At 45.1% G+C, this 267,804-nt stretch overlaps 13 protein-coding genes and 8 long non-coding RNA genes across 53 annotated transcripts in view; 11 read left to right on the forward strand and 10 right to left on the reverse strand.

The window, feature by feature from the left end:
* Positions 1 to 1,084, forward strand: part of LOC143493591 (pterin-4-alpha-carbinolamine dehydratase-like) — a 10,937-nt gene extending 9,853 nt beyond the window's left edge. Inside the window, exons 2-4 of the mRNA XM_076992109.1 lie at positions 497 to 628; positions 709 to 789; positions 949 to 1,084. Of these exons, the coding sequence (XP_076848224.1) occupies positions 497 to 628; positions 709 to 789; positions 949 to 1,041 (306 nt within the window). The 3' untranslated portion in view covers positions 1,042 to 1,084. The remainder of the gene's footprint in view (positions 1 to 496; positions 629 to 708; positions 790 to 948) is intronic.
* Positions 1,085 to 1,960: 876 nt separating this feature from the next.
* LOC143493590 (protein kinase C delta type-like) lies at positions 1,961 to 7,350 on the reverse strand. 2 transcript variants are annotated; one of them, XM_076992108.1, is made up of 11 exons: positions 7,210 to 7,350; positions 5,644 to 5,739; positions 5,281 to 5,448; positions 4,094 to 4,224; positions 3,678 to 3,851; positions 3,352 to 3,443; positions 3,171 to 3,233; positions 2,924 to 3,062; positions 2,627 to 2,815; positions 2,311 to 2,439; positions 1,961 to 2,155 (listed from the first exon to the last, which is right to left on the reverse strand). In XM_076992108.1, the coding sequence occupies exons 5-11, from the start codon at positions 3,777 to 3,779 to the stop codon at positions 1,997 to 1,999; spliced, it is 873 nt and encodes a 290-aa protein (XP_076848223.1). In that variant the 5' UTR covers positions 3,780 to 3,851; positions 4,094 to 4,224; positions 5,281 to 5,448; positions 5,644 to 5,739; positions 7,210 to 7,350; the 3' UTR covers positions 1,961 to 1,996. The 2 variants fall into 2 exon arrangements, with proteins under 2 accessions (XP_076848223.1, XP_076848222.1); XM_076992107.1 differs by lacking the exon at positions 7,210 to 7,350 and having other exon boundaries at positions 5,644 to 5,865.
* Positions 7,351 to 7,547: 197 nt separating this feature from the next.
* Positions 7,548 to 9,755, forward strand: LOC143493592 (uncharacterized). Its single transcript, XR_013125531.1, has 4 exons — positions 7,548 to 7,601; positions 8,871 to 8,975; positions 9,133 to 9,401; positions 9,505 to 9,755. It is a non-coding gene; the product is annotated as an uncharacterized LOC143493592 (long non-coding RNA).
* A 371-nt stretch (positions 9,756 to 10,126) lies between these two features.
* LOC143493581 (uncharacterized) lies at positions 10,127 to 13,114 on the reverse strand. 3 transcript variants are annotated; one of them, XR_013125526.1, is made up of 6 exons: positions 13,039 to 13,114; positions 12,151 to 12,303; positions 11,970 to 12,060; positions 11,640 to 11,784; positions 11,227 to 11,347; positions 10,127 to 10,900 (listed from the first exon to the last, which is right to left on the reverse strand). It is a non-coding gene; the product is annotated as an uncharacterized LOC143493581 (long non-coding RNA). The 3 variants fall into 3 exon arrangements; XR_013125527.1 differs by lacking the exon at positions 11,970 to 12,060 and having other exon boundaries at positions 12,214 to 12,303; XR_013125525.1 differs by lacking the exon at positions 11,970 to 12,060.
* A 51-nt stretch (positions 13,115 to 13,165) lies between these two features.
* On the forward strand, positions 13,166 to 17,682 carry LOC143493562 (uncharacterized). Of its 4 annotated transcripts, none has more exons than XR_013125518.1 (6): positions 13,166 to 13,311; positions 13,702 to 13,830; positions 13,930 to 14,051; positions 16,021 to 16,155; positions 16,821 to 16,857; positions 16,947 to 17,682. It is a non-coding gene; the product is annotated as an uncharacterized LOC143493562 (long non-coding RNA). The 4 variants fall into 4 exon arrangements; XR_013125517.1 differs by having other exon boundaries at positions 13,952 to 14,051; positions 16,947 to 17,677; XR_013125519.1 differs by having other exon boundaries at positions 13,166 to 13,830; positions 13,952 to 14,051; positions 16,062 to 16,155; positions 16,947 to 17,677.
* Positions 17,683 to 25,833: 8,151 nt separating this feature from the next.
* On the forward strand, positions 25,834 to 34,010 carry LOC143493568 (myotubularin-related protein 9). Of its 2 annotated transcripts, XM_076992077.1 has the most exons (11): positions 25,834 to 26,353; positions 26,800 to 26,853; positions 27,557 to 27,674; positions 27,977 to 28,102; positions 28,688 to 28,861; positions 28,979 to 29,196; positions 29,900 to 30,061; positions 31,509 to 31,650; positions 32,083 to 32,303; positions 32,558 to 32,709; positions 33,167 to 34,010. In XM_076992077.1, the coding sequence occupies exons 1-11, from the start codon at positions 26,169 to 26,171 to the stop codon at positions 33,346 to 33,348; spliced, it is 1,734 nt and encodes a 577-aa protein (XP_076848192.1). In that variant the 5' UTR covers positions 25,834 to 26,168; the 3' UTR covers positions 33,349 to 34,010. The 2 variants fall into 2 exon arrangements, with proteins under 2 accessions (XP_076848192.1, XP_076848193.1); XM_076992078.1 differs by lacking the exon at positions 26,800 to 26,853 and having other exon boundaries at positions 25,835 to 26,353.
* Positions 30,361 to 35,597, reverse strand: LOC143493569 (uncharacterized). Its single transcript, XR_013125521.1, has 3 exons — positions 35,271 to 35,597; positions 31,554 to 33,459; positions 30,361 to 30,846 (listed from the first exon to the last, which is right to left on the reverse strand). It is a non-coding gene; the product is annotated as an uncharacterized LOC143493569 (long non-coding RNA).
* Positions 35,598 to 40,840: 5,243 nt separating this feature from the next.
* Positions 40,841 to 52,475, forward strand: srrm1 (serine/arginine repetitive matrix 1). 5 transcript variants are annotated; one of them, XM_076992041.1, is made up of 17 exons: positions 40,841 to 40,984; positions 41,542 to 41,631; positions 41,815 to 41,937; positions 43,797 to 43,967; positions 44,069 to 44,163; positions 44,317 to 44,502; positions 44,958 to 45,149; positions 45,715 to 45,831; positions 46,027 to 46,202; positions 47,145 to 47,225; positions 48,595 to 48,681; positions 48,827 to 48,971; positions 49,391 to 49,480; positions 49,679 to 50,155; positions 50,293 to 50,515; positions 50,761 to 50,952; positions 51,614 to 52,475. In XM_076992041.1, exons 1-17 carry the CDS (start codon positions 40,964 to 40,966, stop codon positions 51,719 to 51,721), a joined length of 2,574 nt encoding a protein of 857 aa, XP_076848156.1. In that variant the 5' UTR covers positions 40,841 to 40,963; the 3' UTR covers positions 51,722 to 52,475. The 5 variants fall into 5 exon arrangements, with proteins under 5 accessions (XP_076848156.1, XP_076848157.1, XP_076848158.1 ...); XM_076992042.1 differs by having other exon boundaries at positions 51,621 to 52,475; XM_076992043.1 differs by lacking the exons at positions 40,841 to 40,984; positions 41,542 to 41,631 and adding an exon at positions 42,228 to 43,378.
* A 2,106-nt stretch (positions 52,476 to 54,581) lies between these two features.
* Positions 54,582 to 79,613, forward strand: clic4 (chloride intracellular channel 4). Of its 2 annotated transcripts, none has more exons than XM_076992116.1 (6): positions 54,582 to 54,973; positions 72,468 to 72,577; positions 75,074 to 75,199; positions 75,361 to 75,467; positions 76,535 to 76,716; positions 77,174 to 79,613. In XM_076992116.1, exons 1-6 carry the CDS (start codon positions 54,908 to 54,910, stop codon positions 77,336 to 77,338), a joined length of 756 nt encoding a protein of 251 aa, XP_076848231.1. In that variant the 5' UTR covers positions 54,582 to 54,907; the 3' UTR covers positions 77,339 to 79,613. The 2 variants fall into 2 exon arrangements, with proteins under 2 accessions (XP_076848231.1, XP_076848232.1); XM_076992117.1 differs by lacking the exon at positions 54,582 to 54,973 and adding an exon at positions 63,742 to 63,976.
* Positions 79,614 to 80,082: 469 nt separating this feature from the next.
* On the forward strand, positions 80,083 to 137,460 carry crybg1a (crystallin beta-gamma domain containing 1a). Of its 2 annotated transcripts, XM_076992112.1 has the most exons (22): positions 80,083 to 80,551; positions 100,663 to 100,792; positions 106,124 to 107,499; positions 109,415 to 117,044; positions 117,589 to 117,627; positions 117,948 to 118,066; positions 118,778 to 118,952; positions 119,981 to 120,120; positions 121,028 to 121,154; positions 121,332 to 121,367; positions 122,416 to 122,615; positions 122,795 to 122,921; positions 123,130 to 123,275; positions 129,236 to 129,362; positions 129,516 to 129,545; positions 129,699 to 129,811; positions 130,187 to 130,319; positions 130,627 to 130,766; positions 131,671 to 131,794; positions 133,467 to 133,625; positions 135,112 to 135,271; positions 136,643 to 137,460. In XM_076992112.1, the coding sequence occupies exons 1-22, from the start codon at positions 80,220 to 80,222 to the stop codon at positions 136,729 to 136,731; spliced, it is 11,652 nt and encodes a 3,883-aa protein (XP_076848227.1). In that variant the 5' UTR covers positions 80,083 to 80,219; the 3' UTR covers positions 136,732 to 137,460. The 2 variants fall into 2 exon arrangements, with proteins under 2 accessions (XP_076848227.1, XP_076848228.1); XM_076992113.1 differs by lacking the exons at positions 80,083 to 80,551; positions 100,663 to 100,792 and adding an exon at positions 104,759 to 105,056.
* Positions 137,454 to 146,754, reverse strand: rtn4ip1 (reticulon 4 interacting protein 1). The gene is made up of 9 exons (XM_076992115.1): positions 146,199 to 146,754; positions 145,793 to 145,944; positions 143,529 to 143,597; positions 142,850 to 142,974; positions 142,289 to 142,337; positions 141,911 to 142,047; positions 141,423 to 141,606; positions 138,941 to 139,033; positions 137,454 to 138,167 (listed from the first exon to the last, which is right to left on the reverse strand). Exons 1-9 carry the CDS (start codon positions 146,473 to 146,475, stop codon positions 138,045 to 138,047), a joined length of 1,209 nt encoding a protein of 402 aa, XP_076848230.1. The 5' UTR covers positions 146,476 to 146,754; the 3' UTR covers positions 137,454 to 138,044.
* A 50-nt stretch (positions 146,755 to 146,804) lies between these two features.
* On the forward strand, positions 146,805 to 155,373 carry qrsl1 (glutaminyl-tRNA amidotransferase subunit QRSL1). The gene is made up of 11 exons (XM_076992114.1): positions 146,805 to 146,954; positions 147,218 to 147,377; positions 147,640 to 147,738; positions 147,840 to 147,936; positions 148,831 to 148,995; positions 149,262 to 149,437; positions 149,763 to 149,881; positions 150,122 to 150,314; positions 150,791 to 150,908; positions 152,417 to 152,622; positions 153,782 to 155,373. The coding sequence occupies exons 1-11, from the start codon at positions 146,931 to 146,933 to the stop codon at positions 153,997 to 153,999; spliced, it is 1,575 nt and encodes a 524-aa protein (XP_076848229.1). The 5' UTR covers positions 146,805 to 146,930; the 3' UTR covers positions 154,000 to 155,373.
* Positions 155,374 to 163,621: 8,248 nt separating this feature from the next.
* On the reverse strand, positions 163,622 to 165,671 carry LOC143493557 (uncharacterized). Its single transcript, XR_013125497.1, has 2 exons — positions 165,498 to 165,671; positions 163,622 to 164,407 (listed from the first exon to the last, which is right to left on the reverse strand). It is a non-coding gene; the product is annotated as an uncharacterized LOC143493557 (long non-coding RNA).
* Positions 165,672 to 166,922: 1,251 nt separating this feature from the next.
* Positions 166,923 to 180,859, forward strand: iars2 (isoleucyl-tRNA synthetase 2, mitochondrial). 2 transcript variants are annotated; one of them, XM_076992100.1, is made up of 24 exons: positions 166,923 to 167,318; positions 168,059 to 168,181; positions 169,088 to 169,241; positions 169,926 to 170,074; positions 170,435 to 170,484; positions 172,091 to 172,200; positions 172,450 to 172,540; positions 172,826 to 172,941; positions 173,211 to 173,380; positions 173,535 to 173,625; positions 173,850 to 174,001; positions 174,747 to 174,907; positions 175,284 to 175,386; positions 175,611 to 175,704; positions 175,822 to 175,896; positions 177,003 to 177,111; positions 177,239 to 177,341; positions 177,599 to 177,724; positions 177,997 to 178,128; positions 178,462 to 178,568; positions 178,961 to 179,106; positions 179,211 to 179,401; positions 179,772 to 179,916; positions 180,277 to 180,859. In XM_076992100.1, the coding sequence occupies exons 1-24, from the start codon at positions 167,061 to 167,063 to the stop codon at positions 180,420 to 180,422; spliced, it is 3,102 nt and encodes a 1,033-aa protein (XP_076848215.1). In that variant the 5' UTR covers positions 166,923 to 167,060; the 3' UTR covers positions 180,423 to 180,859. The 2 variants fall into 2 exon arrangements, with proteins under 2 accessions (XP_076848215.1, XP_076848216.1); XM_076992101.1 differs by lacking the exon at positions 175,822 to 175,896.
* A 125-nt stretch (positions 180,860 to 180,984) lies between these two features.
* Positions 180,985 to 206,762, reverse strand: rab3gap2 (RAB3 GTPase activating protein subunit 2 (non-catalytic)). Its single transcript, XM_076992099.1, is given in 36 exon segments — positions 180,985 to 182,268; positions 182,427 to 182,591; positions 183,955 to 184,155; positions 185,851 to 185,940; positions 186,059 to 186,274; positions 187,435 to 187,509; positions 187,670 to 187,705; positions 187,821 to 187,891; positions 188,026 to 188,092; positions 188,324 to 188,430; positions 188,528 to 188,692; positions 188,791 to 188,965; positions 189,264 to 189,424; positions 189,796 to 189,901; positions 190,085 to 190,182; positions 194,084 to 194,288; positions 194,815 to 194,936; positions 195,132 to 195,222; positions 195,334 to 195,398; positions 195,543 to 195,625; positions 195,733 to 195,848; positions 195,850 to 195,877; positions 197,485 to 197,680; positions 199,543 to 199,682; positions 199,791 to 199,880; positions 200,688 to 200,767; positions 201,372 to 201,520; positions 201,914 to 202,012; positions 202,883 to 202,982; positions 203,574 to 203,675; positions 203,789 to 203,864; positions 203,978 to 204,025; positions 204,190 to 204,271; positions 204,359 to 204,476; positions 204,941 to 205,014; positions 206,376 to 206,762. Coding segments are annotated over 36 exon segments (4,062 nt in total). The 5' UTR covers positions 206,488 to 206,762; the 3' UTR covers positions 180,985 to 182,115.
* A 33-nt stretch (positions 206,763 to 206,795) lies between these two features.
* On the forward strand, positions 206,796 to 208,219 carry LOC143493586 (uncharacterized). Its single transcript, XM_076992102.1, has 3 exons — positions 206,796 to 207,109; positions 207,348 to 207,482; positions 207,775 to 208,219. The coding sequence occupies exons 2-3, from the start codon at positions 207,363 to 207,365 to the stop codon at positions 208,120 to 208,122; spliced, it is 468 nt and encodes a 155-aa protein (XP_076848217.1). The 5' UTR covers positions 206,796 to 207,109; positions 207,348 to 207,362; the 3' UTR covers positions 208,123 to 208,219.
* A 625-nt stretch (positions 208,220 to 208,844) lies between these two features.
* ppp1cb (protein phosphatase 1, catalytic subunit, beta isozyme) lies at positions 208,845 to 219,837 on the reverse strand. Its single transcript, XM_076992053.1, has 9 exons — positions 219,706 to 219,837; positions 215,706 to 215,837; positions 213,094 to 213,324; positions 212,896 to 213,000; positions 212,683 to 212,754; positions 212,394 to 212,545; positions 211,081 to 211,215; positions 210,640 to 210,740; positions 208,845 to 209,348 (listed from the first exon to the last, which is right to left on the reverse strand). The coding sequence occupies exons 1-9, from the start codon at positions 219,755 to 219,757 to the stop codon at positions 209,342 to 209,344; spliced, it is 987 nt and encodes a 328-aa protein (XP_076848168.1). The 5' UTR covers positions 219,758 to 219,837; the 3' UTR covers positions 208,845 to 209,341.
* Positions 219,838 to 220,443: 606 nt separating this feature from the next.
* Positions 220,444 to 232,698, reverse strand: LOC143493560 (uncharacterized). Of its 18 annotated transcripts, XR_013125506.1 has the most exons (10): positions 232,527 to 232,698; positions 232,203 to 232,264; positions 231,706 to 232,047; positions 224,327 to 228,029; positions 224,183 to 224,233; positions 223,277 to 223,320; positions 222,914 to 222,948; positions 222,516 to 222,693; positions 221,783 to 221,936; positions 220,444 to 220,912 (listed from the first exon to the last, which is right to left on the reverse strand). It is a non-coding gene; the product is annotated as an uncharacterized LOC143493560 (long non-coding RNA). The 18 variants fall into 18 exon arrangements; XR_013125500.1 differs by having other exon boundaries at positions 231,706 to 232,264; XR_013125503.1 differs by having other exon boundaries at positions 232,203 to 232,698.
* A 708-nt stretch (positions 232,699 to 233,406) lies between these two features.
* LOC143493549 (uncharacterized) lies at positions 233,407 to 236,167 on the reverse strand. The gene is made up of 4 exons (XR_013125496.1): positions 236,067 to 236,167; positions 234,988 to 235,011; positions 234,105 to 234,170; positions 233,407 to 233,709 (listed from the first exon to the last, which is right to left on the reverse strand). It is a non-coding gene; the product is annotated as an uncharacterized LOC143493549 (long non-coding RNA).
* A 3,548-nt stretch (positions 236,168 to 239,715) lies between these two features.
* On the reverse strand, positions 239,716 to 242,844 carry LOC143493575 (uncharacterized). Of its 2 annotated transcripts, XR_013125524.1 has the most exons (7): positions 242,780 to 242,844; positions 242,353 to 242,559; positions 242,100 to 242,162; positions 241,872 to 241,956; positions 241,625 to 241,743; positions 240,934 to 240,997; positions 239,716 to 240,604 (listed from the first exon to the last, which is right to left on the reverse strand). It is a non-coding gene; the product is annotated as an uncharacterized LOC143493575 (long non-coding RNA). The 2 variants fall into 2 exon arrangements; XR_013125523.1 differs by having other exon boundaries at positions 241,625 to 241,956.
* A 4,987-nt stretch (positions 242,845 to 247,831) lies between these two features.
* The window catches only part of kcnh1a (potassium voltage-gated channel, subfamily H (eag-related), member 1a), a 65,912-nt gene continuing 45,939 nt past the window's right edge, over positions 247,832 to 267,804 (forward strand). Inside the window, 6 exon segments of the mRNA XM_076992089.1 lie at positions 247,832 to 247,984; positions 253,564 to 253,687; positions 255,282 to 255,388; positions 255,994 to 256,122; positions 256,215 to 256,333; positions 256,746 to 257,138. Of these exon segments, the coding sequence (XP_076848204.1) occupies positions 247,912 to 247,984; positions 253,564 to 253,687; positions 255,282 to 255,388; positions 255,994 to 256,122; positions 256,215 to 256,333; positions 256,746 to 257,138 (945 nt within the window). The 5' untranslated portion in view covers positions 247,832 to 247,911.

Below are 267,804 nucleotides of genomic sequence, written 5' to 3' on the forward strand. Positions count from 1 at the left end.
TTGAGACCCCTGCGAGTGGGGAAGGGTTGCCCAAGTGATTGGGGGTGTATATCGGGGTGAGGTGGTTTTGCCAGGTTGCTGTGATTGTCCTGGGCTAAATTGGTACACCTCATTGCCTGTGTTACACATGTTTGTACTTCCGTGGGTGTGGGTTGTCTGTGAGCGTGTTCGTTAGTTACACCTGTGCCTTGTCTCGAGGTCACGTGGGTCTGTGTAAATCACCTATTTAATGTGCGTTCGCGCAGTGTCGTGTGCTCGTCTTTGTCTAAAGTTCATGCCTGTGCAAGCCTCCGCATTTGCGTGCTTGCACCATCCGTGCTGGGCTTTGCGTTGCGTGAGTGAAAATAAATGTTCTGTGTGCACCGTAAGACGCTGGTCGTGTCTCCTCCTTCCTCCAGCACCACAGCGTCACACATACTCTCTTTCAGAATGCCCGGCGAGGTTAAATAGTTAACTCAAGCTCAACAGTAACGGTGTATCTGCTGTAATCCAACAGGCTGGTAAGATTCAGGCACTGAGTCTGGAGGAGAGAGAGCAGCTCTTGTCTGTGATCCACAATGCCGAGTGGGTGGAGGTGGTGGGCAGAGATGCTATCTATAAGGAGTTCGTCTTTAAAGACTTTAACCAGGTGAGGATCACTGCATACATTGTTCTTGTGAAACGTCTCCCATGAACATCTATAGGAAATTATGTCATATTGTATCTTAGGCCTTCGGGTTCATGTCAAGAGTGGCACTACAGGCCGAGAAGATGGACCATCATCCTGAGTGGTTCAATGTTTACAATAAGGTACATGAGTCCTTGGAAACAAAATGTTACATGTCTGTGCTCATTTTTGGCATGTGCTCAGAGGTTATCTGATATGTAATGGAGAGAGTAGTTGAATAGCGTATCAACACTTGAGTAGTTGAACAGTATATCTTCTGTTATGGTCTTTCTTTCCACCAGGTTCAGATCACTCTAAGCACACATGATTGTGGAGGCCTTTCCCAGCATGATATCACACTTGCTACTTTCATTGACCAGGTCTCCATTTTCTGAAACAAACTCGTCTTCTTCCCTCTCGTGATAAATCGACCTGCCAATAAATTGCCTTGACTGGAACTGGACCAAACTTGTGAAATTGTCGTCACAGACAAACAGACTTTTCTTGAGATGCAGGGTCCATATTCGTAATAAATTGGAAAATGAATAATGTCTATAACCATAATTTCTGTCATGGACAGTGTCAGGAAAACATTCTGCTTTAAATGCACCAATATTCACACAGTGCACATATATACCACACATAAAGCCAAGAGAGCCTATACCAAATATATATCTTTCCACTGTACACCATACACATATACAGTATAAGACAAAAATATTTTACTTATGTTAACCTGTTAATATACATTTTAATATGCATTGTATTTATTTCCTTTCTAAGCTTTAGGCACACAAATGCCTAAACACAAAATGTTTACACCATATGCACATATGCTTAAATTAAATATACCCCTGCAAACTCACAATACAAAGCAAGAGAGTATATAACATGCATGTTCTGACTTCAACTGTACATAATCTATATCTTTTTATCTGTACTCTCATTAACCTCTTTTACAAACTGGGTTATTAACCCTTACTCTGCCGTTCCACATACTCTAAAGGTGTTATCAGTGGTGTTTATGGACACAATCAATGAGAGATGATCTAATGTTTTTGAATTACAATAATGAATGGTTACTGGAACAAAACATCTACATGGATTTAGCAAGGGTGTATCAAATATTGCCTAAAATTGAATACATAACCTGGAGGAGAAGTTATGGCCAGTTGACACCTCTGTGAATCACCCCTGATCTTGGGTGTAGTCTAAAATCCATGCCCAAAATACAGGTTTTATTTTGAGAAGGGAGAGTCAGTGACACATAAAAACACTGGCTATAAAGTTTATTCACACATTTGTACTGTATCTTCTTCTGCAGTGTTAAGAAGTGAAGCAGGTTGTCCATCACTTCTGCAGGAGATGCTCCATGCGCTGGTCGATGAAGGAAAAGCCAGCAAAGGCACTCTGGTCCATGGAGTCAACCAAACCTTTGTCACACTGGGACAGGAGGGGCTTCTGATCTAACATCTCCTGGTCAAAATTGCTACAGTCATTCGGTGATGTCTGTGGTTGGAGGAGAATGGAAGCACATCACATGATGAACAGTATCTGTATTTTTGCAATTTGCTCTATAAACATACAATATGAAAAGTAAAAAAAAAAAACAGAAATGAGAGTGGACTGTAAGAAATGGAAAGATATGGAAAGAAAGCTCATACCACTTTTGGCTTGTAAGGAGGTTCGATTTCTCTCCTCTCCAGAGCAGACCAGTTAACAGTCTTGAAGAATGACTGAAGTCGGATGTTACCCTCAACACCCAGTCTATGAGAAGGGTCTTGCTCAAACAGCTTTGTTCATGGAAGAAAACCAAAAGCAAGATTATTCATAATAGAAATATCTCAGTGTGTCTCCTTTCTAAGTGCAAAATAGCAGAACTCTGTTGATGTCTTAGTTGTGAAGTATTATTATTATTATTATTATTATTATTATTACTATTATTAATGTGTCATCAGGTGTGGTTTTGTGCATGCTTACTCTCTTTAGCATGTTTTTGGCAGGCACAGTGATGGAGCGAGGGAAGTGAGGTGGGCCACTACGGATGGACTCTAAAAGCTCGGCTTCATGATCACCATCGAATGGAGGCTGACCAATCAGCATTCCATACAGGATCACACCAAATGACCACCAGTCCACTGAAAATGAATACCGCTTACCCAGTAGGATCTACACACACACACGCACACACATTCACATTCAGGGCATACTGACTTACACTGACATTGCTACAGGTGAGAATATTCAATGTCAAATTCATTTGATGCCATCTCATACCTCAGGGGCAATGAAGCATAGTGTCCCACAGAAGGATGTGGCAAGAGTGTCTCCAAAAACATCCTCTTTGCACATGCCAAAATCCACTATCTTTATGTGACCTTCTCCGTCTAGCATCACATTATTGAACTTGAGATCCCTAATGCAGGAGAGAAATACAAAAATGTGGCATAAATGTGGTTTAGTAGACAAGAACAGTAAAGGTGAAAGTACAGAATGTCCATGTAGATTTGTTTGTGTGTGTTACCTGTAGATGATGCCCTTTCCATGGAGGAACTGCAGTCCACACACAATTTCGGCTGCATAGAATCTGGAAGGAAGAAACAAACCAGGAGCCATCAGACCGGACTATAATTACACACACCTATGTTTATATTTATATAAGGCATACAAAAAACATCATTGTGTGTGTGTGTGTGTTGCCTCACGTGGCTCTGTCGAGGTCAAAGCATCCTTCCTCCATCAAATGGAAGTACAGGTCACCTCCGTTCAAATACTCCATAACGAAAAACAAGTGCTCCTAACATGCAGACAATGCCATAAACACTTTGGTATGAGTACAAGCGGAATTACTGACTCAACAATCATCTAAATACCACAGTGATTCCATGAAGTATAAGTTACAGTAAACAGTTGTGACAATGCCTGGTGTGGTTAATTACTGCTTATACAAGAGTCCAGCTGGACATCCCATTATTGTTGACTGAGAGGTGGAGGAACTGTATAATATAACCTTTCATTTGTTCTTTACTACCTTGGTCTGAAAGGTGGAGTAAAGGTGCGTTAGGAAGGGACAGTCCCGGGCCAGAGCTAGCACCCGCTTCTCCACCATGGTGGACTCTACATCCTTATCCATCAGCACCACGACTTTCTTCAAGGCTTTCACGGCAAACCAAGCCTCACTGCCCTTAAGCTCAGCCAGAAAAACCTGAGCAGGGACCAAGGGAGATAAATATGAATGAAAGGAAAACACACACAAACACACACACACACACACACAACCATGAAATATGAAGGTTTGATGGAATAGTGTTTGTTTGGTCTATTCTTGTGGAGATTTAACAATAGAAGGGCAAAAGGACAGACATGTAAAAATGATAAGTGAATAGTCAGGAGAAGTGAAGAGAGACACAGAGTCAGTGTGTGTGTGCGTGAAGGGGAAGACTGTACCTTGCCAAAGCCTCCCCTGCCCAGTACACTGTGGAAGGTGAAGTGCTCCGCAGTGATGTGTGTCTGGTGGCTGATCCGGGACGGGGGGCGAGGACTCAAACCCTCACACAGAGGACCGCATGGAGACGCATCTACAGAGATGTACAGTACATTTTTACACATCCAGACTAACCTGGCTGACTTGGGTGAGTGCCTCAGCCAGTAGGTTCTAGCTGATGCCACACAGATTAGCCACTTTAGTTTGGCACTTGTGATGAACATTCATGCCACAGTCTGAGGACATTTTGACGATCAGAAACACAAAGACATACACATATTCTAACCCAACCCATGCACGTAATCTCTCACTCACTTCAATCCCCAAGAAGAAACATTTGAAGTGAAGCTTAAAACAAAATATATGAATAGTTGTAAGTTCAAGTGCATATAGTTTTTTTTTGTAATAAATATTTTCCATCATTCTGTGAATTACAAAGCCAGCCCTGCTCTTCCCTACAGGGATGCATGTGACACCATATGCCAAGCCCCTTCACTGCCCATTTTTAAAACTGTCACGTTGAGGACCCCGGCCCCTCCCTTTTGGGCGTGTGTTTACGTTGTCCACGTGCATCGTCTGCGTCTGTGGATCTTCGTGGTTGTGGTTGTGTGGCGCGTCTCGTAATCACGTGGGGCTAATGTGGTTTGTCTATTTAATGTGCGCTCGCTGTGCACCTGTGCTCGTCGTTGTCTACAGTCTACACGTTGTGAGTGTTTACACTGAGTGTTTTACGTGCGCTGTCTGCGCTGTCTGTTCTCTGTTAGAATAAACGTGTTGTCTATTGCCAAGCCAGGATTCATGTCTCGTCCTTTGCAACGCACCCGACGTCACAAAAACAAGTCTTAAAACCCACTTTAATTCATTGGCTTTTAACACAGCATGAGATTTTGTATATTTTTAGTTTTTACTGTTTTAGTTTAATTCTTTGATTTGTTCTATTGATTCCTTTTACCACTGTAGTTATTATTGTTTTATCCATTTTTTGTTATTATTTGTTTTATGTCTAATGTTCTATTCTTATGTACAGCACTTTGTTTCGGCTGCCGTTCTTAAAGTGCTCTATAAATAAAGCTGAGTTGAGTTATAGAAAGATAACTATTGAACATGTTGATATCAGCAAATTACAATATGTTATCAACTTGAGATTCACCTAGAGATGGGTTGTAGGAGTCCTTAGTCTCGTCCAGGAGAACCTGGAGCAGCTCCTCCCAGGCATCGTCCAGAGCACTTGTATTCAAAAAGACCTCAATCTCATCAAGGTCAATGGGGAGGTGCTCCTCACAGGGCTCATCTAGAACACTGTTAATCACAGGTGTTTCTGGAAAAACAAAAGATTTTTTCAACATACATTAATTAGGTAATATACAATAATAACAGGTGAATGTTTTTCAGCTGAACTGTGTTAATATAAGCATGTCTTGCATTGATATTAAAAGCTATTGAACAGCTTGATGTCATCAAATTAGCAAATGTGTTATCAGAAAGGAATTTTTTATGAATATGTCTTGCTTACCTAGAGGCCGGCTACGAGAGTCCTCAATCTCATCAAGGACATCGTTGATGTGCTCCTCACAGGCCTCATCCAGAGCACTTTTATTCAAAGGTGCTACTGCAAAAAAGATTTTTGCATGGTAAATGTTGCATGGTAATAACAGATGAGTGTTTTTCATTTGATCTGTGTATTTTCTGTTACTCGATATTGAACATGTTGATGTCAGAAAAATACAAAACATGTTATCAGTTTGAGAATCTCTATGCTCTTTTTTATCTAGTGGTGGTTTGCAGGAGATCTCAGGCTCGTCCAGGTCAAAACAAATATTTTTTTTTCAACAAACACTGATACTACATGAAAATGTCAGATGAGCTGTGTTATTATTTTTTTTATAATTTAATTTGTCTGGTATTGGCATCAATGAAGCTCTGACAAATTCGATGTGATCGGATATTCGGAGGTCTTATCATGAATTAAAATGTTGAATAACATTGGAATTACGCTTGGCTGTTAAACTGAAAATTTAACACCACTAAAGCCAAAATAACGACCGTACTATAAGCCGGTACTTTAGTCTCCACGATTTGAACGATCTTGTTTTAATCCCGCACCCGCCCGCCACGTACATATTTCTGTCGCCCCCGCCCGCCACATACATATTTCTGTCGCCCCCCGCCCGCCACATACATATTTCTGTCGCCCCCCGCCCGCCACATACATATTTCTGTCGCACCCGCCCGCCACGTACATATTTCTGTCGCCCCCGCCCGCCACATACATATTTCTGTCGCCCCCCGCCCGCCACATACATATTTCTGTCGCCCCCCGCCCGCCACATACATATTTCTGTCGCCCCCGCCCGCCACATACATATTTCTGTCGCCCCCGCCCGCCACATACATATTTCTGTCGCCCCCCGCCCGCCACATACATATTTCTGTCGCCCCCGCCCGCCACATACATATTTCTGTCGCCCCCGCCCGCCACATACATATTTCTGTCGCCCCCCGCCCGCCACATACATATTTCTGTCGCCCCCGCCCGCCACATACATATTTCTGTCGCCCCCCGCCCGCCACATACATATTTCTGTCGCCCCCGCCCGCCACATACATATTTCTGTCGCCCCCGCCCGCCACATACATATTTCTGTCGCCCCCGCCCGCCACATACATATTTCTGTCGCCCCCCGCCCGCCACATACATATTTCTGTCGCCCCCCGCCCGCCACATACATATTTCTGTCGCACCCGCCCGCCACATACATATTTCTGTCGCCCCCGCCCGCAATCCTAATATGAATTGAATTAATTACATTTAGTACTTGAAATTTTCTTATGTATTTATTAAAACAGCAATTATATTGCTGGATCGCGCTGTCCCATTTCTTACCACTTAACACATGCCGTCAGGTGTACACCAACACTTTCTGACATCTATCACAACAAGCAAATGGTAGACGATTTCCATCATATCCATTATAGCCCGGTGTGGCTTATACAACATTTTCCATTAAAAAAACTTGGTAGGTGCGGCTTAATAAATATTAATTAAAATAAGTTGTCGCCATTGTACTCATTTACTCACTCAGCCCATGGGTGTTGTCGGTCTCCTGTTTTGTTTTTGTTTTGTTTTTTCTTTTTTTCTGTTTAACTCTGTCTCTTCTGGATTCCTCCTCTGTGTCTGAAACATCAGAATCTTCTTGGGTGCCTCCACAGCACCAACACCAGAGACACTTCCTTTTAATATCTTTCCACTTCATCATCTTTATACAGACTGATATGAAATTATACTGTACATGCAATTATATACCCTCATCTGTTGTGCCGTCGTTATGACGACAGAGCAGGTATTATGACGTCATGTGGAATTGTGTCAATATTTTATTTATTTATTTATTTTTATTGAAGTAAAAAAAAAAAACAATTACAACAAAAATGGCATCAAGATAATGTACTTTTGAACGTAGACCATAACAGGTTATTACAATATATTAAAATTAACGGCGTTCGTTAATTTGATACTCTTATCGGGCGATATAAAAATGATCGCCGTTAATCTATTCTTAAAGTTGGGTTGGGAACTGGGTCAAAATGGGTAAGCAAACTATGATGACTTTCAACTTGATAGTTTAGTTCGGCTGTATTCCTAACCAAATTGCACAGTAGGGGCGAGGACGAGTTTTCAAACCTGTGAATTACAAATCGTTCGTGTGTTTACATGGATGCCGCCACGAAGTCGCCAGGTTTGCTTCATGGAAAATTCATTTTTAGGAACGTAAAGTGTTACCGGAGCGGAGCTCGGAGCGGTCGTTTTCTGCATGGTCCTAGTGCTAGATTCGTCGCTATTTAAATATTTCTTTTTAACCGTTAAAACTGCAGAGGACCAAAACCGGCGTTTGAAAAAGTACCCCCCAAATTACGTCCGTGAGGTTAAATGTACTAAATGTTAGCTTACATTTCAAATATCATGTTTAGCTGAATAAACATGCTATCAACCCCTTTTAATGTACAGTATGTAGGCTTACAAATTCATGTTTAACCCTCTAAGTTACTAGCCACTAGATACCCTGTCACCTGCACTGCTGAATACAATGCTGTGGCCCAACCTGTGTAAATGTGTTTAGAGAATGACACAACATAGATTAATTAAAATGTATATATTTAAATTTAATTTAAAAAACAATCTTTTGAAGATACATTGTTGGTGTATGTAAATACTGGCAGCAGATTTGTTTTGAGAAATTGATGTTTGTGAAATCTGTTTGTGAAAATTTGTGTTCATCTGAAGTTACATTAGGTATTCTAGATTTTGAAGTTTAGATACTTTATTGATCACAAAGCTGTGTTCTTCACATTTAGCCATGCACTTTGCAAATGCAAGTTAAAACTCCACTATGCAAAAAATAGACCAGATATTAACAAGATGCTGAAACACTGCCACCTTCTCTGGGCCTGAGATAATTTAAGATACTTTGCCACTATCACAGTACATCTTAAATGATCTCAGAACCAGAGAATATCTGATATCAGGCCTTATTCTAGTTACCAACGGTGCTGATGGAAGTCTATTTTCCTGCAGAGTTCAACTCCAGCCTTCACATAACCTGTGATCTTGCTAACAAGGTCTACTCAAAATTGACCCAAAGTTGTTTGGGCGGCTCAGATGTTGTCAGGAAATGTGATCTGCAAGAACGTAAATATACAAGAACAGAACTGTAGTAACTTTTTGTATGTTTGTGTCACTAGGGTCAGAGCAGACCAGGGATGTGAAAATGTGGATATAGCTAGATGGATGTTCATGGTCCGTGGCTGTGGCAGCTTCATGTCAGGCAAAAGTGTTCATAATCAAAGGTATCACCACCTTATACATAAATGTAAAAGGCACCCAAGTATAAACTGTTTATATATACACATTTGTTTGTACCAGTTGTATTGCTCAGAGCTGTGATCATGCATGTTGACCTCACTGGGAATAAAAGCTTGCTATATGTATGTGTGTGTTAAACAGAACGTCTGTGGAGAGACCTGTGGGTGGCTGTCACTAGCACCTACTACAATGTGCTCCACAGTCTGGAGGAAGGATTGCTGGATCCTGCTGACAGCAGTCACCTGTTTGCTGCAAAGAACGTCTTCTTGCCCCGGCTCCGAGAAGACCTACAAAGTTTTTCTGCGACATGGGACAACCACCCACTTCGCACTGAACAAAATCTAAACCCCAACCAACTGTGGGAAACGGGCTGCATCCAGAATCCTGTCCCCTCACCAGACTGTTCTGAGGTATCTTCAGTATAATCATTATGGTTTTAATTTTTGTGTTGGCAACTGACTGCTGTGTTAAAACTGTCACTATAAAAAAAACCTGAATGCTTCTTCTTTATAGGGCCTCTTTGATCTTGAGACTGAATGCCAACAGGGGGCGCTGGTGGCAGGGATCATGTTGCCATCGGTCACTTGTCCTCTCAACAGGCCTAGAAGACCTTGCTGGAGTGATTAACCCCTGTGGGCCATCACAAAACCATGGCCAAGACATTTACATCTCAGTCTTGAATAATGTTTTGCATGGAAACACAGTGTAAATGTGAATGTGACAAACTGTTTAACTAAACGTTTTAGTAGTATAACAGTATTTAAGTGAATAGTTAATAAAAAGAATAAGCAAAGAGACAGTTGTCTGCAAAAATACTTCAGTATTTTAATGTATTAGTCTTACAAAATTGAGCATAAAATGACTGACAGCTGGTACTGCTCATATTTGAACAATTTCATTTGTTATTCTTTGTTTTTTTTTTACAATTTAATCTGAACAATTTATTTTATATACAGAGGCAAAATATATTTTTTAGTTTTGCCTAATATTCTAACCCTGTTTACACCCATTTCAGTTCAAGAACTAATTGATGAGCTAGGGAAACTAAATATGCAGTGGTCATCCAGGACCAGGGTTTTGTAATGCTGGGTGTGGGTGGAAGGAGGAGACACGGATCCTTGCTTTTGCAGCCAATGTCACTGCTTTATTCAACATAAGCGCAAGACAGCGCACACAGAAACACCTACACATACACGTAACGTGGAGAATCAGACAACGACAAGCACAAGACACTGCGCGAACGCACATTAAATAGACAGACAACATGAGCCCCGAGTGATTACGAGACGATCCACAGGTGGGACGGATGAACACACACAAACAAACCACACCCACGAGAATCCACTGACGCAGACGGCAAGACGCAGACGACGTAAACACACGCCCACAGGGAAGGGTCCGGAGCTGTTCCGTGACAAGTTTAGCTTACAATGATACCAAATGGTTATTGTACTCTACTGAACTGTGGCAATACAACAGAGGTTTTAAACACTGGTTTACGTCAACAATGTCACACAGTTGTTTTACCCTCTTATTATTGTTTTAACGACATGAATACAATAGAACAGAGTAGGGCTTGTATCCCTGATAGTAACTGTGTTGCTAAAAGCTAGAATGGGAAGTTAGATCCTGTAGAATCCTGCCCCATATCTTATTGAAATCAACATATTTTTCTGAAACTCATCAAAATTGTTATGATGAGCTGTAGGGAAGGTAATGGTGTTTGTACATGCACTCACAACTGGATAGCACACAGTATGGTGTGGCATGCGGTCTAGGCAAGAATGGTCAAAACGGATTGCTATTCTAAATCTTTGTCGCTCTGACAGAAGCAGGTGCCTGTGGGATTGTCCTGTAAGCCGCAGCACGTCAGGGACAGTCAGCTTCTTTTGGCCTTCAGGATCAGCATCTTATAAAACATTATACAAGTGAAATCAATTGATCAAACCAGTTACCACCATATGCATTCCTGCAAATCTAACAGCCCCCAATCCCTACCTTAAATACCTCTATTAATAAATGCAGAAATGTGGAAATGCATAACTAAATGTAAAAATACAGAAATAAATGTAGAAATAAGTTTAGCACAAATAACAGTTGTATGAAAATGCACACAACATTAAAGACATTTATTTAAACATATAGGAGGATATACTAAGTATAGTCACATTCTATGCATAGCCTCTGCAATCACTAAGCTAAATGTCTTTAGCATGAATGAGAGGAGGTGCATACCCTCAAGGTCAATCAGGAAATCTTGAAAGTAGTTAAGGATCTCCCTTTCTTTCAAATGCTTTACAGTACCACCATCACTCACTTTTGGTGCAAGACTTGAAAGAATGTAGTGATGATCCATCTATACAAAGAGCAGGAAACAGGAAAGCAGGAAAGCAAAATGGAGTCAAAAACAATGTTATCTGCAGATGACTAAACAATCAGAAACCACCCTGGTGTTGGTGTTTATCTCTCTACATATATCAGAAAAGCAGAAACCAGTGCTCAAATGTCTACAGTTCAATTATCAAAGTACTGGGGGGCTCTTGGTTGTGTTTCATTCATGTTTTGGTGAGTGATCACTGCCTAACAATCCTGCCCAATTTTCACTGCCACAGTAACAAAGAATGCTTGTGAAACATGTTACAGTCTACCTTCTCCACATTGCCAATCACAAAAAGACCACGGTAATGCTCCTGGTTTTTCTCAAAGATGTTCACAAAGTTATAGACATCTAGACCTTCTCGTATCTGCCTCAGCACCGCAAGTCTTTTCATGGTTGCATGCAGCAGAATCACCCTGAGCATGGACATGAAAATGACAAGGAGAATATTAAAAGTAAAAATGTATACTACAGAATATACAGAAATTCCTGTAAGTGTTACAGTGTTCAGTGGTTCTAAAATCAGTCAAATTATTTTGATTTAGGAAATGGACGCCCTAAGACCTACTTGTGAAACACAGCCTTGCATTATAACACATACCTAATAATGCTCGATTTGCTCTCAACATTTATTTGACCAGTGTAGCTACAACTGATGATTTCTTCAATGCAAGACGTAATGCTTCCTCAACCTGCAGTTCAGTTAATTTTTCCACAAACTATTAAAACTCCAACAAAATTTGTGCTACTGAAATAAAATAAAGGAATAAACAGGAACAAACCCTTCATCAGTGGGGACAACTCCAAGTTATGTACATTGTCTTTGGTTACAGTCATCAGCTCACCAGTCTCCAAGAAGTAATAGCACCATTCCTGCAGGACACAAGGAGCTGGAGCTCCCTGAGCAAGGCTTACTGCAAAGACTTCTCCTGCAACTTTATTAATATAAAAAACAAACAACATCTAAAACCTTACGGAAAAACATCTATAGCAAAAATTCTCTTTTCAGAACACGGATCAGTTACAGAACACAGGATCCAGGGTTGCCAACTTTTGACGTTCGCTTGGAGTGAGATTTTAACCTGGAGCCGGTGGCGAGTGTACGAGTGTATTTTGTTGAGCGGGGGGGGGGGTGATGATCTAAGCAGTGCTCAGTTTCTGTGAATGAAACATGAAAAACATGGATGTCAGTGTTCAAATCAGGATGAACAATGCCTTTGACTTTGGCGAACGAAAGTTGTTGAGCGGGGGGGGGTGACGAACGTAAAATGGACACAGATTCAGTGTTATATCGCTGGTGGATGGCGCCAGAGCTAGCGAACTAGTAACGTATTGAATCATATATGTGGTTCTGAGGTAAATAAACTGGATATTTTTTTTCGGCGTGAGATATCGGAAGTGTGGCGTGAGAGCGTGTGAAAACGGTCAAATGCGTGTGTCTCACGCTCAATGCGTGAGAGTTGGCAACCCTGTATCTAGGTTAACTAGCTAGATAGGTTAACTAACTAGGTTAGCTAACTAATTCCGAAGCTGACTAGTGACAAGCTGCATTTTATTAAGCACACAGTGGGTTTGATCTGTGTTTTGAGTCTGAGACGTGTGTTTTTAACCAGCTATCAGATAGCTCCACAAACAATGTCATCACCGTTTACATAGTTAACTACCGTTACCTTTCTCCTTGAAAAAACGCCGTATGTCCACTTTCACCGTCAGCTACCTGCAACCAGAGCCGTATAGGGGGTGGGGGTGGGCCACGGGGGTGGGCTCTCCTCCGCGCCCGAAAAACCAGCAAGCTGATTGGCTGTTTCTCCTGAAAGGCGGAACTTTATCCTTGAAGCGGCACTATGATTGGCGTTAAGAGATTTCCTATTCTCACAGCAGCATTGGCCTCCTCATTAATAGTACAGCTGAGCGAAAAAATTCGGGACTACTCGATAACACAGGTCTGCCACATAAAAATTGTTTAAAATTTAATAAGTGATTTTTATAGTATTTTCAACGCTGATTTCGGCAAAATTAGTGAAAAAATTCCATCACGTACAGTTATTTCACAAACTGCTTGTCTAGTTTTAGCTTTTTCGATATTTTTTATAAATAGTTCAGTACTCTAGTAAGTTTGAATTTTGGTTTTTAAGATCTCCACAAACTGTTATTTAGCCTGATAGCGGACTACTGGTGGATGTTGAAGAGAGATGATCCTGAACGAGTCCACAGCCGGAAAAGCAATAAAAGAAGCTTCGACAGAAGTGTGTGGCGAACGTAACACTCGTGACGGAGTGTTTTTTCAATAGCCCTGAAATATATGCTACGGTTTTGTTTTGGTCCGTATCCAGTTAATCAGGAATGAGATTGGGTCCGGATCCGGACCACGGTCCGCCAGTTGAGTACCCCTGCCTTAAAGGTTACCTTCCTTGGCGAGCCTGGGATCGACACAGGAGCCTTGCGTGTTGAATTCCTGACTGGTGAGATTTTCTGTTTAATCTAGAACAATACAGCTAAATTGTTTGGAAGTGACAGTGGTAAAATATAAAATAGCATACATTTTTTGTGTGTTCTTAAAGGACATGCGAAATTTTGTTTTAGAGATGATTTCCGGTATAGAAGACAGGCTGATTGAAGGGCAGCAAGGAAAAGAAAAAATACCCAAGTATTCAGTAAATGATCTCTACAGTGGTATTTTCAGGTATGTGATGCAATATGATTTTTGTTTATTTTAACACTGATGGTGTAAGTCGCTTCACATCACTGTTGCCACTTGGCATTCCTTTTTATGGCATCTAAGTAATTCTTGGATCCTGTGTTCTGTAACTGATCCGTGTTCTGAAAAGAGAATTTTTGCTATAGATGTTTTTCCGTAAGGCTTTAGATGTTGTTTGTTTTTTATATTCATAAAGTTGCAGGAGAAGTCTTTTGGTTTCAGGCAAAGCACTAAAATTATGTGCGGACCAATTAGCAGGTGTATTTCTGGACATTTTTAACATCTCCCTACAGCAGGCTGTAGTCCTCGTCTGCCTTAAATCATCTGTCATTGTACCAGTGCCTAAAAAGTCTGCAATAACTTGTCTCAATGACTACCCACCAGTTGCTCTGACCCCTGTGATTGCAAAATGCTTTGAGAGACTCATCCTGAAACATATTGGGGACAGTATTCCACTCAGTTTGGACAAACACCAGTTTGCCTACAGGGGGAATCGTTCCACAGAGGATGCCGTCTCCATCGCACTCCACACAGGCCTGTCTCACCTGGAGCAACCTGACACATATGTCAGGATGTTATTCATCGACTATAGCTCTGCGTTCAACACAATAATCCCTCATAAGCTGGTGGCCAAACTCTGCAATCTAGGACTGTCCCCCTCACTGTGCTCATGGATCAAAGACTTTCTCACTAACAGACCACAAGTGGTGAGAATAGGGGACCACGCATCGTCCCAAATCATTTTAAACACTGGTACACCGCAGGGCTGTGTGCTCAGTCCAGTCCTCTTCACACTTTTCACCCATGACTGCACCCCCATCCACGCCTCCAACACATTTGTGAAGTACGCTGACGACACCGTAGTGATAGGCTGCATCTCCAACAACGATGAAGCTCACTACAGAGAGGAGATTCAGCACCTGGCACGGTGGTGCTCAGACAACAACCTAGCTCTGAACACCACCAAAACTAAAGAAATCATCATGGACTACCGCACAGTTAAAAGAACATGCACACGCCCCTCTACTCCTAGACGGAGATGAAGTGGAATGTGTGCACAGCATTAAATACCTCGGACTCCACATCACAGCTGATCTCACCTGGTCTCTAAATACCTCACACCTCATAAAGAAGGCCCATCAGAGACTCTTCTTTCTGAGGAAACTAAAGCAGTCTGGACTCACCCCACAACTGCTTGTGAACTTTTACACCAGCACAATCGAGAGCGTCCTCTGTCTCTGCATGACTGTATGGTACTCCAGCTGTACAGCACAAGAGAGGAAGGACCTGACCCGGGTACAGCGCCAGAACAGCACAGAGGATCATAGGGAGTACACTCACAGATCTGGACTCTGTGTATGCTGGCCGCCTTCATAAAAAAGCCAGCAACATGATCAAGGACCCCACCCACCCAGGACACCATCTCTTTATTCCTCTACCTTCAGGACGAAGATACAGGACAATAATAACCCGGACAAACAGGCTGAGGAACAGTTTCTTTCCCAGAGCTGTAACATCCATCACTCCCACTGCAAACCCAAACCTTTAGGACCTATTGCACTACACTATTAATATAAGCACTATTGCACTATTTCTCATTTGCAACTTTGCACCCAAAACTTGTATCACTGCTATTAATATTTTTTGTTTAGTTATAATACTTTTAACACTATACATAATGTAAATACACTATGTTATACCATGCCACATAATCAAAACAGTCATACCATCATGCCATAATTGCCTCACCTACACCATGTTGCTGATACAAACCAGTATCAGTATCTGTCCCGACAGACTAGTTGAAATGTTTTTATGTATATATGTTGTCTCGCACTGTTTCTATTTTAATCTTGTTATGTGACCAAGAGGTACCCCTCAGAATCTCGTTGTATCATGTTCAATGACAATAAATTCTACTCTACTCTACTCTACTCTACTCTACTCTTTGCAGTAAGCCTTGCTCAGGGAGCTCCATCTCCTTGTGTCCTGCAGGAATGGTGCTATTACTTCTTGGAGACTGGTGAGCTGATGACTGTAACCAAAGACAATGTACATAACTTGGAGTTGTCCCCACTGATAAAAAAGGGTTTGTTCCTGTTTATTCCTTTATTTTATTTCAGTAGCACAAATTTTGTTGGCGTTTTAATAGTTTGTGGAAAAATTAACTGAACTGCAGGTTGAGGAAGCAGAAGACCTTACGTCTTGCATTGAAGAAATCATTAGTTATGGCTACACTGGTCAAATAAATGTTGAGAGCAAATCGAGCATTATTAGATATGTGTTATAATGCAAGGCTGTGTTTCACAAGTATCCTTAGGGCAGGGCTATTCAACTGGCGCCCTGCGGGCCAGAACCGGCCCTTTAATGAATTTGTACCGGCCCGCGGCCCATATCTCATCATAAATAATAATAAATATTTGATAAACCGCCGTAAAAATTTTACGACACTGTGTCGTAATTTACGTTCGGATTTACGTTCACCACACTCCTCCCCCCCATGACAGTATTGGTATAGGTCTGAAAATTGTCTGGCCCACAGGTCAGAGCTCTCTGCCAAATCTGGCCCACAGAAAAATATAGTTGAATAGCCCTGCACTAGGGCGTCCATTTCCTAAATCAAAATAATTTGACTGATTTTAGAACCACTGATGTAAGGCACACAGCTGTAACACTTACAGGAATTTCTGTCTATTCTGTAGTATACATTTTTACTTTTAATATTCTTCTTGTCATTTTCATATCCATGCTCAGGGCGATTCTGTTGCATGCAACCATGAAAAGACTTCCGGTAAGGATTGGGGGCTGTTAGATTTGCAGGAATGCATATGGTGATAACTGGTTTGATCAATTGATTTCACTTGTATTATGTTTTATAAGATGCTGATCCTGAAGGCCAAAAGAAGCTGACTGTCCCTGACGTGCTGCAGCTGCGGCTTACAGGACAATCCCACAGGCACCTGCTTCTGTCAGAGCGACAAAGATTTAGAATAGCAATCCGTTTTGACCATTCTTGCCTAGACCGCATGCCACACCATACTGTGTGCTATCCAGTTGTGAGTGCATGTACAAACACCATTACCTTCCCTACAGCTCATCATAACAATTTTGATGAGTTTCAGAAAAATATGTTGATTTCAATAAGATATGGGGCAGGATTCTACAGGATCTAACTTCCCATTCTAGCTTTTAGCAACACAGTTACTATCAGGGATACAAGCCCTACTCTGTTCTATTGTATTCATGTCGTTAAAACAATAATAAGAGGGTAAAACAACTGTGTGACATTGTTGACGTAAACCAGTGTTTAAAACCTCTGTTGTATTGCCACAGTTCAGTAGAGTACAATAACCATTTGGTATCATTGTAAGCTAAACCCTGGTCCTGGATGACCACTGCATATTTAGTTTCCATAGCTCATCAATTAGTTCTTGAACTGAAATGGGTGTAAACAGGGTTAGAATATTAGGCAAAACTAAAAAATATATTTTGCCTCTGTATATAAAATAAATTGTTCAGATTAAATTGTAAAAAAAAAACAAAGAATAACAAATGAAATTGTTCAAATATGAGCAGTACCAGCTGTCAGTCATTTTATGCTCAATTTTGTAAGACTAATACATTAAAATATTGAAGTATTTTTGCAGACAACTGTCTCTTTGCTTATTCTTTTTATTAACTATTCACTTAAATACTGTTGTACTACTAAAACTTTTAGTTAAACAGTTTGTCACATTCACATTTACACTGTGTTTCCATGCAAAACATAATTCAAGACTGAGATGTAAATGTCTTGGCCATGGTTTTGTGATGGCCCACAGGGGTTAATCACTCCAGCAAGGTCTTCTAGGCCAGTTGAGAGGACAAGTGACCGATGGCAACATGATCCCTGCCGCCAGCGCCCCCTGTTGGCATTCAGTCTCAAGATCAAAGAGGCCCTATAAAGAAGAAGCATTCAGGTTTATTATAGTGACAGTTTTAACACAGCAGTCAGTTGCCAACACAAAAATTAAAACCATAATGATTATACTGAAGATACCTCAGAACAGTCTGGTGAGGGGACAGGATTCTGGATGCAGCCCGTTTCCCACAGTTGGTTGGGGGTTTAGATTTTGCTCAGTGCGAAGTGGGTGGTTGTCCCATGTCGCAGAAAAACTTTGTAGGTCTTCTCGGAGCCGGGGCAAGAAGACATTCTTTGCAGCAAACAGGTGACTGCTGTCAGCAGGATCCAGCAATCCTTCTTCCTCCAGACTGTGGAGCACATTGTAGTAGGTGCTAGTGACAGCCACCCACAGGTCTCTCCACAGACGCTCTGTTCTGTTTAACACACATACATATAGCAAGCTTTTATGCCCAGTGAGGTCAACATGCATGATCACAGCTCTGAGCAATACAACTGGTACAAACAAATGTGTATATATAAACAGTTTATACTTGGGTGCCTTTTACATTTATGTATAAGGTGGTGATACATTTGATTATGAACACTTTTGCCTGACATGAAGCTGCCACAGCCACGAACCATGAACATCCATCTAGCTATATCCACATTTTCACATCCCTGGTCTGCTCTGGCCCTAGTCACACAAACATACAAAAAGTTACTACAGTTCTGTTCTTGGATATTTACATTCTTGCAGATCACATTTCCTGACAACATCTGAGCCGGCCAAACAACTTTGGGTCAATTTTGAGTAGACCTTGTTAGCAAGATCACAGGTTATGTGAAAGCTGGAGTTGAACTCTGCAGGAAAATAGACTTCCATCAGCACCGTTGGTAACTAGAATAAGGCCTGATATCAGATATTCTCTGGCTCTGAGATCATTTAAGATGTACTGTGATAGTGGAAAAGTATCTTAAATTATCTCAGGCCCAGAGAAGGTGGCAGTGTTTCAGCATCTTGTTAATATCTGGTCTATTTTTTGCATAGTGGAGTTTTAACTTGCATTTGCAAAGTGCATGGCTAAATGTGAAGAACACAGCTTTGTGATCAATAAAGTATCTAAACTTCAAAATCTAGAATACCTAATGTAACTTCAGATGAACACAAATTTTCACAAACATCAGATTTCACAAATATCAATTTCTTAAAACAAATCTGCTGCCAGTATTCACATACACCAACAATGTATCTTCAAAAGATTGTTTTTTAAATTAAATTTAAATATATACATTTTAATTAATCTATGTTGTGTCATTCTCTAAACACATTTACACAGGTTGGGCCACAGCATTGTATTCAGCAGTGCAGGTGACAGGGTATCTAGTGGCTAGTAACTTAGAGGGTTAACTGAATAGTCAAAAAACTTGTTTCTATGAGAAGATTTTCAGTTTTGAGGATGCAAATATCATTCAAATAAGCTACTTTTGCATTTTAATATTTTTATACAATCATCCATTTCATAAAATAAACATTTCAAACATAGTTTTGCTTTCTTCTACTTTGAGTGTGGGTAGCCCCTTTCATGATTTTTTCCCCTACTATAGTATCCTATAGTTGGTCCACTTTAAGTGGTCAAATGTAATATGCAATAAAGCTATCACAAACCTATTTGGAACACCATGATTCTCCACTGACTGGGGCAGTAGATGCCTTGTTTTTTGTGGCTGCTCCTAGGTACATGATCTATATGAACAGAACACAGCATAGTTAAATTAAATATTAAAAATGAGGTTATATCAATGTGCTTGTTAGTACACAGTCAAGTCAGAATATTATGACAACACCTTGTATCTATACCCTTTGTGGATCAGTTCCACAGATCATATAGGAGCCCTTTGTAGCTCTGCCATATCACACTGTAGTATATTTGTTCTGGGGTGGGACGCGATTAAAAAAATGATCAAATTAATTAGAAGCTTTGTAATTAATTATTCGAAATTAATCGCATTTTAATCACATTTCAGTATTTAAAATGAGAAATATTAATTTGAAAGTTTGAATGATGAATGAATCAATGAACATAAGCATAAACTTCAACATCTTGTTTATTTTTCCACCAGTCTACTACACAGACCAATAGATGAGTGCAGAAAACAGAGTAAACAGTTTTCAGAACACTGGAAATTCTGACCAAATATTTTTAATTTTGGGAGTTTTGCTCCAGGATATTGGAAGAATAAGAATAACTGAAGTAAATCAGAAGACGTTTTTTAATACCATTTAAGATGGTAGCCTTTTTCTTTAATTTCCCAGGCCTCTGCCACAGCCATAAAGTCCTCTGCACAGGCATCTCCATAGTGCCTAGAAGCAGGGGCGGACTGGCATACATTGCTACCGGGGATTTCCCCGGTGGGCCGATGGGTTAGTGGGCCGGTGGGCCGCTGGCCGCCGGTGGTTTAACTCATCTCCTACAGGAGAAGCCACTGCCGCGCACTGCGGTCCCGGCCTGTAGTCACGCTGCTGTTTAACGGTGTTATTACCTCCCCCGCTCCAGTCAGACTAACCTGCTCAGCGCGGCCGCGGACTGAGCCTGTAAACACATGAACGAGTTGGACCGGGCCGCGGACTGGGCGGGCTGACGATATGCAGCGGAGATCAGAAAAAAAACAACTTGTCCCAGAAAATCCGGGCCGGACTACGAAAACATACAGCAGTTTAAATTGTAGATAACATGTTATTTTAAATGTACTGCTGTCGCCTCTGCAACGTCTAAGGCACCATGTACAAATTACCTTAACACGGTTAACACGGACGCAAGTGGCGGTCTTAAAGGTTCCAGAGCACTGCGCACTGTGTTTTTTTTTTAACCTATTGAAATTCTTAGATTAAAACTAACCACCACAAATAGGTAAGAGGAAGAAATGCCCACGTTAGAGTTGTAGGTTGTTCTTTAGGATGCACTTTGCGTAAAACAACTTGTTTGGTGGTCTTATGGTGGACTATTTAAAAGCCACTATGTGGCTTTGTAATCATATTATTGCTGGAAATAATATTGTCCATATGACAATAAACGCCGTCATATACACTACGTGCCATGCATAGACTCATATACAGTATACACACACACACACACACACACATATATATATATATATATATATATATATATATATATATATATATATATATATATATATATATATATATATATATATATATATATACACAGTATATATACACACACACATACAGATATTATATATATACATGTATTATATATGTATATGTGTATATATATATATATATATATATATATATATATATATATATATATATATATATATATATATATATATATATAGTGGGCCAGTCTGTCAGGAACTCCCAGGCTACTTTTTCTCCCCAGTCCGCCCCTGATCTGTAATCATGGAATATGACCAGATAATGAACATATTTATCCAACATCTCTTTTATAATGAACATATTTATCCCTTTTCTCTTTCGTAATTGATCACTTTTAGGCAAGGGTTATTTAGCAGTTCATCATGGCAGAGATTCTGAGTGCTGTGTGAAGAATGTAAGAGACGTTTTGCAGCTTTACTATAACTGCTTTTACAAAGACATCCCACGTCTGGGAATGTACGCTTACACCCAGTCTCATCCACTGGCATTTACCCAAAAAAACAATAACTTTAATTCCATATTTTTTATATTAGTAAGGGGGGGAGACAAAAGACATTGAATGAGAACAGTCCAGGTTAAAATCCAGACAGCAATTCGTCAAAGAGGCGGTGGTAGAAGGAACGGTGCTGGAGACGAGGTGAGCAATAAACAGTCCAGATCAAAATGTGCATGTGCTGCACCTGTGTCCTGCATCACGCCCTTGTTTGTCTGTGTATGTTTGCTTAACTGTGTTATTTATCAGTGTTGTTTTGCAAAGCAGGTTACTGAGGAAAGGTACTGAGAAACAAGGTCGTTTATTTGAAATCAAAAGTAAAGACGCTCACAGGGACAAAGACCGACAAAGACAACATACACAAGAGTTAACACACACACACTAGGGCGTGATAGATGACACAGGTGTAGCATGTGTCAGACAGATAGAGATTGAAGATCTGAAGGTGTGAGGGGGGACAGCAACGTGGAGAAGATGTGAGAGGTGTGGAGGAGAAAGAATGTGGATGACCTTGAATGTGAGCAAATGGATTTTGTAATTGATGAGGAACTTGACCGGGTGCCATTGGAGCTGTTGCAGGACAGGAGTGATGATACAGGACAGGAGTGATGTGATACAGGACAGGAGTGATGTGGTGCAGGACAGGAGTGATGATACAGGACAGGAGTGATGTGGTGCAGGACAGGAGTGATGTGGTGCAGGACAGGAGTGATGTGGTGCAGGACAGGAGTGATGTGATAGGACAGGAGTGATGTGGTGCAGGACAGGAGTGATGTGGTGCAGGACAGGAGTGATGTGATACAGGACAGGAGTGATGATACAGGACAGGAGTGATGTGGTGTGTTGAGGGGGTTCTGGTGATGATACAGGACAGGAGTGATGTGGTGCAGGACAGGAGTGATGATACAGGACAGGAGTGATGTGGTGCAGGACAGGAGTGATGATACAGGACAGGAGTGATGATACAGGACAGGAGTGATGTGGTGCAGGACAGGAGTGATGTGGTGCAGGACAGGAGTGATGTGGTGTGTTGAGGGGGTTCTGGTGATGATACAGGCAGCAGAGTTCTGGACCAATTGAGGCTTATGGGGAGACTTGTGAATACGATCAAAAAGGAGGAGTTGCATTAATCAAGGCGGGAGGTAACGAGAGTGTGAAGGAGGACAGCAGTGGAATGGGGAGTAAGGGAGGCATGAAGATGGTTGACATTACGCAGGTGGACCGGGTGAAGTTATTGATATTTGATTTAAATGAAAGTAGATTTTGTACCAATGAGAAGAACCTCAGTTTAATCACAAGTACATTTGAAGAAAACCAGGATTTTTCTGCCAACCAGTGAGTGAGGGAAGAGGTGGAAGGTTGGAGGAGGGTGTACAGTAGAGCTGGGTGTCATCTGCATACCAGTGAAAGTGCACTCAGGTCAAGAAGCATGAGGATGGAGAGTAAACCATCAGTTGCCATAAGGAGGTCATTGGTGGTTTTTGGTGAGAGCAGTTTCAGTGCTGTGGAGGGGGCAGAAACCAGACTGGACCCGTTCATAGAGGTTGTTACGGGATAAATAAGTGTGAAGTTGAGTTGCTGTAGAGGTTGTATTAAGTTCCGATGTCTTTAGCTGTGTATGTGGCACCTATGTCATTTAAAAACAAAGGCAGCTCTTTTCAGGCGGTGCACACCATGCCTGCTTTGGCATTACACTGGGGGATCAGGAACTGTCAGCTCTCCACACAAATTCTGTCCCCCCTGGTCTCTCATTTAGGGCTTAGCTACAAGGCTAATAAATACACACTATTCATTGATCATTAAAATCAAGTTTGAAGGGTGTTCTACTTCACAATGGTAATGAATACGCATCTGTGCCAGTGGTTTTACTTTTCTTGGAAACAACAAGCACAGGGATTACAGGCTTTATGTTGAGACAGTGAACCCGAGAACAGGGATTATGGACTTTATGTTGGGACAATGCTGAAGAACTCCCACACACTGGGGAGTAAAACCTCTCACACCTAAATGTCGCTCGGATTTCTCCAGACTGCAAGTAGATTCCGTTTGAGACTTTTGCACGTCATGGTGCCAATCCTGATATTATATATGTTGGTTTTATCAGAATGCAAAAAGAGAAAAAGACAAATTTGAGACAGCATCTTATCCACCTTACAACAAAACAATCGGGATGAAAGGGTGAAGGTCACGACTAGCAGAACGCATGTGATTATATTCCAACATTGTTTATTTATCTGCCATTTATGGCTGTAAGACCAGCATTATCTCATATCAAAGCAATAATAAACTTTTCACCATTCTAAAAAAATGTGGCCAAATATATTTGTTTCATGTACAAACTAGACCTAGACAAATCTAATATGCCTTTTTCTCCAGCAGGCTGAACTACTGCACATTGGCCGATATATAATGCCGATATCATTATGTTTTTTTGCATCTTATAAAACGCAACCATATAATAACAACAAATGAGACATAGATTGAACTTAAATGAAAATGTAACACTAACGTTGTCTCACATTGTTTTTCTAATTCGTTTATTTCTTCAGCCATCAGGTTGCTGAACATCGATGGTGAATTATCATAAGGAGTTCTGTGACACCTGCACTTTATGGAGTTTGTGAAATGTTGCACTTACTGGGTCTCAGATATAATGACTATAGAATGTTTTATGTGTGGTTTGTTTGTCTGGTACAGGAAGACCGCTAAACAGAATTGACCCCTTGGGTATAAATAAAGTTGTCTGAGTCTGTGTCTGCAGTGCACCGTATCTGCACCATGTAGTGCACTATGTAGGACGCATTGTAATTGAGATGAAGCTATTTCAGTGCTAACAGCACCCCCTTGCGGTGAAGTCGGTTACAAGTCAGGTCTCATGTAAAAATTAAACTATTGCATTTTATTTTGTTAATTTTAAATAACAAAGTATATAATATCTACATTCAGAAAGATGTTGTGATCCCTACACCACTGTCTTCATTGTAATTAGTAATGAGGGCTGGATTAAATCTAGTCCTACGGGACTAATTTGCAGAGCCAATTAGTAAGCAACAACTGTGCTGAGTCCTGAGTGAGCAAATACGTATTTAAAATAACCTGTAGATAGATACCTGTAGAGGCATCCTGCAATCAGAAGCAAAGAAATGACTGTATTCTCTGTAGTTGCAGAAAAACGTTTTTTAAGAATATTGCGATAACTGGTAGGATTGCGTTAAAAGTTCTAATGATCTCATGCTTGTTTGCTTGTTCTTCATCTTCTGTGAATTATGCTTCATTCCTCTCCCTCTTTCTAGTCTTTAATTTCATTACCACGCAGTTTGTGACCGGAAACATGAATGTATGATAGCTGTCTGTGGGGGATAGCCGTCTCATCCCTTTCTTATCCTTCTTTAATACACTATAATAATCAGAAAACAGCTTTGCTTCTGGTGATCATGGCATTTGTTTTATGTGGACTTGACATTTGTTTTTCTTTTTTGAATAAATATTTAAAAGGTAATCCAGAAGTAATGGAAATAAATCAGATTACGTTACTTTAATATAGCATTCATTTTGAATAGGTTACAGAGACACTTTTTAACAGAATAACACTAAAATTCAGTTTCGGATAAAGTGGGACGTGGTCCTGCAGGAAAGAACCTGGCAAAGAAACGTATGGTGAATCACGTATGGCGACGTATGGTGAATCAAAGTCACGTCTCCAAAAGCTGAGACGCTTGTTCAAATACATTGCGTCACGTGTACGCTTGGCCCAGTTCCAGAACACATTAAGAATGACGCGATAAAACTTGAAATTCCAGGATGCGACATCCTCCTTTCACGAGGGAGGATGATTTTATGTTAAAGAACTGTTCTCTATACAATTGTATATAAGCAGTATATATAGTATACACTATATATATATTTCACCCAGTTTAAATTTAAACAGGGGCACAAAGCAACATAAAGAAAGTGCATTATAATAAACAGTGCACGTGCATCCCAACGCATCAGCGGTAACAACAAAATCCTTGTCCCAGTTCCACAGAAAATGAAAGGTCTCAAGGAAATTCATGATTCAGGAATTTCCCGTTTTTCCATCAGTACCATGATGAACAATCTATGAAGCAGCAAAACACTTGGACGGTTTACTAACAGGCTGTTGCTCGACACTTTTTTTTCTATTTCCTTCTTCTACCACTATGTAAAAATCATCATATGTGTGTTTGTCGAAGAAAACGAAAGTAACACACTTGCAGTCTCCCTATCACCTCACCAAAGGAGTCAGCCACACCTTGACTGCCCCGCACCAGTTGACCTCTCCGGAGGACGAGTCTAAATGTCCGAGCAGCCACACATAGTCTGTGTTGCACCAATGTGAGGCTCGCTTCGATCCATCAAGGACACACTGAAAAGCCCTGCAGCCTACGTGGAGGAGATGAGGGGCGGAACGCTTAAGACCACTTTAATGGCAGGCGGCGAGTAGCGGAAGGCACGAGCGCCCTTCACGCGCCCGAGTCACGTTCTTTAAACTCGGCGCCGCTCGCGCCGCGTTCAAGAGAAATGGAGTTCTCCGACCATATCAAGACGGCCAACGTTGAAGACGTTGTCCTGAAGCTACCTCTCCACCCGACGGTCAAAGGGACGCTGTGCGTTACTGCCCACCATCTCTTGTTCTCCGAGCGAAAGGAGGAGGGTTCTTCACAACTTCTGCTGCTTCTCAGGAACATAGACGCCATCGAAAAGAGGTGAGTGGGGGGCACCTGTTAACGAAAGTTGGAAACAAATACTGTTTTATGTTTGTCTTCATTTATTAATTAAAAAATTCAGCAATAGGTTCTGTTTGCGCGCCTCTCGTGTCTGCGTCTTTAATTTGCTGTAACTGGCTTTTCACTTTTCAAGTTTCTCGTGAAGCTTAAAGACCTAAAATATTCTAACACGTTGCATTAAACAGTGAATACAAATATTAATAAAATAGCAGCGAGGTAGTATTTGTCTTGGCTTGCTTTTTCAAAGAATGATTAACTACAACCAGGTAACACTCTGTATGTGAACTGACTGCTGTGGGCCTGCTTTAACTGTGAGGGTGGCACAGTGCCACCGGACCAGTGAACTCCATCCCAAATAAGTGTTGTGTATCAGATCTTTAACCCTGTGCACTAATGCCACTTTCACCCCTCTCTGTCCATGTTAGTGTTGAGAATCTACTAGGATACCCCCAGTGCCCCAGCGCGGCCCCCTACCAAAGGTTTGACCCAAAACTAAACCGCATCTGTGTCCCTGAGAGTTCGTGCCTCGTACTAAACCACGTCTGTGTCCCTGAGAGTTCGTGCTGCAGCGTTTCACACAGGCCTTGACCTTTCGTGCTGGCCTGGGTCAGTATTAAAGAGGAGCGTCTGGCCCGTGCAGTGCTGCACTGCTTGCTTGTGTTGTTGGACCGATGTGTGTTTCTGTCCACAGCTGTCGTGTGTTTACAGACTGAGACACATGCGGAGCGTTCTGTTTCCATGGCTCCCAGAACCTGCTATGAAGGCATGTGTCTCCCCATGTCTGGATACGGTGGTTACAGATACCTGTCTCCTGCTCTGTGCTTAGAATTGCCAAACAAGGTCTTCCTGCTTCTCCATATATGTGTGCAGGCTGAGTCAAGGCTGTGCTGAACTGGCCACAACACGCTGCGTTTTCGTTGTGAGGAAACAAAAGTTGTGATGGTGCAGATATGATGTCCGTGTGTGTGTGTGTGTGTGTGTGTGTGTGTGTGTGTGTGTGTGTGTGTGTGTGTGTGTGTGTGTATGTGTGTGCGTGTGTGCGCGCGCTTCACTGGCCTTTTCTGCTTCCTCATAAGTTTCTCAACTTCATCTGAAATAATGTGTGTGTGTGTGTGTGTGTGTGTGTGTGTGTGTGTGTGTGTGTGTGTGTGTGTGTGTATGTGTGTGTACTTAATATGCTAGAATGTCAGAGCCATCTGGGTCATCTGGTACAATCGTTATCAAGTGCAAAGATCTGCGCATTCTCCAGCTCGATATTCCCGGCATGGAACAGTGCCTCAACATCGCCAGCTCCATAGAGGTCAGACTGGAATCAGGCAGAATTCACTTTGCTGTTCACGTCACAGCTAATAGCTCCTGAAGTTTGTAATGAGCATGTAACTTTGCCCTGTTTGACAAAGTGTCCTTCATTAATTTCCTATAATATTGTAATTTTAAAGTCTACTTTTAGTTAAATCAATGCAGATCGACCACAACTGCCACAGTGTACTAAAGTGATCTGTTAAGCCTGGGTTGTGTGTGTGTGTGTGTGTGTGTGTGTGTGTGTGTGTGTGTGTGTGTGTGTGTGTGTGTGTGTGTGTGTGTGTGTGTATTATTCTTTAGGCTCTTTCCTCCTTGGAGACTGTGACAGAAATGTACCCGTTTTTCCACCGCCCTCGAGAACTCAGTCTGAATGACCCCTGGGGCTTGTCCTCTCCACAGCAGGACTACACACAAACACAGAGACTGGTGAGTTCATCTACAGTACACACACACACAAAAACACACACACACGTATGCACAGACATATTCACGGAGTTAGAGGCAGTTACAAACATACACACATGCAGATACTGGCCAGTCTAAGACATGATTTCCAACTCCTAAAGGAAGACAAACAGGAAGCAGTTTGCTTGGCACAGGAAGTGAATGAATTCTGGTGTGGGCCATGTGTGAGACCAAGTGTGACATTATCACAGGAAGAGAGGCATTGTGTGAGCATCAGCACACACTGCTAAGCCTGGCCACCTCTTTGTGCTGAATGTTTTTGGGATTTTTCTTGCCGACAGAGAAACGTCTTTAGGGAATCATCCTCTGTTAGGGCTGCAGAAAGGATTGGCTCTTTATGTGTCTATCTCTCTCATTCCTCTTTATTCACTCTCTTTTTGTCCTTTGTCCATGTTTCTCTCTACTCAATGTTTTCTCACTCCATTTTATTGTTTCTTTCTCATCTTTGACGCTAATAAGTAGTTTTATCCTGAACCTGCACGCCGATCGTGTTCTGTTCTTGTGCCGTGAGCCCGGGCCGCCGCCCTGTGTGTTTCTGTTGTGCAGTGGGACAGATGGAGGCTGAGTGAGGTGAACAGGGACTTCTCCGCGTGCCCGTCGTACCCGCGTGCCGTGATCGTTCCCCGCGCCGTCGACGACGACACTCTATTGAAGGTGGCACGCTTCCGACAGGGAGGGAGGTTCCCTGTGCTCTGCTACTCTCACCATAGCAACGGCAAGGTGAGGACGAGGGGCGGGGCCACCGTCTGTGTGTCCCCATGGGCCGAAACAAACAGACCAGAGGACTAATTAAACTGACACTGCAAAGTAAGGGAACTGACTAAAACCACCTCCAAGGTGATTCTGCGAAGCAGCCAGCCAATGACGGGAGCCAACAGGAAGAGGTGTAGGGAAGATGAGCTCCTCCTCCTGGCAGCAATTGACGAATCGGAGAGGGGCTACATCATAGACACGCGCTCCGCCCAGCAAGCGCAACAGGCCAGAATGGGAGGGGGAGGGTTTGAGTCCAAATCCTACTACAGTCCCTGGAGGAGACTGCACAGACACATGGAGAGGTACATGGCAGCTTTACTAGCCACACAAGTGTGTGTGTGTGTGTGTGTCTGCATGTATCTCCTTGTTTATGTGTGTGTGTGTGCGCACACAACAGTATAACTGATGTTAATTCAGATGTTACCTAGAAATGTTCGTGTTGCTAATCCTGAAGGAAAGCAAATATTGACCCAGTAAGACTGGCGTCCATTCTTTCTTAGCTACACTGGTATTATGCACATTTCCTTGATTTAGCGGTTATATAATTATATAATAACATACATGTTGCATGTACATAATTCATTAACATTGTAGCCATTAATATGCTAGGGGCAAATAGTGATCAGTATTGATAAGTTTCACAATATGTGTGTGTGTGTGTGTGTGTGTGTGTGTGTGTGTGTGTGTGTGTGTGCGTGCGTGCGTGCGTGCGTGCGCGTGTGTGTGTGTGCACGCGTGTGTCCGTGTGTGTGTGTGCGTGCGTGTGTGCGTGCGTGTGTGTGTGTGTGTGTGTGTGTGTGTGCATGCGCGCACGTGCGTGCGCGTGTGTGTGTGTGTGCGTGTGTGCGTGTGTGTGTGTGTGTGCGTGTGTGTGTGTGTGCGTGTGTGCGTGTGTGTGTGTGTGTGCGTGCGTGTGTGCGTGTGTGTGTGTGTGTGTGCGTGTGTGTGTGTGCGTGCGTGCGTGTGTGTGTGTGTGTGCACGCCTGTGTCCGTGTGTGTCTTCAGAGGTAAAGTTTTGCAGGAGAGTTTAATTAAGCTGGTGGAAGCGTGTGGCGACTCCTCCCACAATATGGACCGCTGGCTGAGTAAGCTGGAGAACTCCAAGTGGCTGTCGCACGTTCACAGCGCCCTGTCCACCGCCGGCCTGGTGGCAGAGTGTGTGGAGAGGTGAGCGCTATCTGGGATCCGTTGCTCTGGTCTGGAAGGTGCTGCTCTCAGCTGCTTACATGTGTTTACTGACTGTTTGCTTGAATCCTATTTCTTAAGCGATGTGTCGTTATTGCGGTAGAGTAGAGAAACTCACGTCTTTTTCGTGGGATATTATTCATGTCTGGGCTCTTTTATTTGCATCTGGTCCTTGCTTTTGTCAGTACTCTACTTTAAGGCTGGCCAAACCTTTTAGTGCAGTGGGACATACATGAACAAGATAAGACAAGAAGAAAACCATACGTCAAATGGATCTCTCAATCAATCAATCAAATAAAGTTTATTTGTATAGCGCTTTTAACAACTCAAGTTGTCGCAAAGCAGCTTTACAGGGTTTACAAGGTTAACAATACTATGGGTCCAGAACCCTAATGAGCAAGCCAAAGGCGACAGTGGCGAGGAAAAACTCCCTATGATGGTGAGGAATAGGAAGAAACCTCGGGAGAACCAAGACTCAAAAGGGAACCCATCCTCCATTGGGCGGCCCGTTAACACACAAATACACAAGTCACACATAATTCACACAATCAGACTAGGTAAAAGGTAGAATTGAAAGTTCTGGGTTTTGATATTGTCACTGTAAATGTCCGTTGATGAATGCCAGGCTTTTATTCCGTGTCGGAGCAGTGATGCTGGTATTGTAGGCTCCGACTGCAGTGTTACTCCCCAGATGAACCCCGGTATCAGCACATCCACCGGCAGCCAGACCATCCCCCAGGTGCCTGCAGGTGCCTGTATCCAATCGTCTTGGGTAGAGCCATGCAAGAAGATAGATAATACAGACTGAGTGGACATGAATTTAAACCACCGTTGATTTAAATGTACGTAGCTCACGTGCCAGTGATCAGCATGTGGCTCCGGCAGACTAATCTATAGCAGCATAACTAAAGGGAGAGGTTCAGAGGTGACCACAGGCATGAGGGCTCACTGAGACATTGCTTTCCAGTCAAGTCATAGTCACAAATAGAGTGATGCCAAGACACAGCTGGATGACAGCATCAACATCTCAGATCACCAGAAATCTCAACGTCTGGGGGCCCCCAAGCCCCTACACCTTACAAGGGGAATTTTAGCTGAAGGCTTGACTAAACAGGTGAGTCTTAAGTCTAGATTTAAAGATTGGAACTGTGTCAGAGTCTCGGATTGGAGCTGGAAGGCTATTCCATAATTGAGGGGCTTTAAAAGAGAAAGCTCTGCCTCCGGCTGTAGTTTTACTAATTTTTGGAACTACGAGAAATCCAGCATTTTGGGAGCGCAAAGGGCGAGATGGGTTGTAGTAATCAATGAGTTCACTCAGATATTGTGGGGCAAGATCGTCTCCAAGAGACGATCTAACATCTTGCTCTGTGACTCATGGCACTGGTCTTAAATGTTTTTTTTTCCTTGTTTGTTTGTTGTTTGTGCGTAGGGATGGTCACTCGGTGCTAGTTCATGGTTTTGAGGGGACAGATACCACATTGCTCGTGACCTCATTGGCTCAGCTCATTCTTGACCCCGCCTCCAGAACATTCAGAGGCTTCCTCCAGCTGTTGGAGAGAGAGTGGGTACAGGTGAGGACTTGTGTCTCTGCTTAATAGATTCTTAACACCTATGAATTATACAGTAATAATCAATGTCTTTTATTATCCATCCATCATTGTGTGATACGTGTAGTAACTGGGCGTGTACACCCTTCTCCTGTGTGTGTGTGTGGGTGGGTGTGTGAATGCGTGTGGGTGTGTGTGTGTGTGTGTGCGTGTGTGTGCATGTGTGTGTGTGTGTGTGCGCGTGTGTGTGTGTGTGTGCGCCTGTGTGTGTGTGTGTGTGCGTGCGTGCGCGCGTGTGCGTGCGTGTGTGTGTGTGTGTGCGCCTGTGTGTGTGTGTGTGTGTGTGTGTGTGTGCGCGTGTGTGTGTGCGCCTGTGTGTGTGTGTGTGTGTGTGTGTGTGTGTGTGTGTGTGTGTGTGCGTGCGTGCGCGTGTGCGTGTGTGTGTCCATGTGGCAGGCGGGCCACCCCTTCCTCCAGCGCTGTGCCCGCTCCGCCCTCTCCCACGCCCGCCTGAGGCAGGAGTGTCCGTCCTTCCTGCTGCTGCTGGACGCCGTGTGGCAGCTGGGACGTCAGTTCCCGCTGGCGCTGGAGTTCAGCGAGACGCTGCTGCTCCGTCTGGCGCGGGAAGCCTACGCCTCCGACTACGGCACCTTCCTCTGCAGCAGCGAGCAGGAACGGTCAGCCACTAGAGGGCGCTGCTCTCGGGAGTCTCACGGGATACTCTCCGTTATCTCACATTTAACAGTTTGACTGCTTATCTGCATCTATGCTTATTTTTTGATTGATTGTTTCATAATATTCTCATTATAAAACTATGATTTTCCATCAGCTAAATACAATTGGTAATTTCTGATAAACTAGCATGTGGAAACTTGTTACTGGGAGTCTAAATTTCCTCTCTGTCCCTCTCCCACTCTCTGCTTGTCTGAAGATGTTCCTTGCAGGTGAAGGAAAAGACTCACTGTTTGTTCCAGTTCCTGTTACGGTGGGGAGAGAAAGAGAAGTACCTTAATCCACTTTACGAAGCCACAGATCTGGCTATCTGGCCTTCAGTGCATCCCCAGTCCCTCCAGCTGTGGACCGGTGAGTCCTTTAAACTTCACGTATTCACTCTCTTTATCTGTTGTTACTGTTATAATTGGTATGACATGTGAACTGGGAATAAAGACTGAAGTAAGTGTATGACCACATATAAGTGTATGAACACATATAAGTTTATGAACACATATAAGTGTATGTGGTAATTGTTACATTTGAATGCCAGCGTGATAGATTCAGATATTGTATTTTGCTATATGAAATGTTGATATTACATTTTGCGTTTTCTTAGACATTCTTCTTATAATTATAGATGTTATTTCTTAGATTTTAAGTTTGCCGTTGTGCCTAACTGAAGTTACACAACATTTGTGATGAAACTATTTTGTGGTGAGGACACCACATGTTTGTTCCTTTACACATCGGCTAACTATGAAGTCTGTAAGCTCCTTCAGGTTGTCTGAAGCAGGCATTTCCTGTTTCTCCATGGCTTTGTGTACAGGCCTGTTCCTCAGGTGGACTGAGCATGCCCAGATCATGGACGAGGCTCGAGAAGAGGTCTGGACTCTAGTGAAAGAACACAAGGAGACAAGTAGACCTGACGGATGTACACACACAGCTCCTTCTCCGCCTGACTCCGTCACCAGCGTGGGGAACCTCATGGATGAGTTAACTGTATTCTGAGGTCAATATAGGTCAATACAGGAGGGCTTTCGGTTCTTCCCTCTTCAAAATTAATGTCAGCACTCTGGCAGCGATAGTTGGTGTGCTGAGGTCCCAGGAATAGGAACTGACCTGCTGAAATGAAAGTGGTTTTAAGTTTGTGGAACTGTACAGTGTTAGATAATAATACAAGGACAGTAGAGTATCCTTTTGACCAGGATGTATTTTTCTGATCAAAAAGGACATCAGAAGAGATACGTTTTACAGAATGACTTTAGGCCCTATTGTGGGTTTGTGAAAAGTAACTACTGTAAACAGAATTAACTATATATTTTTTCTTGAAAACTCATTTAAATTTTCATTGATTCATTTCAATATAAATTAAAATGTTGTTTTCACAGGATCATTCACAAAACCAGTCAAAAGGGAGACTTTTTTATTTCAGCTAAATCTAGCTGGTTGTTATAGCCTATTTATGTCCACTTAAGCAAAACCTGGGACCCCTGATGTTTTAATCCAAACATTAACAGAACAGCTTTCATTAATGAACAGCTTTCATAATTTTGCTACTGGTTTGTTAAACACTGTGTTTTAAAGTAGCTCGTAATAATGCATTCGCTATGTAGAATGTATTTTGTTTCCTTTTGGAATGTTATTTCAAATATAATTTTATTTATGGTGCAGCTTCCTTGCTTTATTTGATTGAATGGTATCATTTTGATCTGACTGTTAATATACATTAAGAGGTTTGTTAACAGGTTACCTAACATGTTTACTAGCAGTTTCGATGCCAACTTTTGTGGCAGTGCCCCAAGAGACACTAAAAAATCAAGAAATACAACAGCAAGTTTGCACTCTTGTTGCGCATTGATTGTTGTACAGTGTTGAAAAGAAAGATCTCTCACTGAACCGCCTAATACCTAAAACTACACTTCCCACCAATATTTTTATATGGCATGTTTACCGCTTGGCCAAGGACCAATAGGAAGGCAGGCTCAATTAAAACAGTTAAACAACGGTTATGTTGTGTTAATTCTAATGCTCTTAATCTTAATAAACTTTCATAGAAATGTTCAGACGATTAAGAAACTTGCGTGATATTATAACTGTTATTACATCAGTTTAGCAGTGATACTAAAAAAACTTTTAAAACGAACCGGCGATATTCACATTTCCAAGCAAATTTCAGCATTTCCTAACACTTAGCTACATTCATATTTTTCAATTCCAAACTATTTTAACTTAGTTTTTTCAGTTAATCAAGTGTCTTCATTAGAATACTCTGCCATCGTGTAGTTTGTAAGTTAAAAGTTGCTATTTTAATGAACTGACAGAAGCGCTTGTAGTTTCTTGATCTCACAACGCCAAAGTCGACGATTCGGAACATGACTTGGTAACCGGACTGACGAGTCCTTATCACAGACGAGTGATGCATCATTTCGGGTTGGCTGTCAAACTGCGTCAACATTTAAAATTTAGTGTTTTAGAGTAATTGACGGTTTAATCTCAAAGGCTTTGCATTGGTGATCTCAAGCGGAAGTATGGGAAAGAAAACGTGATTCTCGTTTGACATCGAGACCCCTAGTGGACGTTTTCAGCCCGGGTATGGCAGTCCTCTGAGATGTATGCAGCCTTTATAAAGTGTCTAAACACAGTATTATCAGAGAGCTCAGCGTATTTTATATTTTAACTTGGTAATTGGTACTTATGACAGTTGCATAACACTGCATTTTTGTTAAACACTATTGTTTTACTGTTATTCCAAATAAATGCTTATTTCCCTCTCCCTCCTTTTCTCCCTCTCTCTTCCTCTCTCCTCTTTCTTTCTCACTCTGCATCTCGACCCCTTGCCATGCTCACCTCCTGTGTTCTACACCACCCGACCCGCGAGGGTGGTGAAGACCCCTTCACGCATGCTAACATGCCGGACTACAATAACTTACGTGAGCTGGTGTATAACCGCATACCCACATCTGCCTGATGCACTTCAGTGCAGAAAAGAGAATTTTCCTCTGTGTTCTCCTTGTCTTTTCTCATCTCTTTCCTGTCCTCTCATCTCCCCTCTCCTCTTGTATCTCCTCCCCTCTGCTCCTCTCTCCTCTCCTGGGGAGTTGTACCTGGAATCACATCTGACTGACCTAGAAATTAAAACACTACTAACACGGACAACAGGACATCTTGGTAGGCGTCATCTTCAGCCTGCTTTGCAGCCTGTTCTGAAGTTTCAATAAAGCTGTTTCCCAGAGGGCTAGTGTGGCATGCTCGTGGTCTACCCGCAAGAATTTGGTATACTGATGGCAGGATGTGGCTTTGATGCAGAAGAAGTGATGAAGTGGAAATCAACGTGCACACTCCTTCCCCTTTCACTCTCAGCAGCCTGTTTCATAGACCAATATGAAGATAACAAAGATAAAGCAAAGTTTCATGCTTTGCTCAAGCAGGGTGAATCCTTCAGCGTACGACATGCCTAAACGTAGTTGCTTGTGCACGTGAGGGACGGACTGTTGTTTTGGTGGGTCCCCTACGCTGGGCACAGGATGATAAGCAGTTTGCTAAAAGGAGAACCAATGAAGGAACAACCAAATAGCAACCGTTGTGGTTTGAAATGGTGAAAAAACCTTTACAAGATATTTTACCATTGCAATCCTAGGTCTGCTTTTGTGGAAAACTGTTCAACTTACCATGTTACTGTAACATTCAGAGGTACAAAATATTACCCATAGCATATGTTGCTGACATCTAGAAGTGCACTGTACAACATTTTTTGCTTCTCAACATCGTTTCATGAGATTACATGCAAACAAGAAACTATGCGGAGATATATAATTTCCTGCAGGATAACTCATTGTATATGGTCGACTGGTAAACATGGTGGGCCATGTTTATCCTTACTGCAAACATGACACAAATAAGATTGTTATGCATACTTCATTTGGACACAAAATACAACTTAGGCACAATGGCTCAAATAAGCATTGATGTCTACTGGAAAGTGCTGATATTTCAAAGTGGAATATTTTGAAGGGTCAATTAAGTTTGTAATATAAATGTGTGCAGTCTAAATACTTTATAACTGCACTTCTGGTGTTCTGAGTGAGTACATGATTACTCTTCTATATACAAAAGATTATGTTTATTCTATATGGCTATTTATGGATATGGCAAGAGGAATTAGTCTTACATTAACTGCTATTGATAGCTAGATAACTAATAACAAATTAGTTAATTTTAGTGAATTCCTCTCAAAACTTGAGTTCAATAGTAAAACAAAATGATTGTATTTATCTTTAATGTAAGTGTAATGTGAGTCATGGGTGTCTAGTTGCATATAGTGTTCAATCAAGTTCCCTGTCTGATGTGTCACGTTTCTCTGGATAAACACCAAATGGTGCCCAACACTTCATCAATCTTTCACTTAAAGATTCCACACTTTCAAAGTGTTTCCATGTCCTTGTATTCTAGCGTCTCTATTGCTCTGCCTACTCTTTCTACGTGGTTATTAGGACATCACAGGTAGGCTGTTGATTTTCCATTCAACAATGGGTTTACAGGTAAGCATGGTTCAACATAACTGGCTCTCTTTATTTCTACGCAGATTGAGTGCATAGCAGCAGTTAATATCGATTGGTTTGGCTCATTTCTTGAAACATTCTCAAAGATGACATTCTCAAAACAGCATGGAAAGTCTGGAAACCCCTTGGCAATTGTTCACAACAGAATAGCATTTCTCATTGGTTTAGTAAAATTGCAAATGTCTTAGTACATTTCTCAAATATCTCAATGCATCTTTGCAAATGATTTAGTATACAAGCAGGGTTGCCAACTCTCACGCAATGAGCATGAGACACACACATTTGACTGTCTTCACACGCCATGCATCCAATTTCTCACGCTGAAAAAAATCTAGTTTATTTATCTCTGATCTACATCTATGATTCAATGAGTTACTAGTTCGCTCTGGCGCCAACCACTGGTGATTGATCGCTCTAGGCGCAGCATAGAGGAAACATATAAACATATAATAATTAATGTGTCCATTTGACCCCCCCCCCCCAATCAAATCTAACTCCAAGTGATTTTGAAAAGTTGGCAACCCTGTACTCATATACATATAATAATTAATGTGTCCATTTGACCCCCCCCCCCCCAATCAAATCTAACTCCAAGTGATTTTGAAAAGTTGGCAACCCTGTACAAGTAGCCTACAGTTAGCACAGTTAGCCTACATTTAGCACAATTTCCTAGTAATTTGATCATGGTGACTTAAACTGATTAGCTGATTTTCAGTCAAATGGCTGTTCTCTCCAAAATATGTCATGCATATTTCATTGTATAAGCCATTGCATGCACAACAATCTGTTCAATTGTCAAGATTACTCAAGAGCATTATAGCACGAATACCACATATCAACCTTTTGATACATTAATTATTATATGTTTATATGTTTCCTCTATGCTGCGCCTAGAGCGATCGATCACCAGTGGTTGGCGCCAGAGCGAACTAGTAACTCATTGAATCATAGATGTAGATCAGAGATAAATAAACTAGATTTTTTTCAGCGTGAGAAATTGGATTATGGCGTGTGAAGACAGTCAAATTTGTGTGTCTCATGCTCATTGCATTGGCAACCCTGCTTGTATACTAAATCATTTGCAAATGGTAAATTCATGACTATAATTGAAAATCTGCTGAAACTAGAACCTTTCTAATGAAGGAGGAGGTTCACACATCTCAGATAAATAATCAGATAGATACTGGACAGGTGCTGTCCATGCTTGTGAATGCTATCAGTCATGTAGGCCTGTACATAAAGAGCTTGACTAGGACCAATACAATTACTGAACATGGAGACAACCAGCTCAACACAAGCAAGAAGACAACTTCCTGCTCGAGGAAGAGGTGGAAGAAGAAGATGAGGAAGAGGAGGAGTGAGGGTACGTGGTGGTGGGACAGGGGGAAGAAGATGAGGAAGAGGAGGAGTGAGGGTACGTGGTGGTGGGACAGGGGGAAGAAGAAGATGAGGAAGAGGAGGAGTGAGGGTACGTGGTGGTGGGACAGGGGGAAGAAGAAGATGAGGAAGAGGAGGAGTGAGGGTACGTGGTGGTGGGACAGGGGGAAGAAGAAGATGAGGAAGAGGAGGAGTGAGGGTACGTGGTGGTGGGACAGGGGGAAGAAGATGAGGAAGAGGAGGAGTGAGGGTACGTGGTGGTGGGACAGGGGGAAGAAGATGATGAGGAAGAGGGGGAGTGAGGGTACGTGGTGGTGGGACAGGGGGAAGAAGAAGATGAGGAAGAGGAGGAGTGAGGGTACGTGGTGGTGGGACAGGGGGAAGAAGATGAGGAAGAGGAGGAGTGAGGGTACGTGGTGGTGGGACAGGGGGAAGAAGAAGATGAGGAAGAGGGGGAGTGAGGGTACGTGGTGGTGGGACAGGGGGAAGAAGAAGATGAGGAAGAGGAGGAGTGAGGGTACGTGGTGGTGGGACAGGGGGAAGAAGATGAGGAAGAGGAGGAGTGAGGGTACGTGGTGGTGGGACAGGAGGAAGATGAAGATGAGGAAGAGGAGGAGTGAGGGTACGTGGTGGTGGGACAGGGGGAAGAAGAAGATGAGGAAGAGGAGGAGTGAGGGTACGTGGTGGTGGGACAGGGGGAAGAAGATGAGGAAGAGGAGGAGTGAGGGTACGTGGTGGTGGGACAGGGGGAAGAAGAAGATGAGGAAGAGGGGGAGTGAGGGTACGTGGTGGTGGGACAGGGGGAAGAAGAAGATGAGGAAGAGGAGGAGTGAGGGTACGTGGTGGTGGGACAGGGGGAAGAAGAAGATGAGGAAGAGGAGGAGTGAGGGTACGTGGTGGTGGGACAGGGGGAAGAAGAAGATGAGGAAGAGGGGGAGTGAGGGTACGTGGTGGTGGGACAGGGGGAAGAAGAAGATGAGGAAGAGGAGGAGTGAGGATACATGGTGGTGGGATGGGGGAGACCGATCACAATGTGTTGTCCCAGATGAAATTTGGGCGACGCTCATTGACCACGTTATAAACCATCGCCTCACAATGGCAGAGGCAGGTCGACGAGTTCAACCCAAAGTGCCTCCGTCTACCGTCTCCTCCATCATTACTGTATTTGCCAGCGGGCCACAGTGGATGTCCCAGGCCAGCGGGCATAGTCAGGGGCAATCTGACTATGTGTGCTGCCATTTCTGAGAATGGTGTGGCCACCCACATCCCCAATCTTGGTCCATACAATACAGAGAAGCTCCTCTTTTTCTTGGATCGCCTTTACATCGATTTGATCCCTAAAAATGAGAAAGGTCTCTTAGGGCCTCTCCTACCACACCACGTCATTGTATGGGACAATGTGAATTTCCACACTGGGCTCCAAGAATGCTCATGGAGTTCCTACCCCCTTACTCTGCTTTCCTCAATCCCATTGAAGAGTTTTTTTCCAGGTGGAGAGTGTATGACCATCATACTCAAGACCAGAGATCCCTGCTCCACGCAATGGATGTTGCATGTGAAGCATTACAGGGAATCAGTGTAATACACTGGTTGCGACATTTCTACCCTCGTTGCATTGCAAAGGAGATTATACATTGTGAGGTGGATGAAAATCTATGGCAAGACAGAGAGCAGTGTGTACAATTTTTTATTTGATTGTATTACAGAATGGGCATTATGTTTACATTTCCTTTTTACACTACAGTATTGTTAGCAAGTTAATTTTTGTGTGAATAAAAATGGGTTTAACTTCTTTGGTGTTTCATGTGTGATTAACCTTTGTAAAACCCCTTTTTTCAGTTTTATACACCATTGTATTCTGTTAGTATTTTGCCATAGTGACAACACATCTAACCATTTTGTCTTGAAGTGCTCACACAATGCCAAATGGACAATACATTTTTGGTAGCACTGACTATTCATATGAGAAGGGAATTGAGTTTTGACACATGGATGAATTGTTTTGGAAAGGATATGGGCTTCTGACGGCAAACCATGGTGTTGTGCTGAATCATCCAGGTTATTTTGATAAAAGTACCAAATACTTGAGGATGTCCAGTCTGTTTTGAGAAATGGGCCAAAGCAATTGCATGACAATCTTTACTATTTTGATGGCACTGACTCTTTAAATGAAAAAGGGGTTTAGCGTTGAAGCATAAGTGAACAGTTTTGGGACAGATATACGCTTTTGTAAGTCAGCTCTTTTGTTGTGCTGATCTGTAAGACAGTTGTGCCAAATGATGTTAGAGTTTCGAGAATGTAATTTCGGTTTCAAAAAATGAGCCAAATCAATCGAGAAAAACTGTAACTCGAAGTGTGAAATTAGGTAAAACTGGAAACTACATTTATTTTAGGTTCAACAGAAATCCCAAAGATGCATCTCTATTACAGCTATCTCATTTTATCTCCTAGTCAACATATATTAGCCGATTTATCTTGTTGTTTGAGATCACTTCAAAAATTAATACATTTATGTACATTTGGATGGTTTTATACTGTCAACAGAGAGCATCAGGTCAACCGTGGACGGCGTCACGCACACGGCCACGCTCTCCGGAAGTGAAGAAGCGGACGGGGCCGCGGTGCACTGTGGGATGTGCTAGCGCGTCTTCACGCAGGATCAGTCGTTCTCGTCACCCTCAACCGAAATGGACGCGGGGTTTTTCCGCGTAAGTAACGCGTTCATTTTTGGCTCTCTCTACGGTTTCAAAATGAACACCAGCACCTTCTGTTTTCCGTCGTATTTCTAATTTACCCGCGTCCCTCGACTACTGCGGCCTTTCTTCGCCGAGCTGGTCGAGGCGAGACGGCGGCTAGCGGGGTTAGCTGGCGGGCTAACGCGAGGGCAAAATGGCGGACGCGCCGAGGAGCCGCCGCGGCCTCAGCGGGCCGTTGGGCCGCAGCGCCGAAACATCCGAGCGCGTTAGTAACACCGCGGGCACGAATGAGCCAGACGGTGGTTGTGTGTCGGTTGAACCCTCTTTTCGCGGCCTTGACTCGCTAATCAAGCGTTTGTAGACGACTGGCGTAACTTTGGGCGCCGAACCAGCGTTAGCGATGCTAGCTAGACCTGGGTGACCAATGTGGCCCTTTGATGTTCAGCGTAGGCGGCACACTGAGGTCTAAAGCGCCTTTTTTGGAGCACATTTTAGTAAAGTTTTGTTATTCTGTTGTTTACAGTGAGTGTGCTCTCAATAAAGATGATTAATTAAGTGCTTTATTGCAGGGCACCAGCGCAGAGCAAGATAATCGTTTCAGTAACAAACACAAGAAGTTGCTGAAGCAGCTGAAGTTTGCAGAATGTCTGGAGAAAAAGGTACGGACTTGTCTCTCTGTGGTGTGAAACAGTGTAATTACTTTTACTTTTTAGGTCGGTTTTATACCTTAATTTTGCATTTATAATTATTTTGTGGGAGTTTAAGAATTGGTTGTAATCTCAGCTGGGTTGTTTTTTTTAAATATACATCTGATCCCTCTTTTTTTTAAATGTTTCTCACAGGTGGATATGACCAAGGTAAACCTGGAGGTCATCAAACCTTGGATCACCCAGCGAGTGACGGAGATCCTTGGCTTTGAAGACGACGTCGTCATAGAGTTCGTTTTCAACCAGCTGGAGGAGAAGGTAGCCCTCATTGATTTCTGGCCCCTTTCTTTGGTAATGTCAAGACAGCGTGCAGTAGTTGTTCTGTTGAACTCTGGGTGTTGAAGGGATTGGAAGAGAGTTAATGCATCAGACGTTAGTCTTATTTAGAACAAATTCTGTAGCAACAAAGAGTGAGACACAGTTTGTGTCCTCTGTCTGGTAGAAATGGGTAAAGAATCGTATCGGCTTTCTGAAGATACTGTCATGTGTAACAACATGTCTTCTGAACAACAGTTTTTCTAATGATGATGTGATTTATGATTTAAAAGGCCTGAACCAATATGGATGTTATACCTTGCAACAGAAGTATAGCACCAACACCTAATTAGATCTCACCTGAGCCCAAAGTCTCACTGAACCCAACTCTCCCTTGATGATGAACTTTGTTTTTTGAGGTGAGTTATGAACAGGGATTGACATTCAGTGATAGAATCGTGTCAACTTAATCAGTTGTTTGCTCTTGAGTTTAAATTTATATAACTTCTAAACACAAATTGCCAAGTAGAACTTTTCCCGCAAATTATACAGAAACCTACAATCAATTCCTTTAGAGATCTGTTTAATAGATTGCTCATTACCACAAGAGAATCCTTATATAGAACGTCCCAGTTTGTATGGTGTAATTGTACATTTGTAAATATGGGGGTTGATTAGTCAGTGGAAGATCAAATATTGCAGTATGACAAAACACTGTACAGACACAAACATACTGGCTTTTTGCACCCCTATTGTTATGGATAGTATTAGTTATATGCGTGCTGTGAGTTAGGGCACTTTGACTGAGTAGGAGGAATCCTTTCTTTGACAATTAACTCTGTAAAGGTGGTTCTGAATCTTCGTCGGGGGGCCCTGTGGCGAGGATTCCAGAAAGGTACCATCTTGCCTCAGTCGGGTGTGTTCAGGCAGAACAAACAAGAGTTCATATGTTCCCTTCCAGAACAAAACTGAACATAGCCTGACTCCAACCTTTCCTTGCATTTTATAGCTGTTGTAATGTTAGTCAGCGATATGTGTTTTGTTTTTTTGTTTTCTTTTGGACTTCAGACTTTATAGGTCAGTTAACCTCCTTATTTCTGTCTGCTCTTGACTTAGTTTAATTGCAAAAATGAAAAAAAAAGACATTTTTTGAAATGCCTTGTGTACTCATTATTGCTTGTTCGTCTCTTGCAATTTAGATAAATGATATAACATTAAACTCAAGGTGGTTGAGTCACAAGCAGTAGGGCGGCGGAAGCGAGCCGTGGGAGCGTCCGTGCGTGTGCCGCAGTGGCGGGCGCTCCAGCCCCCCTCCCCCGAGCCCGCAGACCCCCGCAGGAAGCTCTGAAGACATCGGGACTGTACTTGCTTTGTGGGGTCTTGACGCACTCTGTACTGTGGGTTTATTGATGCCGTGTCTCAACAGTAGGGGAGTTAAGGAGAGGCAAGCTTTTGAAATATCCTAGAGGTGGGAGAGGGGCCCTTGAAATGCAAAAAAAAAAAAACTTCTGAATTGATTGTTTTTTCATTTTGTCTACAAAGAGGATGGTTTTTAGGACCACACAAGTAATGCATGCATTTGAGGAAACCTGATTAGTCTCTTAGTTTTCTTTTTGTTTCTAAATGAGCTTGAAATCAAGACACTCGGACCATCAGTCAAAAATCAGTCTGAGCATAGAGAAAGGCAAAAGTGCCTGTTCCTTTATATCCAGTGTTTGTCTTTTCCTTAAGTATTTGCTCCCTGATTGAGTTTAGGAAGGATAAATGTTAGGGTTGGCCATGAGAGCCCATCCTTCAGTTGTTTTCCCCCAATTCTGTCATTGCATTAAATTTTCTCTCTGTCCTTGGTGTGTGTGTTGCAGAATCCAGATAGTAAGATGATGCAGATCAACTTGACAGGCTTCCTGAACGGGAAGAACGCTCGTGAGTTCATGAAGGACCTCTGGCCTCTCTTGCTAAGCGCCCAGGAGAACATCGCCGGCATCCCCTCGGCCTTCCTGGAGCAGAAGAAGGAGGAGATCAAGCAGAGACAGGTGAGTCTTTCTGTGACACCTTAAAGTATCGGTTGCTCAGTTTTCGTTTGTTTTTGCGGAGATGAGCGCGTTTGTTTGACACGCGGTTCATGATGTGCTAGATCGAACAAGAGAAGCTGGCCTCTCTGAAGAAGATTGATGAAGATAAGAAGGAAAAGGAGACCAAGGAGAGAGCTCAGTCAAAGAGTCCCAAACGGTGCGTTTCAACCTCGAACGTGCCGTCACGAACGCAATTTTTTTTTTCTGTGCAACAAAGTCGTGAGCAATTGCATAAGTTCTGCTGCTTGTTATAGGACTTTGGTCTTTATGAGGTTTTTTTCCTCGTTCTAATGCCCCCTTTTGATTTCAGGCGGAAATCTCGTTCTCCGGTAAAACGGGAACGAAAGCGCAGTCACTCGCGCTCTCCCCGCCGCAAACCCAGCCCTCTGGACTCGCATGTCCCCAGCCCGCCCAATCAAAATGACCCACAGCCAGAGCCTGACCAATCGGAGAGCTCCAAACCAGAGCCGCTCATCCAGGAGGCCTCTTCTACCAGGTAACCAATATGAAATATTTTTGAGATCATTCCATCTTCTAAATTAACATCTAAAGTAGTGTCTTTCTTTTGTCTTCAGAGTTTCTTGAAGAAATACCTGTTATGCATTTGCTTACTAGTGTAATGTCAAGATTCTTGTTCAGATCTGGAAAACTGAGAAACATATGAAATATAAATACACTTTCTAGACCCGAACAAGGTCATGGCACGGCTTCTGATCTTTACAAAAAAAAAGAAGAAAAGCACAAAAATTGATGGATACAAAGTTTCAAACTGGGAAAAGTCTTGAAGATATCTTGAATTTCTTAGTCAGAAAGCTGTAGAAACCTTGAACATCTGTGATAAGTTCTCTACCCCCATATCTTTACTCCGGTTTAGTGTCTGTCCCATGTTGTGTCCCGTGGTTGATGGGGACTCCTGTATGGCCCATTGTCATGTCCTCTCTGTCTGTCCAGTGACCTCGTGCCCGAGGCGAAACCAGACTCCGTGGCGGAAATCGCCAAGGCCGCGTCCCCAGAGAAACCGCCGAAGACAGAGGACAAGGCGAAGCCGCGGGAGCGTGAGAAGGAGGGTCGTCGGGATCGTCCGCGCCATCGTTCCCGGTCCCGCTCGCCCCGGTCCCGCAGACGCCCAAGGTCCCGCTCCAGGTGTGGCCAGAGCACCTTCACACGTGATCTAGGACTTGGATAACAAGCTTACACTTAAGTTGGCCATTTTGCCAATTGTGATTTTAACACATCGGAATTTGTTCTCCGCGTTTAACCCGTCCGGTCAACGAAAACACACTTGCACACTAGTGAACAGTAGGGGGCTGTGAATACACACATGCCCTAGTACAGGAAGTAGTTGGGGTTAAGTGCCTTGCACTGAGCCGTAGGAAATCATGTTATTGTGTACATTTGCACTTTGTAGCTATACAATAGATTGTCATACAGTTTACATTAATTAGTTACCAAAAATAAACCACTTTTCCTGGCACTTCTATTGTGTGCTGAAGTCTGCTGTTGACTGCCTTGGGGTCCAGGGTCCTCTGTATGTTGGTAAACTTTCCACAAGTGACCTGGAAATAGTGCAATAGGCAATAGACTACAGCCCTTGAGTAGGTGTGTGTAATATGTCTACTCAACTTATGGATGTAGAACCTGTGGTTACTTGTGCAGCACAATGGTGAACACTTGTGAACAGAAGTGACTGATTTGGTCCCCCTCACAGGTCGTACTCCCCCCGCCGCAAATCAAGTCCACGGAGGCGCATGTCCCCTCGCCGTAGGAGTCCTCCCAGACGCCCCCCTCCCCCCAGACACAGACGCAGTCGCTCACCTGCACGCAGGTATGCTTTCTGTCTGATGTAGTGTGACCAATGGCAGCTGATTGCCCTACGGTACTGGGCTCAGATCCACTGACTGGTACCATGTTGTTTTTCTCTACCAATACACACCCTATGGTTTGCTTTTCTGCATTCCAGCTCTAAGATGTTTACCCAAGCCACTCTTTCCGACCCTGCTTTCCATCTTCTCTCCATCAGGCGGCGCTCTCGTTCTCGGTCATCTTCAGGCAGCTCCTCTTCACGCTCGCCCCACAAAAGGCCAGCGAAGCGGGCGTCGGGCACGCCACCCAGGAAACAGCCCCGTCACCCCGAGCCCTCCTCCAGCCCCCCACGCAGACACCGCAGCCCGGCCGGCCCCGACACCAGCCCCACAGGTGAGCCATGGAAACGTCCTTACTGCAGTACAGACATAAGGACCAAAACACGTGGTCGACCTAGATTTTCTCTAGTTGGTTTTTAATTATTAATTGAATAATTAATTAATTGCATGTTGTGTTGCCCTACTGAGAGGAGGGCAGATTAAAAAATCATTTTCTAAAATGTGCTCAGCTTAAATCCCGTGATCCCACACCTACACTAGATCAAATGGATCCACTCACACCTACACTAGATCAAATGGATCCACTCACACCTACACTAGATCAAATGGATCCACCCACACCTACACTAGATCAAATGGATCCACCCACACCTACACTAGATCAAATGGATCCACCCGCACTAGATCCAAACGATCCACCCGCACTAGATCCAAACGATCCACCCGCACTAGATCCAAACGATCCACCCGCACTAGATCCAAACGATCCACCCGCACTAGATCCAAACGATCCACCCGCACTAGATCCAAACGATCCACCCGCACTAGATCCAAACGATCCACCCGCACTAGATCCAAACGATCCACCCGCACTAGATCCAAACGATCCACCCGCACTAGATCCAAACGATCCACTTCCACCCGCACTAGATCCAAACGATCCACTTACTATCATTTTACATTCAACTTGTGTGGATACAGTATCGTTGGCATGAGGACTGGAGGACTGGGTTCCAGTATCCTGGACACTGGGATTAGTGCAGTTGCTTTGCACAGGTGGATTGTATGATGCACATAAGCAGCTGTGGTGTTTATCTTGGTGTTTGCCTAGTACAGTAAAAATTGATCACGTGTGCAAGCTGGCAGATTAGGAAGTTGGTCGTGTCGTGTGTGGTAGTTGTTCTTGGGGAATAATTACGACCGTGTTGGTTGAGTTGCAAAGAGGTGGCGTTTGAGTGACGTGAACGGGCTTCGGCGGTTATGGTATGAATTTCAGGTTCGAAGCGCCGGGTTACCGGAAGAAACGAGTCGCCATCTCCCGCTCCGAAAACCAGACGGTCGGACGTATCAGAGTCAGGTGAGTGGGCGTCTGTAGCCTTGTTTTAATGCATAGGCAGCCTGGTGCATCTAGTATCATGGTACTTGTCTCGATTTCATCGTAAGTGTCTTGCCCGATAGTTCAAGGAAGGGCAGTTAGGAAGAAGACTTGTAAAGCCCATCAGTTGACTTCAAATTTAAGGTAGTGCTCGTTAAATTGAACGAGGCTTTTCAATAAGTCCAGGTCCACCTTAAATTAAGCCTCATTCCTTATTGATTGTTCCGGCTTTCCTATAAACTGCCCTGGCAACACGTCTTCACTTATTGCCCTGAAAATAGATGGAGCTTCTTATGTGAGGCACTTACACCCACCTCCTCAGTGTGCCGAAATTAATAATCAAACCCATCAGTACGTAGCCGGTGGACCAGATTGTAAATTATTCTGTGAAATATTTAGTGAGGGCTTGTACTATTTTTTACTATAGGGCTGGATTAGACTTCTAGCCCACAGACTCCGTCTGGTCTACAGAAGACTGCAGCCCTTACGGGGCTTGATTACATTTGTTCTGAGCATTATTGCCACCTACAGAGGAGGGTAGTGAGTGAACAGCTGTAGACACTGGCTTCTAGTGCACTAGGTTCAAGAACCCTTAAGGCCCATTCACACCCTACGGTAATTACGGATACGGACCCTTTCGTCCGGTTCCGGAGGTCGTTTCATCCGTCAGTGGGTCTGTTGCCAGAGCGCTTACGAATCCGTAGTAACGGAGCAATATAAACCGGAAATCAGGGGGCAGTAGAGAGTCAGAAGCATCGGACGTACACCAATTCGGGAAAATCAATGAAGAAGAGTACTGGACTTTAAAAAATGACGCTCAAGTTAGAAGAGAAACTTTGCGAGTTGGTTAGAGGCTACATTCTGCTACGGTGCCAGGTCATCGCGATAAACAGCGATGCAAAAACAGCTGGGAGGAGATTGCTGGTGCGCCGGTGCCGGAAATTTGACTATACTGCCCTCTAGAGGATGTATAAAAAAATCATAACGTTGGAAACGGAAAGAGGTATAGTGGCCCCCTACGGAGGCTACGTTTGGTACGGACGGACGAAATTCGTCCGTGTCCGGAGGTATAAAGCAGGCTTTACCCTACAATGCGCTCTGGCCTCTATTTTAAATGTGTTTAACATTTGAAGGTGCTTTTGAATGGGGGGGTGTGGGTGTCATTTCAAGCCAGTTTACGTTGTTTCTGAATGTTTTTTAAATTGTCACCTTTGTCAGGTGATCACGTTTGTTGGCAGCAGACTGTGTGTGTGTGTTTTATCTATACGTGTTTGTAAAAACACACACACACATGTAGTGAGTTCGTCTTTTCTTGGTCCATAAACATGCCCCTGGGGCTGTTGTGTTCCAGAGGAGGATAAGATGGGCAAGGGTGCAGCGTCCGACTCGGTCCAGCAGCGGAGACAGTACCGCAGGCAGAACCAGCAGTCGTCTTCAGGTGCTCACCCTGCACGGCGCTTCACACACTCATCTGTGACCCACCCTCCCATGCCATTTTCTATCAGCTAGCACTAGTACCCCTGTATGTTCCCTATGGAGGTAGTAACGCAAGTTGTCTGCCTCTTTTTGCTGTGCGGCTGCAGAGACTGGATCGTCCTCGTCATCCTCGGAAGATGAAGGCCCAAGGAGGCAAGGCAGAGGGCCCTCTGCCAGGAACGGTGAGATCAGGAGGAGGCGGAGTCCCTCACCTGCGTCGCCAAGGAGACGGCACAGGGACCCATCGCCAAGGTAGAGCCCCACCCCGTCCAGGGCAACAGTGCCATGTTTCATTGCTGGCGTGGTCATGTGACCCTGCTTCCCCCCCCCCTTCACACGGATATCTTACCCCATGCAGAGCTGAGTTCCAACTCACCTGCTTCTGATATTCAAATGCTACTTGAAGTGCTCGATCATCTAGATGGAGCAATTAGAATTTTGTTAAGAAACCATCATCTGAAACTATTCATATCAGTGTTTTTTCTTTCATACATGAAAGTAATTTGTAGGACAAGACCTGTTCCTGGATCAGCCTTTCTAGTAGCACGATCGGCTCGCACTCAGTCAAGTCTGAGTGAGGGCAGAAATGTTTTGTTGAAATAAATGCAGAAATATTGTGCTTTTGGTCTGAGATTCCTTGCTCCTTAACTTCACGTGTGTCGTCCGTGCAGGAAGAGACGATCTCAATCACCCCGTCGTCATCGCTCAACTTCTCCGTCCAGACGTCGCAGGACTTCTCCATCTCCTCATCCTCGGCGCAGGTACACTGCTCCTTTTTGATGCTTGAACTTTCATAAACCTTGTCTTCGATTCGACTGGCTTAATAATGTGGGAAAATGGAGACCTGTTCTGAATGGTGGATATAAAACAACAAATACTTGACTAATTTCCCTATTAGTGCTTAATTGATCTGAGAACTCATTTAACTTTGCTGCTTCGCTCTTCCTCTGTTCCTACAGGTCTCCCACCCCCCCTCCTCCTCCTCCTCCTCCTCGTCGGCGTTCGCCATCCCCGAGACGCTATTCTCCCCCAATCCAGCGGCGCTTTAGCCCCTCCCCCGTCCCCGCCCAGAAGCGCCGCCCCTCGCCCTCCCCGCCCCCGAAGCGCCGCCCCTCACCTTCCCCCGTCTCCAAGCGCCGGCTCTCCCGCTCCCCCAAGCGCGGACGTGCCGGCAGCCCCCCGAAGAGACGCAGCCCGCCCTCTTCGGCCTCTCCTCTGCCGCGCCATCGCCGGAGCCCCCTTCTGCCCCCCGCCGCCCGCCAGACCCGGGAGCCCCGCTCCTCCCCCACCGCGGGGCACGGAGCCCGGGGCTCGGGCAGCCCCCCCGCCAGACGCCCGCCCTCGGAGTCTCCCCCACAAAGGCGACAGCAGTCCCCCTCTCACGGCAGACCCATACGCAGGGTGTCCCGCACGCCAGAGCCCCACAAGATGCAAAGGTGCCTGTTTGAAAAGGGATTCGACATTTTTACCCACATTGTCTACAAAATGTAGCTTTTGTGTTCATAAAACCAATGTTGATTTAATGTAATTGTTCTTAGTTGTGTAATGTAGTTGTTCGTCCTTCTGACTGCAGGAGCTCAGAGAGCCCCCGGCCGGTGAGGAGACCCGCCTCCCCCTCACGCTCCGCCTCACCGCCTGCTTTCCCAGCATCCTCGGCGGCGACCTCTGGGGCCCAGAAACGGCCTGCCCCTGCCTCGCCGTCACCCTCACCCTCTCCTACCCGCTCAGCCAGCGGATCACCACCCCCCCCGGCCAAGAAGGCCAGCAGCGCCTCTCCAAGCCCCTCCCCCAACAAGGTATGCCCCTCCCCCAACATGGTCTGCTCTACCTGATGTGGTCGGGAAATGTCAAGGAGCAAAAGCAAACAAGTTTCTTTTTTTTTATTATTTCATGTAGCTTGCTTTATAATTGGATTTTTTACATAATTATAATTGGATACATAGATATTTCCCCCCCCAACAGAGCTTGTTTCAATTTTGTCTTATATGGAAAATTAAGGAAATTATGCTTTAAAAAGAACTTTCTTTTCCCCCTTGTTCAGAACTCTGACATGGACGGCGGGAAGAAAAAGAAGAAGAAGAAGGAAAAGAAACACAAGAAAGAGAAAAAACACAAGAAACACAAGAAGCACAAGAAGGAGAAGTCTGGGGCAGCGCTCCCCGGGGACGAGCAGGAAGCCGCCCGCGTGGAAACGGACCGCGTGGAGGCAGACCTCGACTCGGATCAGAAGAAGGTGACGTATGCGTTTCTTATTCGCTCAAAGCTGTTTCTCCAGCAGAAGTGATTCAGTAAAGGCTCCAAGAATGCCTTCAGTCCCGTTAGTGTCTCCGAGCTCACAACACGTTGGTGCATTCTTGGGCAGTGACTACAGCTGCTGGTGGGTGGAGTACTGTTCACTGATGACCCTACTGCTGTAGGGTTTGTGTTGAGACCAGGGAAAGACATGCCAGTCACTATTAGAAACTTTATAACGTTAGTTATAATAATATTGTCCAGTTAGAAACTATGGTTCTAATCACCAAACATTGCTGGTTAACTTTTCTCTAACCAATAACTGACTGGATTTTGTCAAACCATCAGCCAATCAGTGACACAGACGTATCTAAACTCCGGGAACGTACTCGTAGCAGCACAACACCTGCTTCCTGTCACAACCAAATCAACATCACTACTGTGATGAGTAGATCACCACCAGAAACTGGTGGGCAGAAACTGACCAGTAGTGAAGCAGTTATCAACCACCAAGTAATTGTATAAAAAAGTCCCTATAAAAACCCTGCAAAATGGGTATTGGGGGTGTCTAAATAGTTACTCCTGAGTGTGTGTATATATCTGACAACTATATATAAAATATCAACTGAAGCAGTCTGTGATTAATGCTACCTTTCTTGAAGGAATCAGAGAGTGAAGTAGAGGACACTCTTGATGACCTGGAGAAACACCTACGTGAGAAGGCACTACGCTCCATGCGTAAAGCTCAGATCTCCCCGCCCCAGTCCTGAAAACCACTTCACCCTCTCTCCGCATTTTTAAAACTGTTTAATGTTGGTTCGGCTTTAGAATGTACAAATTGTTTAAAATTCTCCTAGAATTGTGTTTGATTTTATTTTATTTTTCCTTTTTCAGAGTTTGTGATATGGGTTTTTAGTTGGGTTTTTTTTTTCCTATTACAGCATGATCTTTGCTTTTCTTTTCACTGCTGCAACAAAATGCATATAAAAAGACATGCATATTCAAAAAAAAAAAAGTAAATCTCCAGAGCCCTCTTTCCAATGCTTTGTCGCAACCCTTATTTTCAGTTTTTCTAAATTAAGGGAGGCTGTTATTGATTCACCTTGGTAGTTTGAGGAACCCCCTGTAGCATCGATCATAACTTCACCAGTGATGGGGTTGTTCCTTCTTTTGGGGGGGGGGGGGTAATGTTGCATTGGTGGAATGGCAGGTGTCCATTGCATGAGCTGCATCTGACGTGTTTGCGCTCCCGTGTGCATGACCCCGTACACCGACACACACACACAGCTGGAGATGCAGACACTGCAGCTGCCCCGAGCCGGGGCTTTGGTCAGCTACGACTTCGTGCAGCTTCCTGTGGCACTGGATAAACTGAACAAATGACACCTGTATGCATCCTTTCTTTGTTTCATTCTCTCTGCCCCATATATATTTTTTTTGTAATTGTAAAGCTGTTTCAAGTTGTTGAACCTTACTGAAATTTCAGGCTTTGAAAGTCACAATAAAAGAAAGGATAAACTTTCATCGTGTGTTCTTCATTGAGTTTTCTGAAAGTTACTATGACTCCTTTTTGTGGTAGCACTTGTTTCCTGACACATGAGACACAATACCTAGAGCCCCAAAATGCTGTAATCTCAGTGCATCTAGGGGTTCTGTTTGCAAAGGATTTGTGTTTGTGGTAATGCTTTTGAGTCTGTGTCTTCTGTGGCACTACCTTGGGCAACTTTGTTTTATCTACTTGGTGAGTACAGTGAACACTACACTCTCTGAGCCATAACAGCTGTAATCCCAGAATGAGGTATACTCCATCTGAGGTTATGGTCAGCATTCAGTGGTATGATTGCACTCATTATTATTCAACATTTTAGTGTAAGAATACCGTGACAGTACTACCCTGAACATTTTAGAACCAGAAAAGGGGCTGAATTCTTTCATTAAGGGTTAAAAAAAACTATCTTGACAAGCATTGTTAAGTGATTTTACTGAAATAACTGCTTTTATGAATTTGAGGTGCAGGTATTGAATGAAAAGGTCTTTGGGAGGATATTCTGGTTTATTCTAACTTCTTACAGCATCATGCAGGTCTGAAATGAAAGTCAATGAGTAAAATTCTCTACGAGAATATGAAACGGAATGGCTATGTTCACATTATAAGTCACTTTGCTAAGTTTCAGGGTTTTTTTTTTTAATCACACCAAATTTCATTCATAATTACAAGTGACCCATGTCCATAAAGTAAACGCGCCTGTCCGACACGCACGGACGTAATTTTGGGGGGGGGGGGACGGGGGGGACATGCCCCCCACACTTTTTCAAAAGCCGGTTTTGGTCCCCCCCAGTTTTTACGGTTAAAACCAAATATTTTAATAGCGACGAATCCATGTCCCCCCCATTTTTGAAATCAAAATTACGTCCATGCCGACACACATGCGCACCGGACTGCGTTACCACCTGCAGCAAAAAATGTCCAATTTGTGAGATGTTTATTAAAACGGGCAAAATGGACGCTGTTGGCTTTGAAGGGCGGCGAGCAGTCCGTCATCTGTTCATGATCAGGTAGAGAAGGCGGAACACAATAGCCAGACGGCCAGCTTTTGTTTTTTTTTTTTTGCAAGTAATGTGGCCACAAATGTTGCGCTCCTCCTTTTCTGGGCGACGACAACAAAGCCACATGAAAGCCAATCTGTCCTCATTCAAGTTGCATGGGTCACGAATCGGATATGAGTCTGATCTAGGACCGCATACCAAGATAAATCCGAATCGGAGTTGAACGGTGTGAACCCAGTCAAAGTGCAGCAAATGTGGTTTAATCTAAGAAGATGATAGCCTATTTGTGTGTCTAAACAACGATCAAAAAAACGCATTTTCACAAATCACATTAAGATGAAAATATGATTTGATCACCAAGTTGGTAATGTGAGTGAACTATTATTGTTCTGGTTGTAAATGGCTTAATCTGGCCATGAGACAAGTGTCTAGCAGTTTGCGACGGTTTAATTTGTTCTAGTTGATTTTGACGGTCAATAGAACTCATAAACCAGATCCGCCACTACCTTCCGTGTTTCCTCTAATTATAAAACTCAGCGACCAAGAAATTACGCACATGTTTGTTGAAATAAGAAGACAAATGATTATCTGAACTCAAACTCAAAACTATGCGAAGATTAGTTATGGATCATTTTAAATGTTATGATTATTATACTGTTACAGTTGATCATGGATCATCGAGGTCCTACATTTCTTTCTAGGTACAATAACAATAAAAAAATTAATCTACGACAAGATAAACATTAGTTGTACGATATAAAAAATAGAAATAACTCAGAATTTCTTTAAGGATATGAGTGATGCGGATTCATCCTCCATCCTCTCCCAGTCTATCTAGCCAACTAATCCAGCTTCTCCCAATCCAGCCTCTCCCAGTCTCTCCTAATCTAGCCTCCTAATCCAGCTTCTCCCAATCCAGCCTCTCCCAGTCTCTCCTAATCCAGTCTCTCTCAGTCTCTCCCAATCCAGCCTCTTCCAGTCTCTCCCATCCTCTCCTAATCCATCCTCTTCTAATCCAGCCCACTTTTTTGTTTCTCCATCGGATGACATCACAGCTTTAAATATTCCTGTTGCTTTTTCCTCCTACCTCGCCGCGCCATCCCAAGTAGACTAGGATAGAAGGGGTTGTGCCTCTGCCCAGCTTTTCCAATGTACTAACCCCGTCCTTGCAAAAAAAAAATATATATATAGTTCAGATAAATCAAGGCTGGTTAGGAAGCTGTTGTTCCCCCAACACACTCCGGTGAGAACATCGCGGTGTGCCTGCAGCTCTGGGAAACCCGTCGGAGAAGCGACTCCTCCGTGGAAAAGGGGCTGTCGTAACGCGGGCTGGTGGAAAAGTTTCCGTCTGGCGAGGACTCCCGAGACCCGTTTTCTTGGACATATCTGCTTAAAACAGAAAGTTGGGGATGTCGTTCTCGGTACCCCAGAACGGTCGGGGAGACAACGAACCGGTTATTGAGCTTTTCGTGAAGGTGAGTAACAATTGTTTTTGAAAGGGGTTTTAGCGCGCAGTTAGCCCGAGAAGAAATATGCGTTAACTGCGTTGTATTTTCACTAATATGAAGAAAAGCGTTTTATTAGTGTCGTTTTATTGGTGATAAACGTTATATTAAGAGACTTGGGCAGTTTTGAGGCAGGCTGGAGCGACTCGTTTGGACACAGGACTGTAACACCGTCGGCGTCTTTGTAGCGCTGCGCCCCGTCGGTGGCCCCAGTTTCACCGTTATACGAGAATAAGTGTTTCAGCTGCGGTCCGTGAACACGACCGTCTGAACCGTTTTATTGTGTCGCTACACACGACGGGAAAAGTGAATGATGAAATTGGAAGTAACGTCCCACGGTGGGCCATGTGGTTAGTAGACGTCGGGCGGCTGGAATAAGAAGGGCGGGGTGCTGGCTCCGTCCTGACAGGACTTCAGTGTGAATGTCCTCGGACACTTAGTGTCCCTTCATCAGGACACGATATTATGTGTCTCTTAAAGAGGGCTTATATTAAAGAAGGGGGAAAAGAGACGTAACGGTGTTAATAAAGGGGTGGGTGAGGTAACGCCGGCTATTTAGTTAATATAACCGGAGTGATACAGCAGGATATCCGCCTGCTCAAGGGTGTAGACTGGGGAGGAAAGTTCTGGCCCACTTCTGAGAATGAAGAGGTCCAATGTACTGCGAGCGAAACTGGACGGTGGGACGTGGGTCTGTCTCGGGTCTCCTGTTTCGTCCTTTAACACGCAGGCCCAACGGTTCGCGTAAGCGCTACTCCGTACTGTAAAAGAAATAAACATTTTAACGCACGAAATGGGTCAGCAGACGATCACAAGTCGCAGTAATTATCTGTGTCTTCGGGCGGATTTACAGAGCCTGTTACACATTACGCACAGAAATAGGGATGTGCCTTATTGTTTAGGGATCTATTGAGAAATTGGCTCTGTTGGGACATTATTGTATTTCAGTATGAGTCACTTAGTATGACTAATTCACCCATATTAAATATGGATAATTAATATTTAACTGTTCATACCTGGTTATAATGGAAACTTTGAGAAGACTCTTAGATCCTTGAACTGGCACTCACAGAGTGTTCCAGCTTTTGTCTTGCTTTTCAGGGACATGGCACTTTGAAGAGCGGGGGAAAATGTCTAAAGGGAGAAAAGTGGGGGGGGTGTTGGGTCAGGGGGCACATGGAGGGGGAGGTAAAGGAGGCTGAATGAATGGGGGGAAACGCGTGAGACGTGCACATGTCAGGAGGAGCGGGTAATGTAATCATGCGGTGATGTAATCTCAACCACTGTTCCTCTCTGATGTCTTCACACTGGCACAGAGAGCTGGGTGCGTGAGCGTGGTGTTTGGGAGGGCGTTTTAATTGAGGTTCAGCCGTGCAGAGTTGACCGCTTTGAAAGTTAGAGTGGTGGCTAGCCCCCCCCCCCCCCCCCCCCCCCCCCCCCCCCCCCCCCCCCCCCCCCCCCCCCCCCCCCCCCCCCCCCCCACCCCCCTCACCCGGAGCAAGGGTGTTCAGATGCCACGTTGCTTGCTAGAGGTTTCCCTGCTTGGTCACAGCCTGGAGAAGACCAGCCCGTTGACCAGTCAGCTGACTTGGTGATGCCCTAGAACCGCCGATCCTGATCTGTACAGCAGCACTGGGAGGGGAGGCTAGTCTCTCCACCCAGGTAGAGTTCTCCCCGGTTTCCTGGGATGACCCTTTACTGGGCGTGGGGCGGGGCATGGGCGTGGCCTGCGGTCTCCTCATGCTGTCTCTCCTGCTTGCTGTTTTGCAGACAGGTTGGTCCGAAAGGCCGTTCCTGCGAGCTTGGTTACATTGGTCTGAAAACCACGTACACAGGAGGTCGTGGGTCACCATGTTTCTTTGACGATATGCTTTGCTTGCTTTTTTTTTTTTTTTTTTTGAGGAAGCTGCGTAAGCTCAACGAGCCAAATATATAACATGGGAATGACTTCCCTACAGTGTAGTCACTGCGTTGTGGTTAATTGTCCAGGATCAGGAAGCAGCCGTCATACTGAAGGATTTCAGCTTATCTTCTCTTTGTGCCTTTGTCTCCGCTCTGTTTGTGTACAGAGAATACCGGTTCTGTGTTTACACATCTGCTCTGGTGGAACCATCTGCTCTGGTGGAACTGTAACGGTGATCACAGTTCTCTCTCTCTGTATATCTGTCTTTTGCACGCGTGCGTTCGGCTTTGTCTGTCTCTGGCCGCTGGCCTTGAGTGCTTTTGTTCCCGCTGCAGTTCGGCCGCAGACCCCGCCGCTACTCAGACTGCAGGGGCAGGCTGGCCCGTTGCTGTGGAAACCACGCAAACCTTGCCCCTGGAAACAGACGATAATGCGGGCAGATAGGCGGGGCTAGCGGAGACCACCTGACTCCCTGCAGCGCTGCTCGGTTTGAGCAGGTTCAGGATCGGCTGCCGGGTGCTACGCTTTTCTTCTCGAGCATGCTTTGTGATCGCAGATTTCTCCGGTCCGTGGCCGTCGACCCAGACTGTGCCACGTGACCCGAGTCTCGCTGTTCAGAAGTCACGTGTAGCCTGGGACGAGAAGTGAGACTGTGTCAGTGGTGGGTGAAACTGAGCTCTGGAATGAGTTCTGGAATGAGTTCTGGAATACAGCCCGGTGTGGCGTCTAGCTCCTGCTCTCCTCTGATGTGTGTGTGTGTGTGTGTGTGTGTGTGTGTGTGTGTGTGTGTGTGTGTGTGTGTGTGTGTGTGTGTGTGTGTGTGTGTGTGTGTGTGTGTGTGTGTGTGTGTGTGTGTGTGTGTGTGTGTGTGTGTGCGCACGCGCACCCCCCAGGGCAAAGAGCGGCTCAAGTGTTGCTGACTTGCACGGTCAGGAGGACGCTTCTGACTGCCTGGCCAAGTCACCATGACAACTGCATTGTTTACTTCTCTGAGAGACAGGCGATTGAAGAGGCGTCTTTATTGATCTAGGGTGACGGGGCGGGGCCGTAACGCATGCTCCTGTGTGATTGGCCCTTTGAATTAATTATTGTTGGAGTCACAGGGCTGGCTTGTGCTCAGTAGGTCTGTGTCTGGCTAACCTAAGATTAACGCTTTGACAGTAACAGAAATCATACTGCTGGCAACCTTTCATGCCAGATTAGCTTTGGCAGTCTTCAAACGGACCAGTCTTTTACCCTGCTGAGTTTTAAGTAATTTGTGTAAAAGCGTTAAATCTTACACATGAATTATAAATGGAGATCTCTAAAATGTTCTATTTAAAGTAACGAAATTGCATCTGATGGACAAGCACAGTGTAGCTGAAAGGTCAGGGTGATTTTTGTTAAACCTCGATGACTGCGTCCAACAGCGAAGTTGACCAAAATGTCAACGTCCGAGCATGTCATGGAGCCCCAGGTCAGATTTAGGGAGGTATCTGGAGTCTTTTCTCTTGAAGCAGGCTCCCACCGTCTTACCTCTGTGGTTACCTGGTCCACCTAAACGCCTGCTTCTAAACATGGGCTTGGTTAATCACGTGTTTGTTAATCACGTCTGCATAATTAAGACGTGACCCGAAACCTCCATTGAGTCTCTCTCTCTCTCTCTCAAGGCGGCCTGGCTCTTCTTTGTTAGCACGCCAGCCTATAGGAAGCACACGTGGCCGTGTCCTCACGTGTGCCGCTGAGGTTGGGATGCTAGTCCTTCAGGGTGTGTCAATAAAAAAAACGTTCTTTTATTTATAGAATTATCGCACCAAAATGTTTTGGTCTATGTGTGATCATTTAAATAAGAAACTAGCTTTAAATATGTAGTCAAATATTTACTTAAATGTTTACTTATGGAGAGCTAATTTGAATATGTCAATAAAGGTGACGCCACAGTGCCTCAGAGGCTTGGCTCCATAACTAATCTGCCGTAGTCTGGATACCTGCAGCTGTGCGTTCATTACTACTGAACTGAAATAGACCAATATTCCCCAACCAATGAAGCCCTGTATGATTACAGTATCATCATAACGCCTCTTTCACATGTGCGTTTTGATCTCTTTCCTCTGGTGCATTAAATAACCTCATATTTAATCTCAGACTATAATTTAGCATTAGTAAATGTAATATTGAATAGGGTCACCTCGGTTGAACAGTGATATGTAGACTTTTAACTGTTATCACACAGTGCTTGCTGTTTTAAGCCCTCGGTAGCTACTGGTTATGTCCTGTGTAACTAGGGGTGAACAACAGGCTAATGTATTATTATTATTATTATTATTATATATTGTGATAATCTTTCACGATGTACATTATCGATCACAGTTCTTGGTTTTTTCTCAGTTGTGTCTGAGCTGAACGGTTGAGACGTAATATTTGACGGTACGGCTTTGGCCAGTGTCGAAATGTGGCGGATACTGCTGAGACACTCAGGAAAAGTGTGTTCATGGTACCAGTTATTCGGTGGTGTGTCATGACCCGCCCTGGCTGTGTGGCTGTAAGAGAGTGAAGTGTGTTCTGGAGAAAGAAGTCTCCCTCGCCACTCTGACCCTAACCCTGTTCCAAGAGAGGAGGACTGATGCAGACTGTGGGCGTTATTGTCTTACAGTGGAGGTAAGACAGAGGGGTTGTGTGTGTGTCTGTGTGTGTGTGTCTGTGTCTGTGTGTGTGTGTGTGTGTGTGTGTCTGTGTGTGTGTCTGTGTGTGTGTGTGTGTGTGTGTGTCTGTGTGTGTGTCTGTGTGTGTGTGTGTGTGTGTGTGTGTGTGTGTGGTCTGTGTGTGTGTGTCTGTGTGTGTGTGTCTGTGTGTGTCTGTGTGTGTGTGTGTGTGTGTGTGTGTGTATGGGTGACCGAGAGTGACTAGGCCCTCTGAATCTTTAAGATGTGCTCACTGTCCCAGAGCAGTCTGTCTTTAAATATTTGAAATATAAACACACACACATTCTTTCTCTCTCTCTCCCCCCATCCCCACTTTCCGTGTTCTGTACTTCCAAGTTGAGCCGTGGTGGCTGTGCCTCTGGGGAGATGGTCTCCAGATGTCTCTCCCTGGTCTCCACTCGTCTCACACCTAAGCCTTCTGTCCTTAGTTTGAGCTCTTTGATTTTGAGTCTGAGAGTCACGTTGTGAAAGCCGTGTGCAGGTGTGGATGGTACAGACGTGTGCTAAAGTTACGCTGTCCGCACTTACAGTTTGCAGGCTTTGGTTGCAACTGTTGCTATGAATAGAGTTGATGAGGGTTTTTCATCAGCTTTGTGGTTTGAGCTTTTGTGCTCTGGGCTTGTTCCATCACTGCCTCTATGCAAATGTCTGTTCTCATCAAACTGGTCCTCTGGGTCTTTTGTTTAGTAACAATATTTAGTGCCCACATGATGCTCTTTGATATTGATGTTGTGTTAGCAATTTAACTGTCCCAAACACAAACCAACACTCTTTATTCTGCTCAAATGAGTCCTGGTGTTTGGGGTGGGGTGGGTGGGAATGGTTTCTGAATGTTATTTTTTCCTCCAGATACGTTCCTGATCTTGTGTTGCTCTGGGTGGGGAAAGAGGCCTACGTCATGTTCTTATCGCCATGGCCTGTCAGCGGGTGTGTGGCAGGGTCTTGAGGGGAAGGAGTTAGAGTCCCTGTTCAGCTTGGTTGTTCTCTCTCTCAGTCTCTCTCTCTCAGTCTCTCTCTCAGTCTCTCTCTCTGTCGCTCTCTCTCTGTCGCTCTCTCTCAGTCGCTCTCTCTCAGTCGCTCTCTCTCAGTCGCTCTCTCTCAGTCGCTCTCTCTCAGTCGCTCTCTCTCAGTCGCTCTCTCTCAGTCGCTCTCTCTCAGTCGCTCTCTCTCAGTCGCTCTCTCTCAGTCGCTCTCTCTCAGTCGCTCTCTCTCAGTCGCTCTCTCTCAGTCGCTCTCTCTGTCGCTCTCTCTCTCTCCCTCTCTCTCTCCCTCTCTCTCTCTCTCTCTCTCTCTCCCTCTCTCTCTCTCCCTCTCTCTCTCTCCTCTCTCTCTCTCTCTCTCTCTCTCTCTCTCTCTCTCTCTCTCTCCCTCTCTCTCTCTCTGGAATCTCATCTGTAATGAGGCATTTCTTGTGAAGCCAGTGACAGGAAATGAACTTTAAAGAGTGAGTGGGGTGGATTCAGTCGAATGTGGAGCTGAGAGATGAATGAAAAGCATCAGAGAGAGAGAGAAAGAATGTAAGGGGGAGATGGAGAGAGGGTGGGGGTGTAAGAAATGGGTGGAGGGGACAACTGGCATACAGGGGAGAATGAAATGCTGAGCGAGATGGGGAGGGAAGGAGAGAAGGAGCAGTGGGAGAGAGGGGTGGGGGAGGGAGGGAGGGAGGGAGGGAGGGAGGTGGGAGTTGAGGAAGAGGGAGTGAAGTTCAGCAGTATCAGTAGAGGGTTCATTAGGCCGACTGGGCTCTGCTCTGAGTCACTCTGTGTTGACCTTTACCACTCCACCGACCTTCTGACTGACTGGGCAGCTTTGTTCCTTTGTGCTGCTCACGTCCGTCATTTTGGAAGGACAGCAGAGCGGCGCGGGCCACGTGTCCGCCCAGAGCGGCGCGGGCCACGTGTCCGCCCAGAGCGGCGCGGGGCCACGTGTCCGCCCAGCTATAAACGGTCTTTGAAACAAACAGCCCGTCTTTGCAGGACCTTTTCTGAATATTCTGCACATTGTAAGATGTTGACCCGAGACCGGGGACTCTGCCCTGTGTGGAAGGACAATATCTGTGGGACGCTTCACCTCACCCGCGCGCTCTCATGACCAGTGGCTTCAGCCCGTTGGCTGTGTTTGTGTAACACAGTCTTGTGATCTGCAGGTGAGCAGCCTGCTGTGTCCGTGATCTGTCCCTCCCCGTCTCGGTGAAACATTGCAGAGCCGCAAGACCTTCAGACTCTGCGGTACCTTCACAGCACAGCCAGGTTTCTGTGGCTCAGGGTCGTATGTCAGTGTGGATTTAAGGAGAAAGACACTCCATTTCTTCAGACTGGTATACACACTCACACACTCTCTTACCTTCACACATTGGATAGGCATAGCCCATATAACCTACTGAGGCCCATAGTACCTTAGATCTTGGATATTTGGGACTAAACTCGCACGTCTGAGGCTGTGTGCGTGCGTGCGTGCGTGCGTGCGTGCGTGCGTGCGTGCGTGCGTCCTTAAACCCCCAGTAGAAGTGACGACTGTTGTGTTTTTTATTTAGTCTCCGAGACGTAACTGCTGTATAATCAGAGCTCCAGCTCTGTTCACGACGCTCCTGCTGGGGTTCTGGCAGGGACTGGATCACAGAGACCCGGTGTAATTACGGTGCTGTCGCCTTGGCCTCCCGTTTATTTGCCTGATGTGTACACAATAGCAACGTAGTCAGAAGGGGGCGCATCCTGCAGGGGGTGGAGTTTTGGGCGGGGCCCAGCTCACACGCCACGCCTCCCTGTGCATTCTTGATGAATGGGCGGAGACTTGATAAAAGGTTGAGCTGCGTGTCCCATATAATGTATCAGGACGTCGTCTCCTTGTAGGACATCTTTGACTCTCTTTCTGTGTCTGGCTTTGTATGTGAGGGAATTCACACATTGGGGGGGGGGGGGGTCTTGTTGGTTTTCAACAACAATCTTAATGTTTGTTCAGCTGGTCTCATAGCAGAATGTTCTAGGTCAGGCGGGGTCACTTGTGCGTGCGTGTGTTGGACACAAGGGAGGAATGTTGCGTGTGCCGATGAGCCATCTTGTCTGGGACGTGCTATTATCACCATGTCTGACCACGTGAGGGCACCTTCATGGACTTGTTCCCACCATATTCTGTCAGCCTTGTTTGGAGAGTGTGCAGACTGGGTTTGGGTGTAGCCTCCCCGTTTGGGTGGAGCTCCAGGAGTCACTCTGTCCCACCTCCACACCACCCCTCACCGTGTCCACCTCTGGGCAGATCCCTGCTAGTCACGGCCTATTTTTGCCAGAGCATTCACAGACGCTGCGTTCTCATAGACTCAACGTCTCAAACGCTAAACGGCCGCTACGCTGATATGGGTCCGTCCCTCCCGCTCAGAGGAAGCCCCATGGTGCCCTAAAGCTGGAGCGTGTATCTGAAAGGCCACCCATGAAGGCTGCTGGGGCAGAAGGCTGGGGCAGGTAAAGGGATGCTGGCAACACCAGGCTCATGGGGTTGAGGCTGCTACATGGTACTAATAAACAGTACGTTGCTGTAGATAAGAGGGTCTGCTAAGTTCTGTGAATGTTTATCTGTTCTGGGGGGGACAGCCGACCTCAGTCAGCATGCAGGTGTGACTTCTACACCTCTTTGTTATGTATTGACAGTCGTAGCCTATTACTCACACACACACACACACACACACACACACACACACACACACACACACACACACACACACACACACACACCTCATTAAAGACACATCACTGGACCGTGACCGTACTTGCGTCACACACACAAACACACGAACTTTGGAAACTAAGGCTAACACTGTTTCTGACTCACTGCGACACATATCTGTTGTTGGGGGCGTCCCTCAAGATCAGGGGACACTCCTTTCTTGTCTTTCCTTTCCTCCCTCTCTCTCTCTCTCTCCCTCTGTCTTTCCCTCGCTCCCCTCTTGTCCTTATTGGGTAACGGTGAAATTGTTGTGGTGTAAAGATCAGCCTATTCCCGATCGAGAGCCGTTCTGAAACATTTGGCAGTTGATGCGCTAAATTTAGCCTGCACTTCAGACCAGCCCTTCCCCAACAACCCAAACACACGCCCACACACAGCTGCAGCCACTGTGCCACACACTGGCAGGAACACTGCTCTTCAACGCTCAGTGGTGATACATTCAAGCGCACAAATTAAAGGCTGAGTTCGTTCCTGTACTAGCTGGTAGCGTCATTAGCGCGTTAGACTGCTGGAGACGTGGGCGCTTGCCCAGCTGAGCACTCGTCCTGGGGGGGGGGGTCGTGCGGGCGCCCAGGCGGTCGGGGTTTTCAGCTGAATGTGAACACGAGTGACTCGGCAGATGGTAGTTTGTCTCGTACAGCTGGGTCTCTTCATTCAGGTCCGCTGTATGAGGTACGTGTGAAACGATGTAGATTCCATGAGCACACACGCCCTCTTGGTCTTTTTTTAGCAAAATGCACACACACTAGAGCAGCTGTGTCTGACTCAGTATCTCCAGCAGACAGCTAAGAGAACAAGTGAGTGTGAGTGTGAGTGTGTGTGCGCATGCGCATTCCAACAAAAGAGTTTAGGACTTTAATTTGCCTAAGTTAGTGCATGTGCGAATTGCTTGTTTGTAAAACTCACTGAAAGACAATGTGCTCTATACTGAAACACACACACACACACACACACACACACACACCTGCCTGTATCACTTGGCTTAGTTGATTGAAGTGAATTTAAATTTGATTCTCCACTGACTCATTGTCACACATTCTGTCATCCATATTCATGAATTTCTGCCCTTTCATTGCCTGTTTAAAATTTCTAGATCCTACCATTTAGTGTAAATGTGTTGGTGTTCTAGTGTCGTGTTCTAGACTCTGCTCACCCCTGTGGTCAGGACCTAGGAGACACTGTCCTCACCCATGTGGAGGTGTCAGGGTCAAGGAGACACTGTCCTCACCCATGTGGTCAGGACCTAGGAGACACTGTCCTCACCCGTGTGGAGGTGTCTGGGTCCAGGAGACACTGTCCTCACCCGTGTGGAGGTGTCTGGGTCCAGGAGACACTGTCCTCACCCGTCTGGAGGTGTCTGGGTCCAGGAGACACTGTCCTCACCCGTCTGGAGGTGTCTGGGTCCAGGAGACACTGTCCTCACCCGTCTGGAGGTGTCTGGGTCCAGGAGACACTGTCCTCACCCGCGTGGAGGTGTCTGGGTCCAGGAGACACTGTCCTCACCCGCGTGGAGGTGTCTGGGTCCAGGAGACACTGTCCTCACCCGCGTGGAGGTGTCTGGGTCCAGGAGACACTGTCCTCACCCGCGTGGAGGTGTCTGGGTCCAGGAGACACTGTCCTCACCCGCGTGGAGGTGTCTGGGTCCAGGAGACACTGTCCTCACCCGCGTGGAGGTGTCGGGGTCCAGGAGACACTGTCCTCACCCGCGTGGAGGTGTCGGGGTCCAGGAGACACTGTCCTCACCCGCGTGGAGGTGTCGGGGTCCAGGAGACACTGTCCTCACCCGTGTGGAGGTGTCGGGGTCCAGGAGACACTGTCCTCACCCGTGTGGAGGTGTCGGGGTCCAGGAGACACTGTCCTCACCCGTGTGGAGGTGTCGGGGTCCAGGAGACACTGTCCTCACCTGTGTGGAGGTGTCAGGGTCCAGGAGACACTGTCCTCACCCATGGGGAGGTGTCGGGGTCCAGGAGGTGTCTGGGTCCAGGAGACACTGTCCTCACCCGTCTGGAGGTGTCTGGGTCCAGGAGACACTGTCCTCACCCGCGTGGAGGTGTCTGGGTCCAGGAGACACTGTCCTCACCCGCGTGGAGGTGTCTGGGTCCAGGAGACACTGTCCTCACCCGCGTGGAGGTGTCTGGGTCCAGGAGACACTGTCCTCACCTGTGTGGAGGTGTCTGGGTCCAGGAGACACTGTCCTCACCTGTGTGGAGGTGTCTGGGTCCAGGAGACACTGTCCTCACCTGTGTGGAGGTGTCAGGGTCCAGGAGACACTGTCCTCACCTGTGTGGAGGTGTCAGGGTCCAGGAGACACTGTCCTCACCCAGGTGGAGGTGTTGGGGTCCAGGAGACATTGTCCTCACCCATGGGGAGGTGTCGGGGTCCAGGAGGTGTCTGGGTCCAGGAGACACTGTCCTCACCCGTGTGGAGGTGTCTGGGTCCAGGAGACACTGTCCTCACCCGTGTGGAGGTGTCTGGGTCCAGGAGACACTGTCCTCACCCGTGTGGAGGTGTCTGGGTGCAGGAGACACTGTCCTCACCCAGGTGGAGGTGTTGGGGTCCAGGAGACACTGTCCTCACCCAGGTGGAGGTGTCGGGGTCCAGGAGACACTGTCCTCACCCATGTGGAGGTGTCGGGGTCCAGGAGACACTGTCCTCACCCATGTGGAGGTGTCGGGGTCCAGGAGACACTGTCCTCACCCAGGTGGAGGTGTCGGGGTCCAGGAGACACTGTCCTCACCCAGGTGGAGGTGTCGGGGTCCAGACACTGTCCTCACCTATGTGGAGGTGTCGGGGTCCAGACACCGTCCTCACCCAGGTGGAGGTGTCGGGGTCCAGGAGACACTGTCCTCACCCGTGTGGAGGTGTCTGGGTCCAGGAGACACTGTCCTCACCCAGGTGGAGGTGTCGGGGTCCAGGAGACACTGTCCTCACCCAGGTGGAGGTGTCGGGGTCCAGACACTGTCCTCACCCATGTGGAGGTGTCGGGGTCCAGACACTGTCCTCACCCAGGTGGAGGTGTCGGGGTCCAGACACTGTCCTCACCCAGGTGGAGGTGTCGGGGTCCAGACACTGTCCTCACCCAGGTGGAGGTGTCGGGGTCCAGGAGACACTGTCCTCACCCAGGTGGAGGTGTCTGGGTCCAGGAGACACTGTCCTCACCCGTGTGGAGGTGTCGGGGTCCAGGAGACACTGTCCTCACCCGTGTGGAGGTGTCTGGGTCCAGGAGACACTGTCCTCACCCGTGTGGAGGTGTCTGGGTCCAGGAGACACTGTCCTCACCCAGGTGGAGGTGTCTGGGTCCAGGAGACACTGTCATCACCCAGGTGGAGGTGTCGGGGTCCAGACACTGTCCTCACCCATGTGGAGGTGTCGGGGTCCAGACACTGTCCTCACCCATGTGGAGGTGTCGGGGTCCAGACACTGTCCTCACCCGTGTGGAGGTGTCGGGGTCCAGACGACACTGTCCTCACCCGTGTGGAGGTGTCGGGGTCCAGGAGACACTGTCCTCACCCGTGTGGAGGTGTCTGGGTCCAGGAGACACTGTCCTCACCCGTGTGGAGGTGTCTGGGTCCAGGAGACACTGTCCTCACCCGTGTGGAGGTGTCTGGGTCCAGGAGACACTGTCCTCACCCAGGTGGAGGTGTCTGGGTCCAGGAGACACTGTCCTCACCCAGGTGGAGGTGTCGGGGTCCAGACACTGTCCTCACCCATGTGGAGGTGTCGGGGTCCAGGAGACACTGTCCTCACCCAGGTGGAGGTGTCGGGGTCCAGGAGACACTGTCCTCACCCGTGTGGAGGTGTCGGGGTCCAGGAGACACTGTCCTCACCCGTGTGGAGGTGTCGGGGTCCAGGAGACACTGTCCTCACCCAGGTGGAGGTGTCGGGGTCCAGGAGACACTGTCCTCACCCAGGTGGAGGTGTCGGGGTCCAGGAGACACTGTCCTCACCCATGTGGAGGTGTCGGGGTCCAGGAGACACTGTCCTCACCCATGTGGAGGTGTCGGGGTCCAGGAGACACTGTCCTCACCCATGTGGAGGTGTCGGGGTCCAGGAGACACTGTCCTCACCCAGGTGGAGGTGTCGGGGTCCAGGAGACACTGTCCTCACCCAGGTGGAGGTGTCGGGGTCCAGACACTGTCCTCACCCAGGTGGAGGTGTCGGGGTCCAGACACTGTCCTCACCCAGGTGGAGGTGTCGGGGTCCAGACACTGTCCTCACCCAGGTGGAGGTGTCGGGGTCCAGACACTGTCCTCACCCAGGTGGAGGTGTCGGGGTCCAGACACTGTCCTCACCCAGGTGGAGGTGTCGGGGTCCAGGAGACACTGTCCTCACCCAGGTGGAGGTGTCGGGGTCCAGGAGACACTGTCCTCACCCAGGTGGAGGTGTCGGGGTCCAGGAGACACTGTCCTCACCCAGGTGGAGGTGTCGGGTCCAGGAGACACTCTGCTCCAGTCCTCCTCCTCCTGCCAGCTGTGCTGGTTATTTTGGGACTGTGAGAGAACCCCATGTTGCTCAGGTTTTTGCCATATAAGGTGCACACAGCCCTAAAAATAATCTCTACCCCCACCCCTCCTCTCTCGTTTTTTATATTTTGGCATCCAAAGCAAAAGACAAAATAATAAATCTTACAGCAAATAAAAGCAAGAAATAAAATTAAACAAGCTAGGTAACTAAATAAACCATTTGTGAGATCTGTTCCTCTCAGTTGGAACTCTTGTTTTCGGAATGAATAGCATGTTTTCAGAAGTACTGAACAAAAGTTCTGTGTGTGTGTGTGTGTGTGTGTGTGTGTGTGTGTGTGTGTGTGTGTGTGTGTGTGTGTGTGTGTGTGTGTGTGTGTGTGTGTGTGTGTGTGTGTAAAGTATACTCTTCCAGATGGCCGTGTTTGTGTGTGTGAGGGAGCCTTTTCCAGGAAGTGTGACTATGGCATTTGTCTCTTTCTCTGAGAGACTTTTGGGAGAACAGATTGAGACTTTTGGGAGAACAGATTGAGACTATTGGGAGAACAGATTGAGACTATTGGGAGAACAGATTGAGACTATTGGGAGAACAGATTGAGACTATTGGGAGAACAGATTGAGACTATTGGGAGAACAGATTGAGACGGGAGGGCAGAACCACCGGCTCCAGTCATCAGGCTGAGCTGGCTAGCCGCCTCCCTCTCACCGTTACGACCCGTGTTCGGTGACCTCTCACCTTTACAGCCCAGCCCTGGTGCCATAAAGGGCCACACTCGTGACTGCGCTGTGCCTAACGTAATTGTTTTGTAATGGCGCCTTATTGCAGGGCACAGTGTGCAGAGCTGCAGGGTGTCTACGTGCGTCACGCGGCTCTTCAGAGCAGCTCTCGGCCGCCGTCCAGACCACACAGATGTACTGCTGTTACCTAAAGCTGGACGTTGAGCTGCAGTCTAGTACAGAAGTCTGGTTGACCTGTGAACCCCACTCTGATCTGTGGGTGAACACTCACCACACATACTTAGTGGCTCTGCTGTGTGGGGACGTCTGTGTGCTTCAGTTACTCATGTCTCCTTTTGACGTTGTTTTTTTTCCCTTTTACTACTGTTAAGTGACTCAGCAAAAGTTTTAGACCCAGAACACATAGACCATGCTAGCCGTGTGTGAGCGTGCGTGAGTGTGTGTGTGTGAGCGTGCGTGCACTTTTGAGTGCAGCCAGCTGTCTCACAGGAAGCGCTTGGTCTCAGTCAGTTTGACCAGCCCTAAGTAAAAGCATCCAGTGACTCATTCTCACCCCCTCGCTACAGAGACACAAGAAAGGGGGGGTGGAGGTACGTACACACAAACACACACACACACACACACACACACACACACGCACGCACACACACAGACAGAAAGTGAGAGTCAGAGACAGAGAAAAGCAAAACTCATTAAAACCATCAAGTGCGAACTGACACGGTTAATGAGATGGAGGCTGTCTGCATGGCAGTCATGTATGGGGTGGAGGTAGTGGGTAGGATGGTGTTGGAGGGGTGGAGGGTGAGGGTAGTTGGGGCAGTTGGGGGTGGAGGGGGGTGTGGAAGAATGCCCCGGTGTCTCTCCACTCTCCCCTGCACTCCTAGGCCCTTTGACACCGCACGGTCCGTTTGTTCAGTCCCATACTTTTTGCCGTTGTAAAGACCATTGGATGCACGTCGCTGTGGAAACAGTTGCCTTGGAAGCAGTTGTCCTGGTTTGGTTGGGTTGGGCGAGCCGGTGCCCGTTGGCCTTGCAGCCAGAGGGCGATGCCAGAGAGAAGGGACGGGGGAGTGTGTAAGGCCTCTGACGTAACGCAAACATATGAGCTTCTGAAACATGACCGAGTGCCGTCAGCGGCAGCCTACGTCAGCCTGGACCAGTCCCTGTTGGCACGTGCTGGAGTTCATGTGTACAGCACATGTGCTTCATGTCGTCGGCTCTTTAGGAAGAGTTTAGTGAGTTTAAAATGGGTATGTTGGGTTAAAATGGGTATGTTAGGTTAAAATGGGTATAATGAGCTGGTTCCATGTCTGGTGCTGGGCTGTGTTGTGGAATAGCTCCTACGTGCCCCGCTCCTACGTGCCCCGCTCCTACGTACCCCGCTCCTACGTACCCCGCTCCTACGTACCCCGCTCCTACGAACCCCGCTCCGAACAGCCCCGCTCCGACGAACCCCGCTCCGAACAGAACCCCTCACTTCCCCCCTGTTCTCAGTCACAGTTATCAGCGATGATGGTGAAATTCCTGCTGCAGCGTCTGTCAGCTTTTTGGTCTGAGCTGAGTGAGAGATGATGAATTATTACAGCACGTTGCTGATAACGTGGGTGAAATTTTTCCGTTAGCTTTAGTTAGCCTTTCAGTTAGCCTGGAGTCACCGGTCGTGATCTTTTCTAACGGCAGTCACGTTCTCTTTACAATCACCTCCTCCAAGTAACATTCACGCACTCTGCGTGGACCACAGTTCTGTTTGGCCTTAGCAAAATCGCAGGAAATTTCGCAAGGTGATTTATATACAAATGAACCTTGAAATGTTGCAATAACCCCAGTCCTTATCGCCTGTGTGTGTGATCAGGACAGACAGTATTCTTTCTCTACACAGTACTCGCATGTTTCTCTCTTTCACTCTCACCACACACACACACACACCCCAGTCCCTGTAGTTCAAACATGTCAATGTTGAGTGTGCTTGTAGTCGCTGCTGGGGTGGAAAGTGTGTGTTTGTGTGAACTATAGACTGCGACAGCGTGCGAGAGAGAGAGAGAACATTCTAGAACATTCTTAATGTCTCCCATTTAGATGAGTGGGGCACTGAGCCAACATGGCCACCTTCCTTACTGAACATGCTGGATGTGACAGACTGCAGGACAATGTGTCTGTACATCTTACAGCACTAAGCAGACGTGCACACACTAGTGAGCACAGAAGTGTGGCAGAGAGGACAGGAAGTGTTGTCAGTCATTTCTATTTTATCGTTCCATGTCAAGGTTAAGTGTGTGTGTGTGTGTGTGTGTGTGTGTGTGTGTGTGTGTAAGCCATGGGAGAAGTAAAAGGGATTTGCTGATATCTCTGTGTTATTGTCTCTCAGCACAGCATAACAGAAAATGGATATGGCTGCTAAGTTGATATTTATGAAACGAGTACTTGATTAGGTGGGGTTGGGTAATTATCACCAAAAATGAGCACAGGAAGCTTCTCTTGACCATATAGTGGTTATCAGTACTTCATAAACTGATTCAGAGTTTAGACCATGTGCAGAGAACCTGTAAACAACAACCAGGATGCTACATTGTTCAATGAAGTGCGTAGTAACTGGTACATGATTGGATGACATTTTGTAGCTGAACTTTATCATGAACAATATTGGTTATGGTAATAATTGTTTTGACATTAACATTACGCAATCACTCAAGATTTCCTTACATCACTTCCTGTTGTTTCTGCCGCCAAGCAGAGGTGCTGGAGTTGAACCTCAGCAAGGCCTCCGACCCCTCCACCCAACCCCCACCCTCCTTCCTCCACCCTCCCCCCACCCCTCCACCCTTCCCCCACCCCTCCTTCCTCCACCCTCCCCTCCTTCCTCCACCCTTCACCCACCCCTCCTTCCTCCACCCTTCACCCACCCCTCCTTCCTCCACCCTTCACCCTCCCCTCCTTCCTCCACCCTCCCCCCACCCCTCCACCCTTCCCCCACCCCTCCTTCCTCCACCCACCCCTCCACAGAGGCTGTGTGGGTGTGGTGTAGGGTGGGTGTGGGGTGGGTGTGGTGTGGGGTGGGTGTTGTGGATGTGGTGTTGGGTGGGTGTTGGGGGTGTTGTGTGGGTGTGGTGTGGGTGTGGTGTAGGGTGGGTGTTGGGGGTGTAGGGTGGGTGTGGTGTGGGGTGGGTGTGGTGTAGGGTGGGTGTTGGGGGTGTAGGGTGGGTGTGGTGTAGGGTGGGTGTTGGGGGTGTAGGGTGGGTGTGGTGTAGGGTGGGTGTTGGGGGTGTGGGGTGGGTGTGGTGTAGGGTGGGTGTTGGGGGTGTGGGGTGGGTGTGGTGTAGGGTGGGTGTTGGGGGTGTGGGGTGGGTGTTGGGGGTGTAGGGTGGGTGTTGGGGGTGTGGGGTGGGTGTTGGGGGTGTGGGTGTGGTGTAGGGTGGGTGTTGGGGGTGTGGTGTAGGGTGGGTGTGGTGTGGGTGTTGTGGGTGTGGTGTAGGGTGGGTGTTGGGGGTGTAGGGTGGGGTGTGGGGTGGGTGTGGTGTAGGGTGGGTGTTGGGGGTGTGGGTGTGGGGTGGGTGTTGGGGGTGTGGTGTAGGGTGGGTGTTGGGGGTGTAGGGTGGGTGTGGTGTGGGGTGGGTGTGGTGTAGGGTGGGTGTTGGGGGTGTAGGGTGGGTGTGGTGTAGGGTGGGTGTTGGGGGTGTGGGGTGGGTGTGGTGTGGGTGTGGTGTAGGGTGGGTGTTGGGGGTGTGGGGTGGGTGTGGTGTAGGGTGGGTGTTGGGGGTGTAGGGTGGGTGTGGTGTAGGGTGGGTGTTGGGGGTGTAGGGTGGGTGTCGTGTGGGGTGGGTGTTGGGTGCTTCCTCTCCACCAGCACCTCCTTCCTTCATCTGTTACTCTGGGAACAGCAAAATTGATGCAGGCCTGCTGGTATATTAATGAGGTTTTTGAAGACGTGTGTGTGTGTGTGTGTGTGTGTGTGTGTGTGTGTGTTGCAGGCGGGCAGTGATGGCGAGAGCATCGGGAACTGTCCCTTCTCTCAGCGTCTCTTCATGATCCTCTGGCTGAAGGGTGTGGTCTTCAACGTCACCACGGTGGACCTGAAGAGGTCTGCCTGATGCGCGCGCACACACACACACACACACACACACACACACACACACACGCGCACACACACACACACACACACACACACACACAAACTGCCCCTCAGATGTCTGTCTGTCATATCTTCAGCTCCAAACACAGGGGCTCCTTCCCCTCATTAGATCATTTACTTCAGTTCTGTGCAGAATGTTTCATTTCTTTCCATCTTCACAACTTTGTTGTGGAGCCCGCATGAGAGTTTCTTATTGTGTACGCTTCTACTATTGCACACACAACACACACCTCTCCTGAATACTGCCATGGGTTAAGCAAGCTTCCTGCGCCTTTGCCAGAGATTTGAGGTTATTTCCTGTTTGCCCTGAAGCAGGCTGGTAAGATCAGAGTTTTCCGGGCTCACTTCACACAGATCGCTAAACTCCCACCAGGATCAGATCCGTCCAACCGTGGGACTCCACTGGAGTTATAGCTGTTTACTGTAACACCTTCATATGATATACACTGTGTTCCAAATTATTATGCAAGTAATATTTTCTCAGATTTTCCAAAATTACCTATATGAATTGCAGTCATTGTAATTTTGTCAACTATTAGAGTACAATTGAAAGGTTTTTGAACAAACCTGACAATGATATCAGTATGTATTTATATAAAAACACTCAAAATACTTGTTCCAAATTACAGTATTATGCACAGCAGAGTTTTCAACCTTTTCATTTTTATAAAGAACAAAAAAATGGTCATCTGTGAAATTTTAAGCATTAGCAGGTTATTACAAACTGAAATCAAACAGTTTTCATGTCAAAACTTTATTCTAGGTGATGTTACATTTGCACATAGGACCGCTTGTTCGAAAGGAGTTTCTGAAGGAGTCTATTGAATGTCAGGTTTTGGATGGTATCTGGTAGTTCTTCTTGAACCATGGCAGGAAGTGCAGTTTGAGAAACTCCACATCAGGGGTCACCAACGTGGTGCCCGCGGGCACCATGTCGCCCGCGAGGACGTTATGAGTCGCCCGCGGGCTTGTTTTAAAAACAGCTCACTATATTGCCATGCACCAAAGCGCTGCATCGTTTATGTTTTTGCTGCTATTAGCGATTGTCCGCGGTTGCTAGCGGTCTTCCCGCTTAGCAATTGACATGCGCACATGAACCCAATAACCCCCCCCCCCCCCCCCCCCCCCACCACCCCCCCGCTCAACAACTTTCGTTCGCCGCCGCCCCCCCCCCCAACAACTTTCTTTCTGGTAGCTCTCCGCAATAATTGGTATCCAAGAAGTAGCTCCCAACTTCAAAAAGGTTGGTGACCCCTGCTCCACATACATTATGGAGGTCATCTTTACACCTTCAGGGATCCTAAAGGGGCCGACAATCTCTCTCCCCATCCAGCCCAAAACACCACCTCCTCCTTGATGGCGCTGTAGCCTTGTTTGTATGGGGTGTCCATCAACCATCATCTATCCTCCACTCCACCCATCCTCCATCCATCCACCCATCCTCCACTCCACCCATCCTCCATCCATCCTCCACTCCACCCATCCTCCACTCCACCCATCCTCCATCCATCCTCCACTCCACCCATCCTCCACTCCACCCATCTGGACCATCGAGCGTTGCACGACACTCATCGGTGAACAAAACAGTTCTGAAGTCAGTCTTCAGGTATTGTTTGGTCCGCTGGAGCCGTTTCTGCTCGTGTGTAGTGGATAGAGGAGGTCAATAGGATGGCTTACGCACAGCTGCAAACCTCTGAAGGACCTGCATCTTCTTGTTCGGGGGACGTTGGAGGCATCAGCAGCTTCTGAAACATGTCTGCTGCTATGACAAGGCATTATTGCAGCTGCTCTTTTAACCTGACGTAGTTGCCTGTTGGATAGAGTCCTCAGTTTTCCCTTATAAAGACGCACATGTGTGCGCTCTGAATCAGCTACATACTTCTTGATTATGTGATGATCACGATGAAGTGTCTTTGCAATGTTGATTAGTCATGCCTTGACCTAAACACTTCACAATTTGTTGCTTCTCAGCAGCCCACACATCCATTTTCTTTCCCATTGTGGCTGAAAACGTAGGCTGCTTAATAATGTGAGACAGTCTTCTTAAGTAGTCTTGCCTTTAATTGGACACACCTGCCAAACTAATTAGCACAGGTGTCTGCAATTGCTTTCAGTGATATAAAGAGTCCTGACACACATCACCGGTAATGGGTTTAACTGACAAACAAAAAAATTCTTACCTCATCACTCCTAAACACCTTTTGCATAATAATTTGGAACACAGTTTAAACATGCAAAAAAGGCTTGACATAAGATATGTACATGGCATAATACATTTGGTGGGTGATTTTGACTAATTTGTCATGGGGTTTGTGATACAGCAAGACAGACTGTGCCACTTGGTGGTGGTCAGTGGTGTTTTACTAGCTGTATTACTGTGTTATTAACTGTGTTGGTTGACGTGGGAGTGTGCTGGTGTGCTGATGGTCATGCGTATGTTGTTAGGAAGCCAGCAGATCTTCAGAACCTGGCCCCTGGAACACACCCACCGTTCATCACCTTTAACGGGGAGGTGAAAACTGATGTCAACAAGATCGAGGAGTTCCTCGAGGACGTTCTCAGCCCACCCAAGTGAGTGTGGGTGTGTGTGTGTGTGTGCGTGCGCACCTCATTTGCTGATTATGGTATTCCACAATAGCAGTTCTGGCAAAGGCCAGTATTGTGATAATGATGAACAATGTTTCGAACAGCCCAGGTGTTCAGGTGTGTTACTAATGCTCCGCCCTCTTCAGGTATGCTAAACTCGGAGCCCGGCATCCAGAGTCCAACACAGCTGGGATGGACATATTTGCCAAGTTTTCAGCTTACATCAAGAACTCCAAACCTGACGGCAATGAGGGTGAGTGTGTGTGCGTGCGTGCGTGCGTGAGTGTGAGGCACCTGGCTAGCATTTCAGCAGCTGCGTGTGTAAAACAGGCCCATATACATATGTGTCACATGTACACACCAGCCTCTTTTAGCCTTTGGGGCCATAAACAACGAACTGAATATCAAAAAACCAATGAATAAATGAATTTAATTAATAAATTGAATGAATTACTGAATTAACATATTTTTTACAAAGTAAAATGCAATGCTCAGCTTCTTTGAAGCACACACACTCACACCACACACACGTAGCCACCCTCTGGCTTTGTGTCCTCAGCTGTTGTGCTGAGGACATCCGTGTTTACTCTGATGCAGTTGATACGGTCGGCTATTCCTGCCTCGTCATTTGCTTCATTTATATACCACGTAGCCACAGCTCACCACGCAGCCACAGCTCACCACGCAGCCACAGCTCACCACGCAGCCACAGCTCAACTCACAGCTCACCACGCAGCCATAGCTCACCACGCAGCCACAGCTCAACTCACAGCTTACCACGCAGCCACAGCTCACCACGCAGCCACAGCTCACCTCACAGCTCACCTCATGAGCTGCGTCACACAAACACCACACGGGACCGCCACAAGGCCGGCGTCCCCTATCCAGGGAGTCCAGCCAGGTCCACGCTCAGGACATTCCGGGACAGTCCGTCATGCTGGACTGGGTCCAGCCCTCACGCTGACTTTAGGACTTTAGGCCCCGTGTCTTCGGGTATTGACCCTCTTCACTTTAGCACGAGTGCAGCGTTAACGAACCACAGACGAGCGTGGAGAGCACGTGTGCTGGGCAAACCTCCCTACTTCTGACCCACAGTGCAAGGCCACGTGTTAAATGTTCCCTGCTGTGTCCAATAGGTTGTCGCTTTATGTTCCTTAGTGGAGGTAATGTGTGAGGAGCTGACCTTGTAGAATAGCGCCCTCATGTGGCAACTTTGAGAAAATGTGCATTATGCACATTATTACCATGTGTGTGTGGCTCCTGTTATGCCCTGCCGTGTCTGAATGTTTGTGTGTGTGTGTGTGTGTGTGTGCGCTGCAGCTCTTGAGCGTGGTCTACTGAAGACCCTGCAGAAGCTGGATGAGTACCTGTGTTCACCACTGCCTGACGAGATTGATCACAACAGCATGGACGACATCAAGGCGTCCCGCCGCAAGTTTCTGGACGGTGACAACATGACCCTGGCCGACTGTAATCTGCTGCCCAAACTTCACATCGTCAAGGTGACCGATGAGCTCATCGTATATTTGGAGAAGTGTGACAAATCTCTCTGAGGGGGTCGTCTGTAACGGCGCGTCTCTCTGAGGGGGTCGTCTGTAACGACGCGTCTCTCTGAGGGGGCCGTCTGTAACGGCGCGTCTCTCTGAGGGGGCCGTCTGTAACGGCGCGTCTCTCTGAGGGGGCCGTCTGTAACGGCGCGTCTCTCTGAGGGGGTCGTCTGTAACGGCGCGTCTCTCTGAGGGGGCCGTCTGTAACGGCGCGTCTCTCTGAGGGGGCCGTCTGTAACGGCGCGTCTCTCTGAGGGGGCCGTCTGTAACGGCGCGTCTCTCTGAGGGGGCCGTCTGTAACGGCGCGTCTCTCTGAGGGGCCCGTCTGTAACGGCGCGTCTCTCTGAGGGGGCCGTCTGTAACACTGTCTTTAGTTTGGTTTATTTTATTTAACGGCGTCTCTCCCTGGTAGGTGGTGGCTAAGAAGTACCGGGGCTTCGAGATCCCCAAAGACATGACCGGCATCTGGAAGTACCTGAGTGAGGCATACACGCACGAGGAGTTCACCAACACCTGCCCCAGCGACAAGGAGATAGAGATTGCTTACGCTGACGTAGCCAAGAGGCTCGTCAAATAAGGCATCGTGACACACCCCTCACCCCCAAATCCCAACACTGGGATTTTTTTTTTTTTTTTGGTCATGTGACAGAGAGAAAATAATGAACTCTTTTTTTTCCCACCTTCTCTCTTTCTGTAGAGTAAAAACCCCACTGCATGATTGTCCCCTAGACCCTTATCTACATTTCTTTAAGACATCACATTTATTGTCAATGTAACCCAAAAGTGGTGGTTGGCATATTGAAACTTTTCTATATCATGCATTTTATTTTACTATTATATATATATATTAAAAAAAAAACTTTCTGAAAAGTTTGCAGCAATGCAAGAAATGCCTCACGCAGGAGATGTGTGAGTTTGGGGTGGTGTTGGTTGGTTGCTCTGACATGCTTACAGATGAGCACATCCACCTCTTTCTCCCCCCCCCCCCCCATCCACCCCGTGTAGCAGTGGGGGGGGGGGGGGGGGGGGGCTGAACCAGCTGGGTTTCCTAATAATGATTTATGATGATGGGAACTGATTTTCTAAGCCTGTGAAGTGGGCATTTCTGAAGCTGTTCTGTTTTTTTGTTTTGTTCGTTTTCTGATCGAGCATATATAAACAGTGTTTGAAGCGCCGGTGTTTATTTCTCGAGAGCGCTAGATTTGGCACTGATTGCTTTGTATTTCCAGACTCCGACATTACATGAAGTTAAACGTTTGAATTGGAATTCAGAACTTTTGCTTTTGAGCGTGTAATAGCGCTTTCAGTTATGAAATATTACTGAATCTTTGTTAGACTCCACCCACTTGGCACATTATCCAAGAAACTGATGAAGGTTTGGTATTAGCCAATCGGGAAAGGACAAACTTGAGGAAAGAGATGCACAATTTAACGGACAGAGTCTGCAGTCGCTTTTTAACCACACAGAAACCTTAGTTACACCACATAAAGATCCAACCATGACAGGAGTCAGTCTTACATGGATCACATGGGCATGTTCACATCAGACCTGTATACTCTGTATACTAGTATACTAATATTAGACTCTGAAGTGTCTAATATTTGTTCATGGTTTTACTGTAATACACAAATATGGTTGGGCCAACGGTCAATCATAGAAATTCAAATGAAGGAGCATCTAATTAACTATTTTTGGAATAAGTTGATGTTCATGTCATGTGCTGGTGTTCTGTCCTGAGTCTTTCTCCTAACGGCCAACACGGGCCAATCAACAAACGGAGTACGAATGTTGTGTGAACAAGGAAGTGAACTGAATGCAATCAGTTTTTGATTTAGCTTGTAAATGATGGTATTACTTCCTAGTGAATGTATACCTATAAAAATACATGTTTAGTTTGAATGCAATACAAAAATCTATGGGTTTTGTTTCCAGTTTTGTGTAATTTTTAAAGGCTGTTTTAAAACAAATTTATTAGCAGAATTGTAAATAATTTTTCCCCAGAAACTGACATGCATTTTATATATCCATGGATTTGAATGTAGTGGGACGAGGCCTTTCTTAGGTGTGTTTTAATACGACATGACGTCCTCAGGCCTTAATCGTTTTCTCAAGAGCTCACACAGTGTGTCGTTTGCCACGGTTTGGCATTTGTCAAAAGGGAATGAAAGTCAAAAGGTGTTTTTCAAAAACTTAAGTTTCATACATAAGTGGCCTAGCTTGAAGCGCCTGTAAAAGAAATGAAGGCTTGTCTTGTATCTGTCTGCCTCTTTTACACTCGTACGTTGTTAAAATACTCAGACAGGCCAGGAAGCTGAGCACAGTCCACTCGGTGAGGGCCCCTCAGGGGTTTGTTCTAGACCCCCCCAGAGGACTGCTGTGATGACCCCTACTGTCCAACACGTGACTCACCAAGGGCTTTGACCGCACCCGATGGGTGTCCTGTAGTGGGACTGAGTACAGGCTCGTTTTGGATGCCGCATTCACCCAGTTTGCTTTCACTTCACTTCTTTACACTTGCAACATGAAGGCGGGCGCCATAATGAGTCTCACAGCCCGACGTTGGACAAACGAGTCTCGCCGCTTGTTTAATTGTCTAGTTCCGGAAATTGAATCACGTGCCTTTTGAGAATCAGCGGTGGTACCGTGACCGTGTGGGGAGGGAATCCTCCTTCCGTTTCACAGAGGACTGACTGACAGACGCTGAATGTTCAAGTTTTGTGCCTTTGTTTTGGTTTTATTTTACACCCTTCCGCAGCCTGTGTTTGAATAACGCAGCTCTTACACTGATAACGGATACGCTACGTTTGTCATTGCAATCTCGCTCTCATCAATAAACTGCTGGCAGCTATGACTTATGTACTTTATTTTACTATCATCTTTTACATAAACTTGTCTAGCCGGTAAATGTTGGCATAAAATGACCGCTACCCAAACCCAAATGATGGCCTATGCTGTATACCATACATGTATTGTTGAGGGGTACAAAAATAGCTTCACAAATTATTACAAAAGTTAAAGAACTGCGCTTCCTTTTTGTCCACAAGGTGGAGATGTTCCGTAATTCACGGTCATTTACGGCTCGCTGTGGTTTAAAGACTTCTAAATGACTAGTGATTAAGCCTTTGATAACCAATTAATGATTTTACTCATTTTTGTTCCACCATAATTAGTAAAAGGCCTAAAAACGATGCTATGATTTGGGGTATTGTTCACACCATCTTATTACTTATGATTAAAACGTATTTAGAGACACCTGGCGGGAGATGTTTACCTGAAGTTCACACACAGCGCGTTTCAACACCAGCCCATTACTCGCACCTTCTCTGGAGAGCTTGGAGGAGCAGGGCTTCAAAACGCGCTGAAGCTCAAGTGTGCCACGGCTGTGTTTACTCGCTCTTCTGCAGTACCAACGACTCGCATATCTTTATCAAATATCGTCCACCAGCTACTGGGAGTCATGAGTTTTTCTAGGGCTTCTAAACTTAAGAAACTTTTCCAAAAAACTAAGTCACAGGAAAAGGATAACGGAGAGGCAGAGAAGTGCGAGAGTTACCGGCCCACTTCACCGCGTTCCGAGCGCGAAAGTTCGGGCGCGAAAACTTTAACATCGAGTCCGGAGCCGCGCAGCCCGAGAGATGAGACCACCTACCCGGACTCCGGGACCACGAGTCCGGGCCACAAAAAGAAAAGGAGGTTCGGTTCTTGGCGCTCTAAAAAGAAATCGCCCAAGGAGTCCCGAGAGCATGACTTCTTCCACAACACCGATTATGATTCCATATCTGGCGACGTGTAAGTAAAAATATTTTACCAGTAAAATGTTTTGTAATTTGTACTATGTCGTGAGAGGATCGAAGCAGTATTAATAACAGGTTAATAATTCTACTGGTCCACAGGAGAAAAGCTTCTAACAGGACTTAGCAGCAGGGATGAGAAGTTTATTTATTTATAGGAGGGATTATTTGTTTGCAAAAATATGAGCGATAAAACATTTTCACTGCGTTTATCTTGAAGTTTGCAGACGCTCATGAAGACACTATTGGGCCTGCGGTCACAGAAAATCCATTTGATTGCCTAAAATAGCATGCAGTCAGATAGGAATGTCTTGCTTTAAGTGATCATAGTAATGAATCAAGAAAGTCCCTGAATCTGCTAAACTCTCTGGTTTGACCCAGTTTCTGAGCTGTTGTCCAGCGCACTTTTCTGCCTGAGCTGGGTTTGATTTCTCAGATGACCTGCGGTACTTCAGACCAAGGACATCAAAACGTGTCCAGTGCACAGTAACCGTTCAACAGTCCAACTGTTCAGAAAGGAGTACGTTAAGCTCTATCTGCGACACCATTGCATCCGATGAAATATGTTGAGAATTTTCCAAGCCGTGATGTTAGTGGGGGTGAGAGCCTGCGGCGAGTGCGCGCTCACCTGCTCGTGCCTGTGTTTGGTGTAAACGTGCAGCCTGTTTGGACCTGCAGCGTGATTCCTTAACGCCGAGTCCCTGTGTCGGATCAGTGGCCCAAAGATTCGGTCTGCATTTGCACCTCTCGCCACCTGTCATGGAGGTGGGAGCAGTGTGGGTCTCCTGGGGAACCTTTTGTTAGACCTGTGTGCTCGTGTATTTAAAAAAAACATTATAGCCTAACGTCTGAATGTCGAATTCTCTCTCGGTTTATGCACCACATTTTTTGCTACGTTAAAATAGCTGACGATAATACAACAATACAGCTGTTAACTGTTTTAGGTTTTTAATAAAAAACATAAAGGGGGAGAGTGTGAAAGTTTCATTCTGGCTTGACAAAGTTTGCTGAAAGTACATGAAGTCTACAAGGAAAAAGCAGCTGAATTTGGTCTCTTGCTGCATAAAACATGTGTATAACAGGTCCCACAAGCAAGTTATCTTGGCATGAAATCCATAATGTCTCGACATGCGAGATGAGCAGAACTCTCTCTGCCCAACCACACGGCACAGATTCCAGGTCAGCAGTACGGCTGTTTCAGGGATGTCTTCCTTTGGACTGCATTGCCTAGAAGGCCACTTAAGACCTGGACAGAAGCCATATCAAAGATAAGATCTTTATAATTGTGAATAAGTATGAATAATTATTACTGTTTGAGTATTGAACATAATGTGCCATTACACAAGAAGCATCATAAATAATATGCAAATCTGTAAAGCAACAAACAAACACCTGTTTTGGAATTCTGTTTCTTCTACTAACCTCAGTTACCTGAGACTTTGCTTTCAAAATGGATTTTCAGGATTATCAGTTCCAGTTTCCCCTGCAAGGCATCGAGTGAGTTCTGAAAGTAAGCAGCTTCTGGAATTCAGAACCATGCTGACAGTTTGATAATCTCATGAACCGAGGGTTTACCATCTGCACTGTTTCAAGCCTCTCTGCTGATCCATCCCACAAAGGCCTTGATAATTAGCGCTTGAGCGGGATCAGGTGGATTACAGCCCTGTGCCAGGCAACGGTGCCTCGGGATTGGAGTAAAAAAAAAAACGTGTTATACGTAAACCTCCCCAAAGGTTTGACGCAGTAAATCGTTGGCAAAAAAGTGTGGCACGTGCAATTTTAGACAATTAGATCTGAAGCACCAGCGGAATGTGGCTAAACGAGCAGAATGTGGAACAGAATGGGGTAAACGAGTGGAACGTGGAACAGAATGGGGTAAACGAGTGGAACGTGGAACTAATGTGGGCTAAATGACTGGGATGGGAAGCTGAATAGGGCTAAACAACCTTGACCTTGGCTAAAAAACTTGACCTTCTCATAAAGCTTCCAACAGATAATATTCTACGTATGCGGGTGTCTGTGGCTGCTGAACCAGCTACAGCACCACCTGTCCCACCCGTGTGTGGTGCACGTGTTTGTGAAATCTGCAGTTCTTGTTTAGAAAGGTGCACAAAAGAAGGTGCTCTGAACATAGATGCTGAGTTTACGTATCATGTTTCTTTAATTGTTAGGTTCACGTGACTTGACCATGACTTCTTAGGTACTGTCACATGGGTGATATGATACTGCCAGCATGGTAATGTATATGTCTGAAGGCCTGTCTACTGGGACACGGCCTCAGACACTGGGAGACCTAATGAGTGGAAATGTGAAGATTGTGCTGCAAAGCATTTTACTCTGATGTTTGTAATAGATTTAGCTTCAGACGGCAGGCAAATGTTTGCTCAGGGGACAACGGAAACATGTTGGACTGAAAAAGAATGACCCAATGATCCTCTGGAAGGCTGTGCTACGTCTGAATGAACCTTTATGATGAAGTCCACATGTAATGCCACTGCAGTTTAATGGATAATTCTGTCCACACTTCATATGACTGATCTAGCGCCCTGAAAGTTATTCAAAGTTAATAGTGTGTTATTAAAATCTATCGTTGATGTAGAACACTTTACAATGCATTACAAATGACACTTTGTTAGTTAATTAGTTATATAATTAGCAATCAAATTACTTAATTTGTCATTAGTTTACATGAGTGGTTTTCACCTAATCAGCTGGTGGACAGAAGCCGAAGGCAGTACAGGACAGATCCAGTTTGGATTACCCAATAATACTACAGTAACACTAGAATCTATAACATGGACATCACATTTACAGCATTTAAGCAAACATTTATATCCAGGGGCATTTGGATAGTTGTCGTCCCACTTGCTTTCGTTACAGCTTGCCCCGTCCCTTTGCCAAGAGTTATTTTCTTACTAGTATGGCAGCTAGCAGTGTCTGAAATGTAGGCCAAATAAATCTACATGAACGCGTTATGCCTGATAAACCTGTATGAACACACACAACCGTCCCGTTACCATGGCAATGTTAATCCTATGGTGAACATAGGCTGCCACCCATGTAATGTCCAGACGGCAGTGAGGATGTGATTTAAAACTGACCCGTGATGTAATGGGTACAGGGTGCTTGAGAAACTGTGCCTGAGAACAGTTTACTACAGTCTGTACCTGTCCAATAAACAGAAGACTGGTGGACCATGTCAAGTGTCCAGTAAGAATGGTGTATAGATGTTTTTACATAAATATCACAATTTACCAAATAGACCAACACAGTTTGTAGCTCACTTGTGGACATAACAATTGTCTATATTAATTGCATCATTAAAACCCCATTGACTATGACGTGTGCAGAAGACGTGCACCTGCTGTTGATCTGAGATCTGAGCCAGCACTTTGGTTTGCTCAGTGACTATCCCAGAACACCTGTGGCGTAAACATGATGGGCGCGGGTGTAAACATCCCGGCTGTGTGATGCATTGGTGTGAGCTGAAATCGCAAGATCTCCTTCTGTCCGCACTGTGTGTGTGTGTGTGTGTGTGTGTGTGTGTGTGTGTGTGTGTGTGTGTGTGTGTGTGTGTGTACGTTGGGGGGGTAATACTCAGAAGTCCAACCCTACTGCCACATGGCTTGGCTCCCAGAGTAGTTTGCCTAATCATGACTCTATGGTTAAACTCTAGCTGTGTCCAAGAAATGTGCCCACAGAGAGGAGTAGGAGTGAACCAGTGTGTGTTGCAATGTGGAAAAGCAAGCAATTGTATTAGAACCGGTAGGTGTTTGATCTTTGGTCAAAACACCTCTGAAACAACAATCTCTGTGAGAGAGAGAGAGAGAGAGAGAGAGAGAGAGAGAGAGAGAGAGCAACAAGCAAGTGTGTAATTTAGAGAAACACTGTATGTTTTTACAGTTACTTTGGTGATGCACAGAAATCTTGCAACACCTCTCTTCCTGAAATGCCTCACTGACAAACTTGTTTTCTCTTTGCTGTTCACAGCAGACTTGAGATGCACATCTGAACGACAGGAATATTCTAGATGTGTATGACTATCGCAGAACCGTTGGAGTTGCTTGGGGTTAGGGTGGGGCTGGGGGTGGAGGTGGGGGTGGTGGGGGCTGGAGTGAGATGCAGGATCTTGCCAGAAGCTCTGGGATCTTGCCAGGTAAGTCAAGAGGGGAGCTTGCTAAACTGCTCATTGAAGCACATGGTCTTTCCATAAGACCATTGATATTTCAAAGTAGACTGCGGTACAGTTGCAGGGCCTGAGGAACTTCAATGGGAAAAGTTCTAATCATATCTCTAGTGAAGTGAAGGAGGTCAGAGGTCATGTCAATATCAAAGAAAATTCAGTCCCTGCATCCAATGCTGTTATTTCATTACCAACCTCCAGCAAAGCTTTGTTTTGAAATACTAGCTTCAGCATCATCAAGGTTGGGATAATTCGGTATCGATTCTGAAAGTAAGCTGCCTGTGGAATTCAGAACCATGCTGAGAATTTGATGATGACGTGTCATGAGGTTACTATCCGCACTCCTGCACTGGTACGAACCTCTCTGCTCCAGCACACCTGAGCCATCCCACAAAGGCCTTGGTAATTAGTGGTTGAGCTGGATCAGGTGGATTACAGCATACTGTGGAGTAGAATGGAACTTAAAACCCTTTATATACACAAACCTCCCCAACGGGTTGATGTAGTAAGTCTGTGGGCAAAAAGTGTGTCCCCTGATCTAGGGAACTAGACCAATGTAAACACAACAACACCCACCCCACCCCCCCACCCCAAACCCACTCAGCTGTCTGTCTAGCAGTCCACTTGTTTACAAAAAGTTGCTCGGCGTGCTGCAAGGATTCAGACTGTTCACACCTGGGAAGATATTCAGAAAGAGGTTTTGAGATCACCATCCTGGTATGATGTGTACTGACAGGTTACAAGAAAATTATATATCAAACATTGCCATCACTATCCAAACCGCAAACACAGGCTTTGAAGCTCACCCTCTTCTACTGATTGATTTATTTTTTGTTTCTTCTGTGACTCAGAAGCAGCACTGTGTAGTACTACACAGAAAGATAAAACAAGAACACAGTCCTAACATACACAAATAAGAAACAAAGTGATTACATGCTTGTGTTCAGATAAAACCATGTCCAAAAGCCCAAATCTCAAAAGTTGTCAAATGCCTATCTTGGTTATTCTCTACCACCAGTAGGCACATGGTAGACCTGGGATTCAAACCTGACTGACACCTTCAGTATGTTCCTCCACGGTGCTAATCAGTGCTTTCACTATGTAGGCAGTCTAGAGCTGATGAGACCTTATGAAACTGAAAAAAGTAAAGAATTGTATATCAGCATATACAGTGAATCGCATGTCAGCTGGAACAGTGCCCTAATAAACAGAGATATGCCGTTTGTGAGACTGCCAACTTTGCAGAAGGATATGCAAAAGGAGGTATTTCCTCAAACAGCAACAGATACGCCCAGCGCCAGACTGACACAGACATGCTCAAACGAGACGAAGTTTGACGTTTTCTTCCTTTAAGAAATGTTTCAGTCCTTTCCTATTAACACGTGCTTGTTAAATAAACGCTAGAATGCCCCATATTTCTACACATGAATTGGCACTGGTGACTTTGTGATATTCAGAGTCGGTCACATGTGACACAGTGTAGTTAGTCCGTCACATCTGACACGAGGAAACCACTCAGGGGAGTTCTGCCTTTGATGGCTTTGTTTTATACTGGGCTGGCCAAGGTAACAAGGGGTGGGGGGGATCTGTACAGATGCCAAGTTTGTGTTGCTTCTCTCTGCATATTTCTGCTGAGCACTCTCAGGTTTGCCTGAGGACGGAGGTTGCGGGCAACACTGACTAGAGGCAACATGTTGCACTTCTGAAAGGTTCATTACAGACCTAGATTCACTTTTTACATTTGTATAATATAATGTAAGTAAATTCAAAATTAAGGGTCAGATATGTTAATTGTATGCTGTCACACAGCTTTGGCTGTGTTAGGGTTCTGGGTGCTTTTGAAAGTGCTATCACTGCATTTTTTATTCTTTGTTTTTTTTAATTTATTGACACTCTGATCTACGATCAGCATGAACTGGCCAGCGAGCGGACAGAACGTTGTGTCTGTTAAGCCTGGCATTGAGTAGCCATCTCTGCTGTGGTGGGAGCTCTCTGAAGCAGGCTTTTGTCTCTCGGCTCTGTTCTTTGCATGTTCCCATACGCAGCGAGCTGGTCATGCCACTGGAATGCACTTACTGTGAGTTTGACAAATGACAGAGCCGTGTGGAGGCTTATCAGAGGCTTATTCACACTCTGTTAGTCAGGTGGGGGGTGGTGGTGGTGGTGGGTGTGTTATAGCTCTTTTAGTTAGAGAACCAATCAGAAAAACACAGAGGACTGTGTTTCTGGTGCCAGATCTGGCCTGGCTTTAAACAAAATGACTGTAATGGGTTGAAAATCAGAAAATCAGGGACTGGAAATACGTCTTCACCTCACAGTACAGAAATCCACCCGGTTGTTGCTTTTCTCGAGTCTTGTCCACCGGGCCAATGTTGTAAAACACAGTTATGTGATTGCAGCAAACCACAGCAGCTGCAGACTGAACTGCTATTTGATATACATGTGTATATATATATATATATATATATATATATATATATATATATTTTACATTCTATATTTCAATTCCATGCCGATCAACGCTCATTCTACGGACACTTGTATACTGAATGACAAAGTTTGTCTAAGTGAGTAATACAAAAACTGTATGGGAATAACATTCATATAAAGACTACTGCTACTGACTTGTCTGTCTATTGACTACTGCTACTGACAATGTCTTGATTCTTCAGTACCATGCACTGTATAGGTGAAGGCCAAGTGTTGACCATATACGACTCGTATATCATACACTCCAGGGGCATATTCAGATTTCTTAAACCAGGGGTCACCAGCTAAAGTGGAGCTAAAGTTGTTGAGCGGGGGTGGGGGGGGGGGGGGGGGGGTTATTGGGTTCATGTGCGCATGTCAATTGCTAAGCGGGAAGACCGCTAGCAACCGCGGACAATCGCTAATAGCAGCAAAAACATAAACGATGCAGCGCTTTGGTGCATGGCAATATAGTGAGCTGTTTTTAAAACAAGCCCGCGGGCGACTCATAACGTCCTCGCGGGCGACATGGTGCCCGCGGGCACCACGTTGGTGACCCCTGTCTTAAACCAATATCTTATTGTATCATGATATCGATATGATAATGTATCATGATAACGATATGCCTCAGTGTATTGTCCAGCTCGCTAACTGTTCTGCTGTGAACGGTGCATGTTGTAATCAGTGTTTCCTGTCTGTAGTGCTCAGACTGAAGTGGCCGGGTGCTGCCGTGTCATATTGGCTAATACATCCAAGTACAGTTTCCTTGATACAGATGAGGACTGAGACAACAGCTCCTTCTACTCCCATGTTCATTTAAATGGCAGTGTCAATTACAGTAATGTCGAAATGCAAAGTCAGTCTTTTTATTACAAGTATTTATAGGCATCCGTGTAATGCAGAGCATTATAGAATAGAAATGTGAACAGAAACAGGCACAGAAATAGAGACCACCATAGAGACCACCGTATGAAAACCAGGCCTGAAGATAACAACAACGAGGCTATGTTCAAAATACAAACGGGGTGACGTAAAAAGAGGCTAGGTTTAGACACACCAGGCTATAAGAACATCAAATGAAGGCTATCAACAAAGGTTACAATTGTTTTGTGGTTGATCACAAAAATAATAATAATAATCAGAAACCACACGGCAGAAACACAGGGATTACATACACAGGCTAGCCAGCAACCAAAGGAGACACAGGTGAAACCTGTCGACGAGGGGTGTGGAACTAAACAATAGGACGTGAGAACTGAAACCAAAACAAAAAAGCACATGGTTGACACTTTAGGGAGTGGCCATATGTGATAATACATGATAACATAACAAATTCTGAGGAAATAGTGATGGTGTCGGAGGGCTCGGCCTTCTTATGGTGGGTGCACCTGAGGAATTGCACTGCTTTACCACCAAGAACTAGCATAACTTGTCTTAGTCACTACATTCATCTCTATTTCCTTTGATTATCAGAGCATATCTAGGTTGCTTGTGTGTAGTGTGATGATTCATACTGCACAGCAAACATTCAAAGCAAACAGATCCGCTGTGTGCGTGCATGTGTGTGTTTATTATCAGAGTATTACAGATTCAGGGGTTGTCTTCTTTTCCATTCAAAATGAAAGCTTCGCTCCTTCGGCCACGCCTTCGTTACGAGGTCTGGAAGGTCCCAGGGGTAAGTGTGGGTTCAGGAGGCAAGAGGAAGACTGTTGGTGTTTTTCCTGGCTCACACCATCAGCTTTGATGGGACTGTTTGCTCTGATGACTTAAGTTCAAACCACCCAATGTAGCACCAGACACATGTCAACCAGACACAGTTCCAATAACATTTAACTTTAATTATGGAATTATTTAAATCGTGATATATTTCATAAAACTGTAAATCACTCACTTGGAGTAACAAAATATTAGCAAAATCATTTAGTCATAAAACTTGTTATTTAACTTTCTACTTTCCATTAAGTAATTGAAAATGAAACTAATTCTGAATCAAATCTTTTGAAGTCATATAACTTTCTTACTTTTTATTTCTTCTTTAATGGACAGAAAGAAATGTATACAACTGTCAAAGTTTAAGTAATCTATTATTACTTCAAGTGGATGCTTGATAGTTTTTTAAGAACTTTAATATGATCATGATTTATATGAAAACTAGGTAGAGTAGACCCACATGAGTATTTTAATATGATAAATGTATTAAAACGTGTAACATGACCAAAACATCTTAATTCATAAAGACCTGACTTGTGAGATATGTTCTGTAACAATTCCTCTGAAAACACTGGAGCTCTGAAGAACATGTACAGACCTTGGGAGAAATAGCATGTAAGAACACCGAAAAACACTTGAGGTGTCAGGAAGGTCTCCGAAACTCGAGACCAGTTGGGTAACAATGTTAGTGTGAATAGCTAAACTCTCCCCCAAAGAGCAGTCAGCTGGGTTCTTCACTGTGAGTACCATACGGATCGGCCTTCTGGCAGACAAAGGGCAGATGTGGATGAAAGGCGTCCTTTGCCATTTTTTAAAAGAACAATACGGTACTTTTTTAAAAATAATAAAACGAGCTGAGGTTATTGTTTTCACCATAGCATCACTGGAATGCTTAGTTCTTCCAGAACAAAGCGAGAATCATAACAACAGTGATATGAAGTGGACTTGAAAAGCAAGACACTTAAAGTGACAGTGTAATATTAAGAACCGCAACGTTTTGCCGGTCGGCTTCTGTAGAGTGAGGCTGAGTGAGGATTTGGACAGGACAATATTTTGTATTGTACGCTTTGTAATTGTTCCTCTGCTCCTGTTTGGTGTAGATCTGGTCCTGTCTGGTCCTGTGTGGTCTGGACATGGTCCTGTCTGGTCCAGGTCTGGTCCTGCCTTGTCCTGCCACCTGTACCCTATACAACACACGCCTGTGCCCTGTACCACACACGCCTGTGCCCTGTACCACACACACCTGTGCCCTGTACCACACACACCTGCGCCCTGTACCACACACACCTGCGCCCTGTACAACACACACCTGTACCCTGTACAACACGCACCTATGCCTATAGCAATATGCACCTGTGTCCTGTACAAATAGCACCTGTACAACACGCACCTGTGCCTTGTACAATATGCACCTGTGACCTGTACAATACACACGTGTACCCTGTTCCTGAACCGCCCTCTACCCATTTCATTACGGGTCACCTTTTGATCACAGAACAACTGCTGTCTGGACATTATTTGGGTAGCAGCCCATATTCACCACAGCATTAACATTATTATTAACAACATGAGCCATGACATGGCTGTAGGTGTTGAGCTCACACAGGTTTATTGGGCATAATGTTTGTAATTACACGTAATGTCCTACGTGTCAGACATTACTAGCTACCACGGCTAGGACAAATCGTCATAGCAACAGTGGCAACTGTCAATACAGTGCTGACACTCAGGATAGTAGCATGGCGCTAAATGTTGTGCTGGTTTATCGCTGTATCCGATTCTGCAGTGTTGCTTCTACACTGAAACAAAAGATGTTGAATGTAATATTGTATTTATTGCCAAGATTTCGATTCTACTAATGCAAGTTGAGATTGTTTAAACAGGACATTTTGTTATGCTGTGATTACCTTATACTACCTTATACTATACTACAAAGAGTCCATATAAAATTATATTGTTGATACAGGTCAGGTGCTGTAGTAGAGGTTTATTTATGCAGGTCTATGCCGTGCTTAGCAAGTAGCATTTGTCAAGATTAGTTGAGGCAGTTTAATGCAGCATGTGTGTTTATTAAAATGTCAGTTTTCCCAGTTTCCAAAACCGATGTGAGCCTCGGTGTCATGAGTCATGAGTGAACCCTTAATCCACAACTTCAATCTTCAGTTCACATTTTCAGCGCAGTCCCAGAGGTGAACGCAGCAGGGAACTCTGGGAAGTTAAACCGGTTCTGAATCTGCCAGTGTGGTTGTAGGCATGAAACACAGAGTTTTAAGGGACCCTGGTCTGTAATGTTGGGTGATTTCGAGTCTTGTGATAAGCTGGAAGCGTTCTGTGTTTTGTTGTTACAGTAAAATAAAGAGTCATGAGGTTTAATGCATATGTTCACCTGCTCACACTGTCTTAATACCATTAGCCAATGTTACCATGCTTTCTAGTATGTGTGCGTGTGTGTGTGTTTAGGCTTCTCTGTGATACACACAAAGAATTAATACCTCCTTTTTGACAAACTTGCTACCTGTCCAAAAAACACCCAACCCGATGTGGACCATTGCTCACAAAGAACAGCCTCAGCTCATGTGTGGCACTCCGGCACCCCAGAGCTTTGTCACGCATGTCAGTGTGACTGTGTGAGCTGACAGTTCCTGTTATGTCTGTAAGACTGGTGCTGCATGCCTCTTCTCCTGTCGGGTCTCAAAACATCCTGCCAACCCCAGCAGCCTAACCAGGAAAAGGTTTTAGTATCTGACCTTTTGTAGCTGGTTAACGCGTGAATTTGGCGTGTCTAAACAGGTGTGTCGGGGCTTCTCGGCGATGACTTTGTGACGGTTGGCGAATGGTAAAGTGTGTATCATGTGGACGGCAGTTAACGAAAGGAAATACTCGAAATATAAATCGGTCCCAAAGCAAACAAATTCACTACGTGCTTAACTTGGAAAGTCATTTTGAAACTGTCAAGGCTTCAGGGTGAACATACAACATACTTCAGTGTGCTGTTGAAAATAATTAGCTTCATTTGCATGAACATTTGAAAAGTCCAGTGAAGTTCTGGAGAAACAAGTACCGTGCGGTTGGGCTATTTTAACCTGCATGAGGCAGGTCTGGTTTGGGCACACGACTAAGCTCTGTTCAACTGGAAGAATGTATTAATTAGAATGCATTAATCACCGTCTCATATTTTTCAAGTGATGAACACATGGATCAGATCTAAGAAATCACGCTCCAGGAATAATGCAATAATAAAAGAAAGCCCCAAATTGTATTACAGTCTTAATGATGCTGTTAAGATGTGTCAACACACAGCACTAGCAACCACATTTTTTATAATGTTCTTTTTCTTTTTAATGTTGTTCTTTTAAAATTGTTTTGTAACTATGATCACATTTCGGAGATTATCTTACAGAACATGCCATTTAAACTCCAATTGCAGTGTTGGTAGCATTACCAACCTTCAACACAGCCCGGCTCTGTTGATCCTGATATAGTGCTGAATTTCCGCACAGTCTCCTCCACTTTAAACACACTCCTTAGGAAATCCCTCTTTAAGGCCGCACTCCTTTCTGCATGCCAGACTGAAGTGGACTGGGTTCTTATTTGGACTGAAATACCCTGTGTTGCTCTATTCTTCTTGGGTCTCAGATATGGGAATTTTCATATCCAATCTGCAGTACCTGTCCACAAATTAGTCACACGCACTAAAACCTGTCCCCAAATCAGCCTCGCACACACACTAAACCTGTCCCCAAATTAGGCACAGACACACACCTGTGCCCTGTACAACACCCACCTGTGCCCTGTACAACACACCCCTGTGCCCTGTACAACACACACCTGTGCCCTGTACAATACACACCTGTACCCTGTTCCTGAACCGCCCTCTACCCATTTAATTACGGGTCACCTTTTGATCACAGAACAACTGCTGTCCTTTTGATCACAGAACAACTGCTGTCTGGACATTATTTGGGTAGCAGCCCATATTCACCAAAGCATTAACATTATTATTAACATTAACATGAGCCATGACATGCCAAAATCAGCCTCACACACACACTAAACCTGTCCCCAAATCTGTTATAAACCTGTCCCCAAATCAGGCACACACACACACACACACACACACACACACACATACACACACACTCAAACTGTCCCCAAATCAGCCTCACACACTACAACATGTCCCCAAATCAGTTATAAACTTGTCCCCAAATCAGGCACACACACACACACACACACACACACACACACTAAACCTGTCCCCAAATCAGTCCCACTGTCACGTAGGGCTACGCCCGCCTCTGCTAGCTGTCACTCCGGTTCCCTGTTCCTGGTGTCTGTATTCCCTGCTTGTCTGTTTCCATGGTGTGTCTCCCCCCCCCGTCTGCCACGCCCATGTCGTCAGTGTTTTCCACTTGTGTCTTGTTAGTTCTGTGTATTTATAGTCCCAGTGTTTCCCTTGTCCCTTATTTTGTGAATTATTGTGAAGTTAGCTATTCTTTGTCGTTCTGATATTTTGTTATTTGTGATTCTCCATTTGTTCCTACCTGTTCTGTTTCCCTGCCTGGTTTTGTGAGTACTCCTTGTGTAAGTATGTTGCTACGTGTTTCATGTTCTGACTCCCTAGAAGATCTGACCCGTGCTAGCCTTTTCGACTCCGAGTTTGGACTTCCCTTTAATAAATCTCACTCCCCTCAGCGTTTGTGTCCGTCTCGTACGCGGCGTTACACCCACACACTGTGATTGTTGGTTTGTTTGTTTGCATACTTTGGCTAAAGGAGAAGATGTTAGGAGAAGATAAAGGAGAAGATGTTAGTAGCTGCAATCATATCCAGACAAGTAGAACCTAAAACAGCTCCATCTGACGAAGTGTGTGCAGGTCAGGACACACTCCCCCACATCACGCGAGGCCTGTGAAATAAAGACTCTTTTATCACACTTTTAGAGTCACCCAGGGATTCTGTTTATTTACATGAACTAAATGATCTGTGGCTGAGCATTTAACTGGTCCATTTCAGTTGAAGCACCTTAAAGATACAATATATGATTTATTTATTAACATTTTTGTTTGACAATTAGATTTTGGAAAGGCTTGTACTGCATAACAGCAGTAGGTAGCATCAAAGCTGATGGGCTGTGGAAACATAGAGTTGTATTTAAGTTAACGGTTTGCGTAAGTTTGACCCTGCAGCGAGGCAGCAGTGTGTATCAAAGCAGTGTGAAAACACTCCAGGCTGTAGGTCCGTCCTCTCCTCTGCCTTCTCCAGTGAGGACAGAGGCAGCATCTGGAGTAGTAACAGGGCTCTTATTGTTTCTCAAGGGTTTGCTGATCAGGATTACTGTGGACCAATCAGTGCGGCAGGTGTAGCTCTGTTCCAGACTAGGACATTTGAGTTCTTTGGTTTCTGATAAAAGGGTTATAAGAGATGGCTGTTAGAAGAGATGGCCGTTTGGACAGGGGGCCTTCATCAGCTCTGCAAGCAAAGGGTAACAGTTTCAGGAAAACAGTGGAAGTTTAAAACAACGTATTGCAATTTATATTTAAAAGTATATTATTGGTTTGGGGTTTGCATTGTTCTGAGCCAAACCCATTTGTTGTATAAAACATTAATACCTACATCTGCTATTTTACAATGTTTTGTTCTCAAAAGATTTATTTCTGAGCCAAACCAATCATTCGAGCATATTAATTGGACCCAGCTGTGAAATTACGAACTTTCATATATGAAATCTGTTCCTGACCTCCAAATCTAACACGTCTCACACTTGTTCTCCTCGTTACATCCGTTTCACACGTCACCACCTTTGTGGCTTCACCGTGTTGTTCTGGGTGCAGCTGCTCCGACCTGCCGGAGGTCCGACTGCCGCGTGAGTGTGTGACAGCCGCGTTGCGCAACTGTCGCACGCCTCAGGGTGTCCCTCAGGCCAGCGCAGACAGAGAACACGGCGCGAGTGTGTGTGTGTGTGTGTGTGTGTGTGTGTGTGTGCGCGCGCTCTTAAACCGTGTTGAAAACCCACAGCGCTATCAGCAAGATGGGTTACCGTGCCAAAAAAAATAAAATAAAAACTGCACGTGTTCCAGTGGCATCACAGGCAACCGCACTGCTCTAAAAACAAAGGCAGTGATCATATATTGTTTATAGCATGTGTTGGCAAGAGTGTGAATTTGTTTATGCAGGTATCTATTTCCATCAATTTTTGTATGTTTATGTTAGCTAAGTAATGACGTCTGAATTTATATGTAATAATTTGACTAATGGTGCTAGCATACAGGTAAGCTATAACTGCACAAAGTATTACGGTAAACTTTGTTAGATGTCTGGATGCTTCTGGGTTGTGCAAGTGGTTTGGTAATGTTTTGTGAGTGTCAGACCCTGTTCACTAATTGACCTAAAGTGTTGGTCAAAAGTGTGATGGCTTCTGCTGTTGTCAGGTCTGCAGTGGTAGTGAACGTCATTGGGGTCAGTAGCTGAAACACAGAAGCGTTTGTATGTCCTGCCGCTGGTCTGAGGAGCCACTGGCCCTCACTGGGGATTTGTGTTGGGTGCCAGCTTTAGTTACTGCTAACTTTATGGGGTGAGTCATGGTTGGAAAAGTCTTAGTCATAGCCTGGTTTCATTCCAGCTCTTGTTACACAAATCTGCTTGCCACGCATCTTACCCATGTGTGTGTGTGTGTGTGTGTGTGTGTGTGTGTGTGTGTGTGTGTGTGGTGGGTGTGTGTGCCTGTTTGTACATGTATCTGATAAACTGGCATCAGGTTATCTATGTTTATCACCGAGACAGTAGTTACAGAAACAAAAGCATACTTATCTCTAGGCCGTGTGTGTGTGTGTGTGTGTGTGTGTACATGAGTATGTGTGCTCTATCATAAAAACATCTTATCCTCTTTACTAATCCAGATCTGTGAATAGCTCTCAGATATACATTTAGCTGTATAGAGTAGACAAAAGAAGACTATGAGATTATCACAGTGAGGCTATGAGAGGTTATTACAGTGTGGCTATGAGAGGGTATTACAGTGAGGCTATGAGAGGTTATTACAGTGAGGCTATGAGAGGGTATTACAGTGAGGCTATGAGAGGGTATTACAGTGTAGCGGGTATTACAGTGAGGCTATGAGAGGTTATTACAGTGTAGCTATGAGAGGTTATTACAGTGAGGTTATGAGAGGTTATTACAGTGTAGCTATGAGAGGTTATTACAGTGTAGCTATGAGAGGTTATTACAGTGAGGTTATGAGAAGGTATTACAGTGTGGCTATGAGAGGTTATTACAGTGTGGCTATGAGAGGGTATTACAGTGAGGCTATGAGAGGGTATTACAGTGAGGCTACGAGAGGTTATTACAGTGAGGTTATGAGAGGGTATTACAGTGAGGCTATGAGAGGATATTACAGTGTAGCTATGAGAGGTTATTACAGTGAGGTTATGAGAGGGTATTACAGTGAGGCTATGAGAGGTTATTACAGTGTAGCTATGAGAGGGTATTACAGTGAGGTTATGAGAGGTTATCACAGTGAGGCTATGAAAGGTTATTACTGTGTGTCTATGAGAGGTTATTACAGTGAGGTTATGAGAGGTTATCACAGTGAGGCTATGAAAGGTTATTACTGTGTGTCTATGAGAGGTTATTACAGTGAGGTTATGAGAGGTTATCACAGTGAGGCTATGAAAGGTTATTACTGTGTGTCTATGAGAGGTTATTACAGTGAGGTTATGAGAGGTTATCACAGTGAGGCTATGAAAGGTTATTACTGTGTGTCTATGAGAGGTTATTACAGCGAGACAGGAGAATGTGCTGTGACTGAGCCACGTTTGAGCCACATTTGAGCTACATATGAGCTGTGTTTGAATGTGGTAGGGGACATTAGAAAAGATCATGCTCCTATTTTCTGACTAAGAAACAGCCGTCAAAATTCGACAGTAGTTTAAGTTGCTTGCCTGTCATTATCTACCCCATTCTCTCAGTTCAAAGGCTGTATTTACTTACCAGAGCGGTCTGTTTCCTAATTTAACACTGGGGATTAGGGAGAGCTGAACACGAGCTTCGTTTAGCTTTTCAACACAGCAACAGAATCATCGGAAAACTTTTCCCAAGCTGCTGGTTGGAGTTTTGTCCACACACATTTTGAGGCATCTGCATGACGAAAAGGTTTAAATTGCAACTGCCTATAGACCAACACACTGTATGGCACCTGTTCAGAACAGGCTGACAAATTACTGCCTGAATAGGTTCCTGAATTTTCCAAAATGAAAAAAAAAGGTTGGTGCGTTCAAAGTGAACTCTCACCACCCCTCCCCTCCAAAAAAAACTGCAATGTTGTTTGATGAGTGTACAGAAACTCTGGACTTATTGACAAAAGTCTGTATTCTGCAGTGTGTTTTCTGCAGTAACATTTCTGTGCTGTAGAACATGATAGTATCTGAGAACAGAAGTGCACCTCTGAAGAGATTCAAAGCCTTAAAGGACCAAACACACAAACATAATTTAAGAAATTACGTGCTGAGGTGCTGACTTGTCTTGACGTTTGAGCTTCACTGTTGCAGCTTGCATTAAACCTGTGTAGCGGCTGGTTCGTACTCTCCAAAAACTCTCCAGAGTAACAAATGGAACAGCAAGGTTTCTTGGCTGCAGAGGTGATCAAATGAGGGTGTGTGTAGCTGTGATGCACAGCTGGGTTTGCTTAAAGACTCGTGTTCTCAGCAAGCCCTCACTGTTGTTATTTATTCTTAATGAGTCTTAATGTCTCATTTTGGTATCATGTGACAGGTCTCAGATGGGAGTTTAATGTACAACTGCACTACCCCACAACTAAACTAATATTCATTTTAAAAAACCTTTCATATAAAAGACCTTTTAGAACCTTACAGATGGATCATTTTAAACTGAGTAGTAGTATGTTTTAACAAATGGATTCTGCAAATCTAAATTTGGGATTAAACAGTTTTAAAGAAATGATTAATTCGGTATTCAATCGGGATGAGAGACCGTTCCAGTCCAAAGGCTTGCTTAAACATGTGTACAAGTCAGAAGAGCTTAACATAGAATACCCATTCTTCACACCCTCAAGGAACCATGCGCTTGCAGTGCAGATCAACGAGCTTTCAGTGCCCTCTGCTGGTCATTGGTTGCATTTGACAATCGTCAATTCCAGAGACGTTAATGGAATTACAATGCAGTAAACAATGCAGTGCTGGATTTCCCAAAAATATTCGTAACGCTAAGTACTTCGTAATCTCGTACTTTAAAATTTCCAGAAACCCTTCGTAACTAACGTAGTATTAAAACTCGTTCGTAATGCAGGTAGGCTATTGTAACCCATTCTTCACCAAGTACTTAACATGAAGCCCATATGCAGTTCTACCTCAAATGGGATAGAGGGCGCTAATTATCATTTAAAACAGTGGTTCTCAAACTGTGGTACGCGTACCACTGGTGGTACGCAAAGCACCCCGCGGTGGTACGCCAGATGAACTCGGAAAATAAAAGATGCTTTGAGGTTTTTTTTTTTTTTACACAACACATTTTTTTTTATTAAAACAGAATTATGACAAGTCCTGAAATTCAGAAACTAAAAGGGATTACTCGTATTATGTGCGGAGAAAATGTCGCTAAACAGTTCGACCTGGTGCATCTTTCAAACGACACGGTCACTCGCAGAATTGATGAAATGGTGGACAACGTCAGACAAACATTGACCGAGAGAATTAAAATGAGTAAATGCTTCTCACTGCAGTTAGATGAATCCCTAGATGTCGCAGATTTAGACAACTTGCTCGTTTACGTGCGATATGCGTATGAGGGCATGTCGCACGAAGAATTTTTGTGCTGTACCAACCACTACCAACACGAACTACAGGAGAACTACATTATAACATATGTGTGTAATGAGCAGGGTTGCCAAATGCGTGAGACACACGCATTTGACCGTCTTCACACGCCACACATCCGATTTCTCACGTCGACAAAAAAAAATCTAGTTTATTTACCTCTGATCCACATCTATGATTCAATGAGTTACTAGTTCGCTCTGGCGCCAACCATCGTGATATAGCCTAATACTTAATTCGTGTCTATTTTACATCCTCCCGGTAACAATTTACATTCGCCCCCCGCCCCCCCGTCAACAACTTAAACTTGCCAAACAGCTTTTTCTTTTTTTTTTTTGGGGGGGGGGGGGGGGGGGGGGTAGTAGGTGGTACGTGGAGGTTTTTCGTTTGACAGTTGGTGGTACTTTGTCTAAAAAGTTTGAGAACCACTGATTTAAAATAACTGCATTATCACATATGTGATAATCATCAAAATTAATATTTTCTAAAACGTTATTGCGTCGCTTATGCTATATCCAATGTCAAGAAAATGTGTATTTAGTATGTTCCTGGTATTAAATTAACTTTATGTGTCATTTATTGGCTTTATGTGTCATGGTTTAGTGGTGTCACAACAACCCACAATTAAGTCTTTTAGATCAAATATGAACCTATATATTGTTTCATTTTCCTTAAAATCATTTCAATTACGTTAAACAATAGCAATATAACTTGGCAAACAATATACAATATATATTTTTTGTACACATTTAATTTTAAATTACATTTTTAATGGAATAAAATGCATTATCCAGGGTAGTATTAGTAGTTGTAGTAAATAGTACAATAGTAGTTGTAGTGGTAGTAGTAAATTAGTATATTACTAATAATGTAAGTAATTGGTGTTCTTCACTAATTCATTAAATGGATACAGTTAGCATACTAAATGTGATATGACTTATCCAATCAAATGTCCTGATTCCTCATTTACACGTTTACAGACCAGACTGGAGTAGGCCACTGATCCTCAAACATATTCCTGACTTCCTGAGACTCAACTACATCAGCAATAAAGCTCTCTGTGCACTGAACCTACAGGGCTCATAGAACCACCAAAACAAGACACCCCAGTACACGAAAAAGCGACATTTTAAACAAATAATCAATTAAAAAAAAAAATGTGTTGATTGGGTTATGGTTGATGTGTGACTCAGATTTCCTTAGACATTTTGTGAAATATTTGTGTTTTTATCTGATGGAGTGTGGTTTTAATTATGATAAAAAAAATCTGTGGCAGTTTTCCTTAGAACATTTTTGAAACACTTGTGTTTTCATGTGGTTTTCAATATAGTAAAATGGGAGTCTCAGATTTCCTTAGAATATTTTTTAAAACACCTGTGACACACCATTAAGGAAGAAATGTCAAAACTCATCATATCAATCAAAGGCTAAAATAAAAGTGTAAGGGTCATGTCAGTTATGGCTAAAATGAATCAGCGTATGTATTCAGTTCACAGAGGCAGTCATTTCAAAAATGTCTTTGTATTAACAGAGATATATTTCCCAGTAAGCATTTGTCATTGGCGACTGGTGGTCATAATCCAGATACCTTTAAAACAGGTTTGAACTAAGTCAGTACTAGTCTGAGGAGCAGGGGCAGGAACGTTAGCCATATGGATCATAATGCTTCTGTGGGGATCAAAACCTGCAAATCCAAGTCATAGTGTTCACACCTGGTATGATCTGGTTTAAGTGGAGCAGATCTATCTGAGCTGATCTCTTGTGACTGGATCACCTGAGAAGTATATTTACACCAAGTGTAAACACCCCCCCCCCCCCCCCCCCCACACACACACACACTAATCAGAACCGTCTAAAGAAAGCTCCGTGGCTACTCTCAGTCCAGACGTAAAATACTGACACCCTGTTCCTCTCACAGGAGTTTCGACCAGATAAGCATCCGTACGGAGGACATGACGTGGTCCACTCTGCCCTCCGAAACTCCGTCTGTGATCAGCCTGGATCTGAGCAGCTCCACCCCGGCCTCCCCCACCCGGAGACACAAGAAGGTACGTATGCGCACATCTGCGCTGTGGACCAATCACTGCCCTGGGATTCCTCACAGCCTATCAGCTGCTGCGAGTCCAAAGGCACAAGTGTGCAGACCAGTGCGGGGAGCATGGTGGCTCAGGGCTGTGGTGCCTTCACTGGGTTGAACGTATTAAAATGTTTTAGATTACATGTCCGCACAGAAACCGCCACGCATCCACATTTCACCAGGCACCATCGCCAACCTTCTAGTGTCATGTAGCGAGTAATCTTTCATTGGGTGATAGTCCCTAACCTTTGTGATGATATGGGTGTAGTGTGTAATCTTTCATTGAGTGATAGTCCCTAACCTTTGTGATTATGTGGGGGGTTTGACCTTTGGCTAGCAACCAAGTAAGCTAAAATTTGTTCCGTATTCCAGCACTTTACATGGTGATCCTTGTGTCAGTCAGATGAATTAATGCCGCCTGGCCCACAGCACCTTGTTGGTTGATGGTTTGGGGAGTGACGTGATCTGGGATCAGCCTCCTCTGTGTTTTTGCTCCAGGCTCAACTCATTCACCCCAGGAGTCCAGTTTTCATCTTACTGCAGACACTAATGTCCTCTGTTGATATGAGTGTGTATAATAATTTGCTGTAAGGCACCATGGCTGAAAACAGGACTTGGGACTCTGTTGGTTTGTGTGTGTTATTATCCGTGTGTTATTTTTTCGTGTGTTATAGTTTTGGATAGATCGTGCATCTTTGCACAGTCTGAATATTTGAAGGAATGCCACCATGAGTTGTTATCATTGCATTAAAATAATTATTTTACAAGAATGAATAAATGCAAAAGTACAATTCTCCTAAAAGTTTGCTGTATTGGAGACATTGAAGTGAAAAACATGTGACCTTTCCAGTCATGTGACTCTTCCAGTCATGTGATCTATCCTATGAAACTAAACCCTGAACAAAGGCTACGTAATACCATTTTTGCCAGTCTGTTTCGCAAGGAAGTGGCTTTGGTAACACTGTGGCAACAGTAACTGTGGCAACACTAACCGTGGCAACGCTGCAGAAAAAAGAGTGGACTGGTTTACTTTTGCCCGAGGCTGGGGCTGCGGCCGCTTCTGTGGCCAGATGAATGACTCAGGCTCACATTACCCAGCCAGCCGAGCCTGCTTCAGGCTGCCAGACAAACCCATTATGGCTCTGTGTATTCTGGCTTTTTAAAAATACAGCATACTGGCATTTTTTCCAGGTTAAGTTTAGCCTAAATTATGCTGTCTCTGAAACGTTTATGTTACTCTTCACAAGACTGGCACTACTATAATCTATGGTGTGAACTGATCAAATAGTCCGTTCGGTGTTTCCTGTTGGTAGTCCTTAATTTTGTTGAGATTGACATTATAAGTATGTAAGTTTTAGGGGCGACAGCCTTCTGTCTCCCTCAAAGGGATGATCTGTGAACATTCTGGACACGCCATGTCTTTGTAACCCACACATCCTCATAGTCCACGCCCTCATAGACCACGCCCTCATAGTCCACGCCCTCATAGTCCACACCCTCATAGTCCACGCCCTCATAGTCCACGCCCTCATAGTCCACGCCCTCATAGGCCACGCCCTCATAGACCACACCCTCATAGGCCACACCCTCATAGGCCACGCCCTCATAGGCCATGCTATTGTATGCCAGGGCCTCACAGGCCACACAGCAGATAATTAGCAAGACAGAGTTGGACAACCTCAGAGACTCTTCAGGCATCAGTGTGGCTGCCTGAGTGACACTGGGGGTTGTTCAGCACACTACACAGTGAGAGTCAACAACAGACACACAGTGTAATGAACCGTCAGCAGGTAACAGTCAGGCTTCTCTGTGGAGCCGCTTGAGTTCTGTTCTACGGGCCAGTTACACAATTTCAAGACAGAAACCAACCCATTCTTCAAGAAGAACAGACCCACTGTTATGTTAAATCGTCGGAACAAAAGGTTGTGGGTTGAAACCTCCCTCAAAAGACAATTCCATCCAGATGCAGAGAAAAGAAGAAGAAATGACTCACGAGTTCCTGCTCCAATTTCTACATGTGTACTCATCGTACCAGTTGATGTGGGTTTACACTGGCAACCATATAATTACTGTGCTAATGGACTGTTGGGCTAGCTGATAATGGCAAGAGATTTCAATTCTGTTTAGCGTATGTGGAGTTAGTTCACTGTGGTCACAAGGTTTTTTCTCAAGCATGTACCATGTTGGGGTGTCTGATACTGTGTGACTTTCTCAATCCAAGTTCATTTTACTCGTGTTACTGAGGCAATATTTTCAGTGTTTATAAATACACTATTATAGTTTGTGTCGCTGTACACTGAAGTTCAAATTTATTTCAAAATATGACGCATTTATCGGTTGTTTCATTTATTTTTTCGCCGAGTCAGTGTAAGTCTAAGTTCCTTTAAGCTGCCAGTAGAGGGCAGCAGAGACTGGATTCTTTAGTGACTAACCGCCTCCTCGCCTGTTTGACACCACCGGCTTTGGTTGTAGTTAATATGCTTTTCGGTTAGATTTAGTAATAACAGATCAGATGTGTTGAATATGCTGTGGTCATAAAAGACACAGATTACATGATCATATTATTTGCTCTTATTATTAAGTATTACCAACCAGTTCCAGGAGCAGATCTCCAATCACAGTAGGCAATTATTCATGATGAGAGCCACCAAACTGGGTAAGATTTACAGATGTCTAGGAACACTGAAGGTTCTGGTTTCCTGGACTAGTAGCCACAGGTCATTGGGCTGAAAAACAAGATCTTGGAGCGTCTGAAACACCAAACCAAAAACCTGATAAGCGTTATGGGAACACTGTGGCAGCCTGTTGGATGTTAAAGACCAGCCTGGCAGAAACCTGCACAGATCATGAGATGTAGTGTAGTGCCAAACAGTGGTTTCAAACACAGGCCTGAACCAGTCAGTTAAATGTTACCGAGAACAGCACTTACACACTCATGCTTACAGTAACCACACTCCACTATCAAGTGGCACGACGGATAATATGAAACCAGCTTAATGTAAAGGACAAGAGAAATAAAATGCTGACAACCCATAAAAGAAAAAAGAAAAAAAGTCCACATCATTAATGTGGCACACCGACTAGTGCAATTAAAAGTGAGTAATTACTAATGCATTAAGGAATACTCCCATATTTAAGCCTATGAAAACTCCCATATTTATGTCTGACAAACTAAAACATACACTACTCTGTGTACACTGGTAGTAGTGACTGACTGAAAGGCACAGGGAACAGGAAGGGGTCACAACTCTCTGCCCCCCAACTGGTCTGCCTCGTGTTTGTCCAGCAGGTCATGTTCCTGTATCAAGTGCTCAGGTGTTCTTTTGAGTTCATCAGCTATCCAATTACGAGCGCTTATAGCAAAAACAAACAAACAAACAAGCACGCAAACAACATGGAGTGCCACTATTTACTATTTCATTATGGTATCCTGTCTATGAAAAAGCTTAAAAGGTGGGTGTCTGTAGGTGTACTGTTGGGTACCTGTCAACCCTTTCTAGTTCATGAGGCATGGGTAACAGGATATCCCGCACTAAGGGGTCCTATTGCACTCTTTGGTGTCCTGACCATTGAAGACTAGTAATGGATCTGCATGGTGTGTGCTGGCAGTGTAGTAATAATATGAAAAGTTGCATTAATGTGAAAATGAGAGTTTTATAACTGTCAGTTTACGAAAATAACTAGCTTTACAGTTTTGCGTATATACCATGTGTAATAAACTGAGGTCTATGTTGCATAAATATTTGAAACACACGTGTACTATTCATTTATTTATTCCACATCACGTTTAAAAAACACTTAAGCCCCGATGTGTCTGGGCCCGTTGAGAGCGGCCTGACACCCGTTTGACAGACAGCAGGGTGTGGTCGTCTCCATAGGCTAAATTACCTGCGCGGTGAATCATTCATTCGCGAAGCGTTTTGACTTGGTCCGTCAGTTGGGCAACAGCGAAGGAGCTTTTTGTGTGACACTTACCTGCCAGTGACCGACCAAGCCCGCATTCACTTTCGACTTCATCAAAAGTTTGTCAGTCAGTCGGACTCCTTACACACTGGATAACCTGGTGCCTACACTTTAGTCGCTATGTAAACCGATTCGTGTGTGTTTTTTTTTGTGGTTTGTGTCTGTTGCGGAAAATTAAGGACGGTTAATTTTTTTTTGTTCGTTTGTTTCGATGTGAATTTGGGAATAAGGCACATTCGGCTACAGGTAGCGTTCCAGCTCGGCATAAAATGGTGAGTTTAATTTCGTTAGAAACATATCCAGCATTCCTATCTAACCCGACGTGTTAATTAAGGGTGTAGGTTGTCCTCGAGTTTGACTACATCGTGTGTTCTTTCAACAAGAAATGAAAAAGTGGGTGAGGGGGGGCGGGGAAAGGCGGGCCGAGGGCACCGGAGTGCGCGGGCACCGGAGTGCGCGGGCACGACCGCTCTAATCTCCCGTGATCGTGATACGCGCGCCGGACAGATAGTCAATTATTCAAGTGACCGGCGGCGAGCAGGTAGGCACGCGCGCTCAGAGTGGGTCCTTATAATTCACAGCGTTGTGTGGGATTAACATTTAACGATTAACATTTACTCGGCGTTCCGCAGTGTCTGCGCGTGCCAGCGTGGCACTGCGAACTTTATATCTGAGTCTGTAACGCTGTTGTGATGGAAGTATTTAAAATGTGATAGTCTAAGGTCTCTGTGTTTGTTCATTTATTTATGTATAACCATTCATTGCTTTCCGAGCAGTTTTATGTGAACCATAGAACTGGTTACTAACAGTGTTCGATTATAGGCAAACTTTTAAAAAGTGTTTATTGTATGTACAGTTTCGTTTATAGTTTTATGATCCATATATATTCATTTACTAAGACGTTCTCGCGACTGCCGCATGCGCGCGACGTACGTCAGCCGTTAACGGGTGAATATTTGGCCGGTTGCCTCCATATATTTGTGTGAGGAAAACTTTTCACTGGCGAGTCGTCTTGAGAGTTTCTTTAAATTAACTGTGGAAAGAGTTCTTCACGGTAGGGAAACTCGAAACAGAAGGACATTTTCCCTTGACAGTAAAGTTTGTACTGTACTCGGTTTTTTTGTTTTGTTTTGTTTGTTTCTGCTTATCCTTAATTCTGTCTTTGGCTGAAAGTTTTAAGATGCCTTGGCCTTTTCTAAAATGTCATCTTGTAATTGTTTGCATTGAACAAATAGTTGTGACTCAACGGTTTGGAAGCATTTCAAGTATGGCACCAATTTGAAAGGAAGATTTCCTTATCCCTAATTTGTTTCTCTTTTTCTTCTCTTTTGCACCACAGAATTCAGATAGTGTGCTGAACCGCGTTGCAACGTTCTTCTTAAGAAAACGAAAGAGCACCGATTCCGAAGAAACAGACGAAAGTGCATCCCAAGCAACCAACACCTGCAAGCATGTGGCACCTGTGAACCAGGCGGTGTTGCCTGGTGATCTGGACAGGGAAGAGGTGTTTGTTTCAGACGTCGGGCTGCACGGGTCTCCTAGCGTTGGCTCTCTCTCTGAGGACGGAGGACACCTGCCGTTTGCCGACAGCGACAGCAGCGGACGAGGGAGCGTGAAGGAGGTGGAGGTGCGGCGGGTGAGCCGACCGGAAAACGACGAGGACCTGCTGAGAAGAGAGGAGAACAGAGAGAACCTGGTGAAAAGCGTAGAAAACAGAGAGAACTTGGTGAAAACAGTAGAGAAAAGAGAGAACCTGGTGAAGAGAGAGGAGAATAGAGAGAACCTGGTGAAGAGAGAGGAGAACAGAAAGGACCAGGTGAATCTCCGAGAGTGTCGAGACAACCAAGACGTACAGCATCTGGTGACAGAGGCCAGCAAGAGGCTCCAGGTCTTCCTGGAAGAGACCAGTGTGACGGAGGGCGAGGGCAATGGACTGATCACACAGACCACGCTGACATGCGCCGAGCTTCCCGTGAAGAGCAAGTCTGAACCCAATTCCCCACCCGCCCCAGGAGGGACGGAAATTAAAAGGAGTGTTTTCAAGGCTGTCTTCGTGGGCAGAGGGAATTACACCAGCCTGACTGGGGCGACAGAGTCGCAGTCCCGAAACCAGTCGAGCTTGGAGAGTTCCTCAGAACAGGGCGACGGCGACATCATGGGGAGGCGGAAACGCTCGCGCAAGTCGAGCAGCGGCTCTCAGGACCTTCTCAGTCCCAACAAGGTCTTACCCCCAGAGCCCGAGGATGTGTTCTCCCCAACCTCGCCCTCACCTGTCCAGCTACACAAAGCTGTGTGGGTGGAGACACACCTGGAGGAGGAGAGTGAGAGCCCTGTCGACACTCCTCCTGCTCAGGAGGCACCTGCCCCCGAAAGCCTCCCGAAACCGGACTACAGAAGTGGTGCTGCCCCTGGATCTCGGACAGCAGCAGCCTCAGACCTGAAACGATCCGTTCCGAGCGCGGGGGCCTTGGAAGACGAGACGGCGGCCGCTTCCTCTCCAGAGCCTCTTGGTAGTGAGGACGCCGAACAGAAGGACGCAGTTTCAGATGAGGTTAAACCTGAGAAGCGCAAGAGTGTGAAGCTGTCCAAAAGCGAGAAGTTCTTTGTCAAGAGGGTGTTGGTTGACTCACCGAAGTTCTCCGGAGAACCAGAGACCGCACCAGGAGCAAACTTGGATGTAGCATTGCGGGGAAAGCAGAAATCTGAAGTGAGAATGTGAGTTCTTCTCTGTTCTCTTCCGTGTGTTTGTGTGTTTGTGGTAACACTCTTTTGTTCACTGCTCCGGTCGAATCCATAGTGTGCAATATGATCACTAGTTCCCCATGATTTCTCTATGGGGAGACAACAATGAACTCCGAGTCTTTTCAAAGCTTATGCGGCCGCATGGAATGAGTGGACTAAAAGACCATCTAGAGTCAATAGACTAACAAAGTGCTGTCATTAGTCTGTACTGTTTGAATTTCCATTCATCCGCTAGTAACATTTGGGAATTACATAATTATACCGATACATAATAAGTTAGAAAGTAAGAAAAGTTGTACAACACTTTGTACCTCATGGAACAATCGCTCATATAAACAACTTTAAGTGTACCAAACCTGTCCTACAAGTCCTATTATAGCCCTTCCACAAAGAAATCAATCATATGAACTAATGGACTTGAAGAAATGTAAAGTTTATTATATTAAGCGAAATCTAACCGTATAAGGCCAATTTATGTTCCGGTTGTGCTGTTTGGCAGTAGTGTTTGACTAGACTCTGTTCTGTCCGTTGCTCAACAATAGCCATTTATCTGATCTTCACTGGTCTGACACGCTGGGATGGTCCATGTGACCACACTACCCACTCATCCACACTATTACAGTCTGTGACAGACCATAAGCAACACTGTGAACAGCACCAGCAATTTGAATGAGACTTCAAGAACAAGAAAGCAGGGAGCTTGGATTTATAAGGCATTTATTTTTTTGGTCATCAAATATGCTAATTCCTATTTGCCACGAATGTGCATGCTTTTAGGACCACAGAATGGTAAACGTGAGTGTTTACTGAATAGGATGTGGAACAAGATAAGAATAAGAAGCTAAATAAATAGATAAGAAAAAGGAAATAATTCTGACACGAGGTTCATTGTGCTCAGAAACACCCGCATCCGCCATCATACAGATTCCAGTTCCTTCTGCCTCTGGTGAAAGTTTTCACCGCGCTATCTAATGTGATCATCTTAAGTATTTCTAACTATATAAAACTGTAGTTCTCAGAGTTGTAAATGGTAAATGAAGGTAACAATGAATCACTGAAAAGTTCAGAAATATGAGACACCTTATCAGGTGTTACAGGGTTGATTCTAGACTGCTTTGTCTTGCAAAATATTACTAATAAAAGAGAAGGCCTCTCTGTAAACGGAGAGCACATGCGTTTGCACATGCTCAGTTCAGTTGATTTACGTGTTGCCCTTGGTAACACTGTAATATATACATATTTGGAGTTTGGGATTATTGTAAAAAAAATGATATATATATTTGGAGGTTGCTTTCTGAAGTCATGCTATCAGGCCTTACTCACAAAACAGGAAAATGTGTCATGGTCTCATTTAGGCCCCTGGCTTATATTTAATGACTGTTTATTACACTTTGTATGATTTATAGTTCAATACTGAATGTCAGTTCTGCATTGCTAAATAATGTAGTGATTTAGGTTGTTCAAGAAATGTCACTGGTTACCACGGTTACACTTTTGCATGCCGAGCAAATGCTGCATTCTTGCTTCAGGCAGTAGTAATGGATTTCAGATGAACTTTTTATTAAGGAAAAGGAAGTATTCTTCTTGCTTAAGCTTCATATTCAGAGCATTGAGGAAGGAAGGAAACATTTATGAGTTCAGATTAAATATATATTCCTATAATTTATAGTGTTATAGAATACATTTATCAAACAATGTATTGGCCTCTATGAATAGTTTTAGAGAATTTTGAGATTCCATGGGGAAATGCAGTAAATATCTGTCCTAAAGAGTTTACACATCCTTCATAGTTGCATCATCCACAGCAGTGATTGATGCATTTTCACCAAGTCTGAAGCGTCTCTTAGCACGACTGAGTCCTTATGTTTTTGTTTTTGTATTCCCACAGTCGGCCTAACCTCAAGAATGTCAGTGTGGAAAACAGGCAGCACAACCAGCAGTCGTCTGGCCTTCCAGGAGCAAGCGGCGACGTGCCTGTGAGAGAGAAATTCAGCACAGCGGGGAGACCTGACCACGATGTAGCGGAGACCTCTGAGCTCTATAGTACCGCCACAGGCACCGAGGAGGTGGCGGAGATGTCTGGATACAAGGGTCAGCTCAGGACAGTGACGGTCACAGCGTCCAGGCGTGTGGAGAAGGCAGGTAGTGGTCCAAGCGGAGCGGCTGCTGGGAAGAGCTCAGCACCACCTGTGGCACCCAAGAGCAAAGCTGCCACGAGTCGGGCGATGAGCTACACCGAGGCCACGAGGGAGGAGAACACAAGGAAGGCAGCAGATAACAAGGTCACTAAATCGCCTACAGCTAGAGAGCAGCCTGCTCTGTTCACGAAAGCCTCTGACAAGTCAAAGATTCCCAAGAAGCTTGCTCCGGAGGTCCTGCCAAAGCCGACGAAGATGCGAGAGACGAGCACATCACCCAACACTTCAGCCTCCTCTCCGCTCCCGACACACGAGACGAGCCCAAGTGAAGGAGGCACATACAGCTCACGTAGTACCGTTTTAAAACCTCAGCCATCCCCACCTGCTGGAAAAAGTGAAACCAAATCACCATTTAGGAATGAGCCAAGTGCGGCAACTCGAGTAGTGGCACAAAAGACTTCACCCACCAAAGAGCAGGAGCCAATCAGAGGCAAGCAGTCCATGTCACTGAGCGACGAGGAGCCAATGAGAGGAAAGCATTCAACGTCGCTGAGCGACGAGGAGCCAATGAGAAGAAAGCAATCAACGGCCCAGAACGCGGAGGACAAAACTGTCCGGTCCTCATCACCTGCTGCCGATGAAACTGAAGATCTGAACGTCCCTAAAGATGTAAAGTCAAAAACACAGTCACACCCTCCTCCTGAAAAATCTCCAGGAACAAAGAGTAAAGTCTCAGAACAGACGTTGCCTTTGACCAAAAAGACAGTTGACTTTATGCTCAAACTGACAGACTCGGCTAGTAAAAGCTCTAAAACTTTTGGTAAAAGTGAATCAGTCAACATGCCTCCCACCCCTACAGATGCAGAGCAACCGGAGAAAAGCAGCGGGAAGCAGAAAGTGACATCCGAAACCCAAGTCACCAGATCAAGGAGTCCAAGAAAGCAGAAGTCCGATGTATCACCAACAGGAAGTACGCTTCCTCGTTCTACCCTGCCCACTATTTTCAAAAAGCCCTCAGAGGAAGATGTTGACTACGGAGAACGTGACTCACCCAGGCAACCCTCACAAACTGATGCCAGACCGGAGAACGATGATTCATCTTCACGTAGCGGCCCTCTGAGCACTGGCAAATCAGCCGAATGTGACCAGCCTGCTGGTGATACTGTAATACCGAAGTACTCACCAGAACATAAAGTGAAAAGATTTGGAAAGGAACTGGGTGATTTTCCTAAAACATGCAGCAGTATTCCCTCGCCACGTCTGAGAAGTCCCATTAAACCTAAACCCAGGAGAGAGATAGAAAAGGTGAAAGGGGAATTCGCTGCCGATTCAGAGTCTCTCCTTGGAGCGTCGGGACTGAACGCGGACATGGCAGGAGAGACGCGCGGTGCGTGTGTGGAGACGACGGAGCCCACTGCACGTGTGAAAGATGCGCTTCCAGAATCCGAAGAGAATAAAGACAAGGCCAGAGAGACACAGAGCGTGAGTGTTCGATCCGTAAAGCGCACTGTACAGGTGAAAACTTTAACACGCGTGAAAGAACAAAAAGTGGATAAGCCCGTGGAACATGGTACTGATGTTAAGGTTTCAGCTCAAGAATCTGAACAGGAAACGGAAAATTTTAGTTGTGAGACCGTGGAGCAGACTGCAGAACTGACAACTACACTGAAATCGTACAAGCCTGAGGAGGTGCAGAGTGTGAGTAATAGGATTATAGACCGTACTGCAGACATAAACAGTCCTCGTGAAACATCTAAACTGAGTCAAGTCAGTCAGAGAGGAGGTAAGAGGACCTTTGAATGGTCAGCAGATGTGACTCCACTGCGTGTATGTGAACAGAAAGTGGATACAACTCAAAAAAAGCAGAGTTTGTCCATGAAGATCTCTGAACCTACTTCTGACGTCAAGAGTTCACCATTTGAGTCATTTGAACATGAGGAGGAGAAGACTGTGGATAATAAAACTGTAGATGATACTGTTGATGTAACGGCTTCACCTGAGATGTCCAAAAAAGTAGATAAACGTATGGAAAAGCAGAGTGTTTCTGTGAAGAAACTCACTACTGACATAAAGACTCCACTCCAGGTGTCCGAACAGAAGGTGGATGAAGTTCAGGAAAAGCAGAGTGTGTCTACAAAGACCAAAGAACATAAAGCTGAAATAAAGACTTCTCCACAGACATGTAGACCTAAAATAATTGAACATGAAGAGAAGCAGATTGTGGATAAAAAGACCACAGATGATACTGTTGATGGAAAGGCTTCACCTGAGATATCCAAACAGAAAGTGGACCAGGAAAATAAAACACAAAGCATGGATAAGAAAATAAGAGACCGTGCAGGAGATATCAAGACTTCTCTTAAAACACCTGAACAGGAAATGAGTGAAGTCAGAGTGAGTGGAGATTCTAAGATCTTAGAAGACACAGATTTGAAGACTTCACCCCAGGTGTCTGAACAGAAGGTGGATGAAGTTCAGAAAAAGCAGAGTGTGTCTACAAAGACCAAAGAACATAAAGCTGAAATAAAGACTCCACCACAGACATGTAGACCTGGAATAACTGAACATGAAGAGAAGCAGACTGTGGATAAAAAGACCACAGATGATATTGTTGATGTAAAGGCCTCACCTAAGATGACCAAAAAGAAGGTAGAAAAACGTATGGAAAAGCAGAGTGTATCTGTGAAGAAACTCACTACTGACTTGAAGACTCCATCACAGACTTGTACATCTGAAATAATTGAACATGAAGAGGAGACCGTGGATAATAAGAGGATAGATGTAGCTGTTGATGTAAATACTTCACCTGACATGTCCAAACAGGAGGTGGATAAAGTTGTGGAAAAGCAGAATGTGTCTGTGAAGAAGACTGAACAAATGGCTGACATGATGACTTCACCACAGACATGTAAACCTGAAATAACTGAACATGAAGAGGAGACCGTGGATAAAAAGACCACAGATTATACTGTTGATGTAAAGGCTTCACCTGGGATGTCCAAAAGGGTAGAAAAACGTATGGAAAAGCAGAGTGTTTCTGTGAAGAAACTCACTACTGACATAAAGACTCCACTCCAGGTGTCCGAACAGAAGGTGGATGAAGTTCAGGAAAAGCAGAGTGTGTCTACAAAGACCAAGGAACATAAAGCTGAAATAAAGACTCCATCACAGACATGTAAACCTGAAATAATTGAACATGAAGAGAAACAGACTGTGGATAAAAAGACCACAGATGATACTGTTGATGTAAAGGCCTCACCTGAGATGACCAAAAAGAAGGTAGAAAAACTTATGGAAAAGCAGAGTGTTTCTGTGAAGAAACTCACTACTGACATAAAGACTCCACCAGAGACTTGTACATCTGAAATAAATGAACACAAAGAGAAGGAGACAGAGGATAAAAAGACCACCGATGATACTGATGATTTAAAAGCTTCACCTGAGATATCCAAACAAGAAGTGGACAAGGAAAATAAAACACAAAGCATGGATAAGAAAATAAGAGACCATGAAGGGGACATCAAGACTCCTCTTAAAACACCTGAACAGGACGTGTGTGAAGTCAGTGTGAGTGGAGGTTCTAAGATCTTAGAAGACACAGTAGATTTGAAGACTTCACCCCAAGTGTCTGAACAGAAAGTGGATGAAGTTCAGAAAAAGCAGAGTGTGTCTACAAAGACCAAAGAACATAAAGCTGAAATAAAGACTCCACCACAGACATGTAAACCTGAAATAATTGAACATGAAGAGAAACAGACTGTGGATAAAAAGACCACAGATGATACTGTTGATGTAAAGGCCTCACCTGAGATGACCAAAAAGGTAGATAAACTTATGGAAAAACAGAGTGTTTCTGTGAAGAAACTCACTACTGACATGAAGACTCCACCACAGACATGTAAACCTGAAATAAGTGAACATGAAGAGAAGGAGACTGTGGATAAAAAGACCACCGATGATACTGATGATTTAAAAGCTTCACCTGAGATATCCAAGCAGGAAGTGGACAAGGAAAATAAAACACAAAGCATGGATAAGAAAATAAGAGACCATGAAGGGGACATCAAGACTCCTCTTAAAACACCTGACCAGGAAACGAGTGAAGTCAGAATGAGTGGAGATTCTAAGATCTTGGAAAACACAGTCGATCTGAAGACTTCACCCCAGGTGTCTGAACAGAAGGTGGATGAAGTTCAGAAAAAGCAGAGTGTGTCTACAAAGACCAAAGAACATAAAACCGACATAAAGACTCCACCACAGACATGTAGACCTGAAATAAGTGAACACAAAGAGAAGGAGACTGTGGACAAAAAGACCACAGATGATACTGATGATGTAAAGGCTTCACCTGAGATGTCCAAAAAGGTAGATAAACTTATGGAAAAACAGAGTGTTTCTGTGAAGAAACTCACTACTGACATGAAGACTCCACCACAGACATGTAAACCTGAAATAAGTGAACATGAAGAGAAGGAGACTGTGGATAAAAAGACCACCGATGATATTGATGATGTAAAGACTTCACCTAAGATGCCCAAACAGGAAGTGGAGAATGAAAATAAAACACAAAGCACGAATAAGAAAATAAGAGACCGTGAAGGAGACATCAAGACACCTGAACAGGAAATGAGTGAAGTCAGTGTGAGTGGAGATTCTAAGATCTTAGAAGACACAGATTTGAAGACACCAGCCCAGGTGTCTGAACAGAAGGTAGATGAAGTTCAGAAAAAGCAGAGTGTGTCTACAAAGACCAAAGAACATAAAGCTGAAATAAAGACTCCACCACAGACATGTAAACCTGAAGTAATTAAACATGAAGAGAAGCAGACTGTGGATAAAAAGACCACAGATGATACTGTTGATGTAAAGGCTTCACCTAAGATGACCAAAAAGAAGGTAGATAAACTTATGGAAAAGCAGAGTCTTTCTGTGAAGAAACTCACTACTGACATGAAGACTCCACCACAGACATGTAAACCTGAAATAATTGAACATGCAGAGAAGGAGACTGTGGATAAAAAGACCACAGATGATACTGATGATGTAAAGACTTCACCTAAGATATCCAAACAGAAAGTGGATAAAGATAAGGAAATGATGAGTGCTGGTTTAAAGACCACCGATCATACAGAGGAAGTGAAGATGTCTGATCCAAAAATGGACACTAAACGTCCAGCAACCCTAAAATCTCAACCACCTGAACAGGAAGCCGTCCAAGGTGAAGAAAAGCAGGGTGCACGTGTTAAGAGCATAGAGCCCACTGCAGGCTCGAGCAGTTCACATCAAACATGCAAAGAGAAAGACAGCAAGCTAGGACAGAAACAGACAGGGACTGTTTTGACCATGGCTTCCACACCGGCCCAAAGCATCGCCAGTAATTCAATACAAGCTCTCTCTGAAGAAGTGATCAGCGTAGAAGTGTCTGAACACTGTGAATGTGAACCAGCAGCAGAAGCAAATGACTCTCAAATGATAAAATCAGATATAGACGCCTCAACTGATAGTACTACCCAATGCATACCTAATAAGCCCAAACCAAAAGTAGATGTTTACAATGAAGGGACACTTTCAGAAAGAGCTGTGAAAGATAAGGGCGAAGGCACTCTGGCAAAAATAGATAAAGGTTTATTAAAACCAGCAGACAGTGACCTCAGGAAAACCAAAGATCTTGAAACCAAAAGCATTGAGCAGTCTGACAGACCACAGGAAGAACCTTTCTCAGTCGTACAGGTGAGTGTTTCAAAGACACCTCAAGAATCAGGGAATAAACAAAAGGCAAATGTGGTTAATGGTATTGCAGTGACTACAGAAACCGCATCAGAGCCCACAGCTACAGTGGTTCTGGCAGAGGAAGTTATTCATGTGAAGACAAAAGTTGATCCTTCTGCTCACCTTAGCAAAGATGAACTAAAAAAGATAGAAAAGCCATCAGATACAAATGTACCAGGCACAGTTAGTGACGCATTGAAATCACATGTCCCAGAATGGATGAAGAAGGATGAATCCAGTATGAAGGAGGCAGCTAGCAAGACGGTGGAGTTTGTAGCTAAAGAAGAAAGAGTTCAGAATGGAAACCTAGTTTCTGATCAAAAACCTGTGTTGCACAAGGTAACTGACCAACCCAAAGATACAGACCAGGTCACTGTCCATGTTGAGAAGCAGAGCGAAGTTCTGCAACAAAGCACCACCGATAGCATGAAGATTAACCAGAAGCATAAATTCAGCCTCACAAAATCTCAGGATAGAAACACTGGGTTAGTGTTTGACTCTGAAGAACTGCCACCACCGACTAGTAAATCTCAGTATATTACATCAAAGGATCTGCCACTGTCATCCAGAAACCTCTCGAAGACTAAGGAAGCTCCATCTAGTTGGCTCGATGTGGACCAGGGATTCGAGAAGAAACATAGTAAGCTGGAGAGAAAGATGGACTGTTCGGCAAGCGATGAAGGTCTCCTGGATACTTCTGATGATTCGGAAGACTTCATACGCAACATTAAGGAACTCTGCTCCCCCTTCCTGCTCCCCCCAAAGAAGCATGGTCAAAACAAGATGCTGACACCAGTTTTCGCCTTGCCGGCGATTAAAGAAGATCGCTTCGAGAAGACCCTTGATCCTGACCACTTCAAGTTTGGGATACGGACGGTCAAGGGCCCAAAGGATCCATCTCCAGCGATGTTGATCAAGAAGAAAAATGAGGAGGCCAGGAGTAAACCACTTCCGAAACGCATTGGGGCTGAAGACAGCATCCTCTTCAAAGCACTTTCTTCTCAGAGAAAGGAAAAAGAAGATGCAGAGGACAAGCCAAATGGGGAAGAAGGTGACACAGCAGAAGGTTCTGTGAAGTTTTCTTCACGGTTAGAGAGAATGTCCATCCTGTCAAACCTCATGAACACCCCTAAGACCACAAAGAGAGCCCAGTCTGAGCCTGAGACGGTTACGACCGAACCCGCATCAACCGCTACACCTTCCCAGCAAGTTTCAAAATCAGAGAAGAGTGCAGTGCTGCCTTGTGAACCCGTCGTGATGCCAGGGGTGGCGGAAGGGAACCTCCTGGATCAAGGACTACTTAAGGACGGACCTGGTGATCCAGTAAAGACCCCTTCCATTTCTTCTCCCATTGCCAACTTTTCTGAAATCAAACTTCCTGATATCCTGGAAAGGTACATCAAGAAAGACAAGGATGTCAGTACAGCTAGCTCTCAGAGCCAAGAAACACCTTCCCTAGTACCTGTAGTGGAAGTGGATATGACCTCTGGAGTTTCTGAAGTGAAAACTGGACTAAAGAACATTACGAAGATACCGGGGCTCCCAGGACTGACCTCTGAGACAAAGTCACCGCCACTCCAGGCCAAAGTACCTTCACCTACACAGACACAGGTGAGCTCAAAAGATTTTTATAAAATGCTGTCAGCATGCCCTGTATATTTTTTAAAATAGGAGTTATGTTATAGTAATGTCACGTTTGTGTTGTGTGAGGTTAAAAAGAAAAGGTGTATTTGTATTTTATTTGAGATCTTCGGTTGTTTTTGCGTTCTCCATTGTCTGAGGGTCTTGGTGTTCTTAAATTCCTAAACCATGTACCCCTCAGTATGAGGAATGTAGATCCTCTGGGCTTTAGTTTATGGGACGGGCTGTAGATCCGTTCATATGTATATAAGTACAGAAGCACTATAGTTGCTTTCCAGCTGCAGTGATCGTATGTGGGTTTTGAAATAAATCTCACAGAACACTCTTTGACATGTGGAAACAAAGTTTAACACAAGCAGTGTCTATATGGGTGTCATGCTTTAAAAGTGGCAATTAGATGTCAGTGGGTGATGTTGATATTTGTATCATTTGCATTTGTATTATTCCTGCAACTAAATATTCTTCTTGGTTTGCACTGATTTTTACACAATACATCAAACTTTTTCCTGTGCAGATAACTACACCAAGAGGTTTTCACAAGCGCCCTGGAAAGGTACTAATGAATTTACGTTTTGTTAGTGGTACATGTTATATTGCATGCATATATATATATATATATATATATATATATATATATATATATATATATATATATATGCAATATAACATGTATATATTAATGTATTAATATATATATATTAAGAGAGTTATGTGTATGAAAGTATGACAATTTTTGTTAACTTTCTTTTTTTGGGGGTGGGGGGTATGTAAAAATGATACAAAAAACTAAAAATAAGCCAAAGCAGTATATCAGAGTGAAGTGGTACCTTACATGACAGAATAACAAATGTGGGAACTCTCATCTCTTTATAGATTGTGATCTTCCAGCAAGCGGAGTGTAGAGGACAAGCGTATGAGGTGTTCAGGGATGTAGAGGACGCTACCTCCTTAGAGCTTTCTCCTATCATCTCCCTCAGGGTTGTCAGAGGATGGTGAGAGTTTGGGGTTCTCATAGAGACTTCAGAACAACAGAACAAGCTTTTCTTATGCAACATACCATCTTGTAAAAAACTACAGCTCGCATGGAAAATAGGTTATGTGGATGAGAGCAAAGGGCACAAGCATAAAAACGCATTGGTCAGGTTTATGGGGCTGTTGTAGCTGATATCTTGCACATAAGCCTCTGTCCTTGTGTCCTTGAGTGAATCCAGACTAGAATTTCCATTCACTTTTTCATTCAGTTATTACCTTTGCTTTCTGTTTTGGTCACAGAACATGTGTGTTTGTACAGACTCTGATAAAAGGGCCCAGAAGCTCACGAAGGGCTTTATCACCAGCTGATGACTTTTGACCGGCTGTTGTAAAGCAGGGAAAAGACTGAAACATAGCTGGTTCCTCTCTGGGAAGAACAATCTATTCAGATCTATATTTAATATGGAAAGGCAAATGCGTATGTAGATTGTATACGTAGATTAATGTGATAGGAACAACCCTCTTCTCACACTGTACATTTACAAACGGGTCAGACCAGGGTGACTTAGTTTCATTCATGTTTCAGAAGACAAACAGTGTTAGGCATCTTGCTCAAGGTTATTGGTACAGCATGGTTCACTTACTCAGACAAGGGACTGAATCCACGGGAGATGCTATGTTGTTATACTAATATACTATACTAATGTTTGATCATCGTCTTTCCTTCCTAGCTGGGTGCTCTATGAGAAGCCAGGATTCCAGGGGCGGTCCATTGCTCTGGAGGAGGGGCCAACAGAAGTGGCCAATGAGTGGGCAGAGATAGACCCTGGACAGGAAGTGGGACCAAATGGAATGCCACTGCCAACCAAGCCCATGGTTATCGGCTCTATTCGACTGTCTGTGAGGGTAAGAGTGCCTCGGTCAAGGAGAAGGCTTAGCTCACTAAAGCAGGAGTTTCAACTCTGGTCTCAAGCCCCACCCCTTTCACAGTTAGGTCAGGTATTCTGTAGGGTAGTCGGAACACAGGATTAGAGTTGAACATCCCTTTGAACAACAGCATTCATTGTTACGTGCACGTGGCTTTCAACACTTTAGCCCCTCCTGTACATAATCACAAATGTCTAGTGGTGTGTAGAGGTTAAGGGGAAAAGTTGCCTAGCCTGAAAAAGGTAATGTGTGGGGGTGGGAACGCACACAAACCAGGCCGAGTGAGGTGGAGCTGAAAACATATGATAGGAGACTTTAGTTTCATTCTTATCCTATGTTTTTAGTTTTGGTGAAAAAGAGCACTGAGGTAGAATTGTGTTAAATTTACGGCTTTTGGCAGACACTCTTAGGTGTTTTTGGGGTGTGATTGTTGCCAAGGGTGCACTTTGGCAGACACTCTTGGGCTGTGTTTGGGGTGTGATGGTTGCCGAGGGGGCACTTGCTTCTGTTGCTAGTGTGCACGTTTACCCCCATTGACACTGGCTTCACAATCCACCTCAGATGGAATGTTCTTGAGAAAGACGAGTTTCATGACCATGTGAACGCTAGGCAGGCAGCCGATTGGTTGAACAGAGCTGCCTTACAACACATTTCACACATGTATGCAAGTTCAGCAGTCGCAGCCAGATTCTTCTGGCACCTCTAAGGTGTGTTTGGAGCAAAGTGTTACTGATGATAAAGTGCGCTGGAAAATAAATAACAGTGAATTCCCTAAAGTCATTGTGCTTTGACTTTGTAACACGCATGATAACAAAGAGTGTTTTAACTAAAGATCAAAATGAAAAGTACCTGCTGTGTGTGTGTGTGTGTGTGTGTGTGTGTGTGTGTGTGTGTGTGTGTGTATGTGTGTGTGCTTGTTAATAAAAGTAAAGGAAAAGCATTATCTTGCACTATTAACTGCTTGCATATTAATGAGATGTGTCCCATCCCGTCCCCGTCCCCCCCAGGACTACAGCTTGCCTAAGATAGACCTCTTTGCAGAACCTCAAGGAATGGGATGTCTGTCTTCGTTCTGTGACGACACCATCGAGGTGTGTGCATATGGAATTCCTCAGAGCACCGGCTCCATCAAAGTCCACTCTGGAGTGTAAGTGATCCCTCTCTCTTCTCCTGAACTTCTCCAACCAGCACAACGAAGCCTTTCATGCAGCCGTCCCTCAGCAGAGCAGGAGGGTGTGGGCGCGGGTGTGTGAGAACACACAGTGCAGTGTGTGTGTGTGTGTGCCAATCAGGGTTTAGTGCCAATCAGGGTAGTGTATCAATCAGGGTTTAGTACTCTGACTGTAACCCAGTATACACCTGTGCTAGAGAGCGAGTGAGTGAGTGAGTGAGTGAGTGAGTGAGTGAGTGAGTGAGTGAGTGAGTGAGTGAGTGAGTGAGTGAGTGAGTGAGTGAGTGAGTGAGTGAGTGAGTGAGTGAGTGTGTGTGTGTGTGTGTGTGTGTGTGTGTGTGTGTGTGTGTGTGTGTGTGTGCTGATTTCTCTCCGTCACTGGAATGTAGACCTGCTAGTGCGTGTCTGGAGCAGAAAGCTTGATGTCTGGAGACATGTTTGTCCTCAGTCTTGTCATGAACATTGGCAATGGCTCCTCCTGCTGCAAATGAACCTTTTAGCAGCAGACCACAGCACACCTGGCTTCCTCTACGCAGTTTAATACACAAGCTTCATTATCCAATCAGAGTGAGACTTAGGTTTCTGAATTTATTTACTTCATTTAAAGACGTTTATATAAAACTATTATCATCTATAAAATTCTACATTATATTTTATATATGAGGTCTTCTCTACAGAGATGAATCATAATGTTGGACCTAAAGGTTTGACTTGAGAATGGGAGGTGTGGTATTGAAATTTGCAATGTTTGGTAAGATGTAAGTAAGTTTCGAAATCACAGCATGGTAACCCAGTTTGCATGTGTGTGCATGTGTATGTGTGTGCATGTGTGTGTGTGTGTGTGTGTATGCGCGTGCGTGCGTGTGTGTGTGTGTGTGTGTAGTTGGCTAGTTTTCAGTGACCCAGGCTTCCAGGGTATGCTGGCTGTGTTGGAGGTAGGGGAGTACCCCTGTCCCGAGTCCTGGGGGTTTCCTGCACCATTCGTTGGATCTCTGCGGCCGCTCAAAATGGTAAACGACTTCCTCCTCCAAGCTTCTGCGTCCTGGCGCTTACGGCAGGATGGACTGTTGTGTCTGTTGCTGTGCACGTTTACTCATTAACACTTACATGGACTGTAGCAGTTCGTTTGAACCGAACACACTTTTCACTCCACAAAATTCAATTGCTTTCCGTTCACTGTTTTTCAGGGTGGTATAAAAGTGGAGAATCCCTATGAAGCCAAGGTAACTTCACTCCCCTCGGTGCCCTGGTGTTGAACGTGCCCCGAGCTGCCTGGTTTGGCGGTGTGCACCCTTGCTCACAGCGTTCCTGGTGGGAGCGTGCCCTGTCGTAATGGTGCTGTTCTAGGCAGTATTCATTTGTTCGGCGGTGCCTTCAGTGTCTGGTGCTGTTTTACGAGTTCTCAAAGGCATCCGTCGTATAGTTTCAGGTCGAAATGTGCCTGTTATCGCATGTCTGAACTGGGCAGCGATTGGGCATGCTCAAACAACTTTTTTTTCCTTTTTGGAGTGGTTTGGTGTGATTGGCTTGTGTTGGCGGTCTTTGTTCATCCTTCATGCCAGATCTATGGTTCATCTTACCCTCTCATAATTAGAACCAGAAAGTTATTGGATTGTAGAGGTCAAAAGATAACCAAACGTTTTTGTATGCGTATAATGTTTTGTTTACATCATTTGAAAACACCAGCTGTCTTTTATATTGTGGGAAGTTTTTTGTGAAGATTGGATAAATAGAAACGGTTCAAAATTACTCTGAATAAATGGTCTGAACGTCTGTACTACGACGTTCCTTCAGCAGTAGCCCAGTTTCATAATCTGTGGCACATTCAGAACTGCCTCTGACCAGTAGAGTGTATGCCAGGTGTGTACGTGGAGAGAAAAGCCCCCCCTCCCCAGCAGATCTTTGACTGGTGGACCAAACCAAACACCTGAGGCAGTGACCTCCAGGGGTCGGGTCATAGGTGCGCGAGCAGACATTTCTCCAGACTCCTGTTGAGCTGGACTAACAGGCCGAGGGTCAGGACCCTGGACTAATGGTAAATGATGCAGGGAGTGGCGTGAGGAGAGGAATTCCCAGCATTCAGTGCATTCTGGGCACGCTCAGACCAAACTAAACCGCCGCCCTGTCTTAACACTGTAAATGGAAAGGTTAATAGGCAGTGTATGTTTCACAGGGGGGGGTCATGTGTAGTCATGTCCAATGTGGGTTATTCCTGTGTAGAGCTTTGAGGATTTTAAATGAGCTCTCCCCCCCCCCCCCTCCCCCCAACAGGTGGTGTTGTACGAGTACGCTCTGTTTCAGGGCATGTGCGTAAAGGCCGATGGTGATATTTGTGAGATTACAGAGCTGGAGGGAGAAGAAGAGCTCAAGAAGATTGAGGATGAGAAGAGTACCGAGAGCACTGACCTCAGATCAGCTGGCCCCATGAAGAAACTGACCTCTGTGGGGTCCCTGAAGATCCTGAGTGGCCTGTGAGTGAAGTGTTCAACACCACCACGCGGTTTGCCCTGATGAGGGCTGTTTTAATACGATTTTCACTCATGAGGAATGTGTTACTGTGAGTTACTCTTAAGTGAGGGATGTGTGGATGTGATTTACCTTTACGACACTTTGTGAGGATATGATAGATGTGTGTGTGTTTCCCACACAGATGGGTGGGCTACTCTGAACCACACTTCGAGGGTCGCCAGTATGTGCTGGAGGAAGGCGAGTATGTTGACAGCTCTGATTGGTCAGAATCTGGGGATGCGCTGCGTTCCATTCGCCCTATACACACCGTGAGTGATCCAGACCTTTGAGATTTGCATAATTAAACATAATTAAAGGGTGGCTAATTGATACAGAGATGATATAATTGATATAATTGGATATAATTGAGATTTGACATGAATGTGTATTCTGTTTATTGAGATGGGAAATATATGATGATCACAAATCAGGTGTATTCAAAATACGTTTAGCTGTATGTCATCTCTGGTCTGGCAGGACTTTGTGTCTCCAAGCCTGAAGGTCTTCAGTGAGCGTGAGTTTGCCGAGAGGAGCCTGAGTGTGGATCTGCTGGGTCCGGTTCTGGCCATGCAGGACACCAGCTACGGGACGAAGATCCAGTCAGCAGAGGTTCTGTCTGGAGTGTGAGTGTGTCTCACTGCAGCCTGTATTTCTGTGTGTATCCGCCTGTCTGTCTACCTGTGTAGAGAAAGCAACGATCAGTCCATATTAGAGCTGAAACGATTCTTCGAGTAACTCGAGTAATTCGATTACAAAAATTACTCGAGGCAAATTCTTTGCCTCGAGGCTTCGTTTAATTTATGTCACCATCTATTTTAAATGTTTCTACTGTCGTATCAATCCCGCTTTGTACTACTGCGCAGCTCCGGTATCAGTGTTTTACACAGACTGTTATAACTGACGCACAGGTTTAAGGCGGCGTGATTTGTTTTGATGGAAATGGCGGAAAATGAAGATAGCGGTGTCCGTAAAAAGGCAAAAATGTCAAAAGTGTGGGACCATTTTTCGCTGCGCAAGGAGGACAACGTAGTGCAGTGTATTTACTGTAAAACAGACCTGGCCTACCATAACAGTACTTCCTCAATACTTCAGCACCTAAACCGAAATCATCCGCACGTGAACTGCGCTTCTCCAAGCGGTTTAGGAGCCTCTCCAAGTTATGTTTATGATTATAACTGATATAAAGACTAGTGCTTGTTATAATGTACAGTAGTTATAATTATATATAGCACGTGTTATGAGTCGATAGTGACTAGACATAATAAGTAGCAAGACAGCAAATGATCTCACTCATGTAATTTATCATCTCATCTCTCCCTCCACACACACACACACGGACATAATTTGGGGGGGGGACATGTCTTTTTCAAAAGCCGGTTTTGGTCCCCCCCAGTTTTTACAGTTAAAACCAAATATTTAAATAGCGACGAAGCCATGTCCCCCCCACTTTTTAACGGTTAAAAAACAAATATTTAAATAGCGACGAATCTAGCGCTAGGACCATGCAGAAAACGACCTCTCCGATGTCCCCCCCCCCAAAAAATTTTCGTTAAAAACACAAAAGTGGTGATTTTGTCCGATTACTCGATTAATCGATGGAAAAATTGACAGAATACTCGATTTAAAAAATATTCGATAGTTGCAGCCCTAGTCCATATATCTTCTATCGCTCTTTCATCCCCCTTTCCCCATCTGTTCATCATTTTCCCCTTTCTCCCATATTTCACGTTTTCTGACTCGTTCTGGCTCTGTTTGTGCTGTGTGTGTCTCTGCTGTGTGTGTTTGTGCTGTGTGTGTATGTGCTGTGTCTGTCTCTGCTGTGTGTGTGTGTATGTGCTGTGTCTGTCTCTGCTGTGTGTGTTTGTGCTGTGTGTGTTTCTGCTGTATGTGTTTGCATAACTCTGCAGTCTCCGTGCCCCGTCACCATGAAAACACGCTCATCGCCAACATCCTTTTCCGCCTTGGTTACCACTGACTGAGAGGATGGAACATGAATGCGAGAATTAGTCTATTGGGGAATATTCAAGAATTTCCTGTGTTTAAATTCTATTTATAGTCGTCTCAGGAATAGTATATTTTTATTATTCCCTCTTCTTGTCACTAGAAAACATGAACTTGTTGTTCAGGTGTGTAAGTGCAGGTGTTGTTCAGGTGTGTAAGTGCTGGTGTTGTTCAGGTGTGTAAGTGCTGGTGTTGTTCAGGTGTGTAAGTGCTGGTGTTGTTCAGGTGTGTAAGTGCTGGTGTTGTTCAGGTGTGTAAGTGCTGGTGTTGTTCAGGTGTGTAAGTGCTGGTGTTGTTCAGGTGTGTAAGTGCTGGTGTTGTTCAGGTGTGTAAGTGCAGGTGTTGTTCAGGTGTGTAAGTGCAGGTGTTGTTCAGGTGTGTAAGTGCAGGTGTTGTTCAGGTGTGTAAGTGCTGGTGTTGTTCAGGTGTGTAAGTGCTGGTGTTGTTCAGGTGTGTAAGTGCTGGTGTTGTTCAGGTGTGTAAGTGCTGGTGTTGTTCAGGTGTGTAAGTGCAGGTGTTGTTCAGGTGTGTAAGTGCAGGTGTTGTTCAGGTGTGTAAGTGCTGGTGTTGTTCAGGTGTGTAAGTGCAGGTGTTGTTCAGGTGTGTAAGTGCTGGTGTTGTTCAGGTGTGTAAGTGCTGGTGTTCAGGTGTGTAAGTGCTGGTGTTCAGGTGTGTAAGTGCTGGTGTTCAGGTGTGTAAGTGCTGGTGTTGTTCAGGTGTGTAAGTGCTGGTGTTGTTCAGGTGTGTAAGTGCTGGTGTTGTTCAGGTGTGTAAGTGCTGGTGTTGTTCAGGTGTGTAAGTGCTGGTGTTGTTCAGGTGTGTAAGTGCTGGTGTTGTTCAGGTGTGTAAGTGCTGGTGTTGTTCAGGTGTGTAAGTGCAGGTGTTGTTCAGGTGTGTAAGTGCTGGTGTTGTTCAGGTGTGTAAGTGCTGGTGTTGTTCAGGTGTGTAAGTGCTGGTGTTGTTCAGGTGTGTAAGTGCTGGTGTTGTTCAGGTGTGTAAGTGCTGGTGTTGTTCAGGTGTGTAAGTGCTGAGGTTGTTCAGGTGTGTAAGTGCTGGTGTTGTTCAGGTGTGTAAGTGCTGGTGTTGTTCAGGTGTGTAAGTGCTGGTGTTGTTCAGGTGTGTAAGTGCTGGTGTTGTTCAGGTGTGTAAGTGCTGGTGTTGTTCAGGTGTGTAAGTGCTGGTGTTGTTCAGGTGTGTAAGTGCTGAGGTTGTTCAGGTGTGTAAGTGCTGAGGTTGTTCAGGTGTGTAAGTGCTGAGGTTGTTCAGGTGTGTAAGTGCTGGTGTTGTTCAGGTGTGTAAGTGCTGGTGTTGTTCAGGTGTGTAAGTGCTGGTGTTGTTCAGGTGTGTAAGGTAAGTGCTGGTGTTGTTCAGGTGTGTAAGTGCTGGTGTTGTTCAGGTGTGTAAGTGCTGGTGTTGTTCAGGTGTATAAGTGCTGGTGTTGTTCAGGTGTGTAAGTGCTGGTGTTGTTCAGGTGTGTAAGTGCTGGTGTTGTTCAGGTGTGTTAAGTGCTGGTGTTGTTCAGGTGTGTTAAGTGCTGGTGTTGTTCAGGTGTGTTAAGTGCTGGTGTTGTTCAGGTGTGTTAAGTGCTGGTGTTGTTCAGGTGTGTTAAGTGCTGGTGTTGTTCAGGTGTGTAAGTGCTGGTGTTGTTCAGGTGTGTAAGTGCTGAGGTTGTTCAGGTGTGTAAGTGCTGGTGTTGTTCAGGTGTGTAAGTGCTGGTGTTGTTCAGGTGTGTAAGTGCTGGTGTTGTTCAGGTGTGTAAGTGCTGGTGTTGTTCAGGTGTGTAAGTGCTGAGGTTGCTCAGGTGTGTAAGTGCTGAGGTTGTTCAGGTGTGTAAGTGCTGAGGTTGTTCAGGTGTGTAAGTGCTGGTGTTGTTCAGGTGTGTAAGTGCTGGTGTTGTTCAGGTGTGTAAGGTAAGTGCTGGTGTTGTTCAGGTGTGTAAGTGCTGGTGTTGTTCAGGTGTGTAAGTGCTGGTGTTGTTCAGGTGTATAAGTGCTGGTGTTGTTCAGGTGTGTAAGTGCTGGTGTTGTTCAGGTGTGTAAGTGCTGGTGTTGTTCAGGTGTGTTAAGTGCTGGTGTTGTTCAGGTGTGTTAAGTGCTGGTGTTGTTCAGGTGTGTTAAGTGCTGGTGTTGTTCAGGTGTGTTAAGTGCTGGTGTTGTTCAGGTGTGTTAAGTGCTGGTGTTGTTCAGGTGTGTTAAGTGCTGGTGTTGTTCAGGTGTGTTAAGTGCTGGTGTTGTTCAGGTGTGTTAAGTGCTGATGTTGTTCAGGTGTGTTAAGTGCTGGTGTTGTTCAGGTGTGTAAGTGTTGATGTTGTTCAGGTGTGTTAAGTGCTGATGTTTTGATGTGCCTGCAGTGTTCATCCCCTCCAGTTCTGTTCTGTACAGCCAGTGCTGAGCACAACAGGACAAGCCTCGTAAAAGTTCAGGAAATTGCTTTAGGAAGAACTGGACTTGTTTTCCAAGCAGTTGTGCAGAACACAAGCAGTTCATCTGGTTACATGCGTGTCTCTCTCTCCTCTATGTACTGTATTGCTTGTCTCTCTCTTTCTATGTACTGTACTGCTTGTCGCTCTTCTCTATGTACTGTACTGCTTGTCTCTCTATGTACTGTACTTCTTGTCTCTCTCTATGTACTGTATTGCTTGTCTCTCTCTCTATGTACTGTACTGCTTGTCTCTCTATGTACTGTACTGCTTGTCTCTCTCTATGTACTGTATTGCTTGTCTCTCTCTCTATGTACTGTACTGCTTGTCTCTCTTCTCTATGTACTGTATTGCTTGTCTCTCTTCTCTACATACTGTGTTGCGTGTCTCTCTTCTCTATGTACTGGTCCGCTAGTCTCTCTCTTCTCTAGGTACTGTACTGCTTGTCTCTCTCTTCTCTATATACTGTGTTGCATGTCTCTCTCTCTCTCTATGTACTGTATTGCTTGTCTCTATCTTCTCTATATACTGTGTTGCTAGATAGTCTGTGATTCTCTAAAGATGCCTGGCATTGGTCTGTTTTTAATGTTGCCATGGTAACAGGGCAGAAGTAGCAGGACTGTGGTCTCTGGCCTGCTGCAGTGGGGGTGGGTGTGGCTATTGCTCAGGCTTTGTGATAGGTCACATATCCGGCAGCAGACTCTGTCCATTTCCTCAATCAAGTTATTGCTTAAAGAGACAGAGACATCTCTGACCCACCTCAACACAAACACACACACACACTCCCTCTCCCTCTCTCTCTCTCTCTCTCTCTAATACACACGCGCATATACACAACCTCTCTCTCTAATACACAAGCACATAAACACACACTCTCTCTCTCTCTCTCTCTCTCTTTCTCTCTAATACACAAGCACATACACACACCCTCTCTCTCTAATACACAAGCACATACACACACTCTCCCTCTCTCTCTCTCTCTGTCTCTCTCTCTCTCTAATACACAAGCACATACACACAACCTCTCTCTCTCTCTCTAATACACAAGCGCACACACACAGACATGTGTGTTTACTCAGCATCACCCTCCTTTGCGAGGTATGCATGTGTGCAAACAAGAACAGACACATGGCCTACAATATTTGATGTTTGAATCACACACCCACCCATCCTCCTACAGCCACAGATATATGCACATGCAGAAAATGCAAGTTGGACAGCTTACTTACACACACACACACACACACACCACATCACATCACATGATGTGAATCACACACGCACACCTAAATGTGCTGTTAACACAAACAGGCTCTCACTTGTAGCTCAATGAAAGCGGGATGTGCAGGACTGATTCGGTTGTGTAACGTGTCTTTACTGTGTCCTGTAATACTGGGGCTACACAGTACGGCACGAGTCATGACCCACCTAGTTTACACACAGTTAACGCTCACGCTAACCTAAATCATTACTCACCTCACACAGTCCTGGCTTTATAGGTATTAAAACTGTTTATTCAAAAGAGGAATCAGTATATATTAGTCACAGTACACATTAGTAACAGACAACAATTTCCCCATCCATCAGAGCTAAGCTCACAGAGCAAATCAGTTTTGTTCTAAGGGAAAAGCTGAAAGCTGATTGGCTGAGGGGAATGAGAGGGAAAGTTTGGTGATTGTAATGCTAGGCCAGTAATGGCAGGTACATGTTTGCGAAAGAGTAGTGAGGGTTTGCCAGAAGCTATCTCTGCTGAGGCGGTTGTGGGAGTTCAGCGATTCACTGACTAAACAGAGATTTAACTGGTGTATCTGAGTGGAGAGCTTCCATACTTAATTACTTTATAACCTGCCGAAAGTGCTTTATGACTTAATAAGGGGTGTACTGTGATTTGCCTTGTAATGAGTCAACAGGCACATTAAAAATGTCTCGAGAGGATGTTATGAAAAGGATTTTTAGTAATTAGATTAATCATCAAATGTTTTTTTTTTCTCATCCACTGGGAACTTTCACACTCACTTTCTAGCCAAGTGAAAGAGTAGATATGCGTGTCTGACCAGGAGCACACAGACGAGATTCTGGCACTGTAGTCTGAGGTGAACAGCGTGTGATGGGACTGTTTTAAACCTGTGTGATGACAGCATTTCTGTCTTCGATCGTGAACAGATGGCTAGCCTTTGAGAACGCCGCGTTCTCCGGGGAGGTGTACGTCCTGGAGAAAGGCCTCTACGGAAGCCCGGAGGACTGGGGCGCTCGTAACTACAAGATCTCCTCTCTGCAGCCCGTCTACCTGGTACCTGGTCTTTAAGATCATCTGGATGTTTTGTTTTGTATAAAACAACAGAGCTTAGGGTTGTAAGATGAGTGCAAACGTGTACCAGTGACGTGTTTTGAAAGGTGTCCATCTTTGAAATGAAGGATTTTAACTCTTAATGTTAATCCTCAGGATCAGACGGCAGGACTGCCCAGGTTCAAGGTGAGTTTGAGTTGATGCGTGTTTTATTTACATTTTACACATTTCATAGATGCTCTTATCCAGAGTGATTTGCATTTTCAAACAGAGGATAGAGAGGCAGGTGAGTATGGTGTTAGGAGTGTTGGGATTGATTTAGTCTCTTTGTGGCTCCAGGTGGAGTTGTTCTCCCAGCCTGACTTCCAAGGAGAGTGTAAAGTTCTAGAGGAGAGCACGGCGTTCCTGCCCGACGGCTTCCACCCTCTGTCCTGTAAAGTCATCGCTGGAAAGTGAGTAGAGAGACACAAACACTGGAGCTCTTGTCCAGTTCTGAGTCTGATTCGCTCTCGTGGCTGTTGAGCTGTTTTAAAGGCAGAAAAGTAAAAAAAAAAAAAAAAAACTACAGATGCGGTTGTTTTAGTGTCTCATAAATGTGCACATACAGATCACTGCAATTTTATTTGTTGTCGTATCCCATGACAATGTCGGCCTACAGAATAAAAAAAACAAAAACCTTCAGAGTGAATCTGCCGTACTTTATTAACACCACGATGTCTCTTTGATGCTCTGAAAGAATGAGTAATGTTTTGGTTAGTAACCACGGGAACAGATGCAGCGTTAAACTGATGGGGCTCACCGGACCGCGTGTGTGTGGCACTTTTCAGTTGGCTGGCGTTCGACGGGCCCCAGTTCTCTGAGAACATGTACGTGTTGGAGGAAGGAGAGTACTGCCACCCCGAGGCCATGGGCTGCCCCAGGCCAGAGTGCACCATCCGCTCTCTGCACACTGTTGGACACGTAAGTACCAATGAGAGGAGGGGGGCATGTCAGAGAGGCGGTAAGTGGGCGGGGCAGAAGAGGAAAGGGTGGGACCGAGGGGGAGGGAGTGGGAGGAGCAGGGGAGAAGGAGAGGGAGACACAGAGAAGGGGGGGAGGGATGGAACAAGAGTGAAAAGAAAGATAAACATCTGAGTCACAGGCCTGCATAAAGGCTTTACTGTTCTACCAAATATGGTCTGTAAGAGGATACGTGGGTTCTGTAATCGTGCCTTCAAACCACTCTTCTGATCTGGTCTTCAGCATCTGTTTTTCTCCTTTTGTCTAGGAGTTTTCTCTGCCCTCCATCACTCTGTTCTGTAAGCTGAGCTTCAGGGGCCGTAAAGTGGTTCTGACAGGCGGAGCCACCAGCCTATCACCGACCGGGATGGATGGGCAAGTCCGTTCCTTATTGGTGAACGGAGGAATGTGAGTGTATCCCAGTGCACAAACACTGGAAAATTCCATGCGGGAACTTCTTTGTGTGCATTTAATGGCTGTCACTTTGAGTTATTGCTAAAAACTAATTAGCAGAAACCAGTAAGTTGCAAATCCAGTTTTTATTTTTCTTTTTTCCTGCAGCAGTGTTGCACAGTGCAGAACTTCACAGGCTTTCACTCAGCGAGAGTCACAAGTGGCAGCTGCAAATGTCAGCCCACTAGTAGCAGTGTTTCTGTAGAGACAGCAGGAGAATGTGTGTGTGCACGTGTGTGTGTGCTGGGGGGGGTAGGGTGGGGTCATCAGCCGTAAGGAGCCTACACCGTGCTCATTGGCCGGGTTCTTGACTGCACCACGTGTCTGTCCAGACTGCAGTTCCCTCTGGGTCTGTTGGTCTGGCGGAGTGAAGATCTCAGTAGTCCATTACTGCCTCACAGCGCATGGCTGCAGTGTGTTTGTGTGAGCTGGACTTCCTAACATAATCAGAGCTTTGTGTGTATAAGCTGATAATTCTAAGAAAACAGGGAGAGTCAGGGTGTTTTCTCTCTTAATTTTTTCACTTCATTTCAGCGACTGTGTTTCACAGTCACATTGCCATGTTTCCCTGGGCTAACAGACCCGGGTCAGACCACAAAGGGCTTTATAATTAGCTGAGTAAAAAAAAACCATGTAGACATCATGAGTAGAGCCTGAAGCCTGCTACACAGCCTCCACAATACTGGGTACATTAACTCTGTGTGTGTGTGTGTGTGTGTGTGTGTGTGTGTGTGTGTGTGTCCTCCACAATACTGGGTACATTAACTCTGTGTGTGTGTGTGTGTGTGTGTGTGTGTGTGTGTGTGTGTGTGTGTGTGTGTGTGTGTGTGTGTGTGTGTGTGTGTGTTTCACTTTGCAGATGGGTGCTGTATGAAGGGAAGAACTTCCACGGCCGCCAGATCTTACTCCAGCCCAGTGAAATTGGTGACTGGCAGAAATTCACAGGCTGGAAACATCTTGGATCTGTCCGTCCATTAACTCAGGTAGGAAGTGTTATTTGTGTGTTTGTTTCCAAATATAAAGTGTAACTCATTCATCACTGAGGTCTGCTTCACCCTCACTCACCCTCACTGAGGTCTGCTTCACCCTCACTCACCCTCACTGAGGTCTGCTTCACCCTCACTCACCCTCACTGAGGTCTGCTTCACCCTCACTCACCCTCACTGAGGTCTGCTTCACCCTCACTCATGGTCGCATTTTGCTTCTCGTCGTCTGCTTGGATTTGCACTCGTGGGTGGTGTAACTGTACAGTATGTGTTGTTTCCAGCTCAGAGGTTAAATGGAAGGCCAGTAATGTACCCCCACCATCACTGTAGACAGCGTAGGGTCAATGTTTGTTGTGTTTCTCCTAACTAACGGCATCGGGGGGCTGTTCTGTGTGTTTGCCGATTGCAGTGGGTCATGTTCATGTTAAACGAACAGGACTGTCTTGTGAGTGAGGACTGTGTCTCTTTGCGGGGGTTGTCTCATAGGTGGGGACTGTGTCTCTTGAGTGGGGACTGTGTCTCGTGAGCAGGGACTGTGTCTCGTGAGCAGGGACTGTGTCTCGTGAGCGGTGGTTATGTCTCATGAGTGGGGCCTTTATATTATCAGTGGGGGTTGTGTTGTGTGTCATGAGTGGCACTGTGTCTCGTGAGCGAGGACTGTGTCTCGTGAGCGTGGACTGTGTCTTGTGAGCGGGGGCTGTGTCTCGTGAGCATCAACTTTGTCTCATGAGCGTAGACTGTCTCATGAGCAATATCAAGGTGTCCACAGAATGGGAAAATCAAGGCATTTAGTCATCATGTTAATACCAACACAGAACCCAGAAGCCTCTTGTTTACTGTGGAGGTTTTTAGAATATATATGCCTAAAGGCCTGCTTTATAGCTCCCTCATGACAGTGCGGTTCAGCGTTCAGTGGGTCAAAGCTCCACAAGGGGGAGTTTGGAGCGCTCCGGGAGCTTTAGTATGTGTCACTTGGAGGAAAGAACCTGACAGGAACCTGTAGCAGCAGGATCTGGTGACCCTGCGGGTGTGGAGAACGCACTCACGCGTGTGCAGTCACTGACTGTGTGTCTAGGGTAGTAATATTGCCAAAACACACCCTGCGTGAGTGCCCACAGAAACGCTCCTGCCAACAGCGCCATCTTCAGGGCGACAGCAGTACATGCCTCTATGAAGCGCTTTCCCCCAGCAGTTCTGTACTTCAGAAAACTCTCCCGTGGCTTCTGATGAAAATTCACTGTAGAGGAAATTTGCACAGGATTAAAATAACCTGGGTTTGTTGTTATTTCATAGCAGTTAAAAGGTTTCAGAATCTGTACTAATGTGGGAGAATGAGCGGTTCATAACATTTGATTGATGTTGCAGATTGAACCCAAATCACAAAGAAACGTGTGTTATAATTACAGCATCTTGCCTCATGTAAAGCTAATCCTGTCTGATGTGTGTGTATTGGAACCTTTGGTTGCCTTTGGGTTGTACTGCAGGTAGTTTATGTGCCCTGTAATTAGCACAATTTAACAACAGAATTTAATGAAATCCACTTACAGATTTAACAGGTAATGTCCTGTGTCCTTTAATGTAGTTAAAGGTTAACTATACCTGTGTGTGTGTGTGTGTGTGTGTGTGTGTGTGTGTGTGTGTGTGTGTGTGTGTGTGTGTGTGTGAACAGAAACCTGTGTATTTGCGCTTGCGCAGCTCGGAGACGGGGTGTGTGATATCTCTGTCTGGGCCGATGGACGACATCAAGCTGCTGAGGGTGCAGGTGCAGGAGGAGATCGGTGGAGACGATCAGGTCTGGCTCTACCACAACGGACTCCTGCAGAGCAAGGTACACGCCGACAGACGCCCGCACGTTCCAAACAGTGTGTGGAACGTTAGAATGGTTTTGTGTGAGGCGGGTTGAATATTGTTTATAACATGCGTGCACAGACAGGTAACAGGCAATCAATCCCTGCTCCCTGTGTCTCCTTGAATTTGATTGGCTGGTAATAAATACCTGACGCCAGCCAGTCAGGTGACGGGAGCAATGTGGAAACTAATGCTAGTCTGATTTCCTGGAAGAGTGAGACACTCCAGAATAGCTCTGGGCAATATATCAAATATCATTAAAAACGAATATAAAAATTAATATCATAGACAATATCACAGTATCATTTCAAATCCATATTGCCAAGTCCTTCATTAGAATGTAGCAATCAGTGCACCTGTGACCAGTGACCTGTGCTGATTCTTTACACACACAAACCAAATGACTAAAGTGATGGAAAGGCACTCCACACAATCCACTCCACTCCACTCCACACACGACGCTCTTACACAATCAGTGTCCCGTCAGTCACAGTAACGCTCTTACACAGTCAGTGTCCCGTCGGTCACAGTAACGCTCTTACACAATCAGTGTCCCGTCGGTCACAGTAACGCTCTTACACAATCAGTGTCCCGTCGGTCACAGTAACGCTCTTACACAGTCAGTGTTCCATCGGTCACAGTAACGCTCTTACACAGTCAGTGTCCCGTCGGTCACAGTAACGCTCTTACACAGTCAGTGTCCCGTCGGTCACAGTAACGCTCTTACACAATCAGTGTCCCGTCGGTCACAGTAACGCTCTTACACAGTCAGTGTCCCGTCAGTCACAGTAAAACACTTACACAGTCAGTGTCCCATCGGTCACAGTAACGCTCTTACACAGTCGGTGTCCCGTCGGTCACAGTAACGCTCTTACACAGTCGGTGTCCCGTCGGTCACAGTAACGCTCTTACACAGTCGGTGTCCCGTCGGTCACAGTAACGCTCTTACACAGTCGGTGTCCCGTCGGTCACAGTAACGCTCTTACAGTCAGTGTCCCGTCGGTCACAGTAACGCTCTTACACAGTCAGTGTCCCGTCGGTCACAGTAACGCTCTTACACAGTCAGTGTCCCGTCGGTCACAGTAACGCTCTTACAGTCAGTGTCCCGTCGGTCACAGTAACGCTCTTACACAGTCAGTGTCCCGTCGGTCACAGTAACGCTCTTACACAGTCAGTGTCCCGTCGGTCACAGTAACGCTCTTACACAGTCAGTGACCCGTCAGTCACAGTAACGCTCTTACACAGTCAGTGTCCCTGCAATCACAGTGTATGTTTCAGAAGTGAGTCATGAGACAGGTCTTCTGTGTTTCAGCAAATGTTTTGACAAAGGTAAATTTGGGTTAAGGGGCGAGGCTGTGTGAAACACACCATGCACTGCCGCAAGCTTTGAAAACTGTGTGTGTGTGTGTGTGTGTGTGTGTGTGTGTGCATGGCTAACTGCTTTCTTTGCTCTCTTCTGTGATTAGCTGCTGGAAGACTGCTGTCTGGCCCCGGGTAACATGCTGTTAGCAGGCAGCCGCCTGAGTCTGTCTCCTGAGCCCATCAACGAAGCTCAGCTGTGGAACATCACAGCCGATGGCCTCATTCGCTCCAACCTCAAGCCTGACCTAGTGCTTGAGGTCAAAGGTGTGTGTGTGTGTGTGTGTGTGTGTGTGTGAAAGAGAATGTCTGGCCTCATCTACTCCTGGATGTAGTCTGACAATCAGAGGCCTGTTCAGCCACTAGAAACCAAACCCTTGAAATTGACCACAGAATCATCAGCATTTATCGCGTGTAAAGATCACGATGTCTGAGACGGAGATGAACATACACACAGACCTGTGGGGAGGAGCAGAGAGTGGCTGTGTTCAGACACGCATGTAGGCATGTCCTCAGCAGCGAGAAGAAGGGTGGATCTCATATCTCTTCATTGTTCACCCTTGTTTCTTTTCCCCATCTCCATTCTTCTCCTCTTAGCTCCTCCCTCTGAGGAAATGAGATGCACGAACACAGGACTCCGTGTTCAGACATGTTCATGAATTACGTTGACCTTGTTCACCCCGTTGTCATTTACATGCGACGTTACTCGAGGACATGATGCACATAGCCGGCCCGGCAATCTTACGGCTCTGCTGATATCCAGCTGAGCTGTTTTCATCCCACACCCACCCTAAGGTGTGGAGAATCACAAAACACTCAGCACAGTGATAGTTTATCTAGTCACAAGTGACAGGAAGGACATCTGTGCATGTGCAAACGTGAACAACCTATCGAACGTCAAAACCAACAGTATGACATTACAGAACCATATAAAGTATTTTTCAGTCAAATGCGTGTTGTAGACGTCACACTGTGGCCTTGGCGTTGAAACTGAGTCAGATGCTGCTGCAGGGAATGATATTTCCCGTAAGGAAGACAAAGCCATGATCAAAATTCTTCTGCGTAGGACACACTCGTGTCTCCTCGCTCTGGAGGACTCCTCTCTTCTTGATTTCTCCAAGAGCAACTGGAGAACCGAGATGTCCTTAAAAATGTCGCCGTGCTGTCGGTTTGCGGGTCACGGGCTGCAGGCCGCAGGACAGAGAAATCTAGAAGGCAGCGATTAGAGATACGAGATCCATCCCGCGTGTATATATGTCTAAGGTTAATTATTTTCAGTCGAGATCAATGGTGAGGGATTACATTACAGGGTTCTAATTCTCACATCCTCCTCTCCAGCCTCTTACTGTCCTGGGTGTGTTATTAAAACCAGCACAAAGTAGCACTGTGGCATTTCAGGCATACCAAAAACAGCTTAGTCGCTGTAGTTCTTCTGAACTTGGCAAAGAGACTCGTACAGAATAGTAATCAAGCATGCCATCTTGTGGCCACACTTGGTATTGGCTTTGAATGTTCACATCATGCTCCAATAATGTGGATTTTTGTTGACCACGATGAGTAATGGTATACCTTTTTCATGTTTTGAGTCTGACCAGAATACATTGTTAACGTAGCCTGATGTGTGGTGATATTTTTCAGGTGGTCAGCAGTATGATAAAAACCAAGTGATCGTGAACACTTACGATGAGAGGAAGCCCAGCCAGAGATGGACAGTGGAAATACTCTAATGGACGTGAGACTGACCTCAGACCCAGTGGTCATGCTGGGAAGATCCCTTAATGCCGTTCCATGCAGGAGCCCACAAAACCCTGACCCTTACGCTACTCAAGGTCTCGGTGGAGACCACCACAAAGGACTTAAGACAACAGGATTCACTCAACAGGAGTGCGAAAGGGATTGTGGACATAAGTATTAAAGCATGTCCAATTCCAGAAGCTGCATGGCGATCCTTAAAGATGGATTTCCAACATGGGATGCAAAGACTTTGCTAGGTGTAACGTGAATGTGCCCTGATTCGGGTTGGCGTGTTCCCTGAACAATGTATTTTTTATGAAAAGTCCTGCAGTAATCGTCACATGTGTAATACCACAAAATGACCACTGGAGGCAGTCTAACACCACCCAATGTGTGTGTGTGTGTGTGTGTGTGTGTGAAGACTGGCGCTTTACAAAACGCACGTGTAAAAATGAACTAGTCAGCTACCGTTGACTACAAGCAGTAATTTACACACCCAAATGTGTCAGTGTTAAAAATATGGTATGTATCAAAACGTTGTTGCTGGTAAGACTGGTTTCTGTATTCTGTTTCCTTCATAAAAGTGCCTTACATTATATAGCTGTTCCTACACTCCATTGTTACTTTAGTACATGCAAATGATGTCTGCTGTATATTTCTGAAGCTGTAAAGAAACCTTTTACACACTTTTACTATGAATAAAATGTTTTATTTTCCCCTCATTTTCCATAATTGATGTTATACCAAAGAAGATGCAAAATGCAAAAGACAGAAGTTTTATCACTCTTTAAATATTTAGTTCTTCTCCAAATGAAGACTTTCTAAACCATAAAACACACAACCCCAGAAGTAGCCAAAGAAAATAGGACAACATTTCAGTTAATATTGGGATTTTTTTTCTACACAGTGGCCAATTGTTCAGGAAAGCACTATTTTTGCCCCAGTTGCAAACTCATTGATGGTTTCTTCAGCGATTCCAGTCACACCAGGAATGCTTCTGTTAGTGCACCTTGAAACTGGCCCAGATCGAAATCAATCCATCAACAATCATGGCAGCTGGAAGAGTGAAGACCATCGACTTGATTTATTTGTTCGTTTTTCTTCTCTTTGTCAGAACTGTTTGTACAAACAGCATTTCCTACAATCCAAGGTTTTGTCTTTTACTACTTAGTGTTGTCTCGGGATAAATATCACCGTCAATTTAGCCACCGGCTAGCCATAACTGCTCCGTCCTATTGTTTCCAAGGTGACGGATAACTTGATTCCATCAGTGAGTTAACCAAATTATTCTTCCCTGTTTCCATGGTCACTCTTCCTGCTCCCTGGTAACGGTAACTACGGTTTTTCCACGGGCATGTCCACCCTCGACTTTCTGAAAGGCTTGAGGCACCTGCGTGAAGGGAAACTGCTCCTGTATGACTGCCCGGATCTGAGAGAGAGAGAGAGAGAGACCACAGGAAGCGAGAGTTAAAGAGATTCTAAGAGAAGGGAGACAAATGGGTATAGAGGACAGAGGGGAATGTACAAAATCACCTCATAACTCCTGCAAGCCCACATAAGCCTATTTAGTCAATCACTTTATTCTCAAAAAGGACGTCACTGTGAACTGTTTAAGAATAATTTCCTATTCCATCCTGATAGGACATGTAAAAACACATTAGAGAGGCAGGAAGACTGAGAGGTGCAGAGGGGATACACCCTGTGGCATTACGCTCCCTCCACACCAAAACCCCTCAGGAACCGCAGACGTATCATGGAGTCAGAGTGTTATCAGAACGTGCCATCGCCACCGTTGCCCTTTCTGACGATGTCATGGCGTTACTGGGCCTGGAACAACCTGACGCAGGCGAAATTCCACCAGTGTCCCGGAGAACAGAGCAGACGCAACCAGCCATAACAATAGCGTGATTAGACAAGCTAGTGGCGGGATTATAACCACATTCTGTCAGAGTCATTTCCGTACATGCACGACAGACTCGAAATGCCTGCTCTCCCTCCTGACCAAATCAAGCTCCCAACACCCTCCCCCCTGTGAGGGGTGTGGTCTTAGCTTGGGGAGGGGCAGAACCTCTTTCTCACCTTCTCACACCTTCAGTCATGTTCTATGTGAACGTCCACGTTCCTGTAACACCTGAAGAAAGCCACCATACCGGGAAATGGGTCTGGTTCTCATCGTACAGGGTGATGCACAGGGGGAGTTACCTTTCCCGCGTCCACTATTTCACAGATCTCATCTAGCGCCGGTCCACTCGGAGCGAAGAACCCCCATCGATAGTGGACACCTTTAGTCAGGTGCTGAGGGAGAAAAAACCCACAAGAGTTCAGCCATTTATAACATTCCTGCCTAGCTCTTTGTTAAAAGCCCCATAATGAAAGTGTGTGTAAGTGTGTGTGTGTGTGTGTGTGTGTGAGAGAGAGAGAGAGAAAAGGGGCAGGGGGGAGGGGGTATCGGTGTGTGTAAGGTGAATCCACTTCAGTTAGCCCATCTTCCACTTAATCCTTTTCTATTCATGCATTCATTCAATGCCCACAGTGACTGAAACCCTCCAGTCATGGGACGACCCCCCCTCCCCCAAACTACTGAAGTGAAACAAGCACCATCCATGTGAATGAGACAGGGAGGTGGGGGGGGGCGCACACGGTGAGGGGGGCTTCACTTACCACATTTACATTTACGGCATTTAGCAGACGCTCTTATCCAGAGCAACTTACAAAGTGCTTTGAATCTGATCACAGAGTACATCCTAGGAAATAGTACGGATAGGCCAGAATTCAAGACACCATTGAGTCAGACTACTACTAAATTACAGGAGTCAGTCATTACCTAGTGTTTTGCAAGTTAGACGTTTGCCAAGAAGCACAAATAACCATAGACACAATTTAAGTACAACGGCAAGTGGTATCAGCTGAGTTAGTGCTCTGGTAAGAACTCAACAAACAGGTGGGTCTTCAGTCTACGCTATTTGTCTGACTTGCTTATCATGTTAACATCCCTGCTTGGTTATGTATTACGTAGGTAGTGTTCAGTTCTCAACATTCATCTCCGTGTTAACGGAATACAGGTGCATGAACGCAGAGCTGTATCGTCCTTAGGGCAACAGCACGCCACCGTTCACTCAAACAATCCTGCTGTGAAGCGTTCACACGTGGTGCTGCACCAGGCGTAGGACAACCAAAAAACACATGGAGATGCTTCTTCACTAAAACCACAAGACACATACGCCATTTTTCTACACAGTGTGAGGTTGTTTCTGAAAATGTTTCTGAGGATTCATTTTCCTGTTAAGCATCTGTATACTTTTTTTTTTGGAGTAAATTTTGCTTGCATATATATATATATATATATATATATATATATATATATATATATATATATATATATACACACACACACACAATTCAGCAGACCTTTGGTGCGCTGTGAAGGAATCCAATTTTTTTTAACCATGCCTCTCGAAATCATATCACTGATTTAATCTCATATTTTTCTAGTTTTCAGTGTCAGATTACTCTGGAAAGCCGTTTCTACAGTAGGGCTGTCTAATCCTTGAGGTTTGTGGCTCATCAAGAAGTTAAATAAAAACAAGGATGTATTGAAGATGGTGAGTGCTTCCATACACAACAGCCTCCACTAATAAATCTACACTAGTCCATTTAATAAAAGGTTTGAGAATTAGACATTATTACAAGTGCTGTCATTACGCCGTTCTAGTATTACAGTTTCATGACAAACTAAAGCGTTGTGTGCATCATCTCTGCACATGCAGTCCAAGCTTTTTAGGTTTTGATATTTGGCGGGAGAACTTCATGTCTGCTGTGAGGGCAACAGTATCTTCACATGAAAATGAGCATACAAGGTTGCTAGGTAGGAGCAGATTATGTCTTCAGGGCAGTCTGGGGCACTACAGGGCAGTCCGTGGCACCTCAGGGCAGTCCGGGGCACTACAGGGCAGTCCAGGGGTTACTTTAGTCAGACCTTTCTCATCTTCCCCAGACCACCACAGAACATTCTTATCAAATCATCAGAGCTGGACTAAACCCGACACTGTTCACCCTGACTGGGGTTGTTGTTGTTGTTGTTTTTTACTGGAAATTGCATCGAATAGATGATACAGTTACAGTGGAACCTTGACCATCACAGGGTTTAACTTTCTCCCATTTCAGGATTTGTGAAGAAAATCGTATTGGAGCCTCCTGTTGAAAACTATAGATTACTCACAGAGAGTAGAAAATGTAAAACAAACAAACAAACAGCCCCAAAATGGTATGTGTATGTGAGCATTAGTAAATTATTTGATAATTTATTACCACAAATATGAACATGAATATCTTCTAAAGTAAAATGTTTCAGTATATTAAACATCTGCTGACTGTGTGCAAGCTCTGTGTGGCACTATGGGGTGGCCTACAGATATTTGCAGGGGCCCTGAGCCCCACCCCCACAAAAGCACTTTTTTGCATTTCTTTTTTTTTCTTTTAAGAAAATTGTGTAAAGTTTGTGGTGAAAATGTGGGTGGTACCGCATATGAAATTTTGAGGATGGGGTTAATGCCAACGGCTCAAACTAAAGAAGTGGTTTACATATTCTCTCTCTCTTTCTCATCACAGAATAACATGCTGCCTAAAATTCCTAAAATTTGAGCCTTCAACCTTTCGCTAAGAGAGTCTGGAGACCAATATGTACCTTCAGAGCCTTAGTTGCTATGGTGACTCCAGTCTGCATCATCCCATCAGCAACGCCCAGTTGGTCTGTATTACGCAGGAAGGGGGTTACCAAGGTAACGTACTTAGCACCACACCAAGGTTTGAGCAAGCCGAGGGCCCAACTCTCTGTTTCACCACCAATATTATCCAGAACCAGATCAAATCTGAGAGAGAGAGAGAGAGAGAGAGAGAGAGAGAGAGAGAGAGAGAGAGAGAGAGATTATGAAACGGGTGGATGTGGGAGGACCCAGCTGCTTTCCTGCCACATCTAGACATGTGTGTAGACACCTCCGTTATGTACTGAAGAACAAATCGAATGCCTGTACTGACTAGAATATCCAGAAACATACCACCCGTGCCACAGGTAGCTCTGCCCGTTCATGAGGGATCTCTGGCAGAATTCCAGAGCAGTAGGCTTGGTGGAAATATAAGCCTGTGTGTCATGGTTTACATCAGAGCTCGACTGACTTTTCCAGGTTCTTCAGTTTGTTCTCCACAGGTCCTGCAGAGTAGTCCACAACATCGTCAGCTCCTAGACTCCTCACCAGGCCCTCGGCATCCTGGGAACACGTGACTGTCACATGGGCCCCCCATGCCTTCAGCAACTACAGAGGGACGAGAAAACTCAGTGCACCGCTCGGCCAAAACAAATAAACACTTCGAAACAAAGTAACACTTTAAAAGAACGTGGCTTTCATCATCTGCCACTCCAGAGTGTCACTGTTCACAGCTGAACGGTGTATGATGTAGTGATAACATTCTGTATAATCCATGGAGAAATGTTAAGAGAAAGAAAACACAAGACACTAAAACCAAGTGTTGTATCTCAGTGTTGCTGCCCTTTACCTGTATGGCAAATGTTCCAACCCCTCCTGAACCCCCAAGGATGAGAATCCTGTGTCGGAAAATAATAATAATAATAACCCACAAGATTTTATTTAAATATTAAAATATACACCTCACATACACTTCACACTTAAATGTCTTCAGATTGTAACCAAATTCAGAGACCTATAAACGGAAGAGAAACGAGACCGTCTGCACGATCGTTCGACTCGTTCTGGTGGAGCTGTAAGCAGGCCTGGCCTCGCCAGCGCAGAACAAAAGCTGGACTAATTCTCCAGGCCTGCAGGGGGCGCTGTCTGTGTGTGGGCCCTACTGCCGAGCCTCACTGTGGGTCCACTTCCACCAGGGGGGTGCCTGGCTCCGTTAGGCACTGCTCTTTAAAAGCTTGACTGGGGTGCCACAAACTAACTGAACTCAGCGGCGGGAACTAAAATGTCCGACTTGTGGTAAAATGTGTGTTTTGGGAATTGGGTGGGTGACCCGAGGACATGTGAGCAGGTGTGTCTGAAATGGAGGAAACGGAAAGGCCGTGGGAAAGTGAGTGTGTGTTGGGGAACTTGCCGTTTCGTGGCACAGTTGTCTTTGTTGAGGCCTCCCGAGTTGACGAGAACAGACCAGGCCGTGGCACCAACGTAAGGCAGACAGGCAGCCTCCACATGGCTCAGTGCTTTGGGCTTGTGCGATACCTGAGCCACACGTGTGCGCGCGCACACACACACACACACACGCGCGCGCGCACACACACACACGTGCGCACACACACACACACACACACACGTGCGCACAAAATTCAAATCCAAAAGGTCATTGTTTGATTGCCCTTGATAAAAATCCAAAAATAAATTCAAATGTGCACTGACTCATCAAGGCTGCTTCCTGGTAGCCTGTAAATAAACCAGCACACTGTGGAGTTTTTTGTCTCCATGTGGACATTTGTTCCAATTTGACAGAGTGCAGCAAAGAAGGCAGTTCATCAGCTGTAAAACCACATAGTACAAAAGGCAACGGAACGAAAAACAAACGACAGAACCTCAAGTCTCGCACTTGTGTGATTTAATGAAACCCTTACTAGAAGATACAAGGGTGTGGTCATGAAAGATCAGAACAGGCGTCTTGGAGCAGAGGGCGGCCGTGCCGTCAGACGGGTGGTGTACGCCACTCTGAGACTCTGCATTCTTACACAGAAGCACGTTGGGCTTTTGGCTCGTGTGTGTGTGCGTTTGCTGTGATGTGTGGTTACCTCGTTAGCACTGAGCACCACAAACTCCGCCAGACTGCCCTGCTTCCAGGGGGGAACCGCCGCCCACACCTGACGGAGCAGACACACACACCTCCGTCAGCTTCACTACGGCACACAGAACACACCTCAACCCTTCGGGATGGTGTCTCACCAAAATTACCACCCGCGTAGGTCAACTACCATGGAGACTTCATTCGGTAATTAGCTAGTTAAGTGAACATTGGCAATAGTCCTGAAGGCAAGTTCTCATTTTGCTTTTCAAAGATTAAAATTAGACAGATACAATATCACTGACAGAAACAATATGATTTTACTGATATTGGTTAGAAATAAAAGCACTCAATTGTTGCTGATGTACTTTAGAACACCATTAGAAACATCTCAGATGTTCTCTTGGTTCTTCTCATGCCTGGATACGAGACATCAAACACCATGACGTCCATCTCTGCTGCAGGACAAAGCGCCAGCCTTTCTGTCCCGTTGTCCTTGTGTTAAATCAGGTTGTCCTCCAATGTGGTGCTACGAATATGTCTCCCACCAAGCACAGAGGTGGAGCTGCCTTAATGCAACGTCCCACAATGCCCTGCTCCACATTCCCCAGGTTCTGGGATTAAGCTCATGGAAGCCACATGAAACTGGGGCGGGCTCTGCACCCTGGACTCCAGAACAGAAGGATCACTTCATGTGTTAATCAATCATCTGATCAAAAAAAAATAAATAAATAAAGTTTTCTGAAAGACTCGTAATCATCTTTTTGAAAACCTCACATCGAACTTCAGTCTCAAAATTGTCTTGCAAACTATGCACCAAGTGTGCCTGGGACACGTGCCCTTGGGGACGCCGGGGACGTGTGGGACGGCTCGGCGGGACGGAACGGGACCGGGCTCTCTCCATGCGTCTGATGTCCTATTGCATTTACAAATAAACCTCTTCAGCACTTTTCCTCAACTTGGTCATCGCACTTCCGTGAAACAGGCCACATCAGCATATATATCATATATATATCATCATATATATCATATATATATCATCATATATAATCAGGTGAGGTAGGGCACATCAGCATATATATCATATATATATCATATATCATCATCAGGTGAGGTAGGGCACATCAGCATATTCACCATCTGATCATGAAATGACTGAATCTGGCAGCGATTTAAACCCTTGGCTCTGATGGACTTAACTGCTTTCATTACAGCGTGTGTGACATGACCCAGCTCTATACCACAAAGGTCCTCTAGGTGTGGAACGCGGAGGCAGGCTATCAGCTCCGAGACACAATCCTCCTCCTTCTGCACCTCCTCTCACACTCCCCCCTCCTGCGCACTCGTCTCACCGCTCAACCCCCACCGCTCCGTCTCTCCTTGTTCCCACCAGTTTGCTCCATGGCAACTTCATGTCATTCACACATCCCCCGACCCCCGACCCCCCCACTTCTTGACAAACATCCTCTCCACTGGTCGTGTCGGGCATTTACACCCTGAAGTTGGAGACTTAAAGATGCTAAAAAGCTCTTTCCTTTTTCAATGAGCTGCTCATATAGATTGGTGGTTCACTTCATGTTTTCTGGCATCTGCATATTCATATATCTGATACAAGGCTGACATTTGCATATTTATGCCCTTTCTCTGGATACACTACATTGCAAACTTTAAGCATACAGCTGCTTCTGAAAAACACCCTCATTAAAATGTCTTTCTCCTCACCGGGAGTAAAATGGTATTCTAGCAGTCACCTGTCTTGAAAAGCCCTGCGTTACCCTTTTTCCTTCTGGTTGTTTTTCTTTAGCTAGCTCAGTGTTTTTTTAAGCTAGTTAGATGTTCATTCCATGTGGATGGACTGGTGAAATGCGGCTGGGGTGATATGACAGGTGTGGTAGGTGGGTAGATCTGTGGTGTAACTGCCTTCCTGCTGTTGGGGGAGGAAGACTGTGTTGTACTACAGTGCATATTAATTGAAAATGGAAATAATTTTGCTGGCTACACAGGATTGAGCTGCAGGCCTGTTATGGCCTTTGGTTTGATCTATAACGAAGACTTCTCAAGATATTGTTCTTAACGTTATTCGTGTATTATTCTATTCTGAGCTCTCTAGGTGTTTTTGAGTTAATACCTCTGCTGACCCTGTTTACCTGCGCTGGCCTCTGGGTTAGAAGACCGAGCTGCTGAAACTGAGAGATGAGTGAGCTGGGGGCTTCTGCACCACCATTCTCCATCACCTCATGCAGGGCAACAGAGAGGAGGCGGGCGGTGTATTACCTCGTCCCCAGGCTTGAAATAGGCCACGTCCAGGCCGCACTCCATGACCTCACCGGACACGTCTCGGCCCAGGATCAGGGGGAACTCGCTGCCTCTCTGCTTGAGGCTCAGAGGGTCACGCCTCATGTTGAGACTAGCCGCTCCGTAACCCCCTGTCATCGGGAACAGAGACACCTTCCCTCAATATCGTTTTGAGCGCAGGAACATTGTGCAGGATGCACATTCAGTGTGTTAAGCTTCGCAATGCTGTCTGCAAAGATTACACACATTACACCCAGTGTATCTTTTAGTGACACTGGTCTTTACAGCTGCTGTGCTCTCTATGTCTGTGTGCACCAACATGTTAAGGAATATCTAGCAGTAAACAGCAGAAAAACACGCATAATTGACCCGACCCCCCACTTACCCCTCATGTTTATGTCGATGGGATTAAGCGCAGCCGCGTGGACTTTGACGATGACCTCGTTCGGGTAGTCTATGATGGGGAGAGCTGCGTTCTTGGTGGATCTCAACACGCTGTTGTCCCCGTACTGATCAATAACCCAGGCGCTCATCACGGTGGCGCACCTGGCCGTGCTGCTCCACGTCCTGCAGCTCCCGCGTGCCGCCCGCGCGGCTGCAGCCCCGTCACGCGCTCCGTGCGCGAGCCACCGGCCGCACATCAGCTGCCTGAACACGTTCATGACGGCTGCTGGCGAGGTCACAGGAGGTCACTCGAGGTCACGGGACAGATGTAAACATAAACACACCGTTTCCTTAGCAGCCGATGCTAACAGATTCGCTCACTAACATTAAGGCGAAACGCGCTAGTTAGGGCCTATTCGTTCAGAGCGTTCGTGTCAATGATGAATCCGCGCTTAATATTTGACCGTGTCTGCTTTCAAACGGTCCCCACGCACGTTAATGCGTTTAAAACGGACTTAAGACACAAAAGTAGCCGCGGTTTCAGGCGCCCTGCACGGTCCGCGTGGCCGCCCTTCGCCGGTCACCTTTCACCTTGCGCTGTCGACCAATCACAGCGCAGGACACTGAACACGTCACGCAGGCCAAGCAGGAAGTAAGATGTCAGCCCCCAGTCGTGGAGCGGTGGTGTGATCTGAGCGCGTTTAATTCACGACCCGCACACGCGTCTGCAGCGATGCTGGGCTTGTCCGTTAAAGAGGTACCGTGCCAAGCAAACGTATCTCTAACCGCGGGTTCCTTATAGCTCCGTTAAGAATATGCAGTCGATTGGTGAAGGTTAGACGCTACAATGTTTACCTTCTAACATGATGTTTATTTATTATCATCCCAAATGACTCCACAGAGATCCTTTAATATCCGAAATATAAGAGATCTAAATAAAGCAGTTTTGCACATTCATCTTAGTTTGATGCCTGGTTTTGTTACATGAAGGACGGACACTGACCTGTCTGTGATCCCCAGGTATCTGCAGCTCTAAGGGAGGGGAGGTTGTCTGCCACAGAGCTGTGCACAACATGCCTGAACCACCTGAAGAAGACGCGCTATCTCAACGCCTACACTACAGTCACAGAGGACCTGGCCATTAAACAGGCCCGGGAGGCAGATATAAGATTCAACAAAGGTTCTGTATATAAAAGAATAAAATAATAACAATAATAAATTCAAACAGCTTGGTCAGAGGTTCATCTAACAGAATCAAAAAGAAATTTACGTGCAAACGTGCGCATATGCCTATTGGTTAATTATTATTCTTATTATTAAGCAGTAGTTTATTTAGTAACACTTAAGGTTTGATTGCTTAAATAGCGAGGTGAGTTGACAGATGTGTGCTGTCATTGCCAGGTTGATTTGACACAGTGTGCCACCCTCTTTACCTCCATCAGGTAAACCTCTTGGTCCACTGGATGGGATTCCGTTCTCTGTTAAAGACAACTACTGCACAAAGAATATAGAGACAACCTGTGCATCTCACATGCTGAGGGGTAAGAGGGGGGACGGAAAGGGGACAAACTCAGAAACGGATGGACATGTCAGGGAGTCCCTGTCTCCTGCGTCTCATCTCGGTTGTCTTTGTTGTTCATAGGGTATTGTCCCCCGTTCCATGCTACAGTCGTACAGAAGTTATTGGACCAGGGTGCTGTGCTAATGGGGAAGACCAATTTAGATGAGTTTGCTATGGGGTAATTCCTGCACCAGCCTGACTGCGTGTCCACCCCATATCGTACATTACATAGTCATACCATATCATACCTATCTGTCCATTTACTAGTATGACATAGATGACAGTAAATCCTCAGTGTGGTGGTTGGTGTATGTCAGTTCTCATGTGTTCTTCTGTAACTACTGTGGTATAGTGGGCGTGGACACGTTAGTATATGTTATGAACACTACTGTAGTATAGTGGGCGTGGACATGTGAGTATATGTCATGAACACTACTGTAGTATAGTGGGCGTGGACATGTGAGTATATGTTATGAACACTACTGTAGTATAGTGGGAGTGGACACGTTAGTATATGTTATGAACACTACTGTAGTATAGTGGGCGTGGACATGTGAGTATATGTTATGAACACTACTGTAGTATAGTGGGCGTGGACATGTGAGTTTATGATATGAACACTACTGTAGTATAGTGGGCGTGGACATGTGAGTATATGTTATGAACACTACTGTAGTATAGTGGGAGTGGACACGTTAGTATATGTTATGAACACTACTGTAGTATAGTGGGCGTGGACATGTGAGTATATGTTATGAACACTACTGTAGTATAGTGGGCGTGGACATGTGAGTTTATGATATGAACACTACTGTAGTATAGTGGGCGTGGACATGTGAGTATATGTCATGAACACTACTGTAGTATAGTGGGCGTGGACATGTGAGTATATGTTATGAACACTACTATAGTATAGTGGGCGTGGACATGTGAGTATATGATATGAACACTACTGTAGTATAGTGGGCGTGGACATGTGAGTATATGTTATGAACACTACTGTAGTATAGTGGGCGTGGACATGTGAGTATATGTTATAAACATGTATGTTGTGTTTCCTCCTGTGTCTCAGTGCAGGCAGCACAGACAGTGTTTTTGGCCCAGTGCGGAATCCTTGGAGCTACGCTGCTCCCTACCGCATGCAAAACGAGGGGCAGGATCCGGACTCTGATTGGGTGATCGCGGGTGGCAGCTCTGGAGGAAGTGCAGCTGCCGTTGCGTCTTTGAGCAGCTTCCTGTTCGTAACAGCTGCACACTGGTGTACTGAAGCACACTGACCTGTGGGGGGGATAACGAACTAGGAAAACATTAGACCTGCTGCTATAGATATTAACCTGTATGTGCTTCCATCCATAATTGTCAACTACAGTCGTATTGAAATAAGTCATAAATGCACACAGTGTTAGGAAACAGCAAGCGTGGGTGTTAGTGTGTTTACGTGGGTGTGCATTTGCACGTGTGTGGGTGCGCGTGCTCTCTCACACGTGTTTGTGCACGTGTCAGGTCACTGGGTTCTGATACAGGAGGCTCCACGCGTAACCCTGGTTCTCTGTGCGGCGTGGTGGCCCTGAAACCCTCCTACGGCCTGCTGTCTCGCCACGGCCTCATACCTCTGGTCAACTCCATGGACGTGCCGGGCATCCTGACCAGAAGCGCCCAGGACGCGGCCACAGTGCTGGGTACAAGGGCGCGCACAAACATGGTCTCCAACATGCCTGCTATCATGATAAACGCATGACTTGTTTAGATAACTGAAGTACTCCCTCTCTCTGGTTAATGATTCCATGTGGGGTTTGATTTGCTGAGCTATTTGCAAGGATAGTGAAAGTACTTGTGAGTGAAGGAAGACACTTCATTGGTTCCATTTTATCATTAAATGTATAAACCAAAGTTTGAAGAAAGCAGCAATAATTTAGGCCCCTCTAAGTTAAAACGTAAAACCTCTTCAGAACACATTTTGCATATCTGATGCAACATGCATACATGATTAGATTGTGTCTGCAGGCATTCTTCAGGGTCAGGATGGACAAGACTCTACTATGGTAGAAGCCCCTCATTCTCCCAGTACTCTGCTAGAGGAAGAGGATTTTGACATCAGGGATATTTGTGTGGGAATACCAAAGGTACTGCACATGTCTGTAACACGTACATAAAACACGCATTCATTCTGACTCCGTTCGTTGGTTTGTCGTGAGGCATTTGTAGTTATTATTTACGTGGTCCGAGCTTTTCTGTGCGGCCGCTTGCAAATGCAGCACAGAATGAACAAACTCACGTCATCACCGTCGTGCTGTGACACACGCAGCGATGACGTGCTCCTCTAACGTTTTGTGAATGTCTTGGTTTGCCCCCTGGTGCTGCAGGAGTATCATGGCCCGGGACTGTCCGCCGACACCCTGGCACACTGGGATCGCGTGGCGGCCGTGTTCGAGCGAGCGGGGGCACGTGTGACGGAGGTGTCGCTCCCGCATACGCAGCACTCCATCGTGTGCTACCACGTGCTCTGCTGCGCCGAGGTGGCGTCCAACATGGCGCGTTTCGACGGCCTCCAATACGGTACGGCGGAAGGGAGTCGCGCTCGTGGTCGGACGCTTGGTAACCATCTACCACGCTCACACTGGTCTGGCACGCATTTGTAAACGCTGAGCACGACATACATGTCACGTCATATTGTCATCACTGGTACAGTGTGTGAAAGCTTGAACTGTGTAGCACTGGAAATCGGGTTGACGTCTGCTGTTTGTTGCCGTCATGAACCAGTCCAGTTCTGGGGACTTCCAGACGCTCGGCCAAATCTGTTTCGACTCCCAGTTTATTTACCTGAGCTGGGCAGAATAATGTGGATCGTGAACCAAGATTTTCTCGAATAATAAGTACAGAGTCAGATGTATTGTGAGATTATGGCTTTATAAGTTCAAAACTGTAATTATTGACTAAGCAGAGAAAAGTTCAAATGTAACATAATTATAACCAAGACAAATATTAGTGGATGTTTTTCCTCTTCTAATCCTGTTCTGGGTGTGGTCTGACAGGTCACCGCAGTGAGGTGGACAGCTCCACGGACGCCCTGTACGCTACCACGCGACACGAGGGCTTCAATGATGTCGTACGCAGGAGGATCCTCTCAGGAAACTACTTCCTGTTGAAACAGTGAGACGCTTCCTCCCTGTCCTGGGCAATGAGCAAACTGCTTGTTTATAGTTTCAGATTCAGTAAAGCTGCAGTGGGACCTTTCATTGATCACAGTAGCAGAAGGTTTTACCTGTCACCTTCCCTTATAGACCATTGGTGAAACACAATGGGGGAAAACAAACCCACCTAGCTAGCATTAAAATGGCCACATGAGAGTGGACAGTGAACACAGGGACCTGGAGGAGCTAGAATATCCTTTTACTTCCAATAAGGACAAAGCTAACTGTCTTGTTTATGGAGATAATGTGGCCATAATGAAGGAATACAACATTACACCGAGACTAATATGGAGATTTGGAGAGAAGCCTGAAGGTGGCGGAGGTGAAGGAAGCGGAGTACGTTTACGAAGGCAAAATCACAAAAGGATAACACAGTAAAAGCCCGTTTCATTACGGCGGGAGAGATGGCAGAGTCAGGCTGAACTTTAACTGAGGGTGCTTCAAACAAGCAGCTGCGTGTTTAATATTTGAGATGTAGTGTACATAGAACACACGCAAGGGTTTGCAAATGTCACCCTTGGCACCAAATATGATCAGCTCTCAAGAGCAGCTCATTAAAAAAGGAAATCACTTCATAGCATCTTCATCTGAGAGCACAGCACAATTGTTGGTTTCCATTCATGGGTTGGACTCTAATGTATGAGTCATGCGAGTTTCAGGATGTTAATATATGGCACGACCGACCGGCGGGACTAAAGAGAGACGGAGCGGTGGGGGTTGAGCGGTGAGACGAGTGCGCTGGAGGGGGGAGTGTGAGAGGAGGTGCAGAAGGAGGAGGATTGTGTCTCGGAGCTGATAGCCTGCCTCCGCGTTCCACACCTAGAGGACCTTTGTGGTATAGAGCTGGGTCATGTCACACACGCTGTAATGAAAGCAGTTAAGTCCATCAGAGCCAAGGGTTTAAATCGCTGCCAGATTGTGATGAGAATATGCTGATGTGGTCTACCTCACCCATGATGGTCAGGAAAAGTGCTGAAGACATTAGATTTTTCTGAGTTACATAAGGAAATGCCATTGAAGACGAGGGTAAAAAAGTCCTAGAGCTAATGGATGAAAGATGGATGATCACCGATCATGACCAAACTGCGCTTGTGAGAGAAATGGATGCATCAGCAGATCTGGGCGCGTGTCCCATCCTGCCAAGTCGTCTCGAGCGTTGTCTTATCCAGACTTAAGAGTTATCAATCGCTAAAGCTGCCTGTCGTTATATGGATATTCAGTTACTTTTGAATATTTTAAGCATTCATAGTGCATTTCAAGGTCTACTTCATTTGCATATATTGTGGTACTGTAGTTTAGTCATACTTTGAATGAACACAGAATTCTGAATATAACCAAATCCTATTTAAAAATGAAATAAAAACTTAAGTGTTTTCACATTTGAGCCTTTGTGGTTGAGTATTGGAGACGAGTCAGCCCTAAATGGAAAATGTTTAGTCATGCTAAACGTTCTCTCTCCATGAACAGGAACTACGAGCGCTACTTTGTGAAGGCGCAGCAGATCAGACGTCTGATCTCGGAGGACTTCAACCGCGTGTTCCGCTCGGGGGTGGACGTGCTCCTCACGCCCACCACCCTGGGAGACGCGGCCCGCTACGCCGACTTCATCCAGGAGGACAACAGGTCGCGCAGCGCGCAGGAGGACGTCTTCACGCAGCCCGTCAACATGGCAGGTACACGCTGCAACACCGACACGGAGCCCAGGAGGGGGGTGCTGATGTCTAGACCTCCTCCCCAGTAGGCTGGTCTGTTCTTTCACTCGCTGTAGTGCGCAAAAAGAGGAATAAAAACTTCTAATGAAATAGACGTTCAAATGAAATAGCGTACTACTGTAATAACTATACGTATGTATTTATGGAATACATCTCTCTGCTTCATAAGCCTCAATTTAGCTTCATATGAAACATTTTAGGTGTTGTTGTACACAGCACAGCGTTTGTCGTCACCATGACGATGCCCAGGGTCGTACACTGCAAATGACTTTCTGTGCACTTGCAGTTTCAGTGCGGTTCACAGCAGACGTGGGCATCATTTCTGCATTGTTTTGAAACAACTTGACCACTAGTTTGAATAAAGCACACAGGAGAGGTGTTTGTGTGTTGTGTGTGTGTGAGAGAGAGAGAGAGAGAGAGACACTGCACACACCAACACAGACAGCCATTCAGTAACCAATACATGATAACCTCTCTAATGAGGTGACCTCTGATGCTCTCCCTGACCCTGACATTATCCCTTCAGTCAACCCCGCCCATTTAATCAGCACATTTTGGCCAAACTATTGTCCCAACATCCTAAACACAGGCCCCAACATAACATCATTGTTCTTATGCTGGTGCAGGACAGTAACAGTCCAATCCAGTGTTTACATGCTGAAGGGGAGTAATTACTGGGTTTCAAACAACCTGATGGTGGACCTGATTGTAGTTGGTGTTTGTGCCTGCTGTAAAGCATTTATGTTCAGACACTGCACTGCCAAACCACAGCATCACAGTTCTGTCTCACACGTCCCTAGCAGACAAGCACAGAGCAACTAAGAGGTTTAGTCCCATTTCTTTTTTATGCATTCATGCAATAACTCGTGGGAAAATGTGTTTTAACCCTAATATTGTCAATATAACTGATCTATTTTCAATGAAAAATGTGTTCAATACGACTCAGCGCACGGCTTCTAGCAACATTACTGCTTCCTCTTATTGGTTATGCTGACATGTTTGAGGTTAAGGGCTGCATCTCTCCAGCGAGCCTCCTGAGACGTGGCCGTCACACGCGAGTGTTTGTGCATCAAGAATCACGGCTGTAAGACGTGTTCCTGGTCTCCCTCTCCACCGCCAGGTCTCCCTGCTGTTACCGTGCCGACAGCCCTCTCAAGCCGAGGCCTTCCCATCGGCCTGCAGCTCATTGGTCAGAGCCTCCAGGACAGGAAGTTGCTGACGGTAGCCCATTGGATGGAGCAGCAGCTTAACTTCCCCATCATTTGTTTCCACGACGACACAACGGAGAGGAAAGCGGACAGACGTGGTGAGGAGAGAGAACGAAAATCAGGATCGTGAACGATGTTGGTGTTCCGCAACGTACTTATGGCGATACGAAAACAATATCTACTGAACTGGGTCCCTCAGGGTTTGTAAACAATGTAATCTGTGGAAGTATGTTCAGTAAACAGTTCTCTTTGAAATTACAAGTGTGTGTCCGAGTGCTGAAGTGCACCTGCGTTGGAACCCCGTGCACGTCTTCAGTTGGGGCAAAAGAGCCGGCTGGGGCAGTATTACTGAACACTGTGCTCGGGGAGAATGTCCTCATCTCAGTCTATATAGAGAGAAGCGAGCTTTATTCATGTTATATAAGTTATACCCTCAGCATGAGCTCGTATCTTGTGAGTGGACTATCTCACAACCTCAAGCGATCACACGTTTTTCTGCCACCATGTAAAAAAAAACGTACTCACTAGCCATTCAATTATAGAGCAGATCCACCAGTGCGGAGTCCTGAAGTCGTTTTCTATATCAGCTGGGAATCACTTACCAAGCTGTAACTGTAACAAAGTTAGATTTTTCATTAATTGAACTATTCATTGATTTTTAAGAAGACACTAGACTTCTGGCATAGTCTGGAGGATGTAGGTTTGGTTTCTGTGAAATCATGCGTCAAATCTGCCCGTGCAAATGTGTGTAGGAGGAAGTATGTTTAGGTTTGAAATTGTGGCAGTAAACATAAAAATAACTAGTGTGTAAATGGAGCAAGACCTTTATTAGAAGGTCTTCATGGTCACAGACAGCCCTGGTCACGCTTGGGGTGTGTGGCATTAATTTGGCTGTTTGCGTTGGCTTTTCATGCGATTCCAGGTAACATGAGATTGCTCATTCGATAAGAGTCATTTTAACTTTGTGTGCTTGTAGCTAACTCATCTCATCATGCATAACACAGAACACATTTGGGTGCATTGTGCCACATTCTTAAACTTTATCCATATTTATTGATTAACGTTTGTATATATTGGGTGCCCAACTGTACATACACGTGTATACAGTGTCCAGACAGCAGCTGTTCTCTTGTTATTGACCAAAACCATTAATCTCACCACACAGATGAGTTGTGAAGTCATTAGGTCTTTTGCAAGACCTTAATATTAAGTGTGGAATTTGCTGTGTAACCTATATATGATCTATTCTCAGGCTGTGATGGGAAAATAACATAATACTGACCCATATTCTATAAACTAGGACTTGGCCAGATCCAGAGCTGGGTTGTGTCTGTAGGATCATGCTTAGACTCGGGTTTTGCCACGATTACCCCAAAGGCACTATGTGGATACAAGCATTTGTTGTGACAGCAACATAACCTTTGTGAGTGTCTGTTTTGTAAACCTCATATGACCCAAGGTTTTATCCCACTAGAAATAATACCATAAGAAGAAAACAAAACAACAACATAAGTTCATCAGAAGACATTAATTGGCTTTGTTTCTTGTATTATTATTGTATAATTGTATTAACAGCATTGTGTAAACACTCTTATCCAGAGTGACGTGTGTATCAGTGAGTGTGTGTGTACACATTTGCTGGGAATCAAACCCGTGACCTTGGCGTCGTACGGTACCTGCACGTCCAGGAGAGCTTCATCCACACTCAGTGTTGACCTTCATCATTAACGACACTATCTTCATGTGGTCATTTTCTGTTTATTGCCGACCGCAGGATACGGTGAAGCTGTTAAGATCACAGCTGCTCTGGTGCAGAAAGGAGAATGCAGGTGAAGGCTATCTTAAGATCTTCAAGATGCAAATGGAAATATGATGTGCATTTGTGCTTTTGAAAACACTTCCGTCATAAGGAGAGTCCAGGAGCCACTGCCAGTCCGAGCTTTTCTGGACATGCACACGAAAAGAGACGCAAAACCCAGAGACAGACGTCACCGTCTGGACTCTTTCACAAGCCTGTGTAAACACCTTTGATATATTCCTTTGCTTGGGCAGCCACACACACACACACACCTGTGCAGCTTCTCCCCTGACCCAGGTGCAGTTCTCACACATATGTATTGGCTGCCATTTCTCAGGAGGCAAATGACACCAGCAGTGAGGAGCAGCAAAGAAGTGCTAATGAAACGACAGCTGACAGCTACATGAGAAGGACAAATGGCTTTCAGCCACACACACACACGCACGCACACACACACGTGCGCACGCACACACACACACAGTTCTCCATTTCTATGCACAGCTCCATGTGCCTCTCTGGGCTTGATCCCATGGGTCTTGATTCTGCTCGGGGGGGGGGGGGGGGGGTGTGTTTGACTATCTCTAAATTAAAGTGCTCTTAAAGCTAATCTCATACAGTTAGGTGTGTTAAAGCTAATCTCATACAGTTAGGTGTGTTAAAGCTAATCTCATACAGTTAGGTGTGTTAAAGCTAAGTGTGTAAACCCAATACTAAGACTCTGAACCCTACGTGTCGATGTAGAAGTGAATTTGCAAGTGTTTTTATGTTCAGGTGTGACCACAGTGATAGTCAAAGCAGCAGGGCGAGCACTCGGGCACACACGCGCACACGCTGTCACACACGCACACACGCTGTCCCACATGTCTAATGACTTCTTTTTCTGACTCAGGTTTCAAAACATTTGAGATACAAAAACAATCTCACATTTTAATACCAAATGTTCCTCTTTGTAAAAGGAAGGATAGCTTCACCAAGATATTCAGTACAATGAGTGTGTGTGTGTGTGTGTGTGCACGTGCGTGTGTGTGTGTTCGGGGGGGGGGGGATTTTTCATTGCAATAAGAATCCCAACAATGCAGTGAACTCATACCAATAAGGATATTGGGCAAGGTTCCCTCACTCTGAGATTATAAATATCGCTCCTGTAGCCTAATCTTCATCTAGCTAAAGATGAGAATATCATATGCATTAAATGTCTTGATTTAAAATCTTACATTTGAACATTTACATTAAGTTTATAGGAGCAATTACTGACAGTATCAACAATGTCTCACATCCGAACGTGTGTTATAAATGTGCACATTTGCATCTCACTTTGGAAGACTATTTTCCATAAATGAAAATTTGAATGAAATCAGATTGTGGTTCATGTATACATGATGGCTTCAAGTTCAGGAAGTGAGTCACACTGAAGCTGGACTTGTTCACTCAAAGGTCACCGTGCCACACACTCCCACACTGGAGATCACCGTGCCACACACTCGTCCAATACGCCACTTTGCATGTTCGTAGTTACTGTTATGGCTAGAGTTCAACAAAACCTTTTAAAGGGTAATTTGGGTTGCCAAGATTTTAATAGTATAACAGGGTTAAGAAAAGGTTATAAATAATATCGCTATCAGTCTCTTGTTTTTCTCTCGATCAGGTGTGAAAAAAAAAGAAAAAAAAAAAACGATCCCGGTTGTACTGTTGCCCTTTGACCTACCTGATGGTGGCGCAGGGCGGCTTAAACAACACAAGCCCATGTCCTGGTTCCATGGCTACTGCAACCACATTCAAACAAAATGGGGATCAACAAATTTGCTGACGTGAACAGCAGTTTCGTGTTCACGCCTGATCTCTAAGTCATCTTGTTTTTGTACAGCAATTTTCCATGTGCTAAGTGTACCATGAAATCAGACGACAGGTCCATCTCGACTCTGATGCGCTGGGGGCGTGTCCTCGAGAGCCCAGACATGGCGGACGGCCTACAATGCTCATCTGTCTGTGCTGCAGTATTGGTTCCTGGTTAGCTTGTGAATAAGCTGATGAAACATAGTCCTGTTACCAAATTAGAAGTAAATAAATAAATTTCTTGTCCTTACCCGATGGGACTCTTGGAAGCATTTTGTAAGACTACAAGCATCGCTGCATCAGACTGTGTGAATGTCATTCAAAAAATGGACACATTTATTCTATATCAGCATAGTATTGATTCATAACCTATACAGTCATATTCAGTGTCCATGTCATTAATATCATAACCCGTTTAAGTCTGCTCTAATTGCACTGTGGGCCAGTATCACAGATTAGACTAGTGTCAGACTAGTCTTTTAGACTCAACTAACACTTTTGGTCTAGGGTTAGGAATATTCTGGTTCTGGGAAGCTGGCCCTTTAAGAATAATTTCCCTTGTCAATATTTTTAGTGGTTTGGTTGTCTGTCTATATTCATCTCTGATCTTTGCAGATTTTAGAGTGACTCACTTTGTTCTCTATATTGCGTTTCGGAAGAGGGTAGGATGTTTTCACTGTTAATAGTTTTTTCACCTGAAAAACTGAAGCCTTATTTAACTGATTCCTACATGGGTCTTTAATTGTAATGAATTTGATTTTTTGCACAGTAATGAGGTGACATTGATTCTGCATTGATGATATAACGTGGTTTGAGATTGTACAATCTGTCCTTCATATTCTGCTCTGTCTCCAGTGATCCTTGCAAAAACCTTTCAAAAAATGAAAAAAAAAAAACAATTATTTGGAATACTCAAGTGGACGTCCTTCTCAGGTCACCATGGTGACTCATCAACCCCGATTCAGCAAGTCCCAGAAGGAACGACGATGTAATGGATAAGAGCAAACTGGTTCTGTTGTTCCCAATGTAAGTCAGATACAAACAAACAAAATCCACGATGCACTATTGACCTGCGTACAGTTCTGCTGTACTGTTATACAGTTATACTGTTGTGCTGTTGTACTGTTATACTGTTATATTATTATACTGTTGTGCTGTTGTACTGTTATACTGTTATATTATTATACTGTTGTGCTGTTGTACTGTTATACTGTTATATTATTATACTGTTGTGCTGTTGTACTGTTATATTGTTATATTATTATACTGTTGTGCTGTTGTACTGTTATATTGTTGTACTGTTGTGCTGTTGTACTGTTATACTGTTATATTATTATACTGTTGTGCTGTTGTACTGTTATATTGTTATATTATTATACTGTTGTTCTGTTGTACTGTTATACTGTTATATTATTATACTGTTGTGCTGTTGTACTGTTATACTGTTATATTATTATACTGTTGTGCTGTTGTACTGTTATACTGTTATATTGTTGTACTGTTGTACTGTAATGCTGTTATACTGTTATACAGTTATACTGTTATACTGTTGAACTGTTACACTGTTGTACTGTTACTGTTTTGCAACATCTACCAGAGGAAATGACATATTGTTTCAGTGTATACTAAGTGCATGGGGGAATGACAACAGACCTAAGATGAGTCATGAAGTTTGAAATAATCCTGCATTGGCAAGATGGTTTAGAAATGCATCTACAATTACTTCACACATCACTTACGTCATGATTATATACAGAGATGTGAACAGATGTAGATTTAATGTAGTTTAACATCTTAATGCTAAGTAACTACTGTGAGTTCTATGCTTAGTCGGTTAGGACAGGCACAGAGTCAGCAGTCAGGAAAGGGAGTCTGGACACGTAAGATCCTCAGACCTGAGAAAATCTTCATTAGTCCTCATCATATTGTCTGTTATTCTAACTCCCCATTCTCCAGTTTCCTCGCTGTTTCTGAACAATTACCTATGAGACTCTGTACGTCTGTTGACTCCATCCATTCTATAATCTAATACCAAACACCAGCCACCATCACTACCTGCAGACAGGATAGATAGATGCCTACAACCCTATAACAGGCACTCTGAAGCCAACAGGAGCACTCACAGTAGGTTCAGTTCCAGGTACCAGAAGACATACCATGGCATGCCCATGCAGAGAACCTATCCTACAAAGAATAATTTGTTTGGGCCAGTGTTTCTCAACCCAGTCCTCGTTCAACATTTTTGCTCTAACCTAAAGCTGTGGGTCCTGAGGAAGTAAATGAAGTCAAGTACCCCATAATGTCACTCTTGACTACTGTAACTAGGCAATGAGAGTGGAACTAGCAGACCACGACGGCACACATCTGATAATCCTGTTCCTCACCCCCTATAAGGAACTACTCCAGTCCATTTGTTTTGTATGTTAAATACTTCATGAAGTTGTTCTGTTTGATGTCCCCTTTCCCTGTGTTTGAGTTAAACAAGGATATGTGATCTTAACACCGACATATCTTGACATATTGTATTTTTTATTTAACTCAAATCAGCCTCTGACCCCACAGATGTGTCTACATGTTTGCTGCTGAGTGCATGGTATGATGGCCCTTGTATTGTTTGTATATTTGTATACTATATATTTGTAAATTATATACTGTAATTTATTTACGGATCAATAAAGTGTTATCTTATTTTTTCAATTTACACTTTGGCAGATACTCATATCCAGAACTTACAATTTTTCAATCATGCTACATATTTGGGCAGGTGAAGTGTTTTGCCCAAGGATCATTGGTATAGCACTTTCCTGGGTGGGAGTTGAACCCCAGTCTCCTACAGGAGAGGCAGTGTTGGTACCACTGGTGTTTTATAAGGTCTCTTAAACAACACCAGTACTGGGGTCTAATCTGTTCTTAATTGACACAGATCCTCTATCGGTTCTGTAACCCGATCCTGCAAATATTCCAAAGAGTTATAAAAGGCCCAGGACTGTGAGTCCCTCACCCGTGTAATCAAAATCTCTAAGGTATGCAAAGGAAACAGTGCGTCAGTGCTAGACCTGACCAGAGAGAGACGGAGGAAGAGAAAGCAGGAGAGAACAGACGGGATTATTGTTTTCTAACCCAGTCCTGTAAAAGGCAAGATGCCTGATACAGCACGTGAGTTTGACAGGACACCAGACAGCGAGAGACAGGATGGTAAAGGCACTGACTGTTGAACTGAGTAAGTAAAGACCAGATGCCCCGCCTCCTCCTTCTATGATGCAGCATTGAATATTACATTTTTTCAACATTTATGTGAATAATGAATGAAAAGCATGAAAGCCTAAAACCCACTATTGTTATGAGTAGATAGTAAAGAAAAAAGAAAGTCTCAGGAAGGAATTGTGGGCAATTAATTACACGGCATCCTTTAACTTGAGCCAAATTTTATTTTACTTCAAATTAGAACACACACACACACACACACACACCCCATAGCCATCTCCAAAATGCTTGGCTTTGGTCCCTTGTTTTAGTTGCATAGTTCAAAACTCAGCAGTCTGGAGCAAGCGGACCCAGGGGAGTCAGCGTATTCCCACATCCTCCTAAGTTACATTGCCACTTTTTTGTCAATTGGGATTTTCACCCCAATCAGCATTTGTCCACTGCATTTACCCATCTGTGCAGTTAGAACACACACTAGTGATTACTAGGGGGCTGTGGTGCACACATGCCCAGAGCGGTGGGCAGCCCTAGCCCGGTGCTCGGGGAGCAGTTGGGGTTAGGTGCCTTGCTCAAGGGCACCTCAGTCATGGCCTCAGGCCTGGGAATCGAACCCACAACCTTCTGGTCACAAGACCAGTTCCCTAATCACCAGACCATGCCTTCACTTCACTACAGCAGACTCTCTATGAGCCAGAACCCAAGGATTTACAGAAGCACTGTGGAGGGAGTCGTTGAGCTCTGGGTGTCTGACTCCATATATATATACAAACACACACACACACACACACATACATATATACAGACACGCAAACACTCATAAATACAGGAAATATACAAGTCAACATGCATTTGGATTTTGCCTTAAAGTATGAAATATGGAGGAATGTGAAGAGTTCACATTGTGGAGGGGGAATAAGAGACAGAACAGAGAGAACAGAGAGAGAAAAAGGAGACAAAAGTGAGACATAAACTGAAAGGAGACTCGAAGATGGATAGAACAGACAGATGAAAGTTGGCCCTGCTGAAACTCTGTATCACAGAGAACAATGCTAGCTTTTGTCATGTAATCAGGTTCCCATAGGAAAGATAGGAGAGGAGGAGAAGTCAATTTGTGCATGTGTGTGTGTTTGTGTGTGTGCGTATGTGTGTGTGTGTGTGTGTGTGTGTGTGTGTGTGTGTGTGTGTGTGTGTGTGTGTGTGTGTGTGTGTGTATCCACGTTGCCTATATGTTGTAGTACTACTGATGTGCATATCTTGGTGGTATTTTGTGTATTCCAACTGAGTGTGTGTCTGTCACATGGGTTTGTATATGCTGTTGTGAATGACATAGGCACCATGCATCACTGTGTGTTGCTGTGTGCAGAGGTGCATGGTTGCTTTGCACTTTGCTGTTATGTCTCAGCAAAATCTGGTGGTTTTTAGGTTTCGCTACATGGTCCTTTCCGAACCTTCAAACGTTAGGAGTCGAATTTATACAGAACCATAGAATAGTAAAGTAAAGTAAAAGTAAAGTAAAATACATTTATATAGCACTTTTCACAGGCACAAGCCACAAAGTGCTTTACAACGGAAAATAAAATAAAATAAATCAAAGACACAAAAACACACTATAAAACAGAAATAAAATACAGTGTACAAGGTCAACGGCTGCAACCTCCACCACTAACTAAACGCCTGCGTAAAAAGGAAAGTCTTTAGCTGTTTTTTAAAAGTATCTACAGTGTTAGCTGATCTTAAATGTGGAGGAAGTGTGTTCCACAGTTTTGGAGCAACCACCTTAAATGCTCGGTCTCCACGAGTCTTTAGACATGAGCGTGGCACAGACAGTAAACTCAGGTTGTTTACAAGGTTTGAATACAAGGCTCTTCATCTGCAAAATGCATTTGAATAACAAGACAGCAAAAAGCAGACAGGTCCTGACTCTCAGCATAACTGCATTCTTTCTAGTTGTTAAAATAACCTGTTATGTAGTTTAAGGACAAATAAGCTAATTACATTGACTTGGATATTCATTGACAGCTGTGTAGCTGTCAGGATCACTACAGATCAGACACTGGGCTTATCTCTAGTTTACTCTACTTAAGTTTACTCTACTTAAGTTTACTCTACTGTAGTTTACTCTACTTAAGTTTACTCTACTCTAGTTTACTCTACTTAAGCCCACACTATCCCGTTTAAGAGCTCCGAGTTGGCATACCATGCTAACCAACTCAGTGAGGTTAAAGGTCATGACCTTGCATGCAGCATGTCTTCCTTGCTTGAACTTCCCCTGTAATTGTGCTTTGCTTTCACGTCTTAGCCCTCGGATGGCTGAGCCTCACCTAGACCGTTCCTTTCTGAGTTCTTCAATTAACCTCGTGTGAACTCAAGGTAAACTAGCCAAGACAGGCTTCGGCGAGGACGCGCTGAGATGGGACCCAGAGGAACGCACAGACCTCCATCCATTGTTTAGGCAAAAGCAACTTTCAGCAGAATAGCACCATCCAAACCCCACTGTGAGGCATTATGAAACATCTCTGGCAGTAACCTATGTGTGTGTTCGGCCATGTGTGTGGTTTAATTTTACCCCCTATAGACTCTAGCTCTGGCGTTAACGTGAGTAACCAAATCAGTTTTCAGATAACACCAATCTACTGTTTTAATTTACATAATCGCAGGGTTGGACCTCCACCAGAAAATCCTTTTTGCTGTGGTCTGCTGGAACAACGATGTGCAATATGATCGGAGCCAGCAAGCTTCTAGTCAGGGAAAACAGTGCTCTGCAATGAAGACCCGCAGACCTGCTGAGCAGACCATCTCGCAATAGAGGCGTGCAGGCGAGTCCAGAACCCCTAAACTGCGTTGGCTGTGTTCTCAAATAAACAGTACTTTGTTCTGAAAGGGGTGAATATTAAAATATGACAACAGTCGAAACAGATGAAGTAATCGTTATTTTATTGTACCGTGACAGTTATAGCAACACTAACGACCCATACAAAAGCAAAAAAGAGAGAATGTTTCATTATAGTGGCCTAGTCAAATGTAAGTGGGAGATTAGATGTAAAAACGAACTGGTTAGACTGATTTGTATATTAGACTGTCGTGGCAGATGCACGCATCACATGCCGTGAAGGTTGACTTCGTTCGCCTCAATCAACACTCGTTGATTTCCTGGGCTTTTCACAATATGACAGTTGACCGAAAGGTTAATCTTGGATAAATACATTAACAGTGGCACACTTGTGGGGCAAGACGTTTCACGGAGCCCATTTCTGTACATCCTCTGTATGATACTTTGCTATGATAACAGGTCTTCCTGTCCAGGCGTGAGAGAGCCGGGCTGAGATGACAACTGAAAAGAAGGAAAGAAAAGAAAAGAGAAAAGGAAACAGTTCATCCTCTTAAATCGGGAAGGTCACGACGATTCTTCTCCCTACAAATCTGCCGCTTCACGAGAAGGTACAAAAGTGCGCTGGGAGACCCTGCCTGGTCCATCGGTACCACTCAGTCTCTTGGTCAGAGTAATCCGGCGTGTGCGGGGAGGAGGAGGAGGAGGAGGGGGAGGGGGAGGAAGAGGAAGCGGTTGAGCTCAGCATGTTCAACAGCGGGCGTGCAGGAGCGCCCCGAGGAGGAGGAGGGGGAGGAAGAGGCTGAGCTCGCTGGGGAGCGCGCTGGCTCCCGCCCCGGATGACCCAGTGCTGTTGGTACTCGAGTTTGAAGAGGCCTGTTTAAAACAGATGGCAAATATATCAACGTGGAGACAAAATAAGTGAACGAATGAGCTGAAGATGTAAATTTAAATATACATGTAAAATGTGACTAAATGAGTGCGCCTGAATGTAAGACCCTGTCATAAAGAGAAGTTGACAGATGAAGACCGTAGGAAACAATGGAAAGGAAGTAGGGTAACAGTAAAAAAACACTAAATGTGTTGCGGGAGCAGATGTAAACTACACCAGTAACTACACCTTTAACTACACCAGTAACTACACCCCAGGGCCGGCGCCACGGGGGGGCGAATGGGGGCGTCGCCCCCTCAGGCGAGGTGTCCCGCCCCCTCAATGTAAAAAATAAGACCCATTTATTTTACAACAATCGCTACATGGTGCCCCCTCGGCCGCTCGACAATCGTTACACGCAAACCCCCCCCCTCCCCCCGCTCAACAACCTACGTTCGCCACGCCCCCCCCCCCCCCGCTCAACAACTTACGTTCGCCCCCCCGAAATTTTCTGACGCCCCCTCACTGTATATGTTCTGGCGCCGGCCCTGCTACACCCTTAACTACACCCTTAACTACACCCTGAAACATTCCCTGCTCCCTGCGCTCGCGGGCAGAAGGTTTTTTGAACTACACGTTCACACTGCTTAATAATCACCTACGCGGACGTTACATTTGCCAACATCACAGACGACAGGTCCGTTAGTTATTCAATAACTAAAGTAGTTTATACAGTCAAATACCACGTTTCCTATGTTATTCATTAGCCTATGTTAGCTGTTATAATGGAGAAATACACCAGGCAAGTCTACACACGCCAGAGTTTGAGCGATGCCCATCAACTTCAGCACACTCATAATTATTCTCTACCGCAGAGGATAGAAGAGAATAAACGTTGCATAAACATTTTTTGATGTAGCCCACCAGCCTAAAAATAGCAAAAGTATATTTTACCTTTAGCTACTACTAGCGCGCATATATATATATATATATATATATATATATATATATATATATATATATATATATATATATATATATATATATATATATATATATATATATATATATATAAAATTATGCTGAATAACATACCTGGGTCGAAAAACACAAGAGTATGACCATCCAAATGCAGGTGGTAATTATTTTAATCATCTTGTCTGTTTCTCGAGGATCTTCCCCCCTTTCTTACACTCTGCACGACGCTTAACCAAAATCATTTCGGGTTAGAACCACGAGAGTTTTATTCGCCCAGTGATTGACGCGGACGTGTAGACGCCCCGCCCCTATATTAATAGCCCCCTTTGTTAATATTCTTCTTTCATAATTCCTACATTATCCCAATGCCTACCACGCAGATTCAATACACAAGGCTAGTTAAAAATTAAATAATCAAACAAACAACATTTAATTGTTTTGGCTGCGTAAGCCTAAACGAAGTCGTAAACATTTTATTATGTTCATGACGCACGACAGATATAGCTGCAAAACTTTATTCACATACATCTTCCTACTTTTAATGGAACCGTATATTATATATAGGCTTATATATATGTAAAATGCATATATATATATGCATTTTACATATATAAGCCTATATATAATATAATATATAATATATATATATATATATATATATATATATATATATATATAAGCCTATATAATATACTATTATATAATATACTATATAATATACTGTGTTTTTTTTTTATATTACATTTACAGATGCAATCCCACTGAATTAATATCAATGTGGTTGTTAATTTTATGAACTATTATGCATCCGCGGTGTTTAACGGTAGTAGGTCCAGATTGTCTTTATATCGGTGTGTCCACCAGGCGCGTGTCCGTGACGGCCGCTCGTCCCCGCGGCTCCTCGCTGTCGCTTCTTTAGAGATAACTAACCAGACGAGGGTGGCGTGTCTACTTCAATTAAAACGACCGCGAAAACCAAACGGAAGGGGAGAAAATATGACCGAGTTGTGTAGTATGCACGCTCTCTTCTATACCAAGATAAAGAAATCAAGTTTGAAAGGTTGTGTCTATTTCTACTGGAATCTGGAGTGACTAGAGCTTCACTAGTTTGTTTGCTGTTGATGTTCAAGATACTTGAACATACGTTCATATACCTGCTCATTTGAACACAACGGATAAAACATTAAACGGATAATCAACTGTATTGATATGAGTAATATAAAATAACAGTAAACAATGAATAAAGATTCGAGTAAATCAATAATAAGTTCCCTCCCAAATAAAGCCCATACAAACGCACTTATCAGAACTAATCAGTCGGATCTCTAGCGGTTTACACGCGGATTTTGGGCGGAATCTCTACTGTGAACATGAACCCAAACGGGCGCAAGTTTATTTAGTTCATACGGTAAAACCAAACACGCACAACTACAGCGCAACAGCGCAACAGCGCCCTCTGGTGTTCCCTTTAAAACACGAAACACGTTTCGGTATTTATTTTCTCCTTTCGCGGCACCCGTACATGTCCGTCGCTAGAATCATTCCGGAAGAAACAGTAGAGTTGTAAGAACCGGAGGAGGTCGTAGGCAGTAGTTGGGCTACTTGTGCGGGTGGTCCAGTCCAATATATTTATATAATTTACAAACCGAAGCCTTGGGAAGACAGTACCCGGGTCTCCACATGCTGCTGTGCCGTATTTGTTCAGTAAGGCGGAGTGTGGCGGGACGCGCGCTGGGCTGGCGGAGGGACGCGCTGCTCCATCCCGCATCCTTCACATGCACCCGCGGCCCAACTGTCAGTTCCTCCGGGGACGCAGCACAGCCGTCCGGCGTCCAAGGACCCGCCGAGTACCGCCACACGGTTCTGCTCCCCCGCACTGAATTTCCCATGAAACTTAATAATCAGAAACTACTGGATCGAGAGTTGCAGATCCAAAGGGTAGGTGAACATTTCATGCGCACACGCCAGCTGGGTTAGTAAAGTTTGTCCAAGTCATGTCTTAGCCAGCCAGAGGCATTTAGGGAAGGGTGTTATTGTTTAAAAAATGTTATTATTTTTATATTACATTCATCATGTTGCAATTTTATTTCCCTTTTGTGTGTGTGTCTGTGTATATATATGTTTTTCTAACTATGTATTTCCTATAATAAAGTATTTCATACTAACCAACTTTACATCAGCTAAGAGTTCTTTTAACAGTAGTTTTCTAAGATTGTATTCAGCTAAGGCAAAATGATAACTTGATTAAAGTGCTCTTTGATCTGGGACATTGTTTCTAAGACCGATCTTATTGGCCCACCGGATGGTTCACATTTATCTCCTCTACAAGCACACTTAAGTTAAGCCATGAACACTGAATGTCTGGTACAGGTGTACTGGGAATTGGACTAGATAATGTGGATCACCTGGTGATGGTGTCTGGGGGTAGCGTTAAGCAAAATGTGGATCTAGGAAGTATTTCATGAAAAAAGCATCTCCGGTGGATAACGCAAGGCCAAAGTCTAGACTGAGATGTCTCATTTGTATTTTGTTTAGTAATGTGTCATAGAATGTCCTAAACCAGGATGTTGGACCACAAACTCATGATTTAAACCCATTCTAAGCAGGTATATTTTTAATAAGAAAATGTGAGCTTTGTATGCTAAGTTTATCTTGTTCTGTATTGTATTATTTTCAAGGATTGTAGTTTCGACCAGTTGTACAGCTGGCAGAGAGAGAGAAATACGAAGAAGGAGTTCTGTCTTCATGATGGGCCGCCCTATGCTAATGGAGACGCTCACGTGGGCCACGCACTTAACAAGGCAAGTGGAGCTGATGTTGATCTTCAGGGCATTTACAAGCTTTTCATAACAACTAAGATGCATATTGTATAATCAGGAAAGCATTAACAATCACGTCCGAATAGTTAGAATAAAATGTTGAAACTGCATACAATCAGCAGCAGCTAAGACGAAAGGAAATGAACAATGTTGGTGTTTGACATGTTGTCTATGCGTGTTCTCTGAAGCATGTTGTCTATGCGTGTTCTCTGAAGCATGTTGTCTATGCGTGTTCTCTGAAGCATGTTGTCTGTGCGTGTTCTCTGAAGCATGTTGTCTGTGCGTGTTCTCTGAAGCATGTTGTCTATGCGTGGTCACTGAAGCATGTTGTCTGTGCGTGGTCACTGAAGCATGTTGTCTGTGCGTGTTCTCTGAAGCATGTTGTCTGTGCGTGGTCACTGAAGCATGTTGTCTGTGCGTGTTCTCTGAAGCATGTTGTCTGTGCGTGGTCACTGAAGCATGTTGTCTGTGCGTGGTCACTGAAGCATGTTGTCTGTGCGTGGTCTCTGAAGCATGTTGTCTGTGCGTGGTCTCTGAAGCATGTTGTCTGTGCGTGGTCACTGAAGCATGTTGTCTGTGCGTGGTCACTGAAGCATGTTGTCTGTGCGTGTTCTCTGAAGCATGTTGTCTGTGCGTGTTCTCTGAAGCATGGTGTCTGTGCGTGTTCTCTGAAGCATGGTGTCTGTGCGTGTTCTCTGAAGCATGGTGTCTGTGCGTGTTCTCTGAAGCATGGTGTCTGTGCGTGTTCTCTGAAGCATGGTGTCTGTGCATAATCTTAACTCGTTGTGGGTGCCATTTTAGCAGCGTCCGGTTGCGTCTCTAAAATGGCAGCCGTGGATTGTGAGCCATGGTGATGAGTGTTGACCGTAACTGTGCTGTTCCGCTCAGATCCTGAAAGACATTCGCAACCGTTTCGAGGTGTTGCGTGGGAGGAGGGTGCATTACGTGCCTGGCTGGGACTGCCATGGCCTGCCTATCGAACTCAAGGCGCTGGGGGAGCTGCATGTAGGAGATCTGACCCCTCTGCAGGTCAGACGGAAAGGTAAGGAGTTAGGGTCTGGGAGGTCACTCATGGCCAGGTGATATTCGGGAGACATGGTCCCATTCCAAATCGCCTCAGTGGTGTTCCTGGTCGAGAAGGACAAGGTACCCACAGCTGCACTTCCACAGAGCGGCACACGGTTTTGGCTATTTCAGCAATCGGGACTCGATAATTACAACTGGCACCTGTTCTTTAGATCAAAGACAGTAACTTTCAGGATTGTAACAATGCATTCTATTCATTATTTGATACTGGATACTGTTTGTAGAAGCAATGCAGATATGCAATTTATCTGTATAATGTGTTTATCTGTATGATTTTTTTTAGACATAAAGAATCTTTAGTCCCCTATAATTCAAATAAATTAGTAAGTATACAATTGTAATCAAAAGTACTATAAACACAATGTAGCTTCACCATACATTAAGTAACGAAAAGAAAGCATTCCTTTTTTATTTATTTATTTATTTTGAAGCATAATCAATGCCTATTGTGCAAATATTAAACAATAATTCCTCTGCAATGAAAATAAAATACAAAAAACATTGGTTTATAACGAGATGTATCAAAAGCTTCGCAATACGACAAGCGCGCCGTCCAAACAGTGCAACTGCTTTATATCGTCCATCGCCAATAAACGTGGTTTATTTTTGTTTTGAACAGTTGTGTTTTGTGCCTTTGCAGCGCGTGAGTTTGCGGAAGGAGCCATAGCGCGTCAGCGGGCAGCGTTCCAGCGTTGGGGCGTCATGGCGGACTGGGGAGGCTGTTACTACACATTCAGCGGACAGTATGAAGCTACGCAGCTCAGCCTCTTTGAGGAAATGCACAGCAAGGTGCCGCATCACACCCACTGAAGACCCTTAATAATTACCGTACTTTATTTAATATTATATTCTATGTAAAATATTTATTTAGGGTTTTATGGCTGATTCACAGAATAATTATTTTAATTCATGGTTATTTTTATAAATGACTTTTATTTTAGTATTTTAGTAAGGCCCATTAAAATTAATCTAGCTTCACATTATGATGTTAGTTGATCATATCACAATATTGGCCTTTGCAAAACTGATATCATTATATCCACTGGAATCCTGATAGATTACTACATTGCACTGTGTGTTGAATCACTGCATTATTTCTTCCCTGGTCTGATCTGCATTGCACTTACAGTGATCTGTGTTGCTTTGCAGGGTTTGATTTATCAGGACTACAAGCCTGTTTTCTGGTCCCCTTCATCCAGGTGGGAACATGGTGGACTGGGGAAGCGGTGTGCGTGTGTGTGTGTGTGTGTGTATATCATTTCAGTAACATATATTAAAGTTCAGGGCCGGAGTGGGCCACTTTTTCAGCCCGGGAGTTTCATTCCCAAATCCAGCCCAAAATTATTTTTCCATCCCAATCGGCCCAAACTAGAGATTGACATGAGCCGGCCCATCGTGAATCCTCCCGAATCTCCCGATTAGCCACTCCGGCTGTGTGTGGGTATGCAGGTGTGTGTGATTGAGGTGCAGGTGCGGTGTGAGTGCTGTAAGGAGTGACAGGTGCAGTGTGAGTGCTGTAAGGAGTGACAGGTGCGGTGTGAGTGCTGTAAGGAGTGATAGAGGTGCAGTGTGAGTGCTGTAAGGAGTGATAAAGGTGCAGTGTGAGTGCTGTAAGGAGTGATAAAGGTGCAGTGTGAGTGCTGTAAGGAGTGATAAAGGTGCAGTGTGAGTGCTGTAAGGAGTGATAGAGGTGCAGTGTGAGTGCTGTAAGGAGTGATAGAGGTGCAGTGTGAGTGCTGTAAGGAGTGATAGAGGTGCAGTGTGAGTGCTGTAAGGAGTGATAGAGGTGCAGTGTGAGTGCTGTAAGGAGTGATAGAGGTGCAGTGTGAGTGCTGTAAGGAGTGACAGGTGCAGTGTGAGTGCTGTAAGGAGTGACAGGTGCGGTGTGGGTGCTGTAAGGAGTGATAGAGGTGCAGTGTGAGTGCTGTAAGGAGTGATAGAGGTGCAGTGTGAGTGCTGTAAGGAGTGACAGGTGCAGTGTGAGTGCTGTAAGGAGTGACAGGTGCGGTGTGAGTGCTGTAAGGAGTGACAGGTGCGGTGTGAGTGCTGTAAGGAGTGATTGGTGTGAGTGCTGTAAGGAGTGATCGAGGTGCGGTGTGAGTGCTGTAAGGAGTGATTGGTGTGAGTGCTGTAAGGAGTGATCGAGGTGCAGTGTGAGTGTTGTAAGGAGTGACAGGTGCGGTGTGAGTGCTGTAAGGAGTGACAGGTGCGGTGTGAGTGCTGTAAGGAGTGACAGGTGCGGTGTGAGTGCTGTAAGGAGTGACAGGTGCGGTGTGAGTGCTGTAAGGAGTGATTGGTGTGAGTGCTGTAAGGAGTGATCGAGGTGCGGTGTGAGTGCTGTAAGGAGTGATTGGTGTGAGTGCTGTAAGGAGTGATCGAGGTGCAGTGTGAGTGTTGTAAGGAGTGACAGGTGCAGTGTGAGTGCTGTAAGGAGTGATTGGTGTGAGTGCTGTAAGGAGTGATCGAGGTGCGGTGTGAGTGCTGTAAGGAGTGATTGGTGCGAGTGCTGTAAGGAGTGACAGGTGCGGTGTGAGTGCTGTAAGGAGTGATAGAGGTGCAGTGTGAGTGCTGTAAGGAGTGATAGAGGTGCAGTGTGAGTGTTGTAAGGAGTGACAGGTGCAGTGTGAGTGTTGTAAGGAGTGACAGGTGCAGTGTGAGTGCTGTAAGGAGTGATTGGTGTGAGTGCTGTAAGGAGTGATTGGTGTGAGTGCTGTAAGGAGTGATAGAGGTGCAGTGTGAGTGTTGTAAGGAGTGATTGGTGTGAGTGCTGTAAGGAGTGATCGAGGTGCTTGTCTGTGTGTGCAGGACGGCGTTGGCTGAAGCTGAGCTGGAGTATCACCCTGAACACCAGAGCAGATCCGTGTACGCCACCTTCCCCCTGACGGCACTGCCACCCAAACTAGCACCAAGCTTAGGTACCACCCCCCCCCCCCCCCCCCCCCCACCGTCTCTCTCTCTCTCTCTCTCTCTCTCTCTCTCTCTCTCTCTCTCTCTCTCTCTCTCTCTCTCTCTCTCTCTCTCTCTCTCTGTCTCTCTCTCCCCCTCTCCCTCCCCTGCTCCATCACTCTTTCTCCTGTCCTCTACACAGACCCACTCATGCACACACCCAGGCTCTAGCACATTTGACAGTACAAACACTAACTCCATATGTGTTGTTTGCTCAGAGGCACTGGGGAAACCGTCCGTGCTGGTGTGGACAACACAGCCCTGGACAATACCAGCCAACCAGGCGGTGTGTTTTATGCCCAAAGCACAGTGAGTTTTAGGCAGTGTGTTTTACACCCAAGACACAATTAAACACGCACACACTGTGGTGGAAATCTGGGAATAACCAGGAATTTTAGATTTTATTGTAAAGCTCTTTGCAATGAGGAATCAAGTCTCACATATAACAGTTATATAACGATTAAATGGAAAGTTCCCAAGTTTCCATCATCCAAAACCCACAGCACAAACACACACCCTCACACTTATATACTATAAATACATATTAGGCAAGTATTGTGTAAAAGAACACAGATACATGTGTCTTGCCAACAGGTACTCTTTGGTGAAGAGAGTTGATAACGAGCAGCTCCTCCTAGTGGCCACTGAGCGAATTGCCAGTCTGACCTCAGCCCTAGGGACTGACCTGCAGAATCTGGCCACATTCATAGGTACATTTTTGAATGTGATGCTGATGGCAGGTTCATTTCGCTTTGTTTCTTTCGTTATGTACAGTAATATAATGTCTAACAAATATAGTTATTTGTATTGATAACAAATTGCTAAGTGAAAACGGCTGTCATTTGTGTCTCTACCTGTTCTTGATGCTACTTCCTGTCATTATACCACTTCCAAATGAAGTTATCATCTCTGTCTCTCTCGCTCTCTCTCCATCTCTCTATCTCTCTATCTCTCTCTCTCTCTCTCCTTTTTTGTCTAGGGTCTGATCTGGAGGGTGGAGTCTGCCAGCATCCCACAATCTCCGGGAAAGAGGTGCCGCTGTTGCCAGCGAATCATGTGACCATGGTCAAAGGAACAGGATTGGTTCACACTGCTCCAGCCCATGGCATGGAGGACTACAGCGTGGCCACTCAGTTCAGCCTGCCAGTGGTACATCAGTCAAGTCTTGAAGGACCAATCACGATGATTCTCATAAGTCTGGGCAGTTTGATTTAACTGCATTCCTGCCTTCCTCTCAAGATCTTTGTCCTCTGTCCTCTGCTGTCCCCTGTCCCCCATCCTCCCTGTCTCTCTCGTTCTGCAGGAGTGTATGGTGGATGAGGACGGCAGGTTTATGGAGCTTGCTGGAGAAGATCTCCAGGGCCAGGCTGTGCTGAACCAGGGCACTGCCACAGGTGAGGGGGGGCGGGTGTACAGGTGATTACAGGTAACGCACCTGTTCAGGTATCACACCTGTCCTGTCCTGTGTCATTAGAGTCCAGACTCTAATTTTTGACTCTTGTAACTACATGCTTTATGATTAATAAATACTAAATACTTATGCTACAGTTTAATTTGATGTTTAATTTGAAACTTGGCCTGACCGAGGTGTGTGTGTGTGTGTGTGTGTGCGCATCAGTGATCTCTATGCTGCGTGCCGCTGGTGCGTTGGTGAAGGAGGAAGAGTGTGTGCACAGTTACCCGTACGACTGGCGCAGTAAGACACCTGTGGTGATCAGGCCCAGTAAACAGTGGTTCATCAACACAGCCAGCCTCAAAGATAAAGCCAAGGTGAGCCACCCATCCTGCACATGCTCACAAAGGGCCACTGAGGTGACTCCTCCCACTGTCAAAGTAAAAGTCCTGCTATGATTTTGCAACATCTGTGCAGCAGTAATAACAAAAGCATAAGGAACAGTTTTAAGTTTTAAACAGTATGTAGAAATTGAGGTGGTTTGATTTATAGGCTGATGTATTATTGAAGCTTCAATGGTATAATAGACAAAAGGTGTATGTAGAATTACTGTTACTCTAAAATATTGATTATACAAGTAGGAGAAAAACTAAATAAAAAGGAAAAAAAGAGTAAAAGTATGTAATAAAAAGACTCAAGTAGAGTTACATCTTCAGATGTCCTAATAATCAAAATAGAAATTCAGATCTCAACTTGATTGAGGCAATACATAGAAACACTCGGATGTCCAAAATATAATTAGATTTTCAAATGGATTGTACTAATAATACTGTTGCCACAATCAAATGATGTACGATATCTTTACTTAAGATTAACTGAACTCCAGATGAATAAAATGTAAATAGGAATGACATCTCCAGTCTGAACATGACAATGTTTCAACACAAAGTAGCCCTACATCACAACTAATGAGCTTGTTGGTCATTTATTACATATGCGCAATGAGCTTACGTGATTGGGCAGAAGAGAATGTAAGGGAGGAAGTGTAGCGTTTGTCTCATACTAATATCTACCTACACAATATGTAATCTAGTGTGTGTGTGTGTGTGTGTGTGTGTGTAGGAAGCTCTCCAGAAGGTGAAGGTAATGCCCGAGTCAGCGAGGTCCAGTCTGGTGGCCATGCTGGACAGACGGACGTACTGGTGTATCTCCAGACAGAGGAGCTGGGGTGTCCCAATACCAGTGTTCTACCACAGAGAGACAGGAGAACCTCTCCTCAACAAGTATTACTACACACACTCACACACACCACACATTCATGGCAAAACCCATCAAAAGTCCCACAGTTTCTGTGACTTCAACCATGTATTCACGTAACGGTCCAAATCATCACAACTCCCATGATTATTTTTTAGATAAAGGCAAAAATAAATGGTAAATTTTAAAGCATTTGTAAGTTATAAGCTGAAGTTCACGTATATAACATAGAGTCTTGGGTAGTACACTGTGTTTAAATGTTTTCCTTCTTTGCCTGTAGAACACAGGCTCAGACAGGTGATCCTTTAGGCAAATGAGAAACACAGATTAGTAGATTATTAACTAAAGCATGTACACATTTGGCTCCTATAGATGTGATATTGTTGGTCATGTGATTGACAGGCATACAGTGGCTCATATTGCCAAGGTGTTCACAGAGAAAGGAAGTGACAGTTGGTGGGAGGAGCCTATAGAAGCATTACTTCCTCCTGACGTCCTTAAGAAGGTAAACTGACCGGTGCGTGTGAACATGTCCGCCACAGGCCATGACCAAGACCGTAGTAACCAGATCGGACGGATGATTCACTGTTGTTGTGCTGAAGAGACATTACCAAGTGACCGTTTTCTGTTTATGGGGGAAATTAAAAAATCTACGACAAAAAAAATTATAATTGAATTGTGTGCGTGTGTGTGTGTGTGTGTGTGTGTGCGCGCGCGCATGTACTTCAGAGTAATGCAGGATCAGTGATGGATTATGAGCGTGGACAGGACGTGTTGGATATCTGGTTTGACAGTGGATCTTCCTGGGCAGCTGTACTACACGGTGGGTTTGTGTGTCTTTGTAAGTAACAGAGCGGTAGATTTATTCATGTATGTAGATTTATTCATGTATGTAGATTTATTCATGTATGTAGATTTATTCATGTATATATCTCCTCAGTGGGTGAGGAAGAGGGTAGAGCCCCAATCAAGGCCAAGCGTGGCTGGTTCAACCTGTCCACTGCAGCAGCACAAGGTTGATAGCAACCATGACAATGATGAAAACCTCTCTGTGTTGACCCGCCCATTAACCCACTAATCACAGACACCAGAACTGTGTGTCTCTGCCTGGTTTTCTCTCTCTCTTCTCACCCCCTGCGTAGAGGAAGCACGTTGTAGATGTGTGTAAAGCTGCAGTAAGCAGTTGTTGGTAGATACTGGCATGAAATGGCAGTGAGCCATTACTGGTCAAACACGAGTGTCCTGCCTGTTTCTCACCAACCACATTTAGCGTGTTGCTTTTTTTCTGTTCATCCAGCAAAACTACCTGAGAGTTTTCAGGACTTCCTGTTCGTCCTGTAACAGGAAGTAAGATTTGGTTGTTGTGTGGTTTTGTAATGACTAGTGTCTTTAGATAAACGTGTTTTTCTCAGGCTGATTTACATCTGCAGATCAACCCTCTGATGGGTGCTCTGATCAAAATAGCTCTTTGATCTCTGCTCATTTTGACTTAGGCGCCTTGCCACACATTAATCAATGCCCACATACACATTAGTAGTGTCTCAGCGTCTCAGATAAACAGAACTTGGAGTTAGAACTTGAGTTGGCACCAACTGCCATATGTTCAGTCTCAACATCCCCGTCACTTCTCTCTCTCTCTCTCTCTCTCTCTCTCTCTCTCTCTCTCTCTCTCTCTCCCCGTATGTCTTGGCTTAAACGTGTCTCTTGTCTATTAGCATGTCCTGCTTGTCTGAGTGTGAGAGACATATGGAGACTTCTTCTCTGTCCTTCTTTCTCTTAAATTCAAATGGCCTGTTCAGCATGAATTGTAATCAACAATCGTTGCCAAAGAATTAATTGAATTCAAACCTCTTTCTCCATCTCTCCTCCCTTTCCCTCTTCTTACATTCAAATTCAAAAGGTTTTATTGGCATGAATTGTAATAACATTATAATAGTGTTCATAACATTAACAGTGGTGTGTGTGTGTGTGTGTGTGTGTGTGTGTGTGTGTGTGTGTGTGTGTGTGTGTGTGTGTGTGTGTGTGTGTGTGTGTGTGTGTGTGTGTGTGTGTGTGTGTGTGTGTGTGTGTGTGTGTGTGTGTGTGTGTGTGTGTGTGTGTGTGTGTGTGTGTTCCTCTCAGATTCAGACTCCCGTGCTGATGTGTATTTAGAAGGGAAGGACCAGCTGGGTGGTTGGTTCCAGTCCTCCTTGCTAACCAGTGTGGCTGTGCGCAACAGAGCACCTTACAAGTGAGTGTGTGTGTGGCATGACAAATGTAGTTTGAGACTGCTCAGGTTTTGGTTTTATATCGTGAAGTGATTCATACGCACCTGTGTCCTAACTTGCCGTGTGTGTGTGTGTGTGTGTGTGTGTCAGGTCTCTGGTGGTCCACGGCTTTGTGGTCAGTGAGAAAGGCGAGAAGATGTCCAAGTCTCTAGGCAACGTGGTTGACCCTGATGTTGTCATCCACGGGGGGTCGGTAGGGTCATAAACATCTTATGAATGTCACTCAGCTCTCTGACACTGAGAGGAGACGCCCCATCTCCTCATCATCCTCACCACCCACCCAGAAACCCCTCTGTCCATCAACTCCGCCATCCGTCTGGACCAGACCATCACTAACCACTTATCCACCCAATCCAAATGTTCCCCACCTTTCTATAAATGTGATGGCTCTTCTGTCTGATCACCCTGTAGCCCATTGGCCAATCACGTCTGTCTCCTCCTCTGTCTCAGGACCCAGCCGTCTCCCCTGCTTATGGCGCAGATGTCTTGAGGTGGTGGGTGGCAGAATCCAACGTGTTCTCTGAGGTCCAGATTGGCCCCAAGTCACTGAGTGCAGCCAGAGACAACATTCACAAGGTCAGCCACGCCCACCTGCAGCCAGGGGCGGGTTTATAGTGGAGATGGACTTGTAGACGCATGCCTGTCTAGCCAGGGCTTTAGCTTGATGGTATTATTAACAGGTACTGTTGGATTAAGTGGTTGAGAGAGACTTATCAATTATTATCAAATCAAATAATTTAAACTACACGTTATTTCTGCTTTCTCGTTGTCCAGGGACATACTGCGGATGAATAGATGGAGAATGTATTTTAAAATGTATCTCATAATGTGTATCTCTCTGTGATTAGCTGAGGAACACACTGAAGTTTCTCCTGGGGAACCTGCAGGGTTTTGACCCGCGCACACAGGCCGTGGACCCCAAACAAATGTACTACATAGACCAGTACCTGCTGCATTTGCTACGGGACTACAGCATCAAGGTGAACCTGACGTGGGTGTGGCCATGTGTGGGTGTGGCCATGTGTGCTTAGATGATCTAGTAGATATTTTGGATGATCTGCCTACTTTTGTGTAGGCTATGGTCTGGTGGTTAGCGAACTGGTCTTGTGACCGGAGGGTTGTGGGTTCGATTCCCAGGCCCAAGGCCATGACTGTAGTGTCTTAACCCAAACTGCTCCCCTGGCACTGGCCTAGGGTATCACCGCCCCCTTGTGGTCACTAGTATGCATTTTGTAAGTCACTCTGGATAATGTGTTTTGGTACAAAGGGGTTTTAACTGTGTGTGTGTGTGTGTGTGTGTGTGTGTGTGTTAGGTAAGCGATGCCTACAGTGAGTTTGACTGTGGCCGGGTGATCCGTCTGCTCCAGGCCTTCATCTCCAGAGATCTGTCCAGCTTCTATTTCAGCATCATCAAAGACAGGTGGGCTGCGTCTCCGCTGCCATCTAGTGGCAGTGTTCTATATGCAGTTTAATTTGTACTTTAGAACTTCAGTGTGTCTCATTCAGACACTTGTCAGTAGAAATCGCGGGTGTCATCCATCAGTTTGGTTTGTTTCATATGTTCTATCAGTGGTCTTTAGATGGCCCTGTCGGTGTCTAGGAAGGCCTTGCTAATGGCTTTCTGTATGCTGAAGGACATACATGTTCGTGTGATTGGCAGGCATACAGTGGCTTATATTACCATGGTGTTCACACCAGCCCACCAAGCCAAGTTAACCAAATCAGCTCCCAGCTGATGTGTGTTGACCACCCAGCTAACTGCCCCCAGCTGAGGTATTAACCCCCAGTTCTGGTCACCTCTCTCTCTCTCAGGCTGTACTGTGAAGCTGAGGACTCGTTGGCTAGGAGATCATGCCAGACGGTTCTGGAGGAGATTCTAGACGGAGTGACACGGTCCATTGCCCCAATCCTGCCTCACCTGGCCGAGGAAGTGTACCAGCATGCACCAGGGCATGATGGTGTGTGCACACACACACACACACACACACACACCTGCCCGTGCGAGACAGATGACTAATCTCACCTGCTCAACATCAACATTATTTTCTCTCTTTCTCTGTAGAAGGAGACACTCTTTTCCGGAGTGGCTGGATCAAAAGCAGTTCTGTATGGCGGAAGCCGGGATTGGAGGAGGCTGTGGAGGGGGCGTGTGCTATCAGAGACTCCTTTCTGTCCTCTATCCCAGGATGCAATGCTGTGGAGTATGACCTCACGATCGCCATTGAGCCCGGCCTCTTCTTCGAACTTATGGAGGTAACACTTTATCAGCTTGTTGAGTACGCGGTGTCAACCAATGTGTTTTGTAAAGCATTATGGGAATTTTATCAATATGCAAAATAAAATCCATTGAGGCATTAAAAACAAGGGATCCTGTTTATGAAGCTTTTCAGAAGCCCCGCCCTCAGTGTGCTCTCTTCAGAAGCCCCGCCCTCAGTGTGCTCTCTTCAGAAGCCCCGCCCTCAGTGTGCTCTCTTCAGAAGCCCCACCCTCAGTGTGCTCTTTTCTGAAGCCCCGCCCTCAGTGTGCTCTTTTCTGAAGCCCCGCCCCCACAGCATTTTCTTTTCAGTCCTGATTCTCTCCACCCTTGTGCTCATCTCCACCTCTCCCTGCTTCCACCCATCAGTCGCTGCAGGAGGAGCCCACCTCCACCTGCTCCCAGCTGACGGAGCTGATGATGGCCTCCCGCACGACCCTGACGAACAGTCTCCCCCGGGACCTGCCTGCCGACGCCGTCACCAACAGAGGCACCTTCCTCATCAACCTGGAGGGTCAGATCTGCTAGTGCTACGCAGACATGCTCCTGGTTTTAGTGCATACACGGCACACCAGTGGGCTACAGACACAGATGTCAGTGCTGCACACGAAGGCATTTCCATTAGGTCATGTAGCAATTCATAATACTGAGTTTCCAGTGGTTAGGGAACTGACCGGAGGGTCGTGGGTTCATTTAAGTCAAGGATTCTGAAATTTTTGGCTCTGTAGTGCCTAATTCTAAGTATTCAGAAGATGTTTGGTTTCTCATCAATGGGCCTCGTTGGTTTAATCTGGTTGTCTACGAGAACAGCCTCTGAGCACAGTCATATTGTACGATCTCAGTAGCCAACGCCATTCCCTTGTTTGTCCTGTAGGTGGCGTTATCCGTGAGGAGAGCACCTACGACATAGCAGCAGTGCCCATCTCGCTATCTCGCTGCCCTCGTTGTCGACGTTACACGTCCGAGATGCCCGACTGCCTGTGCCCACGATGCCAGACGGTCACTGGGAAAGCCCAGTAAACGCCCGACGGCCCCATAGTGACCGCAAACCTACAGCTCCGCCTACTTTGGTCATGGCAGCCAATCAAGTCATTGGAATCTTCCCTTACATGTTTTTGGGCTGTAATGTTTTACGTTTAGGAGATCCTGAAGTTGAGTTGTGATACTGAGTCCAGCATAGAGATGACTGCCCATCAGTGATGTCTGATTAGTAAGTGATCATCAGAGCTGGAATTGACACAATGTGTGTGTTTGTGAAAGTGAGTCTACGTCACCTTAAGGGGACACAAGCGTGTGTATATATGTATATAAGGAAGAACGGTGAAGATTATTTTACTCTGGATCCTGGTTCAACAGAGCTGTGCGGTGTTCACCTGCAGAAAGACTTTGTACTGTACACTGTACTCCTGCTTTTCCGTGTATACAATCCCAATTTAATAAAAGCCCCAGCCACGGTACACATTTAAACGTTCATGATCAGCTAACGTTTAAAGATGAATCCTTATCATGATCCTTGTTTAGATATTACTCTAATGAAAAGTTTGAAACTGAAGAAATTTTTCTGAAGAAAAATTCAGCTACATTTGCAAATCTCTAAGCCTTTATTTGTTAAGTGGGAGGTATTGTTATATATATATATATATATATATGTACATATATGAGCTCATAATGTTAACAGCACACTCAAAGCAAAGGCCCGATTAGCTATTTACTCAGGTGTGTGTGTGAGACACGGTCCTGTCCTCAGTCAGAGCTTTGAGAGTGCAATACAAAACACAAAGGCAGAAACAATTCATTACATTTTTTATGATACAGACACTGTTCCTCTGACAGAGAGCAAGCTGAAAGAGAGGAGAGGAGAGGAGAGGGGAGGAGAAGGGAGAAGAGGGGAGAGGAGAGGAGAGGGGAGGAGAGGAGAAGGGAGGAGAGGGGAGAAGAGGGGAGGAGAGGGGAGAGGAGAGGAGAAGGGAGAAGAGGGGAGGAGAGGAGAAGGGAGGAGAGGGGACCCTGCTAACACTGCTATTCCCCAGTGTCAAATGGCACCTGAGAACTAATTCCCTCTCAGCACCCCAGACTCCCGTCACGAGAACCGAGCCCAAACCCTCACAGGAACACGTACGATTGAGAAGTCTGACCTGACCCAGTCTGTGTGACCATTCCGTATTCATAACACTGTATGAGACACAGTACTGCACAGTGGTAGCAGCATGGAGCAGTTTCATAAGGCCTCACTTTTATTTCCTTTTTGATGTCCCTTAATTTGCTGTCATTGATTAGCAGAGAAAAACCATCCCTCTCCCTCTCTCTCTCTCTCTCCCCCTCTCTCTCTCTCTCTCTCCTCCTTTTGAACCAGACAAAGGCTATTGGATTTAGATTATAAATGTTGACAGCGTCTATGTGTATGAGCACTTGTGAGACTGCACTAAAACATTTCTATCCTACACTCCCCCTCCGTGGGTGTCTCCCTAGTTTCTGGGTCACCGTCAGACACACATAATGGTTCATGTTAATGATTAATGCTGCTGATTGCCTTAAAAGAACGTAAGGAGAAGGTAAACACAGAGGGGGGTGCGGGACACACGAACATACACCAGTCCTGTAGGACATGTGCTTAGGAAGTGGCCACTCTTGCACTATGCGTCTTTTCACTCGGCGTCCCCCAACTGTCCCTGGTTGCTACACGTATCCAGGGCCATGCCCCGCCCCCTCCAGATCACTCCTCCTCCTGCAGCGAGTCCACTGTCTCCAGCAGGTGGAGGGCCAGGCAGTACTGGGCGTGTTTCTCAGGGAGCATCTCGATGACGTGGCTCACGAGCTTGCTGGTCTTCTGGAGCGACACATGGGGACACCGCAGATCACTGGGGTCCTGGGTGCGTGAACACACACACACACACACACACACACACACACAGATAAGTGAGCAGGATTTTTCTTGGCTTAATGTGCATGCATTCATAGTTCTATTACTGTGTGTGTGTGTGTGTGTGTGTGTGTGTATGTGTGTGTGTGTGGGCGCGCGCTGACCATGGCTTTGAGCCAGGTGCAGAGTGTCGGGGGTAGTCTTGCGAGGAGCTCCATGGTGGCTTTGGTCTGGGTCTGGGAGTGTAGCAGAGAGAAAGCCAGTCTCTGTCCAATCAGCACCAGCAGCTGAGAGCCCAGAACATCCTTATCCTCCACCTCCAACATCACCTGAGGAACACAGACGGAGGAGAGAGGAGGGAGAAGAGAAATGAAATTTCTTGTTTTGCATTGTAAAATACATATACAAATGTTTTAATACATAATAAAACATTTGATGCGCCCTTGAAGTAGTTCAGGTATAAACCACGGCTTGTGTGTGTGTGTGTGCGCATATGTGTGTACACTCAACGGCCACTTTATTAGGGACACGTGTCAAACTACTCATTAATGCAAATGACAACTCAGCCAATCACATGGCAGTAACTCCATGCATTTAGGCATGTAGACATGGCCAAGACGATTTGCTGCAGTTCAAACTGAGCATCAGACTGGGGAAGGTAGGTGATTTAAGTGACTTTGAACAACAACTCATGGTTGCTGGTGCCAGACGGGCTGGTCTGAGTATTTCATAAACTGCTGCTCTACTGGGATCTTCACACACAACCATCTCTAGTGTTTACAGAGAAATGTCCGAAAAAGAGAAAATATTCAGTGAATATTTGAATACTCAGACTGGTTTCTTGAACACTACAATGAGTTCACTGTACTCAAATGGCCTCCACGGTCACCAGATCTCAGTCCAATAGAACACCTTTGGGATGTGGTGTGAACGGGAGATTCACATCATGGATGTGCAGCTGACAAATCTGCAGCAACTCCGTGATGTTATCAGGGCAACACGGTGGCTTGGTGGTTAGCACGTTTGCCTCTCAGCACTGGGGTCTTGGGTTCAAGTCCCTATCTGAGTGGAGTTTCCATGTTCTCCCCGTGTCTGCGTGGGTTTCCTCCGGGATCTCCGGTTTCCTCCCACAGTCCAAAAACATGGAGCTTAGGTAAATTGGCAGTCCCTGACAAATTCTCCCTGTGTGTGTGTCTGTGTCTCTATGTTCAATAAAAAAGTTGTGTGTGTGTGTGTTTGCATGCCCAGTGGTGGATGGTGCTCTGCCACTAGGGTCTGTCCTCTCTCCCCTTCCTGCACCCCATTCAGTCCCCCAGGGGGCTGTGGCTTCCGGTAGAGAGCAATTGGCTGCTGCTTCTCGCCGGTGTGTGTGTGATTGGTTGTCTGTGACTTGTACCTGTGTTAAATTGTAAAGCGCCTTGGGAATTTGGAAAGGCGCTATATAAATTGAACATTCATTCATTCAATATGGACCAGACTCTCTGAGGAATGTTTCCAGTACCTTGTTGAATCTGCCACGAAGGATTAAGGCAGTTCTGAAGGCAAAAGGGGGTCCAACTCGGTACTGTGTGTGTGTGTGTGTGTGTGTGTGTGTGTGTGTGTGTGTGTGTGTGTGTGTGTGTGTGTGTGTGTGTGTGTGTGTGTGTGTGTGTGTGTGTGTGTGTGTGTGTGTGTGTGTTCGTTCGTGTTCACCTCTTCTGCACGCAGGTCCAAGCCCTGGTTGTAGAGCTCACAGACGAGGTGTCTGCGCAGTACATCAGCGTTGACCTGCAGCAGGGAGGCCAACTCCATACACACCACAGGCCACGCCCCCCCTTTGCACTCATCCGCAGAGCCACTCCCCTCCACTTCATCCAGGGCCTTCACCCATCCGGTCAATACGGACATCAAAAACTGGAGGGAGAGAGAGAGAGCGCTTTACAGAAGAGTGCCCAGAAGTAAGCAGCTGTGGTTTCAGTGAGGATGCTAGGTGGAGGTGTGTTAGGTGGAGGGGGTGCGTGTGTTAAGTGGAGGTGTGTTAGGTGGAGGTGGTGCGTGTGTTAGGTGGAGGTGTGTTAGGTGGAGGGGGTGCGTGTGTTAGGTGGAGGGGGTGCGTGTGTTAGGTGGAGGTGTTGTGTGGAGGTGGTGCGTGTGTTAGGTGGAGGTGGTGCGTGTGTTAGGTGGAGGTGTGTTAAGTGGAGGGGGGTGCGTGTGTTAAGTGGAGGGGGTGCGTGTTAAGCCTGGTTTGTACTTTCGCGAGTGACCGTAGCGCGTGACTCCGCCCACCTCGTGCGAACCGTGGAAGCATTTATACTTTCCACATGCAGTGTTCTCCGAAACGATATGTGGTAGTATAAAGAAACACCCCTCAAAAACAGGGGAATGAACATTTGTGACTAATTTGAATGTTGCATTGTGTTTCAGGTTTGAAAAGTGCTGGAATTTAGGCTAAAGTACTTGAAAATGCTTGAAATTGTAACTACTTAGTTTCACAACAAATATCTGTCTGACTGAACAGTTCTCTTGTATTACGTTAACAAATACGAGCCTCTTGTAATTCCAGGATGAAACATGAGAGAACGTGAAGACGTGAAGATTGGGCGTTTTGAAAATAAACAACCATTAAATAATGTGAAAAAAAAAACCCGAATTATTTCGAATAATTTCGAGTATATGTATAAATATTTAACTTATTTAAGTTTATCATGCTGGGAAATATTGAAATGGGCCTTGAAAGTGACGTACAAGTGTTTTAATTCCACCTTATCCACCTTATAAAGGTGACTTTGTTGATTGCGCTGAGGCGCGGCGCGCGCAAAGTTACAAAATTCGAGAGGTGCACGACCTCACGAATCGACAGCGCGTGAGACCCTCGCGCACGGGCGGTGCCACTGCGATTACATCATTTTCACTGTGCGGACCCTCGCAACGCGTCAAGTATAAACCAGGCTTTAGGTGGAGGTGATGCGTGTGTTAGGTGGAGGGGGTGCGTGTCTTAGGTGGAGGTGATACGTGTCTTAGGTGGAGGGGTGTGTGTCTTAGGTGGAGGGGTGTGTGTCTTAGGTGGAGGGGTACGTATGTTAGGTGGAGTGGGTACGTATGTTAGGTGGAGTGGGTACGTATGTTAGGTGGAGTGGGTACGTATGTTAGGTGGAGGTGTGTTAGGTGGAGGTGATGCGTGTGTTAGGTGGAGGTGTTAGGTGGAGGTGTTAGGTGGAGGTGTTAGGTGGAGGTGTGTTAGGTGGAGGTGTGTTAGGTGGAGGTGTGTTAGGTGGAGGTCTGTTAGGTGGAGGTGGTGCGTGTGTTAGGTGGAGTGGGTACGTATGTTAGGTGGAGGTGTGTTAGGTGGAGGTGTGTTAGGTGGAGTGGGTACGTATGTTAGGTGGAGTGGGTACGTATGTTAGGTGGAGTGGGTACGTGTGTTAGGTGGACGTGTGTTAGGTGGACGTGTGTTAGGTGGACGTGTGTTAGGTGGAGGTGTGTTAGGTGGAGGTGTGTTAGGTGGAGGTATGTTAGGTGGAGGGGTGTTAGGTGGAGGGGTGTTAGGTGGAGGGGTGTTAGGTGGAGGGGTGTTAGGTGGAGGGGTGTTAGGTGGAGGTGATGTGCTACCTCCTGTCTCAGGGCAACCAGGCTGGGGTCCATGTCTCCACTGGGCAGAAGCTGGATAGACGTCAGATCCCTGAAGAAAGCGTTCTTCCCCTGCAGGAGACGACCATGAGAATAACACTGCAGCGGTCAGGCTGATAAATATAGACTCCTGCCACTATACTGGTGTAGAGGTGTGTGTGTGTGTGTGTGTGTGTGTGTGTGTGTGTACCTTGCTGTCGAACAGGCCCAGGGGTTTGGTGCGCAGCGTGAAGGCCATGGCCGCGTGCAGGAGGGAGGCCAGTAGCCAGTGGTGCTGCACCAGGGGGTAGTGCACCGCCCGGTACTGCAGGGCTAGCTCCACCAGGGAGGACGGCCCCTCCACCCCTCCCCACACCTCCTCCACACACAACTGTGGAACACACACCTCCTCCACACCCGAGTCCGCCTGGAGGGCACACGCGCACACACACACAAACACGCATGCACAAAATCACCACCAGTTCTTATAAAGAAAATAAAAAAACACTTCTTGGTATGTCAGCTTTTAGAGGCCATGCAAGAATATGTAAGTTTGTACAGCTAAACTGTACACAAGATTCTTCCAAACTTCAAAAGTGAGCACGTGAGACGGGGTTTGTAGTGAGTGTTAAACGCAGCGGAGCACGTGAGTCGGGGTTTGGAGTGAGTGTTAAACGCAGCGGAGCACGTGAGACGGGGTTTGGAGTGAGTGGTAAACGCAGCACGTGAGACGAGGTTTGGAGTGAGTGGTAAACGCAGCGGAGCACGTGAGACGGGGTTTGGAGTGAGTGGTAAACGCAGCGGAGCACGTGAGACGGGGTTTGGAGTGAGTGGTAAACGCAGCGGAGCACGTGAGACGGGGTTTGGAGTGAGTGGTAAACGCAGCACGTGAGACGGGGTTTGGAGTGAGTGGTAAACGCAGCGGAGCACGTGAGACGGGGTTTGGAGTGAGTGGTAAACGCAGCGGAGCACGTGAGGCGGGGTTTGGAGTGAGCGGTAAACGCAGCGGAGCACGTGAGACGAGGTTTGGAATGAGCGGTAAACGCAGCGGAGCACGTGAGACGGGGTTTGGAGTGAGCGGTAAACGCAGCGGAGCACGTGAGACGAGGTTTGGAATGAGCGGTAAACGCAGCGGAGCACGTGAGACGGGGTTTGGAGGGAGTGGTAAACGCAGCACGTGAGACGGGGTTTGGACTGAGCGGTAAACGCAGCGGAGCACGTGAGACGGGGTTTGTAGTGAGCGGTAAACGCAGCGGAGCAAGTGAGACGGGGTTTGGAGTGAGTAGTAAACGCAGCGGAGCACGTGAGACGGGGTTTGGAGTGAGTAGTAAACGCAGCGGAGCACGTGAGACGGGGTTTGGAGTGAGTGTTAAACGCAGCGGAGCACGTGAGTCGGGGTTTGGAGTGAGTGGTAAACGCAGCACGTGAGACGAGGTTTGGAATGAGTGGTAAACGCAGCAAAGCACGTGAGACGAGGTTTGGTGTGAGCGGTAAACGCAGCGGGGCACGTGCGTCCTACTACTGTTCAGCTCTTACTTTGGAAAACAAAGCAAAAAAGGGAAGAGAAGAAGAAGAAGAAGAGGAGACCTCCATCAGCGCCTGCAGCAGCTGTACACAGGAGCCCAGGAAACTCGTCATGGCTACATCACTCATGCCCACGTCCTGCACACACACACACACACACACACACACACACACACACACACACACACACACACACACACACACACACACACAAAGTCAAACAGAGCTGGTATAATGACTAATACTAATAATTAGATGTGTTTTCTGGCTTTACTCCAAGTTCAGAGTGAACACTCACCCTCCTGCATAGTCTGTCTTTGGGAGCTTTCCCTACCTGCACAAAGACACACACACACACACACACACACACACACACACACGTCAACATCAAAGTGCTTCCTAATACACACGACCACGAGACCTTTACAGAGATGCAGTCACACTCGCACCTTTTCCATCAGGAAGGCAGCGGCAGAAAAGCGTTTCACTATAAAGGTGTTCCACATCATGGTGGAGATACCTGAGAGGGAGAGAGACCGGCGCGTCAGGGGGACAGCACCACAGAAACAACACGACTGGAAAATACCAGAATACTTCATTCCAGTGAAAGGAATTGGCCTCACACACCATTAGTATGGGCTTTAGGCAACCTACCTAACTGAATATGTGGGCTGGAGATCATCCTCAGATACTGCACCGACCACTCCAAATATCGGCCCGCCTACAGCAGACAGAGAGACTCAACACACCAGTACACACACAACACACCAGTACTGAACAACCAAAGCTTCTATAACTTCAGTTCTCTAGCACAGTAAACGTTTGAGGAAGTGGACAAGCAGGGAGCAGTAAAGTCCGATCGAGCGGTCTGAGGAGAGTCCGGCAGGGCATGTGGGCTACATGCGGGACACTGTGGCGGTGCTGTGGTGACACTGAGCTGGGTGGTGCTTGCCTCTGGGTCTCTGTTCCACTGTACCACATACTCCCAGCAGCAGTGGGCCCACAGCATGTCTGCTGACAGAGAGCTGGGGAAACGCTCACACACACACATCAGCGCCTCTGTAACACACACACACACGGGTTACTCACACACACACAAGCGGACATACAGCTCTGCAAAAGAAGCTCGAGTATTCGGGTGCATTTCCTTAGTTACCCTGTAGCCTTTGTAAAGCAATCTTCTCCTCCTCCTGCTGCAGCAGCCGTTCCACAGGCTGTCCCGAGCTCTGCTCATCTCCCCTCTGCTCAGCAATAATCTGCAGGGTTTCAGGGGCGACATCTTGCCTAAAGACAAGCTTGGCAACGCTGTCTGCTACACCTCCTGGTAGGGGAGAGGGGGCAGAAAGCAGGAGGTAGGGGGTTTAGACGTGTGCGTGTTACTGGGTCCTGCCGTGTGAAGCAGTGCAGAAGCGGCCGCACCTCGGCCACCTTCCAGGAGTGTTTTGACCGAGCAGCGCTGAACTGCGCCCCCTGGTGATCCACGAGGGGACGGCAGACTCAACAGGGTCTGTAGCGCCAACACGTCCTCCAACTGCCTCTCACACACCACCCACTGCTCCAGGTCCAGGGACACACACTCCCAGTCTGCTTGGAACTACAGGGAGAGTTGTGCACACACACACACACGCGCACACACACACACATGCACACACACACAAAAAACTGAAAATTGACATAGCTGCTTACTCTCTAATCAACACACGTTAAATACAAACACACACACACACACACACACACACACACACACACACACAAAAAACTGAAAATTGACATAGCTGCTTACTCTCTAATCAACACACGTTAAATACAAACACACACACACACACACACACACACACACACACACACACACACACACACACACACACACACACACACACACTAATACATACCTTGCTCTCAGCTAAGCTTGTGATGGAGCTTTTGGCGACACGGTGGGCAACGAGGGCGGCCAGAAGGGCGGCACCAGAACTCTCCGACTGAACACACGCAACACGCACCTGCTGCCACCAGGGGGAGACACACTGCACATCCCATGACTCTTCCACAGCTCCTAACACACACACACACACACACACACACACACACACGCGCACACACACACGCGCACACACACACGCGCACACACACACGCGCACACACACACGCGCACACACACACACACGCGCACACACACACACACACGCGCACACACACACGCGCGCGCACACACACACGCGCGCGCACACGCGCACACACACACACACACACACACACACACACACACACACACACACACACACACACACACACACACACACACACACACAGGAGATGGGGGAGTCATGTTGTACAGGATTGAACAAAGGGAAGATGTAATGTGTGATGATAAAAAAAATCTGAACTGGTAAAATTGACCTATGATATTAAAATAAGCACACACACCTTTCATAGAAGTGAGTGTGTTGAGGAGTGTGTGTAAGTTCCTGGTGGCGGCTGCTGTCTTGAGAATCTCCTTCTCTCTGTTCAACCACACAGTCAGCAGCAGAGACTGAAAAACAGTGAAATCAGTCAGACCCCTCGTCAACAACCACACAACCACCAACACTATTCTGCTAATTCCCCTCTCACCTCCCTCACTCCCCACTCTCTCCTCCCTCACCCCCCTCTCTCCTCCCTCACTCCCTCCCTCTCCTCATCTCTCTCATCCCTCACTCTCACTCCTTCTCCTCACCAGTAGTTGTTGTGGGCTGATTCCACTCTGATGCAACGTCTCACACACTCGTTCCAATGGACTCTGGCCAGAGAGGCAGCCCCAGAAGAGAAAACTACCTACAACACACACACACACACACATCACTATGCTTGCACCATCACCCAATTAGTTACTACTACTGCCTTATTTATCAGTCATAAGCGTAGATATAAATACATAAAACAAACGGAAAATAGTCCGTCCTAAGTTTTTAACTAATATTCAAACTTCACATCCAATTATTACCTATATGACCGATCTGAAAATTGGATTAATTAATATTCGATCACTCAACTCTAAAGCAGTTTTTATGAATGAACTTATAACTGACCAGAAAATTGATATTTTATGTCTAACTGAAACGTGGATTCAATCTGGTGACTATTTATCTCTAAACGAAGCCACTCCTGTGGGATATAGTTATATACATAAACCTAGATTGTCAGGCAGAGGAGGAGGAATATGTATAATATATCGTGATTGTTTAGAAATTCATCAGAAATACTTGGATATCTTTAATTCATTTGAGATGCTGTCTATTAATGTAACTAGTCCATCTGAAAATAAAAGTTCATTTTCCCTAACAAATGTATATAGACCACCAGGGCCTTACTCAGATTTCTTAAAAGATTTCACAGATTTTACAGCAAATTTAGCAGTTAGTAGTGACAAAATAATAATGGTAGGAGACTTTAACATACATTTTGATAATGCGGAGGATCCACTGACAAGGGCTTTTACTTCTATATTGAACTCTGTTGGCATTACACAAAACGTTGTAGGACCCACACACTATCAAAATCATACCCTAGATTTAATCTTAACGTTGGGTATTGACGTAGATAATATAAATATACTCCCGCAAACCGTAGCTATCTCTGATCACTATTTAGTCAAATTTGAGATTCATCTTAACATAAATACCCGCCCGTCTCCTCGGCAGTGTATGAAGCGCTCGATAAATTCATTAACATCAACACAGTTTATTGAAGCCCTCCCTGATTTAACTGCTCTAGCCCACTCGCCATCCTATCCAGGAGAGTTAGACAGTCTAACCAACTGCATAGAGAATACCTGCAGATCAGCTCTAGATATAGTAGCTCCACTCAAATATAAAAAGACTAGATCTAAAAAACTCGCTCCGTGGTACACTGACCAAACTAGAAACTTAAAACAAATAGCACGTAAATTAGAGCGTAAATGGCGATCTACTAAGTTGGAAGTATTCTACTGTGCCTGGAAGGATAGCATCATTGACTACAAACGGGCACTCGCTAAAGCACGCTCAGCATACCTAGCCTCACTGATAGAGAAAAATAAAAACAATCCTAGATTTCTTTTTAATGCTATTTCCAAACTTACAAAAAATCAAGCAGGCGCAGAACCTCAGATTCCAGTAAACCTCACTAGTAATGTATTTATAGATTTTTTTGATAATAAAATAGAGAATATTAGACAAAATATAAAACCTTTTATTAGTAATACAACTGGTATGTCATCTGGTTTGGTTGACATCGATTTAAATCGCATACTGGGAGAAAAACTTGATGCTTTTCATCCACTCCCACAATCAGAATTAGAGAAAATAATTTCTTCCTTAAATTGTGCTACCTGCACACTAGACTCGGTTCCATCAAAGTTATTAAAAGAGGTATTACCAGCGGTAACTGAACCACTTCTAACTATAGTTAACTCATCCATTACAATAGGTCACATGCCCAAATCATGTAAATTAGCAGTTATTAAACCTCTGATTAAGAAACCAAATCTTGATCCTACTGTACTATCTAATTATAGACCCATTTCAAACACATCATTTATATCTAAGATCATAGAAAAAGCTGTTGCCCAGCAATTATGCCTATATCTGCATAGGCATCACATATTTGAAAAGTTCCAATCTGGTTTTAGGCCCCATCACAGTACTGAAACAGCATTAGTTAAAGTAACAAATGACCTCCTCCTTGCTTCAGATCAAGGTTATGTATCGCTGTTAGTGCTTCTTGATCTTAGTGCAGCTTTCGACACAATTGATCATAGGATCTTGCTAGAAAGGTTAGAACGCTGGGTTGGAGTCTCTGGCACAGCCCTTTCATGGTTTCATTCTTACTTAACAAATCGCTATCAGTTTGTAGAGCTCAATAATATTCCATCCAAACGTACAAAAGTTAAATATGGGATCCCGCAAGGCTCCATTCTAGGACCACTATTATTTACATTATATATGCTACCATTGGGCACAGTTATAAACAAACATGGTGTCAATTTTCACTGCTATGCAGATGACACTCAACTTTACATATCAGCCAAACCTGATGACAAACTCAGTTTAAGAAAAATTGAGGCCTGTGTAAAAGATATTAAATGCTGGATGTCTCTAAACTTCCTCCAACTTAATGAGGACAAAACAGAAGTTCTTCTTCTGGGCCCTAAGGCCTCAAAACAGAAAATTCCAGATCTAATGCTTAATCTCGCAGGCTACCCCATTACACCTGGCACAGTAGCCAAAAACCTAGGCGTCATACTCGACTCTGACCTATCATTTGATAAATACATAGATAATACTACTAGGATAGCTTTTCTACATCTCCGTAACATTGCTAAATTAAGAAATGCATTATCACAGGATGATGCGGAAAAATTGGTGCACGCCTTTGTTAGCTCTAGATTAGACTACTGCAATGCACTACTGTCAGGATGTTCAAATAGGAATCTAAATAAACTTCAAATAGTTCAAAATGCCGCAGCCAGGGTTCTGACCAAAACTAGAAAATTTCAGCATATCAGTCCAGTCCTATCAGCCCTGCATTGGCTCCCAGTTAAATTCCGTATTGACTTTAAAATTCTTTTATTAACTTATAAAGCATTGCACGGGCTTGCTCCTGAGTACCTTCAGGAACTTATTTCCTATTACGAACCCCCACGCCCACTAAGATCACAGGGTGCTGGTCTTTTATTAGTTCCAAAAATTAATAAGGTAACAGCAGGGGGAAGAGCCTTTTCTTGTAAGGCCCCCCAGCTTTGGAATAATCTTCCTAAATGCGTCCGGGACTCCGACACAGTCACAATCTTTAAGTCTAGGTTGAAAACCCACTTATTTAGTTTAGCGTTTGATAATTAATATCCCCCTTAGATAAAAGTACAGATCCAGGGGTTCATAGACAAAGGGTTTTATGGTAGACTGGGGCGCTGGTGCTGTCGTCCTGTCACTGCTCGTGGTCACTCAAGTTTGTTGACAGTGCAGTGGACGGATGCCATTGTCTCAGAATACCCCCAAGCCTATGTTACCTTCTGGTTCTGCCTTTTTAGCTAGGCTGTAATAATTTAACTAAATGCCGGAGTTGCTGCCACACTCCGGAAATGTTTATAATTTTACCTGTCCTGTATATGTCCTCATACAGAGCTAATTTTCCCTGTTTCATTTCTCCACATGGCTGCCCGCCTGTTTGAGGAATAATGAGATGAGGAGACCAGCGATCCATCCTGAGCCAGCCACCTCCTGCCTAACCGGATGCATACATCATGATGGACATTATTACATATTTTTCATTTTCTTTCTCTTCTTTCTGTCTAAATTGTTGTTGTTGTTGTCATGGTGACCGGTGTCGGCCAGAGGAGGATGGGTTCCCCCCCTGAGTCTTGGTTCCTCTCAAGGTTTCTTCCTCATGCAAAAAACTAGGGAGTTTTTCCTTGCCACTGTCGCCCTTGGCTTGCTCACTGGGGGCTAGGACTCGGCACTTGTAAAGCTGCTTTGTGACAACAACTGTTGTAAAAAGCGCTATATAAATAAAATTTGATTGATTGATTGATTGATAAAACATTATGAGTCTGCACTTCAATTCAAATCAATTTCTCTTAAGTATTTGGTCAAATATATGTCCAATTACTTAAGACTCCTCTGCATGTAAATAAATTAACAGAAAGTCTGTGTAAACAACCCCCGACACACGAGTGAAATGCGTTCTGCTGTTGTCGGACCTAGCTGTGTCCAGTCTGTCTCGGGACCTCTGACAACACGCAGCTCTCCTTCCTCACACACCAGCTGGGACAGAAAGGCCCTGACTGGCAGCGGCCCACCCCAATCCTGGGCGAATGAGACGGAGGGGCGGGAGTTCAGCTCTGCGTATCGCCGCAGGATTGGTCCAACTCGAGTCAGGTCGTCTTCAATGCCAGGAACTGAGAGCTGTGGGTGCAGAGAGAGAAGCGTGAGAAGATCTGAACGGCTGAGAAAGTGTGTGTGTGTGTGTATGTGTTACTTGCAGAACAGGCTCTATCTTGTATGTTTTGTGTGCACGGGGCATATTAATTATTCAAAGTGACTTTCACCTGCCATATTTTACAAGACAATCATCTGGTGAAGGAGATATCTGTATTTATGTGGTGTTTGCTACAGTATCTGTTTGCAATATTTGTGAATACAATTTTTCACCACAAAAAACTGAACTGTGGGGAAACAAGTGTGAGAAGTGTGAGAAGTGTGCTCTCTCATCAAGCACTTAAGATATCTTTAAGGTTAGGGTTCAGGTTATCAATGGACATTCAAGTTTCAGTAGAAGCAATCTCTCTCATGTAACAGTTGTGTGTGTGTGTGTGTGTGTGTGTGTGTGTGTGTGTGTGTGTGTGTGTGTGTGTGTGTGTATCTTACAGTATCAGGGTCTGTAGGGGAGGTGTCAGGAGAGAGAGAGAGTGTGTGTGTGTGTGTATCTTACAGTATCAGGGTCTGTAGGGGAGGTGTCAGGAGAGTGCAGTAGCTGAACATCAGTGTAGAGCTGTAGTAGTTTGAGCTGAGATGAACACAACTGCAGTAATGACTCATCTACTGCCTCTGGGTCTGATACACACACACACACACACACACACACACACACACACACACACACACACACACACACACACACACACACACACACACAAGCATGCACAAGAGCACCAGGGACAGTTTGAAGACGTTTTTTTCAAATTCATAAACAAATAATAAAGACTCGTTGTACATTGTTATAACACAAATAACCTCCAACTTCCTCACCTTGTTCTTTTAGACTAGCCAGTAACGTTCGTGTAATGTTGGTCAGGCATGAAACTGGAGCATTATTACTGGTCAAAAGAGACTCCAGGGCCTGTCAATAAAACACAAGGAACGCCTTAATATACAGGAAAAGATGCAGACATAAGTGTATGCATTAACCCATTTGTGTGTGTGTGTGTGTGTGTGTGCGTGTGTGTCTGACCTGTTTTTTAATGGCGGGGTGTTTGATCTCCAGCAGAACACTCTGAGCCTCACTTTCTAGCTGAGCTATTAATCATAGGTCAAAGGTCAAGATAAAGCAACTAAAACACCCGTACAAAATGCTGTTAGTAGTCTTGAAACTCTCAAATCTCCTTCCGCTACACTAAAAAAGAAGGTGGGGCCAGGGGGCGTGGCCCCATAGTGCCTCACCTGGGTCGAGCTGACGGATCCGCAGGGCAGAGGTCAGGCGCTTGAGCAGGTGCATGTCTTTAGCTCTCTCACTCTTCTTATCACTGTAAAACACAGCAAGAGAGACGAGGGGTAGGGTCAGTCGAACAGTGTGTGTGTGTGTGTGTGTGTGTGTGTGTGTGTGTGTGTGTGTGTGTGCAGGCGTGCGTACCTGAGGGCCAGGTGAAAGGGTACAGTTATGGAACGTATCACTCCAGTTGTCGGGTCAAACAAACACACCTGCTGTGTGTGTAAGTGCCATCCCTGACTGGTTACACTGTTCACCCCCCATTAACCTGTAACCTGGATACAGTAACCTGAGAGACAAACACAGAAGGAGTGTGAGGAGCGTGTGTATCATAGCAGGAGAAGTCTGCATGCAGGCGTGTGTCTGCGGGCGTGTGTGTGTGTGTGTAATTATTTTAAATTAAAAACACACTGGCTATACCGTATTATGTCTAAAATATCTAGTTAGGACAAAACTAGAGTGCTCAATGAACTAAGTTATAATCACTGTAACTCCCGAATATCATCTGTCTTTACGAGGGGACTCAGAATTTGGCACAACACATGTTGGTTTGCAAAAATTTCTCCGTCGTGCCTGCTGGTTGCATGTGCTAAATGAAAATGAGCACTTTTTTCTTTAATTTACACTTTCAGAAAGATTCACTTTCTGCTCCGCCCCCTGACGGGTGAAGAAAAATCTACAGAAAAGCGGCACCTCTTTATAAGCCGCATCGTTCAAGTCGTGGGGAAAAAAGTAGCGGCTTATAGTCCAGAAAATACGGTAATATATCTGGGAGCATGTCCGTGTGTGTGTGTCTGTGTATGAGTTTGTGTGTACGTGTGTGTGTGTGGGTGTACATGTGTACCTGCAGTGCTTGTCCACGGTAAACGCCCCCACCCTGGGGCCATGCTGAGTGTGAGTGTGTACATGTGTGTCACAGTGTTAATTTTGTTGACGAATAATTTTTGTCATAGTTTTCGTCAACGAACCTTTTTTCATGACGAAAACGAGACGATAACTAAATAAAAACTATACGAAGGGATAAAAACGATGACTAAATTAATGGACATTTTCGTCAACGAATAAAAACGAGACGAAAATATTGGCCAGCGACGACATCCAATCAGACCTGATTTAGTTTAGTGAAAGGTAGGGTTAAGTTAAGTAAGTTAACTTTAGCATACACGGAAAGGCGGGACAAACTGGGTAACCGTCCAATCAGAACTAACGTCTTCACATCGCTCAGAACCCGGGAAGACCAAACCAGCCTGTGAACTGTGGTCACTCATGAAATTCAACTCGAAGTTAACTCGACAATGTCAGCAGGGAGAAAGATGAGCGGCGATATATGGAGACATTTCTCCTTTGACTTTGAGAAAAAAAGAAGGTGTGTAAACCATGTGGGACAATGATGTCGGGAAAAATACGACAAATGAAACGACATCTGCGGGCTATGGCATTGCTGTTTTTACGACGCCCAGTTTTATATAGAATGTAATATACATTGTTCATAATCTCCATATGTTTTCAGGTAGAGCAGACCTACTGGTCATCAATGGTTTATTATTGTTATGCTCAATAACTACAAGTTCAGGTCAATAACGTTGTATATGTATATATTGCACATATAAAAAATACAATTCTGTAACTGGTTAATAAATGTTTCATTTTGTGTAAGTGTATATAATGACTATTACACCATTTATATTTTACTCAACTAAATTATTTTGATAATTAGACGACTAAATTCTAATGATAATTAGTTGACTAAAACTAGACTAGAACTAAAAACAACTCCAATGACTAAATTATGACTAAAACTAAATGACATTTTAGTCAAAAGACTAAGACTAAGACTAAAACTAAATAAAAAATTGCTGTCAAAATTAACACTGGTGTGTGTGTGTGTGTGTGTACCTGCAGTGTTTGCCCACGGTAAATGCCCCCACCCTGGGGCCATGCTGAGTGCCCCAGACCTCCAGGATGCCCCTGCGAGGGGCGTAAATGACCAGGAAGTGGGCGTGGCGTCGTGGCGTGGAGGGGGAGGCGGCCATCTCCCTATCAGCATTAGCCTCAAACACTTGCACCCAGCCCAGCTGGGCGTCACGGTAACCTGCACACACGCGTGATTAAATAGAACCAAACATGAGAACAAACACGTCCACATTCACGGTTCAGCTACAACAATACAACACAATGTGAAAAAACACTGCACATATCACTCTGAGACATCTCACCCCTGACCCAACACTCTCTACCTCTACCTCACCCCTGACCCAACACTCTCTACCTCTACCTCACCCCTGACCCAACACTCTCTACCTCTACCTCACCCCTGACCCAACACTCTCTCCCTCACCCCTGACCCAACACTCTCCCTCTACCTCACCCCTGACCCAACACTCTCTCCCTCTACCTCAACCCTGACCCAACACTCTCTCCCTCTACCTCAACCCTGACCCAACACACTCTACCTCACCTCTGACCCAACACTCTCTCCCTCTACCTCACCCCTGACCCAACACTCTCTACCTCTACCTCAACCCTGACCCAACACTCTCTCCCTCTACCTCACCCCTGACCCAACACTCTCTCCCTCTACCTCAACCCTGACCCAACACTACCTCACCTCTGACCCAACACTCTCTCCCTCTACCTCACCCCTGACCCAACACTCTCTACCTCACCCCTGACCCAACACTCTCTCCCTCTACCTCAACCCTGACCCAACACACTCTACCTCACCCCTGACCCAACACTATCTCCCTCTACCTCACCCCTGACCCAACATACTCTCCCTCACCCCTGACCCAACATACTCTCCCTCACCCCTGACCCAACACTCTCTCCCTCACCCCTGACCCAACACTCTCTCCCTCACCCCTGACCCAACACTCTCTCCCTCATCCCTGACCCAACACTCTCTCCCTCACCCCTGACCCAACACTCTCTCCCTCACCCCTGACCCAACACTCTCTCCCTCACCCCTGACCCAACACACTCTCCATCACCCCTGACCCAACACACTCTCCATCACCCCTGACCCAACACTCTTCATCTCCTCTCTTTCTCACTATCCTTTTATCAGTCAACTCTTTCTGCCTGTTTCAAATTCAGTTCAATTCAGTACGCTTTCCTGAATACATACATAAAAGAAAAAAAAATCTCTCCCCCTCCAGTGTCTCACCCTTCCACACGTCTCTCTCCCCTCTCTCTAAGTGTCTCACCCTTCCACACGTCTCTCTCCCCTCTCTCCAAGTGTCTCACCCATCCACACGTCTCTCTCCCCTCTCTCTAAGTGTCTCACCCTTCCACACGTCTCTCTCCCCTCTCTCTAAGTGTCTCACCCTTCCACACGTCTCTCTCCCCTCTCTCTAAGTGTCTCACCCTTCCACACGTCTCTCTCCCCTCTCTCTAAGTGTCTCACCCTTCCGCACGTCTCTCTCCCCTCTCTCTAAGTGTCTCACCCTTCCGCACGTCTCTCCCCTCTCTCTAAGTGTCTCACCCTTCCACACGTCTCTCTCCCCTCTCTCTAAGTGTCTCACCCTTCCACACGTCTCTCACCACCCTCTCTAAGTGTCTTACCCTTCCACACGTCTCTCTCCCCTCTCTCCAAGTGTCTCACCCTTCCACACGTCTCTCTCCCCTCTCTCCAAGTGTCTCACCCATCCACACGTCTCTCTCCCCTCTCTCTAAGTGTCTCACCCTTCCACACGTCTCACCACCCTCTCTAAGTGTCTCACCCTTCCACACGTCTCTCTCCCCCCTCTCTAAGTGTCTCACCCTTCCACACGTCTCTCTCCTCTCTCTCTAAGTGTCTCACTCTTCCACAGGTCTCACCACCCTCTCTAAGTGTCTCACCCTTCCACACGTCTCACCACCCTCTCTAAGTGTCTCACCCTTCCACACGTCTCACCACCCTCTCTAAGTGTCTCACCCTTCCACACGTCTCACCACCCTCTCTAAGTGTCTCACCCTTCCACATGCGGATGGCAATCCCACGTGCCACGTCCAGCAGCGTCACTCTGCCGAAGTCGTCCGTCACACCCGCCATGGTGTAGCACGGTGACAGACAGATGGACTCGCCATGGCGACGGGAATCCGGGAGACCAAACCTGTGGAGAAGAGACAGTGCGTGACCCTTCACTCTTCAGAAGGAAGCAGTGACCGGGGTGTGGGGGGGGGGGGTGGTGGTGGTGGTATATGACCTTATATGGGCTTACCTAACAGGAAGGGGTGTGGCCGGCTCCACCTTAGGCTTCTGTTTCTGAGCTGGTTCCTCCTCATTCTTGTTTTTCCAGCCCAACCATCCACTGTGAGAAAGAGAGAGATTGCTTTAGGATTCTGTTTTATACTGCTCAAAAACTCATTTAATCAGTAATAATGCTCTACCAGTCATAATGAAATGAAAATGAAGACAGGATGATGAAAGGCAGCAATACAGAACTTAGGGTTTAGAACAGTACTAAGGACTTAAGGACATGCTGGTATTGTGCAGTGTTCTGTAATGTTGTGAAGGAGTAATTAAAGGTGTGTTCAAAATGATACATTTTTGCTTTTTACAGTTTTGCTTTGCTTAGGGTTTATACTCCCAAATGTTCTATCAAAACAAAATAGTAACATTTATGTGCTAGGTGTGGTACAAGAGGTGGTCAAAAGGATTAAGGAGTCAAAACAGGGCTAACAATTCCTCCAACGCCTGTGGTGAAGTGTAATGAAAAGTTCAGTTTTCAGTGAAGTCTGTTCTGTACAAGTGTGTTCAGCATCACGTGAGATCACGTGAGATCATGTGCTGTGTTCGGTTCGTTTAGGTGGTTCGCAGGGTTTTCATATTTCTAATGAACCACCAGCCAGAATACATTTAGAAACAGACTTGGCACACTTATTTGGTGTGTCCCAGAGATCAAAAAGAAGGTGTTTACAATTTCTCCAACAAGCTACACTAACAGAGTGATTGCAACAGGGATCGGTGTAATGGAACCAAAGATACCTGAACACACCTTAAGTGGCGCACTTTTGAGTTCACTTTGAGCTCAAATCAATGTGGAGAGACATCAGAGGGTTGCGTGCTGGACTAACACATACGCTCGGATTAAAACAACACACACACACACACTCACCTGGCAGCATTGAACAGGGCTGAAGTGAGTTTGCTGGCTACAGCCAGAGCCACGTGGGATAGAAGAGGCTGTGAACTGCCCTGAGAGACAGAGACCACACATGTGAACACTATAAACCAGAACTGCCCTGAGAGACAGACACCACACATATGAACACTATAAACCAGCCAGATTCAATCTCACGCATGTGAACACACAGGTGAATATAAAACAGCTGTATTCAATCTCACCCATGTGAACACTATAAAACAGCCAGATTTGATCTCATCCATACGAACATTATAAACCAGCCAGATTATAAAACAGCCGGATTTGATCTCACCCATATGAACACAATAAACCAGCCGGATTTAACACCATTTGAAACATCAATTGTGGCTGCATTTCATGAAAAGTGGACCAATGGAAACGGTCCAGAATGATCTGGAACCTGATGTCTCAGATCTACTGTCAGATGTTCAGATCAGAGCATCTTGAGTTCTCTTAGAAAAAGGTTTTTATGACATATAAAAATACAAGTTAATGATATATAACTTGTATTTAGTCGGCAATATGACAGGTATATATAAACACAATATAAGGTATATAAAATCCAATATAGCAACACACACACACACACACACACACACACACACACACACACACACACACACACACACACACACACACACACAGACAGCGTACCTCAACAGCGTAATAGAAACCAGTGAATGGCCCTCCACCCACTGTGATATACTGGCTCATAGCTGGGGGGCTGCCTTTGACAGATGCATGGAAACCCCCCAGGACAGATGCGTTCTTCATCTGATCAAACACGCTGAGCGTCATGACACCTGAGGGAGGGAGGGAGGGAGGGAAGGAGGAAGGGAGGGAGATGGAGAGAAAAGAGCAGCGAGTACAATTTTCTTTATGTCATTCTTAAATATTCATACCCCATCAAATTTCAATTAATCATGGTTTTTCTACTCACTTTTCTAGAAATAAGAGATACTGGAATATTCATTCAAGAACAGATCACTCAAACTACTACTACTATTTAAATGACTGCATGTACTACATATGTTGGTAATTGAGAGCTATGGAAAACAAACCCAGAAGAAGCACATTTCTACACCTCCCTCCTCCCTCACTGTTGTCCAGGCACTGTGTGGTTTTGCTATAGGCTAGAGACATGATGAAGACATGTCCACATCCCCGCCTTTGTTTCCCACTCCCTCCTCACTCACCCACACTACTGTGGTCCACAACCGCGTCCATATCCTGCAGACCCCACTTCTTATAGGCTAGTGGGGGGGGCGGCACGACATCACTTCCTGCTGCTGCAGCTACAGTGAGGGAAAGGAGACAGAGGTAGGACAGACAGCAGACCTCACATGAAAACCAGAGAGGCATGTTTGCGCACACACACACACACACACACACACACACACACACACACACACACACACACACACACACACACACACAAAGGTATGCACACAGGCAAACACTCTTTTTATAACCCATATTCTTTACAGTTCTGTGTTTTTAAAAAAACAGGAACTCCTGGTTAGCTGGAGAGCTGGAGCACAGAGACTGTTCCTGATGGAAGTGTCCCTGGTTTCTGTACTGACTGTCCCAACATTCAGCTCACACGAGTTCACACAGGCCTTGCTAAAAGAATATAGTAGAACATAGTTCTTACAGTTTCAGCTACGGTAAACATTGTTAAAAACTAAACTATAGCTATTTCTGCCAGAGACAAGAAAATGTGAGGAGTGTGTGTGTGTGTGTGTCAGGGCCGGCGCCAGAACATATACAGTGAGGGGGCGTCAGAAAATTTCGGGGGGGCGAACGTAAGTTGTTGAGCTGGGGGGGGGGTGGCGGCGAACGTAAGTTGTTGAGCGGGGACGATTGTCGAGCGGCCGAGGGGGCACCATGTGGCGATTGTTGTAAAATAAATGGGTCTTATTTTTTACATTGAGGGGGCGGGACACCTCGCCTGAGACATTCAAGGCGAGACACATTCGCCCCCCCGTGGCGCCGGCCCTGGTGTGTGTGTGTGTACTTTTGTGTTAATTTACACCAAATACCCTGGTCCTTAAGGAACATATCTATTGTAGTGTCCACTAAATCACACATCATTCTTACTCAGACCTTTAATTCTCTCTCTCATGTACACACACACACACACACACACACACACACACACTTACCTCGAGCGACCTGATTTCTGCAAGCACGTAGAGACTGAAAGAGACTGAAGCCATCGATGGTGACCAGGGCTGAAGGGTACAGAATGCTCAACTCTTCATGCTGTCAAGGTGAAAGAAACGTCCCTTAGTCAATCAGCTCTGAAAACAGAACAACTACAGATCCTTTTCTTTCCTGTAATTGTAAATATTACAACATAATTCCCAGGAGAAAGTTGACCATCACCAGCTATGTTGTTTTGTGATCTCCAAAAGGACTATGCGTTACAGGCTGGTTAAAGAAACTACGTTCACCATCCAGACTGTGCAACCATTAAGGACTTTTGAAATAACAGGACTGTGCTACAAGTACAGGACTGTAGAATAACTGTAGAACTATAATAATTGCAGTAACGGTGACATTGCTATTGTTATTGATCTGTGCAATAATTAATGCGCGTAAATTGTGGGATGCATAAATGACTGAACTATGCAACGATTGTGTCCAAATATCTGGAGAGGGTTTTTTTTTCACGTTTGAACTTCAACTGTTGACATTATGTAATGTATGCACGTAAACGGGTTTTTCTGCATTTCCTCTGGGACAATAAGAAACACCATATATCGTATCACACTGATAAATATGTAAATCAGCCAAATGCTGAAAATGCAAATGTAACAATGTGCATGTGAAAACTCATGAATATGTATGAACCTGCTCCGTGACACCAGGATGGCGTGGGATCTCGTATGTGCGACACTTCAGTCTGAGGACTGGGTCTTCATTCAGCAGTTGAGCCAATAGGAGGACGCCGTTCTGAAAGACGCACGCGCACACAAATGGGACGCAATGTGAGGAGACAAATGAGGACAGAACTGGAAGCAGGAGTTCAGGGGTCACAGGTCGAAGGTCAGGTAAAGCACCAGTACCTCTGTGTAGAAGCGAACATGTCCTGAGCTGAAGCCAACCACAATACAGGTCCAGTCTGGACGACCTGTTGAACTCCTAAACATTCAAACACAAATTTGGCATTTTATTTTAAGATTTTTTATCCGTTAGTCTTTACTATAAATTGGGATTGTGTGTGTGTGTGTGTGTAGACGTTGTAGGGATCTCACCTTTTCTGGCTGGCCAATGGGATACAGATGACACTGTTCACACACTCTCTGTTGGGAGATGAAACAAGACGACTTCAGATGACTCCGGTTCTCATGCCAGGTTTTTCTTACCCTCTCCTCTTATTCCCTCCCCTGTCCCCTCCCTATCTCCTCCCCTTCCCTCTCTGCCCTCCCCTTATTGGCCCATTCTTATTTAGCCCCTCCCCTCTCACCCTTCCTCGGTACTCAGTGTCCCGCTCCAGGACACTGCCAGGGTCATCTCCTCCCGTCCAGAGTCACTGGTCTGCCATTTAGCTGCCGATCAACACAGTCATCGGTCAGTCGTCAGTATAAAAACATATATTTGCACGGCCATATGCACACGTGCATGTTCTTGTATACCAGACAAGAAGGCAGCTTTATGCTCTCGGGCGATGACCAAGAGGTCTGAGCAGGGAGACAAGGACAGCACACAGTCCTGCAGCCATGGGCCACACTGTAGCGGTCCCTCCTCTTCACCCTAGAGAGTGCAAGGAACACACACACACACACACACACACACACACACACACACAAATAAGTTAAGCACAAAGCACTCAAAAGCGACAGGACAGTGAGAGACGTTTGTTTTAAATGCGATTTGTTTATTTAATCGGATGACCTTTAGCTGCTCCAGGTCACCAGGTCTTCAGACAAACGTAAATTAAGAGAATGACCACGCTAATGTGGACGCTGAAAACAAGGCCTACACTGATGTTGCTGGCACTACTGCCCTATCGATGCCAGACAGCAACACACACACACTGGAGTTCTATAAATAAACAGTCAACAGAATCGACAGAAAAAAGTTGCTGTTTCAGTCATCTGGCATAAATTGTGACAGCACTTGTGCATACAGGACCTTATGACAAGAAAGGCCCATTCATGTAAATGAGGGTAAAAAAAAAAACGTTCATTTTCATTACAACAGGAGGGGAAACAGACCGTGGTCGCATCCTCTCTGGTCTCCGAGTTCTCCCAGGAGCCCCAGTCTGAATCATCCCAGGTTAACTCATTCTCTACCAACCAACAGGGGAGAAGGGGTTGTTACGTAAACAGCGCTTGAGAAAACATGAACAAAAACATTAAAAGTTAAGAAAATAGGGTGACAGAAACAGTAGCGGCAGAGCATAAAGACACTGGAGACGCATTTCGGAAAGGACAGCAGGCTGCACGGAGGACGTCATGACTCAGGAGCTTTACACCCCGTCACGTTCCTCCGTTTTTCGGAGAAACGCAGAGCAACGACGCTCACCACAGGTTCAGACCCCCCCCCCCCCCCCCCCCCCCGCCAACAGTGCGTGTTAATACAGGGACAACCTTTACACCAGTCCTGTCCATGTCCACACACGTCCTTGGTAGCAGGTTCTTTCAAACCGTCTCCCCCCTCCATCAGAGAGTAAAGTAGTCCAGTGTCCTCATGCGCGATGACTCATTCAGTAAAGGGCAAACGCACCCTTTCCTCACAGGCACTGCAGGGCACCGCGGCACCCGTCTTCACCCATCCTCTCCTCCACACAGATAACTCAAATCTTGCTCTCCCCCACTCAGATAGCTCAAATCTTTCTCTTCCCCACTCAGATAGCTCAAATCTTCCTTTTCCACTCAGATAGCTCAAATCTTCCTCTCCCCCACTCGGATAACTCAAATCTTCCTCTCCCCCAATCAGATAGCTCAAATCTTCCTCTTCCCCACTCAGATAGCTCAAATCTTCCTCTCCCCCACTCAGATAACTCAAATCTTCCTCTCCCCCACTCAGATAACTCAAATCTTCCTCTCCCCCAATCAGATAGCTCAAATCTTCCTCTTCCCCACTCAGATAGCTCAAATCTTCCTCTCCCCCAATCAGATAGCTCAAATCTTCCTCTTCCCCACTCAGATAGCTCAAATCTTCCTCTCCCCCACTCAGATAGCTCAAATCTTCCTCTCCCCCAATCAGATAGCTCAAATCTTCCTCTCCCCCAATCAGATAGCTCAAATCTTCCTCTCCCCCACTCAGATAGCTCAAATCTTCCTCTCCCCCACTCAGATAGCTCATATCTTCCTCTCCCCCACTCAGATAGCTCAAATCTTCCTCTCCCCCACTCAGATAACTCAAATCTTCCTCTCCCCCACTCAGATAGCTCAAATCTTCCTCTGACGTTACTGTCTGGAGCTGCACAAACACACTGTTGCCTTCTCTTCGTTTTACCTTCCACTGCATAGATAAAAAAGCGGACAGATACAGCAAAAAGAAAAGTGTAGCTGTCGCTGCTCAACCCAGCTGGCCATCTTATCCAGGGTTTAAAGGAACGACACTCGTCCAAACGCCTGCAGTCGTGTTCATGCCCGCCGTAGCTGTCTAGCTCAGCCGCCTTCCTGAGAGCCAAGGCACCATTACCTGCTGGGTCTTTGCCGTCACCAGAGACAGCAGTTTTCTGACTGGGAAACAGAAAGTCCCGGACGTGTTTGAGCTCTTGGACGCGACAGAACTCCAGCAGACAGCAGGACATCCTGGTGAGGGCTCGAGCTCGCGGGGCTCGCGCTGCTGTCCGGCTCGCTCGCGCAGCTAGCCTGTGTGCTATGCGGACAAACCGCAGCCCTAGTCGGGCATTAACGCTCAAGACCAGGCGAAGTGCGTCGCCCCCCGGTTACAAAGTCTCATCGACGAAAGGGCCGCGCGGCCTTATCGACTGTATTTGTGAAAATTTCGTTAGATAAAATAATATTTGTAGCTAAGGGGGGGGAGATCTGACAGATGTGGTCCGATCTTTACTTCAGCTGTTTTGGGTGACACATCCTCAGCCCGTAAAGACGACGCGATAGGTGGCGAGTTTTGCGGCGGTTGCCGTTTCATTTGTCACAGCGCCCCCTCGCGTCTCGGAGGACTATGCGCGTTATTATTTTTTTCTTACATCATAATCAATGTGCGACTTATGACTTTATTATTTATTAACGGCAGCGTGTGCAGCCGAACACATTCACGGTTATACGGGGTTTAAAACGACTTCAAACGTTTGTTTGGAAAGATCCCATCGAAAGGACGAAAACTAACATTTTGGGAACTGTTTAAAAATAAATAAGAGGCCTGTTTTCACTGGTGTCTCGGAAGAAAACATTAAAGAAACTCCACCGGTAAAATCTCTCTCTCTGGGTATAGTTAGGATGTTTACTGTAACATTATCACTACTAACTTTATCCTGGTAAAATATAACCATGGCAGCTAGATAGGGAATAGTAGTAAAATGGGGTAAAATAGTAAAATGCACAAGGTAAGTAGGGGTTTAGCAGGTCATTTTACCTCCACATTATGTCAAACATATGAAAACCTTTTTTGTTGTTGCTAAAATGACCTGCTGTATATTCCACTAAGGAATTCCAACATACGATGGAAACGTATTCAGTATTGAGACCAGTTTTAAAGAAGCGCGACCCCCAGGACATTTTAGACAGCCAGGATGATGGACGGTCACAAACTCCTCAGCGCCACCTAGCTGCAGATCAACGGGTAAGACAAAGACATGTTTCATAATATGAGACCAACACGATTGAAAAGCTTTGAGTTTTCTTAGATAGCATACGAGAAACACTCAGAAGACAGGTGGGAGGTGTTGACGATGGTTATAATAATTTTCAATACACTATTTGATTTTTTTGTTTGTTTTTTAAACTATGCAACAATCTCATTTAATAGCCATCTCAGTTATATAGTGTGGGTTGGATACGTTTTGCTAGAATAACTAGCGTCAAGTCCATCTAAACTTTGTCTTAAATTCCTGACTTGTGTGTGCGTTTCCCAGATGGGTGCTGTGGAGATGTTCTGGACTGCCGTTGCCAGGCTGGTGACCTGGCTAAGCCAAAGTGCTTTGGGCTCCTGTCTGAACCTCAGAGTGACTTCACTGTGGCAGAGTGATGCAGCGACCTGGCTACAGGGTCTGCCCTGCTATGCCACCCTGCTCCTCCAGGGGGCGCTCTGGCTGCTGCTTGGCTGGTTTTTCTCTGACCTGTACCTGGGCCTGCCCTGCTTTCTCCTCGCGCTGATCTACTGGCTCTTCAACGGACCCGTGAGGAGGGCCGTGAGCCAAGCTTGGGGTTGCTGGAGAGAGCTCTTCAGTGCCGGGTCTCCAGGGGTCAGTGAGGGGGAGTAGGGGGCAGCTTGGGAGTGCTGAGATGCAGGAGAAACAGGTCCTCACAGGAGCTGAAGGTCCCTGAATAAAGCAACCAACCTTAAGGACAAACGTCTGCTGTTAGCACATGGTATACTACACCCGCCACAATCTGAAAATAAATACATAAAAATGTAATGACACACATTGTGCGCCAGGGGGAGACAACACCACGTTTTATCGACTGCCAGCAATTGTTTTTGCTCTGCTGAAAAACCAGCGTGGGACGGAAAGCTGCGACACAAACACTCTAGCACCACGGTGTCGAGTAGAATTCACCTTCTTCTCACAACCCTAAATTTAACCTCATGAAAGCAACACCTAAAAGGTGGAGCTTTCACTGACCTCCGTGTTATAATGAATTCAGACAAGCAGGTGAAAGCAACAGTTTCTTCACACTCGTGCACACGTGCTTGTGAGAAGATAGATCTAAACTCTGATTAAAAAAGAACTGCTGACCTTTAAACTGCTAAAAGCATAGGATCTCCTGCACCTAGTATAACAGTAAACTGCATACATGTTCCAACCAGTGACGGTGGTTCCAACAGACATGTTTCACGCAACCATATCTACACATTACATCTATCAGTCTGGTCTTTATTTAGATATGTACTAGTGTGTTGGGTCCGAGCCAGAACCTTGTCAGCTCTGAAGAGGTAATCCACAAGGCTTGATCAGCAAAACAAACACCAATACACACAGGATGCATTTTCTCCCATTTATTGAGTTCAAAGAATCGGAAACGCACTTAGCCTATACAAATGTCAGATCTATTTCATGTAGTATTTTCAGTTTCCCCAATGTCAGAAAAAAGGGGAAAAAAATTAAAACCCAATAAATGAACACACAAATTAAAAACAATAATGAAAATGTACACTGATGAGCCAACAACACACGCAGATGAAGAAAAAAATTTTTTTTCAAAAAGTATGACTGGCAGCTCCGTCAGCCAATCAGGTTCCTCCTGTGAACCGGGTACCTTCAGTTCCTGTGCTGATCAGTGTGCCTGGGCACACGGGGCGCTGCAGAATTAACATCATTTCCTTCCGGTGAGGACAGACGGCGTCCACCAGGCACCAGGTCAGCCCCAGACCTCTGCTTCTCGTGTCTCCGTGCGAGGAAGCGTGTGCAGGCTGGTGGGGGCCGTCGTCACACTGAGCTGTCCACACTCTTCATGTGCAGTGCCCCCCCCCAACCCCCCTCATAGTCTTAACACAGAAATACAACAATTCGATCATTTCACAAAAGCAATACATTCAAAAACACAGGTGCTGAAGAGGGTCTGGTTAATAATGCACCGTCCGAAATAAAACCTCATTTGTCCCTTTAACAGTCAATTAAACAAGGCATAACCACCCAGTTAGTGTATTAATGCAATCTTCGGGGAAGGGGAGAGAAGCCCCCCCCCCCCCCCATACGCTAAGCACAAACACAAATGTGAAAACGTGCGTGTGCACCACTGTGACAGACTACATGCAGCCTCGTGTCCAACTCGCCCTTTAACCCTCTCAGATGTGTCTCACAAGTCCCAAAGGCTCGTGTACTCAGACCTGACGTCACTCTGATCCCGACACACCGGCAGTCTGCACAAAAGGCGCGGCAGCTCGTCTCCTCTGACGTACGTGTGTGTGTGTCAGATGGGGGCGGAGCCAGACGGGCTCGAGCATGATTAAAGCACGTCTCTCCCTCTCTCCTCCGTTCCTATCTGAGCTTCTGTCGTTTTTGCCTTTCGGCTGCTGATTCAAATGGTCCTGTGGTGTAGTCGTATAATGAGTCTGCCTTACATCATGCTGTAGAGGGGTGTGTGTGTGTGTGTGCACGCAGGCAAGTGTGAGGGGTGCACCTGCATGTGAATGTGAGGGAGAGAGACTGATCGTGTGTGTGCACGCATGTATGAGGGCAAAGTCCCTGCATGCCCAAGACAGTGTGTGAGTGTGTGTGTGTGTGTGGATCCAGTCTAAGCATGCTACTGCTTTTGGACTTGTAAAGGCAACCATATAGATCAAAGATCAAAATCCCACTGTGCTTAAAATAAACCCACTAGCAGCTCCACATTTATCATCACCAGACATCCAATAGTGAATACTGTGACTCAGTCTCAGACAGAGACGGAGAGAGAATGAGAAACAGAGGGTGGGGGGGGGGGGGTGGGGGGGAGAGAGAGAGAGAGAGAGAGAGAGAGAGAGAGAGAGAGAGAGAGAGAGAGAGAGAGAGCGTGCGTGCAATTACACTCAACCTTCACCCCCATTACATCATCAACCCTGTTGTTGTTGTTATTGTTATTAAAAAGAACCACCAAACAGGCAGAAAGAAAAAGAATGAAAAGAAATGATTAACTGGTCACGGCAAACTTTATGTACACGAACATTAAGAGAAGACGGGAGCGGAGGAGGCGAGTGGATAGTGAGCCCCAAGGAGGGGCCTTCTTCCTGGGTGTTGGAGAAGCTCAGCTGGGGTGTGGCGGGGGTTTGGGTGGTGCTGGAGGGGCAGGCCGCTCACCTCTTCTTAGGGGCCTGTGTGGTTCGGGGAGGGGTGACCGGGCGGCCCGAGTTCACCCCTCCGTACTGATACTTTGCCTTCTTCTCAGAAGGTTTTAGGATCTGTGAAGTGGAAGACACACAAGCATTGTGAACTGAGGGCGTCAGAGAGAGAGACATGTAAAAATGTTAACCGTTTGAGGGGGGTGTGTGCGTGAACGTCACTCTGGTGTGTCAGTGAGTCGCACACACCTGTAAGACAAAAAGTGTATGAGAGAGAGACACAGAGAGAGAGAGAGAGAGAGAGAGAGAGACAGAGAGAGAGACAGAGAGAGAGACAGAGAGAGAGAGAGAGAGAGACAGAGAGAGAGAGAGAGAGACAGAGAGAGAGAGAGACAGAGAGAGAGAGAGACAGAGAGAGAGAGAGACAGAGAGAGAGAGAGACAGAGAGAGAGAGAGAGACCTGAAAGGAGCACATAAGTGATTCGTCCACACTCATCATGCCCCCAGCGTTGTCAAACTCTCCGCAGTAGTTTGGCGCCGAGAACAGTGTCACCAACTGCCGCTTCGCAAAGAACTCATAACCATCCTCCACCACCTAGAGTTACACAAAACAGAGCAGCCAGTTAATTACCACCCTCAACCACATAGAGTTTAAAAGAAAAACATAACGTTTTAAACACACAAAACGGAATACACCTATGGTCACCGAAAAACTTGAAGGCATCTGTGATTTCCTATTAGCATAAATGACTTGTTAAATACAAGAATTGTCATAGTTTTGGGCCTATGGGCTCAGCCCTTCTCCACGTCTAAACCACACGCCCCAAGGAATTGAAAAATCTGATTGTCAAAGAAGGAAAAGGACACAGGAAAATCAACAACTAAAAATCACCCAACACACCATCACAGTAGTGAGGAACAGAACAAGCTGTAGTAAGTAAACAGAGCAACCATGGCTATTGTAAACCAACACCATGGACAGTGTGATACTAGCACCACCGAGCTCTGAACAGACGTGCGAGGGCCTCCGACATGGCAGAGGCGGTTTCAGCAGAGATCTGGGTTTCTGCAAGTCAACCTCTGTGGACAGTGTCCAAGAAAAAAACCTTCCTTGTTGTTCAACACAAACTGGAAGACTAAACTTTGGTAAAGAACACAAAAAGTTGCCTGGTGAATATTGGTAGCACATCTTTTGTTCAGATGAGACCAAGATAAATGCGTCCGGTTCTGGTGGGGTCCCACACGTGTGGCGTAAACGTGGCCGTGACTGCCACGGTGAACGCACAGTCCTGACTGTGAAGCACGTGGGGGGGAGATATGATTCAGTGCTGCATGAGTGGAAGGTGTTGGGGAGATGACATTTATAGATGACACCTTGAATGTCTGGAGACGTACCAAAATACTGGCTGACCAGATGACTCGATCCAAATTAAGGGACAATCTGACCCGTCTAAGCACGTCGCCCGATTTGAGTCCCACAGAGCACCTCAGGGGTATTTACAGAAGAGAGAGGTTGTGCAACCCAGCCCCCTGTAGCACAGAGCAGCTGAACGACACCGGTTCTGAAGAGCCGGGCCCTGTGGTGGTGTGGATCGGGTCAGGAGGTACCCTGTTTGTGCAGCATTACTCCCTGAAGATACAGACTTCAGAATTCTTACAGAGGGTCATGTATTTTTAACACAGAAACTCTTAACCATATATAACAAACACCTTCTGGTGCACACTGCCTGACCACTGATGTGTGTGTGGTTACCCCACACACACACGGTTCACCTGATGCGCTCGGCAGATGAGGTCCAGGTCATGGCGGTTGAGGAACTTGCTGACCACGTCGGCACCAAAGGTGAAGGACACGCCCCGATCATTTTCCCCCCAGCCCTGGACATCTTTATCAGGGTCTGACCACAACAAATCACACAGCAGACCTAGAGAGAGAGAGAGAGAGAGCGAGAGAGAGAGAGCGAGAGAGAGACAGAATGTAAACCCCACATTCTATTCACCCATATTACAACTGACTCAAGACCATGAATATGCATAAATGACCCCCGCAGGCTCCGCCCACCTGTATCAGGCACGTCCGTGGGTCTCATGATTCGCCGGATCTGTTCCATGGACTGCAGGTCTGGGGACAGGCCTTGAAAGGCACAGGACATGCACAGTGTCAGTGTGGTTTTCAGGACACTGAATAGAACAGATCTCAGTTCAGCATTCTCCCTGAACACGACTGTTGCAGAACGAATGTGAGGTCAGCCCGTCACATGACCATCTGACCTACCGCCATGACAGCAGAAGATTTTCTCATCGATGATGGCTGCGATGGGGAGACAGTTAAAGCAGTCCGTGAAGGTCTTCCACAGTTTGATGTTGAACCTGCGTTTGCCTGTAACACACACACCCACACACCACATCACTGTGACGGAAGCAGACACCACGTTTACGCCGTGGACAACGCCATGACGTTGCTCACACTCACACTCGTCGTAGAAGCCGTAGATGCGGTTGATGGAGGCACACTCGTGGTTGCCGCGGAGCAGGAAGAAGTTCTCGGGGTATTTGATCTTGTAGGCCAGCAGGAGGCAGATGGTCTCCAGGGACTGTTTCCCTCGGTCCACGTAGTCCCCCAGGAACAGGTAGTTGGCCTCTGGCGGGAAGCCTCCGTACTCAAACAGCCGCAGTAGGTCCGTGTACTGACCATGGATGTCACCTACACAGAGAGAATACCCCGATGAGGCACAAAGACAAACGTGCACTCAAGCATGTGAAAAATGAAACAGAGAGACAGAATGAGAGAAATCGAGAACATCAGAGAGAGAGAGATCAGTTGAAGGACACAGTGATTGCTGTAGCTCTCTGACTGCCAATGGCAGACAGATCAGCCTCATCACCCAGGAGACAAAGAATCCAGGAGGATGCTGCATTTTCACACACACACACACACACACACACACACACACACACACACACACACACACACACACACACACACACAGCTAGATAGAAGTCAAAAGTCAAATATAGGCACATACACTCAAACAGACGATGGGTGTGTGTAGTAGTGAAAGGAGGCGGAGCTTCACAACCCTGTCCTCATTACACTCATATTTAGAACTTGCTCTACTTAAAACACACACACACACACACACACACACACAAATCTAACCACACACACTACCTAGAATATACATTTTATAAAACATTTGTAAAAAAAAACATAGACCGGAACCAAACCCCACTGTCTTGCTCCCGATCACCACCCCACCCCACACACACACCCCTACACACGGGTCTAAAAACGAACTCACAGTAATCACTACTCTAGTTTCCTTCTCAGAAAAAGGGTCAGAGGAGATGAAGGTGGAAAGGGAAGTATGTGTGTGTGTGTTTGAGAAGAACAAGGAAAAAAGAAGATACTGGAGAAACTTCCTATATAGTGGTACAGTCAGCTAACTGACTACACGTCCACCTAACAAACTACCCGTCCAGCTAACTAACGCCCTCTCACCAAAAAGGGAGGAGCTCCACAGATGAAAACACATCACCCTCTCACCAAGCCCTTCAGTCATACAGAACCAGTCACGGCACATATTCTGGAGCGGGGACAGAAACACTACCATGCTGAGGTGAACATGTATGTCCACACACACCTAGCTCTAAACACTACAGTAACAGGCACCAGTCCCCAACACACACACACACACACACACACACACACACACACACACACACACACACACACACACACACACACACACACACACACACACACACACACACACACACACACACACACACACACACACACACACACACACACACACACCTTTCAGGTTTAGATGGGAGTATAGTGGGAGAAGTTAACCGATGAAAGCCAGGTTCCAGAACCTCACAATAAAGCCAGGTTCCAGAACCTCACAATAAAGCAGAACCTCACAATAAAGCCAGGTTCCAGAACCTCACAATAAAGCAGAACCTCACAATAAAGCCAGGTTCTAGAACCTCACAATAAAGCAGAACCTCACAATAAAGCCAGGTTCCAGAACCTCACAATAAAGCAGAACCTCACAATAAAGCCAGGTTCTAGAACCTCACAATAAAGCAGAACCTCACAATAAAGCCAGGTTCCAGAACCTCACAATAAAGCAGAACCTCACAATAAAGCCAGGTTCTAGAACCTCACAATAAAGCCAGGTTCCAGAACCTCACAATAAAGCAGAACCTCACAATAAAGCCAGGTTCTAGAACCTCACAATAAAGCCAGGTTCCAGAACCTCACAATAAAGCATGCTCCAATCAGGCCTGTATGATGCTCACCGGTTTCAAATGTAGACTTCCAAGCTGAGCTCTGTGAATGGATGTTCTCATGTGCACCTCAAGGTGTGATCAACAGCAAGCCAGACAACGAAATGCCTTAAAGTGGGAGGACTATTTCTGAGACCACACTAGGTGGAGCACGGGACGCATGTGTGGGAGGGGGGTGTAGCAGAGAAACCTGAGTGAGGACACAGAGCTGAACACCAGAGCTGAACACCAGCCACAAGCAGGAGAAGACTACCCAAGACAAGCACCTCCATCAACACAAAGACTTAAAAATCTCTCTATTGCTCGATCTTCCTCTCACATACACGCACACAGTGTAAAATATTCCTATTGCTTTTTGTATTTTTATGTCCCAGCAATATATAGAGTCGGACCACAGAGTCCTCAGAAAGGATTAATCAAAACTCTGTTGGTGTTTATTCAAAGCTTTGGGTCGATGCACACTATTTACTCCTGCTAAATCACATCCCATCACGTAGGGCTGGTCACCAGATGGCACCGTCATAAATCCCACAACAACACACTTAACGTCTGTGTCTTGAACACAGCTCCAAGCAGCCCAAGTGCTTAAGAACATCAAACGTGAGAAGTAAAAGTTGCTTCGCCAGCCGATCTCCACACTGTACGAACCCGACAGATGGAGAGTGAGGGAGCGAAAGAAGAGAGAGAAAGACAGATGGACAACAACAAAGAGGGCAGGAGAGAGAGAGAGACCGACACACACACACACACATCGGTTGAGGGTGGGTGCCGTTGACGGAGGCCTACCACAGATCTTGAGTGGTGCTTCCAACTCCAGCAGGATGGGTTGGCTGAGGAAGATCTCTCTGGACTTGATGCACAGACCTCTGACCTCCGCCTCCGTCATCTGCACGATCTTCCCTGGACGGCATCCTCGCACTAGTGGGGGAGAAGGAGCGAGGGAGGGCTGAGTGGCACGTGGAGAAGACGACGGGCACCGCCACGCTTCACACCATACGCACGCTTCTCACCACCACCACCACCATTTATAGCGCAGCAGAAAAATGTCACTCAACACAGACACACACACTTTGTATATTCTTGGCTGGACACACACACCATACAGTCTACCTTTCCAAATCGTAAAGGTGCAATCATTTGGGCTTTTTGTGCCTTGCACTGATCGGGGGGGAATTAAAACATCAGGCTACATTCTGAACTTTGTTACTGCAGTTACAGTGTCTTCTGCAACCCGTGTTTATATGAATCTTGCTTTGCCAACAATGTAATTAAAGAATGGTCCACTCTGCGAAAGAAAAAAAATCTATTTGGTAAGGGACACATAGCAACAGCCAAACAGCCAGAGAACCGCTCCGTTTCAGTAGGAGCTGTGGGTCCGTTTTGCCACAAACTACATGTTCTATACTCGAGGTTCTGTTCATTGTCAGGAACGGAGGGCGATAATGGCATTAAAGCACTCCGCTCTCTGACCCTTTCAAAATCTGAGGGGCATCGTTGGTCTGCTGGAATATAAAATTTGCCTTAATGGGATTGGCCACCATCAGCCTTGTTGTAAATCCAAAACACCACTAACGTGCCTTAACTAACGTTAACTTGCTGCTGCCGGTACCCATCTGGACACCACCGTGTGTGCATTACATCAGCAACACCGGATCCGACCTGGACCTGCACGACGACCCAGAACACCAGCAGCTCTACGCTGCTTCTCCTGTTGATGAGAAGTTACTTAAACGAGATCTACTTTCCAGTTTTTCACTATATTTCATAATTTTAGTTTGACTGTATAGACACGGTAGAAAATACATGTCCATTGACAAGCAGAAGCCATAATCTCATGAGGACGGTTAGCAACCAAGAGAGCGTTTTTGCTCTCTACAACCAGCTGATCGGGTTAAAGGTTACAAGTCTGAAATCAACACTCACCAATGGACAAATGTGGGTTAAAACAGCAACAACATAGAAACAAAAGACAAAACCAGACTCGTTTGCTGTACATGTAAATTGGGGTCACAGGCCACTGGTGAGTTCCTAAACAGACTTCATGATATCCATGAACAAGACTGTGTAACAATTTGCTAAGTGAAGCAAAGATCTGTGTTTAGTGGTTCTCTTAATAATCCTTGCAAAAAAACATGTAGGCCAAACACTTAAGACGCAGTAAGTAAAAATATTATGGGTATTACATTTTTTTGCAGTTTATCTGCTATTAGAAGATGGACTGAGAAGGTAGTCTTGTCTACAGCAAACATGATCTGTTTTCTGAGGCATCTCCTTGGCAACAAATCTGAGCATTACACAGAAACAGGCACAAGAAAACAGGGCCGAGCAGCTCGATGCATTAAAGGACGGTTTGATGTGGTGGTGATGCGTATGGTGAAAAACCACAGCCAATCTCAGCTTCTCATTTTGATCACATGTTTCTCACCGATGCAGACAGACAGGTACTCACCCACAGCAACACCCAAACCCACAAGATGATGTCATGGTTATGTCTCCAATACGTATATCATTTCTTTGAAGTCTTACGATTACAATACTGTAAAGAACCATGGCAAACAGACATTTTAGGAGATGTAAAACCTCCATGTGGTTTCACTGTTATGCATTAGACTTTCTTCTATTTAAATAATGCTTGTGCATTTTCACAGTTTTTCACATGGGTTAACAATGTGAAAGTGTGCTCAAATGTTCAGATTGTAAGTGACAAAAGACTTTAAAAGAAATTACAAAATAAAAATGTCACATCCACAAGTTCAAGGGTTGGTCAGTAAATGAAGGGTTTCCTGATAACAGCTTGCCTATTAATGCTGTAAAATGACTAAGGATCAGAACCACAACATGGAGAACAGCTCGGGCATATGATCGTTTCAGGAGAGACGCTGAATCTAGGCTATGCATGTACACTTACACCCACACACACCCACCCACAAAGTAGGTTATGCTGCAGCACTAAAGCCAAGAAGGACCACCGTCATCCTTCAAGCTGGGAAAATACTGGCAGGGCAATACAGCGGCTCGATGTGCTGCCCCCGAATCAGACGCCGGCTGCCCCCGAATCAGACGCCGGCTGCCCCCGAATCAGACGCCGGCTGCCCCCGAATCAGACGCCGGCTGCCCCCGAATCAGACGCCGGCTGCCCCCGAATCAGACGCCGGCTGCCCCCGAATCAGACGCCGGCTGCCCCCGAATCAGACGCCGGCTGCCCCCGAATCAGACGCCGGCTGCCCCCGAATCAGACGCCGGCTGCCCCCGAATCAGACGCCGGCTGCCCCCGAATCAGACGCCGGCTGCCCCCGAATCAGACGCCGGCTGCCTGAGGAACTCTGGAGAATCACTAAACTGCAGGGCTTTGTCCCTCAGGGATAGAAAATGACTCGTATGGAAAGCAAGTCGTTAAGAGTCCGCTCAAAAACAACATCACGAAATCAATCTGCAGATTAATGTGCCGCTCCTCTCTGGATGGGCAGCGGCGTCTGGCTAACTGTCATCCGTGCTGGATGTGGCGAGCAGGCTGTGTGAGGCGCCCTGCTCAGAGGAGCAGCCTAATTAGAGCTGGAGAGAGTAATTAGTGGAGAGTGAATGTAGAGAGAGAGTGAGAGTGAGCAAAAGAGGGCTTTAATTGTTGAACCAAATACAGACAGAATACGAGAGACAGGATACAGGAGCAGGAACACACGGGAACAGAAGAATGGAGGAGACGAGTGAAAAGCAGAAATACGACCAGCAGAGGGATCTGCGGTAAACCAGAGGATAAATAAATAAGTAAACATGGTAGAGGTATAGGTAGACACCTGAGCGAAAACGATGAAAGATAACGGGAGGTGAGAGGTATCGGGTCACACAGCCACAGATGGTGTGGTGGAGGGTAAAGACAGCCACTGCGAGCCCTACGGGAGCGCAGGAGAAGTGTGAGGAGCAGATGGTGATACAAACAGCGTCTCTGTCAAGTAGTTTATCCGAGAAGAAAAACCCACGTCCGTGACATTTTACTAAAGCAAATCGACATACGACTTGGCACGTTTCATATATTGAATGCCAAAGAAAGCAAAAACAAAGGGAATGGGCCATGGCATGAGAGGAAGGCCTGTTAAGTTCTCTTTTTCTCCATGCATCGAGACACATTTCTCTGTGTAGAAGGGTCCTGCTCTTTTGAGTCCGTATGTGAGACACACTCCAGGCGAGCGGGGCTGTAAAGAGGTCAGGCACAGACAGAGGTGATGCAGTTAGGCACTTGACAATTTGCCACCAAGCTTCGCCAGTTTGTTTCTGTTACAGCACTAGTCTTAGGACCAAACCCAGCAGCACCACAGTGGGGTCTGGCCCACCCACGACTGGACACGGCTGACCTCCCAACACACTGATCCCAGCCGCTCTCCCCACCAAGAACTTACTCCCTGAGACCAAACAAACCCTCAGATTAAACATTTACCCCATTAACTACCACTGAATATCCTAGCAGGACCCACCAGACGCGGGTGGGGATAAGGGGACCTGCTGTATCACCTGTAACCCAATAAGTGTTCATTAACAGCAGGAAGATCTTCCACAGATGTGCCCCCCCCCGGTCCGCTAACGTCGCTGCCTGTAAACACCACATAACACGGCGTCCGTCAGCTAGCCGACACGGCTAACCCGCCCACTTCAGTCGACACAACAACCGTTTAATCACAACCCGCTTGTTTTAAAGTCTTCATCACAACCCGCTTGTTTTAAAGTCTTCCCCCGTTCAAACAGCGGCCACACGACAGCTCAGGCCCGCCGCACTGAAACACGAAACACTGCTCACCTTCCAGGAGTCGGGAGATGAGGCTGTCTACGTTCAGCTCGCTCTCCGCCATCTTCTCCACTCAAGTGCGCGCGTGCAAGTGTGTGTGTGTGTGTGTGTGTTTTTTTTTTTCTCTCTCCAGCGACCGCCAGGGGCCTGCGTGATGACGTCATCGCGCAGGCGCTCGATTTAGCTTCCCTCTCATGAATGTTTTATTTTAAAGGTGAACCGCATGCCTGTTAATAGTTATGTATTTGACAGTTTTATTACGTTTTTTACAACCTATAGATTTCTTAAATCAATATAGTGTATATTAAATCATTAATATCTGTGGGCATGATAGATGGTTTGGTCTCTCAAGCTCAGAAACAGAGATCGAACAGAACATGTATTAATTCTGATGTTGCGGTTCAGACTGTTGTTTGACCCATCGGCAAATCGGCGCAGATGGAAATTCTGAAGTGAGGGGGACCAAGCTGTACAATATATACGTTTATGCTTGTAGATGCTAGATTTTGGATGGGGTCAATATAAATCTGGAGGGGACATGTCCCCCCCGTCCCCAGTGCCATCTGCGCCCCTGGTTTGACCTAAACCTTTGCGTGACTTTACCAAAACAGTGGTGTATTGAGAGATGTGTTACCAGCACTGCTTTGGGCAAAATAGTATGATATAGTACTAAGAGTATATGTATATACAATTATGAGGAAGTTTAATTTACGTGAATAAGTTCAGATGAGCAGAAACACAGTGGCTTTCTTTAAAAAACTGATATTCTTTCATTATATCAAAGATAATCCTTTATTGTTGTTTTTGTTCCAATTCAAGTAATATGTTGCAGAAATGGTAAATTCCAGCTATATCAGAAAGCCTTAACCATACTGTATCAGGGTTAGATGTGTGCAAAATTGTAGCTCTCTTTGTTTTAAAACTAATGTATGAAAGAACACAGTCTTCTCCGGTGTGTAGGAGGATCATATACATGTGTGTACGTGCTGTAAAAAAGGCAACTCAAAATAAAGTCTCTCTCATCTCCACGGAGCTCATTTTCAGATTCCTTCTCTTTCTCTGCTCCCTGCAGTGGAGGAGGAGCCTAGTGATGCCTGGGCCGACCATCGCCCCGGCGACAGCTACCACGGCAGCCATGAGGACACGGAATCCTGGCAGCTGTCGGGGGTGAGTGGTGTGTGTCTGGGGTGTTAGCCAGGGTGAAGATGAAGGGATAGTCCTGGACACAAAGAAAAGAGACAGGACAAACAGAACTAAGAAAGAGGAGTACATACTGTGCTTCCCAAAGCTGGTCTATGTCTATGTTCTAATAGGTCTGTTCAGTAACTCTGGAACTCTCTTACAGTCGATCTGAGGCCCTTATGCAATTTCAATATGTTCAAGAAGAAAGTAAAGAACTTCCTATTTTGTAGGTACACACACACACACACACACACACACACACACACACACACACAATGAAGGGCAGTGTTTAAATGGTCTTCATTCTCTAATGTATCTTTTATACATTTTTATTGTATTATTTAAATGACCTTCAGTCTTAAGTCTTAATATATAAAACAATATAAAACATGTTTATCAGCAAATCGAACATAAGCAGAGCAATGCAGGACAAGGCACACACACACACACACACACACACACACACACACACACACACAGACAATGGCACAAGGCAACATCAACCACACGGCACAAGGCAACCCATAATGATAGAGCAAGACAAGCACACAGATGGACACACACACACACACACACACACACACACACACACACACACACACACACACAACACGTCAAAGGGAGAGGAGTCACAGAGGAGAGGGACAAGGTCTTAATACATCTGTGTATTCTATATTTTCTGTAAAGTACTTCGTAAAACATGTTTAAGAAAGTACCATACAAATAAAGTTGCATGACCACACTCAGTGAAGGGGAAACAGTCTACAAAGAAGACCCTCAGCTCGGGCTTCATGTCCTGCACGAGAGCAACAGTGCACACTAGTGCACACTAGTGCATGCGGCTGTGTGTGTGGATCCCCAGATTAATGCAAAGCTGTGTGTGTAAAGTGTCAGGGGATATAATTACAAGTCGAAAGTAACTTTGCTGGTGATGGGGAGGCATTGCTGCGAATCTGTCACCGTTCCCATAGCAACGATGGTGTTTTGGAAGAAGGCTTGCATGACTATGGAGAAGTCGTCACGGCGGTTGTGGTGAGCTGACTACACCAGCCTCTCCGTCTCTGCCAGAGCAACAGGACCATTATGTAGAAGTCAGTACTAGTACACAAAACACAACACTGTTGCACAGGGCTCAGGACTGTAACACGGCAGTCACTACTGCTACACAGACTTCACTACCATTTCATGAGTCATTTCTTTAACACAGGGCTCACTACTGTAAAATACGAGACATTACTTTAACACAGGGCTCACTACTGTAAAATACGAGACATTACTTTTCATATTTTCCAGTCATGTGATAATGTGTCTTAAATATGTGGGGAGATGTCTCAATGGAACCAATTTGCATTATGAGGGTCCTTGACACTGGGTTTATTTCTGCAAGCTCACATAGCTAACAGAGGAACACGTTCAAACATAGAAGAACATGGAGTTTCCCTGACGTGAAGCTGCTCAGTGCGGGTGCTTGATTTTTACTTCTGCAGTAAGGGGAACCCAAGGATGTCCGATTTAATCATCCGAAGATTCTCAATCTGTAAAATCTCAACTATGTTTACCAGCACCCACCTACATAAACACAGACCCCCCCCCACACACACACACAAATAGAGAGTGAGAGAAGAGAAAGTGCACCATACCACATGGGTCCTGTAGTCATGACTGGTTCTAACATGACGCTGAGTTTTCCTTCTGTCCTTGGCCTTCAGTCCCCACATCTTAATCCGACAGAACATCTCTGGGTTCAGAACATGTCCATTCCTCCATCTGGTCTGGGGCGGCTTGTGAGAAGCTATCCTACTGCATGGGCCAAGATTCCTGCAGAATGATTTCAAGCCCTAGTGGAATCTATTCTACAATGGATTATACAATGAACTGCAAAGAAGGTCAAAGGAGGTCAATATGCTACTAGATGGGTGTCCATAATAAAGTGGCCATTTAGAGTATATAAATCCATCCACTGTGTATTTGCCTAATTTATTTAGTTTCAACTAAATCACAGTCAATAAATGTGAAATAATAAAAGGTCAATCCTTACTGTGCTGATCTTCACTGAGTCAATCAGGTTTTCCACTGCCAAATGAGATGAAACAGATAAGCTACGAGTGGGCATTTATAGGTTTGTGTGTGGGCTCAGAGGTCTGTGTGTGTGTGTGTGTGTGTGTGTGTGTGTGTGTGTGTCTGTTTCTCCTTGCTATGGCTCCATTTACGGCCATATTGAAACCATTGGGTCTTGTGCTGCGTCCTCGTGAGAAGCCAAAGACATTTGGATTAAACTACTTCAGAATGTCTGCATACCAACAAATACATATTTCACTGAGAAGTACCACATAACCCATATTAGGTCTAGATGCTGTATGCTGAAGAGTTCTAAAAGAAAAAAGATAATGATTGTTCTTACTTGGCATTGTGGTGACTGTCTCAAGGGCCTCATCCCCACCAATGCTGTAAATCAAATCCCATGAATCATTAGAAGCACGGCGAGAGCAAGGAGCATGAACACCTCTGAGTGAGGTCACGGACGTCTGGGCCACGGGGCTGGAGCAAGGGGCTGGAGAACTCAGCAAACGACGAACGAGGAAGACGAGGAAGAGGAGGTGACCACTCTGGGGCTCAGAGTGAATTTGTCAGTGTGCGTCTTGCATTACAAATGGGGAAAGCTAAATAAAACTTTCTGTGATTTTCTGATTGCCAAGCATAATTGCCTGACTATTGAAGACATACTGTATGGTTCCAAATACTGTAGCATCACTGTATGTACAAACACAGATATACATTTACCAGCACCAAGGGTATGAAGTAGATTGTAGAGAGTAAAACACATACTTTCAGAGACTAAAGGTAGGCTGTAGATTTTATGGAACAGTGAAGACATTTTAAAGTGCTAAAGGTAGGGACTATGTTGAAGCGAACAAGGAAATACAATAAGGTAGTAGTTCTCAGTCCCAGTGACCATATATATTGGATTTTTTGTTCAGACTCTAAGATCAATCTGCCTTATTCAGTGCACTGGGAAGCTCTGCTCCCTGCTTTGAGCTTTTGCTCCGAACACAACGCCCTTTATGACCTCATAAAGGCTCCGTATTAGTGTTGGAATGTGGAGTGCACTGAATAGAAGCAACCAGAGTGTGATATGGGACACAGCCTCAGAGCCTCGCCTCCTGGACACACCTCTCTCCTCGTTGGGCAGCTGCATGATGTTTTGGGGTTTTTGCTCCAAACCCGGCCTGAACGCCATGAGTGTGGCGACAAACGCTTTTCCTTGCCCCCCCCACACACACTTACACACAGGGACATATACACTTACAGTGATTGAGTGTCCCAGAGAAGCACCACTTCAATGTCACCTGGCCACAGCCTGTGTAATAAGAAAGAGATGGTCTAAAAAAAAAGACAACAACAACAACAACAAAACAACAAAAATACTTGCATGAAACTGAAAGTGGCCTACTTATGGTGCGTTAAGTGTAACGACCACTGTTCGGTCACTGAAGCAGTCGGACACAGGGGCTTGCTTTCCACTGTTTATTCTGAAACAGATTTTATCATGCGTTTATCTTCTCTTGCATAAGACGGCTGCAGACATCACAAGCGTCCATCCCAGAGCTCTCACTCGTCTGCTAATTTATGCCATATAACTGTACAAAACACACGTGATCGTATAGATTGTTCTTACTAAAAACACCGAAATTACAGATGAAAAGCATTTTCTCAATGCACGCAAAATGAACATGTTGTAACACACACAATACACTTACACAATTGTGGAGGGAAAATTGACAAACTAACACACCTGAAACAGATTTTATCATGCGTTTATCTTCTCTTGCATAAGACGGCTGCAGACATCACAAGCTGGGTAATAAAAATATCAGAAATTATACGTTTAATCAACCTTTGCCGACGAAGCCATCAAACACGGCTCAGGTAACTGGAGCACGTGCGTCGACAATATAGCAAAGTTAACTTTCTCAACTTTTAGTTTTGTTAATCAAATTTACTCACTAAAAAGGGACAATATGTTTATAAAATGTATTCGAAAAGTGTTTTAGGGCTTTTAGCTAGGTATTAACTAAATTATATAATATATTAATGAGAAACTGCAGCAGCTACACACCGTCCATCCCAGAGCTCTCACTCGTCTGATGGAGGTACGGTAACAGCAAAGGGACACAGTCTGCAGTGACGTCAGAGCGAGAAGAGAAAAGCTTCCCAGAACCATTATGAACCGTTTTATAATAATGAAGCCATTTTGGTGAAACTCACTATATTATTATATATATTTTAACCCTGTTACACCCTCCCCCACTGAATTTTACCAAAATGAGCACATATTCCTTGGGTTACTACAGGTACAAAAGTTACACCAACATAAAAAAAAATAAAAATAAATATATATTCACATTGGACACAGGTGACTCACAGTCCTCCAACTCAAAAGAGTATCCCAACAGGGATGAAAAAAGGGAAGAGAATGGCGCCAAATTCTCAACCATTTTCTGGAAGCAGGATGCAGCCTACATCCCACAAAGACCTTGTCCCACAAAGAGTTACACTCTACTACTCAGCTATAACAAAAGAAAAAAATGTGGTGTATTGTACCAACCAATCAATATGGAATCATCAGAGAAAAGAAAAGAAAATGTACCCACGATTGTGAACTAAAAGCTCTCATTTAGGACTAACTCATTTGAACACTTGGAAAACTGACTTGGTGAACTTATCAATCGCTCTGTAACTGTCTCTGTCAGCTACCTTCTGTGACATATTACTGATCAAGCGATTAACTGGCTTAACTAATCGACCCACACGCGACCTGACCTCATGTCCTGAACTTGAACTAACAGTATTTGTCTGAGGTTTACCAGTGTGTGCAAGGCCATGGTTACTACACCTGGCCGATTCAGATCCGGCATCATGACTGAGCTGATCTGTGTTTTCTGAGGAAATAGTCTGTTCGCTCTGTGGCTGACTCAGATCTGGGGATTTTGTAGATAGAGCTTCAATATTTGCGATATTGCTCACACTATCCTCACTACAAGGTAAACCAGATACCCAGCATTGAACTCTTGTGCACGTGTCTTCAGCGGAATGTCCAGGCAGACATTCATCCACATCAGTGAGACCATGTGATGATGCTGATTGTGATTCAACAAAGGAGGCATCCGAAACTGTGTCCATAATCAACGGCAGAAAATTTGCAAGCATCAGCAAGTTACGGTGAACAACTCTGTCTTGACCTGTTACAGGGTTATGAATCCTGAATGTGTGGGTTGATTCATTAACACTGACGACAGTGTAGACTGTGGATTCCCACCTATCTGCAGTTTTACGCTTCCCTCGTTCTCTCTTGTTTGCAACCAGAACTCTGTCACCAACAGTGATCTGTGATCCCTTCACATGACGATTGTAGTTTAGCTGTTGACGATGATGTTCTTTATCCGCATGCTGTTGAGCGATCAACATAGCATCCTCAAGGTCTTTAGACAGTGATTTGACATAAGAATCATAACTGCTGATCTCAGGGTCTTTCAAGATGTTTTTGAACATTAAATCAATGGGAAGACGCGGGACTCTGCCAAACATCAAGAAGAAAGGTGGGTATCCTGTTGTCTCGTGCACTGTGCAGTTGTACACGAACGTCAACGTTTGCAGCTGTTTTGGCCAGTTTTTCTTGGCATCAGGAGTAAGGGCGCGAATCATATTTCCCAGAGTTCTATTAAAGCGCTCAACGCTGCCATTACCCATAGGGTGGTATGGGGTGGTATGAGACTTTCTGACTCCAGCGACCTTCAACAACTCACTAATTAGCTGACTCTCAAATGACGCTCCTTGGTCTGAATGAATTCGTTCTGGGAATCCATATACACAGAAGAATTTGTCCCATAACTGCTTAGCTACCTGCTTCGCTGATTGATCTTTACATGGAAAAGCATGTGATAGTCTGGTAAAATGGTCCGTGACCACAAGCACATCAACAGACTTATTGTTGCTGTCTTCTGCACACCAGAAATCAATGCACACAAGTTCGAGAGGTGACGTCGTTCTGATGCTCTCCAATGGGGCTCTACCATTAGGTTCACTAGATTTTCCAATGACACACCTAGGACAGTGCCTGACGTATTCACGCACATCTCTATCAATATGGGGCCAAAAGAACCTCTGTCGAGCTAGTGCTAAGGTCCTAAATTGTCCCTGATGTCCCGCACAATCATGGACACCTTTAAGAACCTCTTGTTTGAAAGAGTCTGGGACGATTAATTGGTGTCGTCTCTTCTTGGAGATTTGATCCTTGCATACTCTATACAAAATGCCACTGCTAGTGACCAATTTCTCCCAGTGTTTTAGATACCTCAGGACCATCACAGATTCTCTGACTTTTTCCCGCCTGGATGGTCTCCGGCCTCTGTCAACATAGAGCAACACTCTAGACAAGGTGGGATCCGACCGTTGGGCATCTCGTAGCTCTCTTTCCGAGTAAGGAATGACATCAACATCAGATGAAATCATCTGGGGCAAGTGATCCAGCACATCTGTAGCACGTATTCTAGCTCCAGATTCCCATTCACTGTGTGTCTCCAGAATAGCAGAAACTACCTCTTTAGAAAGCGAATGTTTCTCATGACACTTTGGTGCACATGTCTCCCTAGCCAGATAAGTGGCATCATCATTATCATCAGGGCAACTTGAACATCTGAAAGCTTCCTGCACTGAATTGTTAGACATTGGGACCGTTTCTCTGAGCAGTTTATCATATGGGTCTTTTAAGATCCTCTGGCCAATGGTCAGTTTTACAAATGGCTTGCGACTGAGGGCATCCGCAACAACATTTCTAGGGCCAGGAATATACTTAATATCGAACTCATATGATGCCAACTTTGCTACCCATCTCTGTTCACATGAGTCAAGCTTCGGTTTAGTCATGATGTGGGTAAGTGGGTTGTTGTCCGTCCACACTGTGAATGCATGACCTTTCAACCAGTGGCTAAATTTGTCGCACACTGCCCACTTCAACGCAAGAAACTCAAGCCTATGTGCAGGGTACTTTTTTTGAGCTCGTGTGAGTGATTTGCTTGCAAAAGCAATGGGTCTAGCCCTACTTTGTCCCTCCTGAAGTTGCGAGAGAACAGCTCCCAAGCCATCCAGTGACGCGTCTGTGGATAGAATGAAGGGTCTAGTGAAATCAGGGTGTGCTAACACAACACAGTTCAGTAAGGAAAGCTTTAGTGCATCGAATGCCTGCTTATGAGCCGATGTCCAATCACTTGGAGTCAATTTCCGGCACTGGTAGCGGACTTTTGCACATGGTCTACCTTTACGTTTTAGCTTCTGACCTGCTACCAATTCAAACAGAGGCTTAGCAGTGGCAGAATAGCTTGGTATGTAGTGTTGGTAGAAATTAACCATACCTAGAAATGATCTAATACGAGATGGGGAGGGAGTGATGCCATCCTGCTCCATTAGGTCTTTTACGCACATTTGGCTGATAGCGTCTACCTTGCTTGTGTCTGTAGATACTCCTGATTCATCCACAATGTGTCCCAGAAACTTTACTGATCGCCTGAGGAACCAGCACTTTTTGGGTGCCAATTTTAGATTGTGTAGACGCAGGCGACTGAAAACCAGCTCCAAACGTTCTAATGCTAGTGCTTCTGTGGGAGCAAAAATTAAAAGATCGTCAAGGTAACACAAGAGACTGAGGAAGTTCTGGTCACCAAATATGCTTGTCATCATTCTCATGAAGCTTCCAGGGCTGTTTGAAAGGCCCTGCGGGAGCCTTGTATACTCATATAACCCCATCGGTGTAGTAAATGCAGAATATTTTCTGTCATCTTCATGTAGAGGCATATTATAAAAGCCCGATGTCAAATCCATCGTACTGAAAAATGAATTTCCTCCAAGTGCGGCTAGACAATCAGCCTGATGAGGCAGTGGATGCGCATCTTTCAGTGTCCGTTTGTTTAACCATCGGAAGTCAGTGCACACTCTTAAGTCACCGTTCTTTTTCCAAACAAGAACAAGTGGAGAGGCATACTCGCTGGTAGACTTTCTGATTATTTCTCTCTCTTCCATCTCATCCAGGACACTTTTTAGCTTCTGATACTCAGCAGGAGGCACTCTTCGAAATGGAAGTCGAAATGGCTTATTGTCCACTAGGTGGATTCTGTGGACAAACCCTTTAGCCTCACCACAGTCAAGATGGTGGCGAGAGAAAACATCCTCATACTTGAGAACCAGGTCTGCTAGTTTGCCTTTCCATGTTTCTGAGATGTCACATGACTCCAAATCAAGATCACTCAGGCCCACATTGTTCAGTCTTTCCCTCACATCTGATGAGATGATCTCACAAGATCTGGGAATATCATGGCCTTCAGGAACAGTCTGACCATGGTCAGTAATCTGGACCTTGCAAGACAGTGACTCTGGACCCTCCATGTCCTCAAGAGCAAGGCAGGTGAAGACGTCAGCAAGCTTGGCATTCCTTTTTACAGTAATAGGACTGGAAGAAGCATTCAGTACTTTCAATGGAATCCATCTATCCCCCCATAAAGGTGTCACTATACGTGCAACCATTAACCCTCTGGGAGCAGCACGTGAAGATGTGGGTTCTACAATAACAGTACTCCCTGGTGAAACCACAGTTTGTCCAGGTAGTTTAGCCCATAACAGATATTCAGAACCAGCATCTAAAGTAACAGCTGTGTTGCATTTTGCTGTACCAACTTTGTCAGGAGCATCACCACTGGTCCAGCGATTGAAACCAGCAAGAAGAGACAAGAACTGCTCAGAATCAGAACAATTTGAGGTAGGAGTAGAAATGACCTTCCAGTACTGACTATCTTGTTTCAGCTTGCTGAGAATATGCTTGAGAACATTAGTGCCAATAATTAGGTCATCCGATTGGTCTTCGACTACTAGAGCAGGAACAGAAATCTTGCAGCCATAAATCTCCATGTTGAGCTCTGTTATGGACTTTGGCTTCACACGGCTACCACCACAACCAATGAGTACAACATCAGTGTCAGATCGGCTTGCTCCATTCACAGCTCCAGCTTCAATAAGTTTCAGTTCTGCTGCATCACTGAGTGTACACGCCATGGATCCGCTGTCTAGCATAGCATTGAGAGACACTTTGTTCTCGACTATCACTGAAGTATAAAACAGGCTGTCACTGCTCCTGATTTTCTGTATGTTCTGATATACAACAATGCCTGAATCTTGAGCTTCAACACAGTTAGGTGAAACTGATGCATCTCTAACATCAGGGTCATATTGGGAGTCTATCTGACCTGAGCATCCTCCCTCCATACACAGGTCCGCTAGTTTCCCTGCAAACTGCTCTTTTGGGTTGTTTTGGTCGTACACGAGCTTTTAGTGTGACCTGGAGAGTAACAACCAAAACACAACTTCTCTGACAGACAGTGGGACTTAGTACTATGGTCATTCTCACCACACACACTGCATGCTGTGATGTTACGCCAGCTTCTTCTCCTGTCCTCACGCTGCCTAGAGGGCTCTGCACTCTTTTTCTGGACTTTTTCCAAAACCTGTTCGAGTATTGTCATCATGCGGTTTAGCATATCATCACTCTGACTAGTATGTTGTTGGGACATCACAACAGTAGGCTCACCAGTGTTAGGGACAGTACTGCTACACTTGGATGCTGTTTTTCCATTAGGACTCAGATCGCTGTCTTCCACACAAGCGACAGCACAGTGTTGTAAACGTGTAGCACCCGGACCACCCGTCACAGATCGCTTCTCACACTGATACTCATCAATTCTCTCCTGAATCTGCTTTGCACTCCACTCGTGAATTGGCTTGCATTTGAACACATAAGCCAACTCAGGGTCTGGGCAGTACTTAACAAACATTCTGGTTACCTCCTCTGGTATGTTTTCCATGCATCTGCCTTGGCGACGAAGGCCTTCGTCAGCGAGGTCTGCTGCTTTGTTGACACGTATCCAGTAATCAACAGGATTTTCTTTGTGCCTTGGCAATGTGGAGTAAAAGTCTGCAAGTGGCAGGCACGATGAGGTCCTACTAAAATGGTGCAGCAGTATGTTATATATTGCGTCTGGACTTTCTTTGGCATTAAGTGTGGGGTCACTTCTCAATCCTATTCGGACTACATCTCTAGCCCTACCCATCAACCTACACAATATTTCATCTGACTGTTCAGACACTGCGTAATTCCGTCTTTTGACATAGGACTTCATCATGTCAATCCACTCTGTAACTGAGCATTTATCTGAGTCATCACCCCTGAAAATTACAGGCTCTCGATTAGGGCTGACACTAACATTAATACATGGAGCGTCATTACAACCAGATGAACAAAGTCTGTCTCTCTGTACATTGCCTTGACTTGCATTAAAATTGACTGAACCCTGTAAGGCTAGTTTCTCTACAATAGCATCACCAATCTGAGCACCCACCTGACTAATCATTTCACTCAGCTGTCGTACTGGATTCAAATCAGTAAGAGGTGTAGAGTGACTTGGCCCACTCTGAGCAAACTGCTCCGCAATGGAATCAACCTGATCCTGACCCAGCCCTGAATCACCATTACTGTTAGTTAACACTTGGGAAGCACCCAAACATTTGTCTCTTAACCTAGGTGATTTGTGCATAGACATAAACCCTCTACCCCTCCCAAAAGTGAAGAAATGATCATCCGCATCAGTGGCATTAAGAAAATTACTTGCCATATTTTTCAACTTATTTCAGTAAAGGTAGGGATTAGCACTTTCACAATCAATGCGAGCGAGAAAAAAAAAAAAGAAAAAAAAAATGCACACTTTAACAATGACTGGCAGTCCCTTGTACCTGACTATTGCATTGAAACGTATGGCAAAGAGTTCCGCGGCACTGAAGGGGGTGTGGCCACGCTGTCCTCGTGCTCTGGATCCCTGTAGTCCGCCCTCGCTGAAACTCCGCAGCAACTACGCGGCGATCTGCATCAAGCTGACCAAGAATCACGGAGTCGACGGCACCAATGTAACGACCACTGTTCGGTCACTGAAGCAGTCGGACACAGGGGCTTGCTTTCCACTGTTTATTCTGAAACAGATTTTATCATGCGTTTATCTTCTCTTGCATAAGACGGCTGCAGACATCACAAGCGTCCATCCCAGAGCTCTCACTCGTCTGCTAATTTATGCCATATAACTGTACAAAACACACGTGATCGTATAGATTGTTCTTACTAAAAACACCGAAATTACAGATGAAAAGCATTTTCTCAATGCACGCAAAATGAACATGTTGTAACACACACAATACACTTACACAATTGTGGAGGGAAAATTGACAAACTAACACACCTGAAACAGATTTTATCATGCGTTTATCTTCTCTTGCATAAGACGGCTGCAGACATCACAAGCTGGGTAATAAAAATATCAGAAATTATACGTTTAATCAACCTTTGCCGACGAAGCCATCAAACACGGCTCAGGTAACTGGAGCACGTGCGTCGACAATATAGCAAAGTTAACTTTCTCAACTTTTAGTTTTGTTAATCAAATTTACTCACTAAAAAGGGACAATATGTTTATAAAATGTATTCGAAAAGTGTTTTAGGGCTTTTAGCTAGGTATTAACTAAATTATATAATATATTAATGAGAAACTGCAGCAGCTACACACCGTCCATCCCAGAGCTCTCACTCGTCTGATGGAGGTACGGTAACAGCAAAGGGACACAGTCTGCAGTGACGTCAGAGCGAGAAGAGAAAAGCTTCCCAGAACCATTATGAACCGTTTTATAATAATGAAGCCATTTTGGTGAAACTCACTATATTATTATATATATTTTAACCCTGTTACATAAGCTAACAACAAAATGACAGAGTAGTTTCCCTAGATCAAAAATCTAAAATTAGACCAGAATTAGACCCCTTTTCATTGCCTTCATATAAGGGCTCTCTAAAGGGAACAAGACCACATGAAACAAAAAGCCAAGAATGCAAAAAGTTTCATTCAATTAAAGTGAAGACACTTTACTTTAAAGAGCATTTCCTGACGTTTAGCCATCGAAGACACAAAATGCAAATAAAAAAGAAAAACAAACAGATAAGGTATCATCTGTCATTTGCATAACTAACCACTTGTTGAATTTGCATATTTAAAATGCCACATGCGTATTTGCTCCCTGTTTGGTTCGGTCCTTCTGTGTGGTAGTGGCTCTAAGACTCGTCCTCGGAACACCACAGAAGATTTGAGTCATGCTTCTTGTCCTCACTGGTTTACACATGGTCTGAACATCTCTCCCTCCTCTCCCTCTCACCTGAGGTAGGTGGGGTGGCCGAGGGTTCTGTGAGTGTGCATGAGAAGTCACTGCCCCAATTCTGCATAAAACATGAAGCAAAAAACCCAATTATGGCTGTAACGAACAAATGATACACACCATCCAATAAAGACATCAGTCGTTATTTGAGGTTGAATATTGAATATGAAATATTGAAACTTAAATAGTTTGAAGAATAACAGCTAGAGGATAAGGCAGCTTACCAGGACTGATGGAGAACTTGTGCGTGGAGATGACGTGGTTGTTATGGAGCTTGGGTGAAAAGCTATAGGTATGACTGTCATGGGTGTTGCTGGGTTAGACTGAGAAGTTGTGGACGTAGCTGTGGGTGTTAAGGATGCTTCTAGGCTAGATTGAGGAGTTGTAGGCGTGGTCGTAGATGTTAGGGGTGTTTCTGGGTTAGACTGAGGAGTTACGGATATGGCTGTGGGTGTTGTGGCTGTATGAATGTTATGGGAATTGATAGGTGCAGATGAAACTTTATATTTGCTGTTCCTGTATGGTTGCCAAAAAAGGGGCATTCTGGACAGAAAAATGAAAAAAGAACCTCATGAATTTCACTTTATGATTTCCATTTTCAGACAGTTACAACAGTGTCATTGAGAAATAATATTTGATTACGTTCACACTTAAGTTACTGGGGCATAAGATTTATGGAGGTTGTTTTAGTACCCACAGACTCCAGCTGATTGGAAGACGGACACATGTCAGAAAAATCTAATGTTAGAAATAATACAAAAATGTTAAAGAATATAAAAGAAACTATAATGGATTTCTGTAAGTGAATTTGTTGCATGCTCATTATGAATGTATCTTACAATGATGAGGTCAGTGTCAGTACATGCAGCTCTAGTGTGTGAACACGGAGGCCACACTGTCCTCCTGGGCTTGTTCCAGAGAGCACAGGCCATAATAACCTGAGATCGCCGACTGAGATGAAAACAGTCTGCAGCAGCAAAGAAGGAGTGGTCAGACCTTCCATCCTAGTGTGTGTGTGTGTGTGTGAGACAGAGAGAGGGAGACAGTTATTTTCATCCATGTAATGAGTTAATAATAATTATACAGTTTGACTGTAGCATACAATAACAGATCATTCTGTTTTTGGAATTAACAAAAGGCAGCAACAGGATGTTCTTCAAGCCTTAGCATAAATTAGCATCTTAGTATGGCTGAATGCACTACTACAATGGCTAAATTAGCATCTTAGCATGGCTGAATGCACCACAACAATGACTAAATTCTACATTCACTGCTGGTCATAATGTTTACTCTAGTCACAAAGCATTCATCAAGAAATGGCATTTAGCATTCTCCTCCTCACTGGAACCAACTTATAAGCCAACTGGGTAACGCACCTTTCTAAAACTTTCTAAAAGTGTGAGAGTGGTTTGGTGTGACTTTGCAGTTTTGCTTTTTTCATGTTAAGTGTTTTAGAACATCCTGCCTCCATGCAAAAAGGACGTGTCATGTGTAGGTAATCACAGGGTGGTAATCAGGTTCCACAACCTATTAGTTCTGTTATCCCAGATCAAAATTAAAGACGCAAAGTACAGACACCAGACATGCCTTGACAGCTTGACATTTCAGTTAATTTGCATTCATTAAAATTTCCCCCTAAACCATGACTTAAAATAAAAGCAGGCAGATGAATGATTGTGTCCAACAACCATTAAATTTACAGTGCACCGCACATTCAAGTTAAGACACACGATGATCATTAAACAAGAAAGCAACAACAACAATGCTATATTTAGCAGCTGCACTAGAAGCGTTACATTTTGCAAACATGGCTGTAAATACCTTGATGATGTCCATTAATGCCTGCTGAATGGTTCACCATACACAGACACATAGATACACAAAAAACACTGAAATGTTACATTTAGCACTACTACGGTTACTCCTACGACAACAGCATACAGTTACAAGACCACTATCATCTAGCACATCTACTGTTACTCCAATGACTATAACAGAATGAGTGACACTAATTCAGTGGTTCCCAAACTTTTTCTGCCGTGCCCCCCTTTAGTAGATGAGAATATTTTTGCGCCCCCCCCCCATATTGAGTAGAGTCAAAATTTACTTTATATACTTATATAACCATATTTGTCCTTGATCATGTATACATAGCTAAATTTTACAGTGAGCATCTGTTCCTGGGGTAGACCACAACTTAGCCTAAATTTGCAACCCTGTTAGTCGCAACCCTGTTACTGCATACCAATTTACTGCACACCAATCTAATAAAGAAAATACTTCTTCCATATCTGAGGTTGACGAATCAAACTTTTTGATAGTTTATAACCTGTAGATTATAAATATATGATTTAAAATGATCAAATTGAAGATCAAATTTTCAGAAGTTACCACCCCTGAAATGTACCAAAATCCTGGAATGACCCACAAGTTTATTGAAAACTCTGCACCAGTATAGCACACTTAAACACACACAAAAACATGTAAAAACAACACAACTTGCATTTGTTCAGTCAGTGCAATTATGAATATAACACTGAATGTAAAATAAATAATACCAAAGAACCTGAAACTTACAAAAACAATAGGTTCACAACTTTGGTCAAACATGAAAAAAATAAACTGTAAGAAACCTTTTAAATGGTTCAAGAATTCTAAATATAATTTAAAATAAATAAGGAGATGAAATAAGAGAAACAGCAATTCATATGCGGCTAGTTTGCAAGCGCAGACATCACGCAGAGCACAAAGCATGTAACGGCCAGAAATATGTGTACTGTCTCTTTAAGGAAGCGAGTTGAGTGCGCGTATGGAATATTGTTGACTCAGACCACTGCTCTTTATTTTATCTTTATTTCATTTCTGTAAGTAACGCATTCAATGAGCTTTGGACAACTCACCAGTTCATGTATGAACAGTCAAGTAGTGCTGTAACCCAGGTTTAATTTGGTCAACCGGCAAATAAACGGACTAAGTGGAATAGCACCAGCGGGAGTACAAGTCAGTGATTGACCTCTCCTCTGTGTGCTTCGTGTTTCACTCGCCTGTTAACTGTCCAGGTTCACTTCTATCCGGGACAGAGTGGATATTTAAGGTTGAACTAACTCAGAAAAGCAAGCAATACAAGCATAGAATTAGACTGAATAGATCTGTTTTTATGGATCGGTCACATTGTCCCCGATACCCGATCTAGAATTGTTTCAGATATTAATATCGGAATCGGTGCATCCCCAATATTGACACATGTGCACGTTTTACTTCCAAGCTCCGCGCCCCCCCTGCAATAGCTCCGCGCCCCACCTAGGGGGCGCGCCCCCCACTTTGGGAACCACTGCACTAATTGAACATACTCAACCCCCCATGGTGTCTTGAGGATAAGGCTTTTACAAATCCACATATATCTAGACGTGTGAGACTACTGCAGTAATACTGCACTAGTATTCACACACATTATAACTGATTAGTATGAGACTCTGGTGTTCACACACATTATTATTGACTAGTATAAGACTAGGAATACTGCTCTGGTGTTCACACATATTATTATTGACTAGTATAAGACTAGGAATACTGCTCTGGTGTTCACACACATTATTATTGACTAGTATAAGACTAGGAATACTGCTCTGGTGTTCACACATATTATTATTGACTAGTATAAGACTAGGAATACTGCTCTGGTGTACACATACTATTATTATTGACTAGTATAAGACTAGCAATACTGCTCTGGTATTCACTCACCAGGTCAGCGCTATATAAATAAATTTGACTTTAACTTTGACTTTGATGGGGCACCTACTCAGAAAGACAAGGTTTTAGACACACACACACACACACACACACACACACACACACACACACACACACACACACAGACACAGACACACACACACACAGCTATACCTCATCTTCTCACGCTGGCAACATTGAAACATATTGGCTGCATTTATTTCATTTATTTGCCTGTGCACTTTGAATTACTGACAGTGCAAATTCGATTTGCCCTTTGAAACAAAACTACTTCTATTTCTTCTCATTTAATGTCTTCTTCGCCTCACTTGCTACATGGTAGACAAGAACAGCATTCATTTCAGCACATACGTAGTTAACAATTTCAGCCTTGAAAATAATTTTATACTTAATAATTTCATAATAATTTCACAATTTTAATGATGTTATGTAACATCATGTTCCATGCTTAATTGTCCAAATCTCTTTCACCTCTTGATGCAAGATGTCCAAAGCTTCATGAATGCGACTGGTAAAACGGAGTCATACTCCTAGACGGTGTCAAGGAGAGAACGTCAATCAACCATCACCCATACCAGTCACCCATATCAATCACTCAGTGATGGAATGTGTTGTGAGTAAAGTCTGGCTTCACCAGGGTTGTTCCCGCTGGGGAAAACAGTGATGACCTTCCAGTCCAGTCATTTTGGAAATCAATGCGCTGTAAGATAGAAAAAGTCTAACTGTCAGCAGTTAGATTTATTGAGCTCTGTCCATGTGTTGCTAGTGCTGTTGGTTTTTCACTTGTGTGTGTGTGTGTGTGTGTGTGTGTGTGTGTGTGTGTGTGTGTGTGTCTCACTGAGTCTGTATCGCAACAGTATGCACAAGAAACAACTCACTTATCCATCCATCCATCCGTGCACCCATCTATCCATCCATTAAATATTCATGCATTCGTTAATTCATCCACATTTATCCATCTGTTTAAGCATTTTCCTTTCTTTCATTAACTCGTTCATTGATCTATCCATTAATCCATTAATCTATTCATTTTCACACTTAGGCCATGTTAATGTTTCAGACCATGGTTTCATTTGCATATATGAGCATGTTAAATGAACTCTGAAGCTTCAAAATTTACCACAAAGTGACTCGACCTCAGCCCCCGACCTGGAGTGGTCTCAGTGTGGTGCATTTGTGGTTCGTATTTGGCTCTGCTAGATTCTGGCACCTTGGTGCATTTCACTTATATTAATGACAACTTGAGAAAAATGGCGTCAGGTAGGACTACATGGATCAGCAGAAAATATTTATGATCTTTTTTACTGTTTTGGTATTTTATGGCAGTTTTGTTTTTTGTTTTTTTGTCAGGTTTGGTGTTTTATGTTAGGTTTGTTTTGTTCTATTTTCTTATTTGCATTAAGAAATATAATTTCCATAAATCAATGTTATGCGTATGGGGTCGGAATTCTACGGGAGCTGTGGTGTGAATAACAAGTAGTAAGAAAGAGAACTGAATCCAATCTGAGGTTCACATACATTGTGAACAACAAAGAATTGAGATCAGTTGCAGGTGGTTTCGTTTCTGGATCACTTTAACAGAATCAAGCTTCAGTCATTCAGAAAAGACAGAGATTTGAAAAGCCTCTGGGTCTGACTGCACATGCAAGCACTGACCCATTCTTGGCTTCTGCTGTGGTGTCTGTTGGGTTGAGAAATGTCTGGAGTGTGGTCGCTTCACTGTCCTCCGTGGGTGAAGCTTTCTGCTCAGTTCACCTGTGGACAAAATTAGAGTAATGTGCCATTATTAGTCTGTGGAGATTAGGTCTGGTAGTGCTACTTTGTGTCATGTGTGTGTTCAGTGTTCATCTACCTCCATGACAGGCTGTGAAAGTCTCTCAAGACACCCAGGCTGTTGTTCTGAGTTGCACCAGTTCCATTGTCTGTGTTTTGAACGTGTGTTGAAATCTCAGACCTCTGACCCCATGTTCCCTTCTGAAGCACTGAATAGATGCACCTGATGTGCATTAAGTCAAGCTAACACACTATTTCAGTAGTGTTACTTTCAGGAACATTTACAGAACCTTCATTTCTCTCATCAGTCTACACACAAAACATCACTATAACAATAGCACAATGTTTTTAAATGTATTAAAAAAAATCTAATGTTGCAATTTTCATTTGAAATATTCAGACATTTCACTCACTATTTAGTTAAATATCCTTTGGCAATCATGACGACCTCATCTCCTGGGAAACAGTCCTACAAGCTTGGCTTTCTATTGGATGTCTCTCTCATTCTTCTGTGCAGAATCCTTCAGGCTCAGCCGGGTTGGATAAGAAGCATCCCTGTGCATCTATATTTGGGACTCTCCAAAGATTTTCTAGCCATATTCTGGCTAGACCACTCCAGAATGTTCAGAATTTTACAAAATCTCGTCTGATTTCCTGGCACTATGCTTGAGATACCACCACAGTGTTTGATGTTGTAGGGATGGTGTTAATGAAGTGATGACTCTATACATGCCACTAGGAACTCTGGCTGGAAATGGCGATCTTCGCTTAATTACACCAGAGGATCTTGGTCTGAGAGTTGCTCGGGAGCCTTCTGACAAACTTTAAGCAGGCTCTATTGTGCTTTTAGGTGATGAATCGCTTCCATCTGGACAATGTGCCCTAAAGGCCTGATTGGTGGAATACTGTTACGACTACTCTATGCTTATAGCCCTAACAGAGAATGAGTATTGAGAGACAGTGATAGATATGATGAAAATGATTGATATTTATTCAAATTATGGCCAAGGGATGTAACTCCAGGACACGACCCAATGCTCAAAATAACAAACGTCTCTAACCAAAATAATATCGACTACCTAACCTGATGCATGTTTAAAGAAATTAAAGTAAATGACAATAACCTACCCTAACTACCTATGACAAAACAAAGAGAACGGTATAACCAAAAGAGCGTTGTGTCCTTTCTTACCGTCTGGGCCGAATTAACAAGCAAGATTATTTACACAGATATTTACACTTATACACACTATTTATATACATATACACATAAATTATATACATCAGCTACCAAGACCAAAAGGGGCAAATCCAGACTCAAGTTCAGGGACGAAATAATTCCAAGTCAAAGAAACCAGAAAACCAACTTAACAATCGAACGCCAATATGGAGAAAGATCTCCTCGTCTTGCTGCTTTGTCGGTCTTTTAAGGCGGCGCTGTGGGTCTTGGGGCAGAGAACAGCCAATCCACAACAACCAGGAAGAGGGAGAGTGACATGGTTGGAGGAGAGACCTGTCTGGACCTGTAGCGTCAGACACCAGCAACGCAACGACCAGTAGTGGTCGTAACAATGCTGCACTGATGGTTTCCTTCTTTAAGATTCTCGAATCTTCACAAAGCAACTCTGGATTCTCTTCATAGTGACCATTGGATTGTTGGTTTCATGTCTGAACCTTCATCCTCGATTACTCAGTTTGGATGAGTGACCAGATCTTGTTAGAACTTTGCTGATTCTAAACTTTGTCTATTTGAACAATAATGCCAGCTACCACGCTCTTGGACATTTTCAACACTGCTTCTTCCCACTGTCTGAACCTTGACACAATCCCACACTCTATGGACGGCTGCCTCCACCTCACGGCTTGAGTAACGTATTAACCAGGCAGACAAGGATCCAAAGGTACAGTAGGTCTAGGAGGAGAACAGAGGTCAGAACACGGAGAGACAATCGCTTGGGTAGAACACTCGGTATGTGGCATAGCAACAATACTTCGCAACCCAGAAGTGAGAGGTGGAAGCTTAAGGAGTCGTTAAAGGGGCATTTAAGTAAGTATTTAAGTATTCAAAATGTCCTATATCAGGTCACCACCTTGCAACAGACATAGGTCATAAAATATGACACACAAGAAAGCAATCAAAACACAATGGTTACAGTAGGGACAACACATATACCCCCAAATGAACGACAATATGCAGTAGAAGACCAACATTTCATTAATTCAGTAACGTGTTTTACTCACCACTAATTGGCAAGGTGAAATCAACCCCTTTCTCTACCTCAGTCTCTGACTTCACTGGCTATAGCTGAAATGAATAAATATAACTGGTTGTTTTGATAATTGGTTAATGCCTTATTTGTCTCATATCATGCTGTCAGATTTTGTCCATAGCAAGATGGCCTTAAGTTAAGCAAGTCAGAAATATTGTAATCTAATCTAAAATCAGTGTCTTTGGCTCTGCTATTGCAACAGCATCTATCTAATCTCTTCCTCTCCTGGCCAGGTAGGACAGTCTTTATCGCTGAGGTGTTTTACGTGGAATTTTCAGTCCCTTTTGTGCCACGACAACAGCACAACAACATGGGCCCATGACCTCAATGCAATGATCAACTGCATCTCATATTTACCAGCCAGACACATGATAATTCAATTCAGAAAAATTGTATAATCACGATAATCATATAATAAATCATGATAAAACTTCTTGGTATTACTAGCTTGTTATCTTACTCATGATATTTCTTGTTTTTTATATTTGTTGCATAAACATCACGTCTACACCTTAGATTTAAACAAAGAATGACATTTTACATTCATTATTTAATAACCTGTACTGCAAGACAATTGTTGTCTCTTGTGGACATAAGGTATCTGAACTTGTGACAGTGACAGTATCACTTAAAACGCTGCACTGAATGAATAACTTACTTACTGGCTGAATGCGACTCACTGAACTGTCTAACAAACTCATATGTTGCAGTGGCTTATAGCACTTTTGTCTTCTCGGTCAGTCCATCAGAGACGTCTCTGCAGAAGAGCGTCAAGACACTCCTACACACATACAAAATGTGTGTATTTACAAGGACATGAAGGCATCACAATGTAAAGGTAGGCAAAACATGCAGATAATAGGTCAAACCTTTAAATGAATAAAGACACACCGATCCGTCTTTCTATACCTGTACCATTAGAGAGGCCCTCTCAACATCACACCATGTCTGGGTCTTTGTACCCAGCCTGTCTTGGTTATGACATTCACATTCGCTACAAGCATAAACACACACACACACACACACACACAAAAAAACACACACAAAGCAGACATATTAGTCCGCTACTGTTCTGTAATACATTTTTGAACATTCAGAAGCAATAACTTGTTTTTCCTTCATGAGACAAGTACTCACCCGTCATGTGAGATGCGGGTTTGTCCACCCCAAAGCTACAACGTGAACCAGAGTATGATTCATCTAGACAGGGAGAAAAGGAGAGAGAACAAGAGAGAGGTGAGGAGAGAAACAGACAAAGACAGCGAGAGAGAAACAGAATGAGAGAGAAGGTAAGTGGAGGAACGAGAGGGAATTATTGTTATTCTAAAGCTGACTCGTTAAGTGGCGGAAGCCACTGTCATCTAGACAGTGTGTAGGCGGCTGTGGTCACCTTGTGCAGCTCGTCCAGAGCTGTCTCCACTCTCCGCATGGCTGGGTCCACCGTGGCTTCATTGGCCGAGGAACAGAGAGAAGCTCGCACTGTTTCTACTGTGCAAGGTACATTCTGGAAGAGGATGAGATCAGCTGTGATCGGCTACCTGACCTCAGAGCAGACACGTAGCTCATCTACTGGCACAAAGAGAAGGATGAGCTTCCACTGGGGGGAGAAAGAGAGTGAGAGAGGGAGAGAAAGACAGACATACACTGTTATTTGTGCATCTGCCTTACAGCAGGTACTGTACCGAGGGTCTCAGATTCTCGCTGACACAAAGTTCAATGTTATGCCTGCTTGTGTCAACAGAGGAAAACCTGTAGAGTCATAGCAGATGCTAACAGCAGTTTTATGCTGAGTGTGAATTACAGGTTATATGTTCTACCTGATTACTGCAGAGGTGGAGAGCAAGCTTCTGAACTTCATCCAGCAGATTCCTGCACCAGCAACACCAAACACATCGAGATGATGCAAAAGCACACTGATTTTAGAGGATGTCTATGTCTATGTGTGCATGTATAGGTGTGTCTGTGTGCATGCGTGTGTAACTTACATCTGTCTTGTTAGCAGTACAGTCTCATTAGAATTAAAGCAACAGCAAAAACCCTCTAACAACTCTTCACATCAGAAACATGTGACATCATTTACAGTTATATAGTAGGAGGGAAATGTTTAGCAATGCACTGAAATCCAAATTAATTCCAAGAATTGGATAACCTTTACAAATATTTGTTCAGTGTGTTGTCTATATCATAAGAAAAGGTTCTACAAGGCTTGTTATGTACCTTTTCAATATAAAACATATTTGATCATCCCAGCTGTATACAGAAAATAACAGCTGGATGTGTTATTATTGAGCAGTTACTGTAGTAATGAAAACAAACAAGAAAATCAAAGCCATTTTCTCCAACAACACGATATTTACCTTTCTGCAGGGGTGCATATTCAATTAATTTGCATATCGGTGAGAATTTCAATTTAAACTTTATCTTTACGGTAGATTTATTCCGTGGTTTATGGTTTTTTGGTTTGATCTCACCAGATGAGGGAGGGGAAGGTGAGGTGGAGGGGAGGGTGAGGGGAGGTGAGGTGGAGGTGAGGGGAGGTGAGGTGGAGGTGAGGGGAAGGTGAGGTGGAGGTGAGGGGAAGGTGAGGTGGAGGTGAGGGGGAGGTGGAGGTGAGGTGGAGGTGAGGTGGAGGTGAGGGGAGGTGAGGGGAAGGTGAGGTGGAGGTGAGGTGGAGGTGAGGGGAGGGTGAGGTGGAGGTGAGGGGAGGTGAGGTGGAGGTGAGGGGAGGTGAGGTGGAGGTGAGGTGGAGGTGAGGGGGAGGTGAGGTGGAGGTGAGGTGGAGGTGAGGGGGAGGTGAGGTGGAGGTGAGGGGAAGGTGAGGTGGAGGTGAGGTGGAGGTGAGGGGAAGGTGAGGTGGAGGTGAGGGGGAGGTGAGGGGGAGGTGAGGTGGAGGTGAGGGGGAGGTGAGGTGGAGGTGAGGGGAAGGTGAGGTGGAGGTGAGGGGGAGGTGAGGGGGAGGTGAGGTGGAGGTGAGGGGAAGGTGAGGTGGAGGTGAGGGGAAGGTGAGGTGGAGGTGAGGGGGAGGTGAGGTGGAGGTGAGGGGGAGGTGAGGGGGAGGTGAGGTGGAGGTGAGGGGAAGGTGAGGTGGAGGTGAGGAGAAGGTGAGGTGGAGGGGAGGGTGAGGTGGAGGTGAGGGGAAGGTGAGGTGGAGGTGAGGGGAAGGTGAGGTGGAGGTGAGGGGGAGGTGAGGTGGAGGTGAGGGGAGGGTGACGTGGAGGTGAGGGGAGGGTGAGGGGAGGTGAGGTGGAGGTGAGGGGAAGTTGAGGTGGAGGTGAGGGGGAGGTGAGGGGAGGGTGAGGTGGAGGTGAGGGGAGGGTGAGGTGGAGGTGAGGTGGAGGGTGAGGGGAGGGTGAGGTGGAGGTGAGGGTGAGGGGAGGGTGAGGTGGAGGTGAGGGGAGGGTGAGGGGAGGTGAGGTGGAGGTGAGGGGAGGGTGAGGGGAAGGTGAGGTAGAGGTGAGGGGAGGGTGAGGGGAGGGTGAGGTGGAGGGTGAGGGGAGGTGAGGTGGAGGTGAGGTGGAGGTGAGGGGAGGTGAGGTGGAGGGGAAGGTGAGGTGGAGGTGAGGTGGAGGTGAGGTGGAGGTGAGGTGAGGGTGAGGTGGAGGTGAGGGGAAGGTGAGGGGAAGGTGAGGTGGAGGTGAGGGGAGGGTGAGGGAGAGGTGAGGGGAGGGTGAGGTGGAGGTGAGGGGGAGGTGAGGGAAGGGTGAGGTGGAGGTAAGGGGAGGGTGAGGTGGAGGTGAGGTGGAGGTGAGGGGGAGGTGAGGGGAAGGTGAGGGGAGGGTGAGGTGGAGGTGAGGTGGAGGTGAGGTGGAGGTGAGGGGAAGGTGAGGGGAAGGTGAGGTGGAGGTGAGGGGAGGGTGAGGTGGAGGTGAGAGGGAGGTGAGGGGGAGGTGAGGGGAAGGTGAGGTGGAGGTGAGGGGAAGGTGAGGTGGAGGTGAGGAGAAGGTGAGGGGGAGGTGAGGGGGAGGTGAGGTGGAGGTGAGGGGAGGGGAGGGTGAGGTGGAGGTGAGGGGAGGGTGAGGTGGAGGTGAGGGGGAGGTGAGGGGAAGGTGAGGTGGAGGTGAGGTGGAGGTGAGGTGGAGGTGAGGGGGAGGTGAGGGGAAGGTGAGGGGAAGGTGAGGGGAGGTGAGGGGAAGGTGAGGGGAGGTGAGGTGGAGGTGAGGGGAAGGTGAGGTGGAGGGGAGGGGGAGGTGAGGTGGAGGTGAGGGGAAGGTGAGGGGAAGGTGAGGGGAAGGTGAGGGGAGGTGAGGGGAAGGTGAGGGGAGGTGAGGTGGAGGTGAGGGGAGGGTGAGGTGGAGGTGAGGGGGAGGTGAGGGGAAGGTGAGGTGGAGGGGAGGGGGAGGTGAGGTGGAGGTGAGGGGGAGGTGAGGTGGAGGTGAGGGGGAGGTGAGGGGGAGGTGAGGTGGAGGTGAGGGGAAGGTGAGGTGGAGGTGAGGTGGAGGTGAGGTGGAGGTGAGGGGAAGGTGAGGTGGAGGTGAGGGGGAGGTGAGGGGGAGGTGAGGAGAAGGTGAGGTGGAGGTGAGGGTCTGGACGAGGCACAGAACAGCACAACATATTCAGCATCACGGACATCACATGTTGCTGCTATCACCAAATTCGACATTCACACAACAGCTGTTTGAGCACTAAGACTGAGGGGTGAAGCGGGTGGCAGTCACATAGCCACAGAGACGCTTTACCTGAGCACACAGAGGCCTGAAGGATTAGGCCCAGCAGCCAAGGAGCTGGCCTGAGGCCTCTGTGTGTGTGTGTGTATGTGTGTGTGTGTGTGTGTGTGTGTGTGTGTGTGAGAGAGAGAGAGAGAGAAACAGATGTACAGAGATTTATGGTAACTTTATGATACCTGACAAGTTTCTGCTTTAGGACCTTAACCGTATATAGAGTCAAGCAAAAAGGTCCATGTCATAAAGACATTAAAAGACAAACGGAATTAAAAGTCAATCAAATTTTAACCATCCCTGAAGAATACTCCTACCAAGTAAATGTTTGACGCTTATTCAAAGATTTATCAGACCTTTACAACACTCACACCTCAGTGTAGGCAAAATAAACACTATTGTATCTTGGAGTTTGTGCTGTTGTTCTGTGGGGACAGAGAGACACTCACTGAGTCACTAACGCTCAGACAGCACAACTCCTCATGACTCATGCTGTCCAAACCTAAACACAGCAACACTGCCACACCTGAATTCCAGTTTTAGATGCACCACGCTCGCCATCAATAACCTCAGAGGGCTGGGTGCAGAAATGTTCAGGACAGCAGGGACATTTAACTGTTTTTAGTGATTTACAGTTCACATTGCTCCACATAGAGGGCTGACATTTGTGGGTTGTGAACACAGATTATTTCACCAGATTATTTCACAACACATGAGATTAAGTATGCATCTGAGCCTTATTCTTATGAAAAAGAAAGTGTTAAATCTGACAGACATAAGCAAAACATTGCATGTATTTGCACATTGCATGTATTGCAGTGTAATAACTCTACTTTGAAAACGCTGATCAAAAGTCCATCAAATCTATCCACACCATTATCAACACCATACCATTTATAACCTCACACTCAGAGTACGATCTGATCACGATTCAATTTTACATCTAAACTTATGGACAAGTTTATTCTTATCAACTCAGGAGGTGTTTCCACATAGCCTACTGTCTTGCACCTAAAGTAGGGACCTAGAGTAACATCTCCAGGACACGGTTCCTGCTGGAACCACAACAGGAATGCAGAAAGATATGGGATATAAGACCAAACTGGTATGTTTCCAGTGAAAACTGGAGTTTGCTGGGTAGGACGTCAGAGCAGATTGCATGGCTACCCAGGCGTTCAGGCTACCCAGTTGCATTTGCTTTGTCTACCCTGTGACACAGTGTTACTTGAAGTATCGATTTAAAGCGACTCTTAAGGAGTTGACAGGCTCCAAGAACATGTTCAGCGAGTCAGAAAATGCTTCAATGCTCTCAAACTATCTTCATTAGGAGATTATTATTCATTACATATTGGAGGCACGTTATTGAGGCAAAAGTGGAAACAAAAACATCAGAAAAGCATTAAGCTCAAAATTCAAATGCTTGTAAAAATGTTTAGTACAGTACCATGCAGGTGGCACCAGTGTGTGATGGTGATCTATACAAATATAAGACTACATATAAGATTATATGGTCTGTATTTTTCTAACTCATGATATTTTAGCGAGTGTCTGACCTCAGGATGGAAAATACAGCCGTAATTACAGGTGCGTTTTTTTTCCTACAGGGTTTAAAATATAATATTTTACATTGTTCCATGGTAATGTCTGCTTATTCCCTAAAATGACAGAATTCAGAGCGCAAATCATATCTTGCTGTATCTTAGTTTTGAGGCCTTTGAGGTTTTCTATGTTACAGTGACGTGAAATCTGTAGTCAGGGTACGTCACTTAAGTGACTTCTCAAGATACTCATGAAATCTTTAGCGCCCTCTGGCGAACTACAGCGTGGTATACGCGATAAATGAAGATTAATTAAACTTCATTTTGATTCGTCTTGAATTGGTTTAAATTGGTCTACATCTCAATTTATCCTACCATAAAATGCTAACAGGTAGAGACGTTGCTAGTTGTTGGAAAAAAAAAACATTTGATTTGATGTGTATATTAAGTGGACCTCAGTCATTGGTCTGCACCACCAGCAGATGGCGCTTGAACCGCGTTGACCACACCGCGTATTGTGGACGGGGAGTGAAAACTCGTCTGTTCTCATCTAAACGCCCATTAGATGGCGCGCTGTCATAAGAGAAAACGAGGAGTGGAGCGCGAGGGAGGGGACGGAACGCGCGAGGCGCACGCACGAGGAGAGAGTACCAGTCCACGGAGCACGAGAGGAGAGGCGCGTGTGGACGATGCGCCTTGCGGATAGTTCATGCTGACCAGTCCAGGCTCTCCAAGAAGACCGCATGACCCGTCGCGATGGCCGGTGGTCGCAGAGGATTAGTAGCCCCACAGAACACTTTTCTTGAGAATATTGTGAGGCTGTCTAACGGTAAGGCGCACGAATTTATCCACTATCAGCTTACCCAAACGAAGTGTGGATATATCCTCCAAGATCTGAATAACAGACACTTAAGTTCTGGATGCAAAAGCCTGAGGTCCTCGTAGTCTCCGGGGAGTGACTGCATGGAGATAAAATCTGATTCTTTACTGAGAGGCCACTGCATGGCACAGCGCTTCAGTTACGGTTGTTGACGTAGTAACATGTTAAGAATCAAATCATTTTATGGTTTCGTCTATCACCCTACAAAGTCATCCCCCCTTCATCATTTATGAAGAAGCATCATTGTCCCTCTTGATCTAACGTAGGTGCTTGCAGGTTTAGATTTAATAGCATTAAATTATTTCAAAATATTTTAATTACACTGTATGCTACTCAGATAATTTCTTCTGTGATTAGTCTCGGTGATGCAAAAGTTCACTCTTCAAAACAAACTCTACCTCTGAAACCTTTGACAAAAACAAGCCAAACTGTAATGACTGTAAAACGCTTTGAAAACAAAATAAAACGACAACTAATGCTTATTTTAAAAAAAAGTTTAACTGATATGTTGCTATGATGAGTGTTTAAAAATACACTTTTCAGGAAATATTTGCTTCCGTTTTACGTACATGCAGATTTAATGTTAAAGGTTTGAGAAATCACCAAGTTTATCAAAGAAAACACATTTGTGGTGGTACATCAGACCCAGTGACCCGCAGCCGTGTATAGTACAATAATGCGTTCTCTTGCTGTGAGACGGCTGATCTGAATCTCAAATGTTTCGTCAGCAACCTACTTGGATTTTAAAGTCGGGACCGTAAAAACGTACTGCAGAAAATAAAGGAGTCCTTCCTTTACCAGTCAGTTGTTAAAGGGTTCATTGTAAAATCCAAATCGTAGTCCTTCACATCAGTGGGGTAGATGTAGTGACCATCTTCTGCCCCTCGCCCTATTGGAAATGTCATAGATTTACAAATTAATTGCTAAATCACATAAAAAGAGGGACCCTTTAGTTTGAAGAGTCTGTTTGAAAAAAATACGGACTGTGATGTTTTAACCCTTTTTCTGTTTAATTTTCAGTTTGGACATTTTCACGTAGACAGACAGGTACAGCCCACATGGAGAACTCTCTCTCTCTCTCTCTCTCTCTCTCTTTCTCTCTCTCTCTCTCCCTCCTCTCTCTCTCTCCCTCCCTCACTCTCTCCCTCACTCTCTCTCTCCCTCTCTCTCGTCCCCACCACTACATAAACTGATCAGATGTTCTATACCAATTTCTGTTAATTTACAAACGGCGGACTGGGCTGTTTTGCATCCTACTGTCCTCCTACTGTTTCTAAGCCACCAACCATTTAATATAACGTTAAATAACAACTTTCTCAAAAGTTGCCAAGCTAGTGAAAGTAACAGTGAAGTGTAGATCACAGTCTCCACGTGCCTTCCTAGAGGCATGACTAAAACTTGCTTGCACTGTAAAATAACAAATGTTGGCATGGAACGCTTCCTGCTTGCTTATTTCTTCCTCCATAGTGGTTGTTATAGCGCTGTGTATGATGAGGTAGTTTTAGTTTAGACAAGAGTGTTCTGTGTGTGAGGACCATCTCTATCACCTACCCTGTCCTGCTCTCAAACCAACCATTTAATCTTTACATGCATTTAATAATGTTTTTATTTATTCATTTATGCACTTGCTGTATGCTTTATGGTTCAGATCCCTCTTTAGTGTCAGGTTTATTTCATGTCATGATCCTGAGTGGATTGTCCCCTTCTACACAACGTTTATATATGCAATATACTCTTAGCAGTGCACAGCATTTAATGGGTTAAAAAGCCACAGTCATTGTGGTTCTATTACACACGAGATATTTAATGTAGACAATTTCTATCTATAAATAGGTTTTGTCGTTAAAACTCTGGATGTGTTTCTGGATTTTGTATGTGTCTGAGCTGAAGGTCGCAGTATTAACCAATATAAACTCTAAGAGATCCTGCTGTTCTGACAGTGGAAGGGAAACTCGTCTCTCTGGTTCTAACGCAGCCACTGCCAGTTCATTTGATCGTTGGGGAATAGTCTATATCTTGTGAGACGTGACAACATGTTTAGACCACCGTTGAAGTTATTGGTCATATTTTTTGTTAGACGCCTGTACAGGTGTTAGGAATGAAGTGGATTTGTAAATCGTGTTCTTTGAAGGCTGCACTCGTGCCTCTGACACCTTGGTGATCTGGTTTGACTTTCTTCTCCAGCACTATGTTTTTTTATGCAGCTTTGTCACGCTGTATAATATTACAGTGATCTTGCAGTAGCATTGACACCGACACAGTGATCAGTGCTAATTCAGCAGCCCCATGAAACACTGCTGTCAGCTAGTCCTGCCAGTGTGTCCGCTGATAACACTAGTGTGATGCTCAGGAAAGTTAATGGGAGAGAGATGGAACTCTGCACTGAGGAGGAGGAGGAGGGACAGTACCTTGCAGGTGGCACCAGTGTGTGATGACGATGATGGTGGTGGCACCAGTGTGTGATGTGATGGCACCAGTGTGTGATATTGGTGGCACCAGTGTGTGATGATGATGATGGTGGTGGCACCAGTGTGTGATGGTGATGATGGTGGTGGCACCAGTATGTGATGGTGATGATGGTGGTGGCACCAGTGTGTGATAGTGATGATGGTGGTGGCACCAGTGTGATGGTAATGATGGTGGTGGCACCAGTGTGTGATGGTGATGATGGTAGTGGCACCAGTGTGTGATGGTGATGATGTTGGTGGCACCAGTGTGTGATAGTGATGATGTTGGTGGCACCAGTGTGATGGTAATGATGGTGGTGGCACCAGTGTGTGATAGTGATGATGGTGGTGGCACCAGTGTGATGGTAATGATGGTGGTGGCACCAGTGTGTGATGGTGATGATGGTGGTGGCACCAGTGTGTGATGGTGATGATGTTGGTGGCACCAGTGTGTGATAGTGATGATGTTGGTGGCACCAGTGTGATGGTAATGATGGTGGTGGCACCAGTGTGTGATGGTGATGATGGTAGTGGCACCAGTGTGTGATGGTGATGATGTTGGTGGCACCAGTGTGTGATAGTGATGATGGTGGTGGCACCAGTGTTATGGTGATGATGTTGGTGGCACCAGTGTGTGATGGTGATGATGGTGGTGGCACCAGTGTGTGATGGTGATGATGGTGGTGGCACCAGTATGTGATGGTGATGATGGTGGTGGCACCAGTGTGTGATGGTGATGATGGTGGTGGCACTAGTGTGCGATGGTGATGATGTTGGTGGCACCAGTGTGTGATGGTGATGATGGTGGTGGCACCAGTGTGTGATGGTGATGATGGTGGTGGCATCAGTGTGTGATGATGATGATGGTGATGGCACCAGTGTGTGATGGTGATGATGGTGGTGGCACCAGTGTGTAATGTGATGGCCCAGTGTGTGATGGTGATGATTGTAGTGGCACCAGTGTGTGATGGCGATTATGGTGGTGCCACCAGTGTGTGATGGTGATGATGGTGGTGGCACCAGTGTGTGATGGCGATGATGGTGGTGGCACAAGTGTGTGATGGTGATGATGGTGATGGCACCAATGTGTGATGGTGATGATGGTGGTGGCACCAGTGTGTGATGGTGATGATGGTAGTGGCACCAGTGTGTGATGGCGATGATGGTGGTGGCACCAGTGTGTGATGGTGATGGTGGTGGCACCAGTGTGTGATGGTGATGATGGTGGTGGCACCAGTGTGTGATGGTGATGATGGTAGTGGCACCAGTGTGTGATGGTGGTGGCACCAGTGTGTGATGGTGATGATGGTAGTGGCACCAGTGTGTGATGGTGATGATGGTGGTGGCACCAGTGTGTGATGGTGATGATGTTGGTGGCACCAGTGTGATTGTAATGATGGTGGTGGCACCAGTGTGTGATGGTGATGGTGGTAGTGGCACCAGTGTGTGATAGTGATGATGGTGGTGGCACCAGTGTTATGGTGATGATGTTGGTGGCACCAGTGTATGATGGTGATGGCACCAGTGTGTGATGGTGATGATGGTGGTGGCACCAGTGTGTGATGGTGATGATGATGGTCCAGTCTTCCAGAGAGAGGCGTTCAGACTGCTGCCCTAAGTATCTCAGCCTGCTATACACTTTGGTCTAGATTTTTGTTTTTGTAAGCCTTCATTTTAAATGAAGCATTTTTGCTACTGTTTGCAATAATAGCACCGTTTTCTGAAAGCATTTTTAAGTGAATAATTTAATAATTTTAGTCCTCTGTGATGTGGGCAAGGACGCATATTCTTCATATGTATGTGAATTTCATACTGACTTTACAAACAGGAAATAGTAATAATAAATTACAGACACAAGAAATGTAGGACCATTAAATGACAAAGCCCACACTCAATCCAAAATGTTCATCACAGCACAGGATGGCATTTCTCAGCGCTGGTCCAGGGAGCTCTGGGCTGGTTTTAGCTCAGCACCAGAACCCAGCTCGCATGAACCCAGCAAGCCAGAACACAGGCCCAATCCAGATGCACTGCAGGGCTTGGACAGAATCAGCACATGAGGCAGGAATGGGTTGGCAGACTGGCTCAGGTAGCGGTGCGGAGGACTGTGTATGTAGAGACAGGCTTTGCAAAGACCAATATGAAGTGCTCAACTATTCATAGTGTGGCGAGGTGGGAAACAGTGAGTAGGAACAGGTGTTAAAATTCCCTGTGATGGGGAGCCCAGTGTGTGTGGGGAGCCCTGTGTGTGTATGTGTGTGTAGAGGGGGGGGTTGCTTGGAGCAGGAAGTGCGTCTTTCACACGACTTGAGACGTGTTCGTGTTTGACATTTCCTAAATGTCGGCTCAGCAATATGACATCGTGATAAATTACGGCGGAACTTTCTGCTATTCGGCTGTCCGGGCTGACAGCTGAAGAGTCGGCCGAGCCTGCCCACGGCAGCGGGGCCGAGTCGGCAGGCATGCCGGCGTGGGGGAGGGGGTGGCAGTCCTGGATTTGGCTTGGATGTTTGTTTGTGTCGAGGAGCTGCCGGTCGGGCGTTCCACACGCAGCGATCTCACACACTGCCCCTCAGGAGATGTTGGCTGCGAGGTGGCCAGCATCCTTGACTCCTCCCTCCTGCTAAACTCTCGCAAATAGAAGCGGTAAAAGCTAGCGTTTTAGCATCAGCGATAGTGAAGGCTTAATTGCGATTTCTGCGGTAATACATATGTCAGATATGAAAGTGAGCACGGTGCCTATGAATTTTATAACAAACCTGAAAAGGTAAATGGTATGTGAGGAAAGTACGTTGAAGAAAAATAAACGGTGCTGTTATACTGGTTTGATGGAGTTATACTGTGGTGCTATAGCAACACCTTTGCATATAACACAGTTTGGATCAATCATCAATCAATCAAAGGATTTTAGGGTACGTGACTATATGGCTTCCAGCTTCAGCTGCCATGACAGCGCACAATCCTCTTCCTCTACATGATATTTCTACAGGGATCAATGTGTAACCTCCTGACCTTTCACCCTTGTGCCACGCCATTCTCCTTCTGTCTTCACCCCCTTTTCTTCTCTGTCTGTTCACACAGACACCAACTTTGTGTTGGGGAACGCACAGATCGTGGACTGGCCCATTGTGTACAGTAATGATGGGTTCTGCAAGCTTTCTGGGTACCATCGGGCTGAGGTTATGCAGAAGAGCAGCACCTGCAGGTATTGGTTGATTAAATGATTGATTTTTGAATATTTAAATTAGCTTATTTACATATGACTTAATCTTTGATGAAACTCTCCTGAATGCTGACGAATGTAAACAGTTACAGATGAATCTTACAGTGAGAAGCATCAGGACTGACCTGTTGATCCACTTCCTTCAGTCAGAGCTGATCTTGGCTTGTGTATTGGCTTGCCCGAGCACTCACACATGACAGGGGCACAGTTATTCTCCAGCGAGATAAATCTGTGGTTCAAGATCGAAGATCTGACCCGTTCAGGCATGATATTTCAACGCACCCACCCCCACGCAGGGATAATCAACAAGGCAGAGGGGAGGGAGGGCAAGCTGAGGTGGAGACAGAGGGAGAGGAAGAGAGGAAGAGAGGAACTCACCCAGATCACTTCGCCTACGTTGGGGTTTTTTTTTTTTTAGAGAGAGGTTTTCTGAGTTTCTTGTCTGATACTCAGTCCATTTCTGTTCATTTGCATTGCAAATTAGTTGTTATGTGTGTGTGTGTGCATGTGCTTGTATGAAAGAGAGTGAAGGAAAAAGATAAAGAGAAAGATGGAGATGGGGAGAGAGGGAGAGAAGGAAAAACAGAGAAGAACCATAAGAGAAAGAGGGAGATGGGGAGAAAGAAAGAAACAGAGAGAAAAAGAGACAGAGAGAAAGAGAGAGAACGGCATGTTCCCGCCAGTGCAGATACGAGGAGAGGTTGATACGTGTCAGGTTTGGCTCTTCCCAAACACACGAGACAAGCTCATTACAGCTACACAGCCGTGCTGTTCACAGACTCTTCCCAAACACAAGATAAGCTCATTACAGCCTCACGGACGTTGTGTTTCAAAGGGAAACTTTATTTATAGAACCCCTGGAACAGAACATCCCCCCTTTTGCTTCATCTCTCTCTCTCTCTCTCTCTCTCTCTCTCTCTTCAGTCTCCTTTTCTGATTCTAGCATATATCTCCGCTCCTTTCTTTCTCCCATTCTCCCACATAAACGTGTGGCAATTCCCAATTACATTTCAGCATAATATAATGTAAAATAAACTTGCCATAGATGGAACAACCCAATAAGCATACTGTGTACTTTCAGTCTGCACAGCCTAAGTCAGATGACTAAGAATAATAGCAAGCTTTCAGAAGCTCTTCATGGGAGCCAGGACAGGGGCTTCACAAGCACTCTGGCGTCAGCTTGAGAAATGACTCTGGCCTGTGCATGTTCAGCTATATTTACAGGGTAACCTGGGGCCACTTGGGCTTTGTATACACTCAGGTCTCACTCGTACACCTATGCATGAACGTGTTTTATTCTTTCTGAGGTCCTTGATTTATGTCATAACCAACTATTCTTAAGCCCAGCACTGAATGACCTTATTTAATGCCAACTACGTATATTGAAAGCCCACTTAAACCAGGGCAGACTGTATCGTTAAACAGGCCCGCGCATGGAAAGAACAAGACTGTCTATGACCTGTACGTAGAATATTTATCATAGAATATTTATACTTATCACGTATTTTTCATCAGTAGAGAACTGTTTGGTTTTCTTTGTATTTCGTGAGGCGAAATGGCTGTTGCTTTTTCTCAGTTTTATGTATGGGGAGCTGACGGACAAGGACACCACAGAGAAGGTTCGGCTGACATTCGAGAACTATGAGATGAATTCATTTGAGATTCTGATGTACAAAAAGAATAGTGAGTACCAGAACCCTAGTCACACACACACACACACACACACACACACACACACACACACACACAACATCTCTCACAGGAACGCATGTGTGCACACACACATACACGCACATCGGAACTGTAAGTATTACAGCAGCTGTCCTAGCACCCACCTTTCTTATGTAAATGTATCAGAGCGACTGAATTAATATGCATGAATCTGTTCAGTCTGAACTGTACATTTACTTTTGAGCTGTAACAACTTTTGTGGTGATAATGTGTTGGCTAGTAACAACATGGACACATTGACTTTCTGGCAGAGACATGGTGGTTTGACCTGTGTGTGAACACGAGAGAGACTTTTTTACGTGATTCTCTTTGCGGGAATGAAATATGGCAGCATAGATTCTTGCATAATGGCCACATTTGACAGGTTTGCATAAAAATGTTTTTTAAAAGACATCTGGCTTTTATTTGAACAGTTATAAATCCAGTAAAATTTCCATTAGGGTACTGAGATTAATATTCATATTAAGTAGGCATACCATTTAGCTAAAGCTCAAAAGTAAATATACTACTTGTGTGTGTTTGTGTGTGTTTGTGTGTGTGCGTGTGTGTTTCTACAGGAACACCAGTGTGGTTCTTTGTGAAAATTGCTCCCATACGGAACGAACAGGAGAAAGTGGTACTCTTCCTTTGTACATTTAATGACATCACAGCATTCAAGCAGCCAATTGAAGACGATTCGTCCAAAGGTGGGAGTGTCCTAAAAACATCTAAAATATGCCAAAGTAGTATGGAAGATTTCCAGTGTATATACAGTGTGTGTGTGTGTGTGTGTGTGTAGGTTGGGGTAAATTTGCACGTTTGACCAGAGCTTTGACCAGCAGCAGAGGAGTCCTGCAACAGCTCCAGCCAACTGTACACAAAGGAGAAAATGTACACAAACACTCACGCCTGGCTGAGGTACACTCACACCTGTGTGTGTGTGTGTGTGTGTGATTGTGTATGTGTTCGCGCGCGTGTGTGTGTGTGTGTGTGTGTGTGTGTGTGTGTGTGTGTGTGTGTGTGTGTTGGTGTATCACATCCATGAACTAACCCAGAATCAAGTTCTCAATATCCAGTATCAGGCAGACCTGATGTCATTTCCTCTCCCATATTAAACCCATTAACACACAGTTTGAATTTGCACTTCATGCTGGTCCTTCATGATGTCACCATAGAGTTAAGTTTGTCATTACGGCCACTGGACTCCACTAACAGGGCTAACAGCCTACAAAGCAAGTAGAACCAGACACTGTCATTTTTTTTGTTTTACTTGAGAAATATCAGCGACGAATAGACTCTGGCCTGGTGCCACTGACCCCACCCGCTACAGGTGCTCCAGCTGGGCTCAGACATCCTCCCCCAGTACAAGCAGGAGACCCCCAAGACCCCGCCCCACATCATCCTGCACTACTGCACCTTCAAGACCACGTGGGACTGGGTCATCCTCATCCTCACCTTCTACACGGCCATCATGGTGCCCTACAACGTCTCCTTCAAGACCAAGCAGAACAACGTGGCCTGGCTGGTGGTGGACAGCATCGTGGACGTCATCTTCCTAGTGGACATCGTGTTGAACTTCCACACCACCTTCGTGGGGCCTGCTGGTGAGGTCATCTCCGATCCCAAGCTCATCCGCATGAACTACCTCAAGACCTGGTTCGTGATAGACCTGCTCTCCTGCCTGCCCTATGACGTCATCAACGCCTTCGAGAAAATGGACGAGGTCAGTGTGACTTCATTCATTTGGTGCATTATGGGAATGTGATAAATAATTTCTTGGTTAATATAAAATGAATGATAGATTTCTCAGTTAACGTGACATTTTTTTAAATAAGGCTATTAGTTTCTACTTATTATTAATAATGTTAATGTTAATATTAATAACTATGGGTAACAGCTCAACAGAATTAAATTGACTAGCAGTTTTTAGTTCCAAACAAAGCAAACTGTATAATCCTCTTCGGTTAGTTTAAGAGTTTAAATGTCAGTTGTTCAAGAGATATTGGATTTCTCGAATTAGTCCAACCAAAAGGCAGATAAAAAATGTCCCCAAAACACTGTTGCCGAAAGATTAGATCACGAGAACACAAGTTCTATATATATATATATATATATATATATATATATATATATATATATATATATATATATTCTCAATTAGTTATGTTGCTTCTGGGAATATTGTGCCTTATCAGTTCCGTACAAGCAGTTCTGGGGAGAATGGTGCGTGATGGCGATTGAGCGTTTACTAGGTGTGTAATGTATATCGATATGTACCGATCACAGGACAGACGGTGTAAATGTTTACACTAGCGCTCAGCATTTGGGGGGAGAGCGCGTGACAGGAAAGTGGAAGTGTCGGTCAAGCGCGAGGCCAGCTCGGCGCGCGCGGCTCGGGGACAGGGAGAGTGACGTCGGCTGTAATTACATCCCGCGGGCCGCTCGATTCAAGCTTTTCCCACAGAAAACATTTGCACAAGCTTTGCTGCAAGGAAGCACCCGCTTGGATGAATATGAGCTGTGCTGATATTAACTTTTTTATGCTTAAATACTGTCCTTAACCATTAAGTGTGGCCATGTTACCGTTATCGGATCAGATTTGAAATAATTTTCTCAGGGTGCAAAAAGAAAATGCGCTCTCTTCATGCGATAGCGATGTGAGCTTGTGTTCTGTACAAAGCAAAACTTGGGATTAAACTGGGCTTTAAATATCTGCGGCTGGCACAGCGGAGGGGGCTCGGCTGCTTTGCCATGGAAACCGGTTATTGTGTTATTGTGTTATTGTGTTGAGGTCGCAAAGGCTAGATGAGGCTGTGAAATGTGTCCAAATCCCGGGTAATAACCATTTAACCTCCACTCCAGTGAGTTGAGTTGAGCTTCGGAAACTTAATTTGAATCCAACACATTTTGGAACTAGTCTGTATAACTGGTTGGTGTTTATTATGATGGGATCTGGGCTGATTGATGGTGCTTTGTGTCCATGTTGTCATCATGTCATACACATGAAGAGGCAAATGGATAGAAGTCATAAACCATAGAAAACAGATTCAGTCCTTCCATAAAGTGAACTGTTGAGTCTAGCGCTGTGGCAAAATAGTGTTACAGTTATTACAGTTATCCTTAAACTGAAGATATTAAATGGAGGGATTTAATCTCTGAGGGCTTTTGACACACAATTCCTGTGAACGATTTTCTACAGACGTCAGGGTGCAGGTGAAATGGTCGTTCACAGAAGCAACCCAAATGTTACAAAGGGAATGATAGTTTTATGAGAAGCCAATGTGAAGAAAATAAATTGCTTGAGTGAAATTGTAATCTGTTTTAAAATGTGCACACTAAAGGGGAATTGCGTGATCTTGAAAGTTTCGAAGTGTAACAGGTTACTTGTGACCGTTAGCTGTGTTACCAGCCTTCCCAGAATGGTCAATTGTAGTTTGAAAATACTACCTCAGAACAAATGTCACCCTATAGTGATGGTCTCATTTTTCATAATTCTTTTGGTATTGATCCACACATACACACACACACACACACACACAGCCAACGTACTACTAGAGCTAAACCAAAGTGACTAGCCCTTGTAGGAGCACAAGTCAGTATTATCCATCTTAGTTCTCACCACTGCAAGCTTGTCAGTGAATATCTGTTCATCTTAATGTACAAGGTACTGCATCAACTAATAGCCATGGCAAAGTGTCACTGACGCTTAACGAGATTGAGGGTCTTCATTTCTAGACTAGGGTATATGTGCAACAATGTTAAACTTATATTCCATCAGAGTGGTATACATAACAGTAGTTGAAGGACTCAAGCAAAGATATGATGCGAAGATATGCTAATGGAATAAGATATGCTAATGGACTAATTAACATTGATCAGATGAAGGGGGCTACAGCTTCAGACAAAACACTCAGTTATTGATTTGGGATTGAATATTTGCACACAAGCGTTACACACCAGATCCCTTAACCACATGATCGAATATGCAGTGGCTGGCTGCTTAAGACCATCGCCTGCATTTGTCTTTTATTTTTTCTTGATGGCCACTTAGTGTTTGTATCTTTAAGTTCCATAAACAGCCAAATTTTATTTTTACATGTCCATTTTCTAACCTCACATTACAACAGGCTTTTTCTGTGACTGGGCCTTTAAGATGGATAGAAGACAATTGAGCTGTTCTGATTGGCTGCTCTGTATTGTGCGTCATTCCAAAAGCACTAAGAGCTGGAACAACCTAATAGGTACAATATAAGTGGGTGTGGCTAAACCTCTGTAGGCTGAATCAGCAGATAAATCTAAATGGGTTGTTCCTGTGATGGCAGAGAAATAGTCATTTCAAAATGTGCTTTTGCAGCTTAAATTCCATATGTGGACTCTGTGGCCTGGGAGAGTGAATGGTGTGTTTTGAAGCTAAAATATTTACATATTACTTTTATCAATAAAGTGAGGAAATTAAGTATTAAATGATAGGGTCCCTTTAAACAAAAGTTATATACTCAATCTCTCTCTTTTTTTATGTTTCTTCGTGTCTGTCTCACTCTGTCTGTCTCGCTTTCCAGTTGCTCTCTGTAAGTTGGAGGGAAGGGATCGATTAGGTCGATTTTTGGTGATTCTCTTGCTGCTGGTTATGGCTCAGAGAAGCACTCTGCTGAAGTTTACTTCCAGTTAGATCAATCCCTTTCAGCGTAATGATTTAAACACCACCACCCCCACCCCCTCCTCATGTATCGGCTATCTTGATCAATCCAGACGTCTCTTGACAGAAGGAATGCAGGGATAGTAGGCCTTAAAGGTTTTTTTCAAAGAAAGCCCAGCACATAAACAAACAGACATTATATTGAACCAGAAAGTAATTTATAGACGGGTGTCAAATTTAACTCCTTAATTAGTGAATCCAGATTAATGAAATGTAGTTATAGTCGATAGATTGATGACCAATAGCTGGATAATTGCTATCATGGTCATTGTTGACTACTGACTCTGTTTCTAACATTAAAATATATGATTAGCACCCTATTGGAGATGTAAATTTGTTTAGGGTATGTTTACATTGTCCCTCCAACACACACACACACACACACACACACACACACACACACACACACACACACACACACACACACACACACACACACAGCTTTCATGTTGCCCTGGGTTAGCCTCTTCATTGAGGTTGTCAGCATCAAGTCATTAAATAGAAAGCAATAAAATAGTATCAGTATCTACATTCTATTCAGTCATCACTTGGTTTGTTCTATCTGTACTGTAAATTAAAGATCACAACAGTAAACGTGAATGTAAGTGGAACATATCTAATAGTCTGTTGACTCAGGTACAATGATGTGAGACCATGAGGCATTTGAAGGTCACTAAAAGCATCTTTAAATAACCTCACATGGCGGGCCGGTGAGAACGGGTGAAATTTGATCTGTCATACTCATGCATGTCAAAATCATCGCTAACATTTCAGGTACACTCTGCAAGCTAGAGGGATATATATTGGGCCACAAAACATTGTATTTCAGTAATCCTCGCAAGCTGACACAAAAATATATGTTTTTCCCAATAAGCTGTTTCCCTGTTTCCTTTTAAGCTGAGAGAAATATCAAAGACCATTTCTCAGCTGGTAGAATGCCATGCTACAAACATTCCACACATGCATTAGACAGCTAAGGTTAGTGTTAGGGTTAGTGTTAAGAGTTTGTGTTACTGTGCAAAGGAACGAACGGGTTATTTGTGTGTATCTTTGTGTAAAAAAAAAAAAGGTTAAAATGAAAATGTGGAAAATCTTAGACCTGCAACAAAAGCAGCACTCAGGTTTTTGATAGAGACATGGACTCTAAATACACTCTCTTAGTTCTCCATTACCATCTTGGATTTGATGACCTTTAGTCAGTCAATCTAAGAGCTAATAGATAGATGTTGTAGTGACAGTTGCTAGGCAGTGCTAGGGACATATACAGCTGTGTATCATCACCGTAGATGTGGAGGGAAATGCATTTATTCACAATACTGGCTCACAAGAGCAACATGATATTCAGATTAGGATTAAGAAGTAAATTTTGATTCACTACATTAAAAGCAGTGCAAAGATAAAAAAGAACTAATAAAGATAAGGTGCACTAATTAACAAACACACACACACACACACACACACACACACACACTTCCATGTTGCCCTTGGCAATATGGCTCTACACTGGGGTTGTCAGCATCAATTTTCAGTGATTATCTATGTAGCTCCATCAGCTCTGTACTCATGCTCGCTGGCTTTGGGCCAGAATGCAAAACAATGTGCAAACAAGGAGCAACTCTTCTCAGAGTCTGGAAGTTCAGCACTTCAGAACCAGGAGATGCTGGAGACGTTGGCCCCTGAGAGAGCTTCACCGTCTCAACTCCTCGTCTTGCTCTGGAGTTGCACTGACTGCTGTGAACTGCAGTGACCTCATCCCAAGCAGCACAGATGATTTTAAATGCTTTATCTGACTGCTCCAACTGCACCCAGGACTGTGAATGCGCTCCAGTGCTAAAATTAAATTGAGGTGGCCAACTGAATGTCCTCAGGGGCTGTAGGAGGCTACCAAGGAGCTGTGGCCATGGTCACGTATGTAGGGAAGCTACCAAGGTGTTGTAGCCATGCTCACATATGTAGGGAGGCTACCAAGGTGTTGTAGCCATGTTCACATATGTAGGGAGGCTAAAAGAAGTGTATTACTGGATACAGCATGTGAGTAAGTCTGTCAATACTTTGTTTTTAACATTCCAAAGAGCAGCTTGACAGTGTTATAGACCAGATGTATTACTGGTGATTCCACTAACTCATTAAGATTCACAGTAAAACGTTTTGAGTTTTTTTTTAGGTTCTTACTCCTGCATCAAGGGTACAAAGAGAAGAAAACCCAGACCAAATCCAACATAAATGTCACCATACCTAATCACCCCACCCGACTGCAGAATACTAATCTCAGCAGCTTTTGAGGGAGTTTGGTAGGTTTGACGTACTGATAAAGTAAAAAACTGAGAAACTGGGCACATTCAGAAGCAGTAACCTTGGTTACATCAGACGACTCATGGGTAATTTGTCCTGGATTTTAAGTATGTAAGAAAACAAGCCCAAAACATTTCAGATAAATTCAGTTTTTGTTTACATTAAACAGCATTTCCTCAGAGGGGACATTAAATATGAAGAAATGTATTTTATCCGCCTATAAAGGATAGGGGCTTCAGATGATTGCTACCAAATCATAATATGTTTCATGGCACCACGGAGGGCTGTCTAGATATATGTAAGGGTTCTCTCTTCTTGTCTTTGCAATACAGACTCATCACCTCGCAAGGTTAGTCCTCGTGATTGCCTTAAATCTACACTAGAGCCAACTCTGATAAAGTCGAAGACCTTTCTCCCATATCTCTCCAGGTCATCCAGGAGCAGAGCATACATAACAAAGCTTCAATTCCCACCTTATATCTCGGACAGTACACCAAACAGCTGGTATTCACTCTGTGCAACATTTCAGGAGATGATGAGTTATGTTAAATGTGATTGGGATGTTGGGGCTATTATAGGATACAGTTTGTGAATTTTCACAAATCACGTTGGACTGCGCATTTCAAATCTTTCCCCAAATTTACTTTAGCAGTGGAAATTGGATCTCCTGGAAATTCAGATATCTTGCCATCTACTTATGAGACAAGACCACTGCGATCTTATTTCATCTCGGGGCAAAGCCAGGACAGGTAGCACTTGGCCATCTTGCTGCATTTTAATGAAACACCGCACATGCGTATATTTAAAAGTGTCAGAGAGGAGGCATTTGTCCCGTAGCTGTTCAAAGTACGTTAGTACACCTTCCCTGTATAGATGACTAAAGGTTTGGATACTGTGTTCATTCCAGTGTACTGTGACATCCCTTACAACTGATGCTAAGAATGTGTTATGGTAAAATAAGATTGAGTTATATCATATTCGCACACAGCTGAATTATTATGTCCTGACGGTTGGCCAAAGTTTAGAGGGACATTTAACATTTAGCACTCAGTGGAATAAATGGCGTGGCCGCTAAACGATTATCTCCACTGTGGAGTTCCTCAGAGTGCTACTGTGCAGGAGGATGAGTGATGTCTTCACACCAGCCCCCATAATGCCCTGCCTGGGGCCGCACACTCGTATAAGTGGAAGTCTGAGAGCTGCTGTGTTGTGGTCTGAATACAGGTTTTAACTTTAACTACATGTGCTTTCCCATTCCACACAAACATGCCCGCTGCTCTGTTCAACACGGAGAAGGGGTTCCTGCTTAAAAAACACAAGCAGCGTTTGAAATATAAGGGTTTTTGTAGTATATTTCATTTTCATTCATTTACACAAGCAGTTAATGACACAGATAGAGGCTTACGTGAACATGGTTTAAATTATACACGTGGGCAATATTCAATGTTTTAAAACCAGAAATAAATACATTTTTTGATGCTTGAAGAGAATATTGCATTGGCAAATGTTTAAAGCAGAAGACTTAAGAGACAGAATTAGTTTGTACGGCAAGACATGTTTGGCAGCATACATAACATTCAAAACTCTGTGAACATTATCAAAGGAACAGAGGTTCTGGAAAAAAGCCTGTCTGGTTCATGTATACTATCCCGCCTAGTCCCAATAACAGTTATTCGGTTTGAAGTGTCCTCTGAAGCAGGGGCTTGTGTAAAGATCTTAGAGTCTAAGGTAAGAGTCTGAGATAAGAGTGTGAGGTAAATCAGTGAGGTAAGAGTCTGGGATAAGAGTGTGAGGTAAATCAGTGAAATCAGTAAAAGTCTGAGATAAGAGTGTGAGGTAAAGTAGTGAGGTAAAAGTCTGAGATAAGAGTGTGAGGTAAATCAGTGAGGTAAGAGTCTGAGATATGAGTATGAGGTAAAGCAGTGAGGTAAGAGTCTGAGATAAGAGTGTGAGGTAAATCAGTGAGGTAAAAGTCTGAGATAAGAGTGTGAGGTAAATCAGTGAGTTAAGAGTTTGAGATAAGAGTGTGAGGTAAATCAGTGAGGTAAAAGTCTGAGATAAAAGTGTGAGGTAAATCAGTGAGGTAAGAGTCTGAGATTAGAGTGTGAGGTAAATCTGAGGTAAGAGTCTGAGATAGGAGTGTGAGGTAAATGTGTGAGGTAAGAGTCTGAGATAAGAGTGTGAGGTAAATCAGTGAGGTAAGAGTCTGGGATAAGAGTGTGAGGTAAATCAGTGAAATCAGTAAAAGTCTGAGATAAGAGTGTGAGGTAAAGTAGTGAGGTAAAAGTCTGAGATAAGAGTGTGAGGTAAATCAGTGAGGTAAGAGTCTGAGATATGAGTATGAGGTAAAGCAGTGAGGTAAGAGTCTGAGATAAGAGTGTGAGGTAAATCAGTGAGGTAAAAGTCTGAGATAAGAGTGTGAGGTAAATCAGTGAGTTAAGAGTTTGAGATAAGAGTGTGAGGTAAATCAGTGAGGTAAAAGTCTGAGATAAAAGTGTGAGGTAAATCAGTGAGGTAAGAGTCTGAGATTAGAGTGTGAGGTAAATCTGAGGTAAGAGTCTGAGATAGGAGTGTGAGGTAAATGTGTGAGGTAAGAGTCTGAGATAAGAGTGTGAGGTAAATCAGTGAGGTAAGAGTGAGATAAGATTGTGAGGTACTCTAAAGGAACCAATTACATTAGTATCCTTTCCAGGTTTAGGTAGGAGAGCAATTAAAGTCAGTTCTAATGTATCTGGCAATATATTCTTCTCTACTGCGTAAGTCTGTTGAAGGATAAGTCTGCTACATCTATGATGTGCTTTCAGAAAGTGTAAAACGTTCTTTGGAAAGTACCGTCGATGCCCTTCAATTCCAGGACAACAACAAAGTGCACAGAACCCCTTCTCCCCTCCCCAAACGTGTTCACGAACTCACCCGCAAAATGTAGTGTTAAGGAAGCCGGGTGTAGGATCCGTCACCTCGTAGGACGTTCCTGATGGTCAGCTTTTTCTCTCAGCAAGTTCGTTTCATTTTCCATCTTTTAATGTTCATGTGGTCTTTACGATGACCTGAGGTGGCCATCTGAAAAACGATTCTCATGACCTCAAACGGTTGCTTAGTTTCTAGGTGGTTGTTGAAAAAGAAGCCCCATTGACAGGTGGTGACTGTGCCTGTCTAACTACTGTTAGCTGTTGGCTTCTTCAGATGATATTTCTCTTTTACACTCGGTTGTTTTTTTGGGTGGCATCAGAATATATTGTGTGACAGATCTTAAAATATTTTATAGGACCAATAATGTCTTCTTTATCTTGTTTCTAAAGCTGTTTAGGGTACAAAAACAACATTAGGTGTGGGAGCTTGGCTTTATGTGTCATTCTCTCTGTCTGCCATAATTACAAGCTGGAAATATCTCTCCATCTCTCAGCTTCTTATAATACTGGCTGGATCTGAAAATGTTTTTTAAAAAGCAAATGTCAGCATCACATTTCACACTTCACATTTTGACATCATTCAAATGAGCTCTTGAGATGTGACATTTTTTTCACACTTGGATTTGAGATTTTGGATTATAAGTACTGTAAGTGTGAGCAAGTTTTGAACAGATGTTTCTTGGATCTGGGTTTTTTCTCCTGACAATGAAGGACCAAGGAAGAAAGGTTGAAGACGAAAAAGATTTTGAAGACAAAAACAGGAACAGAAAGCACCTGTCTGACTTACAGCTGGAACAGTAGAGTTCTGCGATGAACTAGACCTGCCTTAACTGTTAGTCCATTGGCTTGTGCTCTAATACTATTGGGAAGAATGTAACGTGAAGACAATTTCAGGGAAGTGAGTGTTTCTCACTGTATCTCATTCTCTCTCTCTCTCTGATATCAGGCTAGCTCAGTATGAAATGCACGTGTAACAGCAGGCTTCCAGGATCTATCTTCTAACCTGACACCCCTCTCAGCACTGAAACACACACACACACACACACACACACACACACACACACACACACACACACACACACACACAAAAAACATGGGAACATGGCTTGGGGCATTAGCCACCAAAACATACACCCTGCCAGCTCTTCTGTGCAGGCTGGTAGTGGCTGTGTCTCGTCTCACTCCTGCGTTACAGTGCTCTGGTTACATTACTAATCTAACATTTTCTCCAGGGGACAGGTTTCACTGCCAAGCTGCATTTTGTACAGAATGCAAATTTCAGTTTTGAGCAGATACTTTATCAATACTTGCTGTGTAATTTTCCAGTTAATGAGATTAAACTACATATCAATACTTGAATTGCCTAATTGAATTTTCAATTATCATGTTTAAAAATAATCAATAAACAAACAAATAAAATGAATAACTGATAATAATTATAGTGCAATTCACATCGTACAAAGGGTTCGGTGTTTGTACCTGATAATACATTTTCGGAGGGCATACTGAGCTGGTTCCTGGGGCACCCTAGTTAAATAATCAAAGTTAAAGCCATCATGTGAACCACAGAGAATTTAATTGCAGTTCCAGCTTTCCGCCTGCACTGGTGCTGCTGAGCACTGTGACTTGTGCATTACGAGTAGGTGGTAGGGGTCATGCATTCATAATGCCCTGAAACTGTGCTGGGGGGCACTGAGGCAGGGGAGAGTGCTCAGAGATTGCCCTCTCCAGCGAGTAAGACCTGGGAAGCCCATATGGTACAGCAGCAGAAGCAAACTGTTCTGGGCATTTCTCCTTTTGGTTATTCTCCAAAGTGGAGTGTAGTTAATGTAGTTCTAGCGCCCTCACGCCCTGTTCACACACACTTGATTACATCGTTAGTTAATAATCGAGCGCTTCATGAGATGGAAGAACTTTGTCTGAAGAAAGCCACGTTGCTACTGAGTGAAGCCAAACTCCATAGTGAGGTTTAGGAAACACTGTAGTGAGAAGAGGCTTGTGTCTCTGCCAAACAGTCCCTGTCCAATAACGTTGTGTGTTTTGCTGAGAACTGTTTGGTTTTTCAAATGCAGACTCCATTTTCCAAAACGTTGCTGTCACATTACAAACAACTGTTATTGAGACATCGACCATCGGCTTGCGATGCCTGATGAATGCGGTGCTCGTTCATTTCTGCTGGAGCATCGTCTGGGGTTTCTGGTAAAGTCATGGGAGGTTTCATTTCAAGCACACTGGGGGGGGGGGGGGGGGGTCTTCCTTTTGCTTCGTGGCTCTGTGTCTTTGCTTTGGCAGGGCTGTTGACCTGCTCTTCTGTTGTTTGACCATTTTCACTCTTCTGTTCTTTTCCTTCTGTTCCACCCCCCTTTCTTTTTGCATGTGCCCACCAATGCCTGGGTTTGTTTTTGGGGGAAAAAATGAAGAACTGGAATCATCGAGCTGTCACCCAAGTAGGCCTTTCCGTCTCAGAATTCAGCATTTGATTGGTCTGGTCT

This window comes from Brachyhypopomus gauderio, unplaced genomic scaffold (genome assembly GCF_052324685.1).
Source record: "Brachyhypopomus gauderio isolate BG-103 unplaced genomic scaffold, BGAUD_0.2 sc89, whole genome shotgun sequence".
Taxonomy (NCBI): domain Eukaryota; kingdom Metazoa; phylum Chordata; class Actinopteri; order Gymnotiformes; family Hypopomidae; genus Brachyhypopomus; species Brachyhypopomus gauderio.

Bases quoted from the DNA above. Each gene is read 5' to 3' on its own strand.
- clic4 (XM_076992116.1), top strand. From the start codon at position 54,908: ATGTCGTTCTCGGTACCCCAGAACGGTCGGGGAGACAACGAACCGGTT. The intron at 54,974-72,467 runs GTGAGTAACAAT...TGTGTGTTGCAG, and splicing joins TTATTGAGCTTTTCGTGAAG to GCGGGCAGTGATGGCGAGAG. The intron at 72,578-75,073 runs GTCTGCCTGATG...GTATGTTGTTAG, and splicing joins ACCACGGTGGACCTGAAGAG to GAAGCCAGCAGATCTTCAGA.
- srrm1 (XM_076992041.1), top strand. From the start codon at position 40,964: ATGGACGCGGGGTTTTTCCGC. The intron at 46,203-47,144 runs GTGAGCCATGGA...TATGAATTTCAG, and splicing joins CCCCGACACCAGCCCCACAG to GTTCGAAGCGCCGGGTTACC. The intron at 48,682-48,826 runs GTGCTCACCCTG...GTGCGGCTGCAG, and splicing joins GAACCAGCAGTCGTCTTCAG to AGACTGGATCGTCCTCGTCA.
- LOC143493590 (XM_076992107.1), bottom strand. From the start codon at position 5,863: ATGTTTTGTATTTTTCTGACATCAACATGTTCAATATCGAGTAACAGA. The intron at 4,225-5,280 runs GTGAATCTCAAG...ACATCTCTGTAG, and splicing joins CTCCTACAACCCATCTCTAG to ATGCGTCTCCATGCGGTCCT. The intron at 2,816-2,923 runs GTATGAGATGGC...GTGTGTGTGTAG, and splicing joins TATGCTTCATTGCCCCTGAG to ATCCTACTGGGTAAGCGGTA.
- crybg1a (XM_076992112.1), top strand. From the start codon at position 80,220: ATGAGTTTTTCTAGGGCTTCTAAACTTAAGAAACTTTTCCAAAAAACT. The intron at 100,793-106,123 runs GTACGTATGCGC...TTTGCACCACAG, and splicing joins CCACCCGGAGACACAAGAAG to AATTCAGATAGTGTGCTGAA. The intron at 107,500-109,414 runs GTGAGTTCTTCT...GTATTCCCACAG, and splicing joins CAGAAATCTGAAGTGAGAAT to TCGGCCTAACCTCAAGAATG.
- rtn4ip1 (XM_076992115.1), bottom strand. From the start codon at position 146,475: ATGAACGTGTTCAGGCAGCTGATGTGCGGCCGGTGGCTCGCGCACGGA. The intron at 142,975-143,528 runs GTAACCACACAT...CGTGTGGCTCAG, and splicing joins TGGTGCTCAGTGCTAACGAG to GTATCGCACAAGCCCAAAGC. The intron at 139,034-141,422 runs GTACATATTGGT...TTTCTCCCTCAG, and splicing joins TAGCAACTAAGGCTCTGAAG to CACCTGACTAAAGGTGTCCA.
- iars2 (XM_076992100.1), top strand. From the start codon at position 167,061: ATGCTGCTGTGCCGTATTTGTTCAGTAAGGCGGAGTGTGGCGGGACGC. The intron at 168,182-169,087 runs GCAAGTGGAGCT...TGTTCCGCTCAG, and splicing joins TGGGCCACGCACTTAACAAG to ATCCTGAAAGACATTCGCAA. The intron at 173,381-173,534 runs GTACATCAGTCA...CTCGTTCTGCAG, and splicing joins CTCAGTTCAGCCTGCCAGTG to GAGTGTATGGTGGATGAGGA.
- ppp1cb (XM_076992053.1), bottom strand. From the start codon at position 219,757: ATGGCGGAGAGCGAGCTGAACGTAGACAGCCTCATCTCCCGACTCCTG. The intron at 213,325-215,705 runs GTAGGCCTCCGT...CTCTCTGTGTAG, and splicing joins AGCACCACTCAAGATCTGTG to GTGACATCCATGGTCAGTAC. The intron at 210,741-211,080 runs GTCTCTCTCTCT...TCCACTTCACAG, and splicing joins CACTTATGTGCTCCTTTCAG to ATCCTAAAACCTTCTGAGAA.
- qrsl1 (XM_076992114.1), top strand. From the start codon at position 146,931: ATGCTGGGCTTGTCCGTTAAAGAG. The intron at 149,438-149,762 runs GTACAAGGGCGC...TTGTGTCTGCAG, and splicing joins GGACGCGGCCACAGTGCTGG to GCATTCTTCAGGGTCAGGAT. The intron at 152,623-153,781 runs GTACACGCTGCA...CTCCACCGCCAG, and splicing joins GCAGCCCGTCAACATGGCAG to GTCTCCCTGCTGTTACCGTG.
- LOC143493586 (XM_076992102.1), top strand. From the start codon at position 207,363: ATGGAAACGTATTCAGTATTGAGACCAGTTTTAAAGAAGCGCGACCCC. The intron at 207,483-207,774 runs GTAAGACAAAGA...TGCGTTTCCCAG, and splicing joins ACCTAGCTGCAGATCAACGG to ATGGGTGCTGTGGAGATGTT.
- LOC143493568 (XM_076992077.1), top strand. From the start codon at position 26,169: ATGGAGTTCTCCGACCATATCAAGACGGCCAACGTTGAAGACGTTGTC. The intron at 26,854-27,556 runs GTTTGACCCAAA...TTAATATGCTAG, and splicing joins AGCGCGGCCCCCTACCAAAG to AATGTCAGAGCCATCTGGGT. The intron at 29,197-29,899 runs GTACATGGCAGC...GTGTGTCTTCAG, and splicing joins CTGCACAGACACATGGAGAG to AGGTAAAGTTTTGCAGGAGA.